This window comes from Artibeus jamaicensis, unplaced genomic scaffold, assembly GCF_021234435.1.
Source record: "Artibeus jamaicensis isolate MK-2021 breed Jamaican fruit bat unplaced genomic scaffold, CSHL_Jam_final contig_886, whole genome shotgun sequence".
Classification (NCBI taxonomy): Eukaryota; Metazoa; Chordata; class Mammalia; order Chiroptera; family Phyllostomidae; genus Artibeus; species Artibeus jamaicensis.
In genome coordinates, this window is record NW_026522002.1 from 331,377 (window position 1) to 554,204 (window position 222,828).

Here is a 222,828-nt window from a genome sequence, read left to right on the forward strand (position 1 = left end):
CCAGTATTTTCTTCTAGTTTGTAATTTATTTTCATCCTTTAAAACAGTCTTTTATCCTGGCTGCTGTGGCTCAGTGGACTGAGCACCGGCCTGCAAACCCAACGGTTGCCGGTTCAATTCCCAGTCAGGGCCCATGCCTGGGTTGCAGGCCAGGTCCCCAGTAGGGGGTGTGTGAGAGGAAACCACACATCAATGTTTGTCTCTCTCTCGTTATCCCTCCCTTACTATCTCTAAAAGTAAATAAATAAAATATTTAAAAAAAATAATAAAATAGTTTCATAGCAAAACTTCTTGATGTCAGTGAGGATACATTTATTTTTCTTTTGTGAATTATGCTTTTCACATCAAGTCTAAAAAACCTAGTTCTAAATCTTAAAGATTTTCTTGAATTTCTTTTCTGGAAGTTCTAGAGTTTAGGCTTTACGTTGAAGCTGGGGGTCCATTTGCAGGATTTCGTCCTGTGGGGTTTTTTACGGGCTGCCCTTCGGAGTGAGTGCAGGTGCTTCTGTCCTGGGCCCTCCCAGGACTTCCTCTGCCCAGAGCAGGCGAGGTGCGGGGTGGGGCCGGGGGCTTGTTCCGTGATGACAGCTTCAGCTCTCACTGTCAGTGTTCTTTCTGCATGCACAGCTTTTATTATTATTATTATTATTATTATTATTATTATTATTATTTTAAAGCAAGGGCAAGGGAGGGAGAGAGGAAGGGAGAGAAACATTGAGGGGTTGCCTCTCATGTGCCCCAACCAGGGAGCAAACCGTGGTGCTGGGTCTGGGGGACAAGGTGCCTGCCCTGGTCTCTGCTGGGCCTGCCGCTCCTGTCCTTGGCCCAAGGGCAGCTTTTCCTGTTGTCTGTCTGCCATCCCAACGCCTGGCGGCTGGCTGTGTGGGTGGCAGAGATAACAAGACACCCAGCGGCCACTGCCTGTCTGCCTGCCTCCTTCCCCGCTCCCAGGGTTCTCAGGGTGTCTGCTGGACAGTGTTCAGGGAGGCAGGGTAGGGACAAGTCAGTTTACCATCACAGTATTGTCTCTGCACAACCTGGAGGTCATTGGCTGCCAGGTGACAGGCGGCAGATGGCCACCCACACAGTGGCTTCAGGCTGTGGAGGTTCCATCCCGGTGTCCAGGGCTCCCCACCGCTATCAGAGCCTGCCACGCCTTCTCGGGATGAGACCCCGCAGCTCTGTCAGTGGGGCATAAAGTGCCGGTGGCTGCACTTCAGCCTGGGGAGCGCGGGGCTCTGCACCCTGGAGAATGGGGACAGGGTAGCACTGGGACTCTTGCTTGGAGGCTCTCGGGCTACCCCACTCCCACCCTGGGGCTCAGTAGGGAACCCAGGGTGGAGCAGCAGGGTGGGGGCAGAGTCCCCAGGTGCTTCGGGAGGAGGTCCCTCTCCCCAGCCTTCCACCCTGGGCATAAAAATAACAGTTTGCAAAGTCAGTTGCTAACCTTGTTGCTAGGTAGACTTCAACACAGGGTTGCCATTTTGGGCTGTGTTGGGCCAAGCAGCTTTTCCTGGGAATCAGACTGTGCCTCTGGCTCAGGCCTGTGTCTCAGAGGGAGCCTCAGGGACAGAGGCCCCTTACAGGGGACGCTGGGTTTTATCACCCTGCCAGAGAGAGTGGGCACGCGTCACACCTGACCTGTGTTGGCTCTGTGGGGCGTGTCCAGGCTCCCTGAGAATCTGTGTGTAGACAGCATGCGGGGTGGGGCTGGCTGGTTGGCAGGGGGTGGGTGGACACCACGGCAAGCCCTCCCAGAGACTTCATGTCTGAGCAGAGGTCCTCAGGCCACAGGGACAGTGCAGACAGGTGGCCTGGACACCACTGAGAGCACCTTCCAGGGGACAGGGCTCTGGCCCCCTACCTGTCCCCATGGCCTCTGGGCAGGGACTGACCCCTAAGATGGAGCCAGTGCATGAGAGAGAGGGGCTGCCTGTCCAGCCAGAGGGGACGGTGAGCCCTGGGGGGTAGGGAGGGGACAGGAGGGCGGCTGGGGAGGGCGAGCACCACACAGATTACAGGGGGAGACAGGCTGAAACCGGCAAAGAGAAAAGAATTCCAGGACCCCCGCCCCCAGTGAAGCTGCATGGGGGTGCTTAACTCTCCACAGTGTGTGGCAGCACACATGCAGGGGTGCCAGCTGAGGCACCGGAGCCTGTGTCTGGGTTTTCACTGGAGTGGGGCACGCTGTCGGCATGACCGACTGCAGCCACTCGCTGCCCAGCGGTCAGACGGAGAGCGCAGAGACAGGGCCCCAGCCAGACTGGAGCCGGCAATCTGCAGGAGCCACGTGGGCAGGAGCTGTCTGGTCGCATCAGTCAGCTCCAGATGCTGTTGCAAAGTACCAGGACTGTGCAGCTGACAGGACAGCCACATGCTTCCTCCCCATTCTAGGGGCCGGGGTCCACGTGTCAGTGGCGCGGTCTCTCTGGAGGCCTCTGGCCCTGGCTGGCTGAGGGCTGCCCCTCGCTGCGTCCTCACATGGCCTGTGTGCTCTGCACCCTGGTGTCACCTCTGAGTGTCCTCATCTCCTCCGAAGGACAGGGGTGAGATTGGGTCAGGCCTCACCCCACAGCATCCCTTCAACTTCAACCCTCATTAAGGGCCCTTTCTTCAAACACAGGCAATTCTGGGAGTTAGGATTTCAACATGTGGTTGGGGGGGCACATTTAATTGATAACCCTGGTCAAATGGATAGTATGGCCTAAGGCTTTCAGCATGCAGAAATACTCTTTCTGGGCAGGACACGCCCCGCACTCAGAGCCTGACTCTGAGATGCTGGTCAAACGCTGGCCATTTCTCGAGATTTGTAGGGTTTGGGCGAACCGGGCCTGACGTGCTGATCTTGTGTGCACGCCCTGCAGGCACTGACCAACAGCGAGTGCAGCTACACGGTCGTTAAAATAAACATGAAGGAAATAAGGATAACTACAGAGAAAGAAGGCCATGGTGATAAAAGGCAGTACTCACCAAAAATATACAACAGCTTTAAATTTTGTATAAACGTTAATAATGTAACCTCAAAGTATATAAAAATTTGGCAATAATAGTGGTAACCTTTAAACCACCTCCTTTAATCTGGTAGAGAACAAGCAGACAAAAACCAAAACAAAACAAAAAACCCCAACCAACTTGGTAAAGAGAAGATCTGTATAACATGTTTGTTAACAAAGGACGTGTTTGTTAACAAAGGACGTGTTTGACATAGCAGAATGCAAACCCAGTAATGACAGAATACACACAATTTTCCAATGCATATGGAACGTTACAAAAAAATTATCATATTTGAGCCATAAATTTTAACACATGTTAAATGTTTAAAATTATTCAAATTATGTTCTGGGAGTACAGTATTGTCTTAAAGAGTATCTACAAATACCCTTATCAATGATGAATATCGAAAACTTTCCCCTCAGTTTAGGAGACAAGGACACCCATCCTGGCCACCACTACTCAACGTGGTGTTAGAGAGCTTAGTCAGTGCAGAAGGCCGAAAGGGAAGAAATAAAGTAGTCATTACTTACAGATGACATTTATATGGACACAAAACATCCCAAAGAATTTTGGGCAACTTATAAAAGTTAATTTGTGAAATTAGCAAGGTTGCAGGCTACAATGTCAATATTTTAAAAATTGTATGTATATATACCAGCAACAAATAACATTTTAAGAGTTATCATTTATAATAGGATTATCAAAACATAAAAATACTAGTAATAAATCTAGCAAAAGACATGCAAAATCTGTATACGGAATATTATGAACTTTACTGAGATGAAGTACACCCAAATGAAGGCTATGTTAATAAACACAATTTGAGCAGATTTGGAGACCCTTTGGCTTTCCTAAATAATTCAGACACCGGGAGGAATTGTGCAGAATGGAGGGCTTTTAAACATAGGAAGGTCCAGTCAGGGTGGAGGTGAACACGCTTCCCCTCCTCACACACCCACAGAAAGAATCACAACTAGACCTCAAAGCAAATAAATCCAGGACCGTCAGAAAATCCAGCTGTATGGAAGTCTGACAACCGAGGATTTAAAGAAGCCACATTCATGCAGATGGGTAGGAGGGGCGGAGACTCGGTGTGGAACAGAGAGGTGGCGGTGGCAGAATGGGAGGTGCCATGTTCCCGTGTGGTGGATAAAAATTGGGAGGGAGCAAGTGATCCCAGCCCCGGGCCATGCCGCACAGCCCAAGGTTCCAGCACAGGGAAGATAAATCCCCATAACTTCTGGCTGTAAAAACCAGTGGGGGTTCGGGCAGCAGAAGAAAATGCCAGATTTTCAGGAGACTCTGCTTAAAGTGCTTGCAGGGACTTAAAAATGCACCCAGACCCATCCCTCTGGGATTCAGCACCAGGGCAACAAGGGGAAGGGTACCAGTCACACAGGGCAGGTGCCTGGCAAACCTCCAGATGCCAGGCAGTGGCATTGTCCCCTCTCCAAGACCCCTACCCCCCTGACAGAACCACAAAGCAGTGAAGCAAGTTGCCTCATCCTGGAGATTACATAAGGCTCCACCCCACACACTTTACAGGTGCCTTTTCTACAATAGGCCACACTAAGACATGGAGTCAAAGCAGCTCTACCTAATACACAGAAACAAACACAGGGAGGCTGCCGCAATGAGGAGACAAAGAAACATGGCCCAAATGAAAGGACAGATCAAAACCCCAGAAAAAAAGTTCAATGAAATGGAGATAACCAACCTATTAGATGCAGAGTTCAAAACACTGGTGGTCAGGATGCTCAAAGAACTTACTGAGTACAGCAACAACAGAAAAAAGACCCAGGCGGAAAGAAAGGTCACTTTACATGAAGTGAAGAAAAATCCTCAGGGAACCAACAGTGGAGGGGATGAAGCCAGGATTTGAATCAATGACTCGGAACATAAGGAAGAGATAAGTATTCAATCAGAACAGCATGAAGAAAAATGAATTTTAAAAAATGAGGATAGTTTAAGGATCCTCTGGGACAACTTTAAATGTACCAATATCCAACTCATAGGGGCGCCAGAAGAAGAAGAGCAAGAAATTGAAAACTTCTTTGGAAAATAATGAAAAAAAACACTTCTCTAATTTGGTAAAGGAAATGGACATAAAGGTCCTGGAAGCACAGAAAGTCCCAAACGAGATGGACCCAAAGGGGACCACACCAAGACACAAAGTAATTAAAATGCTAAAGGTTAAAGAGAAAGAGAAAAGCAGCAAGATAAAATCGGAGAGTTACCTACAAAGGAGTTCCCCTAAGACTGATGGTTAATATCTCGGAAGAAACTTTGCCAGCTAGAAGAGGCTGGCAAGAAGCATTCCAAGTTATGAAAGGGACGGGCCTACATCCAGGATGACTCTATCCAGCAAAGCTATCATTTAGAATGGAAGGGCAGATAAAGTGTTTCCCAGATGAGGTCAAGTTAAAGGAGTTCATCATCATCAAGCCATTATTATATGAAAGAAATGTTAAAGGGACTTATCTAAGGAAAAGAAGAGCAAAACCATAAACATTAAAATGGCAACAAATTCACAACTATGAACAACTGAATCTAAACAAGCTAAGCAAACAACTAGAACAGGAACAGAATCATAGAAATGGAGATCACTTGGAGGGTTATCAGTGGGGAGAGGGGAGGGGAGAGAGGGGGAAAGGTGCAAGGAATAAGAAGTATAAATGGTAGGTACAAAATAGACAGGTAAAGGTTAAGAATAGTATAGGAAATGAAGAAGGCAAAGAACTTACATGCATGACCCATGAACATGAACTAAAGAGGGGGGGATTGCTGGAGGGGATGGGGGTACTGGTGGAGGGGGGCAAAGGGGGAAAGTTGGGAAAACTGTAATAGCATAATTAATAAAATATATTAGAAAAGAATATATTAGGAAATCATCAGCAAGGAAAAATGAAAATTCATTGGAGGAAAGTAAGCTCAGGAGATGTGATGGCTTCTCATTGGCTTAGCTGCCAGGCTTCCATTGGCCTAGCTTGTTGCCGGGAGAAGAAAATCTTCCTCCTGCCAGATTGTCAAGTGTCCACTGTCTGAAGTGGGAGGTCATCTCCCTTGTTGGGGTCTGTCCCTGAATTAACTGCTGCTGTGATTGACGGGCAGTGGCGGTGGAACTGAGAGCGCCCCCCTGCAGGCCATCCCGACTCCCATTTCAGTTGCGGTTCCTTTGTGTTCACAGACGCAAGGCAGGTGTGTGGATGGAAAGACTCCATACGGACATGATTTCAGGTCTCTGCAATGTGAGCTGCACGTTTAATGCACACCACTCCCCCAAGCACTGGCAGGTGTGTGTGTGGAGGATACGTGCGCACGCGTGTGTATCGAATTGCAGGCTGATTCTAAGATTTACTTGAGATTGCAGGCAAATTGCAGACAAATTGGAAATCATCTGAGTGCTCCAGTATGCTCGTCAACAGAACCGCCCCCCCCCCCCCCCCCCGCCGGCCTGCCGTGCTAACACCTGAGTACATTTGCCTGATCGGCCTTTTCCTCTGTTCGCTAATCTTTCCTCTGGCTCACGTGGTCCCAACTGCAGGCATGACCCTTCACTCGCCCTCTCACAGTGCACTGGCACACCAGGATATTACTCTTGCTGTCAGGCCACCATGGAATCCCAGAGCCAGGCCACATTTGCGTGCTTCTCCAGCACCTCCCCTGGGCTCAGCCCCATGGGCCCAGCTGCTCTGGCCCTGAGCTAGCAGGGTCTTCTTGCCCAGAACGGCTCTTCAGTCTTCACTTGCCTTTGGGACTTGGCGTTTGGGGGCGTTCGAGTCAGCTGCTTTGCAAGGGTCTCTCTGTCTCCTTTCCCTCGGTGTTCCCTGATAGATGATGCAGACATGTGCTGTGATGCCTACATGTCCTGCTCCTGGCGATGCTCCTCCTGCTTTGGTGCCTACCAGCTCGTCACCCCTGTGCAGACCCAAGCATCTGACTGCCTTGCTCCTGGACCTGGAGGACACGTCCAAGCCCAGACTAAAGGTTTTCTCCCTGGACTCTCTGCTTCATTTGTGAGGGTGTCGTTATTAAGTCAACCTTATTTCTTAAGGATATTTTTACTGGGTAAGAATTTGGAGGGTGATGACTTTTTCCTTCAGCACTTTGCTCCTGTCTTCTCATTGCTGCCTGACTGCCACGGTTTCTGATGAGAAGTCAGTAGCGAGTCTCGGCCGCTCTCTTGTACATAACGTGCCTTTTTCTCTGGCTGCTTCCGGATTTTCTTTGGTTTCCAGAGCAGTGGGTGTCTGAGTGTGGTTCTCTGTATATTTATGCTGATTAGTGTTTGTTGAGATTATTAAATATGTAAATTGATGTTTTTCATCAAATTTGGGAGGTTTTTGGCCATTATAGCTTCAAATATTTATTCTGCCTCTGTCTCACGCACTCTTGAGACTCTGGCTATGCGAGAGAGACCGTTGGTCACTCTTCCTGGGTCTCTCTGGACTCCCCTTACCTCAGCCTTTTCACCCCAAACCTTCAGATGAGGTCATTCCTACTGATCCTCCTTGATGCACACCTCCCATTTTGATCCGTTCACTGATTAAAATAATATCTTTCTTTAACTCTTAGAACATATTTATAATAGTGGCTTTACAGTCTGTTAAGTCCAACATCTGGGTCATTTTTGGGTTCAGTTTCTGATTTTTTGGTGGGGGCCTGGGATCACTTTTTTCTGCTTCTTTGTTTACCCAGTGTTTTAAAATTGCACACTGGGCATTGTGGCCCATATGCTGTGAAACGATATCCTGTCACTTTCCTCTGTGGAGTGTGGGCTGTCGCTGAGCAGTTTGGCCGCTGCCCCATTGCCGGACGTTGCCCACACTTGGTTTCGTGCTCTGTCGTTGCTCATCCTGGATGCCCCCAGGGCCCACTGCGCACGCACGGCCCTGCCCCGCCCTGTGCTCACACTACCTGGCTGTCCGCAAGGACGGACTCTCGGCTCCCCGCCCATGGCCTGGGGCCCCTACCCCTGCCCCAGCTCTGTCCCTGTGACCTCCGTGGCACAGCTGGGTGTTGTCCCCTGGTGAGAGCTGAGTAACTGATTGTAAGTTGTTCTTCTGGGGAGAACAACTCCGCACCATCTGCCCATGGCTGTCTCAGACACTTTGTCTAGGGTTATGGCTACTTATGGTGGAATCTTACATTTAAAAAAAACTATAGGTTTAAAAATACAGGGTATGTTTATTGATTTTAGAGAGAAAAGGTCAGGGGAGAGAAACATTGACGTGAGAGAGAAACATCAACCAGTTGCCTCCCATATGCACCAGAGCGGGGATCGAACCCACAACCTTTTGGTGTAGGGACGACGCTCCAACTCACTGAACCACCTGGCCAGGGCCAGGTGGGCTTCCTGACAGAGAAGGCAGTGCAGTCTCCACTTCTAGCCCCACACCCTCCTTGACCCCTTGTGCCCTAGCCCCATGGCCCACTGACCTTTCTCTGATGGACACTCCCACCTGGGGCTCCCCGGAGACTGGTCTCCTGTCCTCTCACACACTTCTCGGTCCTTCTCACTCTGTAATCACTGCCACCCCCCAGACCACCAGCCCCACCCCTCCGCTGGTGAACCCACAGCAGCCCTTGCTCTCCTCCTGGTGGTGTTCACTACGCTGCGGCTTCCCCTCCTCCTCCTTGGTGCCTCTGCTCTGGGCCCTCAGGCCTGTGTTCACTCCCCACGGCAGGTGGTGGGGCCCGAGCCCTTCCCCCTGCCCTGAGTAGAACCAGACACCTCCCCCCCAGCCCACTCCTCTCTGCTGTCCCTCGGTGCTGACGTCCTTCACAGCCCTGGTCCCACACTCACTTCTCACCTGCAGGGGCCACCACGTCCTGATTACAAACCAGCCTTCCAAAGCGGACACTGTGGCCCATGCCAAACGCTGGCCATTGTTAGTGTTCATATCAACACCACAGAGATGGAGAAATGTGCATTTTCCAGGTGCGGCTCCAGCCATTTCTCTCTGGGGGCAGGGGCGGGGGCAGGAGGGTTCCGGAGGCCCTGGGTGCCAGCCACTGTGGCAGAGACCTGATTGGGTGGGAGGTGGGAGCTGCCCTTGCTCACTGGGCCCAGGAACTTTGGGGCCTGAGCAGCGGCCTTTCTCCCACCTGGGGGCCAAGTGCAGGCAGGGCTGCCCAGAACCTGGCTGACCCCTGCCAGGGTCCAGACCCACGGGCCAGTTTGCCAAGCCCCCGGCCGAGTCCTGCCTTCCTCCTGTATGGACAGACCCTCCTCCTGTGTCAGAGCTCTGAAGCCCCGTGTGGCTTGCCAGGGCGGTTGTGGTGTGGGGTCTTGTCCCTGGTGTGGGGCTCCTTCTCCACTTGCTGGGGAGGCCAGATGCTGCAGCAGCCACATTGCCTCCCCTGGGGCCTGGGCAGGACAGGCTGGTGGCACCACTCCAGGGCTCATGGTCCGCTGCCCTCAGGGCTCCCGGGTGGCGGGGAGACCAGACACTTGGAGACCCTGAACCTGCTGGCTCCTCAGAGGGGGCAGAGGGGCCCTGGGAGGCAGGATGAGGGTCTCGGCAGTTACCCACCCCCCACTGCCAGCGGGGGGCATCCCTGGGGCCAGGCCCAGGACCTCCAGTTGAGGTCCTCCATTTGAACCCTGTGCAGGTGGCCTGCACACCTGCTTCCTGGGTGGCTGCAGGCCCGTGGTCTGGGGGTACCCAGCACCGTGCTGGCTTCCCACCAGCTGGCTGCTGTGGGCTCCACCACCAGAGCCCCTATGGTGCAAGGTGAGGGGTGCCTGTGCACACAGGGCTACGAGGGGCCTTGGACCCTGGGCCACAGTGTCCCGTAATTACGCGCTGTGTGCAAACTGCGTTATATTTGGTTCCCCCCACGCACGAGGCTCTGTCTCCACGGAGCTCTCCCTCCCGCATCACGTGCTGGCGTCTCCATCCCCTCCTCCGTGTAGCTGCCAGGCGCCTGGCCAGGGGGGAGGCGATTTGGGTTGTTTCCAGTTTTCTCGGTTATAAATAGCATCGCTCTGCATGTCTTTATTACAAATCCTTCCTCCGAAACCCTGAATAACTGAGCCCCTGGGGCACCCAGGACCCAGCGCGCGCATCCCACAAAGCCCTTTTCGCTTCTTGGCGGTCCCACCGCGCAGCGTGGGTGGCACCGCGGGTGGAAGCCGGGCCTGGGGGTGGGACGCAGCCGGCCCCCAGTAGGGATGCAGGCTCAGGGCACACATGGAACCAGCATCAGAGTGAGGGGACGTGCTGGGTCTCCCAACGTTTCCTTCCCTCCAATGCAGGAGGAGCGCGCGGTGCACCTGGGCCCTGGCGCTGGAGAGAGGACAGCTCGTTCCCTCCTCGGGACCATTGGGTTTGCTTGTTTCCCCATAATTCTCGTTGACTTTTTAAAATTAGTACAAATATAATAAGTAAAAACATTCTTACTGTGCAAAGTTCAGCCCAGTTTTGACATTTCCTCTGCGGTATTTTTTTCCTTTTGAGTCAGGGTGCTGGGTCTAGGAGCCTGGTGCTGAGACCTGACCCGAGGGAGGGATGTTGGACAGGAAGGGGACCCCCAGCCAGCTGGAGGCCTAGGAGGGTGCAAGAGCGGTGGCGGGAGCAGGGCCGAGCCCCAGCCTGGTGGTGGGCTCAGCAGGGGGCCCTGCACCCCCCCCCGGAGCGCAGCGTCTCAGGGACAGCACTGCCTAGCGAGAAGGAGAAGGTCTGCAGGGCCCATCCCGGCAGGTCCTTGGGCTCAGCCTTTGGGCAGGACCAGGGCCATGTTGGTTAGCTTGGCTGCCTTGCTCGCTCCGTGTTTAGGTGCTGCAGACTCCCGAGGGAGCCTCGGGTGCCCAGCAGCACACAGGTGAACAAACAACAGAAAGTGGCCCCACCTCGAGGGCCCTCTCCTCCGCCTCCTGCGCCCTGAAACACCAGTGGCTCCAGGTGCACACTCGGCAGCTGCCACCCGGCCACCCTCCAGTGGTCACTTTGCTGCAGATTAATGCAGAGCGACAGTGCGACTTGGTGTGTTCTGTTGGTCTCGGGTACTTGCCCTCTCGCTTGGAGCAACAGTCATCACGGGGCCAGGACCGCAGCCCAGTTGCAGCATTCTCTGCACCTCGATTTCCTCATTTGTAAAAGGGGGGCTAACCATCCCCCCTCCTTGCAAGGTCACTATAAAATCCAATAAGGTGGAGGGTAGACATTTAGAAGAGTTTCCTGTATATAGTGAGTACGTTGTATATAAATCATAGATTGGTCTTTATCACCATTACTACCAGCATCACCATCACCATCATCATTACCACACCTTCATCACCACATAGCCCTGCCACCGGCTGCAACATCCAGGGCTAGTGATCGGAGAGTGGTGGGTTAGGGTCTCCCTGCTCTGGAGGACTGCAGCCTGCCCTTCCAGGCAGATGGCTGTGGCTGGAACTGGTGGTGGCTGTGACACCCCTCCCACAACAACAGGCCCCGGGGGTGAGGGGACCAGAGGAGGCCGTGGCTTCTTTGGGAGAACCAGCCTGTATGAAGCACTTTGGCTCTGCAGATGTGATGCTCGTTGCCATGGGGACCGTCCTAACAATAACCTCCCAGAACTGATATTCCCCACACCCGCCCCAGCCGCCAGTCGGGAGGGAGCACCCTTCTCACTGATGAAAGCCAGCCAGAAGGGACAAGGGGGTGGCAGAGAGGACGTGGGGTGCGGGGCGGAGGTGGGGTTGGGGGCCAGAGCCAGGAGAGAGGACTTCCGGTCTGGGGCCCAGGAAGAGCCACGGCTGACAGCCCTTCACCTTCCAACCACCCCACTCTGCCTCCTGGAGGTGGGGAGCGCACCACACTTCCAGTGGGGGTGAGAGTGGGATGCGGAGGCAGGGATGTCTGGGCCCCGCTGGCCCCACCACTCCCCACTGTGGTACCCTGGTCACCCCACCTTCCTCCCCCAGGGTTGCTCTGGGTCACACCCTCAGTGCAGGGAAGCGCTGCTGGAGGTGGGACCCCAGGTGCTAACAGGCGTAGAAGAGGGGCCTCCAGTTGCATCCCTTAGTGACCCTGATTCTTGTGTGATTTTGGTCCTGGGCAGCCTCCCCATCAAGGGAAGGAACCTCAGAACAAACTGTCAAATCGCTGCTGTGTCCTCACTTGGGGCCGTGGAAGCCACACATGTGTGAGTGTGAATGCATATATGTGTGAGTATATGTGTGCATGTGAAAGTGTGTGTGTGTGTAAATAAAGGAGGAGAGGTTGTTATGGAGCAGTGGTGATTCAGTCCCAGGCACCTCTCAGCTGGTGACGCTGGGCAAGTTGGTCCTCCTCTGTCTGTCTGCTGTCCCCTGGAGTAAGAGGGGGCAGTGCCCACACACATCTGCCTAGGACTGTTTGAGAATTAAATGAGATGAGACATGTAGAGTGTGTGCAAACAAATCAGTGTCCTTGTGACTTTATGGCCACATCCCCCCGGCCTGGACTTGCCTGGCAGGAACGGATGTGACCTTGGCGGTGCCCAGGCGCGACCTCCTGTTATTGGTTCTTGAACTGTAGTCGACTGCGGGGGACCAACTCCCCGCCTCCCCTGCTCCCCAAGGGTCCAGCATGTGCGGGCAGAGACTCCAGTGGGGTTGGGCACAGTTCAAGAGGGGCCTCCCCAGAGAGGTGCATTGCCTGACAGGACCACCAGGGTCACTGCCAGGTGTGGAGCCGGCCTCCCTTCAGCTGTCCCTGCTGAGATCAAAGCCATGCCCCACACAGGGTCCTTGCTGTCTGTCCCTGGCCAGGACTCATCATCACCTCGAGTATCTTCTGCCGCTAGCCATCAGCCGTAAGTCGGGTCTGCAAAGTCTACAGAGCCACCCAGGACCCAGACAAGGCCCTGCAGGCTGCCTGTGGGTCTGCTGGAGAGAGCCCTGTGCCAAGGGCATCCTGGTGGGGAGGCCCGGCTGCCCCCACCCCAGAATCTCTTCCATGTGAACTTTTACCCAGGAAACATTTATTGTGGCCTTGGGAGCTGGTCCTGGGCTGGCACCAAAGCAGGAGAAGCAGCAACATCAGCACAGCCAGGTGACCGGGGCTGGACTGCTGCGGCACCCTTCCTCAGGGCCTGCCCTGGACCAACCCTGGCCTGGCCCCGGGCCCCCCAGGAGTAGTGGGAGCCAGAGCCCACGGGCCCTCTGTGCTGTAGCCGAAGGCCCTGTTCTAGATGGCGCCTGGGCGTGGCCCTGGGGAAGCTCCTTGGTGGAAAAACGGGGTCAGCCCAGCCTCTCCAGCCTGGCCCTCCCCCCCGCTCCGCTCCAGGGCTACTTTCAAGATGGACCCTCTCCTGTCAAGCAAGAGCAGCAGGCTGACAGGCGGACTGACAGACAGACTCGGCCTGGGAGCAGGAATGTGCCCTCTACCTGGCAGGGGGCTGTGAGCTCTCAGCACCCTGAGTTCCTGATGGAGGGGCCCCTGTTCTCCTGACTCAAGGACCCTGGGCCTGAACTCACTTCCCTCCCTGGGACTCCAGTGCAGACACCAAAGTGTGGGGGGTGGGAGGGTGGGACCCTTGGGGAGGGGCAGCATCCACCCTTTCCTGTCCCACTGCCAATGTCCCAGGTTTGGGATGTTCCTGTGCAGCCTAGGGGCACTGGGACCCTACACAGCCTGTGTGGTGGGGGCCAGGTAGCATCTCTTCCCAGGGGTGTGGGGAATAACTCCTGTGGAGGGCGACACATGTCCTTGCCCCTCATTTAGGCCCCAGCCCCTCTTGCAGTTCGGGGCAAGATGGGCCTTTCCCGAGAGACAGGGCAGGGGTGTACTACTGTGTGTGAGTGTGTGAGTGTGTGAGCGAGGGTGTGCGCACGTGGAGGGGCCACCAGCAAGGAGCAGAGAAGGCAGCTCGTGCAGCCAGCTGTGCCTGTGTGTGAGGCCCCAGCCCCAGGCGTGTGAAGAGTGAGGCTGTGTGCACAGGAGGCATGTGCACGCGTGGCAGGTGCTTGTGTAGGGAGCGGGTGCAGTGAGAACGCAGGTGCGTGTGCAGAGGTGCAGGGAGCGGGTGCGTGTGCAGAACGCGGGTTCGGATGAGGGCGCGGGCGCAGGGTGTGTGCAGCGCGCGGGTGCGTGTTCGGGGCGCGGGCTCGGGTGCGGGGCTCGCGCAGGGGGCGGCGGGAGGGGCGGGAGTGGCGGCGGTAACAGCTGCGCCCGCGCTCCCCGCGCGTAGGTGTGCGGCGCGTTCCTGGCGGGGACGGAGCGCGCAGATCTCGCGTGTGCTCGCAGCCCAGCCCGGCCCCTGCCCGGCGCCGCTAGCCGAGCTGTCGCCCGCGCCCGCGCCCGTGTCGCCGCCGTGCCCGCGAGCGGGAGCCGGAGTCGCCGCCGCCGCCCGAGTGCAGAAGAGCGCACGCCGAGGCTGTCTGTCACCGCCATGGCCACCACGGTGACCTGCACTCGCTTCACCGACGAGTACCAGCTCTACGAGGATATTGGCAAGTAAGAGCCGCGGTGCGTGCGGGCAGGGCCGAGACCCTGGAGATCTGGACCCTCCGCGCCGCCGGTTCCGGGCGCACTGCGGCCCCGCGCGCCCCCGGCTCCTCCTGGCTCAGGGCCCGAAGCGTACCGCGCGGCCCCGACCCCCGAGCCCCAGGCCCAGCCGCCGGACCTTAGCGTGAGCGGCCTTGCCTGGCCCTGCCCAGCTCCGCCGCCCGGCCAGAACCCCCGGGCTCTGGGCGCCGGGCTCGGCGCAGCGGGGGCGGCAGCAGGTGTCCTCGGAGCGCCCGGCAGACGTGACGCATTAGGCGGCCGGAGGTCAGAGAGGAGGGGCGCACCGGGGTAGCCGCGAGGCCTAGAGAGCAGGGGAGGGGGCGGCCTGGGCCGGAGGGTCGTCCCCGAGTGGGCCTGGCTGTCCCCACCCCCACTGAGCAGCCGGGTGCGGGGGCGGCAGGACCTGCTCCGCGCTTGCTCCTCCGCGTGGCTGGATCCGCGCGAGGCGGTGGTGGTGGTGGTGGTGGGGGTTGCTCGCTCCGCGCCGGACCGCGTGGGAACAGCCTCTGCGGCGGGGGCCCCCGGGGAATCTGGGTTCTGGGGGATTTCCCCTCAGATCCTTCTGGAAAGAGGAGTCTGGAGAGCTGGTGACTGAGTTCGGGAGGTCGGGTCAGACCAGGGGGGCTGATATGAGGGGCGAGGTGGGGTGTCTGATGGGCTCCCTGGTTCAGGGTCACCGAGGTGGGCGGGGGCTGGTGCGACTCCGAGGCGGCGCTGGTGGGGAGGCCACGAAGGCGCGTTTCAGGAAGGACCTCTCCGGGAACAGGTGGCTCCTGCGCTCCGCTTGCCGACCTGGGCGCGTGGGGCGCCTGCCCTGGCTCTGCCCCTAGGGTCCCCTGGGTTGTGCGCTCGGTAAGTCAGGGTGGCTGCTCCAGCCTGATGCAGCCAGAACCCGGCCTCCTGCGTCGTCCTCTTCCTGCGCGGTGGCAGTGGCGCCGCTGGTGAGGCTTCCTCTTAAACATCCAGGGGCCGACCCTTAATTTTTCCTTCCTAAACACGCGTCTGTGGTGAAACCTCGTCTTGGTGAGTGATGCTGATCATCGGCGACAGCGGATGCCCTGCCTTGAGGAGTCGGGGCGGGGGGCACAAATCCTCCAGCTCACCGTGCACGTGCGGAAGGAAGCCTCAGCCTGGCGGCCGAGGGATGGTGAAGGGGAGCTCGGTGGGGGCAAGGCCAGGCCCTGGGAATCCATAGACCCCCTTCCCTCGGGTGGGGGCTGGTTGGGGGCCGGACCACAAGGCGAGTGGACCTGGAGAGCAGAGGAGAAGGATGGGGAGGGTCAGCCTCCCCCGGGGATTCTTCTGCCCCCCAGGGGGAGGCCATGGGCTACTGGTTCTGCCACCAGCGGCTGTGGGAGGAAGGTCACTCCTTCTGGGTTTGTACTGTTTCTCTGCTTTGCACCCAGGGGCACCCGATCCTTTCCCGTGAACTTTTCTGTGGATCCTCTGGGTCCATGGCTGTGTAGGGGCCCCCAAGCCCTGGCCTCTGGCTCCAGCAATAGCTGGTTAATGTGCCTGCTCTCACCCACTCACGCACTGGGAAATAGAGGTCCTTGGGGCAGCCCCCTGGGTGGAGAGGAGGTGGCAGACCCCGCAGTGCATGCTGGGCTCTCACCCTCTCCGTAGGGACCGGAGCACTGGGTGGCTGCCTACACAGAGGTGCCCAGGGACTGGGCCTGAGTGGGTGGGGAAACCTGGCTGCAGATGGGGCAGATGCCTGGAGGCGAAGCACCCGGGGCTGGGAGGGCTTCAGTTTTCCTGGCCCCTGGAGCCAGTGGCCCATTTATGGAGCTCCGTAGGTGCCAGGCCCAGGGAGAGCTGCCGAGGGGCCTGCTACAGCTCTGCTGGGGTGTCCTGGGCAGAGAGGAGGTCCAGGGTCCACAGTGGCTGTGTTGGCGGGCTGCTGCTAGCGCCAGGCCAGCAGGAGGCACAGTTGGTGCTGCTTCCTGGCCAGGTGGATGCGTCCAAGTTTATTTAAAGCTGCAGCCCCTGGCACCGGTCAGACGATGGGTGAGCTCCCTGCCTGGGGAGGGCCAGGCCTCAGGCCCACAGCTGCCCGCGTGACGTGGTCCTGGCTTGGCCTGTCCCCTCCGGCCTCCTCCCCTTCCCTTTGCCATCCACCCAGCTGCTGCCTTTGCTCAGGAGGGTGCCCTGGGGGCCTGGGTCGTGGGGTCTGAGGGCTGAAAGAAGCTCTTTTCTGGGGCCTGGCTAGGGACTCCCTTGTCCAGCTGGATGCCAGCCTGACTTGGCCCAGGTCCTGGGTTCAGAGCCACTCTGAGCGGGGACCCCTGTCAGGCACGGAACAGGCGGGAAGGCTCGGCCAGCACGGGCGGGCCAGCAGTGTGGGTTTTAAAATCCAGAGAACTTCCCGAGTAATAAAATAAACACTTGTATCTCCTCTGCCGAGTTACTCTTTGTCCATTTTGGCTTTAAGTTCCTTTTTGGTTACGAGCAGTAATGCTGTTGCTCTGGCGGCAATCCTGCCCACAGTGTCTGTCCTTCCAGGTCTGGCCCGTGTGCACCCAGGTGCTGTGTCCATAACTAGACGCAGGTGCTCCCTGTGTCTCTTGAGCTGTTACACGGACATGCTGGAGCTGTTTGCCCTCTGTGCAGCGTTGTGGGCACGAGGGAGGTGACACATCAGCTGTGCCCGCTGCTGTGCAGTGGCGGAGGTGGGAGTCCATGGTCCCGCCCTGGTGCCAGCCCCGAAGCAGGTCTGCGGGGTGCACAGGCCCCAGGGTGTCCTCAGGGTGTGTTCCCAGAGGCGGGTCCAAGTCCTCTCTGTGTTGCTGTGGCCACCAGCCCCCTCGGGTCTAACACTCTGGGCCCTTGAGTGGGCAGAAGAGGCTCCCGAGCCTTCCACTTTTGGGGCCATCTCCAGCAAAGTGCCGGCACTCCCCTAGAAGAGAGCCGCTCCCGTGAGGATTTGGACATAACAAGGGGTCATGGACCAGCTGTGTCGGCCTCCACGGAGCTTGTCCCTTTGAACCTGTGGTTTCATCTAATTAGTTGACCAGGAAGCATCACCCCTCCACCTGCAGGATTTAACAGAGACGATGTTGAGGGAGGGGGCCACCTGCCCCAGAAGTAGGGAGACTGACCTCCAGCCCATGCCCAGATGACCTTGGTGTGTCCTTGGCTCCACCCAGTGTCTGTCCTGTGGTGTGACCCCTGGCTGGGGCAGTCGACCCATTCTCCATAAGCTGGTGGCTGGCCAGGGTGTTAGTGGACAAAGGATGGAGTGCGGGGCAGGTGGGGTGTTGGTCCCTGACCCCTGACTCCAGAACCAGGGAGAGGGTTAGGGTAGAATGGATCCAGGGTGTTTGCTTCCTCCTGCTCTGCCTGGGGCATCCCTGCCTAGGAGCATCCCTGCCTCAGGGCCATTGCCTCACCTTCCTTCTACCCCCGAGGGCCACACAGCTCCTACCACAGGGGCTGCTCTCTGAGGTCCCTCCCCAGACCCCAGTTGGCCTCCCCTAACTTCTGGCACCCCCCAGCAGGCCAGGCAGCCCCCCACCAAGGTGGGGCTTCAGGCCCGGCTCGGAGCCCTGACCCCTGGCCCTGAATGCCAGCAGGGGTGGGTGCTGGTCACCCAGGAGCCCTGACTCAGGCAGAGGGTTTCGGCGCGCGCACGCGGCTGCTGCTGCAGGGCACACATGAAGGTGAGGCTTGTTCAGTTACTACTGGTGGTATTTTTATACCATAACCTACTTTGCTGGGAGCTAAGAATATAGCTTCGTTTGCTACCTGCGCTCCTTCTCCTCTGGTGACAGTCGCCGGCGGTTACACGGCACCCGTTACCCGAGGTGCTTGGTCTGCAGTCACCACCAGTTTGGAGGGGAGTGGAGGGGCACCCGGGACCTCTGACCGGGCGGGCCACATGGGGCAGGCGGTGCGTGCGGGCCGTCCACTCAGATCCTCCCTGCGCTGTGAAAACGCTGTGCCTCCACCACTGGCTCCTGTCGTGGTGCGCTGACCCTCAGCTCCGTGGCCTCACTGGTTGTGGCACCACCTTCGTGCCTTCCCCACACGGGGAGCTGTCCCTGGCTCCCCTTCCACATCTGGCCACGACTCTGCCCCCGTTTGGGTCCAGCGAAGCTTGAAATTTTATTGTATTAATTAAACTACAAGGACGTGATCATCTTGTGAAAACCAAAAAGCAACACACATGTATGTACGTGCAGTGAACGTGCCTCTTACAGCCATGTCTCCTCGCTCCCCCGAGCAGCTGCAGGGCACTTTCAAGTCTGGGCAGGGGCCTGCATGTGTACAGGCACACGAGGGCAGGTGATGTGCACGCATGGCTCTAAAAACGCAGGTGGTATCACATCACCGCACACCTGATTCTCTGTTGGCCCCCATGCGGCAGGTATTTCCTGAGGGCTCTCAGAGGCAGGGACACGTGTGTGGGCCGCTCCTCTGATGAGCATGACAAAGGCCTGAGGGGCCCCGGGTTTGGAGGGGTTCCCGCCTGTCAGGGGGTAAGGCTGTGGACCTCTGCCCTTGACCAGGAGCATGTCCCCCCCTTTGGGGTTGGAGGCCCTGCCAAGGGCCCTGAGGGAGAGATGGCATCATCGGGCTTCCTTTCTTCTACCTGAGAAATAGTCTAACATAGAGAGTTCCCTGTCTCGTCCACACTGAGCCCTGCGGCAGCCGCATGCCTTGCAGGCCCGACCAGGTGGAAGGGATAGGCCTCATCAGTCCCTCTGCCCCTGAGGCCATCTGGTCCCAGGCTAGAGACCGGCCTTCCTGGAGATTTCAAATATGTTTTCAAAAATTTAATTCTCTCCCTCTCTGTCTCCTGCAAAAATGGGGTCTGATTTGATTACTTTGAAGCATCTTTCACCGACCTCTGTGAGCCACTTGGTTGGTGCAGAAACCTAAGTGCAGTACGTGTCACCAAGGGTTTCCGAAGATCACCATATCAGCTTGTTATGTGAAACGCAAGTTTTATTCATGTGAAGATCAGGCTCTATTGAAAATAAAAGATAACTTTATGTCAGAGTTGGTTGCCAGCCGGCTGGCTTGCAGCAGCTTGTCTCCTGGTCCACTCACGGGTCCCTGGTGGATGCAGTTTTTCTGGCCCAGCAGAACAGTCCCAGTAACTAAGTTCCGGTTCTTTGCTCAGCCGGTCTCCTGCTTCTGCAGAGGTCTGGGGCAGACTGGCTCGGGGCAGTGAGGGCAGGAGGAGGGTGTGACCCTCTGACCTGCCACTTGTTGGTTCTCTGTACCCGAGGTCTCCCTACCCCCACCCCCCTAGGCTGCTAAGTGCAACACTGTCTAGAAGCCACGAGTATAATTCAAAGTTTTCGGGGGGGGGGGTTAATTATTTATTTATTTATTTATTTTGAGAGAGAGAAAAGGAGGGAGAAGGAGAGGGAGAGAAACATCAATGTGTGGTTGCCTCTCGCACGTCTCTTACGGGGGGTCTGGTCCACAACCCAGGCATTGAACTGGGGGTTGAATGCCCCCAGTTCTGACTGGGGATTGAACTGGCAACCTTTTGGTTTGCAGGCCGGCACCCAATCCACTGAGCCACACCAGCCAGGGCAGAATTTTATAATACTTTAAAAAAAACCCTAAAAACACACGGGTGAAAGGAACTTTAAAATATGCATTTAACTCAGCATATCCAAAATATTATTTAAGTAATTAATACAAAAATTATTGTTAAGTTACTTTATATATTTAAAAACACTGTTTTTGAATAGTGGTGTGTGTTTCCTGTTGGCGGCACACGCCAGCATGCAGCAGCCACAGTCCCGCTTCAGCTGCTTTGTGTGCTCACGGGGCTGGACAGAGCCCACCCGGACCTTCAAGGCCATTCCTGCGATGATGTTGATTACTTTGCATGTTTTTGGTTTCTTTTGCTTGTCTGCAGGTTCACTCATTCATTCGTGGGCTTGCACACTTGCCGTTTGCCAGCCTTTCCCCAGTGCTGGGGGACTGTCATGAGCCAGGCAGGGCACCCACCCGCCCGTGTGGGACATGGTGCGGACGCAGGTGTGCAGCATAACCACTCACACGTCCCTGCCCGGTGCTGCTCGTGCTCTGAGAGTGACCATGAAGGAGCCGGGGTGCCAGTTAGCGGGAGGTCGTGGCTGTATCCAAAATGGGGCCAGGCACTGGGGAAGGAGGGAGACCGCAGCCTGTGGAGGTCAGCAGTGAAAACGGGGGACATGGTAACTGGCCTCTCCGGAGTGAAAGGCTGGACGGTTGGGGGTTCTGCACACAGCCGTGTGCCTGCAAGTCGGGGCACGCAGACGGAACACACTCCTAGAACGATGCCCACGACTGAAGCCGACTCAAGGAGAAATGGGAAATTAGAGTAGACCTGCCACAGTGAGAGGGATCAATAAACAAATTTAAAAACTTCCATGCCCCACAAAGAAAAGCCCCAGCCCGGAGAACTCCACTGGTAAAAAAGTCTGTCAAACATTTAAAGTGTGACTACCAGTCCTTCACAGACTCTTCCAAAAAACGCAGAAGAGGACAGAAGTTTTCCGCGAGGCCAGTGTCATCCAGGACCAAGCCAGGCAAACACAGCAGTGGACACGAGACTATGGGCAGCGTCCTCGGAGGATCTGGGGCCAGCAAGACGCCCCGGGCAGCATGCCAGAGGCTGCTCACTGTGCACAGGGAACATCCCCCCAGGGTGAGAGGTGGGCTCAGCACACGCAATTCAATCGGTGTGGACAACGTATTTATAGGATAAACACAGAAGTTATGTGATCATCTCAATAGCTGCAGACGAAAGCTAACGGTTTCCTGGTAAAAACACTCAACCAACTAGAAACAAAAGGGAACTTCCTCAGCTTGATGAACGGCAGCTGGGAAACACCAGCAGCCACCTGGCTTCCCGCTGGAGACAGACCCTTTGCCCCCGAGGTCCCGGGAAATTCCATTAGAACCAAGGGCCCTGCACCACACAGTCAAGGCACAAAATTCACTGTACTTTATTCTCAGAATAAAAGTGGGAAAACCAAGGCCATCCACAGTAGCACCTGAGAAAGTAAGGCATTTAGGAACAAATGAGCAAAAGCTGTGCGAGTTGAACACCGAGCGTACAGACTGCTGTGGAGAGAAGTGGGAGACGCCTAAATAAACATGTGTGGACCGGAGACGCCTCGCTGCATTGCACCCCAGACGGACCACAGGTGCAGTGCAGTATCTATCAGAGATCTGGCTGCCTGTTTTTAAAAAAATTCACACGCTGACTCTAAAATTCCTATGGAAAAGCAGGGGACCTGGGAGAGCCGTAACAGCCTTGATGAGAAGGGCAAGTTGGAGGACTTGCACTTTCAGCTTTCAAAGCTCGCCATCCTGCCGCCGCAGCCAGGACGCAGGGGTGCTGCAGGCCCGAGGGTGGCAGGGGGCTGGGCGCGGGGTGCAGAGCAGTGCTGGACATCTTCGGCCAGTGGGTCGTTGACAAGACGATGAGCAGGGAAAGAATAATGGTCCATCCAACAAATGGACAACTGGGTGCCCACAGACCAAAAAAATGACCTAACACCAGATAAAAAATGATCTCGAAATGGGTTATAGGTGTAAATCTGTAGGATTTTTGGAAGGAAGCATGAGGGTGGTTTGGATTTGGCCGTGAATCCTCAGATTTGGCACCACCAGAGAAGCAGACCAGTCCAGGACGCCCCGCGGAGGGAGAGAGTGTTTGCACGTCGGGTGTCTAGTAACAGACTTGCATTTAGAATGTTCTAAGAACTCACTGCCTGGGAGGAAAAAGACAAACGACCCAAGTGGACAATTAATTAGCTCCTGAGAAGATGCTCGATGTCCTCAGTCATCAGGGAGACTCCAGTCAGAGACACCATCCAGTGCCACCTTAGTCGCCCTGGGACAGCAAGTGATGAATACTGGGGGCCCAGAGCGGAGGCCCTCGTGCAAGTGCCGAGGCTCCGGGGAAGGCCGCCACAGCATCCGGTTCCCCAGGTGGGTCCCTGAAAGGTGTCAAAATGTGCCCACAGCAGCCCCGACCGGTGTGGCTCAGGGGGGTTGGGCGCCGTCCCGCAGAGCGAAGGGTTGCTGGCTCAATTTCCGGTCAGGGCACAGGCCTGGGTTGCAGGTTTGGTCCCCAGTTGCGGCCCATATGAGAGGCAACTGATCAACATTTCTCTCCCTCCCTCTCCTCCTTCCTCCCCCTTTTCCTAAACATATATATATCTTTTTAAACCTTGTCCACAGCAGATTATCCATGACAGTCAGAAACTGGAAACATCCCCAGTGGCCACCCACGGATGACCCTGTGCCTGTGCAGTGGGTGCCGTCCAGGCCTTGGGTGGCAGCACCCGTGTTGGGTGCCAACCGGGGCTCGGTGTGGTGCATGCTGGCCGCACTGGTGCAGGGAAAGCGCTGTCACAAAGGCCACACAGTGTGCAACCCTGTTTACACACAGTGTCCAGCACGGGAGGCCCCAGCCGCTTAGTGCAGCGAGACCCCAGGGCTCTTTGAGGAGAACCTTGCACACTCAGATCATGGCAATGGATGTGAATGAAGCAAAAACCACTGAATTATGTGCTTTTTATGAGTGGATTGTGTGGCAAGTGAGTGACCTCTCACTAAAGATGTTTAAAAGCAAATAAAACCCGTGTAGAAAAACAAACCTCTCGCACCTGCATCTCTGGGTTGGCGTGACTGGGAAGTGAGCTAACAAAGTGTCGGCAGCCCTGGCCATGGCTTCCTGGGCACGGTCACTTGCGGTCCCGAGGACAGGGGCCAATGTGGTGCCCCGCTGTCACTCTGCCAACACTGGGGCACCTGTCATTGAGCCGGGAGACTGTGTGTGTGTACACACGTGTGTGTCAGAGGGGGAGAGAGAGAGAGGCCCCAGGGTGAGACTCACAGCCCCTCCCCGAGGGCTGCAGCTGGCCTGTATTCCCCAAACCTCGGCATTCCAGACGCCCAGCAGCTGACCTTAGGTCCAGCAGGGTCTCGGAGCAGATGAGGGGCTCGGCTCTCCAAGTAACTCGCTCACGGTGGCCAGGTGCTGGAGGGTGAGGCTCCCCAGGGAGCAGGGACAAGCCCGTGGGTGTGGTGACAGGCATGGGTGGAGGGGGCAGACACGCTGTCAGCAGGATTGGCAGCTCGGGGGTGGTGGGGCGCCCACGCCGGCTGTCACGGGGAACCTCCTTCATGCCTCCCGGGCCCCCCTCCAGGTCTGGGGTCTCTGGGCCCCATGTGGGTGGGACTGCACCCTCAGGGCAGGTGGGGCCCTCAGCAGCAGGGGATTGTCTGGAAGGTGTTGCATCTCCCAGTTCGTCTGCAGGCCCTGGAAGTGTGCACGTTTATCCTATGTCCTAATTTTTTCTTTCTTTTTTAAAAAAGATTTTATTTATTTATCTTTTAGAGAGAGAGAGGGACAAAGAGAGGGGAACATCAATGTGTGGTTGCCTCTCAAGTGCCCCCTACTGGGGATCTGGCTTGCAACCCAGGCATGTGCCCTGACTGGGAATCGAACCTGAAACCCTTTGGTTTACAGGCTGGCACTCAATTGACTGAGCCACACCAGCCAGGGCCTACAATGTAATTTTCTGATCCACATGAACAGACACTCATCTGGACAGTTAACCACTTTGCGTAGGCCTGGTGGCCTTCCTGATGGGGGTGTCCTTTCTTTCCTTTGCGCCTTCTTGACTTCCAGGTGTTTCCTGGTGTGGTGACCAATGGGCATCACCTCACTGTGCTGGTGATGCCATGGGGCAGGGGACATGGAGCCAAGTTATCCCCTCTATTTCCCTCTCCATCTCCCCTCCTTTCCTTTCCCCCTCCCTTAAAGGGTCCTCAGGAGTGTTTCTGGATGTCATCTTGGGGTCTGCTCCTTCTGCCTCCCATCCCTGGTAGCTCCTTGGAAGGGACATTCGGGGCTTCGCAGGCACCTGGGAGGTGAGCTCTTCCACTGGGATGCGGTCTGTCATTCCCCCATTCAAGCTGAGCTGTGGTGGCGGGTGGAGCTCAGTTCCCTCCGGCTCGTGCCCCTGGGTCCCCCAGCCCCAGGCCAGTCATCGTGGGTTCTGGGTGGTGGCTGGGGCTTGGCCTTTGAGAGACTTCTATGATATCACACGTTGCGGCTCCTGGGTGTTCAGCCTGGGCCTTTGCCCAGGACATTGCTGGGTGTAAGCAGACCATGGGCCTGAGCTCAGTGTCATCCTCTGCGCAGGGTCCAGGGATGTTCATCCTTCCCAGCAGTGGGGACGGTGCGGTGGCGAGGGTGCTGGATGGAATGTCAGGGTGGGGAAGGGCCATTTCAGAGCCTCGGCCTCCATGTCCAGGAAGGGGGGGCGTCATTGTGAGGTGTGTGGTCTCTACCCCGTGCCTGCCCCAGGTCTGGGGCCTTCGGCAGCTCTCCCTGCACCATCTCCGGGTGTGGGTTCAGGGGGACACGGCTCAGAGCCTGTGGGTGGGGTGGGTGTCCAGCTGCCGGACATCCCGACTGAGTGTCCACTGCCCGTGCCTGCTGGTCACAGCCGCTGGTGCCCCTGAGTTGACAGCTGTCTGTCGGCGGCGGCGATGTCATTCGTCAGCTGAGGGCAGACCTTGCTTTGGCACATGGTACTGAGGGCACTCCCTCCAAACACGCAGTTGTGAAGATGGCGCCGCCACCACCAGTGTCTTCCTTTCCCCTTATGGGCCCGGCACATACGGCTGCGGCATCCCCCACAGGTTTGTTGTTGCGGTAAAAATACGTCCAACGTGACATCCACCCCACCCAAGCCCTGGGTGCACACACAGCTCAGGGACAGCAAACACATTCCTGTCGCTGTGCAGCCGTCACCACCGTTGTCTCCGGAACTTTCCATCATCCAGTCTGACACTCCACCCCATCAAACACTCGTTCCCCTCCCCTCCCCCAGCGCCTGGCTCTACCATCTCCTCTGTGTTCTGAGTCTGACAACCCTGGGGACCCCCTGTAGCTGGGATTGAGCAGCATCTGTCCCCCTGGATCTGGTTTCTCTCGGCGTCATGTCCTTGCGGTCCGGCCTTGTCACAAAGGTGTCAGAAGCCCCTTCGTCTGCCAACGGGCCCATGCTGCTCCACTCTGGCCGTGATGAATGGCATGGCTGCAAATGCGGGTGTGCAAAAGACATATACGCCTCCTCCTGCACAGGCAGCGGCATCTCAGTGCAGGGTGGTGAGGCCTGGGGTGCTGCTCAAATGCAGGGAGGCCAGAAGTGGCTTGCTGGGGCCCCTTTGCTGGGTGCTGCGGCTCTGCCTCCCCCCACAACTTTCCTCTGAGACGGCCTGCACGTCCAGTGCCATGCTGGGGCTCCTGGCTGATCCCGAGATGTTCGCCTTCCTCGGGAATACAGCCGAGGGCAGTGAGGTCGGTGGATCTGAGACAGAACAAAGCGGACCTCCAGATGTCGTAGAGATTCCACAGCTCACAGGAAAGATCAAGTGGCCACACAGCCATCCTGTCAGTCTCCAGACACCTGCGGTCCAGTCATGGGCTACATCACAGGGCCCCACATGAGTTCGGAGGCCTGTGTGCAGCAGGCGGGGCTGCCCCTCCCACACCGTAGCTGCTCCCCCTCACTGTACTCTGCCTGACTGCTTGGCACTCCGACAAGTGGGGCAGACGGCTTTGAAGCGCTGCCTTTGAAGGTCCCCCCGCCATGGGGTATGGCCTAGCAGAGCAGCTGGGAGGATGTCGGTTCAGTCACTCCTGCAGCTGCATGCAGCCAGCTGTCCGCTTTCTTCTGAATTGGCGTTGGGGTGGCCCGCAGTCGGACTTGTTGGGTGCACTCCAGTGTGCAGCCTCTGAGCATGTGGGGCATGGGGGCGGTGGCAGGGTGACCCAGAGGCTAGAGCCCTGCTCCTGCAGGCCCTGAGCTCAGGCACTGGGGGGCCATCTTGAGAGCACAGTGGCCTGAAAGATGACATCAGTGTCCCCGGGCCAGGCAGTCTCAGCCGGTGGTGGGTGGTGACCCAGCTGGGCAGGTGAGAACAGCTCCTATTTGAACCACCACCTCAGGGAGAACTGAGCGGGGTGGTGAGGCCCTCCAGGTGGCAGCTGCAGGATGTCGCTGTGCAGGGGCTGAGTCTCACCTGGCCAGCGGCCGCTGCCCCTGGGCCACCTGGCCTGGTGTCTGGGGGGAAGCTGGCCATGCAAGGGCACTGGGCAGGCGTGTATGCCCTTGGCCCTGACTCAGGGCTTTGCTCTGACACCCCCGCAGCTTTCCCTAGCAGCCCCTGTGCAGGGGAGCAGGCGGGCACGAGGCAGGGGGCGAGGCCCGCAGGCACTCTCAGAGCCCCCAGGTGGGCACCCGAGCTGTGAGAAAATAAGCCCCAAGTGTGCCGCTGGTGGAGCCGGGCCGCCGCATCCGAAAGTTCCTCCCACCCCGCGGGCTGAGTTTTGTGGTGATCGGTCCTGTGTTTTGTCAGCCCCTGTTTCTGTACCCGTCGATGTGTTCACTTGACTTTGCTTCTAAGTCAGTGGATGGGACGGACGACACTCTTTGGTTTCCAGACTTGGGGCCGTCTGGGGTGGCTTAGCAGCTCACTGGACCTGTGGGGGTGTCTGTGCAGAGACGGGTGCCTGCCACCTGGGTCAGAGGGGGTGTGTGTGAAGTGCCCTCGGACACAAAAGTGATGGATTTGCTCACTGAGGGAGGCAGACACCCCAGGGCCCCGGGCAGCCACGTGGGGCAGGCAGCCCTGGACACGGCCTGTCGCAGGAGGGCCTTCCTGGGCAGGACCGTGGGCAGGGAGGCCCCCACTATGAGGGTACCTCTGTGCCTGGCCACAGTGGGGACTATAAAACACACACACAAGGGTTTCATCCCTTCCTTTTACTCAAGGCACTTGATTCTTTTTGGCTCCAAAATTTAAGCGCCCCCCAAAATCCAGCGGCCTCTTGGAGGGACAACGTGGTGGTTCCTCATTCTCAGGAACTCCCAGGCCACTGTGTGTGGTAGCTGAGGGCCTGTGTATGGGGGCCGACCCCTCAAGATGGTCAGTAACCAGGGGTCACCATCAGAAACAGCCTCCTTACTTTATGCTTCTTCTTAAGAAAAGGACCTTTTGAGGACACATACCCTGTACTCACAGTGGGAACATCACATGGGTCAGCTGAGGTGGGGGGAGCTAAGATGGGTGGCCCAGTCCTCCAGCTTCCCAGCTTAGTGACCTCACTCATCTCCACCCCACCCCACCCCCATGGAGTCCCATGTGGCTGCACTGACAGACACCACGCCTAGGGGACGCCCTCACTGGGCCTCACTGGGCCTTGGGACCCGGCCCGAAGCACCAGAGGCTGCACCCTGGGTTCTGCTGACCTGTGAGGGCTGGAGTCAGTGGACTGGCTGGGCTCGGCCCACTGCCAGGGAAGGAGCCCCCTGAGCTGGGGCAGTGTGGAGGCAGCAGCTGTGTGGGGAGAGAGCCCACAGAGCTCTGCCCACAGCCTGGCCTCATGGGGCAGGGGGGCGTCCACGGGGAGACTAACCAGCTTCCTCTCTGTCCCTGTCCCCGTCCACGCGCAACACCCAGGGGGGCGTTCTCCGTGGTGCGGCGCTGTGTCAAGCTCTGTACCGGCCATGAGTACGCAGCCAAGATCATCAACACCAAGAAGCTGTCAGCCAGAGGTAGGTGGGCCTCGAGCAGAGGTCTGGGCGCAGGGGCAGCAGGGCCTGGTGTCCTGGCTGTGGGGGGACCCAGGTAGGGTGGGAGGGACAGGGACCCCACCCTCAGATTCGAGGTCACACCTTCACAGGGGTTTGGGGACCTCACCTGGGCTGCAGGGGCAACAGCATGGTGGCCAGGCCTCTGGTAGTCAGATAATGCCGCCGGCCTGCGAATCTCAGGACAGAGAGCTTGGGTGGCAGGGAAGCCAGGGCTGCCCAGGCTCACCTGCCCACGCTCACCTGCCCCTGCTGAGGGGTGGTCCTCACAGGGTCGGGAAGTGTCCCATGTGTGGCAGGGCTGTGCCTGGTGGCCATGCTGCCCTGAGCGGGGCTGAGGGTCAGGTGGAGGCTGAGGGCGGTGCCGTCGGCTCCCGACAGGAGTCTAAGAGGCCTGGCCAAGGTGTCCTGGCCTCCAACCCCCCGAAAGTGCGGGGACCTGCCTCTGTCTGCAGGGTCTGTGGCCACAGCCCAAGGCCCTGGGGACAGGCTGCTGAGCCTAGACCACGAGACTCGCTTTGGTGTGTTTAGGTGCCTGCTGTATACCTTTAGGACTCAGCGTCCTCCTAGCCCAGGCAGCAGGTCTCAGGGGCCCGGTGGGTCAGCCCCGCACCCTCACTGCTTCCTCAGGGTTGAGAGCCTAGAAGGAGGGTGGCACAGGGCCCCAGGGTGGGCCAGGGTGTGAGGAGGGAGGCTCTGGGGCGGTGTGGCAGCACCTCTCAGAGACCAGGGCCTGTGGGCTTCGTGTCCCACCAGGCTGGTCCCGGATGGCTGTGCTACAGCCCGTCTCCCAGGGGTGAGGCCAGGCAGGTGCTGGGTGTGGGGGAGGCTGCTGGCCACCGGACTCCTGGGCATCTGGGAGGCCTGGATGCAGGATCCTCAGGGTGGACGGGAGGCAGGAGGGGAGGCCTGGTTGCCATCTGGGTCTCCCAGGGTCCGACAAGCTCCCAGGGAGCAACTGAGGGGCCGGCCCCCTGCCATGCCCGGGGAGGTGGGGGCAGAGGGGTGCCCTGGCTGGGACCCTGAACACCGCTCGCCCCAGAATGGCTGGCTGTCATGGACAAGCCCATCACTCCCAGCTGGTGCCAGGGGCTGAGTTAGATTTTTTAAATTTAATACTTAAATAGAGGATGGTGAGACATTCAGAATCAGTGAAGGTGCTGAATAATTAGAGATTATTAAACCGCTGTTCACAAAAGCAGTTAGAGGAAAATTAATTGACTGGGGTGAGAGATCATTGGGGATATGGGTTTTCTCAACATTTTCGGTTCTTGCTGCCTCCCCGTCCGCCCCCCCCCCCCAGCATTGTTGGCAGGACACGGCTGTTTGGGGCGATTTTGTTGCCTCGGAGGGCACCCTGGGAGGTGAGCTGGGTCAGTGCTTGCTGGGGTGAGCGTGCAGAAAGCAGGTGTCCCAGGAGTGACCCTTGGCTGGTGGCCACCCCCTAGGCAGGTCCTGGGCATTTACGGTGCCCTGACCGTCAGCAGCACTGTGCCTCCACTCATTGACCCCAGGGCCCTCAGACCGTCAGGGCCAAGGAAACCGGGCCTCCTGTCTGAGGCACAGAGCTGGGGGCACAGGCTCTGGCCTTGACCCGGCTGGGGAGGGCTGAGGACTCCTCAGGTTTGAGGCTGACCTGAGGGCAGGGCGGGGTGACCTCTCAGCAGGAGACTGGCCCCACAGGTGGGACTGACGTTGGGGAGACTGACCTTACTGTTAGGGTGCTGACCTCACAGGCGAGGTGACTGAGACCCCAGGTGTGCAGACGGGGGAGGGGGGCTCGCTTCTGTGCTGCCTCCCACCTCCAGGCTGATGCCCCTTTTTTGGTCACCTGGGGCCACCCCTTGCCCAGGGCCTGTGTGCCCCCCTGCCCTGGAGGCATCCCTGCAGAGGGTGGGATGGGGCTGAACACCCACGCCTGCCCAGCACTCCCTCACCTTGGCTTCCCACTGCCCATGACCCAGACCCAGAGCTGGGATGATGGTGCCACGGAGCCCGCTGAACTGGGTTAACAGGGCCGCAGTGCGACACTGCGGGGGCGCTGAGCCTGTGCCCACACCCCCCTCCCTGGGCCAGTACTCTCCCCTTCCTCCCCATGGCCACCCCTCTGCTCCTCATCCTCCACCCTACAGCCCCCCTATTCCTAAGGCCCTGAGGGCAGTGCCTCAGGAGGGAGGAGGGCTGGGCTGGGGGGCTGGGACTCTGCCAGGGGCTCACTAGCCGTTGTGAGGGTCCGGGATGGTCAGGCTGCACCCAGCGGCTTGGCCCAGAGGGCTGCCCCAGGACCGCTGCGCTGAAGACTCGTCGTGAGTCAGGAGCTAAGCTCAGGAGGCAAGCCGCCAAAGGAGCAGGGGTGGCAGGGCGGGGGAGCAGGGTGCCAGGGGCTGGCTGCGGGGGAACCCCTCTCTGGGAACTTGTGCCCTTTTCACAAACAGGCTCTGAAGGAGCCCTCTGAGGCCCACAAGCAGGGGAGCCGCCCGCCCCCAGCTGGATGGAGTGGGTTGGGCTTGCAGCTGGGGCCTGAGCAGGCCTAGCACTGCAGCCGCCAGCTGGACACACTGGGCCAGACCTGGGCACTGACTACCCTCAGCCCCGAGAGGCTGTTAGCACCAGCCTGGGCCTCCCAGGGGGGGGCTCTGTGTCTGGCTGGAGCATGCTCCCCACTCTGATCTGAATGGCAAGTGAGGCAGCAAAGACAGACTGCTGCCAGGGGCCCCTGATGCCCTGGCCTGAGGGGCTGCCAACCTTGTCCCCCCTACCCGTGTTCATTCTGCCCTGGGGCCTTGGCCATCCTTCTGTGCAGAAGGGGATGATGACCCCAGGGCGGGGCGGTCAGTGGAACACAACACATTCCCCAGCTGTGTTGGTGTCCCCAACACAACTCTCAGATCCCTGCCAGCTCTACGTGGGGCTTTCTGGGCAACAGCCATAGTGGTCCTGTCCTCAGCTGGCACCCTTCGGTGTCCCAGCCCCTGTCCCAGGCCAGGACCCCTGCTGTGCCTGCCTTCCTGCAGGCGGGGCTGGGAGCTGAGGAAGGGGGAGGGCCCCGTGCTGGTGGAGGCGGGGCCTCCTAGTGTCCGCCCACCTGCCCGGCCCCAAGGGTGTGGTGTCCAGCAGACTCCCTGGGAGTAGAGAAAGCCCTGGTACGGGACTGTGAACTTTTCAGGTAGGATTTCACACCCAGTCGTTCCCAATTTTTTGGAACAATCGTACCTGGGGGAGCAATTGGCAGCCCCCTCCCATCCATCCCTCTTCCACCAGCCCAGCGCCTCTCACGTCCTCCTGCCAGTCATGGTGCTGCTGCCGCTGGCAGCTGGCGAGAGCCCCAGCGCCACCTCCTCCCTCCTGCCTACCTCTTCCTGGCTCTTCTCCCCCAGCCCCAAATCCAGGGAGCAGCTGGGGGCCAGGAGGGCGGGAGGTGGGGGCTTGGGAGGGGGGATGGTGCCCGCAGGGAGGGGGGCTGTCCCTGGGGGGCCATGAAGGAGGCCACCAGCCTTGCAGGGAGTACTGTCCTGCTGGCCTGGGGGACTCTGGGCGCCACTATGTGCCTCGGTTTCCCCTGTGATGGTGGCCACTGCAGGTCTACACTTGCCCTCTGCTGTCTCCTGCCACCCTTAGTGGCTTTCTCGTCCCTCCTGACTACTCAGGTGCCTAGGGGGACCTGCTGCCTTGCTAGGGGGCTGGTGAGGAGCTGAGTTCAGTCCCCCCCACCATTCCCCGGGGCGTTATTGAAGTTCAGTGTGTGTGACCACCTCCAGGCACCTCTCTCTTCTGCCCCTCCCCCCACAACCAGTGTGGGGCTACTTCCATTCCTGGGCCCCTGCCCCAAAGCTGGGGACCCCACACCTCTCACGGTCCTGGGGTTCACACAGCTGGGTAGCTGATGGGGCACCACAGGTCCGGGCTAGCTGACATTTTTTAGTAAAGTTGGTTTGATTTTGTTTGTTGAGCGATTTTATGGGTTGCAAATGAATGCTGTGTTTTATACGTGGGTGTTTCTGTTTAGGAAAAGTAAATAGCTTGTTTGATGCCTTTGCCAGCCCTCAGCAGGGTGGGCGAGTGCACACCGCCCCTCCCACCTTTGGCTCCAGGGGGGAGCACGGCTCCCCTGCTGATGTGCAAGTGGGGCGTGGACTCTGCCCAGGGCAGACTCCGCCCAGGGCAGGCTGGTGTGGGTGGCGCAGGTTCTCCGGGTCAAGCCTACGTAGGTGTTGCGTGTGGGCTGTGACAGTGTGGCCGTGACAGTGTGGCCGTGACAGTGTAGCCACGTCAGTGGGGCCATGGTGGTAGGGCCTTCTTTTTCTACCCCCTCCTGTCCCTCCAACATCACATAATGTCAGCGTAGATGCCTGTTCAGGGCTCCTGTCCCCAGAGCAGGTTCTGTGACAAGCCCTCAGCACGTTCGATCAGTGGCAACGGGTTGCAGTAATAAGATACAGTCCTTTCTGACCCTTACTTCCCAAAGAGGGGCTCCCACATGCATTGCTCTCAGGGGCTTTATTTATGACCAAGGTCAGGCAATTTTCCCAGAGAGGACCACCCCTCCTCCTCCAGGCTCCCCTGACCTGAGCCAAGGCCTGTCCAGCGCACGCAGTCTGGCACCCCTGCTGTCGGGATGGCCAGCAACACTGCAGCCTGGGCTGCAGGGCGGATGTGAGCATCCTGTGGGCGCTGGGCTTGCTGCGAGGGGGAACTGCACCGAGGGCACCATGTTCTTAGAGAACACACAGCCGGGGAGGCTCAGGAGTGTGTGCATGTGGACATGTGTGTGGGTGTGCACACATGAGCATGTCTGTGAGTGTGTGGATGTGTGTCTGTGCATGTGTGTGGACCTGTGCGTGTGAGAGGAGACCTGCACACAGAAGTGCTGTCTATGGGAACCCGTGCTGTTCTTGGAGCTTTTCTCGAAGTTTGGAAAATGTTCATAATAGTAAGTTTAACAAACACTGTGGAAGAAAAAGCACCCTGTGAGCCCACTGCCCTCCCCTCCAGCCCCCCACTTCTCCTACGAGGGAGGGAGGGGCAGCCAGTGTTCAGGCCTCACATGTTCGGACCCCGCCGTTGTGTGTGGTATTGGAAAAGCAGGACCCAGGCCGTATTCTGTTGTGTCTTCGTTCATTTGTCCGTCTGGTGGGGGTGCGGGGCTGCTCCCAGGTCTGCGGACACCGTGGCTGCCACCCAGCTGTGGAGACGGGACTGTGTGGCTGTAAGGGGTTGTGAGGAAGCCCTCCTAGCGCCAGGGACTCGGGCGGCCAGGCAAGGTGCTGGGGCCGTGAGCAACCCCAGCAGGCAACAGTGCCTGTCCTGGGGGAGGGGGGCCCAGCTGGCCGCCGCCGGTGGCCCCTCTCTCCTGGGGACTTCTGTCCACAGGGTAACTTCCTCATTCAGGAAACACACATGTGTGTTTGCAAGTACATACATGTGTCCTGATCCCCCCACAGCCACAGGGTCTCGTCCCTGCTTCTGGGTGGCAGCCACAGTGTCCCCAGACTGGGGAGTAGCCCCGCACCCCCACCAAATGGACAAATAGACGAAGACATAACAGAACATGGCCTGGGTTCTGCTTTTCCAACACCACAGGTGTGCATGTGTGTTTTTTTGTGTGTGAGTGCATGTGTGATGGCACGTGTGTGAACACAGCACAGTCCGGCTTTTCCCACGCAGCCTTGTGTTGGGCATCGGGGATGCGCACAGTCGCCCGGTGAGTCCAGTTGTGTGCTGCTGCCGCAGTGATTTCTGCGTTCTCCAGTCGGGGGAATGAGGGTGTTTTCAGGTTTTTGCTTCTATGATCTCCATCAGCTTTCAAAATCCTCCTGCTGCCTCTGTTTCTGGTGGGAACATTGCTGGGTCCTCAGGGGAGGGGTGGCCTCTGGAATGGAGGTCCGACGTCTGGGGGGTGTGGGCACAGGGCCAGGACCTCCGTGACATCGACACCCGCTGCCAACTTTGTGTAAACACACCCACCAGACTTGGGCCCCTGGCTGTGGCTTGTGCATGGGGTGGGGGTCAGGTACTGTGCCCTCTTTCCAGATGTCTTGCCCAAGGCCCTTGGCAGGACAGCCACCAGACAGCCACCTCCAAGGAGCAAATTAGGCTTCTGCAGAAAGCTCTTCTGCTGTGGGAGGAGGATGAGTGACAGGCCAAGCCAGTGCCGTCTGTCCAGCTGCTAATGTACACTTCCTATCTTCCTGAATCCCCTGGGGGGACTTTTGAAGCAAGGGAGAACTTCCCACTCCCTGCCTGCTGCACTGGGCAGTCACCTCTGGGGACACACAAGTCCTCCTCAGGTGCAGGTGGTCAGAAGGCCAAAGCTGCAGGTGTCAGGTGGGTCCCTTGCCCATGAGTCTTATGGCTGGCAGCTGGCCTGGTGCGAGGCATAAGGAGTGACTGGCTGCTGGGGCAGCAGGTGACTCCATGTCCCTTTCTGTCCCCAGATCACCAGAAGCTGGAGAGAGAGGCTCGGATCTGCCGCCTCCTGAAGCACTCCAACATAGGTGAGAGGCTGAGGGGGCGGGGCGGGGTCACACCTCCCTCCCGCCAGCAGGCAGCCTGTCCCTTCCAGACACCAAAGGCTTCTGTCCCCTTCCCCACTGATGCCCCCACCCTCTGGCCCCAACAGAACGTCTCCTCCTGGAGGGATTCTTGGGGTGGGGCCGCCCCTGTGGGAGGTTATGGCCGGCTGCACCACGGAGAGTCCCTGTCCACCCTCTGTGACTGGCCAGTCCTCAGAGCTGACCCTGGGGACCCTGGCCCCTCCAGGGTCCTGACTCTTCTCTAGCTGTGCTGGCCCAAATGTGGGGGGCCTGTTAGGGGCATTGGGGGGGCAGTGTCTCATTTCCTGGGGGCCTGGCCCCTGCTCTTTAGTTACAGACTCTGAGGCTGAGTCTTCTGGGGTCACTGGGGTCAAATTTCTGACCCGTCCTGAAAGAGAGAGGCTGGGGGCCCCAGGAGTCTATGCCAGTGCACTGGGATTCTGACACGGCGTCCACAGGGGCCCCAGCCCACTCCTCACTGGCTGGGGGATGTCCCTGCACACCCAGGGGTCCAGTCTGACTCCCCCACTGAGTGGGGCCCTTCTGCCACCAGGCATCATGTCCAGGCTTGCTCTGCACACACCCTCTCCTCACCAGCCCCAGGCCTGTGACCCCTGAGCACCAGCCAAGGCTGAGCCCCCATTCTGAATGACTTTCAGGAGTCCCCTCAGGCAGGGGAGGGGCCCAGATGCTCTTTGGGAAGGAGTTTGTGGGCAGCTCTTCCGCAAGACGCCGAGCTGTGCTTGGCACGGTTCTGGGTCAGTGCCGAGCGGTCCCCGAGGTCCTTGCTGCAGCTTCATTCCAGAACACGGGGGAGGCAGAGCTGAGACTTTGGGGCTTAGACGGAACATTCCAGAACACGGAGGAGGCAGAGCTGTGAACTGATGGCTCTGGCAGCCTCCCCGCTGTGGGATCACACAGCATGTGTCCTTCGGTGACAGCTTCTTTCCCGGGCATGACATCTGCAAGGCCATCCTTGTTGCAGCAAACGGCAGGGTTCCCTTCCCTGTCCAGGCTGCTGGTGCCCCCTTGGTGCACAGGGGTTGGTGATGCTCTGTTCACCCATCATCGACAGGGGCTCTCTGCCTGTTGCTTGGGTGGCCATGAGCGCCAGTGGCAGCAGCCTGTCTGGCACTGCCTCCCGCTCCGTGGGTGTGCGCTGGGCAGCGGGCTGCTGAGCTGGGTGGGGCTCTGCGTTCTTGGCTGAAGGGACCACCAAGCCTTTTTGTCCATTAGTCTGGGGGGCCTCACTGCACCCTGCCTCACTCTGTTCCTGCAAAGGCTGCGCAGGAGCGCAGGGAGCCCAGCTCTCCAAGGAAGAACGTCCAAGGGTTTGCATGCATTTCATGGCCACACGATCAGCATGTGGGGTGCTGCCCGTGGGGAGTAGGGTGTAGGGCTGGGCCCCCACCCCCTGGTGGTTCAGCTTCTCCTTAGAGACAAGGTAGGCCCTGGGCAGAGGAGACAGCCAAGTGCCTTCCCTGGGTAGAGAGCCTTGCATGGGGACAAGGCGGGGACAAGCTAGGCCCTGCTGCCCCCGGGTGTCCAGAACAAGCACAACTCACAGAGGCCCCGCACACATGTCTGTGTTGTACCTGCCTGTCCCAAGAGACCTCAGGTTGGCTCCTTTACCCACCCCCTTGTCCTGAATGCCCAATTCAGCCTGTGTAGGGACCAGGAAGTCTGGAGCTGAGACCCAGCCAAGGGCAAGGGGGCTTCCACCTCACTTTGGGGCTGGAAGCAGGGCACTTAGAAGCTGCCACTCAGCAGGCAAGCAGGTCCCCAAACCCCCTTGTTGTCCCCAGGGTCCCTGAGGTGGCAGATTAAACAGACCCTCACAGGCAGAATCTCACAGCCTTGTTAAATGTGGCCGGCGCCCCATTGGGATTAAGCAGAGCCCATTACCCTCTGCTCAGAGGCTCATCTGACCTTCCCTGGCCTCTCCCAGCCTCCCCTCTGCGCACCAGCCCTCCCCGCTCCCAGGCCTGGCTCTGTGATGGCAAACTTCTACCCCTTGTTTTGGGGCTGGCACTGTACTCCCTCCCACGCTGGTGCCAGAGAGGCGCGGCCTTGGGAAGACGTCCTGCGGAGACCAGTGCAGGTGGGCCAAGGGGACGGGTGACTTTGTGCTGAGGGCCCACGTTGCCACCCCTGGTTCAGCCCGCAGCTGACCAAACTGTAGAGCACGGGAGGGGGAGCACACCTGTCAGGGACAACACAGGTCCAGGGATGGGGTCTGAGAGGGACCCCGTGGTGGCCCCCTGGCCTGGGACTTGGGGAGCAGGCCCTGGAGGAGCTGAGGCTCCAGCAGAGGGGTGTGCATCCCTGAGACTCCTCCCCCTTCACCCCGGGCTGGGGTGTCTGCTCCTGGGGCTGCCCCACTAGACTCTTAGGGGCTGTGTGGTCCTGCGTGCCTGCCACCTGCCTGTCTTACTTGCTGTTTTTATTTAAATAGATTCTGGCAGTTCGCTCTTTCCTCAGCTCTGTCTGAAGCTGTGGTTCTGAGGTGCTAGCTAGGTTTTCTTCTGAACCATTAAAATAATATGCAACTATTTTTAAGTATTAAAAATGTATTTTTAAACGTGTCCATGTGCACACAGCCTCAGCTCCCACACAGACCCCGGAGTCCTCCGGGGATGGAGGGCGGGTCCCATGGGTGGGTCCCGGTGGGTCCCGCCCATGGGACCCGTCCTCCATCAGCAGGGCCTGGGGTCTGGCTCCCGTCAGTGGTGCTGTGGGGTAGGGGTCTGGGCAGGGTGGCCTCCACCAGGAAGAAGGCCTTCGGCTTTCCAGAATTCTGGACCCCTGGGAAGTCAGGTCCCCTGCATGGGAGCAGAGAGAGGTCCCAGCAGTGTCCCTGGGGGGGTTCTGTCAGGCTTTGGCCCCAGGTCACAGGTCACTGCAAGCACTATGGGTTTCCTGGAAAGGAGAAGCTGGGCCCCTGGGTGGGAGGGACCAGAAGTGGGAGGATGCTGGAGACAGTTAGAAACTAGGGAGATGTCGAAGGCACCAGCTGGGGGTGGGGGCCTGAACCCCTCCCTGTCCACACTGCTGCTCTCGGCCTTTGTGGGCTGTGGCCCACTTCCCATGTGTAACCTCTCGGGATGGTCGGCTCCCAGTGGGGGAGCCGCGGTCTCCTTAGAGACAAGGTAGGCCCTGGGCAGAGGAGACTTGGCTGTCTCCTCTGCCCAGGGCCTACCTTGTCTCTAAGGAGAAGCTGAACCACCAGGGGGTGGGGGCCCAGCCCTACACCCTACTCCCCACAGGCAGCACCCCACATGCTGATCGTGTGGCCATGAAATGCATGCAAACCCTCGGACGTTCTTCCTTGGAGAGCTTGGATGCCAAGTGCTGAGAGCAGCATCCAAGTACGGCTGCCTGGGGTGCAGGGCAGAATCCAGTACCTGGGGGGGCGGTGTCCAGAGCAAACCATCCCCAGAAAAATTTGCTGTTCAGGGCTGCGCACCTCCTGCTCAGGGAGAGGAGGTGCTGGGCTGGCCTCCCCATGCTGGAGTTTAGTTCTCTGTCACTAGCCCCATTGTCATCACCGGCCTGGGCCGGCACGGCTGTAGGCTCAGGGGTAGAAAAGCATTGTACTGCTGACCTCACAGTCTGGAACTGGAGCACCGGGTCGGAGCCTTTGAGACTCATGTCTCGCTGGGTGTGTGGCCATCTCTCTGGGGTCCTTGCCCCTCGGCTCCTCTCCCCATGCCCCTCAGTGGCTCCTTTGGGGCCCAGTCTGTGAGCCAGTCCAGACACCTGGGCGGCCCTTGGACATAGACCTGGGGCTGCAGACCAGCAGGGCCCGCGCGTACACCCAACTCTGCCTTCCTGCCCCATGTTGTGGGAGCCCCAGGCCCTGGGAAGGGTGAGCTCACCCCCTTGCACCAGGGCAGCTCAGCCGCCAGCCCTCACGGTCTCTCCTGTCCCCACAGTGCGCCTGCACGACAGCATCTCCGAAGAAGGGTTTCACTACCTCGTCTTTGATCTGTAAGTGCTCAGGTTGGGCCTGGGTGGGGTCTGGGGCCGCCCTTGCCCCTGGTGGGCAGTCCCAGGTGCCTGCCCAGGCTCCCCCACCTTCCCATTTGCTTAGCAGTGAGTGATGCGGTCCCAGAGGCCAAGGCCACGGTGCTGGGTCCTCTTCTCCAGCAGGAACACACTGGAGAGAGGAAGGGGAGGCCTGCAAAGGGGCAGGTGCTTGGCTTCCATCCCCTTGTTTCCCTCAGTGTGTCCCCCATGGCGGGCACCAGCATGTGCCTGTGTGTAAGAATGCCCACGTGTGGCTCCAGATGCACATGTGCGTTTGTGTATGTTGAGTGTGCGTGTGTGGATGTCAGCATAGATGTGAGTGATGACACGGACACGACTGTGTGTGCATGCATGATCTGTGAGTACATGCATGTCTCTGTGTGGAGGTGCATGTACTGGGTGTGTGTGCTCCGTGGGGCATGTGCACGTGTGTGCGTGTGCGGGGGCTGAGTGAGAAGGCATCTGGGGCCTCCGCCGCCCTCCCTGGCTGCTGAATTTAGCAGCGGTGACCTCACCCCTCGCTCCCAACAGCGCCCTGCGAGGCTGTATTTAGCTGTCTGTGAGTCACCACCACGGGGGACGGGGCTGCACAGACGGGGGTGGGCAGGGGCCATGTGCCTCAGGCCGCTCTGTGTGGCCTCCAGGCTGTGACAGGGCCAGGAAAGCCCCACTGGGTGCTGCCACCACAGTGACGGCTGCACAGAGGCCTGGGGAGCCCTCAGCCCACTCTGATTCCTCGGTCAAGAGGAGCCGGGACAGTCCCTGCAAGGGTGTGGCCACCTCAGTAGCCCTGTGTCCCATAAGACACTACTTTGAGTCACCAGTCCGGTGGCCAGGGCTGCCAGGCCAAGGCTGGACCCTGAAATGGCCACCCCCTGGTCCCTTAGATGAGGCACACACGCTGTCATCCCTGTTTCCCCAGGAAGTGTTTGGACCACCAAGCTGGAGCGGGGCCTTGTCCAGTTGGTAGCTGATGGGTGTCTGTGATTCAGGAGCAGACAAGGGGGAGGGAATGGTGTGTGTGCATGCTTGTACGTGTAACTGTGTGAACATGTGCACATGTGCGTGTGCCCACAAGAGGCTATTGTCCCTCCTGGCCCACATAATGGGCAGGCGTGGAGAGAGGCTGAGGGGGCCAGCAAGAGAAGATGGCTGGTGTCCCCTGGGGAGTGAGGAAGAAGGGCCCCTGGAACCCAGTGCTGTGGGAGAGGGTGTGAGGGCAGACTGTCGGGTGGCGCCCATGGGAGACCTCGCGAAGCCAGCAGTCCTGGTGGCAGTGGCGATGGTGCAGAGGGGTTGGTGGTGGAGGTGGGGACGGTAGAGACAGTAATGGAGGGGACAGGGTGACAGGGGCCCCCAGATCATGACTTCTGTGTACTTTCCTGCAGGGTCACTGGTGGGGAGCTCTTTGAGGACATTGTGGCAAGAGAGTACTACAGTGAGGCGGATGCCAGGTGGGTGTGGACCCCCACACCGCCCTGTCCTGCCCTCCCCTTCCTCAGCCCCACTCCTGCCCCTCTGGCCCACGTTGTCCCGACATGGACCAGGCAACTGTGTCAGCCAGACAAAGTTGTCAGCCCCCAGACTTGTCACCGCCTGTCAAGTGTGAGGGCCTGGGCCTCCTTGCTTTCCCCAGGTGGGAAGTGCCCCACAGCGGGGTGCCATCCTGGGGGTGGCTGGTGGCAGGTGGAGAGCAGGGTGGTCATGGGCACCCTCCTGCCCCTCCCTCAGATGTCGGTTGATAACTCTCGGCTGGCACCCCCAGGCCACCTTCCTCACGGGGACGTAAAGTTTTCAAATGCTTGTCCCAAAGACAGATCAGGATTCCCTTTCCAGACATCCTCCAGGGCCACCCTTATGACAAGAGAGGGCCCCTGTGTCTGGCTGTTGTCCCTGGAGTCCCCTCCCAGGGTCTCTGAGGCAGCGGCAGGAAGTCAGGTTCCCGTGCAAGGGATGGAAGAATGGGGACTGTGTTGGGGTGGGGCCTCCGAGAGGGTGCTGGGCACCCCTTCCCCCTGGGTTCAGCCCTCACCAGAGGGTGGAGGGGACTGGTAGCCTCAGAACTGCAATCTGCAGCGCGGCTGCTGGGGGTTGGCAGGGCCCCACCCTGGAAGGGTCAGCCACTGTGACCTGCTGTGTCCCATGCTTGTCTGCCAGATGCCACCCTGATCCATGGCCGGGATGTCACTCTTCATAGTGCCTCTCATCTTGGAGGCCACTGAGGGCGGTTACTCCCTGCCACGCCACCTGGTGCCCGGCCCAAGGAGACACACATTGACAAAAAGAAAAAAAGCTGTCAGTGGCCCTCTTTAGGGGGTAGAATTATGGATGCATTTCAGCTTTTTAATCTTCTTTGTCTATTTTTAAAAATTTCTTCAATGAATATGTATTACTTTGAAAAATGAATATTTTTGAAGTAGCTTTTTGTGACTTGCTTCTGCACCCACAGGCCACCTTGCCTGTAGGTGACAGCCTGAGGCCCTGGGAAAAGGTGTGCATGGGTCCTGGTGAGCCTGCGCTGGACAGCTGGGGCTGGGGACAGGGGCGGTCAGGGATGGGGAGGCGAGGCCAGACCCGAGGGTGCAGGGGCACTGGCTGATCTTCTGAGGCTCCTGGATGAAGGACTTTCATTTCGAAAACACCCTGGGAGAGGCCTGTCTGTTTCGAGAGGAGAAAACACTTTTTATTTTCCACTTACTGAAAAAGTAGAAGGTGGGGCACAGCCACCTCTGCCCACTCCGCCATGCTCTGTGGGTCTGTCCTGGTGTGGGTGCCTGCCTGCTTGCCTGTGGGAGGTGGGGATCCAGGGCCCAGGCCACCCTCACATCTGCCAGGGCCAAGGGCTCCTGGGCAGCAGAGGCAGGCCAGGCCTTGAGAAGAGGGTCCCACTGGCCACCCCCAGAAGGGCTGTCATGGCCCACATGACATGGTCTACGAGTCCAGCCCCAGGCTGAACTTGCACTCAGTGAAGGGATAGCACTTGGATGCTTGGGAAGGTTGTTTGCCTTCACTCTCATTTCCCTGTCCGGACCATGCAGCCTGGCTCCTGAATCCTCAGCGCCGGCCACTGGGCCTGGCCCCAGGGCGTGATGCAGGCCCTGCACTGCAGCACGAGCCCTGAGGAGGAGGCATGGCCCACAGCCCCGGCCCCACTCAGGCCTAGGGTCCCTGGACCATTGGCCATCATCTCACAGGGCCTTGCTGTGGAGCCCTGTGTACGCCCACAGGCTGACCATACCCCTGACCTCACCACATTCCCCGACCACACCCACACCCCCATCCAGGCCCCATGAGGCCCACATCTCCCACCATGCCCAACTGCACCCACACTCTGACCATGCCCCCATGCCCCTGCCCACATTGCAACTGTGCCCCACAATCCAGCCATACTGCACACAGGCCCCCAAACACCTGCAACCACGAGCCCCTCCCTCGCCACCTGCCCCTCCCTCTCAGGCCTCACCCCTTCACTCCGGGGGATCCCTTCCACTGGCATCCTGCCCTCTTTTGTGGTTGGGCTTCAGTGGCCTTTGGGGCCCCTTGGCATTGGCCCCAGAAAAAACAGGGCCCCCGCTCTGGGGCTCCTCCCAGGATGCCTAGTTCCTTCTTACAGCCAGGCCAGGAGGAGGCGTGGCAGGGCAGAGGGACAGTCCTCCAGCTATCCCTGCTGGGAAAATTCCCCCGGGGGTCCTGGACCCTCCTCTGAGTTGGAGACCTGCGTTTGACCATGGAGTGGGTGCTCTGCCTGGGACGGGAGGGAGTTTGGCCATCACCACGGGCACCCCAAGGGGACTACATTTCCCCTGGGAACCCCCAGAGGAAGGACTCAGGGTTGTGGGAGGCAGGAGCCCCCAGACACCCAGAGCAGGGCCCTGCCCTGGCCAGCGACCTTCCAGGGCGTGCGCAGGGCTTGCTGCTCAGAGCTCAGCACAATGAGTGGGTCCCAAGCTCGAGTCCCTGGAGGGGGAGGCCAGGCAGATGGGGCTGCCTCTCTGAACTCTCCTGCAGCCCAGGAGGTGGGAAGCAGGTGAGGAAAGCAAGGCATCTCTTTTCACACGTGGGAAAGCAAAGTTCAAAATCTTTACAACCCACCCTAAAAACCCTAAAAACCAATGTGGCTCGTGCAAGATAGTGAAAGGGCTGTGGGAGCACTGGCTGTCCCGGAGAAGGAGAGGGACCAGAACCCAGAGCACATGTCCAGGACTGGCCAGCCTCTGGGATGCCCCTCAGGACCACTCGGAACACGAAAGTGACTTTCTGAATTGTCAGAACATGACAAACGGTCCCATGAGGAAGGGAGGAGACCTCTGGACCGACCATGGTCAGGCGACCTCATGTCCTCAGGCCATGGTTTCAGTCAGCTTGGAGGCAGGGCAGGAGCAAAGTAAAGGGGTTCCCAGGGGCTGTCCCCAGAAGTTCCCACAGGCAGGGCTGCTGGAATGGGCTGCTCTCCAGGCAGCTGGGTGTCCTGCCCGCTTGTAGGCTAAAGAGGTGACCCCCATGCTGGGGACACTGTGAAGAACCAGCTGGAGATGGGCCAACACTGCCTTGTCGGCAGGTGGTCTCCCGTTTTCTCTTGCGGAGCCTGGTTTGCTCATCTGGCTCTTCGTGAGCATGGGGAGCAAGGCCAGGGAAAGTCTGTGTCCTACCTGCACGGGTGTCCCTCAGGGTGTCCCTGACACATCAGGCAGGGCCTGAAGGACAGTGGACAGGGCAGAAACGCAGGGCTGGATGTCAGCGCTGCTGGCCCAGCCCACGATGCTCAGGAGAGGTGCAGGCCGAGTGCCACTCAGCAGGAGTCCTGCACCCCCGGGAGGGGAATTGGAGGAGGGCAGGACCAAAGCCCACCTGTCCCAGTCCACCTTATGAGTGGAGCTGTGGCAGACAGACATTTGGGGAACACGTGCTGTAAGGCAAGGGTCAAGGACACACCTGAGAGGAGAGAATAGCACGTTCCCGTGGTCACTGCAGCCACAGTCAGTGGAGACAGATGCTGCCCACATACCCACATAGAGGACAGGCTGCCTGCGACTGCAGGGGGGACCATGTGGGTGCTTTGAGGACACCACACACGGAAACTTGGGAGGGCATTCTGGAGGGTGAGGCCTCTGAGCTGAAGATACAAAACCCAAAGCTGGAACCAGTATGTGCGGTGTCGGATGGTCAGGGCTGAGAGGCCTCCCCAGGGTGTGGCGGGCTGGTCACAGAAGGAAGGTTAGGGTCTCCACAGGCACACAGGGCTCACAGCTAGGTGCACGGACCACTCCCCACCAGGGAGCAGAGCCAGGGTCTGGCCTCAGTGGTGCAGGGCGAGGCTGATCAGCTGGCAGCCCCGTGCAGAGTCCCAGCAGCTGTGCAGTGGCCTGTCCTGGCGGAGCCTTCCAGAATTTGGGGGAGGGCGCCTCCATGTGAACAGGACAGGCCTCTGGACCAGCCTGCAGGCCAGGCCAGCCCGAGGGGTGTCTGAAGTGACAGAGCAGAGGGGTGGGGTGGCGCTGGATGTGGCAGGAGCTGGGGGGTGGTGACCAGGGGTGGGGGCGGACAGAACGGGACTGTGGTTCCAGCCCTTGGTGGCCATCAAAGGGCATGGCTGCCAGGAATCCATCATTGTTGGTTCTCGGCTCTGGGTTCTACCGCGGTGGGGGAGGAACTCTGGTCTGCTCTTCCTTGCAGTGGCTGGTGGTCTCTAGATATGTCCATTATCTTTTGGGGAGTGGGCTGGTCCCCACCCATTTGCCCCATCTGTCATCAGGAACATCAGGAGAACAGAGCCTCCAGTTGATCCTGTCATTCCACAGGGTCCGGCAGTGGCAGGAAGTGTCCTGGGGGAATCTGCCTGTCTCCCCCTCGGCTCAGCCAGAGGGACTGTGAGGGAGAGCCCAGGTGATGGGCTCCAGACAACCTGCAACCTGCCAGCCTCACGTAGCTGCCAATGCCACAGGGGTGGTGGGGGACCCCGTGGGGCCTGTGCCTGGCTTTGGGGGCTTCTGGAAACCTTTTGGACATTTGGTGGGGCAGGCTCAGGCCGAAGGGTCTTGTGTGTATGGGGCTGGGGACGTCTGACCTGATGTGCAGGTGACGTTGTAGAGCTTGGGTGTTGGAGGTGCCTAGGGCAACCCGGACTTTTCCCTGGGGCCTCTGGGCTGCTGCAGAGCTGAGCTGTCCAGTCTGGAGTGGCGGGGGGCTGGCCGCTGGTGTGGGTGTTCCAGTTTATTAGAGGTACCTGCTCTGGCCCACGAGTGATGGGGGATGCAGCATCGGCACTGCCCACACCTGGGTGCCCACCTGCCCTCTGTCCTCTGTTCTTTCACCTCTGCCCTTTCCCTGCCTGGGGTCCCCAGCCTGCCTTGTAGGGTGTGGGCTCTGCCCTGGCCTCCCTCTCAGATGGCCAGCTCAAGGTCAGGCTTGGCCAGTATGAGCCTGGGGAGGCGCTCTGTGGAGCCTGGCAGTTTCCTCTGAGTGTCGCCAGGTGGGCCTGGTGGGGGGCGGGGGTGGCCCAGGGGCCTGGCCTGCCTGAGCTGACCTGAAGGTGAGGAAGGGACCCCAAAGGCCTCCCCGGCCAGCGTCTCTGTTCCCACGTGGCGGACAGCGCCTTGACTCCCTGCCTCCTCCGGCCCTGCCAGGCTGGAATCCCCCTAGTGACACACAGCCCCCACCCTGGCTCCTGCACCCCCGGGCCCCGCACTAATGCACGTGCTGTCTGCCGCAGTCACTGCATCCAGCAGATCCTGGAGGCGGTTCTCCATTGCCACCAAATGGGGGTCGTCCACAGGGACCTCAAGGTGAGTCCCCGCCCCGCGCTGTGCCGGGGTCCGCAGTCTGTGCCTGCATGTCCCAGGAGAGGAGGCTTGGGGCACCATGTATGTGGGGGCTGTTCTCACACATGCGCGCATGAGGTGCGTGCACGTGTGAGACTGTGCGAGTGATGAGTGCGCGTGCGCGTGCATGCGTGCGCGTGCTCGGGACTGCGCACAGCCTTCGCACCCCTAGGCTCCAGGGCCAAGAGGGGGCAGCTGTCAAAAATCAGTCTGTGAGCACGTGTACCTTCCGGGTCTCACTCTCTGCTCTCTGGGTTGAGATGTGGACCTGGCAAGTGAGACCCATGCGTAGTGTGCTCAAGGGCGGGGGGGGGGTCGGGGTCCGGCCTCTAGAGTCTGCAAACTCCCGGCCCCTTCCCCAAGTCCCTGTGGCCCTCGGCTCAGCTTGGCCCTGGGTGAAGTGGCTGCAGACCTTCCAAAAGGCTGGTCACCCTGGGACATAGGGCCCGTTGTGGGGGGAGGGGAAGGGGAGGGCCTTTAGGGGGAACCCGGGCCACCCTTCCCCCTCCTTCTCCCGCTCACTTTCTTGGACTCCAGCTCTCTCCAGGCTGGTTCCGTCGGTTTCCTGTCTGCGGTGGGGGACCCTCTAGTGGCGGTTGAGACAACCTTCCGCTGGCGCTGGCACTGAATGAATGGGGTCGCACCTTCCATGGGCCATTGAGGGCATGTGTGTGAGAGCTGAGCTCCGTGCGGTGCTCTGAGGACTACATCATGCCAGGAGCAGGCCCAGCACCCTCTCCTGTGCCCTTCCGTGTCCCGGCTCCCTTTGTGCATGTTCCAGTGATCACCGTCTTTTCACGTGTCTGCCTTCTGTGCTTGTGCCACTGCCGGTCACTGTGTCTTGTCTGAATGGGCCTCACTCGGGACCCCTGAGAGGAGGGGCCATGGGAGCAGGCAGAAGTCCCCACCTCATTCCCAGACCCCAAGACCCACAGCCAACTTTGAGGCCAAGGCAGAGGCATGGAGCAGACACACGGGAGCCCTGCTGGGAAAAAGGATGTGGGGGCAGGTCTTTCAGCCAGGTCTGGGGAACAGCCTGTCCCTGCTCTGGAGAGGACCCTGTCCTGTCTGAGTCTCTCAGAGCTCTGGCCAAGGAGGGAGAGTGGGGACAGCAGAGAGGCCGTCTCCATCAGGCAGAGGGAGGGGCCCAGCAGGGCAGCAGCTGCTGCTCTTTCCCAGGGCAGGGATCTGTAGATTCAGGTCCAGCCCCAGCTGCATTCCTGCCCGATGTCAGAGGTCGGGTCCCCGGCCACCTCATGCTGGCCAAGCTTGGCGCTGACACACTCTGACTCTCAGGAGCCCTAGAACTTCCGGTTGTAAGCAGTGTCCACAAAGCTGGGCTGCGGGGTTGGTCTTGGTGGTGTTCAAGTGTGTTGACATAAAAACGTCCAAGCCTGTAAGGAATTTATGAGGGTTTTCTGAGCCACATGGAGGACACTGCTGGGGATCAAGGTCAAAGACCCTCCTGATAACAGTGTTTTGTAGGTTCTTTTGAATTAAGGGGCACATGAGGAGGGAAGGTCACATGGAGGGGGGAAAGAGCGAAGTGGGGAGGAACTGCAGGACAGGGAACTAGGTTGTGAGCTCTGTTGAGGGTGGTTCCCCCACTTCAAAGGTGTGTAATCCTGGATACACAGAAACAGTGGGCCAGGCTGGCTCAAAGCAAAGGTCAGCCTCTCACTACAGAAGCTGCAGTCCTGGGGCCTGAGGACCCACTGTGATCCACAGAGCTGGGGATTTGTGGTCAGATCGCCCTGTGAAACTACTTGCCATGGAACCCTTCCTTCTTGTCCCCAAGTGGCCCTGTGGTCTCTGCGGGCTTGCCTGTGGGGAGGGAGCCCTGGTGGTCTGGGATGAGGAGTCCAGCAGCCAAGGCTCTGAGCACTGACGGCTGGGAGGTGGTAAGGCTGGTGACATAGGCTGGGACGGTAGGAGCCCAGCATACGGGGCACAGCATACAAGTGTCCCCGTCAGACCTGGGACTGATGTCCTTCCTCCCTGAGCAAGGGCTCTGCTCCCTGAGGTGCAGAGGCAGGCCTTTCCTACCTGTGCTGTGGGCTGGATGGGGGCCAGATAGAGCCCCTCCCACTGAACTGAGAGCCGTGGTGTGGTGGGCAGATGTGCTGTGCTGCCCTGGCTTAGGGGCCCTTGCCATTCCTCCTGGTCCTTAGGGGTCAGCACCTTGCAGGAAGTACCTGCACCCCCATCACACAGCCCCCTACCATGTCTCTAAGCAGCCAGACATGGGGCAGGGGGGGATACCCCACTGCTGACGGGGGCCCACCAGGGCTGATAGGGTACACTCGGTTCTGGTCCAGCATTCTGAGTTCTCTGTCCTGGTCTGCAGGGTCCCAGTCACACTCTGAGAGCCAGCTTTTCCCTGAGAGGCTTCTGTCCCTGCCCCCAGGGGGCAGAATGGGGTGTAGGCTGTGGGGTGGGGCCCACAGGGGCCAGCAGTACTGGGGAGACACCCACACAGCAGGGTCAGACCTGTGTGTCCCTTGCAAACCATTGTCACCTCTGTTTTGTCCCCCTTTGGGGGTCCCCTGCAGCCTGAGAACCTGCTCCTGGCCAGCAAGTGCAAGGGGGCCGCGGTGAAGCTGGCGGACTTTGGCCTGGCTATCGAAGTACAGGGGGACCAGCAGGCGTGGTTCGGTGAGCACCCGGCTGGAGGGGCAGGGAGAGGGGTCTGCTGCCCCAGGCACTTACATGGCCTTCCCTCTCCACAGGGTTCGCTGGCACGCCGGGCTACCTGTCCCCAGAGGTGCTGCGCAAGGAGGCCTATGGCAAGCCAGTGGACATCTGGGCGTGCGGTGAGGCTGGAGAGCAGGGGAGAGGGGGCAGTGGCGGGTGGGGGTGGTGAACGGGGCTGGCCTGGGCACTGCCCCAGCCCAGAACCCCTCCCACCCAGACTAGACCTGGGACCCTGGCTATTGCTGTGCTCATGATCCCTGCCCCCACTCCCAGCACCCAGGGTGCTGGGCCTTGCTGTGCAGGCCACCTTGTGGAAGAGGGTATGGGTGGGGCAGAGGTGATGGATGGGGCTGTGGGTAACATCACTGTTTGCCAGCTAGTGACAGGTGCTGACAGGGGCTGTGGGGGAGGGGAGCTCCAGGACCCCAGTGCCCTCGTGGGGTTTGCCAGCTTCAGGCAGGCCCCCGGTCCTTGTTGGAGCTGAGGCACTGACTGCGGGCCCACAACTGCGGAACTGGACTTCTGATTCCTGTGGGCCTTGCCCAATGCCCCCCCCCCTGCAGTGGCCAACAATGGGCCGGTGGCCTTGAGGTGGGCTCCGCGGGTGCAGGGGCACGTGGGCCTGGGTGTGGGCCGCGGCGTGAGCCCACTCCTTGGCTCCCCAGGCGTGATCCTGTACATCCTGCTGGTGGGCTACCCGCCCTTCTGGGACGAGGACCAGCACAAGCTCTACCAGCAGATCAAGGCCGGCGCCTACGACGTGAGTGCCGCCTCCTGACCCCTGACCCCGGGGGGGCCAGCTCCTGCAGGGCAGTGTGGGGGCACAGACTCCCCGAGCACTGTTTTCTCCTCCAGTTCCCATCCCCCGAGTGGGACACAGTCACACCTGAAGCCAAAAACCTCATCAACCAGATGCTGACCATCAACCCCGCCAAGCGCATCACCGCACACGAGGCGCTGAAGCACCCGTGGGTCTGCGTAAGTCGCCTCCACACGGGGCCACCCTGGGTGGGCTGACCCCGGGTCCTGTCCCAACACAGGCAAGCTGGCCTCTGCCCTGAGCCTCGCCCTGGCCCCTCTTCCACAGCAACGCTCCACGGTGGCCTCCATGATGCACAGGCAGGAGACAGTAGAGTGTCTGAAGAAGTTCAACGCCCGAAGGAAGCTCAAGGTGAGGCTTGGGCCCAGCACCAACCGGCGCCCCATGGAGGTGCCTGTCCCCTCCAGGGCCCCACGCTGGGGTCAGGCTGCTTGTCAGTAGACCACAGCATGTCAGGGGGACCCAGTGCCCCCGACATGACACCAGGTGCCCATAAGTGGGCCCGGCCTCCGGTTGTGCTGCTGGCCCCTCCTCAGCCACTCATGCCTTCCCTGAGGGCCCGGGGCTACACCCCTGACCCTCTGCTTGGCTCTCCCACTCAGGGCACGGTAGTGAGGACGGCAGCCCTAGTGCTTGGGTAGACAGGGTGGTGGGGGAGAGAACGGAGAGGGGTGGTTCTGGCCCACCCTGCATGCCGCATGCAGGGGCGTTGCCGAGTACAGTCCAGCACACTTGGCTGTGACTATCAGGGACAGGCAGACCCCAGGGGACCCCAGGGATCCTGAGGCACGTTTCAGGCCCTGGTCAGGGGGCAGTTTAGGGCCCAGGGTGTGTCACTGTTAATTCTGGAAGCGAGTGGCTTGTCTGGGTGCGGTGGGTGAGTCCTGCTGGACACCTGCAGGCTGAGGCCGGGAAGGGGTGGGGATGGAGTCCTGGCTGGCAGACAGCCCTGGCCTCAGCCGTGGGTCTCTCCCCAGGGCGCCATCCTCACCACCATGCTGGCCACCCGGAATTTCTCAGGTGAGAACAGCCTTCTCTGGGAAGACTCAGTGGCCTGCTACCCACCACCGGCCCTTCTCCCACCTCAGCCCCGACCCCGCTGCTGCTGGCCTGGGCCCTGTCCTCTGAGGGCAGGTCTGCCCCACCTGCTCCTGGGCCAGGAGGCCGCCCGGCCTGCCCCTGCGTGTTGGGTCTCTGTGTCCCCGCCTGACGCCCCAGCTCCGTGTGTCTGTCCAGGTGTAGGTCGGCTCCTCTGTGGCCTGTCGTTGTCCTGAAACTTCTGAGCACCGTCTTGTGTGTGGGAGGTGAGAGGGGGGTCTGGAGCCTCTCTGCTGAGCTCTGGACACGCTGGTGGCCCCCTGCCTGGGTCACAGACGGCGGGCGGGGCTGGGGGCGTGCGGCCGCTGGGGTGGGGGGTCTGGGGCCCTGAGGCCAAAGGCCCCGACAGGCCCACCAGGGACAGCATCACCCGAGTGGGGCCGGCCGCCCACTCCCTGTTGTGTGGCTTGCGTGTGCGGAGTCCGTGGTCCGTCCTCGCTGTGTGTGTGCATCTAAGTGCCCTTCTGTCCCTTCGCTGTGGAGCGGGGCCCTGGGCGGGGCCATCATTGATGGGGCACATCCTGCCCACGCGGGGCCTCGGGCTCTCTGAGGAGGAAGGAGGCAAATGCTCTTGAGTGCCGCTGGCCCTGCCTGGCTCTGGTTCTGCTGAGACAGGGGCTGTGGAACTGCCGCCCCCTCAGCCTAGACTCTAATCTTCTTCTGCTTCCTTTGTCTCTTCTCTTCCCCCACCTCGCCCCCCGTCTGTGTCCGCCCCTCCCCTCGTCTCTAACCGGTGCTAACAGTGGGCAGACAGACCACCGCTCCGGCCACAATGTCCACCGCGGCCTCCGGTACCACCATGGGGCTGGTGGAACAAGGTAGACGCTTTGGACCCGTGTCTGCAGCCGGCATGCAGCTCCCCTGGCTGCAGCAGCGCCCAGGGACCCGGGAGCCCTGCTCCCGAGCTGGACGTGTCCCACAGAGCCCTGGGCCTCAGGCCCTGCTTAGCCAAGGAGGGACAGGCTAGGGGACCCCTGACCCGGGCCCCACGTATGTCTATTTAACGGATCCCCCAGTCCTGGACCCTGAGTCTGGAGGTCGGAAGACCTGTCCATTCCGAGCCCTTTGCTTCAGAAACTCTGTTTCCACTTGTCCAACCAGTCCCCATTCAGAATGACCTTGACCATCCACAGCAAGCCTCAGGGCTGCTACTGGGGATCCCAGTCCTGACTGGGTTCCCAGGAGAAGGCCACAGAGGCAGAGACCCTGCTCCTGAGAGCCTGCTGGCTCCCTGTCACCCTTGCCTGGCCCCCCCCACAGGGGTCTCATACATACACAGCTGCCCTGTGAGCCCCAGGTGGGGGTCTTCCGCTGCCCTGAGAATGATTTGAAGGCCTCTTCTTGGTTCTTCCCCACAAGGATCCCCTCCCCCTGTCCCAAACCCACAGGGGAGACCCTGATTCTACAAGCCTGCTTCCAGGAGGCCCAGGTCAGCTCCCACCTGCCTGTGACCTAGCCCAGACCCCGTGAGGGCTGCCGATCTCAGGCATTCCTCTGGGGCCTGTAGGCCCAGCCCTAGCCGAGGGGGTGCAGGGCAGGGCGGGCAGTGCTGCTGAGGGCCAACCCTGGAGTTCCCTGGGCTGTAGGAGCCCAGGCCCTCTCTTTCCCTCGTGCCCACCCCGCTCCTGCCCCCAACCCCACAGGCTGGGCAGCCCTGCCTGCCTGACCAAGGACCCAGCCTTCCCAGTCGCCTCCTCTGGGGGCCACTAGGGCAGGACCTCCTCAGAGAGCAGGGCCTGTGCTCTGTCTGGTGGGCAGGCCCAGCAGGCTGGCCCAGAGGGCTGTCCTGAGTCACTTCTTTTCCAGCTCTTTCTAAAGTACCTAAGGGGATGGATGGGCAGGGGTCTGGGAAGGTGAGGCCAGAGGCTCCCGGTGAAGCCCTGATGACAGGCACAGGGAGAGGGGCGGGCGCCTGAGCTGCTCCCTGCCCGGCTCCCGCCTGCAGTGCCACCTGCCTGCATGAGGCTGCGTGCATGGGGGCTCCCCGGGCGCTGAGGGCCGCCTGCCCTGGGGGTGGTCAGTGCATGTGGACGGGGCCCAGCATGGCTGTCCTTGGTGACCAGCAACAGGACAAGGCAAAGACTGGCCCTGTGGGCTGAGGGGCCTCCCTGCTGGGTCAGCACACCCCAGTGGCTGCCCTGAGCCCAGCAGATAGGGGCAGGCAGGGGGCATGGCGTGAGCGTCTCAGGTACAAGGCCTGGCTTCTCTTCAGGGGATGGAGCAACCCTTGGGCATCGGGAGCCATGTCTCTGTAGAGATGTGGCCATCGATAGAAGCCCTGGGCAGGCCCTCCTCTGCCTTTACCCCGAGGGTCTCGGGGAGCTGTGGTGGCAGCCATGGCCTGGCCTGAGGCCCCCTGAGGAAGGGGTGGGGCAGAGGGTCGGTGCTCGGTCTGCATGGCCCCACTGGGCCATGACATGTGCCATGACATGTGTGACTCAGGAAAGCACAGCAGCACCTCTGGAGCCTGTGACTGCTGGCGCAGACGGGCCCAGCAGGGTGTGGAGGCCCTTTCTCCAGGAGATGAGGGGCCGCAGCTGCACTCAGAGGTTCCCGGGGCTGGAGAAGGGGGCTGGGCTTAAGCTGTTGCTTGGAGCCCAGGCTAGGGGTCCACAGGCCACAAGCAGCATGGTCCGGATCTCAGGCTTGACAAAATTGAGGACCGAAGGGACCATCTAAAGACCCAGGACTGTTGTAGGGCCTCCTACTGCCTCTGCCTGAGGCCTGACCCTGGAGCCCCCTCCTTACCCAAGGGGCAGACTGGGCAGAACTATCTCTTGCGCCGCTTCTACCTCAAAGCCGTTGGGAATACCACTGGCCAAGGCCATGTGGCATGGGGGGCAACTCAACCCAAACCATCCTAAACTGGAGAATGGGGGTCACCTTGCTTGGCTCACAGGCCAAGTACCTTCGAGACGGGCTGGATGCCTCCTCGCCAGGCCCAGCTGACCATGTACAGCCAGCTGGTTGGCCAGCACAGACAGGGTCCCTGGGCTCCGTGACCTCAGATGACTGCCACTGGAGGGGCGGTGGGGCCCAGAGGTGAGGTGAGCAGGGAGATGAGAGACTGTGCTCGCCAGGATGAGGAGACTGTGGTGGGGAGACTGGTTGGTTTGGGGGCTGTGCTGTTCCTACGCTGTGGGTGGTGGGAACGCAGGTTTCAGCTGTCCCCAGGGCAGGTTTTCACATGGCCCCAGGAATCTCTGGTCCTGGTCAGACAGAGGGCAGGTCTTGAGTCCAGCTGCCCAGGCCTCATCCTTGGGGGGCTGGGGGACAAGGAAAGGGGAGTCTGTGGTCCTTCTTTTGCAGGGGGTGGCTGGGGGCAGGGGGTGCTGGTGAAGCTGCTCTGTGGACCCTGGAAGGGAAGCTTTGAGAGAAGCAACAGGTCCCCAGGGGCCAGGGAACTGTGTTCGATGTGGCCACTCGGACTGCCCCGCAGGGCCTCTGACCTAGCAGCCACCTGTGTCCCCACAGGTTGCCCAGAAGGCAGCGACGAGGCCTGGACCTTGAGGACAGTGGTCAGCAGGCAGTCCAGCAGCCCTGGCCCTGGCCTGGTCACTGCCCCGAGGGTACTGACCATGCTTCCCAAGCTGAGCAGCATAAGGAGCCCCCTCAGAGGGGCTTGCTGTGCAGATAGATGCCCAGCCCACCCACCTCTCTGCCTGAGTGCATTCCCAGAGCAGGGGAGTGGCGGGCGATGCCAAGGCTGCTAGCAGAGGGGCCCTAGGCCTCTCTGGGTCTGAGTGCCCATCTGTCTGCCCCACTGGCCAGGGCAGCAGCCTCCAGGGCTGCTTTCAGCAGAAAAGGTTGGGCTGGGCCCTCTGGCCACCCTAACCCTGTGAGCCAGCAGACTCCAATTCAGGGCTGGCCAGCCGGGGCCTTTGGAGCAACCCAGGGCCCAGGGTGAGGGGCCCTGTGCTGCTTCCCTCACCTGCACCTGCCGGCCGTGTGGGCGCTGCTTGCCTGGTGGATGGCCGGGTGGGCAGGACACGGTAGGGGTCCTGGCTGCAGGCTGGAGCTAAGCCTGAACTGACACAAGCCTTGTTTTCTCTCTCCCCTCCTCACACCCTCCCCTCCCTTCCTCACCTTTCCTTGTCGTAAGGTAAGCTGACTTCTTCTTGCAGTTTTGTAATTAAAATAAATGTCTGTGGAGGGCACAGGTGCTGGGGGTCAAGGCACACGGGGTTGGCAGGCAGACAGGCACAGAAAGGGGAGGCGGGCCAGGCTGCCCCGACCTCCGTATAGGGTGTTGGGGCAAGCGGCCTTCTGCCTGTTCTGGACATCAGAGGGGCGGGGGCTGCCCGGGCTGCGGGTGGCCCCATGCATGTGCTGGGCCCCCTCAGAGCCCAAGGTCCTGGGTGGGTGGGCATGGTGGCTGGCATGACCCCAGCCAGCTGCAGAGCCAGGCCAAAAAGTGGCTCCAAAGGGAGAAGCTGCCCCTCGGGGCTCTGGCCGTGGGGCAGAGCTCAGAGTCCTGTCCTCCAAGGAAGGGGCCAGGAGTCGAAGGGTAGGCAGGCTCATGGGGTTGGGACAAGCACCACCCTGTGAGCAGCCAGCAGCAGCCCCCTGCCCCCCAACCTGCCCAGAACATGGGGACTTAAGAGGGATGCCCAGCACCCAGCCAGGGTCCCATCTGGGGGGCACCGCCTTCCTCCTTACCGAGCCTGCCTGCCACCTGCAAGACAAGGGTCCCAAGTGGGAGGAGAAATCTCGGCATTCTTAGGAGACAAGGGTCCCCCCAGAGCCCTCCAGGACCTAGCTGCCCTCTCACTCTTGGGAGCCCTGTGGGCCCCCAGGGCTGCCACGCCTGGGGAGGGTGCAGCGGGCAGCCCTCCCTCATGATGCCTATTTCCTCCCCACACAGCAGCCAAGAGTCTGCTCAACAAGAAAGCAGATGGAGTCAAGGTGAGGCCTGCCCCCAGGCTCCTGCTGGGGTGACCCCAGGAAGGGGGGCCTCGTTCTCCCCTAACGCTCTTTTTGTCTCCCCCACCGCAGCCCCAGACGAATAGCACCAAGAATAGCGCAGCTGCCACCAGCCCCAAGGGGACACTTCCTCCAGCTGCCCTGGTACTGCACCCCTCAGCCCCCCACTTCCTAGCCTTCCTGCACCCCGGCTCTGTGGTGGCCTGGGCGGTGGTGAGGTTCAGCTCCCAGCCTGCCTCTGACGAATGACAGTTGGCCCCTCCAGCCCCTGCTGCCCTTGGGTGTGGGGTGAAGGCGGACCCTCAGCCTTGCTGACTGGTGGGTCAGAGGTGAGAGGCTTTCAGGGGGCCTCTGAGGGTAAGACACAGGACGCAGGGTGCTGCCCCAGGCTGCTCTGCCTTCAGCAGGCCCAGGGCCTGCAGGGAGCCGTGCTGACGGGGGCCTGCCCCAGCCCCAAGAGCCGCACAGACGCACTGTCAGAAAGCCTGGACTTCACTGTCTCTGCAGGGAGATGGGAGGGCTGTTCTGAGCCCACCCACTGACCTGGAGGGAGGCAGAGACCCCGTGGTAGTTTCCCATCGAAGTCATCACAGTTGTGTCCCTCAGGCTGGAGGTTGGCGTGGGACACAGGCTGGTGTGGCTGTGCTGGCCTGTGGCTGCCCAGAGCAGGGGACCCTGCAGCAGAGGGGCAGGCGTACAAAGGCTGAAGGGCCCTGGCTCTAGGCCTTGCCTGAGGGCTCCTGTCCAGGGCAGCCCCACAGCTGGTGGTCAGGACTGTGGCCCGAGTGGAGGTTGGGTCTGCTGGTCCACAGGTTCCCAGTGAGTCCCTGGCCCCGCCCCCACTTGTGGGAGCCAAACCGAGGTCAGGCCAGGCACAGGGCCGAAGATTCCCACAGGCGGGCTTGCAGCCAGCCCCATCCTGGACCCCCGCATCCCACGCGCCACTGCATCCCATGCCATCTTCCAGCCTGGGTCCTCCGCAGTTTCTCACCTGTGCCCTGGGCTTGAGCTCAGCATCGCCTCATGGCCTGGGTGCCTCACCTGTTTCATCCTGCTGGCCTGGCCCTGGGCCCTCTCACAGCTGCTGCCCCTCCAGGCACCCCCTCCATCCTGCTGCTTGTCTCTCCTCTCCCCAGCTTCACTGGACACCCACTGTCCCTCTTTTCACCTCCCTCCTTCCTTCCTCTGTGCTTCCTTCTGTAGGAGCCTCAAACCACCGTCATTCATAACCCTGTGGATGGGATCAAGGTACTGCACCTCCCGCACCCTCCGCCGAGCTTCTGCGGGGGCAGGAGGCAGACCCCCAGCCCCAGGGTGTTCTGGGCATTGGCCTTGTGAGGGTGGGGGTCCCGCAACCCCTTTCAGGACAGACAGGGCCCCGGATGCCATGACCATGCCCCCTGGGAAAGCCCCAGGCACTGCCCTCGGTGGCGTCTCTGCACCCAACCCCTTGGGGACACAGGGATGAGCAGCCCTGATGCTGAGAGAGGGGCCACATCTCAGGACCCTCCTGGCTGCCGCTGGCCGCTGGCCGTCTGTTCTACCCAGCAGAGAGCAGGCCCAGCTCTGCCAGGTGCAGCTGAGTGCAGAGCCCTGCTCCCAGGGTCCTGGTGGAGGAGGGCCTGGGGTGGGGGCAGCACAGACCTGTGACCTCACTCTCCTCCCCCTGCTGCCTGGAGCTTCCTGCTGAGCTAGCCCCTCCTCTGCCCCTCTCTGCTTCCACTCCCCCGGCATGTCTCTGGGGCAGTGGGAGGGATGGGCGGGTGGCCCCACTGCTTCTACGACCAGCCACCCCCACCCCAACCCAGGCCTGCAGTTGGACACCCCCCCATCAGTGGGCTGAGACCAGGGGACCATAGCCCACGGCTTCTTGGCTGTCCCAGACCCAAGGTGCTACCAAGGGCCAACTGTTTTCCCCACCTGACTCTATGTCTGGGGTGAGGCTGCCATCTCCCTGGCGAGCATCCTATGGGGTTGTGCTGTAAGCTCTGACCCTACAGCTGACAGACCACTGGGCTGGCTCCAGGCCCCTACTAGTGTGTGCTGTCGGGGTCAGAGAGTGTCCCTCAGGGGCCCTGGTGAGCCACTCCTCACTGGAAGCTTGGTGACCGGTGGATGGCACCTGGTTTTTTATGTGAAGGGCAGAAAGCCATGAGTGGGGTAGGAGGCGCTGGGCTGCGGCGTCCAGGTGCTCTGAGGCCACTGGAGAGGTGGGGCCAGGCCTGGCTGCACAGCACAGGCCAAGGAGGGGTGGGCGCCATCCTCAGGGAGGAGGTGTGGGTGCAGACGCACTCTCCCTGGGCCCCCGAGGTTCTGAGGGGGGCTTCTCCTCTCCCCAGGAGCCTTGGGCTTTGGGAAGCCTCATTTCCTCTGTCATTGAAGAGGGTCATCTCGGCACACAGGGCCTTCCCCCAACACATCTGTTGGCCGTGGGGACGTGGGAAGCTGCCCCCTGGGGTCATGCAAAGCTCCAGCTCCCTGTGGATCCTGGGGTCCTGCGAGGGCACCTCCCAAGTCCCCTGCTTACCAGGCTCTGTGGGCCGGGCGGGGCAGCCACGTTCTGACCTGCCACCTCCCTGTGTCTCCCCAGGAGTCATCGGACAGCACCCACACCACCATAGAGGATGAGGACACCAAAGGTACCATGCAGGCTCCCTGCCGGCAGGGGTGCAGGCAGGTGGGACCCCACATCAGGGCCCTCGAGTCGGACGTGTCTCTGGGGCCAGCCATGCTCAGCAGCTTGGGTGCTGGGGTCCTCCCGGCATGCTCAGGGTCCAGCAGAGCATGGCAGGCTGGGCACCCTGACCAGCCAGGAGACTGCTGCCCTTTGCCCTCTGCCCCGGTGCCCCCACTCACCCCAGGGTCCAGGCACTCCATTCCCACAAGAGGAAGGAGTTCATGGTTGAATTTGCTCAATTTCTTCTCTTAAAGTTCTTTCAAGTAGTGACTGGCTGGCTGGCAGCTGAGTGGACAACAGCCTGGGGGCCCTTCCTGGCTTCTGGGTGTTTCTGTGGCCTCGATGTGGGTGTGCGGGGGTCTGGTGCCACATCCCCAGCTCAGGCTGCTGTGCCCGACCCTCCAATCTGACCACACACCAGCACCCTCAGGTCTGCCTGGGGAGCTGTGGCCGGACGCTTTGCAGTTTGGGGACAAAGGCCAGGCTGCCACACGGCAGCTGTCCTGAGCACCCCATACCCCAGAGCAAGGTGAACACAGGACTTCGACCGGGGAAATGGGGCGTTTGTGTGGTCACCCAGACTGAGATGGGCCAGAGCTGCCAGCTTGGGGGCTGCCCTCCAACCCACCCTGGCCTCTAGAGGACCAGGCCTGGGCTTCAGGCGGGTGGGGGAGGGGATCAGCCCCTACGCGTGGTGGGGGGAGGTGGGGCTCGTGCACAGAGAAGGCCTGTGGGCACACACAGCCCCCACCTTGGCTGGCTTCCCACATCTGCTGTGAGTGGACAGCCATGGGCACTCGTGGGGAGATGACCCCAGAACCCCTGGACCCCACCTTGTGGTCTCAGGACGGCCGCGAGCTGTGTCACAGGCCCGGGGGTTCTCCAGCTTAACCACCGCCTCGTCTCTCTCCTGCCCCCTTCCCTTCTGCGCTCTCACTGCCTGCCTCCTGTTCATTCCTTGTCTGTGCTGCCACCCCCATGGCCCCCAACATCCCGAGCTCAGTGAGGAGGGGCTTGGGGACCCAGGAAGCCGAGGGCCCCCCACCCTGCTCCTCTCTGGTTCCCATTAGCCCTGCGCCTCCTTCGTGTAAGTGGCTGGGCCCCCTTTGTTGCAGGGCCTGTAACTTCTCCTTGAAGGGCCTGTAGCTCCTCTCTGAGGGGACACTCAAGAGCCAAGGGTGGACTGAGCCCCCATACCCTGTGTGGGTCCTCTCAGGGGCCCAGCTCGCACTCCCGGGGGGATGGGGCTCCTTGCTCCCCAGACAGGCCCAGGGTGGGGGAGACAGCAACCTCCCTCTCCCCTCCTCTTGTGTTTGCCCCATCTGCCCAGCCCCCAGGGTCTCTGACATCCTGAGCTCTCCCAGGAGGGGCTCGGGGATCCCGGAAGCTGAGGGTCCCCTGCCCACCCCATGTAAGTAGTGTGGCTCCTTGTGCCTGCTGGCGCTGCCATGTGCCTGGGCAGGGGCACCCTTGCTAACAACCCAGCCCGGCTCCCTGTCAGTACCCCCACATGCATGCTGCCCAGACCCCAGGCGGCCCCCGAGGCCCTCGGGCTGTCCTCCTTGCCTCCTTCAGGCCGCCTGCTATGGCCTCTGCAATCACAGACTTCACATGGGTCCCAGACCCTGTTCTACCACAGGCCTGTGGCTTAAAGGGGCAGGAAAGCCTGGCCTGCCCACCCAGTGGGCTGTCCCCACAGGGCTGACAGGACCTCAGCCACATGCTCTGTCCTCCTGGGCCGGGTGCCCCTCCTTGCCTGGCAGCCTCTGCTAAAAGCATCTTTCCTCCCCCACGTGCCCCTCTGCCCCCACCCCCGCCCCCCGTGACCATTTCCGTCCACCTGTGACTCCCAGTGTCCCCTGTTTCCTCCACGGTCCCTTCCATCCCCCCGACCCCTCTATCCCCCCACATCCCTGGGACCCCTGTTTCTCCTCCATCCCCCCATGACCCTCTTTGTCTCCCCAAGTCCCCTTGTGATCCCCTCTGCACAGCCCCCCTTGCTTGGCTTTTAGCCCATAGGCTTTCTCTCCTGCTTCCACCCCCTACCCGCCTTGTGTTCACATGTGTTCTGTTCTACCCCAGCCCCCAGGATCTCTAACATCCTGAACACGGTGAGGAGGGGCTCGGGGACCCCAGAGGCCCAGGGCCCCCTACCCTGCCCATCTCCAGCTCTTCTAGGCCCCCCACCTGCCCCGTGTAAGTAACACTGTGAGTGGCGCTCAGGGCATCGGACCCGGCTGCAGTGCTCTGCTCCGCTCTGGAAGGGACAGCGGAGGACATGGAAACAGGCCCAGGGATTCCGCCAGGTTCTTGTGGCCTCGGAAAACAGAGCCCATGGCTGAAGACATGGGTGTGAGCACCTGTGTGTCAGACGAGAACCTGGACATGGGCTCAGGATGAATAGGCTGGACCCTTGACGTCCGTGGGTTCTCCACAGGACAGCAAAGTGCGGGGCTCAGAGGACCCGGCCTGGGTGCCGCTGCAGTGGCATCTGGGGTCTGGCTGGCTAGGGTCCAGGGTAGAAGGGCCTCGAAGGGCGAGGCTACTCCACGGCCTAGGCTGAGAGGGCCGGAAGGGGAGGCCCCTCGGGGCTGGCGCTGCCCCCACCCCAGGCAGGGAGGAGCCAGGCTGCTCCAGCCTGTCTGCCTACTGGAGCGCCTGCCAGTATCGCTTACAGGGATGGATGACACCCCAGGGCCACAGCCACCCCCACCTCCGGGGAGACTCCCGGCTCTCAGAGGAGAGGCTGCTGGGCCCAGGGCTGGGCATGGCGGGGGAGTGGCTGGGTGAGTGCTGACCCCTGCCCACCCCCTGCAGGCCTGGGGGTGGCAGCAGGGCAGAGGGGAGCAGAGCAAAGCTGTCAGAGCTGCAGAGGAGGGCTGGGGGTCTGTGGCCTGCAGGCTTAAGGCCAGGGGTTCACCAGGAGCGGCCTTGGGGGGCTGAGGACCTGCCACGAGCATTCTGTGCTCATCCTGAGGGGCCAGGCGCAATGCGGGGACGCTGGACCCCCAGCCTGGCTGAGGGAACTGGATGTGGGCTATGGGGATGGCACTGGAGCCTGGCTGGTTCACGGAAGTGGGGTGATGCTGTGGCGGACACACAGGGAACTCTGTGGGGTGGTCAGAACCCTGTCTGTGCAGCATCTCATCTGAGCTCAGAGGCTCCAGGTCCCAACCCCCAGACCCTCAGACCCTCACCTGGGCTGTGGAGACTGGAAGGGGCCCCAAGGGGGCCTCTGCTTGAATTGGCCCAGGGCTGCAACATCTCCCTTGGGTCTGTGTGGCAGTTTGGATTGGGGGGGGCTCAGCACAGCTCTGTTTAGGGGTCTGCGCTGAGCTCTAAGGGAGGCGAGGGCCATGGAAGGGGCTATGAGCAGGGCTAGATGGAGGGACCGGGTCTGGAGCCAGCTGATGTGGCCTGCCCTGTGAGGGTGGGGCCTTGGGGTACTGAGGGTGAGTCTGCCCAGCCCCCTCAGGGAGTGGGGTCTTTGCTCCTGGATATGTCCCACCTGAGTCCCTGGCTTCCCAGCAACCTGAGGGCAGGCGTCCCCAGCTGACAGAAGAGGCAGGTCAGCCTGGTGAAGAGGCTGTCTGGGACTGAGATCTGCTTTCTGTGGGACTGAGCCGGGTGCTCCTCTCCAACCTGGGGACCAGGGCCTGCCTGTCCAGCACTGAGGCCCAGGCCTAGGGCATTATCCGGGCGGGCTTGGGTCCCTCCTGTCACAAGCGTGCACCCACCAGCTGCCCCAGCATGTAGCGGGGCCAGTGCTCACCGGCACAGGCTGGGTCTCTATAATCGGGGATTACACGCAATCCTACTTGATCCTGCGCAGCTGTCTGGGGATGGCTGGAGGGCCTCTCGCCCCCTGACAAATGCCAATGGACAGGGTTGGTGCCAGCAAGGAGTCACTGAGGTCCCCCAGGACCCTTTGCCAATGGTGGGGCCTCCATGCATGGAGGCCCCACCATTCTCCCAATTCAGCCTGGAGAAGCAAAACTATGTGCAGCCAGGCTGTGTGTATGGAGTGCAGCTGCCACTGTCCCCCAGACTTGAGACTTGTAGATTTGTGCCGTGAGCTCGGAAATGTCCTTCTGTTTACTCATTTCTTTCTCTTTACACTGACTCCCATTTTTAATGACAACTTATTTAAAACCTTCAATATTTCATCCGTGAGTGGAAGGCCAGTTCACTTATAGCGCAGGGGACAGTACAATCATAGTACACTGGAAACAAGACAGGGAAATGCCACCCAGCTCCTGCTGCCTGGCCATCATCACTGTGGGGTGGGGGCAGCTCCTTCCTTCTGAGAAATTGGATGATGCACAGGGTCAGGTAGGAGGTGGGGGCTTCTGAGCAGGGGCTGGACTTGGTCCCGAGCAAGGGGCGCCCTGGAGGAGACACAGTAGGAGCTAGTGACCGTGGCAGGGAGGTGGCCGGGGTGCCAGAGGACAGGGGGCTCTCAGAATTGGAAATAGCCCAGGCAGAGGGCAAAGAGGTGGGCTGGATGCTGGATGCAGTGTGACCCTGAAGGGTCATGCATTCCTGCTCGGCACCCAGGAGTGATCAGGACAGAGCCCTGCAGGTGGACAGGGCCTGGGGTACTGGAGCTCACAGCCACCCTCCTAGAGGCCCACCTTCAGGGCCAACCAGGCAGGTGGGCTTCTCCAGTGATGACCCCCGAGTGCAACCCTGCTGGTGTCTGGACACAAGCCTGGTAGTAAAGCAAAACAGGACAGTAGCTGAAGTGCAGTGTTTACAGGCCAGTGCAGACACTCACATACACTCCCAGGGGACACACGCATGTATGCACCAACCCCTCAGGGGTCACAGCATACCTCCACTCACACACAGCACAGAGCATCTTCTGCTGTGGACTCAGTCCCCCTCCAGGTGGGATCCCAGGGGAGGAAGTGCCCGGCCAGGCCCAGTGGTGGTGGGAGGGTGGACAGGCAGGCAGCAGGGGCCGTGGGCATAGGCTTCTGAACGCTAAGTGCTTAGGGCATTGAGCCCATGGATCCACACACCCATGTGCCGCTCCCAGCAGCTGGAGTAGAGATCTGCAAGTGCCCATACCACATGGTGGCTCTGCAGGGAGCCGTGGTCCCAAGTGCACAGAAGCACAGTGGGGCAGCCTCGGCCTGCGGTTCTAGGGGGGGGGGCTTCCTGGGATCCTGTTTTCAGGTCACTTCTTGGGTCTGTGTATACTACCAGCACACCATTGCTTTAAGAAACCCCCCACAGCCCCAGCTGATATAGCTCAGTGGATTGAGCACGAGCCTGTGAACCAAAAGATTGCAGTTTGATTCCTAGTCAGTGCACATGTCTGGGTTGCAGGCCACTTCCCAGCAGGGGACGCATGAGAGGCAACCATACATTGATATTTCTCTCCCTCTCACCTTCCCTTCCCCTCTAAAGATAAATAAATAAAATCTTAAAAAAAAGAAATCCCCCACGATGTGTGCCTGTGTGTGTACGTGTGTGTGTTTAAGTGTGCATGTGAGGGCACATGAGCATGTCTGTGCAGAGGGATGTGGTGGAGCACTCACTCTGATACCTGCGATGATGTAAGGTTTTATTTCTTTGAAACATCTAGAGCAAATAAGACAATGTTCAGATTTGAGTCTGCAGGGTGTGGGCTGAATTAATATCTCTCCTTCCATATGCTTAAATTTTTTTGCATGAGAATAAATTGTAGAGACAAGGGGGTCCTGGGCGACTACCTTGGGGTCCAGACCTGTCTAGGACCAGAGGCCAAGTTGGCGGGAGCCCAGAGGCCCAGGTGTACTGCACAGGATGGACAGGTGGTGTGCTGGCTGGCACCTGGGCCCAGGACAGCAAGCAGGTGGCCACCAGCAGAGGTGGCATCCAACACCTGGTCCGCCAGCACCCAGGGAGAGGGGCTGAGGCCCCCACTCTACTCTCCCCTCTGCCGGGTCCCTGCACCCCTGCTCCTGGCCTTTAGGCAGAGGCCTCACCAGAGCCCCATCCCTTCACAGTCCCCCAGGACGAGTTGTTGGCTTTGGGGAAGACCTTGAGAGTGAAGCCCAAGTGGGTGGGACCAGGAAGGCAGGTCCCAGTGCACAGCTGCAGAGGGTCCAGGGGTCCTGGGCGGGGGGGAGGTGCTGAGGTCAGGTCCTGGGGTGTGGCCGGTGCCGTTCCCTCTTTTTGCATTTTCTAGACATTTTGTACTGTGGACGGAATTTTCTATTCTTCAGAGGTGTTTTGTTTATGACAGACAAGGGAGAAGCCTGTGGCGGCCTTGGAGGGCATGGGCTGAGCTGGACAGCTGGGGAATCAGACCTCAAGAGTCCCCCCTGAGAGGAGAGGGGGGAGGGATGGGGACTTTGTGGGGGCTGCCGCTGCGTGGGGGCCGAGGGTCACCGAGCCTGTGTCTCTGCAGCCCGGAAGCAGGAGATCATCAAGATCACTGAGCAGCTCATCGAGTCAGTCAACAACGGGGACTTCGAGGCCTACGCGTGAGTCGGGGCCTGTGTGGGTCCTGGGATCTCCTGGGTGGGCTGTGAAGGGGGGCTGGATGCCCTGGGCGGGTGCAGAGGGGTCCCTCCTCACCTGGGTCTGCCCCCCAGGAAAATCTGCGACCCAGGCCTGACCTCATTTGAGCCTGAAGCTTTGGGCAACCTGGTCGAAGGGATGGACTTCCACAGGTTCTACTTCGAGAACTGTGAGTGTGGGAGCTGGGCCGCGGAGGGTGTGCAGGGGCGGTTGGGAGCTCAGGGAAGCCCACCCACTCCATGCCCGGAGCCCCAGGCGGGCGCCGGGAGGCCCAGAGGCCAGCGGCCGCAGTAGGGCTGAGCCCGGGCCTGCTCGTCCACAGTGCTCGCCAAAAACAGCAAGCCGATCCACACGACCATCCTGAACCCGCACGTGCACGTCATCGGGGAGGACGCGGCCTGCATCGCCTACATCCGCCTCACGCAATACATCGACGGCCAGGGCCGGCCCCGCACCAGCCAGTCCGAGGAGACCCGTGTGTGGCACCGCCGTGACGGCAAGTGGCAGAACGTGCACTTCCACTGCTCAGGCGCGCCCGTGGCCCCGCTGCAGTGATGGTGAGCGCGGTATGGGGGCGGGGCTTCGGTGGCGGGGCGGGGCCTGCGTGTCCGCAGCCACCAGTGTGTGTGCGCGCTGGCGCTGACCCCGCCCTCGCCGTTGCAGAGCCCGTTGGTTGGTGTTTGGCGCCCAGCCGCCTCGGCACACGGCCTGCCTGTCGCATGTTTGTGTCTGCCTCTTCCTCCCCTGGTGCCTGTGTCTGCAGAAAACCAAGACCAGATGTGATTTCTTTTTAAAAACAAGATGACAGCAACAACCACACATTTCGGATGAAATGGAAAAAAAAAAAACTAAACAAAGGAAAAAGCTGTAAAAATGACTGGCATTTGTGGGGCTTCAAACCTACTGGCCATTCCCTACCCGAGCTCCACCTGTCTGTCTGCTCCTGGCCTCCGGACCGCCGGCGGTGAACTTGTCCACAGGGCGTCGCCCGTTGCCCTGCCACGTTTGTTCGAAGGGGCCCAGCCCTCTGCCCTGCGCACAGTGGGTAGTGTCTGGTGTCGTCTGGGGGCGCTGCGGGGGCCGCGGGCCTGAGCGCAGCTGTACCCTCTGCTTCTTTTCCTTTCCTCTCCCCCAACCAAGAAGGCGGGTGTGGGTGGGCACCCCAGCGTGGACGGCCGCGCAGAGGCTGGGTCAGCTCCCCAGAAGGACCAGTCATGAGAGGAGCCCCAGGGGCCCAGGGCTCTGGCTCTCGCTCTCCTAGGAGCAGGAGGTGCAGATGGGCACGCCTAGCGTCAGACTCAAGCTGGCTACACACTGGCCAGGAAGGCACCCTTGGCAGCAGCCCAGGGGGCCTTTCTCCGACACAGGGGCAGGGGCTTGAGGGGCAGGGGCTCCAGGGCTCCTGGCTACAGCAGTGTTCCTGGCCTTTGGCAGTGCTGCGGGAGGGCAGGGCCGACCCCCTTGCCAGGCTTCAGAAGGCTGCAGTGTGTGCTGGGGACCCTATGGGGCAAGGGGGCGCAGGGCTCCCCGCAGTGAGGCTCAGGGATGGCCTGTGTGGTCAGATGGCCTGTGTGGTCAGATGGCCGTGGGGAGCACCCAGGGGTGCGGGTGCGGGTCTGACCAGGACTGGTCACTGAGATGTGGGACCCAACTCCTTCCCCTTTGATTGACGTTTTCAACAAGGGTTCTCTTCATCTTTCCTCACAAATCAAGCAGGGGTGGGGTGGGGGGGGGCACGGACTGGGACAGGACACAGCACCTGCTCTCCAAGGTGACTGTCCATCATCGGACACTCGTAGTGGACACTCACCTGCCCGTCCACAGCTGTGCTCAGGACAGCTGTCCCCACTCATGGACACAGGGTGAGCATCTGCCAGGCTCCCTGGGTGTGGGCAGCACGTGGCAGGGCTCGCCGTGGGCGGCCTGGGCCTGGCCATTCTCACCTCCTGGGGCCTCCTCCCACCTCTCCCACTCCTCGTTATCTCTATGGAGCTGCCTGTCTGGGTTAATTTGGGGATTTTTTTCTGGGGGATAGTTCTTTTGCATGACCCCCACAAGCAAGCCACACCTGCTCTCCTAGCTAGATGTCTGCAGTGTGGCCTCGCCGGCCCGCCCTGCAGAGGGTCGGCTGCCGCGGTGCTGGCCGGCTTTCCTCCTCTCTTTTTGCTGAGTTTTATTGTCTTTTCTTTCTGAGCCTTGTAAGTGTACAAAAAATTATTTTGTTCTGTCTCGGGAAACTGCAAATAAAAGAAAAACAGGACAAACTGCTTCCTGTGCAGCTGGGTGTTTTATGCTGGGACTCTGCCCCTTACACCATGGCCCCTCCTGGTGGGGGCCCCCAGCTGGCCCTGGCCACAGAGGCCAAGTCTGGACTGCCCTGAGCCTGTCAGGGGTGGAGAGCCCGCCCAGGGGTCCCTCTGTGCAGCCACAGATCCCAGCTCCAGCAGCTGCTTCCCCACGCCCCCACCTCTCCAGTCGCCCCAGTAGTCCCTAAAGTGGGGCTGAAGGGCACCTCTCTGTGGGAGGGTCCCCAGACCCAGGCTCCACTGCCCTACTGAGGCACCCCTCTGCCCACAGTGCCAACTTCCTGTTCTGCTCACCACTGGCACCACCCTGGCCTGCTCGCATGAGTCCACATGCTGGGTGTGTGGACACCACGCAGGCCTGGCCAGTGTCAGACACCAATGTCATGCACAATACAGCAGTGGCTGCTGGGATGCAAAGGCAAGACAGTAGGTGATGACAAGGGGGGCCTTGACAGGCTTCTCAAGGAGGTCCAGAGGACAGGACCCCCAGCAGAAATGTGTGGACAGAGGGATGCCAGGCACTGAGCCTGAGGTGGCTGGACTGAGGTGGGGTGGCATGAGGCCGGGGGCAGCAGGGCTAGGCGCTCCCCAGCAGGCCTCCCATTGCAGCTGCCCCAGCATGAACATGGCCTCTGACACCCCCAGCTTCTCCTGTCTTGGGCTCTGCTCTACCCTCTGTGTCCCTGGCCTGTTCCTCAGGATGGACATGTCACCCAGCTGTGTCCCTACAGCACAGGGACACGAAACCTGCAGGGACCTCCCTTAGAAATACCCACCTTCAGCCTGTGCCAGCTGTTAGCCCTGATCGCATAGCTGTGTGGCCTGACTAGCCACCTGACCACCTGGCTGGAGGCCATCTGATCATATGGCTGCACACTTGGCCCACTGCAGGCCTCTTGGCCCACCTCCCTCCCAGACAGGACCTTCTGTGGAGATGGGTGGCTTCCCTTGCCCCTGACCCCAGGCCCAGTAGCTCCCTGTCTGTACATCATGTCATGTGCTTTCCTGGGACAGAAACACAAGCTTCAGAGCCATCCTAGACATCAGACATGCCCACCCCATAGGGCTGACAGACTGATGACACAGGCACCCCAGGGACATCTACGGGCCTCCACCTCAAGCTGCAGCCCCCGGTGGCAGACACCTTGCACAGGCCAGGAGGCCCTTGACATCAGTGTCTGTGCCAGTGGGCTGCACCTGGCAGGTGTGCTCAGGTGTGTGGGTGAGGGGGGTCCAGCTGCACCGGGCAGCAGGGCCTAGGGAGACCTGAGCTGGCCTGGGAGAATGTAGGACAGAGCCTGGGAGTGCAGTCTCATTGCAGAGTATCTCCTGCACCTGAGGCCTATCAGCTGTAATCAGAGGCACCGTCCCGGCCAGGCTCCCTGGGATCCTGAGCCGAGTGGGGCGTCTCACCCTGCAGTGTGCAGGGTAGGTCTGCGGGTAAGGCCGGTGCCTCAGGCAGAGGGAGGGCAGTGGGGGCCTCCACATGCCACTGGTAAGTAGCACCTACTTTGGGCAGAGCTCCTGGGCCTCAGCAGGAATAGCTGGTGTGCTTGGCCCTGCCAGAGCCCAGGACTGCTTCTGATTTTGAGGGTGGCAGAGAGCTGAGAGTAGGGTCTCCGGCCAGCAACAAACCAGGCTGCCAAGTCTTCACAGAGCTCTACTGATCAGCGGCTGAGCTTGTTCCATAAACTGGGGCCAGATGCCCTAGCCCACAAGGGCACCGGAACACCTGCAGGGCCTGACTTCCCCCTCACCTGGGTCTTGGTGGAGGGCTGGGAGCAGGGAGGAAGGTTACAGCCTGGGTCCCCACATCTGCCCAGCAGTGTGCGCAGCACAGAGGAAGGGGCTCCCTGAAGGAGGGGCCCCTGAAGCTTAAACAAAGCATAGGACCATTTTGGAATTTCAAAAGACAACTTTATCCAGAAAGAAACTTGTTGAACAAGACAGAGAAAAGTTAGGCAGCAATTACTAAAATACACTCTTAGCCAGATGACTTAACATTAGAATGACATGAACAGGGGACAAGATGGCACAGGGCCTGAGCTGGGCCCCCACTTGCTCCCTCCTCCACTTCCACCTGCTCCCCATGTGCTCCCCATCATCTAGGACCTGAACTATCCAGTGGAGTCACAGCCACCTCAGGCATCAGTGAGCAGGATGGGCCTGCGCTGCCCAGGGTGTGTTCAGGAGGAAAGTCACATGGACAAGCTGGCTACATAGAGGCAGGCAGGCCAGCAGCACCCAGAGGACAAGAGCAGCCAGCAGGTAAACCTGTCAGGGTGGGGTGGTATTCAGAAGCCATAGATCCCATTTTCTGGACCACATGAGAGATTTCAGAGCTGCCGGCACTTCCTGCTGGATGAGTGGACCCTTTAGTCAGGCAAGAACCAGCATGTCAGGCAAAGGACCCTGTGGAAAGAGACCACAGTGGCAACTGCCCCAGCAGGGGCTTCCTGGGGCCCAGTACAAGGGTGCACCTTGTCCTCAGGCAGCCCAGCGGGGCAGGAAGAGGCAGTGTGGGACCCAGTAGGTCGGGGTGGAGGTGGGGGGGACGGGCCCCTGATCACAGGTGGGGTTTTGGGAGCCCTTGGGTTGGCTGGCACCTACTCTTGATGCCCAGCAGCAGTGGCCACAGGAAAAGCCATTTGCTAAGACATGCAGGCCCCCGGTGGTTGCCAAGACAGGCTTGTCAGCAGAGGCACAACCTGTGATCCTTATGTTCAAGGTCAAACGGCAAGTCAGGTGAGGCGCCCTGCCCCCCGCAAAGACCTCCAGGGCACCTCTGTGCAGCTCCATGGAAGTGTCCACAGAAACACAAACTGCGTTGCAGAACTGGTGAGGCCCAGTGACTGTCTCACCTTGGCCTCAGCCCCAACATGCTGGCCCACCCTGACTCACCCCCACCCCCTATGGCCCTGTGCAGCTTCAAGAGAGCCAAGGGTGCACCTGCCCACCACCCCAGGCCCTGTGAACCAGGAACCCCTTACTTGAGTGCTGACACAGTTAACAAGTAAAACCCAAAGGCTGCTGGGGACCAACAGAGCTGGCCCTGACCCGGGGCTGTCAGGGTTAGAAACGACCCCTTTGGCCTGAGCAGGAGTCCAGAGTGTTTATGGTTTCATTTGGCCCAAAAGTACACCTCTGGGGGCCTGAAGTCATCTTTCAAAAATTACTAGACATGTGAATTTGAACATGCCCCACCCTAGGTCCCTTCCACCAGCCCTCGGCTCCTCCCAGGAGCTCGAAGCAGATGATGGGTGGTTGCGCTTTGGTCTTCATGTGGCCACCAGGCTTCTCAGGGGCTGCGGTTCTGGTGTGAATGGCAGGGACTCTGCATCGAGGGGGCCTCTATGGGCTGCAGTCACATGACTGCGCAGCATGAGTTTTGCTTCCGGGCCTAGAAAGGAACAAAGAGGAGTTGAAGGGGGAAGGGGGCTGAGGAGGCTGTGGTGACCTGGGGACCGGAGTGCTGGGTGGGACAGAGGACCGGAAGCTACCTATCCTTACCCCTCCCAGGTGAACTGTCTGGGAGCAGCTCACAGCCAAGACCACTTCCTCCACACCTGTTCCTGCCACCAGGAAGGTGCCAGACACAAACAATGAGAACGGACCCAGCTGCCCACACTCTCCCTAAACAAGGCCGCCCTGGCTTCTGGGCCCCTGGCTCCTGTTCAGACGCTGCAACCCCATGGGCCACCTACCCCACAACCCCCCTCCTGGGGGGGCAGGCCTCTGCTTGCTGCCAGGGCCTGAGGCCTGGGAAGCTGGCACACCCACCGTTTTGTAGAAGGCTTTCGAGTGGATCCCCAGCACTTCGGACTTCGACACCAGGTCATCTATCTTCTCCCCCCGCTCCAGCAAGGACTCCATGGTGTTGTGCTGCATGAAGGAAGCGGGAGAAACATCTACTCTGTGCACAGTGAGCGGCTGTGAGCCCGAGTCAGGAGAAGCACTTCCCTGGGCCCTTCGCCCATACACAAGTACCCTGGCACAGGTCCGCCTTGCGCATGCAACTGGACCTAGTGACCTGCCTATTCTGCCTGAACAGAGGGCATCTTCCAATTCTGCACAGCGCAGGCTTGAACATCCAGGCCAGGAGAGGCCACCCAGGTGCGTTTCCATGAACTCCCACTGGACCTGGCTCCCTCTGAAGGGCTGTGTTCTGCGGTCCTGACTGGTCTGCACTGGCATCTCTGCGCTCAGGCATCATGAGTACACAGACCCACCCCCAAGGGGGGAGGAGCCTGTGGCCCCCTGAGGGGGTACTCCAAGGGCAGATGCCAGGCCCTCTGAACCTGAGCGCACACATGTGAAAAGACACGAGTGAAGGTCTCACATCCTGGTCTCCACACTGGCCCAGTCACTCGGATTTCCACCCAAGCGACTGGATTCAGATACGGATGGAACAAAAGGCAGCGTGGCCACTGCAGTCAGAGCAGGGCTGGGTGACCACAACCTGCTGGCCGCGCCCACGCATAGTGCAGGAGTGCGCAGTGTCTGCCGGCTGCGGGGCTCTGAGCAGGAGGAGGAGCAGACGGAGCTTAGCTTCAAAAAACTGAATTTCCATATCCAAGTCTCATCCCCAAACCATGTCATCTAGGGGGACCCAGGAGTCCGACCCAGAAGACAGGAGAGCTTCACATCAGGGTGCTATCTTCCTGGGCCTTCTCTGTAGCCTCTCGGGGCCCGATGGCTGCCAGGCACTGGTGTCAGTGAGGGCGCCGGGAGTAGAAACACAGAGATCAGGATGTGCTCCCATGCCGACAGGGAGACCCACAGTGGCAGGGCCACAGCAGTGGCATTTGGGAAGAAACCTGAGCATAGAGCCTGCCTAGGAGCAGACAGGGACCGCAAGAAGTGTCAGAGAGCCTACACGTCCCCCTGCAGCAGACTCCAGAGCTGCTGGAGGGCTTTCAGCAGAAGAGTGACAGCTCGGTGGCTGCAGCCTGGTGGGCAGATGGAAGTGGCAGTTGTAAACCAGAAGGTCTCAGATGAAAACGTGGCATTTCTGACAACTCTGTGCACCCAGCACCCAAAGCCCAGGGGGAGGCGCCTGCCTGCTCTGAGACAGGCACGGGGGCATGAGGCTGGTGGGGCAGAACCACTGAGCCAACTGCCCCTGCTGGGGACCACCCAGGGAGCGGGGATGGAAAGTGGCCAGGCCGGCTCCCAGCTTCGTCCCTCGTGCAGCTGGTGCCACTCACAGGGTGAGGAGGGGGAGACTCAGGGGGTCTGGCTTCGAGGCCCCTGGAGCCCGGGGAGAGGCGGGCCATCCTCTCTCAGAACAGCACTTTGGCTACGACGGCGTGCCAGCCCTCTCCCCCGGACTTCCTCCTTACCAGAATGATCTTGGTCTCATCTAGTTCAGCCTGCACTTTACTCATGGGGTCAGCTTCTCGGGGATTCTGGGAAAGAAGAGTGAAAACCAAAAATGTCAGGACTGGAGAGGCCACCTGGAAACAATGCTCAACTGAGTGAGTGGGACACACTGTGACAGACTACCTAAAAACACAGGACAGAGAAGTGACAGCTGATCTGGGAGCCAGGGCTCCAGGTTCTCATGAAGTTCCTGCAGTTTTCACAGGGACCGGGACTCCAGGTTGTCAGGAAGTCACCCGGGGCCACGGCTATAGGCCAGAAGGTTTCCCATGGCTCTGGGGCGCCCCACCTGGTATGTACTCAAGTAGCCGTCCAGTGCCGTGTAGTCGATGGTAGCAGGGGAGCCAACTGGCCAATCAGTCCTATCGACCTGCCTGGAGAAATCATCCAGCACCTGCAAGACAAAGGAGTTCAGTGACACCGCCTGTGCGCACCATGCCCATGGCGACAGGACTTGGCCCCAAGAGGCTCTCAGGCCCCCAGGGCCTGGGGGAGGGCTGAGGCGGAATGCCAGCACACAGGGAAGTCCAGACTCGGGTTGCTCCTCCCTGAGCACTTTGAACATCCAGAGCCAAGGGCACCCAGCCCAAGACAAACCCCAGCTGGTGAGGACAGAAGCATTAAATTTCTAAACTGCAGGTTCCAGTTTTACTGAGGTTATGGACTTCTAAGAATGAGTACTAGTCCTTCCAGGAATGAGTACTAGTCCTGTTTTCCAGCCAATTCTTCCAAAAGGAAAAATTTAAGCCATCACCAAATTTCATGTGCTCCTAAGTGTATCAGTCCTTTGGGGAACATGACACAGCAGTGTCTTCAAGGACTTCATAATTAGAACCTCATGAAGACCGAACACCAGGCACGGAGCCCACAGGAGGGAAGGGAGCCCCCGGCACTGCAGGACGGATCAGGAGGGGCCCAGGGTGAGCAGGCAGGGCCCAGTGGAGGGGACAGGGCAGAGTTGGAGTCAGGTGTGGCTCAGGAGGAAACGGAAAACACACGGGCCGAGAACTTGGCCACCACAGACCCAGGACCTGTGTCCCAGAGTAGAGATGCCGCCACTGAGGGGCAGGCCAGGAGTGTCACAGTGGCCCTGAGACATGGGCCTGGATGGAGGGCAGCAATCAGGGCTACAGAGGGGGGCTGGGGAGGGCAGGGAAAAGCTGAGCTCGGGCCAAATCTGGACACACGACCTCCCCCAGGCCTCAGGCATGGCCTTCGCCCCAGTCCCAGGACAGCTGAGCTGCAGACTCACCTTCTCCAGTAAAGTGAAGGCCACCCGGGATGGGTACTCGCCGTCGGCAATGACCACACCTGCCAGGCCATCATTGCGCACATAGACGTGGCACAGGTAGTCTGAGGAGACACACAGAAGGACCTTTCACCCACCAGCCAAAGCATCACCATGCTGGGCTGCTGCCTTTTGGGAGGACAGAGCCACGCCGCAGACCAACCACATTCCCTGAGCAAGGCTGGCGGGTGGGCGCTCTGTAGCACAGCTTGGCTGGACGCGCACAAGGGCAGTGCACGTGGGAGCTCGGCCGTTAGCTTGGCCCAACACCCACCTTAGGATGGGGAAAGGCCCTGAGGCTCAGGGTGCAGAGCCAGGGTCTGGGCCCTGTGTCCGGGCACAGCCCTGAGCTCTGGGCCAGGCCCTGCAGTGTCTCGAGGGGAGGCAGCCTTCTAAGGTCCTGTCCCCAAACTGAGAAAACCCTGGTAATCGAAGCAGCCCCACTCTCTTTAAAAGCCTTGCTGTCAGGAAGTTAGCTCTCTGGGCCCTGTGTAGGGAGGGTGGAGGGGCAAGGAGCGAGGCCTGTCCAGGAAGTACCTGGCCACTGCAGGCCAGGTCTGCAGGGTCACAGCCTCTTGTCAAAGCAGTGACACAGTCAGTCTGCAAGGGGACTTCTGCCTGACACCCACAGTCCCCAGGGTTGACTGCTGTCGGCAGGAGAGGACTGTGGCCTCTGAGTGAGTACTTCTTATTTCTATGGCTCTCAGCCTCAGGACTCAGCAGCTAAACAAGGAAAACAAACTAAAGAGCTAAGGAAGGCCGACAGTCCCTAAAGTCAGAAGTGTGCAGAGACAGATGCCAGCGGGGTCGAAGGGGACAGGCGCTCACCACCAACACACTCCGGGTGTCCCCCTGAAAGTGAGACAGACCCAGACATGGGGACAAAGCACACATGCCACACAGAAGCAGGATCAGGTGCTGAGGTGCCAAGTTGAGAAGGTAGACACAGCCCTAAGGGGCGGAGAATCCTCACATATCCATAGCCCAACTGTACCGGTGGGACATAGCACACAGGTCCCACACAGGATGGACGCAGCCACACCACCACCTGCAATGTCACTGGTGCCCACACCATTGAGACAGCCCCTCCACCCTTAGGGCCATGGTCTGAACAACATGCAATAGGCTATTTCTGCCTGAAGGTCACTCACCCCTTCCTCAACTGTAGGCATGACCCACGCCTCTGAAATAAATGCCTAACAGTTCCCACAGAGAGTCTGGACCATGAAGAAGCAAGAGTAACGTCTTTAAGGTTCCTGGTCAAAACCTATGGAGCACAAAACGTGGTGGTTCCTGGACCAGGCGACTAAGGGTCTTTTTCTGAAATGCCTCCACTCTGGAGGAGGCGTTGCTGACTAATCCAAGACTCAGACCAAGCTCTGGGGGCAACTTTACCCAGGCAGCTGGACACCAACGGTGGGCACAGAATTTTGTACAAATAGGAAGAGGAGAAGGACAGAAGAGAGACCAGGTCAACCACTCCTTCACAAGGCAACAGGCTGTCTGCAGCATGGTGGCTGGGCCAGCACTCACTGTGGGGGGCAGACCCTCTTACCTTGTTCTTTGACAGAAGCTCTGCTGCCTTTTGCTGAGCGCTCCACAATCAGCTGGCTTGTGAAGGTCATGAACTCCTGCACACTAAGAAACAACACATATCACCTACTCCTGTCGCCTCGTCCCCAACACAATGGAAAGTGACCTGAGCTTATCCATAAGGTGACATTGCTTCTGGGTTTGATTCCTTTCCCTCCCAACCTCAGACAAATAATAAATGCTCTGTAAATGAACAGATCTAGATAGTTACAAATCATGATGGCCATTCAAACTACATCTGTTTGGTACCCAGCTCACCCCAACCGCCCCCTTCCAGACTTCTGGGGTGTTTCTACAGGCTGTTGTCAGTGTAACGACTTGATCAGAGTATGGTTTGGGACACAGTGGTGAAGCAGGAGCCAGCTTCTGTTCTCAAGGCCCCACTTCCAAGAAGCAGGTCAAATAAACACTGCCCTGGAAAAACACAGAGAACTATCTGGCAGATGCACAGCCAGGTATGGCCACGGTGTGCACCTCAGTGGAGGCTGAGTCACCTGCAGTACCAGTGACGGGCACTGCGGAAGAAGTGCGGGCAACAGCTCAGAGATGAAACATGGCTGGACAAAGGCTTAGGGGGTGGGGATGGGGCTGGGCCAATGACTGGCTGCATGCATGGCACTGGTCCCACAGGAACATCCAGGAAGATTCACAGTGAGTTTTTGCAGAAGCATTTGCAGAGCTCAACAGGCTCCATAAAAAAGTATGAAAACATGTAAGCCAATGGTTCCCACTGACAGAAGAAGGGTCACAGTGCACTGTCTGCTCACAAACAAGCCCATGATGCCACAAGGGCTCAAACCAAGCGAACTGCCACCGACTTCTTTCTGGAGAATGAGCCCTCCTCAAGAAGAGCCTCGAGAAGGTCTTCAGGGGGTGTCCCAGGAGAAGCGGGCTGTCATGGCAGGTGACAGCTCCATGCACATCACTGCCCTGGAGACCATACACAGGGACAAGGTGTGGACGTGGAAGACAGTGATGCTTACGATCCTGATGCTGTGCTGACCTAAGATGTATGTGTCTGTGTCTCAGTTTTTAACAAAAAAATGTTTAAAAGTTAAAACCACTAAAAACTTACAGAAAATAGCTTGTAGAGTGAGAATGCAAATAGGATGCTTTTGTACACCTATACAATGTGTCTGTGTTTTAGGCTAAATGTGATTATAAGCATCAGGTGGAAAAACTGAGAACTTTATAAATTAGAAAAGTTACACTAAGGTCAACATGTTACTGAAGAAACAAATTTAACATAGATCGGTGCAGCCCGGGTGTTTAGCATCACAGAGTCCACGGCCGGGTGCAGTCCTGGCCACATGTTCTCTCACCACTGACCTCAGATTCACTCACCTGGAGCCACTTGCAGTCCTGCAGCCCCCATTCAGGGCTAGCGCCCTGCACAGGCACACCACGCTTATCTTCTATACTGTGTTTCCACTGTACTCTTCCGTGTCTCAGTGTGTGCATGCACGCAAACACTCACCACCCTACCACAGCTGCCCACAGCCTTCCGCACAGCTTGGCTGAGCAACAGGCCGCACTGCCGTCTAGGTGCAAGTGCGCATGTGGTGTTTGCACAGTGACAGTCAACTAATGACACATTTCTCAGCATGTCTCCCTGTGGCTAGGTGACACATGACTATGATTCCTTAAAGAAGTCTCCTAATAACAAGTCCTTGCTGTAAAACCTCAAAGAGACAGAGGCAAGGGCAGCACAGTCCTCAGACAAAGAACTGCATGTGCTGAGAGAGCTGGCATCCAAGGGCCAGGAAGGAGAGCCAGGAGACCCTGGGAGGTTTTAAGCATGGGGCCTGGCCATCCTCAGGTAGGTGGGATGGAAGGGAGGGGCCCGTGAGAAACACAGCCGGCTGCAGCACCTGTTGTGGCAGTATCAATCCATCATCTGACACAAGCGTGCATGTCCCGAGCTGGCGAGGTGTCGGTCCCACACTGAACACCAAGAATCAGCATTCACACACAGGGAAGCACAGGGAAGGGTCGGAGGGAGCCAAGTCGGCACAAATGCAGAAAAGCAGCCACAGGACACAGCATGGGGGCCAAGGCCTGGAGAGTCAAGTATCAGGAAGATACTTTAAGACTGACCAAAAGAAGCAGGAAGCTTCAACAGAAGAAAGTAATTGTTTTGGATCTTGCTAGCAAGCCCCTGTTCTCATCAAGAACAAACACTGACCCAGAGCCATGGCAACAGTCCAAGGGCAGATTGCTGCTGGCTTGGAAGTAGTGACCACAGCAGATGCTGTGGGTCCCTCTCCTTTCGGGCCTGGGTCCCCTCACCTCCCATGGACAGGCTGCCAGTGTCTGTCCTACTGCCAAACCCACCTGCTTGTAGGACGGGCCCCAGAAAGACACAGGTTCCCAACCTGTGCTCCACAGGCTGTATGTGTCCCAGGATGGCTACAATGTGGCCCAACACAAACCCATACATTTACTTAAAATGTGATGAGGTTTTTTTGTGTGATTTCATGTCACAACATATTTTATGTGTAGCCCAAGACAACTCTTCTTCTTGTAGTGTGGCCTGGCAATGCCAAAAGGTTGGACACCCCAGGAAAAGTTTAAAGCCCTACAAATGCCTAGCTTGCTTCCTTCCAGGTCTTGGTGTAGAATGCTTTTGTAGCAGGGGCCCAATGTAAGAGGCGTACAATTTGGGTTTGAGCCCTGGCTGGCTGTGGTGTGTTCTCTTTGGGCCTCAGTGACGTCACCCATAAACGAAGGGTCCGCCAGCACCTCTCACAGGGAGCTGTTAGGATACATGGACTCTCAAGACGTGGCAGCCGAGTGTGGAAACCAGTCGGTTTCAAATACAGATTTCTGCGCCTCCACCTCCTAATTCAGATAACCGGACACGAACCTGGGGGATCTCGTTTTCAAAGTCCCCTTGTAATTTTTACATGGCAGGAATATGAAAATCACCGACTTCAGAGGTCTTCGGAGCCTACGCCTCCATGAGCGCCAGGATGGTTACTGGGAGGTGAGGTCCGCTGACCCAACCGAGGAAGAGGCCACCGCCGGGCTTCACCGCCTGGGCCCCCTCCGCCCCCGGTGACCTCCCCAGCCTCCTCGCCCTGCCACCCCCCACGACACCCCGGTCTCCCTGCCCCACCCCGGCCTCCGCGACACCCTGGTCCCCAGCCCGCCAGTCCTCGAACCTGGACCGCTGGAAGAAGCTGAAGGACGACACGTCGGAGGCGGCCTTGAGCAGCGCCGCCTTGGGCTCGCCTTTGTAGAGGACGCTCAGGCAGTACAGCTTCATGGCTTTGCCGGGGCCGCCGGCCGGCCCGCGGACCGGCTCGCACGAGCAGCCGCCCTCCGCCCCACGAGACCCCAGCGGCCGCGGACGCGTCGGTCTCCGCTTCCTCCTCTGGACTCAAGGCCCACTTCCGGTTCCGGTCAGGGGACACCGCCCCAGGCTTGCAGAGCGAGTCAGCGCCCGGTGAGTGGGGGTGGGGGGTGGGGGGGGAGAGAAGAGAGACTGCCGGAAACACGCGGCGAGGGGCGGGGTGCGAGTCCGAGCGCGCGTGCGCGTGACCGAGGCCCCGCCCCTCGGAGCTGACCAGTGTCGTCTGCTACCTCCAGGACCGATCCGAGTCCCTCAGGGCCTCCCAAGCTCCAAGGCCGCCGTCCTCTTGCTGGAGTGTGGAGACGAGGCTCGGTCCATGAAGAGACGAGGTAGCAGTTCCCTCGAGGCCTCGGTCGCCAAACGGCACCGAGCGGTCAGAGAGCGTCTTGCAGGACAGACGCGCGCACAGAAGATGATGAAGCGGCTGGGGCAGAGTCCACGGACGGGGTCAGACGGAGGGCGTCAGCGGTGCTTTGTTCGTTTCCGCACCTGTTTTCGGGGTCGGCAGGTGGCACAGCGCCAGGCAGGACGGCTAGCGTCAGCGTGTGCGTCCGCGAGAGACCGGGCTCTCCGTACTCTGGGCCCCAGGACCGGCTCCCCGGGACGGCCTCTCCGGCACTCACAGGGGCGCCTGTCCTCTGAGGCCACCCCTGCTGGACAAGGTGGGCACCATCCCTTCCTTGAGGCCTAGCCCTGGGGACCCCGGCCATGCAGGGACCAGCAGCCAAGGTCTGGCCGCTGGGCTGTTTCACTGATCCGAGTGATCCTCCGGCCAACATGGTAAGGGCCCTCTATCGGGGCCGTGCGGAGGTGTGGTCAGGCCTCGGAAAGAGTCCAGGGCCTGTCATGCTTTGACGTATTGATTGTTTTGAGTTAAGGCATTTCAGGAACAGCAGGTGCAAGAGGGCACTCTGAGTCCCCTCGCTATTCCTGAAAGCAGGGGTTAAGCCCCCGTGGAGCGTGTCCTCTCTGTACCAGGAGGAGGGGATGCATGCCCAGCACCTGGGGTGGAGGGAGGCCAAGAGAACTCTGTACAAGCAGACTTTGCTAGTCACTAATCCACAACTGACTGTCCCTGCCCAAACCTACTCTGAACACATGGTCACTTAGGCTTGGCCTGAGGATGGCATCCCAACCCCCACAGGGCTGCCCTGCACAGAAACTGTTTGACACTTGAGAGAAACGATGTGATTTGCACGGACAAGGGAAGTGAACGACCCCAAGCAGAGTTAAGTACAAACTTCTGGTTAAACAGGGCAGGTTGAATGCACAGGTTTGTATGAACCCCCTGGCAGATCTCCACTCAAATGACAGAGAGCAGCAGAGCACAGTGAGTGGGCAAGGTCACCCCGGGGCGGGTAGGTGTAAGCTGGGAGAGGCATGGTCTTTGATCGGGGCTTAGCCAGATAAGGGGCTCGAGCACAAGTGTCCTGGAGAGGCCCTCCACCTGCTCCCCAGATTCTCTAGCCAGGGAAGCACCACCTTTCACCTCACCCCAGGGAGCAGGATACTGGGCTTTCCTCCTGGAAAGTTGAGGGGTCAGAGCTTCTGCCCCCTTTGGAGTTGCCCGCAAAACCACCCATGTTTCTGGTCCCTGTTGGGAAAATGTGCCCTGTGAGCCCCCTCTCAAGGTTCTGGTCAGTGTGCAGTGTGGATGCTTTTGGGTCAGGTCCTGTGCTCAGGGAGGGCTGAGCTGTGCCTGGGCAGGAGGCATGTCTCAGCCTCTGTCCTCAGCAGGAGGCTGAGACCACGAGCCCTTGGGAGCCGTGGCCACTGCAGATTACAGCCCAGTCCTTCGGCCACCTGGCCTCCGTGGCCTTGTTCTTGTTCGAAAGGGATGATCATACCAGCCCTTCCTGCTGCTCCTGTACCAATCGAATGACAGAATGATACAAAGTTCTTTGTGAATTACAATGGTTTTAATCAGCATTAGTTATAATAACAACTTCTCTTAATAAATACGTTGCCTTTCTTGCCATACCTGGTGTGGCTCAGTGAATTGACTTCGGGTCTGCAATCCAAAGTGTTGCCAGTTCAATTCCCAGTCAGGACACATGCCTGGGTTGCAAGCCAGGTCCCCAGTAGGGGGCACATGAGAGGCATCCACACACTGATGTTTCTCTCCCTCTCTTTCCCTTCCTCTCTTTCTAAAAATAAATAAATAAAATATTTAAATTGTATATGTATACATATCCTCATTTTTAAGACTAAATCTATCAAATGTGTAAGATCTACATGAGAAAAGTAATAAAACTCACCTGAAGTACACAAAAGGACACCCAAACTAATGGAGCAGCACCCCATCTTTCTGAGTGAGAAGAGTCAACATAGAGATGTCAATTTTCTAACATGAACCCCTAAATCCCAAAATTCTGTGCATTTCTTATGAAATTATCAATAGCATTATTTCATAAAACAGAGTAAATACATTCTCAGATTTATATAAAAAAATAAAAAGCTCATGGTAAAGAAAATTTTGTAGGAAAAAAAGAAGGCATGTTGGCTGCACCAGATATAAAAAAGACTAGAAAGTTAAACCAACAGAAAGAACAGGCAGAGGGTTGGACAGAGGGCCACGGCACAGGCAGAGCTCAGGCCAAGGCTGGTGGCACCCAGAGTCTCACCCCTCATCAGACCAGTGTCACCCACAACAGAGGCACAAGGTGCCGCTCCTCGTCCCACGCCCAAACCACGGGGCTGAGTCATCCTGCATGTTCCCTGGCTGGTAACCCATTCTAGACAGCAGCTAGACCCTGAGAGGCCCAGGGGACAACGGAAACCTTCCTGACAGGAAGAGAGTGGAAGATGGCTTTGGTGCAGCTGCTCACAGCCCTGTCTTGCCTTCTGGGGCCACAGTGTGTTCCCAGAGGCTCTGGGGAGCTATAGTTCCAGAGCTGGCTATGTGGCCTGTGGGTTCACCTGCTGGATGACCAGACCCGAACAGTTTCTTACCCGAGAGAATAACACAGTGACACTCGAGCTGTGATGCAGCTGACTTCACAAGTCCATGGGGAAAGGGCACTGGACTGGCACTTCACACCATGCGTGAAACAAACAAGGACCAAAGTGTTAACCACCAAAAAATTGGAAAAAATACTGGAAGGAAATGTAGGAGAACATTTTTTAAATTTGGGGTGGGAAATGCTTTTCTTCAAAGCAAAGATGGAAATTCATACAAAGGAAACACTTCTGTATGATGAAGGGCACTATTAATCGAGTTGTCAGCTCAGCAATAGGCTGGAGGGATGAGATAGCATATTAAACATAGGATTACTCAATATTGTAGAGAGAATATGAAGCTAGTTTATACAAATTGAAATATAAAAGATAATTCAGTAACAAAATAGTTCAATAACATGAACAAATCATCTTCGGGGAAAAATACAAAAACCACTAAGCATATAAAAAGCATGTCCAGCCCTGGCTGGTATGGCTCAGTGGATTGAGTGCTGGCCTGAGAATCAAAGAGTTGCTGGTTCAATTCCTAGTCAGGGAAAGTGCCTGAGTTGCAGGTCAGGTCCCCAGCAGGGGGGACGAAAGAGGCAACCACACATTGGTATTTTTCTCCCTCTCTTTCTCCCTCCCTTCCCTTTTCTCTAAAAATAAATAAAATGTTTTAAGAAATACAAAAAGATGTCCAGCAAACAGTTAAAACCACAGTGAGATACCAGTTCAGCAGCAAATGATGATTTATCATCTTAAGGATTGGCTGGCATGTAACCAAACACCGACCGTCGGTGGAAAGGTGAGTAAACTGGTGAGGTGTCGGCCGGTAAGTCCTGCCCAGCAATTGGGCTCTGGGAACTATCCAGGAGCATGAGCACATGTAACCCAGGGAAACACAAAGATTTGTAACGGAAAACTTCAAGTGCCAAGAGACCACGCCCAGGAGGCTGGTCTCACCAGCCGCTCATGCTCGTAGCCTGTGCTGAGCCTGTGGATTCCTCGGCCCCCTGCCCTGCACTCACACCCGTCTCCTGACTGAGAAGTGCTATGAGCATCATGAACACACCAGGTCGGATGGAGTCAGGCCAGAAATTCCCATAAGGTCATCTCTGGGTCCCATTTTGCTCTAGATATGAGTGAACCCCTGAGCCAGCAGCCCCAACCCCCTGCTCCACTGCCAGGGTCTTCCCACTGCTGGTATCAGTGGACTGCCTGGTCCCCTGGCTGAGGCCAGGTCTGTGGGCCTCTGGCTGGCCAGGCCCACTATTCTGGCTCAGACTACAAGGCAGTAGCCAAGAAGGCAGTGACAGAACTTGTGGGTGCCCCGGGCATGTGCATGTGTGGCAATGCTGGTGGCCAAACAGCCCATGCCCTGTCCTTTGGTGCCCAGATTCTCAGGGGCCTCTGTTCTTTAGGACGTGAGTTTGGAAGCCCTTGTGCCTGTCCTGGGAACTGGACAGGTGGCGCAGCCTGCAGTGACGAAACCACTGTGCTGTTGCTATGGGGATGGGGTGGGGGCCTTCCACCGTCAGCCTGCGTTTTCTGCATGACAGCTCTAATGACAGGCGGCCAGCCCCGCTGAGGCCAAGGGCTGAGCAGGGGCCCTGCTCCTGGTTGCCATGGCAGTGCTGGCCCTCTCAGGCACAGGAGGCCGCGCAGCAGAATGCCCCACCACACACCTGGTCTCTGCACAGCTGGCCGCAGCAGGAAGTGTTGGGTCGTGGCTGGGTCCTGGGAAGCAGGTTGGGGTATGAAACAGTCACCTTCGGCCTAATTACTCCAACGCTGCCTCAGCCACAGGAAGGGACGGGAGATTTTCTGCTGAGTCTGCGTAGAGGCCACCACACCGCCCAGTTCAGCACAGCCTGAAGAGAAAACTGACCAGCCCTGGAGCCCAGTGATGGCCCTGGCCTGAGGAGGCCTCTGTGGGGCAGGGTCCCAGCTGTGGCCCTGAAGACAAGGCTCGTAAGCTCGCTGGGGATGATGAAAAGCAGGAAGCTCTGTGATTGAAGCACCAGCCATAAACCAGCCGAAGGTGGACCGGTTTCCCAGACACCAGGGCCGGCTGACCCTCGGAGCGGAGAAGTCTTGGGACATTCCTACTCGGAGACCTGCTGGGGAACGCAGAGGGGTCCCAGCTCGCACGAGCTGGCCACAGGGCCAGTGCCGGATGACAGTGCCAGGATGGAGAACGCCATGAAGGAAAAGGTAGCTCTGCCTCCTCTGGCTGCAGAAGCCTCCGAGCTGTGTCCCTGCATCCGGTGGTTGGTTTGGCACAGGCATGCGCTTGCTGCTCAGAGTCTGCCTGAGGCACAGGCCCCTTAGAAGGACCCGCTGGGTGGGGAGTCCTAGGCACTGACCTCACTGGCAGAAAGGCCCTTCCTTCCAGCAGACCAGGTCCCCCTGCTTCAGACTCCAGCCGGTGACCTAGCAGTTAGGCAGCCAGGGGACCTGGGGGGTGACTTCTGCTGGTTGGAGGGTCTGGGGAGGTTAGAGCCTGGGACAGAACCAGCCACTCAGCCACAAGATGATAGCTAACAGACAGGACAGCTGGTTTCAGGTGCCCACACACCCTCAAAGGAAGCTTCGTGAGGAGCCTAAGGACTGTTCCTCCTGACGAGGAGCAGAGAGCAGTTAATTTTTGTAAATCAAAGAAAAACCCAGACACCCTCTGAGCCAGCCCTGTGCCCATGCAGTGAGCAAGGAGACTGTGCAGGGCACAAGGAGAGGGGCCGGGGCCAGGGCTGGAGTGCAGGGGGCACAAGGGGCAAGGCCTGGCAGTGCCTGAGGCATAATCCCCTCCTCACCTGTCGTCCTTCCTCCTTCTGGGAAATGATGATGTCAGCACAAACCGTGGCTGGCCTGTTCCCGGCAGAGCTGATGACGTCAGGAGAAACCAGCCAGCCCAGGTTGGGGTGCCCCCAATGTAGGCAGCCAAGCCCCTGCACTGTGGCTGCAGGCAGCCACCGGAGGAGAAGTGAGGTGGCGTCTGTGGCACAAGCACAGTGATGGCTTGGGGTCAGTTCGGGAGGCCTGTGGCAGCCACAGGCTTAGGCAGGCCCATGTTCCTTCCTGTTTGTCCCAGGGGACACAGGTCTCCACCTGGCACAGTGTTTCTGCTCCAGAGGCAAGTGGGTCCTTGTCTGGGTTTGAGAGCCAGGCTGACTGGTCCGGGACCAGGGTGGAGTGAGGCACATGCCTTGAGGAGGCAACAAAACCTCAGTCCTCAAGACAACGTTTTAATGCAAATTCTAAAGAATCAAAATTAATGCAAAAAGTTATGATGAACAGAATACCAAAATTCTAAGAAAAGACCAGGGAGCATGGCTGGCCGGCGGCTCCTGCAGCTGAAGGCCAAGGTCAGCCAGGGCAGCCCTGTTGGGGCCCCTTCGTCAGTCCTGGGTCAGGGTCCTGCTGGGAATTCGAGCTTCACTGCCCAGACCAGCAGGCCCAGCCCTGGGTTCCCTGGGAAGTGTGACCCATACCCCGAGACAGCCCTTGACCTGGAACAGTGCCGGGTTCACACTGTTACAGTTGTCCCCAGCAGGCCCTGGCTGTCCCTGCCCCAGGCTCCCAGGAGGGAGGCACTCAGCTCCTTTGGAAGGGACTATGTCCTGCTGGTCTCTCTTCCTGTTTCCCTGGTTCCCTGCACCTGCGCTGACCTTCGGGTCTTACCTGGGGTCACCCTTCTGTGACCTGCAGGACTGTGTGGCCCCAGGATCATTTCCAGTGGCTTTCCTTGGGGATAGGTAGATGTCAGCTCAGCCCAGCATAGGCTCCTTGGGGGCAGGTCTTCTCCCACCAATGCTGCCCTGAAATGGAGCCCTGGGGACCCCTTGGAACCTTGGTCTGAACTTCCCCGTCCCTCATGTGGGCTGGAGAGCTCCCCTTGAGCACCTGAAGGGCAGGAGACCTGCCACTGGCCGAGTGTGAGTCAGCTCTGGCACCAAATGAAACATTGTGGATCGGGCAGCCTGGACAACAGCTCCTGAGGCTGAAGGCCAAGACCAGGGAGCCGGCAAGGCCAGTCCGGTGCAGGCCCCTTCCTGGCTTGCAGACACCACTTACACCTCCAGCCGTGTCCTCACAGGGGGAGTGAGGGGCGCTGGCTCTTTGTCTTCTCATAAAGATGCTGATCTCATCAGGGTACCCCCTCAGGGCCTGTCTACCCCACCCCCCAGAGCCCCACCTCCACGTGCTGGCTCACTGGGGTCAAGGCCTGGACATGAGGCTGTGGAGACACAATTCAGTCTAGACCATGGGGCGGGGGGCCCAGCCCTGAAGGAGCTGATTTCCCTGCGTTCAGGCCGCCCACGGCCCCGGAGGAGGAGGCTCAAGGTGGAGGGAGGCTGCTGCTTGCCCAGCCTTCCTGCCCTTGCAGGGGGCAGCTGATGAGACCCTGCCTATGGGGGACACGGCTGCCCACGGACAGGTGTCCTGGCACCTGGTCAGGTGTGCACTCAGTGGTGTGGGGCTGGGCAGGGAGGCCGTGACCCAGGGGAGCTCTGCTGGCCACCTGCACCCCTGCCCTGCAGCGAGGTGCCTCAGAAAGAGCATTACAACCCCCATCAGGGCCCTGGTGACCAGCCCTGAGCTGAAGCTTGGACAGGGGCCAAACCCATGTGGCGAGGGCGGCCAGGCCACGCAGAGAGGGGCATTTCTGCAGAGTTGCCCTGAAGCCAGCCCCAGGAGAAAGGAGGGGCAGTGCTGGAGCCTACCCTTGGAAGGTCCTGTGAGGCAGACGGCGAGCTCCTCAGGTCCCCATCCCCAGGACAGAGGACTGGCCCTGCCGGCCCCCCTCTCTATGTTTACCTTTCCTTCCTGTCCCCTGGGGTGGACACTGGCCCTTGCCCCCTTCAGGGGTGAAGACAGTTCTCTCTTTTTCTCTCTCTGTCTCTCTGTGTCAAGCTTGGATGCAGAGGGATGAAGGGCTGTGGCCAGGATGGAGTCGTGGGAAGGTGGTGGCTGGGGGTGGTGAGTTTGGCTCAGAGAGAAGCCCGACCTGGTCCCAGAACCTGGTGTGTCCAGATCTGCTGGCAGGGCAGGGCTGGGCCTCCCGTCGCCCCTGCCTCGCGGTCCCAGGGCACCATCCTGCAGGGCCTGAGTCTTCGTAACCCTGGGCCCAGGTAGTTTGCCAGCACGGCCCTGTCGAGCGCTGAGAGTGACCCCTTCCCCCTCCCTCGCTGCCTCCCACTGCCCGCTAGACTCAGGCGGACGCTCTACCATGTGCCGGCCTGGAGTCACTCACATGTGGTTCCTGCCTGCAAACAGTAATCTGCTTCTCACCTCATTAACGGGGCTTTTACTGCGACTCGTCGTGGGCCAGACCTTGCTTTGGGCATTTTCGTATCCACGTTTGTAAAAACTAACTGAACCCAGTGTTCCTGGGAGAGGAAGGTTTTGACATCTACTAACATTTTTTCTATTTGTACCCATCGAATTAGAGTTTTCTATGTCTCCTTGAGTCATAGTGATAATTTTTATCATTCTGAGAGTCATCCACTTTCTCTGAATGTTTAAACGGTGCTGGAGCAGGTTGCGCACATGCCTGGCGTGAGACATTCAGGCCGTGTCCGTGGCTGCCCCGGGCGGCTTCTCGCCATCCCCTTTCATCCTCGATCAGACCGAGTGTTTGCGGTTTCACTGGTCTCTCTAAAAACTGGGTTTGGGGTTTGTTCCTTGAGTTTACTGTTGCTTTCATTTGTGTGTTTTCTGTGTAATTGGTGTCTGCTTTTATCAGCCTTGATTCTTTTATTCTAATTTTCCTTGGGTTGATTTTATTTTCTGTGTGTTGGGTTTTTAACATCCTGAGCCAACTGCTTTGCTTGTCGATGTCCATTTACCTTGTCGAGCACCGACTGGAAGGTGTCCCCACCCCAGGGGTCCTGCTACGCCGGGCCCCCTCGGTGTCTCTGGGGCTGTCACAGCCACGTGTCAGCCAGGGGTTCACACCTGACTCAGACTCCTGTCAGCCCCGCCGGCTGGGCATGCCCTCGGCTCCTGCCAGGTTCAGGCCACCCCAGATACCTGTGTTCCGGCTGACCGCCAACACTGCCTGCCGTCCCCTCTGTCTGGAGTGTCCCTCACTACCTGGTCACCTCTCATGCACTAAGGACACCAGGAGGAGTTGAGAACCCCTGTCCTTGACCTCTGGAAACCCCCTCAGTCCCTTCCCAGCTTCCCAAGGACTCGAGTGTCTATCTGTCCATCTGTTCATCTGTGCAGCCGCCTGCTGTCCCTCTGCAGGACTAAGCTCCTTGAGAACTAAACCCTAGTCACCTGCATATCTTCCGATGGAGCTCAAATCAGGGATCCAACCATTAAATCAACAAGGGACCTGGACTCTTACTAACCTCTGCCTTTGCTTGTGGGTGCCACCATTCCAGAATCAGTTGGGTTGTGCAGCTGCACCTCCTGCTCCCCTGTCGTCCCAGCAGGGCCCATGGGCCTGGAGGCCTGGAACGGCAGCCTCAGGATCCAGGCCTCTGTCTTTCAGGGACTTGCCGCCTCCTATGGCCTCACGGCCCTCGGCGTGCAGCCCGCAGAAAGGTGAGGACAGCTGGACCTGGAAACGCTGGGCTTCACTTCTCTCGGATTCCATACTCGCAGCTCCCTGCTCAACAGGCGCAGTCACCCGGGCCCCAGGGTGCCTGCCACCTCTGCTGTGCCCGGCCTCTGTCCCAGATGTCCATGGCCCGACTTCAGCCTCCCAGGCCCCGACACAAGAGCACAGCAGACTTGGGCACTGTGGTGCTGGCCTCAGGGCCACCCTGTCTCAACGCGAGGGGTGCCCATGCCAGGGTCCAGCTGGTGCCAGGAGCCACAGGCCAATGGGGGAGGGACCAGCCCCCTGGGACCCCCCACCCCTAGGCCCTCTTTCCTCCCCGTGAAATGTTACATGTGGCACTCTGACCCATGTAACTATGGCCTTCCACCCTTCAGAGCCTGGGCTTCGGAGCCTCTGCACAAAAACAGCAGATAAGGCCCTTTTTAAAAAAAATCCTCAACTAAGGACATGCTTGTTGATTTTTAGAGACAGGAAAAGGGAAGGAGAAAAAGAATAACACCAATGTGGGAGATAAACATCAACCAATTGCCTCCTGTACACCCCCCACCCCCAACCAGGGGTCAAAGTGCAACCCAGGCATGTGCCCTGACCAGGAATCGAATGGTGACCTTTCAGTTTATGGGATGACACTCCAACCAATTGAGCCACACTCGCCAGGGCCCAACCTCTTTGTGGGTTTTTCCTGGATTTTTAGACATTACTCCATCAATACACATTCACTGCAGAAAATGTAGGGAATACAGATAAGCAAAAAGGAAAGTAAAATCAATCCTATTTCTACCACCAAGATCATTGCAACCATCATGTAGCTGCGTGTCCCCCCGTGTCCCCCCGTGTCCTCCCGTGTCCTCCCGTGTCCCCCCGTGGCCAGGGGCCTGGGAGGTGCAGCAGGGGCTCTCCTGAGGCCACAGACGAGGCGTCGGTGCGGCTGTCTCACCTGCTTCCCCATGGTTCCCTCTCTTGCCCGGCGCGGGGGAGCTGCCCGTGGGCCCTGCGTGTCCTCCTGGCCCGGAACCCGCCGCCCCGCAGAGTGTGCAGAACCCAAGAAGGGACAAGGCAGACACCTCCAAACTACTCCTCACAATTTCTGCAACGTCCCGTTTGCCACGCAGGCTCAGCGTGCACAGCCTGAACGGGCTCACTCGGGGCTGCACACAGAGGTCTGGGAAGCCACTGTGCTCTGTTTTGGGACAGGGATCAATTGTGCCACAGGCTTCCTGGGAGGTGACCACCCTGGCCACCATCAGGAGAGCCTGGCACTCTGTCGAGCCACCATCCCTTGCCCGCTCGCTTGGAGACACCCGCCAGTTTTAGCAGGGCTTGTCCCGGGTGAGATCAGTTCCCACCCAGAGGTGTAGGGGCACATTGTTTGCTTGTGAGGCTCTTTCTGTGGAACAGGGAGAAATTGCTCCATTAGCGTGAAAGGTGGGCAGCAGCTCCAGGGTGCCCTCAGACCGGTGGTTGACTCCGTGTGATCTCCAGGGTTCCCGAGGGACTTTCTGGCCTATGAGCTGCAGAGCCGGGACCTTACCCACTGTCGGTGGCCTGGCCACAGACAGGGGAGACTTTGGCCGGGGCCCTGATGAGCCCAAGCGCACAGCCACTACGCAGGCTTCCAAGACAGAGGGCCCGAGGGCTGGGCGTCCACAGGGAGGACATCGCATTTGTGCAGAGCCCTATGAGCAGCCCTGTTTGGGGGAGATGCTGGGACTCCGTGAGCCTTTCCTGGTCTGGAAGACGGCAGTGCCGGGGCCTCCTCCGGTGAGCCGGGCTCAGGGGTGAGCCTCGTGGAGAGGGCTGGCCTCGGGGCCCGGGGTGTCGCCGCTTTGAACACGTGAGAGACACAGGCACGGGGCACACTGCTGGGCCGGGCCCAGAGCTGGAGTCTTTGCCTGCTCAGCACACATGGATGTTTGCATCTGTGCGTTTTTCTCGTGGACTTGGTCAGCCCTTTGAGACCTTCCCTGGTTTAAATGTTAAGTTGTGAGGTCTTCCTAGAGCCATGGTTCCTAAGTTAGGGTCTGCATTCATCAGGAATGCTCCAGGCTTCAGGGAATCAAAGACCTGAAATGTGCCTTCCAGCATCAGAGTGGAGGTGAGGGTCTGGGGCTAACTCCAAACCTCAGTGACACATCCTCAGGGCCGGCCCTGTCCCCCGACCCTGTCTCTGTTCTCGCCCACCTGCAGTTGGCTAACAGCTTTCCCTTCAGCCTCAGCTCCTTGGGGTTGCAGGGCAGCTGCTGCCTCTTGCACGCTGTGCTCCCCAACGTGGAGGGCACTGACCTCCCAGAAGGCACTGTGCTGCTAATGCCTGTCATTGGCCACATTTCCAACTTTAAACCAAGTTGCCCGCACAGCGGGATGGGACAGCTGTGCCTGGCTTAGGTCCCCGGGGCCTGGGGAGGGACTGCCTTCCTTTAACATGCTGGCCTCTGCCAGTGTAGCTGTGCTGCCTCCTGGCTGGATTCCCCGTGTTGGCACCCCACCTACATGGAGGAGGAGACCCTCTGCTCTTATCCAAGCATCTTTTCTTGCCTTTTTGGTTCAAATAGCCAGTGACTGAAAGTGGCCGTCTCTGCAGGCATGTGCACCCTCGTGCAAAGGGCGTGGGAAGCCACACCACCATCCAAACGTGGGAGTAGAGCAGTGCCCCGCTCCCTGGGGGCACCTGGGCTCGGTGTGCACGCGTGCTTTCCCGCCTCAGTGTCAGCCCCAGGGCGAATGGCCCAGCCCCTCACAGAGAGGCCAGCCACCCCTCGTCCTCCACACAGGCTGTCCGGCCTGTGTTGCACCCACCTCCTGGCTGCACCTTCTATCTTCCGGCCACCCACACCTTCCCTCTGCCCTCTGCCCTCTGCCCTCTGCCCTCAGCATCGACCCCAAGGCGCACCTGTGAGGCTGTGGCTGCTCTTAGAGCTCTAATTGCTCAGCTGGTTTTCACTGTGGAGGTTTGAAGAGATGGCCAGCCTGGGCCAGGGCCCGAGGGTGAAGGAAACCCTCAATGCGAGTGGGGAGGGCCGATGCCTGTACCATGGACCCCCTGCACCCAGCCACGCCCCTCCCCCTGCGCAGGCGGAGCAGATCCTGGCAGAGTTCCGGCTGCAGGAGGAGGACTTGAAGAAGGTGATGAGGCGGATGCAGAAGGAGATGGCCCGAGGCCTGCGGCTGGAGACTCATGAGGAGGCCAGTGTGAAGATGTTGCCCACCTACGTGCGTTCCACCCCTGAAGGCTCAGGTACTGCAGGGGGCCAGCCGGGCAGCTCCTCAGGGGTCGGCCATCCCCCAGCCCTCCCAGTAGCTCTGTCCCCAGCAGCCCCCAGACAGGGTCCCAGTGGCCAGGCCACAGACAGCCCAGTGCTCACCAGGCACACCCGGCTCTGGCACCTGTAGGCTCATGGTGGCCTCGGGAGCCTGGCTTTTCTCATCTGACATCGAGAAGGTGACTCCCTGTGGTCATTGCCCCTCCCCTGAGTCCTGAGTCTGGGTCATTTCACTAATTTTTCAGTTGAATCCTGAACTTGGGGTGACTTCTATTCAGGGCAGGGGGTTCCCAGGATTTCCCCGTTCACCTTTGACCCCTTGTGCCATTCCTCTAGTCCTGCAGCCCTGGGGTCTGCCTGCCTTCCCTCCTCTCCCTGTGGGTGCTGCCCCAAGGCTGACGGGCTCCTCTCTGGCTGCAGAAGTCGGGGACTTCCTGTCGCTGGACCTGGGCGGCACCAACTTCAGGGTGATGCTGGTGAAGGTGGGCGAGGGCGAGGAGGGCCAGTGGAGCGTGAAGACCAAGCACCAGATGTACTGTATCCCGGAGGATGCCATGACGGGCACGGCTGAGATGGTGAGTGGCCTCAGCATTTGGTCAGCACTGGAGGAGCCGCCTGTCCACCTGAGTGGGGGCTGGTCCTCAGCAGCAGCCAGGGTGAGTGGCCAGGACACCTGGACGCAGCAGAGTTCACTCGGGTGCCTGAGGCAAAAGTCATAGTTATGGCCAGGGAGGAAGTGCCTCAGTCCAAAGCCTGAGGCCGGTGACCCTGTGACGGAGCACAACTGTGCCAGTGACCAGCCCGTCTGCAACTATTCTGTCCCTGGGCTGCCCTCAGCAGATCAGGGGCGGCTCAGGGCCTGAGTCCCCACAGGGAGTGAGACCAGGAGTGAGGGACTGACCTCAGCCCTGAGTTGGCTGTCCTGGGGGCTGACGGCTCAGCACAGGCTCTGGGTGGGGGTGGGGGGCAGCAGAGACCCACCACTGTGGCTATGGCTCTTCCAGCTCTTTGACTACGTCTCCGAATGCATCTCTGACTTCCTGGACAAGCACCAGATGAAGCACAAGAAGCTGCCCTTGGGTTTCACATTCTCCTTTCCCGTGAGGCATGAAGACATTGACAAGGTGAGGCCGAGGGAGGCTGGGCAGAGGGATGTCAGACCAACGGATAGACAGATGGACAAACGGACATGCACCCCAGAGAAAGGCACCCTGTGGGAAAGCACCCTGGGTTCAAATTGCGCCCCACCACCTGCATTGTGACACTGAGGGAAATGACATCAGCTGGTGCTCACTGTCTACCTTGACATCTCCATGACACGGCACTGCCCGCACCCCCATCACAGATCAGGGGGCCGAGCTAGCAGCTGGCCTGGGGAGGTGGCAGCGCGGGGCCTCCAGCCAGGCAGGCGGGCTTGTCCTGCACACCAGAGTGGGTGTCACTGTGCCAGGCGCCGGGGCCGAGGCTGCTCCCTGCCTTCGAGCTGGCATGTGAGCCTGGCACAGAGACACACACGTCAATCACACACGTCACACACGTGCCAGCTGCACTCACACCTGTCTGTGGCACAGACCTCACAGCAGGACAGTGTCAGGAACGACGTCTCGCGCCCACAGCACACTGAGCACCAGGTGGTTCCCTCACCTGCCGGGGGTGCACCGCAGGAGAGGAGCCCCAACCCCACCTGAGCAGCTCCCCTCCTGGTCGTGTCCTTTCTCTGGGGCCGAGTCTCTGGGCTCTACCAGACAGTGCCCTCCAGTTTCCCAGCCCCAGCTCTGCAGAAACACACACAGGTGGTTGTGGCAGACTCCCTCCAACCCTCTCAAAGCACCAAGAGCCTCAGTTCGTCAACCTGCCCTGTGGCCCCAGGCAGCCTCCCTTCCCCCCTGTCCCAGCCCTGGTCAGCAGCCACCATGGCCCCCCATCCCCTCAGGGTATCCTGCTCAACTGGACCAAGGGCTTCAAGGCCTCAGGAGCAGAAGGGAACAACGTCGTGGGGCTCCTACGAGACGCCATCAAGCGGAGGGGGGTGAGCAGGCACCTGCCCCTGGCTGCCCTGCCCCCACCCCCTGTCTCAGGCCAGGAGGCCAGGGAGGGTCTTGTGGGTGCCCCCTCAGGAAGGGGTCTCAGCCTCCCTGTTGGGCTGGACCAGCCCAGAAAAGGCTGAATGGAGACCCCAGGCCCCACCGACGGCACCTCTGTGCCTCTCGGTAGGACTTTGAAATGGACGTGGTAGCGATGGTGAACGACACGGTGGCCACAATGATCTCCTGCTACTATGAAGACCGCCAGTGTGAGGTTGGCATGATTGTGGGTAAGGATTCGGGGCACACTGGACACGCTTCCCTCAGTCCTCCCAGCTGCCCAGGCAATGGGAGGAGGAGGTGTTCCAGTCCCTCTCAGGGAAGAGCAACAGCTCAGAGATGTGGGTTCACCTACCCGAGGTCACACAGTAAACCCAGGCCCTGTGTGCGCCTAGGAGAGCCTTCACACGGGGCTGGGAGCCAGGAAGACAGGGAGGGCGCAGGGGCTTCCTGGAGGAGGAGGGCAGCACATGGAGGAACGGCAAGCTGCGGAGGGCGGCCCCTGCCCCCCAGGCCCCAGGTGGTCTGTTGCTGCCGCCCCGCCCAGGGACCGGCTGCAACGCCTGCTACATGGAGGAAATGCACAACGTGGAGCTGGTGGAAGGGGACGAGGGCCGCATGTGCGTCAACACCGAGTGGGGCGCCTTCGGGGACGCTGGCGAGCTGGACGAGTTCCTGCTGGAGTACGACCGCGCGGTAGACGAGAGCTCCCTGAACCCCGGCCAGCAGCTGTAAGCGCCCCCTGCTGGCGCACACGGGCCGCCACACACACAGATGGGCTTGTGTTTAAGCGGGTCCGGCGGGAACCGCACAGTGACAGTCCCTCCGTGTGCAGGCTCACCTCTTCCTCCCGCTCACACGGAGGCGTGCCCCTGCGTGAACCGGGAAACCCTTGGACGTGAATGTTTCGTCCTCAGAAAGGGAGTCCATGGGTAGACGGGGCCAGACCTCCCTCATTCCAACAGGCACAGGAAGGCTCCGAGGCGCTCCCCCAGCCTCATTAACTGGGTTGAACCTGGAGCTCCCCAAGGCACGGGCCTGCCCATGACCCCAGAATAAATGCAGCACCTTGCGGAATGCTGGGGACTCGCAGAACGCAGTTGGTCTGGAATCGGGCTGTCCTCTAGGGACCACCTCCTGCACCAGGCCCCTGCTAATTCCTGCCATCAGCTTTGCCTTGGGCTCCAGAGACCTCTGCTAGGTCGCTAGGTCTGTAGCAGTTGATGGGCTTCAGGCCCAAATAATAGAGGCTCACAGTGGGGCAAGAGGGGCGCAGGGCTCAGGAGCCCTAGCGGGTGCACCCCAACATGACCCCCAACCCTCTGAGGCCTCCTTAACTGTGTAACTGGGCAGTGAGGACAGCACCCCATCTCATGGGCCAGGATCCCTGTGGACTCAGCCCAGGTCTGGTCACAGATGGTTTTAGACCCGGACTGAGGCCCCTGGTGGAGCTGGGGCGGAGTTTCTAACGCCCCAGTTGGGAGAGGAGCGAGTGGGTGGAGGGAGGGGGCAGGTCTGGCCCAGTGTCACAGTGCCCCTTGGGACCCCGCCTCCGCGGGGACCTCCCCACTGGGGATGACCTGATCGCACTTTGCCCAGGTACGAGAAGCTCATCGGCGGCAAGTACATGGGTGAGCTGGTGCGGCTGGTGCTGCTGAAGCTGGTGGACGAGAACCTGCTGTTCCACGGGGAGGCCTCGGAGCAGCTGCGCACGCCCGGAGCCTTCGAGACGCGCTTCGTGTCACAGGTGGAGAGGTGCGCAGGGGTGGGGTGGCCTCCGGTCCCCAGAGGAGCCTGAGCCGCCCCTCCGTGTCTCCCCACCCGCCATGGACAATGTCTCGCTTTATCCACACAACAGAGGCAGGGGCAGGGTTGCCCACGTTAGAACGAAGACCCTGGGCACAGAGAGGAGTAATGACTGCTTACTGCTGGTCGCTGGCAGAATCCGATCCACTCCCCGTCCCCACACTGATTCCCAAGTGCTGGCCTGGCTGCAGCGGGCAGGGGCAGGGGACCAGGCCGCTGCTGGGGGGGACAGGCCGGCCAGGCTGAGCCACCCTCTAGCGCCGCCTTTCCCTCCACCACGCAGTGACTCAGGCGACCGCAAGCAGATCTACAACATCCTGCGCACGTTGGGGCTGAGGCCTTCGGCCACCGACTGCGACATTGTGCGCCGAGCCTGCGAGAGTGTGTCCACGCGTGCCGCGCACATGTGTGCCGCAGGGCTGGCGGGCGTCATCAACCGCATGCGTGAGAGCCGCAGCGAGGATGTGATGCGCATCACCGTGGGTGTGGACGGCTCAGTGTACAAGCTGCACCCCAGGTGACCCTGAGCTGGGGGCCCACCTCCACCACATGGGTATGGGTCCCGAGGGCAGAGCCCAGGCCTCTGTCTCCACCCACAAAACACCAGGGGGGACAGATCCTAACCTGGGTTTCTATTTCTCTTCCCTGAGGCCAGGTGAAGGGGAAGGGGTCTGATAGGCTTGCTGCAGCCCTGGAGGATGGGTCCGGGTGGGGCCACGTGGGAACAAAGGGAGGAGGGACCTCAGCACTGCTTCCCCCCACTCAGCTTCAAGGAGCGGTTCCACGCCAGCGTGCGCAGGCTGACACCCAGCTGCGAGATCACCTTCATCCAGTCGGAGGATGGCAGCGGCCGGGGCGCAGCTCTGGTCTCTGCTGTGGCTTGTAAGAAGGCCTGCATGTTGGCCCAGTGACAACCGCAGGGGCCGCAAGGAGGAGGTTGTGGTGTAGCTGGACCCGGGAACCAGGGCACAGCCCTCCCTGCACCTGCAGGGAGCCTGGTCCGCCTCCCACCCCCACTGCCACAGCCACTTGAATAACGTGATAACCGGATACAGGAAAGGCCCGAGGGTGAAGGCCTGCAGAGAAGGCTCGAGCCCCAGGCAGGCCAGTGCTTCCTGAGTCTGTGATGGGATGGCCCTAGGACCCTAACTGGACTGGGGGGTTGCAGGAGCAGGAATAGAGACCCCAAGTCTTTGTTGTTCTGCTGGAATCAGCCACCAGAGGGAACTGGTTTGCTCAGGACCTTGTTGCAAACCTGCGCTGCTATTTCTGGGAGCTTTCAGCTTGATTTGGCCATGCCCAGGCCCCGTTCTGGGGAGTGGGTTTCCTCTGGACCCTGCTGGGGCCTGGTGTCCCTGGAAACGCAGCCCGCATGGGGAGGCAGCCCCAGGGACCTGGCCTGGCCTAGGCCTGGGCTCCACAGGGGGGCCGGGGCTGCCCACTGCCCAGGCCCGGCCAGTGGTTTTTGGCCTGGGCAAGGGGAGAGATGTGGGAAGGGACCAGTTCCAGCATGGAGGCTGCGGTACCCAGAGGCCTGAGGATGGCACCCCCTTCCCTCCCAGGCTGCCATCCCTGAGTGCTCTGTGGTTCTAGGATGGATCTTCACAGGAGGAACAAGAGAAGGGGCCTCCCAAGCCCCCAAAGTCTGGTCCAGGGAGAGGAGGACATCCCCACAGGGCTGCCACACAGGGGCGGCACTTGGCCCTGCCCCTCTTCTCACCAGGCCTCCAGGAGCCACATGGGCCTCTTCATGCCCAGCCTGGGACTGTGTGGTTTTTTAAATTAAAAGTTTAAAAGGTTAGAGCATGGCCCGGGCCCTGTTCTTTGACCTCCGTGCATCAGGACTGGGGGGCAGTGTGCAGACACCCCCCCATTCCCACAGGCACTTACCCACCCACTTCCTCTGGCCAGCAGTGCTGGGCTGTGGGGGCCGGAGTGGGGTGCCATCTGGGCAGTGTCGGCTGAGCACCCCAGGGAGCGCCCCAGGGGGCAGGACTGGTCTCTGGGGGTCGGTCCTGCCTCAGGTCAGTCTCAGCCACGAGGCCCCCCACCCCACACCTAAACCCTGTTATGCAGGAACCCGTACTTGTATGACATCCAGTGAGAGAAACTGCCCAGCAAATCTGGAGCAACTTGTTTTGTTCAGAACTGGACCCCAAGCTGTGACTTTGGGCTGGCAGCCCCCCTGGGCCCTGCCTTCCTCCCCCTGTATGTGTCATGTGTGCTGCTCCCGGTCGCCAGTTCTCTCGAGTCTGAATTGGGCACCGCAGTTTGTCCGCACTCCGATTCCTCACTCCCTGCACTCACGCTCGCTTAGGAGCAGTCAGCAGACAGGACTTCCTCGCTGGGCTTATGTCATAGTTCAGGGCATTATATTGGTTTTCCAAAGTTCTCTGTGTGGGGAGGGTATGGACTCGGTGGCTGTCATGCTAGCTGTGTGAAGGAGGAGCCATAAAGGGGCACTGGGTCTGCTGGGTGTGGGCCCCTGCACCCCCCGCCCCCCACTGCATGTCTGCTTCCCCACCCCATCCAGCAGGGGGCAGCCACAGCCACTCCCTCTGCTTGGGATTCAGGGGGCAGCCTGCGCTTCTCCTGTTCTGGACCATCTCCCGCTTCTCATGTTTTCTGTGACCTGGGCCCCCACTCAGTGGTCAAGCCCTGGATCAGGGGCTCATGACCCACTTTTGAGAGGGTCCGAGGGACTGTCTGGAGTCCAGGCGGGACCCCGGCCCTGAGAGCCTCACACACAGGCTCCATCTGGAGTCACATCCAGCCCAGGGCTGCCTCTCCGTCGGGCCAGAGGCCAGAGCTGAGCTTCTGCACCAAAACCTCTGGGAGGCCCGGGTGGTCTCAGGACAGAAGCTGTCCTTAGAACCACCCACTGCCCTCCCAGGCCCCGCAGCTCCAGGCTGGCCATCCCCCAGTGGAACTCTCAGACTGGGCAGTCCGGGGCCAGACCTGCAGGAGGGACAGTCAGATGGAGGTGACAGGGGCCCCTCCTCTGGCACCATGAGTGAGGAGAACAGGAGTTTGCTCTGCTCTTGGGAGGCCTGGGCCTGGTGTCGCCTGGACAGTGGACACCAGGCATTCGTTATGTGTCGGGGGCCTGAAGATCACTGGAATGTGACTGGAATCTGTGCGGGGCCCTGTCCTCCCCCAGCCCAGGCACGGGCTGCCAAGTTTGGGTCTGTCCTCCCTTCTGTTCCTTATTTGGTGCTGCAGGTGATAAGGCTGAGATATAAAGGGGGCTGTGGGCCCCTCTTGGCCACCAGGCTGCCACAGAGCAAGGATGGTGAGTGCCAGACTGGAGAGGGACACCCCTGGGGATGTCCTTCGGGGCGGGGGGCAGAGCAGCGTCTGTGTGCCTGCCCAGCCCACAGAGGTGGTCCCCAGAGGCAGGCAGGGGACCACGGCCCTGGCTTTCCTGGGAGGGCTCTGGGGTGTGCATGGGGGCGCCTTGGGGAAGCCCCAGAAGGACCCCTCCCGCCACACCGTCACAGGCCAGCAGGAAGGCGGGGACCCGGGGCAAGGCTGCGGCCACCAAGCAGGCCCAACGGGGCTCTTCCAATGTCTTTTCGATGTTTGAGCAAGCCCAGATCCAGGAGTTCAAGGAGGTGAGTACCCTCACGCACCCCCTGCCCTGCAGGTCATGGTCTTGGCCCCTGTCCCTGCTTCTCCCACCACACAGCACTCCCTCATCTACCCCCTCGATGGGGTGGGGGCTGCTCCCACCCAGGACCGCGGCATCCGCCCCACAGGCCTTCAGCTGCATCGACCAGAACCGTGACGGCATCATTTGCAAGGCGGACCTTCGGGAGACCTACTCCCAGCTGGGTGAGCGCGCACCTCCCGCCGACCCCTCCCGCTCACCCAGGGGACCCGCTGAGAGGGGACAGGTCTCCTCTCTCCCTCTGCTCCCCACACTTCCGTCAGCCCCCTGGCTGTCTCAGGTCCCACACTTCACCTCCCCCCACAGCTGCCTCTGACTCTCCGCCCCTGGTTGGGAAGGAGGGGACACAGCCTCAGCCTTGCTGGGGACACCCCAGGTCCCTCTGTCCACCTCATGCTCACGCCCCCCTCCCAGGAAAGGTGAGTGTCCCAGAAGAGGAGCTGGACGCCATGCTGCAGGAGGGCAAGGGCCCCATCAACTTCACTGTCTTCCTCACACTCTTTGGAGAGAAGCTCAATGGTGAGCCTGGGACAGGCCTGGATCCCTCCGGTTGGGCAGTGAGCTTGAGACCCACCTGGACCTCGTCTGGACCCCACCAGTCCCTCGGCCACCCAGAGGATGTGGGGCTGCCCTTCCTATCCCATGGGCACCAGTCACCCCAATCCCAGGTCGGTGCTGGGACATGTGCCTTCAGCCTCCACTCCCAAACCGCGAACCCACAGCCTAGCTCCTCCGGCGGTGGTCGTGGTCCAGCTGAGCCCCGAGGGGCACTTTGCATCGGGAAACCCTTTCCTGCCTCTTCTGGGATGTGGAGGGCTCCCGCTGCACCCGTGGTGCCTCCTGGGGGTGCCTTGGAGGCTGGGGGCATGAGTGCTCACATGCTCCCTTGGCCCCATAGGGACTGACCCCGAGGAAGCCATCCTCAGTGCCTTCCGGATGTTCGACCCCAGCGGCAAGGGCGTGGTGAACAAGGATGAGTGAGTCTGAGCTGGCCAGGCAGTGGGGGTCCTCTGCGGATTGTGGGCCGTGACCACCTGGGCCACGTGAGCCTTCATCCCTGCTCCGCACGGCCACCCCCAGCCTCTCTCCATTGCTCCCCGCTCCCCAGGTTCAAGCAGCTCCTCCTGACACAGGCAGACAAGTTCTCTCAGGCCGAGGTGAGGGTTCCTGGCCCCTGCAGGGGGTGCGCATCCTGCAGGGCACTGGGGAGTCCTCAGGAATTCTATCCCCCTGGGCTTAGAGCCCAGCTCTCTGCCGGAGGTGCCATTTCAGTTGAGACCCAGGGGGTAAAGGGTATGGGGTCAACGGGGAAGCAGGGGGTGTGAGGCTGCAGAGCCGTGTGTGCACGAAGGCCTGGGGGTGACAGCCAGCAGCACCTGCAGCATCGAGAGGGAGGCCCGTCCCTTGGGGATGGGGTGGCACAGAGGAGAGAGGGGCATCTGGGGCCAGGGTGGGCCCTTTGACTTGCTCCCCAGGCTGCCCAAAGTCATAGGACAAAGGAGGGTTAATTCAGAGATTTGGGTTGGGCCTGGAAAGGCTGAGGACCGAGGCACAGGCCCCCAGGAGGGGAGGGTCACAGGCCTCCGGATGGGCTATGTCTCTCACCGTGCCACCCCAGGTGGAGCAGATGTTCGCCCTGACGCCTGTGGACCTGGCCGGCGACATCGACTACAAGTCCCTGTGCTACGTCATCACCCACGGTGATGAGAAGGAGGAGTGAGTGGCTGCAGGGAAACCTGGGGCCACTCCTGCCACCCCAATAAACCTAGTTTCCAACGAGCCCTGCCTGGTGGCCTCTCTGTGACCTATGGGGTGCGGGCCAGCAGGGGGAGCCGCCAGCACCTTGGTTCTCTCCAGTGGACCCGTGGGGACACTGCAGCCTGAGAGGGTGGGCCCTCTGCCCAAGGCTGACCTTGAGAAGGAAGAGAGGCTCACAGCACCTCCCCAGGCCCAAGGCAGCCAGCGCTTGGTGGAGTTCTGCCAGCTCTGCCCTCCCGGGACCCCCAACCACACAACCCCATCGGGCCATGTTGAAGGCACTGAGGAACCCATCTGAAAACACAACCAGACTTTACCTTGGAAATGCAGGCAGGGCCTCTCCCTGCAGGGGAAGTGCTGGGGCACTGGCTGCAGGCTCAGGTTAAGGGGCAGGTGGCTGCAGAGAGGGAGGGGTTCTCACCAAGGACCAGGGCGTCCTGTCCACCACCTCACCCACAGAACAGGGGCTGCAGGGCAGGCCCCCATCTGGGTACTGGAGGGGCCTCCCAAGTGCCCGTGGGGAGGAGGAGGCACACAGCCCTCCACAGAGTCCTCGTGTGCACAGGGACCGCTGAGCAAGGGTCCTGCCCTTCACTGAGCCCCCACCCCCTGGGAGGGGTGACCATACCCTCTCCTAGAGGCCGGGAAAGGCATTTCCGGGGGGAGAGGGGCTCAGTTTTCATTTTTATGTGGGACTTGGTGATTTTAGTGACTGCACTGATACTGCATTTTGAAGTTATCTTTCTATTGCTTATTAGTGATCACAAAAGTTGAGGAGCTGCTGCCTGGGTCTCTGTCCAGAGAACCCTTTCCACCTGTCCACCTAGAGTCCACGACCAGGTGTTGGCACCCATGGCCCTCCCTGGGGCCGTGTCTGAATTCCCCGGGGCTCCTGGAGGAACTTCCTTGAGCTCTCGGCCTTGGCCTCCTTCTCTGACAGGGCTCCTGTCCAGTCTGGGGCGGGGGGTTGCAGAGAACCAACATCCCACCCCAGGCTCCAGCCCAAACCCCCTGCCCAGCCCATCACCCTGCAGACCCTGGGTGCAAAGGCTGGGGTCCCCAGCAGCAGCACAGGCCTTGAGCAGGGGCTGCTGACGATTAAGAAGCTTGGGAAGCACTGGGAGTCAGGTAGACATGAGGGCTCAGGACGGCCCTCGAGCCAGGCAGGCCCTCGGACCAGGCAGAGACGGCCACAGAGGCAGGTGCAAATAGTACACAAGAAAAGGTTGATTCTCTGTGGTACAAAAAAGGGAACACTTTTCCCCTCTGTTTTCTAAGGACGTTTCCTTTAGAAAACTTGTAATCTCACATCCTTCCCCTACCTCTTTTTGTGTAAACCTGTTCAAAAGCCCAGTAAGCCTCTTGCAAGTTCTACACCCCAGGAGTGCTCCTGGGGATGGGCCATCGGGCCATCACTCTGGAGGGAGGTCATGACCCGTCTCCCGTTTCATGGGAGGCAGGGGCGCAGGTCTGGGTCCAAGCCGATGGCAGTGGTACAGGTGTGAGGAGTCTGTTCTCCGGTGGGACAACGAGCCCACCCAGGGGAGAGGCAGAGGGTCTGTGGGGTGCCCCGCAGGACCAGGCCAGGTCCTCTCAAGAACAGCTGGGTGAAGGCACCTGACTCCCCCATTGCTTTGGAACAAGCGCCGACTTCCTGTTTAATGCTTATTCAGCAATAAATGTTTTCTTTCCAATTACTTTTATGGAGAGGTTTTCTGTTTTAATTACCATCCCAGCATAGCCTGAAGCTCCCCCCACCATAGCCTCAGCAGGCCACTGGGTTGGGGGCACGGTGGCCTCCCACGGCCCAGCCTGTCTGTGGTGTTTTCATATTCTATCCGGAAACCTCTTCAGCCCCTCTGCCAGAGCCCCAGCCCCGGCCCTGCCCCTGCTCCCCTGCAAACGTTCTGGCACCACTGATCAAAGTGAAGACAGGCCCCGGGGCCACCCCTGGCAGAGAGAGCTGGGCTCGGCATCCTCCTCCGGGTCCGAGGGCTGTCACTGCCCCACCGCCCACCCTGGGTCCAGACTGGCTCCCGCACAGGCTAAGGCTGAACTCCCGTGTTGGGGGAGGGTCTGGGAGATCACAGCGCTGGCACTTTGCTCTGTGCATCTCCACAGGAATGCGGCAGAGACTAGGAAATAACAGGCCAACACACTCCGCCTTCTGTGCTGTGAGCCTTCCAGATGCTTCTGGTCAAAAGGCTGGGGGCAGGGAGATGGGCTGGGGTGAGCAGGGGCTCATGCTGGGTGAGGCCCCTGGGGGCTCACTGTGCACACGAGTGACCTTGAACAGCCCCCGCCCGTCTCTGGGACTTGGTTCCCCGCTCTGGGAAGGAGTGGCAGCAGCGGGGTCTCCTGAGCCTCCAGTTATGGTGCTGAGCTACACACCTGACAGGTGACCACCACCAGCCCAGAGCTGGCCGCTGCACTCTGACTCAGCTCACTGGCTCAGTGTGCAGAAGGAGGGACCAGAGGACCGAGGAGGGGTGAAGCGGTAACTCTGACAGTATCTGAGTGCTCTCCACACAGGCGGCCCTACAATGTCCCGGCAGAAAGGCAGGTGAGGGCTTTTGGAGTGTGGCAGAGGCCACCTCGAGGCAGCACAGCCTCTGGAGCCACAGCCGTGTGCACCACCCAGGGGACATCTCGGGGCAGGAGGTGCGCAGTGTGTCCTCTGGCACAGAGCCACCAAGTGAGTGATGGGGGGCATCGGGGGCCCCCAGACCTGTGGAGCTGGGAACAGGAGGCTCTGTGGACCAGGAGTCAGCCGTGGGCCTTGCCCTTCAGGTGCCAGCACAGAGGGAGGGGGCAGGAGGTGTGGCTGTGTTCTGTCCCCACCTTTCTTGCTATTGTCCTCCAGTGTCCTCTCTGCACCCCAGGAACTGAACAGCCTCTGACCTCCCACTGGCCCTCCTGCTGCCTGTGGAGCATCCTCACAGGAACAGGCTGCTGACGTGCAAGCCACACGGCTCCAAATCCAAAATAGAACCTTATCAGCCCTGCTTGTGCTCTGAAGTCAGCAACACCTCCCCCACCCTCTTCCAGGACCCGCCGGCACCGGCCCACAGCCAGCTCCTGCCTGGTCAGACCACTCACGTGACATGCACCATTCGCAGCCCCCTGCCGCGGCGCCCCTGCTTGCAACACCTCCAGGGTCCAGCAGTGGCGGCCTTGAGAGGGAGGACCCCCCTGCCTTGGGCCACAGGTGACTGTGCTGGGGTGGCCACTGCTCCTGGAGGGACACAGAACAGAGGCAGGAGGTCTGTGGTGGACAGAGGCGGGTAGCGGAGGGGAGCAGAGACTCAGGCCAGAGAGCAAGTGACAGACAGGGATGGGCCGCCCTTCCTGCCTGTACTTTTATAATGAAACTCGCTCTTTGCCAAATCACCTCCAGTTAGTTTCTGTGACTTTTGATCAAGACATACAGGTTCTTGCCTCAGGCCTGGGTCTGAGGGCTGCCTTCCAAGCCAGATTTACCTGGCTCTCCCTCACCTGTGTCACTTCCACAGGGACCTCCACAGCCTGGACACCAGCTACTGGCCTGGCCCAGGACCTTCACTACAGCTTTCGGCTTCCATCCCACAAGGAGGAGCTTGTAGTGAACAGAAGCCATTGTACCAGCCCCGCACCTGCCCCCTTCCCAATAGCACGGAGTCCCATGGGGCTCTTGGCCTGTGTTGATTTGGGGGTGGAGGGAGTTCCTGGTAACCATCCCTGCAGAGGCCTGGGTCTCAGACGGCAGACACACAGTAGGCGTTTGGCATCTGGCCCCACCAGCTGGGTCCCCGCTGCAGGATGTGTGGTGAGCCAGTAATGGGAGGGAGAGGGAGTGCCAGGGGTGCCCACCTGACCTGGCATCAGGTCAGAGAATTCCAGGCAGGAGGTCGTCACTGTGGTCCCAGCTCCCTTTCCCTCCCATAGCTCCCATCCCCCTCAGTCCCAGCTCTCTGACTCCCCAATTTTGTGAGCTCCTCGAAACCCACCTTTACTTAAGGAGGCCACAGCTAGGGCACACCTGCCCTTTACCCACCACTGTGCTGCAGCAGCGGCTGCCTGACTGCAGGGCCCAGGCGTCATTTCAAGCCTCATCCCACATAGCCACAAGGATGACCACCCTCTGGTCCTAAAGCCACTGCGTCCCGAGACCAAAGAACTACTCAAAGCAGCCTGGCTTTTGGAAGCCCCACCCTGCTCCCAGATTCCCTGAACAGACCTCCACCTCCACTCTCACTAGTAGTGTCCATTCCCCCACCTCCACTCCATCTTGCTCTGAGGAGGCTCCTGGACTACCCTGGCCGCCTGCCCCCAACCCCCCTCCGTGACGTGACCTCATCCTACCTTCCATGCCAGTTCAAACCAGCCCCTCTCCTGCTGTGCTGGCCCCCCACCTGCCCCTCCACAGGCCCACTCCTGCTCTCTCCCTCTCACAGGTAAGTGTGCGAGAAATGTTTCGGTGACGGTGATGACTTTTCTTCACTTCATGCTAAACTCGCAAGTTTATCATTTGGCCTGTGGAACAAACAACCAGGCATCCACATGCAAAAGAATAAAATTGGATCCTTCTCTACAACCATATGCAAAAATTAACTCACAATGGACCTAAACCTAAGAGCTAAGACAATAAAACTCTTAGACCATAGTGGGAAAGCAACGATTTCTTGAGTAGAACACAGTAGAGTAAAAAGAAATCCATGGAATGGAAAAAAAAATTGTAAACCACAGATCTGGCAAGGGATTAATATCCAGAATCGATGAAGTACTCCTAAAACTCAGTAACAAAACACAACCCAATTAAGGAATGGGTGAAGTACTGAAACGACAATTTCTTCAAATATTTACAAATGGCCAGCAAGTCATGAAAAGATGCTCAGCATCACTTATCACCAGGGAAATGCAAGTCAAAGCCACAGTGAGATACCACTGCACACCCATTGGGACGGCTGCTATTTAAAACACCAGAAAACAACATGCACTGGCAAGGACGTGGGGAAATGGCAGCCCTCAGCCCTGGAGGTGGGAGTGTAAAATGGTGCAGCCACTGTGGGAAATGGTACGGCAGGTGGTCCTGAAGTTAAACATAGGGTCACTAGTCCGTCCAGCAATTCCACTCTTGGTGGGTGCACGTGCGAGAGAAAGACAAGCAGGGTCTTGAGCGGTGTCTGTGCACCGTGTGCACAGCAGCCTCATTCACAGAAGTGTCCGCTGGCAGGTGAAGTATCAACTGGTGTCCACACACAATGGAGTGTTATTCATCCTGAAAGGGAGTGGAATTTCTCGAACATGCCACATCATGGATGTACCTAGAGGATACTAAGTGAAATAGGCCAAATTTAAAAAAAGAAATATTGCATGATTCCACTCACATGAGGTTCCCATAGAGACAGAAAGTATATTAGTCCTACCTGGTGTGGCTCAGTGGGTTGAGTGTCGATCTGCAAACCAAAAGGTTTCTGGTTTGATTCCCAGTTGGGGGTGTGTGAGAGGCAACGGAGTGGCATCTCTCCCTCTTTCTTCTTCCTTTCTCTAGAAAATAAATAAATAAAACCTTTAAAATTTTTTTGAAAAGTTTTTTAAAAAGTAGATTAGAACCCTGGATTGAGCACAGGCCTGCGAACTAAGGGATCGCATTTCGATTCCCAGTCAGGGCACATGTCTGGGTTGCAGGCCAGGTCCCAGCGGGGGATGCATGAGAGGCAACCATACATTGATATTTCTCTCCCTCTCTCCTTCCCTTCTCCTCTAAAGATAAATAAATAAAATCTTTTTAAAAAGTAGATTAGAGGTTTACAGGGGTGTTAGCATTTAATGAGATTCAGTTTGGAAAATAAAAACATTCTGGCGCAGAATTATGTGAACGTACTTAATGTCAACAAACCATACACTTAAAAAAACGGTTAAAATGGCGACTATTACATTATACATACTTTACCACAACAAAAACATGTAAAATGAAATCACACGAGGGAGCATCACAGAGGACCCACCCAGCCCTTGCACTTACTTTGAGGGGCCCAATCCCAGAGGTACCACTCCTGCTAAGCCTCCTGGGAGCCCTTTGCCCTTTTATACACTTACATACATGTTTCGTTTCAGAATATCTTTGGTTTCATGTTCAGAAAACCCAAAGTGGAAAAAGCAGATGGGGTTCACTTTTTGTTGTGAAATAAGCAAGCAGGTGCTGGTCTTGGTCCAGTGGCTGAGCTGTCCTCGGGCAGTGTCTCTGGGACTCTCTCGTGTTCCAGGGCATGACAGAGAGACGTGGACAGCCAGCCGGCTGTATCCCTCCCTTTTATCACAAAAGCCTATTTCTCAGAATCCCAGCCCCCCAGCGCTGCCAGACTTCTCCAGCCTCTGCCAGATCTGATCTCATCAGCACACATGGCCGCCAGGGAGACTGGGAAAGTTAACACGTAGACAGACTTTCCATCCTTGCTGACAGCAAGGCGAAGGGGGTTAGAGGATGTGTGTTATTAGCCCCCCCTCTCCCCGGCAGCGCAGAGGACTCTTGGTCTCCCTGCCCTCGAGCAACCCTCAGCGGTGCCCGCCGTGGCTGTGCGCCCAACACAGGCCTGCCAGCAGCAGAGCCCCTGGAGGGGCCACACAGCTCCAGCTCCACATCCGAGGTCTGGGCCCCAGCTTCCTGACTGCGGGACCCTGTGTCCTGATGAATCACTCTGTAAAACGGAAATGGTAATACCACCTGCCGTACTGGGCTGTGGGAGGATGCAATACTGCAATGCTTTGCTCTTAGGACACGTGAGGTAGGTGCAGGCTCACTGCCTGCACCACCACCCCACCCCCGCAAAAAAGAGTAGCTGAACTAAGACTCTCCTGTGCCAGACACTGGTTCCCACGTGCCCTCGGAGGGCAGACTCCACTGCACCGGCGTTTGACAAACGTCTTGTTTATTGTCAGGGAGGGAGTGTAACCAGCTGACCTCCGAGGGATCAACACGCATGTTATACAGAGTCAGGCAGCCTTCGTGTGAGTCCAGCTGTTATTCACCAGCTGTGTGACCTCTCTGTGCCTCAGTTTCCTCATCGTCAAAAAGTTTAGGATTAGATGAATTAATGTGCCAAGAATTTAGAACAGAGGCAGGTCTATGCCAAGGGCTTTCATGTGTCATCCATCGTCATTGTCCACTTTGTAGACATGGGTCTAGGAATGATGAGAATAGGACGATGTGGAGAGAATAGCGCCAGGCTTCCCGGGAGGGGCCCTGTTCACCCAGGAACCAGCAGGTCAGTGGAGATGGGAACGGCACCCGCAGCGAGGCGGCCAAGAGGACGCTGGCCCGGCGTAGAGGGCCTTCCACCGCCTGGACCCAGCCTGCCTAGGCCCCGCGCGGAGCACCGGCTCCCCTGAGGACTCAAAGCGCCCTCTCTGGGCGGCCGTCACAGAGTCTGCAGCCAGGAGGGTCCTGGGTTAGCGCGGTGACCAGCTTGAAGGCATGAGGACGACGGAGACCACCCTCCAGCAAGCGCGTGCTGGAGGCCCACACATCCACACCGACCGGTCTCAGGCCCGCCTCCGGTTGCTCGGAGGATGTGGGCGTGGCTTCGCGCAAGCGCAGCTCTCGGGGGACTGGTGCGCGCGGTTGGCGGGAGGCGGTGATAGGCAGGCGGGACGCGCCGATTGGCTGATGTGGCGCGCAGCAGTGGGCGAGTCCCGCAGTGTTGGACCAGAGGAGCATCCGGCGATTGGCGGAATGAAGCGACGGGCGGGTGGGGCGTGCAGATTGGCGGGTGCGGCGCGCGGGGAGGTGGGAGGCGTCTTGAGTGGCTGGAGCGGCGTGGGGACAGGTGGGTCCGGGTCTGTGGGTGTCCCGCGGGCATCGCGGACTGAGCGTCGTCTCGCTGGGTTTCTGCTGTTTTTCCCGAAGCGCCGGCCGTGCTGGGGCCCGGCGGGTCTCCATCCGGCACTGCGGCCTGGGTACAGACCCCGAATCTGCAGGTTTGGTCTGAAAGTTTCAGATTCGTATTCCCCCCCCCCCCATAGAAGTGACTTGTGCCCCGTAGAAGTCGGACACAAGTCACTCATTGCTGTAGTGAGAGGAAGAGGAGCAGTGTGGGGCCCGGTCTGGGCCTGTGTCTGGTAGGGCCACTCCTCCCGCGCCCTGGGACTCAACGCCTGTAGCACATTTCAGGGTCTGTGGCTGCTGCTGGGATGGGGTCAGAAGCCTTTGCTGCCCGGAGCCTTGTTCTTCTCGAGGACACAGACAATAAACTTAAAACGTACCGTTTGTTCGCAGGTAAATGCCAGGAAAAACAAACTTGAAGAAGCCCAGTGCGAGGGAGGGTCGCAGCTGCAGAAGGTGAGATGTGAGCGAAGATGGAGTGTAAACCACTTGATGAGTCCTCCTGGAGACATAAGAGCAGGACTGGTGGGGCAGATCTCAGTGAAATGGGAAATCTTTGGAGAGTTCTGAGCAGAGGACCGACATTTGTTTTATTCTTATCATTTAATAATAGGCTAATTTGGGGTAGGTATATCTGGCCTCATGGCTTGAGATGGAGCGGTGGATGGGGCAGATGAGGAACTAATTCACTTGGGGCATGTGGATCTGAGACCCTGGTAGTTGCTCAAGTGGAGGTGTGGAGCAGGCAGTGGACACCTGAGCTCCAGGTGGGAGACATGTTCCTACGTTTCCTTTTGTCCCTCTTTGGAAGAGACTGCAGGGTGGGACCTTGGTGTCCAACACAGCTGATTCCCGGAAGCAGCTCTGCCCTCACCCGGTGGGGCTGCAGCTCTTCCCTTTTTTTCCAGGTGGCCTGTGGGTGCCGTATGGTCAGCTTGGTGCAGACACACCAGGAGTGTGGCTGCGTGGGGGGTGGGCAGGGGTTGCAACAGTGCGTTTGTGCCCTCACAGTGACCACCTCCTCCTCGGCCTGGGCCAGCGATCTGGACTCCTAGTGCACCATGTTCTCTGAGCAGGCTGCCCAGAGGGCCCACACGCTGCTGTGCCCACCATCAGCCAGCAATGCCACCTTTTCCCGTGTGCCTGTGGCGACGTACACCAATGCCTCACAGCCCTTCCGTCTGGGGGAGCGTAGCTTCAGCCGGCAATATGCCCACATCTATGCCACCCGCCTCATCCAAATGAGGCCCTTCCTAGTGACCCGGGCTCAGCAGCAGTGGGGTAAGTGGCCCATGTAGAGAAGTGTGTCCTCATCAGCCCAGAAGGTACATGAGTGTTTTAGAAATGTCTGAGTGACCTGGTGGAATTCATTTATCCCACTTCCCAGGAACCTTGGGGAGATTAACCTCTTTAAACTTCAGTTTCTCCTTCAGGTAGTGATGAGGATTAAATGAAGGAATTGGTGGGTTTGGAGTTACCCATGGTTCAGTGGCTGGGACAAGGCAGGGCTCGGTTCTAGTAGTAACAGTAATATTTCACAGGGAAATGTCCTTCCTTATCTTAAGTGCAGCGGACCCCCCCATGTGGCAGGCCAGGCACCACTCCTGGAGCTGAGGCCTGGAGGGACTGGGCTCACTGATGTCTCTACTTCTACTCCCGGCCTCCTGTGTTGTTGGGGGTGAAACTCCTGTCCCTTGGGCTCTTCTGTCTTTCCTAAGTACATGGCTTGGGCAATGCAAATCTTCTTCTTTTTCTTTTTTTTTTTAAACACGTTTCATCCTTGGTGATCTCTCCTGCAGTTAAGTTATTCTTAGTGGTGAAGCAGGGCTCCACCTTCAACTTTTGGGTGATGCTGCATTATCCCATTCTCACTGTTCATAAGAGTGGCTTTTCATGTTGTTTTCAATCAGTTAATTTTTCTAAACCGAAACTGTATAGGTGAAACCCTGTCTTACTCATTTTTGCTGCTGCTAGCACCAGGCTCAGGGGTCTCAGCCCTGGCTGGACCTGGCTCACCTGGAAGGCTTTGGAAGCCTGGGTGCCCAGGCCCATCCCACCAGGACAACGGCAGCCCGAGAACACCAGGTCTGGGTCTTCCAGGTTCATCATATCCACTAAAGACAATTTCTGTTTTCTTTATTACCTATGAAGTGTTTTTCACCTCCTGTCACATAAGGGCCTCCTTCCTCTGGCTCCCAGTGGCCTTTTCCTTACTTTCCTGGAAGCCCCAGGGACACCCTTCTCGAGTCCAGTGTCACTGCCACCTTTCAGATGCTTTATAGCAGTACCCTCTCTGGTACCAGATTTCTCTTCCAGCCATGTTGCTGGTGACAGAACTCCCCAGAAGTGGAATCGGCCCTTTCATTCTGCTCACAGCCTGCGGTCAGGAAGTCCCACAGTGGCCCCGAGGAACGGGGCCTTGGTTGACAGTGTCTCACTCATCCGCCTGGCTGCTGATGCTGGCCTCACCCCAAACACCTCCCTGTGACTCCTGGTGTGACCAGGAGTCCCCACTGGAGCTCAGCCTGAGTTGCAGCTCGCCCTGCATTCCCGTGTTTCCTGAACGCACCGGGCCCTTTCTGTCCCTTCGCCAAGCTTGCTCTCTTAGGACTTCAACTTAAATGCCATGCACTCCAAGGGTCCACCTTGGCCATCAGGGCCTTCTCTGCATCTTCGGTCTCAGCTGCTGTTTGTGCTGCTTGTCACAGTGGCTGATCCCTTGTTTATTATTGTAATCTCTTCCTCAAGTGAACACTGGTGCCCACATGCGCCTGGAAGGACAGATGTCCGGTCCTCAGCACAGGGTTCTGTGGCTCTGCCTGGCGCTCAGGACATGTCACTTCATCACTTTCCCCAAAGGACATGGTGGGGCGGTAGCTTCTACTCTGATGTGTTGTCAGGGCTGAGGGAGCTCTGCGCAGTGCTGGGCACGGCCACCTGGGGCTGAGTGCAGGCTTGGATGCTGTGGCTTCAAGGTCTCTGGTTCCCATTGGCACCTGGCATTAGTATCTGGTGCTGGCACAGTCCTCATCTTGTTCTGAATTACTCTTCTCCACTCCCCTGGTGCAGGTCTGTGGCATGTTCTTGGTTATTCCAGGCAGGAAGAAGGGGTCTGGCAAAGCCATGGGCCCTCAGGAACTTGCACCCTCCTCCTTGCCTCAGCAACCCCTGAGAACCAGCCTTGTTCTCATGCATCCCTAGTGCTTCCCTCGTGGTGGCCCCAGGCCCTAGGCAGTCTAGCTCTACAGGGAGCAGGATGGGGTGGGTGTGGGTGCGAAGTTTGATTTTGAGGGATCTCTGTTTTCAGAGGATGTATCATTTGTGGGGAGCTTGGGAGAATCCAGATTCTTTAAGGAACTTGTTATATTTTTAGGACAGGTTATGTTGAGACTCAGCAGATCTAAGAACCAGTGGGGTAGTTTAGCTGTGAGTGAGGGAACACTCTGTTAGTTTTCCGTGGCTGCTGTAAGAACAGCCACAAACTGGGCATCTTAACGCAGAAGCTGATTCTCTCCCAGCTGTGGAGGCAGAAGTCTGAAACGCTGGTGTCAGCAGGGCTGCACCCCCTCGAAGCCTCCAGAGGAGGGTCCTTTCCGCCTCTTCCAACTCCTGTTGACCACTGGTGTTCTGGGCTTGGGACCACATCACTGTGGTCTTAGCACTGCCCTTTCCTTGCCTTCTCTGTGTGTCTGCCCCATTCAGACTGACGCATCCAGGGCCCACCCACATCCCCAGTGCCCTGCCCTCCTGGGGCTGAGGGAGCCTTTAGGTTCAGGCCGCCCTCCGTGGTCTCTCCCTCCAGCAGAAACAGGGCTGCCGGGCTGCTGTGCGTGGTGAGCCCTATGTTGGTGCCCTGGGGCAGGGGACAGGAGTGGTCTCTGAGCTTCCGTCCCTGTGCCCAGGTGGTGGCGTTCCTGTAAAGAAGCTGTGCGAGCTGCAGCCCGGGGAGAAGTGCTGTGTGGTGGGGACGCTCTTCAAGGCCATGCAGCTGCAGCCATCCATCCTGCGGGAGGTCAGCGAGGAGGTGAGGCCGCAGCCTGCAGGTGCCTCCTCCAGAATATGCCCCTGGGGAAGCCAACTGGCCACTTGCCTGAGACCCAGGATTTGGGGCCGAGCCTCTGCCTGTGGGGGCGCTGCGCCGTAGGGCCCTCTTGCTGAGGCGGCACCAGGCCCTGGAGGGCTCTGGCTCCAAGACTGCCTCTTAACCCTGTGTTCCAGCACAACCTGCTACCCCAGCCTCCCCGGAACAAGTACATCCACCCGGATGACGAGCTGGTCTTAGAAGATGAACTGCAGCGTATCAAACTGGAAGGCACCATTGATGTGTCTAAGCTGGTCACAGGTGGGGAGGGGTGGCCCAGGCGTCTTGGTGCTGGTGCACACCTGCATTCCTGGAGCCCTGGGTTTGGGTACAGGCAGCGAGTGAGACCCGGGAAGGGGTCAGTCCTTCCTCCTCTGCCTGAAGGCAGTGATCCCGGGAAGCGGGTCCTGAGTGGGGATTCTCCAGCACGGCAGAGAACTGGCGGGCTTTGCTGTTTGGGTAATGACAGAGGGGGTCCCTTGGGCTCCCCTATGGGGCCTGACGCTGCTGTTCCCAGGGACGGTGCTGGCCGTGCTGGGCGCTGTGGGAGACGACGGCAAGTTCCTGGTGGAGGACCACTGCTTTGCAGGGCTGGCTTTTCAGACACCCATGCCACCCCTTGACCTGGACAGGTGAGTGAGTGCTAGGGTCCTGGGCAGTGGCCCAGGGGACTCTCAGTCACTGGGCTCATAGGTGGCTCCATGTGGCCCACCTGGGGGCGTGGCTGCCTGCTGCCACAGCCCTCAGGAGAATCCCACTTCTCCTGCAGGTTTGTGCTGCTGGTGTCCGGTCTAGGCCTGGGTGGAGGTGGGGGTGAGAGCCTGCTGGGCACCCAGCTGCTGGTGGACGTGGTGACGGGGCAGCTGGGGGACGAGGGGGAGCAGTGCAGTGCTGCCCATATCTCCCGGGTCATCCTTGCTGGGAACCTCCTCAGCCACAGCACCCAGAGCAGAGACTCCATCAACAAGGTGCGCACCCACCTGCCTCAGCAGCCCTCCTTCCCCTGAGTCGGGCACAAGCTCTCCCCAGCCTGTGGGTAGCGCCCTGCAGCAATGCTTGGACCACCTCTGCCTGGGGCCTGCCCTGACTCAGGCCCTGCTTTCTGTCCCCCATGGGGAGGGCTTTGCTGTGCTCCCAACCTGGGTACCCAGGTCGGGCTCAGTGTCCCTTTGCTCTGACGCTCGTTTGGGGCCTCACAGCCTGCGTGGGCTCTACTCCTAGGCCAAGTACCTGACCAAGAAAACCCAGGCAGCCAGTGTGGAAGCCATCAAAATGCTAGACGAGATCCTCCTGCAGCTGAGTGTGAGAGATCGGGGCTGGCAGGGTGGGGCTGGACACGGCGAGGCTGCCAGTGGGCACCGAAGGCAGGCAGGAGAAGGCAGATGGGAGGGCCCCTGCGGGGCTGCACAGAGGGTGCCAGGCCCTGAGGCCCTCCTGCCCTGTGCCTTCCAGGCCTCGGTGCCCGTGGACGTGATGCCAGGTGAGTTCGACCCAACCAACTACACGCTCCCCCAGCAGCCCCTGCACCCCTGCATGTTCCCACTGGCCACCGCCTACTCCACGCTCCAGCTGGTCACCAACCCCTACCAGGCTACCATCGATGGAGTCAGGTACCAGCATAGCCACACTCCACCCTGACCCCTGGCCTTTTGCCTCAGTGGCACTGGGAGGGGAGAATTACCCACCTCAATTGGCCTCTTTCTCGGGGGTGGCTGGGGACACCACCCCCCACAAGAGTGCCAGGTGAGCTCCTGGCTGGTGTGGGAGGAATGTGGGTGTCAGCCCCCCAGCCTAGGGGTTAGCTTGCTTTGCCTTGCAGGTTCCTGGGCACAGCGGGACAGAATGTGAGTGACATTTTCCGGTACAGCAGCATGGAAGATCACTTGGAAATCCTAGAGTGGACCCTGCGAGTCCGTCACATCAGCCCCACAGCCCCTGACACACTGGGTAATAGAAGGGACTCCGCCACGTGGGGTGGGACCAAAGAACAGGAGGTTGCTGGTCCCCATGGTGCTTGGAGGGTCCTCGGTGCGGGTTTGCACTCGCTGCCCCGGCGGGGCCTCTCTGAGGAAGAGCCTCAGGGCCTGGTGCTGCTCCAGAAGCCACTCTAGAGTCGCAGCCCTGGCTCAGCCACAGGCCCCTTCCCCAGGTTGCTACCCTTTCTACAAAACTGACCCGTTCATCTTCCTGGAGTGCCCGAATGTCTATTTCTGTGGCAACACCCCCAGCTTTGGCTCCAAAATCATCCGAGGTGAGTTTGGTCTTCAGGGGGCCCCAGGCATGCACTGGTATAAGGGACTTGCTCCCAGCCGGGAACAAGGCTCTCAGAGAAGACAACCCACACTGGAGCCTCAGGCCCAGCTGGCACTGATGTTATGAGTGTGCTGGCCAGGGGCTGGCATCGTCTGCGCCTGCATGGTGGGGTCAGCTCACCTCTGGTCAGCATCACCTGAGACTTTGACCTCTGTGGTGTCCATGACCCTTGCCATTTCTGGTCCAAAGAAGCTGTGTGGTCAGCATGCCCACGGTGTTTACTCCTGGGTACTTGGGTGACTTCCTCTGAAACAGGGCTCACCCAGAACCTAAAGTGGGTCCCCACGTGACTCGCTTGCAGGCCCAGAGGACCAGACTGTGCTGCTGGTAGCCGTGCCGGACTTCAGCGCCACACAGACTGCCTGCCTTGTGAACCTGCGCAGCCTGGCCTGCCAGCCCATCAGCTTCTCAGGCTTTGGGGCAGAGGACGATGACCTGGAAGGGCTGGGCCTGGGCCCCTGAGCCAGGAGGGCAGCCTGTCTGCAGGCCCTATCCATTGTTCCTGCTGTGTCAGCACCGAGGCAGCTTGTCTTTGTGAATAAATAAAGCCTGACCCTTAGCTGGTGTTGACCTGCTGGACAGGGTGGACCTGGGGCTGGGCCCTCCCGCGGAGGAAGACCCCACAGGTTGAGGCTCCCTCCTGCTGCCCTCACCCCAAGTCAGTCAGTAGGGTCAGTGGTCAATGACACGTGTGCCATGAGCTGGTTTATTGTGTGGCTTGGGCTGGTGGAGAAGTCTGCCTTGGGCTCGCTGGGCCACCCCTCCCCCTCCCACCCCCCCCACCGCAGCATGTGTCCTCTCTGAGGTCCACAACGAGGCTAACCCTGGCTCTCAGGTGTTGGTGACACTCACACCCACACAGGGGGCCTTAACTGCTGATGGCTGTTGAGCCGGCCCAGCGACATGGCCCTTGGCATGAGCCTGGCATTCTCAGAAGTCCCCAAAGTTCACTGTGTAGGTCTCGACTGTGGTAAAGGGGAACTCTGGGCCTGTGACCACCTCCTCCTCTTCTTCCTCCTCCGGCCCCAACTCTGTCCCAAACTCTGTCACCACCTCTGTGTAGGTCTCTGTCTCAGACTCCTCCCAGTTGGCTGTGGTCTCAGGTACAAAGTGCCAGGGCTCCAGGGTGGAGCTGGGGGCAGGGGAGGGGGCAAGGGAGGGGGTGGGGAGCAACGTGGGGGGCAACGTGGGGGGCAACGTGGAGGTGGTGGCTGGCCCCGCAGTGGTGTTGAGGCGACGGAGCCGCATCTGTTCACGCATGCGCAGCCGATACTGCAGGCGTCGCTGCTGCAGGCGCCGCTGCTGGGGCGTCATAGGAAGTGAAGGGTCTATACGTAGGATGGGCCGGTTCCCGTTCATGGCCAAGATCTCACGGATGCGTTTCCAGTTAGAGCGGGCCAGGATGAAGTTGCACTGAGTGGCCCCAATGTCATAATCCACATTGCAGGTCTTGGCGCTTGGCGTGTAGCCCTCTGCCTGGGCTGTGACCCGGTACTCCCCTGGGTTCAGGATGCGCCAGTAATCACCGCCACTGGCTGCAAAGAGAGATGGGCTCAGCTGTGCGAGGGCACCCCCTCCCAGGCTCCAGACCCCCTCTGCCTGGGGGCAGACCCTAGACCCTCTGGAGGCATTGAAGGAGCGGGACCTGCTGGCATAGGCCTGGGCTCACCGGCCAAGACCAACACAGCTTTGGGCCCCCACCTGGATTAGTGGGGTAGAGGTGTACATATAGGTACCTGTCTTCACACCATGGTTAATGCCGCTCACGGAGATGGTGGCATTGGCAATAGGGATGCCTTGTTCATCTGTCACAACCCCCTTGATGCCGCGGTGAACCTGCAAGAAGGCAGTGAGGGCGGGTGTCCACATGCTGACCCTTGCACCCACTCCCAGCACTGTCCAGGCCCCTCTGGGCCAGAGTTCCCTAGGACCCTGTCCCAGCCCTTCCCAGCCACTGCCCAGGCTGTGCCTACCCTTCCCCAGCACCCACCTGCTCCATGAAGGTGAGCAGGGCTTCCTTGTTGTTCTCCCATTCTCGGGGAAGCTCACTCTCGTGCGGGAACTTGTCGCAGCCCAGGTAGATGGAAAGCTCCAGGCAGTTGGTGTGCAGGTAGCTGAAGTCATTGATGGCTGTGTGGGAGCAGGTGGAACCGCGGTCAGCCTCGCCCTGCTCCACACTGAGCACCCACCACAGCCCCTCCCCTGCCAACTCACTTCCGGATCTGGGGTTCCATTTGGCCCCATTGACGATGCCCATGCCCCCGGTGTGGTCCTGAGCCTGGCAACCTCCCCGGTAGGGCTCAGTCATGGTGAGGTGGGTGGAGGCGAAGGAAATGGCCAGCCAGCGGAAGATGGCATGATCCGGGGTCTCCTGGGCCTCAGACACTTCGTCCTCATCCTCCCCGCGGGCAGCTGCCAGAGCGGCGGCCAGCAGCTGCTCCTGGCTGGGTGTGCGTGCCATGTCATAGGGGTAGGACACAAGCCGCTCGCCACCGTTGAGGTTCGCCCCCAGCACGAACGGGTACTTCTCCATCCAGGCGATGATGGCCCGGACCTCCGTGGATACCTGGGGGCGGCCCTGCGTGAGGCCTGGGCCGTATTTCCACCACCCTCCACAGATACCAGGAATCAGCCCTCCCACCCCATCCCTCCAACACCTTGCGTCAGTGCCCAGAACTCCAGGGCCCGGGGCCACGGCTGTTCCCAAGGCCCTGCTGGCCAGGCGGCAGACTCACCGTGGCATCCGGGGAGAGGTAGCGTTCAGGGATGGGCAGGTTGTTATTGGGGACCCGGTAAGGGACCCATTTCCTCTCCTCAGCTCCCCAGAGCACAGAGTTGAGATCTGGGAAGTCCTCATAGATGTCGAAGCCTTCCTCAGTCCACAGCCCCAGTGCCCAGTTCCCAAACTCGGAGCCCTGGGTGCATGAAGGTAGGGGTGGGGGTGTCAGCAAAAGGCGGTCTAGCCTGCACCCACCAGCTCCACATCACCTGCCCTCCACCACCACAAGCCACTGCCCAAGTCCCTCTACCCTACACCCACCATCTGTGCTGCCACCTCATAGCCATCGGGGTTCAGCGAGGGCACCAAGTGGATGCGAGTGTCATGCACCAGGCTGCGCACGCGGGGGTTTCCGTCACGGTACTCGCGGCAAAGGTATTGCATGAGCAGCAGCAGCAGCTCACGGCCCAGGACCTCGTTACCATGGATCCCCGCTGTATAGCGGAACTCGGGCTCCCCTGTGCAAGGGCAGGATCCTCAGCAGCCACTCAGCCCACTGAGGCTGGGAGATTCGAGGAAGGACCAAACTGTCCTCCTCACTCAGAGGGCATATGTGGCTGAGGCTTGTAGGGCCCAGCAAGACAGACAGGGACCCCCAGAGGAGTTCCAAGAACAGGTGTAGGTGGTGAGCTGGGAACATTAAGGCATAGGCTAAGCTACAGTGTGGGCTTTGCCTTTGATCTGTTGGGAGTGAGGCCAGGTCTCTGGGGGCTCAGGGGGCCTCACCCAGCTCATGGTCTCCAGGGTTGTCAGAGATCTCCATGGCGTAGATCTTTAGCCCCCGGGAGCTCTTCCCCAGACTGTACGTGCGGGTGATGGTGGGGCACTCCTCATTTACCACCTTCATCAGCTGTGTGGGAGAGGACACAAGTCACACAGCCCAGCAGGGAGCATGGCCACCCCACTGTGGGGGAGTGGGGGGACAGGGCCCAGGAGAAAACCTCGCTGGTAGGGGCAGCCCCTGCAGGGCCTGCTCTTAGGAGGCTGTGTGTGGGATGGGAGCAGAACGGAGCTCCCACACAAGCTCCAGTTAGCCTCAAGCCTGAGCCCTGGACAGATGACCTGCCCTGGGATGAGCCCCCCACCTGGCGCATGTCCTTGTAGCTGTGGTGCCGGAAGTCCAGGTTGTCAGTGGTGACCACCTCATTCTGGGTGTAGTAGCTGTGGACAGCTGCAGAGGGTGGGCATAAGGGCCCTGAGCTGGCAAGCTGCCAGCCCAGCCCCACCCCCCAGCCCTGCCACCCTCACCGCCCCCCCACACTCACAGGACATGGGGCAGCCCAGCACCTCCAGGCGCATGCACTGGCTGCCATTCCAGGTGAGGGGGTACACACGGATGAAGCGGGCTACCACCGGCTCCGGGAGCTCGCTCAGCACCGGTGTGTCCTTGTCTACGTTCCCGTGGAAGGTCTGGGGAAAAGCAGGCCTCAGAGCACCACTCCACCCTGGGCCAGCCCACAGTGGGCACAGGAGCCACTGCACCACACACCCCTGAGGGCACAGGCACCCACCATTTCCTCATAGCCATTGGTGTACATCGTCCATGTCTGGCTGTCGTTGCTGAAGCCCACGAAGAAGGAGGTCACGAAGTCATCACTGGGGAGCGGACGGTGGTTGGCGGTCAGGGTGAGGCGGGTCTCCAGCCCAGGTCTCAGGCCCTCAGCTGGCTGAGGCCCCTCTCCTGGGCCCAAGAACTTAAGAGCTAGCAGGGGTGCCTGGTCCAGTGGCTCCTGTGCTCACTGTGTGGCCATGGACGGGTGGTTGGCTTATCTGGACAGTGTCACAGCTGGGAAGTGGCTGGGGCCCTGGGGTGCTCACTGAAATCTCTCCAATGGGACTTGGAGCCGGGCCTGGGGCTGCCCACCCACCCGCTACCTGTGAGCCTACGTACTGGACGCTGGAGTCGCGGCCCTGGGTGATGACACCGGTGAACCTGGTGGTCCTCCTGGTGTCCACCTCGATCCACTGGCTCTGTGCGTCGTCCTCAGCACACCAGGCCCCGTCGTAGTAGTCGTCCTCAGTGGTACCAGCCTGGGGAGCAGGGGTGGCTGAGTGGGTGCAGGAGACCACCCAGCTGGGAGAGGGCACACCCCAGCACCCACCTGCATGTTGAGCCGGCCACGCTGGGCCCCCAGGCCGTGGCGCAGCATAGAGGAGGCCCGAATCTGGTTGTCCTCGATGCGGTGTGACTCCATCCCAATGGGGGGGCACTCTGCAGACACGGCACTCCAGGCTGCCACCTATGGCTCCACTCCTCCCTCCACCACATGCAGAACCGGGGCCCCGGAGCCTTCTCCCCTCTCACATGTGGCCTTGGGTGGTGGGGGGTCACTTGCCCCAGCTCCCTCAAACACCCTCTGCCCCCACCCCCCAGGCCCCTCACTCACTGACTTTCTCTGCTGGAGCCCACTCTTCTAGCTCCTCGCCCTTCCGGGGCCCTGGGGACAATGAAGGGAGGATGGTGCTGAGGGTCCAGGAGCACCCAGCACTTCAGCTGCTCTGCCACCAGGACCCAGGCTGCGAGGGCCCAGCGGCCCGCCCCAGACACACACCTTTGTGGTCCTTGCCCTTCTCCAGTGTCCATCTGTCCTCCGTCTCCTCTTCCTTGGGGCTGCTGCCCTCCTTTTTGGGTTTCTCTGAACAGTGGGAGGGCCTGTCACTTAGCCCTGGGCTTGAAGGGGCTTGTGGGGGCAGGCTGAGCTGGGGCAGGTAGGTGGAGGTGGGTGGCGTGGGGTGGAGGGGGTGGGAGCAGCAGGATTCTACTCACTCAGCTCCTCCTTCTCCTCATCGGTCTCCAGCCCAGTGTCCGGCTTGTGGGGTTTGGGTGGCCGGAAGTAATAGTCCACTGGGGGAGGGAGAGCCCTGCTGAGGTGGCTGATGCGACCCCCAGGGCCCCACAGCACAGCCAGAGCTCCTGGGTTCTGGAGCTCAGAAATCACAGGGGCTCAGGAGGAGGGGCTGTCCTCCTGGAGGGGGGAGGGGGGAGCAGAGGGGAGTCTCAGGAAGAAAAGGCCGACAGAGAGGGTGGGGGAGGGAGGGGTTGAAGGAAGAGCAGAGTCAGGAACCAGGAAGGTGTGGAGGGAAGGCCCAGCCTGAGCAAGGGGAGCAGACTAGGGCAGCACAGCTGGTGGCATGTGGGGACACCAGGGTCACTGCCACCATGCAGGCCCTCTGATGTGGGCAGGGGGCAGGGCACTCACTGCTGTCATAGTCGGGGATCACGTAGCCATCCCCATAGTCGGGGGGCAGCAGGGGTGGCAGGGGCTTCAAAGGCGGCTCTGTGGAAGTGAGAGTCAGGGGTGGGCACACAACCTCTCGCCAGACATCCCCCTCCCCCTCTGCCCCATCCTACCGGTCCTTTCCTTCTCCTCTGGGGTAGCCACCCCCTGCCCCCGGGGCTCGGTCTTCTCCTCTGGACGCTCAGGCCAGGGCCTCTCGGATCTCCTCCTGCTGGGGGGCGGTCTGGGTGGCTTCTGGCGCCGGATGTACTCAACTGGGGGAGAGGGTGGGCTGAATGGGCAGGGCATCAGAGCTGGGAGAACAGGTGAACCCCAGGGCCAGGCATCTGGGTCAAGATGGGGAGGTGGGGCCAGGTGGTAGCCGCCCAGTGGGCTCCTACTAACAGTCTTCATAGTCTTCCCTCTCGATCTGGTCATTGTAGTCCAGTGTAGGCTGCTCGGTCTCCTCCTCTGGCTCTGGGGGAAATGCCAGTGGCAGCCTCATGAAGACACTCCCCGACACCCCGACCCTGGCACCCGGGAAACCCAGTGAGCCCGGGTGGCTGGTCTCCCAACCAGGTGGGTGCTGCCCACTCACCAGGCTGGCGTTCTGCACGGGCCTCGCCTGTTGGACCCTGCCAAGGACTCGGGAGGGCCCCACCTGAAACGGAAACCCCAGCGCAGATCAACAGGAGGCCTGTGCCCCCACAGACGACTCCAAGAGCCCCTGCCCTCCTGGGCCCCGCTGACACCTCCAGAGCCTCAGCTCACTCCCAGGATGCCCGGACAGCCCTGCCCTCAGCACCCTGCTGGCACTGCTGGGGCCAGGTGAGCAGATGGGCGACCTGGGGAGCACAGGCCCTGCTGTCAGTGAGGCCCGGCCACTGAGCGGCCCCAGCACAGGGGCCCCTGACAGGCTCTGAGTCCAGCACACACGAGGAATGGCTCTGGATGGGGTCTAAGAGACAGATTCCAGAACAGGGGACAAGAAGCCCCCAGGGAGGCCACCAGTCCCCCCAGTGACCTGAGGGAGCTCCAACCCAACCACCTGGGGGCCCAAGAGTTTACAGGAAGCAGGGGCTTGGGGACCCACCAGGGACCCCCTCCCATCTCGCTCCCCACAGTGGGGCAGGGCAGAGCCCACCACCCAGGACCACCAACACACACCTTCCTCCTGCAGCAGTTCCTTGGGGCTGGGACTCAGGGGTGGGGGCAGTGGCCACCATGGGGCTTCTGAGGGGGCTGGGGTGGGAGGCCTCTTCCCTGCCAGGGGCCTCTTGGTGGCTTTGGGTGGCTTCTCCTTGGGCTTCTTAGTGGCCTTGGGTGGCTTTTCCTTGGGCTTCTTAGTGGCCTTGGGTGGCTTGGCCTTGGGTGGCTTCTCCTTGGGCTTCTTAGTGGCCTTGGGTGGCTTCTCCTTGGGCTTCTTGGGTGGCCTGGGGGACCCTTCCAGCAGCTTCTTAGTTGCCTTGGGGCCTTTGTCCTTCTTCCCTTTCTTCCCCTTGTCTTTGGCCTTTTCTGGAGGTGCTGTCCAAGAGGCAGATGTAGGCCCCATTGATGGAGAGCCCACTCTGTGCCCCTCGCGGGTCCCAACAAGCTGAGCATAGGGCTCCTGCGTACCCCACATTTTTCAGGTTGGGAGGTTAAGTCACTTGCCTCAGCGACACATCTGGGCTCAGGGGCCCACAGACCCACCCTCACCATGGTGGCCCCGCCCCCACGGCAGGCCCTTGGCCTCCCAGTGGTCTCTGTCGGGGAGCAAAGGCCCCTCGCAGTGTGCCCCTTCCTGATGCATCCCCTCAACCATTCTGTGCTGGACATGGAAGGCACCCAGGTGACTAAGCCATCCTGGTCTCAGCAGGGGGAATACCCCCATCTCCAGGGGGAGGTGGTCTCATTCCTGACAACTGCCAGGGGAAGTAAAAGGTACAGGGCAGGGACAGGGCTAGACCTCCGGAAGCTCCCTGCAGGGGCAGGAAAAGCTTCCAAAGTCAGGGGCACCTGTGGGCAAGGCCTTGCTGAGAAGGAGGGGTCTGGGGTGGTTGGAAGCTGTAATCAACAGGGGGTCCTGGCGTCCGCATAGGGGACAGAGCACAGGGACAGGGGCCAGCGGGACTGCAGCTGCTAACCCATCTCAGAGTTGGGCAGGGAGCGGGGGCATGAGGCAGAGAATGTAAAGGGGGGTGTGGGGCAAGTGGTGGGAACCCAGGGAAGTTTACAGAACGCAGACCTGGGAGCCCCAGCGACAGTGAGAGGCCAGAACAGCGAGCCTGGAATGTGAGGTAGAGGTGGGGGAGACTCAGCGGGTCCCAGGACCAGCTCCCACCCAGGATGGGGAAGGGGGGCCAGGAAAGCTCCAGAGTAGGGGCAAGAACTGCTGGCCTGAGGAATGCGGGTGGTGGGTCAGAGTCTCCTGGGAGAGAGACCAGCCAGACCCCCGCCCTCCTCCCCAAGGCACAAGGAGCCACGGAGGCACCAACGACTGGTTATGTAAGAGGCTGGACAACATGCTTCCCTGATGTATCATCTCACTGAGTTCTCACAACAAGCCCTCCTGTTGGGGAGGGGGGGGGGGGGGCGGTCTCCTCCTTCGTGCCCAGGGAACAGGAGCCAGGCAGGAGGGGCTGGGGACCCTTCTGGGGGAGGCTGAGGCTCGCACTGGGCAGTGACTCCAGCACAGCCAGCGTGAGCCACGGACAGGCTGAGTTGCCGTTTGGGATGGCAGGGCGATTCTCAGCACCAACCTGGGGAGAGGACAGCAAAGTCCCCTCCTGTCGGCTCAAGTCTAGTGCCCCTGGGCCACTGAGCACTGGGAATGAGGGCCGATAGGAGCTATTGGGCAGCGGACCTGCTGCATGTGTCTCGGTGTCCAAAGGGCCACAAGCCAGCACGGATCGAGGCCTGGCACGGTGTCCCGCAGACATCTGGGCAGTCCCGTGCCTTAAAGCGCCACTCCTCAGCCAAGCGGACTGGATAGCGGCCAGACCCTGAAGAGGCCCGCCATTCTCACCTGAGGTGCGGGGTGCCCCGAGGCCCCCATCAAGTCAAGTCGGGGCCACCACTGCCCGGCTCTTACCCTCTCCGGCCACCCCTAGGCGCGCCCCCGGCTTGCCCCCGGTCTGGGCTTTGCGGTCGCGCAGGGTAGGCTCAGGGGGCGGAGGGGGCTCCAAGTCTTCCTTCTGGGGCTCGAGCTCCAGCTCAGCCAGGAAGCCCTCGAGGAACTCCTCGATCTCGTCGTCCGTCAGCACAGTCTGCGGGCGCCCCCCCGGGCACAGCGCCAGCAGCGCCAGGAGGAGGCCGAGCAGGGGCACCCCCCGCACAGCCGCCATGGCAGCGACACGCGTGGGGGGCAGGGGGCAGGGGGCAGAAGCCGGGGATGGGGGCGGGGATGGGGAGGGGCGCGAGAGGAAGCCGGGGTGGGGCGTGGGGGGCTCCGGGGTGAGGCGCGGGAGGAATCCGAGATGGGGCGCGCGGGGGCTTCGGCTCCGGCAGTGGCTTAGGGGTCTGTGGGGAAGCAGGGGTGGCAGGAGATTCCGAGGTGCTGCGGTGGCTGAGAGCTCGGGCCCCGCGTGGCGCGCTCTGGTGCGGACCGCCCTCTCCAAAGCTCCAGCGGCAGCCGGAGCGGGGGCGTCGGGGCTTCCGGAACCGGCTTCCCCACCCCCAGGGTAGGAGGAGGAGGTAGAGGAGGAGCTGGGCGTGGATAGAGGGTCTGCGCGGGGGTGGTGCCGGCCAAGCCGCGGGCTCCGCGCGCTTGGCACTTCCCGGAGCCCAGACGGGGGTGGCGTCCCGTGCTGGAGGCCTGTGGGAAGGGAGAGTCGAAGTGGATGGGAAGTCCTAAGGGTGCGTCCACAGCACCTCCCTGTCTCCAGCCAGCTCGGACCAGGAGGCGTGATGCCTCCGAGCCCGCTGGAGGTGACTGGGAACGCTGGTAGTGGAGCCAAGCTGGGGACTGTGGCCTTCTCCCCATTTCGGCCGCGGAAGGGTCTTGAGGGCACCTGGTCAACCCGTGGTTCCTTCTCTGGGGGCTTGGACCGGCAGCTCTGTCATGCAGATGTGCAGCCAACCTCCAAAGCCCATGATGAACCCGCCCTGTGCCTCCTGCTGGACCTTGGGAACCCACGCTCTGGTGGGGCAGGAGCAAAGCTGTCTGGGACAGGCCCGCTGCTCTGCGAGGGGCAGGAGCCCCAGGAAAAGTGCCCCTGCCTCCCAGGTCTTGGCACACTGGGCCAGGTTTGGAGAAGGACAGAGATGGAGCAGGTTGGAAGGAGACTTTTCATTAAGTTTGTCTGTGTAAGTCACAGGAATGGGCCGTCAGGGGTACGGAGATTTCCATAGAAGTTCAAGGGTGTCTTGCATACACCTGCACTCCCAGCCACCGAGGGAGGGTACCTGGACGCCTATTAAGAACCTAGCAAGGAGGTGGAAGGCAACAGCCCACTTCCCTGGCTTCTGAAGCAGATGGTGCACCCAGGTGAGATCAAAGGCCAGTTGCAGGGGCTGTACCTGTGAGCTCAGCTCCACGTGGAAGATATGGGGCCTCAAGAGGAGGCCAGATTCTGCCCAGCTGGGGAGAGGGTGTGTGCCTTCCATCCAATGGAGCTGTGTGCGAGGATGCACAACAGACGTAACAGCCACTCGCCACTCAAACAGGCACAGGCTGCGCCCACCTCCACCATTTCTTTTACTATTGCCCACAGTGGTAGGAACCCACTGCTCCTCCACCAGCTGAGGTGCCAGACAGCCCTTGTCTCTTTCCTCTCCTCTTTCCAGAACCAGAACGCAGGTCAGGACACCCTGGGCCCTCCACGGCTCTGGCCAGCCTGAGTGGGCAGCAGCCAGGGGACCCAGGGGTGGGGGGCAGCTGCCAGTTCAGCCTGGACTGGAAGGCTTTGCCTCCTCTCACCCCTTCCTTTTCAGGCCCTTCCTTCACTTCCTGCTGGCTCAGCCTTGTCCTGAACAAGGCAGTGGGACTGTGTCGAGAGCTGGGCCCCCTAGGCCATCTGGTCTCATGTCACCTTCTGCCCCTCACTGGTGTCCCCAGCCCTGGAGGTGCAGTACCTGCTCGAGCTGTGCTTAGCACAGTGGCAGCACCCGTTTCCCTGGGAGACGAGTGCACCCCTGGGCTCAGCCCCCAGCAGGCCTCCTTGTCTTGGCCGTCCCTGCCATGTGTCTCTGCGCTGGTCTGCCAGCAGGCAGGCGAAGCCAGCTCTTTTCCATAAATGGCCTGCCCCACGCTGCTGGGACTGCCCTGGAATTTGCTCTCTAGCCCCCAGCTGAGTGGGAAGCAGGGAGGCTGGAGGCTATGGAGCGTCACTTCCCCACAGAGGCCAGTTCCGCTGGCTCACACATGGATCAGATTTGGGCCCAGCATTCTCTGCCAGGGAAAATAGAAGCCATGAAAACATTAAGAAGGGATAGAAAACCTTTCGCTCACCACAGTGAGTCACCACCAGGAACACGAGCAACGGCCTCGTGCGGAGCTGGGCCCCTGAGTGGGGCCAGGGAGTGGGGGCCCTTCACCCTGAGGGTCTGGCCAGGTGGAGTGGAGGGGTCACTGACTGCTCTCCATGCAAGGTCAAACCCCTCTGGGTGGGTGGAGCTGGAGCCCAGCTTAGCTTTAAGGCCACACCGCAGAAGTCCCTCAGGCTTGGGTTGGGACTGTTTGGGCACAGGGTGGCAGCCAGGGCCAGTCCGGAGATCCTGTTTGCTGAGGAGGCAGCAAGCTCCTGGGGCAACGCAGGTGGCAGGTGGGAGGCCCGCACTGCCTGTGGCTCCTGCTCATCCTCCCAGCATCCAGTGCTCCCACCAGGCCGGACATCTGTGTGCACGTCCAAGGACTCTGAGCTGGTCTGGGGTCTGCAGGACACCCCTCCAGCCTCCTCCCTTCCACTGAGAACCTACTAAGGGGCTGCAGCAGGACCAGACTGGGCCTGACAAGGAGGATGGTGACAGGCCACCCAGGCAGGTGCCCCCTGGCTGCTTCTAAAGTGGGGAAGGAGAGTTCTTGGGGGGAGCCAGCCATTGGCCAGGGGGTTACGTGGAGCCCCCTGAAGCTGTGGGGGCTGAGGCCTGTGGACCCCACTGACAGGGAGAGAGAGGTGTGGCCTGCACTGTCACCCCTGAGGGCCCAGTGCCACCTGCCAGGGTGGGACTGCCTGGACAGAGACCAGGAAGAGTGCCCCCACCCAGGGATGGCTCCCGAAGGGGGTGCAGGTGTGGAGGGCAGTGTGATCGGAAGGCAGTGCACTCAAAGGCCCTGCAGGTGTGGGGGGCCAGGCACATCTGTTGGCAAAGCTGACACATGGTCCTCACATGCCCCTCTCCTGCCCTGGAGGGTGCCAGAAGCTCCCACACTGGGGGGGGGGGTGAGGAGCTAGATCAGGAGTGAGAAGCTTTGGAACCCCCTCTTCCTGCTGAGGTGGGACTGAGGGAGGTGCTGTGAACGACCTGACTGGTTAATGGTGGCAGGTGGGACCCCTACCTCCAAACCACCCCTGGGAGAGGGCTTCCTGCTTCCTCCCCTCCCAGAAGCCTGTCCTGAAGCTGTGAGGAGAACATCCCTCCCCTCAGCTGGAAGCAGGGAGAGGGCTCCTCCACAGAACCAGGACCAGAAGTGGGCCCTCTGCCCCGACAGTGAAACCAGAAGCTGGCATTCATGCTGCCTGCCACGACCAGAACTGATAAGTAGAGATGAGGATGGCGTCTTCGTGGGCGCTTTATTCTGATGCTGGTGACCTGAGAAGACTGCGGGTTTGTACCCTTAGAAACCGTCCTAACATCTCATCTCAGGCTGACCCTTTGTACAAGGAGAAGAAAAGTGTAGGTAAAGGGCTTGGAATTCGGGGGAAAAGGTTAATCAGATAAAAGCTGCAGTCCAGCAATTTCCGCATCCTTTCTCCTGCTGACCGGTGACATCTGGGGGATGTCCCCCAGGAGTGCGATGGCTCTGGTGCCATCGTGACCACTCGCAGTCCTCCTGGTCACACAGAAGGGACTGCTTGTGGCCTCCTGGAGTCAGGGTGGGTCCGGTCATGCACTCCAGTTCCCGAAACAACGGTTTTCTACCTTCATGAATCATTAACCCTATTAACTATACAGCTAAAAAATGTTAACTCTTGAGTTCCCCCATCAGCCGGAAGAGTCTCAGCATCTTCTCTGCTGCACAGACAGCTGGGACCTGGAACTGATGCTGGCCTGGGCGTTGGGAGGCCTGAGGGTCAGTCCCACCCCAGCCCTCAGCTCCAGGGACCTGGGAAGGGCTGGCACCCGATCCTGGAATCTCCGCCTCCCCACATCCAGGGGATGCAGGGGCCCTGGAGGGCCACGTCCTGAGCCCCAGTGGCATCTCTGTGAAGCCCCTCTCCTGGTCCCACACAGGGGAAGAGCCACGTGGGTCTCTCAGGGGCTCATCCCTGTTAAAGGTTCCAGCAGAGATCTCTGCACCCATGGACACCATAGCTCAGCTTCCTGCCCCCAGGCTGAGACTCCCGAAGTCAGTCTCTGGTACAGGGTCCTGGCTCATGGGCAGCAGCTGGGTAGTGATTGATGCTTGCTGAGTACACGCACTAACCTCCCCACAACTAAGTGAGGAAACTGAGGCCCAGCGAGAAGTGACCAGGTCACAGCACATCAGTGGCAGGGAGGGTGCAGAGGAGGCCTCTGAAGCTCCCTAGACTCTGGCCATTGGGCCTCAGGCACCAGCCCCTCCCGCTGGCACCTCAGCCTGGGTAGGGTGGGAATTCAGCAGCCAACAGGATCAGTGCACCCGAGTTCAAGCTGGGGCAGCCACAGGACAGGGACAGAACCATCTGGAGCTACAGGGTCCGGGAGGCCCGGGGGAGAACACACTGGCTGCTCCTGGGCCACTGAGGCAGCAATTGAGTCTAACCTGAGGCCAGGCTGAGTCGGGGGAAGCCCCAGTACTGAGAAGGCTGAGTATTGGAGGGTGGCTTTGGAGGTGCCTTCCTCTACAGCCCTGCCAGCCAGCAAGGCTGCTGGGCGTGGTCTGACTGGAGGACCCAGGACCCTGGGCTCCAGACTGCAGGCTTCGGGGTCAGGCCCCAGCCCGTCCTGGTCTCTTGGAGTCCTGGGTCTGCCTCCAGGGACCGCAGAAGAAGGACATAGGCCTGTGCTATCCCTCTGCTCCTCCCTCCGAAGGGGAGGGACTAGAAGCAACGCCTTGTCTGCAGTCTGGATCTTCTGGCCCACAAGGAGGTGGTTCTAGAGCCAGGGACCTGGGGTCTCCCAGAAGGTGTTGCCATGTGCATGACTGGCAGGACAGTTTGCTTCATTTCTGACAACGGGAAAACCACATGTGATTTTCCACTGTCTAGTGCCTCCACCCCGCTCCCCAGGCCCAGACTGCTGAGCAAGCAGAGTTCACCCAAATTCCTTCCACTCACCACAGGACACAGCCCCTGGGGAGACTGGGGGTCACTGCAGCCGTGGAATGGGGGCAGGTGAGGGGGGGCAGCTGAGGGGGCAGGAGGCAGACTTCCAGCCATGAGTAATTCTGCAGCTGGCAGACTGAGGGGTGCGGGAGGGAGCATGGTGTGGACTGTGTGAAAGTCCAAGGGGAAAGGAGGGCCACTCAGTTCCGAACGGGGTCTCCTCAAAAAAAGATCACGTTGTCACCTGGATGTGCTGCAGAAACTTCAGTGCACGTGTTGAAAGAGCGCCCCCTGCTCTGGAAGAAAACAGGAGACTGTGTTTATGTTCGGAGCAGAGGCTGTGGAAGAAAGGAGCAAGACCTGGCGCTTTCTAAAAGTTCCAGCTGTCTGTTCGAAATCGACTGAAAGTGAAGTAAAAGGGCAAACAAAGCCACCGAGAAAGGAGCTGCTAGGCTTCTAGGTCAGAAATGGACACCCAGGAGCCTGCCGCTGCTGAGCCTCAGTGTGTCTCCTCTGCACAGGGGGCGGCTCCCTTGTGAAACAAGAGGGCTCCCTGACCTGAGTCTGCAAAGCCGCACCTGGAAAACAGTAAGTCTTTGGAAAAGGGAAGCTGTTAAGTAAAGTTACTTTACTTAACTTTGTGCACTTGAAGAAAGTGCACATTTTTCAAGTCAATTCGACTGTCTCCCTTTTTAAAGTAATTAATTTATATATTTTTTATAGATTGTCTTTGTTTTCATTTTTAAAAAATGAACTATGAGACCTGCTCAGGGAAGTTACAAAAGAAGAAATAATCAGGAAACAATAAATATATGCGAACGTGTGGACCTTAGTAAAAATCATGAAAATGCAAATTAAAATATACTGAGTACTAATTTTCCTATGTCAAATCCTCAAAGATGAGAAAACGCCCTGGTGTGGGCGGGGCTGGGAAACCGCTGTGGTTCGGGGTCGCCGGGCTGCAAAGAACAGAAACCCACCGTGGCAGTTAATGGGAGTCCACAACAGAGAACGGTAATTCGCTACACGCGAGGCCAGGGACGAGTAGGGAAGCTGGGAGGGACAGCTCTTCCCAATGGTTCAGAGACCCGCGGAGGCTGAGCGCGCCCCCTGCTGGCCTCCCGACGCCATTTTAGACGCTGCTTCCTACCTGAGCTTATGCTCCCGGGCTTGCAGGGCCACAGCTGTGCACACCTGTGCGTGGCCCATGTCTGCGTGGGCTGAGTGCCAGGCAGTTCTGCCAGTTTGATGCAGGGCCTGGAATTCTGCCAGCTGTGGGTCATCAGAAACCTCGGGGGCCGGGGAGGGGGGGACTGGGAAGCCTTGGGGCCCCCAGCACCCGCTGCCTGCCCCACTCCCACCCCTACCCCTGGCTCAGCACCTACCTGGCTGTGGGCCCACTGAACAGCCAGGTGGGAAACTCTTCTTATGTCAAAGTTGTTATGCAAGTAGTGTGTGCTGATTGTAGAAGAATTAGAAAACAGACAAAATAAAACACATAGGATAAGTTTTATCGGATTTCAGACCACCGCACTTCCCAGAGAGAACAAGTAAGTTTGTCAGACAGTCCTCCGGGCATTTTAGAAGCACATGGACAGGGAGTCTGTGACAGCCAGGCATGCTGGGTCATACCCACAAATAACAGAACACATACCCACTGGTCTTTGCCCCCCTGCCCCCACCATCCCAGCACAGGGCTCCCCAAGTGGTAAGAGCACGAGGAGTCACTTTCGTTCTGATATTTGGTCTTCGAGCTCTTATACCCCTTGGAATTTCCTGGGTAAAGGGAGTGTGTTTTGTTCTAATGAGCTGACTCTGGGCGGCTCCTGGATTGGGCTGGTTGCTGCAAAGCCCAAGCCATGGGGAGCCGCGGGGAGCCTTCAGCCCTGCCCCCATTCTCAGCGGTGACTCGGAGGTAATGTTGGGCCACACTGGCATGGTGAAGCCTCCACAACAATCCCAGAAACACAGGGTTCGGGGAACTTCTGGTTGGTAAACATGTCCAGATGAAGGTAACACAGCCACCTCTGCAGGGACAGAAGCTCCTGGCTCGGGACCCTTCCGATCTCTTCATCTAGCTGTTTATTCCTTGTTCTTTGTAATGGGCTGGTGATCTAGGAGGGAAGCTGTTAACCTCTCTAGTAGGGAGTCCTGTGCACCATTCTAATAAAGGTCAAATTCAAGGAGGGATCATAGGAACCCCAGTTTATAGCTGGTCAGTCAGAGGCAGAGGTGATGACCAGAATGTAAGATTGGCATCTGAAGTGTGTGTGTGTGTGTGTGTGTGTGTGTGGACGGAGTTGAACTGTAGGACACCCAGCTGGTGTGGAAACCCACACATCGGTGTCACGGTGCTGGGTGAGAGCAAAGGAGGACACAGCAGTGTTTTCCGAGACAAGATCCCAGCACTGCTGTTCATTAGCTGTGCAAACTCGTGCAAGTTGCTTGATCTCTCTGCGTCTCTATCGCCTCCCCAGCAAGATGGGAACAAGGATGTCTTCCACTGACAGAAGTGTCCTGGGCATCCATGATGCCCTGTCCAGTGAGGTACCTGGAACAGTGCCTGTAAGGTGCCTGGTAGACAGCACCAATCACATTACATGTATGTGTCCATGCTTAAACACATTTTATTATTAAGCCCTCACTGGTGTGGCTTGAGTGCCAGTCTGTGAACCAAAAAGTCTTTAGTTCCATTCCCAGTCAGGGCACACCACACATTGGTGTTTCTTTCTCCTTCTCCCACCATTCCTCTCTGTCTAAAATTAAATAAAATCTTTAAAAAATTAAATAAAAACATGTTATTATTAAAATTCCTAGCATGTGCAGAAGTGGAGGTGTTACCCTGAATCTCCTGCCCGTTACTAGCATCTTAGTTATCCACTGATGGGTCTTTGCAGATCAGGGAAGGTTGGAAGGTGGGAAGGTGACCCACCTGGCACGAGTCACAGAGTCTGTCAGAGTCCAGAGCCGAGCCTGAGTCAGAGCTGTGGACTCAAGGTAGCGGGGTGAATAGTGGCCCCAAAATTCAGGTTCATGTGGGTCCTCGAATGTGACCTTATTTGGAATAAGGATCTTTGCATATGTAATCAAGAGTGCCAAGATGAGGTCATCCTGAAGTAGGATGGGCCCTAAACCCTGCAATTGGTGCCTCTATACGGAATGGAGAAGATCCTGAGGGAGGGCACCCATTAGAAGTGGGACAGAGGTTGGGGGGATACAGCCAGAGCCTAGGAAGACTGGCAGCCCCTAGAAGCTAAAAGAGGCAGGAAGGATCTTCCCCTCTACCCACCCTCCCCCATCCCCTCGTTGACACTTCAGTCTTAGACTCTGGTCTCCAGAACGTGGAGAGAATACATTTCTGTTCTTCTAAGCCACCTAGTTTGCAGTAGTTTGTTACAGTGGACACGGGACAAAAATACACCAGACACCAAGGACTGAATTGTGTCCTCCCAGATTCATATGTCGAACCTTACCCCGCAATGCATTTGGAGATGGGGCCTTAGGAGGTAACTGTGAGAAATCAGTTTCTGTTGTTATGACAGCAAGCCATCCAAACCCACAGGGATGCTGGGGATATCTCAGGAAGGCCCAGGCCAGCACTACAGGCTGGTGCCTTGGGGCCAGTGGCCCTCAGGAGCTCAGCCCAGCATGGTCAGCAGTCTGACCACATGCTCGCCAGAATGCTGACAAGCAATCCTCAGGAGACTGAAACTGACCAGAGGAGCAGCCCACCAGCCTAGGCAGAGCTCTGACCCCACAAGCCAAGGACAAGTGGAAACGGCACTGAAGGGAACATCGAAGAAAGTGCCCTGCAAAGGTCGTGAGGACTTAAAAATGACCCCTGGGGACCCTGGCGCTGGAAGTGGGAGCAGGAAACAGATAAGATTCATCTTGGAAAAACGTAAGCTCCTACACCTGGGATGGGGAGGCAGACTGGAAGGGGCCAGTCAGAAGCTCATCTCTGCTGCCTCTCTGACTTTTGGGGGTGGTCTTGGTGTGGGGAGCAGGAAGCTGGGGCTTAGGCATTTGGGACTCCCAAGCCAGGGGTTTTAGAAATAGAGGGCTGAGGTCTCCCTCTGCTTCCCACGTGGCTGGACAGCAACCTGGTGGTGCAGGCAGGAGAGGAGAGGAGCGCACGCCCCTGGCCTTGCCTGCTGGTGCTGGGCACTGTCGGTCACCCCACCCCTTCACAGAACCTCTCTGCACCTGTGCAAGGCCCCGTATTCCTCATTTTTGCAAGTTGCCCAGTGTTTTAAGTACTCCGGTGTGATGAGCTATTAAAAGCTGCCTCTGCCTCCCCAGGACAGAAACCAGAGGCAGAGGGCGTTTGAAGAAAATGGTCTCAGGGGATTGGGGGCTGCTCCCCTTGGAGAGGTGAGACCCACAGATGGGGAAGAGGCTCTGAGAGCTCCCCCTTCCCTGAAGGCAAGAGGAGACATGGTGGGGGGCAGTGAGGGAGAGGTCCCAATTCTGGCATCCTGGAGTGTATCCAGGGTCCCCAGAGGGCAGGCTGGGAGCTGGTGTGGGGGGCTGAGTCCTGGGCCCACCACACGTGGGGTGATGGAGGAGAGGGCTGGGACAGGGGTCACACCTGGCTGTCCCACCTGTCTGAGCACGGCTACACTGCTGAGATCAATTCCAAATAGAGGGCTGCAGAATGAGGGAGCCACACAGGGACATTCAGTAGTTCCCAGACGTCAGTGTTCCCAACCTGATTGGCACGTTCAGCATGACCCCAACCTTGAAAAAGGAATTGCTGGGTGAGATTTTTGGTTTTGTTGGATATGGTTCCAAACTGGTTTCCAAAAAGTCTTTCCTACAAATTGCCAATTCCCTCACACCTTCAACAAGTGTGATCAATTTTTTAAATGTTTGACAATGCAACAGGCGGAGAAGTCTCACTTGTATTTGCACTTCTGTAATGATTAGACAGGTTGGGACACATGGCATGAGTTTATGAGCTATGTATCTTCTGTGAATTGCCCGTTGTTTCTCCTGCCAATCTTTCCACTAGATTGTTGCCTTTTCCTTATTTATCTGACAATTTCATAATTACATGAACTAGACTTAATTTCAAAATGTATCACTTTTCCCTCTGGTTTGATTCTTAATTTTATTTTTTGAATATTAAATATTTTACTTTAAAAAAAGATTTTATTTTTAGAGAGGGGAAGGGAGGAAGAGAGGGAAACATCAATGTGTGGCTGCCTCTCGCACCACCTACTGGGACCGGCCGGCAAACCAGGCATGTGTCCTGCCTGGGAATCAAACCAGCGACCCCTCTGGTTCGCAGGCCAGCGCTCAATCCGCTGAGCCACACCAGCCAGGGCTCCTTGAATACATTTTAAATTTGTGTGTAGTCGTTTATCATTCTTCTCCTTCGGTGTTTCTGGTTTATTGTAATACTTAGACTATAAAAACATTCGTCGCCTTCCCAGTACGTACTCTGTTTCTTTTTTAGATTTCAAATTTTGACCCATCTGGATTTTATTTTGATGTCAAGGAGTGAGGGAGGGGGCCGAGGCAACAGGCTTCTATTTTTCCAGAGGGCGGGCCAGCTGTCCCATCGCCGATCAATTGAAAACCTCGGTTGGAAGCAGCTGCGGTACCAGCACATTTCAGGCTCCGGCGTCTGCTCAGCTGCGCCGTCCTGGGATCCCCGCCGCCAGGTCTCTGCAGCTAGCGGTTCTGCCAGGGTCAAACGTTAGGCCCGCCCCCCGCGACCCCGCCGAGGACCGACCCCTGACTGCCCACCCGGGACCCCTTGCAGCCAGTTAGTTCTCTGGTCCCGGGGGTCCAGGAGCGGACGCGGCATACCTGAGAGTAATTTAAATAGAAGTCCTCTTAATCTATTTGCATAGAGGCGGGGCTTCTGGCGCCGAGCGACCAAGACACCCAATCTCGTGGGACTTCCACCAAAGCCTTTATTTGCATGGGGCGGGGCCTGCCTCCGGGCGTGAAGCCCCGGGCTATTTCCCCTGCCCCTTTCCGCGCGGCTTCTTTCCGCCTTCCTTCCACCTTCCTTCGGGCCCTGCTGCCTTCCGTCTGTCTTCGACCGGCACCGCCCGAGGCTTAGGCATGATGCTCCCCAGAAGGCGGCGGGCACGGGTCGAGGACACCGGCAACTTCTTCGAAGTGCACTTCCCTGGCGTAGCCATCTACCTGGCGGAACCGCGCATGGGCCGCAGCCGCCGGGCCTTCCTCACCCGCCTGGCACGGTCCAAGGGCTTCCACGTGCTGGACGCCTACAGGTGCGTTGTGGTGCGGCAGCTCGCGGCCGGGCAGTGAGGGCCGCCAGGAGAAGGGGCTGGCAGGTCTCTCTGAGAAGGTGAAGACTGAACGGTGTGCACCAGACAGAGCGAAGGCCTGTAGGAGAGGAGCGAGGCAGGGAGGAGGGCAGGCCCACTGGGCGAGGGCTCCAGGCCTCACCCTCTCTTCCTTCTGCCCAGCTCCGCAGTGACACATGTGGTGATGGAGCAGACTTCAGCTGAGGAGGCCATCTGCTGGCAGGAGAGCAGGGCGGCCCTGGCCCCAGGCTGTGCCCGCCCAGCGCTGCTGGACATCAGCTGGTTCACAGAGAGCATGGCAGCCGGGCAGCCAGTCCCTGTGGAGAGCCGGCACTGCCTGGAGGTGAGCTGGACAGAGGAGGAACATAGGGCCACAGAGGAAGGCCTGCTGCAGGGGGCAACTCCGCTGGGACAGGTAGCAGGCAGCAGGGTCCAGAGGAGACTGGCAGACAGGTCTCCACCCTGATGGCCAGGCTGCCCACCTCCTGTTCTCACTGTTGCTGCAGACTTCCTTGGGTTCACTCGTTCTTAGCGTCTTTAGTTAGGCCTGTCTTGTTCACCAAGCACATGACCGTGACCCCTAAGTGCGATGACCCGAGGGCCAGCGGGAGGCCTCTTCCTGTCCCCATGGATCCTGGGTGAGCCGAACAGGGAGGCAGGCAAGGGCTCCTGCCTGGCCTGTGAGCCATGTCCCTGTCTGAGGGGGGCATGGCAGTGGGGCACATGTGGCATGTGCCTCGGCAGGATAAGTGCCCCATGAGGGTGGCAGGTAATGTCACTACCACCCCTCTGGCTGTTGTAGGCAACAGATGAGTCAATGCACGCTCTCGGAGATGAAGATAGGTTTCAAAGATCTCTAATTTTATTGATTACAAAATAATAGTCTAATTATAAATTTGGTGGCCAAGCTTTACCTGCGCAGGGGCGAACCCTCGGGGTGTCCAGAGACACGGTGCCCAAAAAGGGCTGCAGATGAGAGTCGCGCCTGGCTCACAGACTAAGGGGTTCTTATAGGGCAGAGCAAGCGAATGCGGGGTTACAGAAGCAGATGTGGCAGTTAGCTATTAGCCAGGTTGCTAAGTTAGAAAAACGGCGAAAGTCTCTAATTGGTGGTTGGGAGCTGGGGTCTTATCTGGCGGGCCTTGGTCAGTTACCTTATTTGGCTAGGAATTTTAACCCAGCCGTTCCCTGACATTTATTTATTACCCAGTCTCAGGAACTGCAGATGCCTAACGGCTGTTTGTATGTTTCTACTACTAATGGCTATTACACTGGCCTGAAGGGTCATTGTCAGTTTGCTTTGTAGGGCAGCACTACCTTTGGCCCAGGCCTCTGGTAGTGCTGCCCATCAGAGTTGGCTCCTCCTGTCCTGTGTGCCGGAGAGCCGCAGGTGACTGCCCAGGAGAGGCGAGGCTTCGGGAGCTGTCAGCCCTGCACCTCCAAGTGGTCTGTTCATTGCCTGTCCCTAGGAGGCTGTGCCTAGGAAGAGGCTGCCCGGCCCAGTGAGGATGCCACCCTATGCCTGCCAGCGCTCCACACCCCTCACACACCACAATACCAGCCTCTGGGTGAGCCACGGCCCCGCCTGCTCCTGTGAGCACTCCCCGTCCCTCCCTGCCTTGTTGTGTCCCACCCTTGGGGCAGGTGCGCTGGGCTGGAGGGATGGGTGAGGCTCCCACCAGTCTTGATGTCATGGCTCATAATGGCTCCTCCCTGCAGGAGGCTCTGGAGGTGTTGGCAGAGGCAGCGGGCTTCGAGGGCAGGGAGGGCTGCCTCCTTGCCTTCTGTAGAGCGGCCTCCGTGCTAAAGGCACTGCCCTGCCAGGTCACAGCCCTGAGCCAGCTGCAGGGACTGCCCCACTTCGGAGAACATTCCCGCAGGGTCGTCCAGGTAGGTGCTCCCCACTCTCATCAAGGCAGACTTGTGAACCCAAGTGGGTGTCCAGGAGCCGGGGCCCAGTGACTGCAGGTGGGTCTGGTTCAGCTTGGCTGGGGAGGAGGTTGCAGGATCCCAGGTGGGCACAAGCCTCCCTGCACCCAGCCACCCCATGTAAGTTAGGGCTGCACCACTTGCTCCAGCTGGGCTGAGAGGACTCCAGCTGCAGGCTGGTAGCTGGCCCTGCTGGCGTCCTCCCAAACTGTCTGGGATGTGGCAGAGAAGCCGAGCTGGGCACGAGTTTTAAGCACAGAGTATTTGAGGAAAGTTGGGGTTTTGTCCATGTCACTGGGACAGGACATCATAACAAAAGAGACTTTTGAATTCAGTCACCCGTTTAAAGGAAGTTACACTGAATTCATCACCTATGTTTTTTAAAATGTTACTTTTATTAATATATTTTGATTATGCTATTACTGTTGTCTTTTTCCTCTCCACCTTGCACACCCCTCCCACCCACATTCTCCCCTTTAGTTCATGTCCATGGGTCATACATACAAGTTCTTTGGCTTCTACATTTCCTATACTATTCTTAATCTCCCCGTCTATTTTCTACCTACCATTTATGCTACTTATCCTCTGTACCTTTTTCTCCTCTCTCCCCTCCCCACTCCCCTGTTGATAACACTCCATGTGATCTCCATTTCTGTGGTTGTTCCTGTTCTAGTTGTTTGCTTAGTTTGCTTTTGTTTTTGTTTTAGGTGTGGTTGTTAATAACTAAGTTTACTGTCATTTTACTTTACACGTTTTTTTGTCTTTTTCTTAGATAAATCCTTTTAACATTTCATATAATAAGGGCTTGGTGATGATGAACTCCTTTAACTTGACTTTATCTGAGAAGCACTTTATCTGCCCTTCCATTCTAAATGAAAGCTTTGCTGGATAGTCATCTTGGATGTAGGTCCTTGCCTTTCATGACTTTGAATACTTCTTTCCAGCCCCTTCTTGCCTGGAAGGTCTCTTTTGAGAAGTCAGCTGACAGTGTGATGGGAACTCCTTTGTAGGTAACTGTCTCCTTTTCTCTTGCTGCTTCTAGGATTTTCTCCTTCATTTTAATCTTGGCTACTGTAATTATGATGTGCCTTGGTATGTTCCTCCTTGGGTCCAACTTCTTTGGGACTCTCTTAGCTTCCTGGATTTCCTGGAAGCCTTTTTCCTTTGCCAGAACAAGGAAGTTCTCCTTCATTATTGGTTGAAATAAGTTTTCAGTTTCTTGCTCTTCCTATTCTCCTCCTGGTACCCCCCATAATTCGGATGTTGGAACATTTAAAGATTTCGTGGAGGTTCCTAAGCCTCTCCTCATTTTTTTGAATTCTTGTTTCTTCATTCTTTTCTCGTCGAATGTTTCTTCCTTCTGGTCCACACCATTTATTAGAATCCCAGTTTCCTTTCCATCACTATTGTTTTCCTGTACATTTTCCTTTATTTCACTTAGCATTGCTTTTTTTCATCTAATTTGCGACCAAATTCAACCAATCCTGTGAGCATCCTGATTACCAGTGTTTTGAACTGTACATCTGATGGGTCGGCTATATCTTCATAGCTTAGTTGTATATTTCTGGAGCTTTGATCTGTTCTTTCCTTTGGGCCAATTTTTTTTTTTTTTTTTTTGGTCTTGATGCACCTGTTATGTATGAGGGGCGGAGCCTTAGATGTTCACCAGGGCAGGCAACCCAGGTCTCTGTGTTGTGACGCTGTCTGTGGGAAAGAGGTTGACAGGGAACAATAATGCTTTCTCCTCTCTCTGCTGGATTTCAGTCCTTCCCCCACTTCCCACAAACAAAGTGGGCCCTTCTGGTGCTGATTCCCAGGTGGGTGGGTCTGTGTAGGTTCTAACACCCTGTGGGTCTCTCTAATGAACTCTCCTGTGAGGTTGGGAATTTTCTCCTGCTGCAGCCTCAACCCTCACAGGTGTTTTCAATCAGCGGTTTGAGGCTTTATTTCCCTGTTGGGACCCCAGGTTTTGAGGTCCGTCTTGTTCCCCAGGTGTTCCTTCCAGTTTATCTGCACGTGAAGGTGGGACCACAGGCTCCACCAGCCTCCACCTTGCCTGCCCCAGTCCTCCACCACCACTTTGCCAAGAGTCCTCTCCGACTGGCTGTCTGTCTCCACCCCTCTTACCTCTTTGGTTGTCGGACTTCTATACAGCTCGATTTTCTGTCAGTTCTGTTTATTTTATTTTAATTGTTGTTCAAGTACAGTTTTTTTACTTCCATCCCAGCCTACCCCCTCAGCCCTCCCCACCTCCCTCCCATTTCCACCCCCTCCCTAGTTTTTGTCCATGTGTCTTTTATACTTGTTTCTGTAAACCCTTCCCCTTTTCTCCTGAAATTCCCTCCCCTCTCCTTTCTGGTCACTGTCAGCCTGTTCTCTATGTCAGTGTCTGATGGTTTTTGTTTTTAAATTGTTGTCCTTCTTTTGGTTGTGCAAGGAGGCACAGTGTGTCTACCTATGCCTCCCATCTTGGCCGGAAGTCCATCATCTATGTTTTGGAAAGGAAGTGTTTACATATATTGGGACTTACCTGCGAGATGAGGCCAGAAGCTTTGGGGGACAATCTTTATTTTCAAGTCCCTCACTTCAGAGCCCCCTGCTGAGGGTGGGGTCAGCGGGTCTTCAGCCCCATCCCTGCTCTGTGGTCAGGCTGGGCTTTGCTTTGTCTCGGCCACAGGAGCTGCTGGACCGCGGAGTGTGTGAGGAGGTGGAGAGAGTCCGGCTCTCAGAAAGGTACCAGAGCATGAAGGTATGCACAGGGCAGACCCCAGCGGGGCTCACAGCCCCTCACCGCTCCCCAGAAGGAACTGCCCGGGGTCAGGTGGTCTCAGGAAGTCTGATATGTATGAGGCAGCCAAGCAGACCATGAGGAGAAACTTGTTTCGAGCACAGAAGTGTTCTAGATCACTCAGCTCTACCTGTCCTTGTTGACGGAATAGTCTGCAGTGTTACCTGTTCTGTCACCTTAAGCAGAGGGCCTGGCAAATGTGCCGCAGGGATGACTGAGTTCTGGCTGCTCAAGGTGCAGTGTTCTGTCCTCCTGACCTCATGTTCTGACATCTCTGGGTCATTTCACCTGCATCCATGGCACATCCCTCCTCTGCCCCCTCACCCTGGGTCTGATGCAGAGCTGCTGGTGCCCAGTGCCCTGTCCCGCAACTGTGACACCCTGCTTTTGTGCTGGAGGTCGTCAGATGGGTGACTTGTGGGACAGTGGGGCTTCCCCGGGGGGTTACCAGATGTTGTGAGGATCAGGGAGTCAAGGACAGGAGGAGCCATGTATGAAGGATGGAGGGGCTCAGGTAGGTGGCAAATGGGGTGTGGGGGCAACTGAGGAGCTGGGGAGTGGGGAAGCATGGCCATCTGCCTCCTCCTCCTGGGTACCCCATGTCCCAGAAGGCATCCAAGCCTGCAGGGAAGTATGTTAACAATTACTTCTATAAACAATGCCAATGGCTTATTCTCTGCACTTTTTCTGGGAGGACTCTGTTGGTGACAGTGACCCAGCCTATGCTGTTGGCTAAGGGGATGAAGGGGGAGGTGTGGTCGACACAGCCCGGGGGCGGGGGGAGGCTGCAGCGGGTCTGGGCTGCAGGAAGCAGGGCTTGGGCACCTCCTCTGCTGCCACTGCCCCCACCAGTCTGGCCTGGCCCCCAAAGGTGCTCCTACCACACTTTACTGCCTCCACCAGGGAGAGCTGTGGAAGATAGGAAGTCACCCTGGGAGAGGTTGGCTCCAGGAGGGCCACCACCTCCCCCACCCCACTAGGGTGTCTGTGGACTGACCGATGGCTGGGCAGTGAGGTGAGCTGTGGGGGAGTCACCCAGGCCTGCGTTCCCTCCAGCCCGTCGTGTGTGCATGTGTGAAGGATAGGACATGTGGTCAGATCACTGCTGGAGGCGAAAGCTGCACACATGCTGGGGGAAACCTCTCTTAGAGAGCAAGGGCCTGACAGGCTGTGCCCACCCTCCCAGCAGCTCTTCACCCAGATCTTCGGGGTTGGAGTACGGACTGCTGATCGTTGGTACCGGGAAGGGCTGCGGACACTGGACGACATCCAGGGGCAGGTGCAGAGACTGACTGAGCAGCAGAAAGCAGGTGACCCTCAGGGAGGCTGTACCTCAGGCCCCCCAGAGCACTTGAGTCTGTGCTTTTCCCACACCCAGTGCTGAGGCTGCCTCTGCAGGCATGGGGGCAGAGTGACCTGGTGGTAGGTGGCATCTGTGGAGGGCTTCCTGGGGTCCCCACCAGCTGCAGTCAGGATCCATGGTAGCTCTGTCTCAGTGGACAGTGATGGTCACAGCAACTAATGTGACATCAGGACCTCCTGGCTAGACTCGGACTGGACCAGGCCTGGGCTTCTTACTCCTGAATAGCATGTGCTCAGTGTCCTGGCCTGCCGGCCAATGGTGCGGGGACCTGTGTGGTAGGGAGGACAGTACCTTTAGAGCTGGTTAGGCCTGGGTTTGAGTACACCTCCCTGATGTTCTCTGCGAAGGGTGGGAGGCTGCAAGCACCTCTGGGAGCCAGCAGGTCACAGGTGTTAAGCAGAGTTCATGCTGGGGTGGGTGGGAGCCCTGCTGGATGAGCCCCATGGCCCAGCCCCATGGCCCAGCCCCCCACCTCTTCAAACATCTTCTCAGGGGCTAGAGGAAGGGCAGCCTCCCCAGGGGCCCATGAGACTTGCCTGGTTGGTCGGCAGGAAGTGAAACCCATAGAGCTGGGTCCTGTGACATGGCACAGGTGAAACTGCCAGCAGTGCTCACTGCAGCTGCCAGCAGCTGCCACCGCCCACTGGAAGCCCTCCCGCTATGGGTGGAGGGGCAGCGATTTCTGACAGAGGTGGCCGTGTGCTCAGGCTAAAGTGGTGCTTGTCCCCCAGCAGTGGAGCCAGCTTCCTCATGTCCTCTGTTGGCTTCTGGCCCCACTGCACTGCTGGGAGGACGAGGCATTAGCAGGCTCTGGCCTGGCAGTCTCAGGACTTCCGTGGGGGCAGCTGGCTGGAGGGCACAGGGACCTCTGTTGTCTCTTTCAGCCGTACACAAACCCACAGTTACTCTGAATGAAGGACTGACATTTAAGAGGGAAGAGGGAATAGTGGAGAGAAAGGGCGGGCAGCTGGGTTGGTCAGGAGGTCCGTGTTGCCTGCAGGACTCCAGCACCACCAGGACCTGTGCACGCCGGTCCAGCGGCCTGATGCAGAGGCCCTGCAGCAGGTGGTGGAGACAGCCGTGGCACAGGCCCTTCCTGGGGCGACTGTCACGCTGGCTGGTGGCTTCCGGAGGTAAGGGGCCTGAGGTGGGCTCTGGCTCGGCTCCGAGGTGGGCTGCTGAGGTGGGCCTCCCTGCTCCGAAGGGCCTGGGCCAGCCTGGAAGTCAGACCTGCCTTTCAGGGGGAAGTTGCAGGGCCACGACGTAGACTTGCTCATTACCCACCCCCAGGAGGGCCAGGAGGCGGGGCTGCTGCCCAGAGTGCTATGCTCCCTGAAGCAACAGGTGAGGGCTGCCCCTCCTGAGGGTGCTGCTGGGTCCTGCCCTCCCAGGGCTTGGACAGTACCCATCATGCTCCCCCCCCCGCCGCCCACCCCACAGGGCCTTGTCCTGTACCAGCAGCACCAGCTCAGCCGCAGCAGAGACCCCACCCACCTGACCCAGAGGAGTCACACCATGGACACCTTTGAGCGGAGTTTCTGCATTTTCCGCCTGCCAAGACCCCCAGGGGCTGCCTGGAAGGCTGTGCGTGTGGACCTGGTGGTGGCTCCCATCAGCCAGTTCCCCTTTGCCCTGCTGGGCTGGACTGGCTCCAAGGTAGGCAGCGAGCTGCTGGGGCTGTCCAAACCCAGGCTGCAGCCCTGCTGACTCCTTGCTTTCCCCAGCATTTTGAGCGGGAGCTTCGCCAATTCAGCCGAAAGGAGAAGGGGCTATGGCTGAACAGCCATGGGCTGTTTGACCCTGAGCAGGTGTGTTGTCAGGGAGCCTGGAACCCACAGACAGGGCCCTGAGGGGTACCCCCCCCCGGGAGGGCTTTCCTCGCCTTTCTCAGGGAAACCGCCATGGCTGAGGGCTCCCAGGCATCAAGGCCCACCCTCCCGTTGCAGAAGACACTTTTCCGTGCAGCTGCAGAGGAAGACATCTTCAGGCACCTGGGCCTTGCTTACCTTCCCCCAGAGCAGAGAAACGCCTGAGCCCCTCTGCCAGCCCTGTGACACTCTGGGAAAAGGGGCCACTCAGCCAGCCAGGCCCACGGATGCCCCAAACCACTGTCTGCAGGCCAAAGACACTGCCCCAGCCCTCACCCTCCTGGGTGGAGCCTCCCATGTTCACCTCGCTCCCTCGCACACGGCCCACCAGGACACAATGAGGTGAGCCCACTGAGCAAACCAGGCTGTCTCCTGGAAGTGCTGCTGGGTGGGGCTGGCTGGTCTGCCCCATACCTGTCGGTGAGCTGGGGCGTCATTCGGGACTTGGGTAGAGGTTGCTCTGAGCCCGCAGAGCCGCTGAGGGGCACTGCCCCTCGGGCAGTCCGTGACCTGGGGTGCCTTTCCACTCATTTGGATCTCCCTTAGTTTTGCTGATGTTTTACAGTTTTCAGAATGTAAGTTTTGCATCTCTGTTAAATTTATTCCCAATTATTTTATTCTTTTGATGTTACTTAAGTGGAATTTTGTTCACTTTATCTTCTGATTGTTCACTGGTGGTGTGTAGGGATACAGTTGATTTTTGTATTGTGGAAGCTTGGTGTATGTTGTATTAAATATAATCATCTCTTGATGGATTCCATGTGACTCTGCACATAGGGCTGTGCCCAGGTGGGCAGCGTGCAGGAGGAGGCACGTTTGTGCTCAGGCCCAAGTCTCAAGGTAGCGGCCAGCCCCTTGCTGGCCTCCTGGTAGGGGAGGGTATGGTCACTGGGGCAGTGGGATGGGAGGAGGGCGCATCTGTGACTTGGTTTCCTCACAACCCCTGCCCCCATAGCCCGTGTGCCCCAAAACTGAACGCAGAAGCCCTGGGCCTGGACCCAGCCTTGGCCTGTCTATGTGCTAAGGTGGGCATGCACCTGACAGCCAGCCCCTCTGATGCTGGAGGCCTCTCAGGGGCACAAATCTTTGATTTCTTTTTCTTTCTAAAGATGGTTTCAGCTGGAAGGGGCAAGCCTGGCTTGGGTGAAGGCAGGTAGGATGGGAGAGTGGGACAGATGTTGACAAGACCTGGACAAAGGGACCCAAGAGCAGAGAGGGGATCCCTGCTCCCCTCTGGCCCAGGAAGCCAGGCCTCCAGCTCCCTGGTTGTCCTGGCAACACTCTGCCCTCCTTGGCCTCAGCCCTTTGTTCACACTGCCGCCTGCTTCCCTCCTGCAAGGCCACACCTCTCCCCAGGGCTGCAGCCCCCTGCTGCTCCCCTGTCCCAACTGGACTAGGGAGATGCTGTTGGCAGCCCTTCTGAGCCCAGCTGCTGGCCACTGGCTCCCGCAGAGACTCCTCCTGTGGGTAGAGCTGGGGCACAGGGCCACAGGGCCACCACACACAGGGCCAGGGGAGGGGTCACACTCCTGAGGGAGCCCCTGTCCCGATATGTAGCCCCCACTCTCGGGTAAGCAGAACCACAGGAGTCACACATGTAACACACACACACGCCCATCCACACACAGGCAGATACAAGTCCACAGACACACGTGCGCACACACATCCCTTGACTCCACATGTCTCCTCATGGACATGCAGGCTGAATGATGAGGAGAAAGCTGGCATTAGTGCATCGGGCCCCCTGGGAGGAGGGGTTGATGGAGATGGAGTCCCACACTTGGGGAGCCTTTCCCTGGTGAGCCCTCTGTACCTGCTAGCATCCACCTCTCAGGCTCATCGAGACCAGGACGTCTGCCCTTCCTGCCCAGCCTTGCCTGGCAACACCCCAGCCTGGGCTCGACTGAGGACTGGTGGCTATGAGACTATTTTAAGTCCCGCTCTCAGGCCATCCTCCCCCAAAGGCTTTGCTACTGGCCACCTGCCGCCGCCTGTCGGGCCTGGGCCTGGGCCTGGAATGCCCACTGGCAGTTGGCCAGGGTGGGGGCTGGGGCGGACTGTTATAAGCTGGTGGCACAGGGGCAGGCAACTGTCCTCGTCCAGAGCCTGCCTCGGTCCCTGCCACCGCAGCCATGTCCACTCACCGCCTCGTGATGGTCCGGCACGGTGAGAGCACCTGGAACCAGGAGAACCGCTTCTGCGGCTGGTTTGACGCAGAGCTGAGTGAGAAGGGGGCCCAAGAGGCCAAGAGGGGGGCCCAGGCCATCAAGGAAGCCAAAATGGAGTTCGACATCTGCTACACGTCAGTGCTGAAACGGGCCATCCGCACCCTCTGGACCATCCTGGACGGCACGGACCAGATGTGGCTGCCTGTGGTGCGTACCTGGCGTCTCAACGAGCGGCACTATGGGGGTCTTACGGGCCTCAACAAGGCAGAGACGGCTGCCAAGCATGGGGAGGAGCAGGTGAAGATCTGGAGGCGCTCTTTTGACATCCCGCCACCCCCCATGGATGAGAAGCACCCCTACTACAGCACCATCAGCAAGGTGGGCAGCTTGGGGGGGCCAAAGGGAAGGCCTGGGGTCAGGGGCCTCTGGAAGGGGGGTAGGGGGCTGTCTCAGATGTGAACTGCGGATGCCCCCAGGAGCGTCGGTATGCCGGCTTGAAGCCCGGGGAGCTGCCCACCTGTGAGAGCCTCAAGGACACCATCGCCAGGGCCCTGCCCTTCTGGAACGAGGAGATTGCCCCCCAGATCAAGTCCGGCAAGAGAGTGCTCATTGCAGCCCACGGGAACAGCCTGCGTGGCATCGTCAAGCACCTGGAAGGTGAGGTCACCCCAGGAGGGCTGTGGGGGTAGGTGGGTAGGGTGACACGAGTTGTGGGGCCTGTCACACTCATCTCCGCAAGTGCCCACCCACCACCTCGCTGAGGGGGCATAGCCAATGCCAGTGCTGAGGTTGGATTTTCAAACAATTCAACTGGGAGGGTTGGACAAACCATTTCAGACACAGCTTTGTAGAGTCTGGGTTTCATTTCCATGTGTCCTGAGACACTATGGAGTTTCCTTATGAAGACTAAGGTGAAAACACCTGCCACCTCTGACCCCTGGGCCAGGCCCTGCACAGGGCCTAAGGCATGGAGCTGGCCCAGCTTCCTGGAGGTGAGCCCTGGGCAAGGGGGTGGGGGATGCTGGGAGGGGCACCTTGCCAAGTCACCCAGGCAGGATGGCCTGCTCCCAATCTTGCTTTGCTGTGTGTCCCTGGTCAAGTCACATCACTTTCGGGACTTTACCACCCTAAGGCAACTCCTGGCTCCCCCGGCTGCTGGAAGGGGACCCAAGGCAGAGCCCTGCCCACAGCTTCACCCCTCCAGGCAGAGGGGAGACCACTCAAAAGGATGCAGGGTGGATGGTGGCCCGGAGACCTTGGCCTGTCGCTGGGCAGGGACAGGATGTGGGCCTCAGGGCTTTCAGGCAGCAGGAGTCTGTCAGCACCTGAGTGGCCTTCAAGCTTGTGGGGTCAGGGAGAGTGAAAGGCAGAGGCCCTAAACCTCCTGCCCCTGCAGGATGACGGGCAGCTGGCCAGAGCAGAAAGGTAGGCCGCTGAGGCCTGGCCAGCCCACCTGTCCTCCCCAGGGTGCCAGGTCCACACAGACACCTCATAGCAGGTGCTGGACCCAGCGGGTGGACAGCCCATGTTCCACGCCTTCTCCCTGGGGTCCCTGCAGCCCACATGCCTCTCAGCACACTGTGAACACGCCTGAAGGCTTCCACTGCCCAGGGAACTTGGGGAAATATCAAAGGGTGAGCTATTCCAGGCTGGGGACTGCAGGAGGCTGGTGGGTCGAGTTTCCTCAGAAATCACAGTGCTTTCCACTTGGCAGAGCCTCCTGGCCACCCTGCTGTCCCTCACCCACCTCGCTTCTTAAGAGCACCCCTAGGAACCAAACTGCTAGCACCCTGCCCAAGTCCAAACATCCTCCATCTGGCCAGAGGTCACACTGGGCCCAGGCCCATGGCACAACCACCCTCAGTTTGGGCGGCTATTTCTGTTACCGGAGGCCTCGGCTCTGCCTTGACCTTCTGCAGGCAGTTCTCGGCCTGGCTGCTGGGGAGGGCTGAGCCTGGTCGAGCAGCCATGGCTCGGAAAGGTCACAGAGCCTGCTGAACCAAGAGCAGCTGCTGCCCGGTGGCTGGGCCAGGAGGGGCTGAGGGGCTGTGGTTTCTCCGGTGCAGGGATGTCCGACCAGGCCATCATGGAGCTGAACCTGCCCACGGGGATCCCCATAGTCTACGAGCTGGACCAGGCCCTGAAGCCCACCAAGCCCATGCGGTTCCTGGGTGATGAGGAGACCGTCCGCCAGGCCATGGCGGCCGTGGCTGCCCAGGGCAAGGCCAAGTGACAAGTGGGCTCTGGCAATAAAGGCACCTCCTTGCACCTGAGTTCAGTGTGACCCACATGCCCATGTCCTCCCATCCTTGGCTATCAGGTGACTCCTGACAAGTCCCTATAGTGACCCCCAAAACCGAAGACCCACTTGGTAACCTCCTAGAGGTAACACTAGAATCAGGTGCCTGGGGTCACCTGGGTCGAGTTCCAGTGACTGAGCTGTCCCCACAGTGAATAAGCGCAGTAGTCAGGAACCCACTGCCTTTCCACGGGTTGTCCTCGGCTACCCCTGCAGGAGGTAGCACCCTGAGCTCTCGGCCCCTCCCAGAGAACTAAGTGCAGGAGGCTCACGTCACTCACATCTGAATCTTTATGCCTCTCAGGTGACTGCAGCTGGCCAGGCCGGGGTGGTGCATACTTGTGCGCGTGTGTGCGTGCACACACACACCCCACCTCCACTACCAGACACTGGGAAGGGCTTATTCCCATGGGTCTGTCAGGCTACAACAGGGCGTATCCGAGCTGGGGCCCGTGTGGGGCAGTTCTGACCTGAGCATGGTGGTGGGCCAGGAGCTGGGGGAGACAGCAGGCCAGAGTGCTTCCACACCCAGACGGGCCCGGTTGTCCATGTCCTGCCACACACAGCCCACAGCCCATGCAGAGCAACAGAGCAGCCAGAGCACCGAGCAGGGCCTAGGAAGACCAGCTCCTGCAGCCTGACCCTGACTCTGCTCATAGACTGCTAAGTCGACAGTCCCCAGGTTTGACAGTGGTGGCTTCAAGGAACAGGAAAAAGGCAGGTGCCCCGCTGGCTGGGACTTCGGGAAGCGTGTGTGGGGTGTCCAGGTTTTTGCTGCCTCTGAGGCCTGTTCCTGGAAGAGTGTTGTGTGCAGCCATCACGGCTGCCTCCTCCAGCCACGAGGCCCCATGGGCGTGGGGGAGGCAGGCCTTCACTCAATGAGCTCCACGTAGTTGGCAGGAAACATGCCAAAGTGGCCGTCAGGCCCATAGCCGCGCCACCAGCCTTCATCGATCACTTCGATGCCCGTGATGAGGTTCTCAGGGTCAAAGGAGATCTCGGTCTCGTCAGCTGCAGGGAGGGTGAGTCCAGACACTGCACTGGGGGCTCAGGGGGCCCTGGTGGACCCAGCACCAGCCCCCAGCCCAGCCTGTCCCGAAGCTTCCCCAGTGGCCTTTCCCCGGACATACCTTCCCACAGGGTCTGGCTCTGAGCTTGCACTCCAGCAAACACTGGAGACAGCATTTCCTTCCCTGTGTCAGCCTGTGCCCTGAGGCCACCACCCAGAGCCGCCTCTGTGCTCCCACCTTCAGGCTCTACAACTAGGCTGAAAACTGGGATTGACGCTGTGGGCAGCAAGGACCTGTCTGGGGCCCACAGAGAGGGCCCACCCCATTGAGAACCAGCAGAGAGAGAACCAGCTGGTTCTCATCTTCCCATCTTCTGACACCCCCTGGTGTCAGGACCCTGAGAACCAGCTCCTGTCCTAGGTCCTGTGGTCTTGGGGGCACATTACCTGCCTGGTAGTCATATAGGGCCCGGGCACAGAGCCCCTTCCCACTGGACCCAGGGTAGTGGCCCATGTGCACAGAGCCGGCGTCTGGCTGCTGCTCCTGGCATGGGTGGATAGGAAAGAAGTTGGGTCCTGGTTACCTTGGCCAGCCCCTGGCAGGGCTCCCATCAAGCTGGCAGGGAGGGCATGGCATGTGGGGGCGGGGGTCCTCCCCAACCACCCTTCCCACATGACCACACGGTTCTCGCCACACGTCTTGTCGCACAAGCAGCTCCAGACAACCCGCAGGGAGTGAGCCTCACAGGGGAGGCCTGGGAGGCTGTGTGAGGGCACAGACCCTCACAGCTCTGCCCTGCTGCAGGGAACTCACCATTGGGGGCTCCTCGTAGAGGGTCTCCTGCTCTGGAGGCTCCTCATACACAGCCTCCTCTTCTGCCTGTATCAAGCCAGCAGGGGGGCTGGGCGCCGGCTCCTCATGGAGGCCTGCATGAGAGGATGCTGTTGGCTCTGGCCCTGGGGAAGGGAGAGGGCACCCCACCTGCCTCCCCCACCCTGGCCCCCACAGAGCAGCAGAGAGTCTTGCCTGCTCTGGGCCTTGAGGTGGCGTGAGCTGACTCCCTGCCGAGGGGGTTCTCTGGCTGAGTGAGCTGCTTCTGCAGGAAGGGGCTCCTCAGTTTGCCTGCAAACCAACAGTGATGGGGCATCTCACAGCGGGAGGCAGAAGACCAAGGAGCCCCTGACTTCTCTGTGCCCTGCCCAGAGGATGGGCCTGTGCCAGGGCGGTGGCTGCATACGGGGAGTGTGTGGGGATAGCACACACACCCCTTCACACTCTCAGCAGCCCCTCTGGGGCACGTGCAGTGTGAAAACTGGCCTGGAGGACTGGTCCTGTGTCCTTTCAGGGCCAGAGGTGAATGATGGTGGCCCCAGGACCCCAGATGACAGCCCAGTGCAAGCTGGACAGGGGCTCATGAGACCAGGGCTATGGGGTCTCCAGTCCTTCCCACCAGGTCTCTACAGGACAAGGTCAGGGGCAGGAGGACACGCCTGGGTCCCTTCCCACAAGCTGGTCTCATGAGTACAGGCTCTCCTGGCTCACTTGCCTGTCACCATCTTGTCATTCCCAGTGGGGCACGGAGAGCGTCTCACCTGGCTGGGGGCCAGAAGCGGCTGTGGTAGACAAGGCTCTCTCCTTCTGCTTGAAAATCTCCTGTGGGTGAGCCGACTGCTGAGCAGGCTCCTGGGGATCAAACAGGCCCCACATGGGTGGGGACCCAGGAGCCGCAGCCTGCCCAGCCCCACAGTGGTGGGGCTCACAGGCCCCCAGGACTGGGCTGAGGGCTACATTGGGAATTTCTGTCCTTCATGCTCCTCTCTAAGACCACCTCTGATGTACCCAGGTCCCCAACTGCCCCAGCAGCTGCAGGACCCCAGGCACCCCCTCAGGCCACAGCAGCTCCCCCGGGTGCCACCACGCCACGTGCCACAGGCCCTCTGGGTCAGAGCACCCAAGTCTCACCTGCTCCTCTCTGCTCCTTGAAACCACTTCCTGCTGCTCATACTTCCTGCTGGGAAGACAGAGGGCACAGCTGAGCTTCCACCTGCTGACCCCCCCCACCCCCGAGGGCAGCCCCACCTCCCTGCGGGCGCACCTCTGGCCTTGCTCCTGGTAGCGCTGCTCCCGGATGGCGGCCTCCCTCAGCTCCCGTTCCCGCAGCTCCTGCTCCAGCCGCTGCCGCTCTTGCTCTGCCCGGCGCTTCTCCGCGGCCCGGCGCTCCTCCTCCTCCTCCTGCAGGAAGTGTGTTCAGCCCCCACCCAGTGCAGAGGTGTCTCGAGTGACACTCCTGGCCTCTCTCTCTGGGGTGCCCGGCTGTGCATGGCACCAACCAGAGCATGGCTCCCGGAGCTCATGAGAAAGCAAGGACAGGGAGGAAGACGCTCACTGCACACCTGGTGCAAGCCGGCCTCCCCACACACGCCCTCGATGCTGGAGGGCCTGCTGCACTCACCTCTGCTTTGGCCCAGAAACTGTCTTTGCCAACCCTCTTAATCTCAGACACGGCGTTGGTCTTCTGGTACACAGAGCCCTGTGGGGACAGGGGACGCAGTGCTGGGCCAATAGCAGGAGCTGTGAGGACAGCGCCTGGTGGGTGCATTGTCCCTCAGCCCTGTGACCTGACAGAGGCTGACAGTGTAATGGACACTGCTGAGCAGGTGGGTCTCTGGTTGCACCAGGCCCTGTGGATGGAGCCCAGGAAGGTGTGAGGCTGACCTCTGGCCAGCGGCCATTCCTACAAGGCTGATCTACCAGCTGCACAGCAGACCACCACATGGCACCCACCACATCCCCATGGACTCCTGCTTTGTGTCAGCAGAATCAGCTCCCCACCCAGCACCAGGCCTGCAGGTGCCTGCCCACGCCATGGGGCCTGCCCTGTCCGCCACTTTAAGTTCTTCCATGGGGGGCCACCACCCAGGGTCATGGAGGACTCGCTGGTGCCATGGCCTCAAGGGTGGATGCACTGTCCCTGCAGTGAGCCCCTGACCACACACAGCCAGCACCACAGGCTCCAGGACAGCCTGTCAAATCAGAGGTAGGGGTCGAGGGCTGCTCCTGGTGCCAACTGCATGTGGCTCCGGCTCCCATCACCAGTGAGTTGCCATCTGTGCCTCAATCTGGCTCTGGGGCTTGAAGCCAGGTGGGGGGAGCCAGCCCACAGGGGAGCCAGCCCACAGGGGAGCAGGGGCTGAGGTAGGGGAGCAGGGGGAGCAGGCAGCTGGTTTGGACCCTGGGAAGTACCCTGGACCCCAGGACAAGCAGCACTCACCACTGGAGCCTGGGGGCCTGTGTCCTGGAAGCGGCCGCTCTCTCTGTGGAAGGTGTAGTTGGCACCTGAGGCCCTGGCCACCTTCTGCATGATGCACTCGGGCTCCACATCCTCCTCAGCCCTCGCGTTGATGGTCACGTGGGCCCCCTGCAGCGAGAGCCATGTGTCAGGGAAGGCGCTGCAGCTCCAGGAGGGGACAGGCCACACACCGGTCTGCAGAGGCTCAGGAGACCCCGCTGGGAACCACGCAAATGCGCCTGCCTGTGCCAGCCTGTGTGTGGGGCCATCGCAGCCCGTGGCACATTCTGTGGCCTGGCCCTTCATCAGATAGCTCAGGTGCTAGAGGGTTTCTTTCTAATCAATGACCATTAGGCTTGACAGACACCTGGGAACAAGCGTGTTTTCTATGGGAGCCTGGTCTGCTGAGCCAGGCCTATGGCCACACACACTGCCACTCAGCACCTAGTCAGCCCAGGACCCTCCCTTTAGCTCCTAAATGGAGAAACTGAGGCAGATCTGAAGTGCTGGAAGAACAGGAAATTGAAGTTCTGAGTCTCCCTGCCAGTGACCTAGAATGCAGTCACCTGACACGTGATGACAAATGCCCTGGAAACCACACAAGGCTCCCTTTATGGCTGACACACAGACACAGACAGAAAGGAACGCGTCAGATGAGACCTGCTACTCAGGGCATGGCACCCCCCCACCCTCAAATCCCAAGGACACTGCTGAGTGTGCGCAGCATGTGGGAGGTCAGCCCCACCCAAGAGCAGCTGCACCCCAGGCCCCTGGCAGCCCTCATCCTGCCCCCCATCCCCACCCCCACCCCTGGGCCAAACCCAGGCCAGAGCAGGGCAGCAGCATCAGTCACACCCAGGGCCCAGACAGAGCACAGGGCGTGCACCCACTCCTGACGCTGGCTGCAGGCCCCACTCCCTCACTCGGGGCACTGGGCCCAGGGAACTGCGAGGCCCTGCAGGCGCGGCCCTCACCTTCAGGAAGCCGGCCATGGTGCTGACGTGGTTGGCGCACACGCCCTTCCTCGCATCGTTCACGCCCTCCCCCGTCTGCAACACAAAACACCCTGCATGACCCGCCACCCACTTCTCACAGTCACTGCCCTCCCAGGGACTTGCAGCTTCCCTGTGTCCCCAGAAGGAGAAAATAGCCACCCCAAGGCCCAGGACCAGGTGGCCCACCTCTGAGTCAGGGAGGTGGTAGGGGCACCTGAGAAGCCCCTTGTCCCAAGCCTTGCCCCATCCTGCACTGGCAGAGCCTCCCGGCCGTTCTCCCAGCCCTCTGCTCCCTCAGGATGGCTTCCCTGAGGCGACAAGCACACAGGTGTCCAGTGACCATTAGTACTTCACCTTGCAGGTGTAACTTTGGGCTCTGAGGGTAAATGCTGAGCAGCCAAGGCCCCAGGCACCTTCAGGCCACAACAAACTAACCTATCCGCCATGGGCTGTCCTCAAGCCTCCCCGGAGAGAAGCCTTGGAGCCCCCAGGTGCACGTACCCAGTTGACGAGGACGAACTTGGGCAGGCCGGAGTTGGGGTCCTTCACCCTGCAGAATGCGTACATCACCTTCCCGCTGTTGAGCTCCTCCACCATCTCCTCCAGGCCGCCCTCTGCAGCAGCCGTGGGGGCGTCAGAGGCGCCAGGCACCCCTGACCCCCCAGCACCTCATCCACCAGAACAGGGAGCTGCCTGCACCAGAAGGAGGCCCTGGGCCAGCCCACCCGCTGGTGGCTTTCACTCACACCAGTCTACACACCACTGCTGTGAAACGGCAGTGTCACTTCCACCACAGACCAGGCGCCCGGCTGTGAAAAGGAAGGCCCCTCTGCAACAAGGCTTCCGTGGCCTGGGCCCCCCTCAAGGGCCCCTGCCCACCGGCCTGCTCAGACTGTGGGGGCCCCTGGAGTGCTGTGGGCGGATGGGAACGGGCAGAGGGGAATGTCCTGCACCGGCTCAGCTGCCAGACTCAGGGAGGGAGCAAGGGCACAGGAGGGGCTGCCAGGCCACTGTCTCCTGACCCTGCCCGCACTGGGACTTGCTGCTCTCGTCAGCCTTTCAAACCGTCCCTGACTGCGGGGACTGCAGATGCTGAACTCTGCAACTGCTGCCTAGGGCACTGCAGGGTGCTTGAGACCGCTGAGGTGCCAGTCCTTCTACAAGAAACACCACTGAGGAAGGCGCTCCAGGGCAGGGGGCTCTCCACCAACAAGTCACCAGGACCATGTGGGTGGTGAGCAGTCACTGGGTGACCAGGTTATGCCTGGCTCAGGTCAGGTGAGCTGGCCTTGAGCACAGAGAGTCGGGGTGCCACAGCCTGTACCCCACCATTCTCGGGACCTTGGCCAGCAGGCCTGTGTTCCCTGCAGAGACCTCCCGCCGCCCTGTACCTGAGCAGTGTTTTCAGGTCACTACATGCACTGATGGTGTGCACAGCTGTGTGTACCGGGTCCACAGAGGGTGTGGGCAGCGGGAGGGTGTGCCTACCCCGCCTCCTCTGCCAGCCCAGGACTGTGAGCGGGGAGGCCCCATGCTCCTCTCAGCTCTCCCAGCTGCAACGCCGGGCAGCACTGTCCTGCACCTCCAGCCAAGGGCACCAAGGGGGACTTACTTTCACTTGGAAACACCTGAAACCCCCCATTCTGCTTGGACCATGTTCTGAGAAGGCCTCATTGCTGACACTGACCGAAGGCCCCCTCCTCCCGCCGTGACGGCCAAACTGCCACCTGAACCGGAGCCATGACAGTCATGCTCTCTCCCCGCAGAGCCCACTCGGCTCCTTGCTCGGCCATACTCACCCCCAGTGCCAGCCACGCGGATGTCATTGCTGTTGCCTTCGTAGGTGAAGAGAGCCCTGCAACAGACAGGCAGGGCCTGAAGCCAGTGGGTGGCACCGTCTGCCCTTGCCCCAGGAGCTCAGCACGGCAGTCACACTGCGGGCCGACACAGGCCCCTGTGACCTGCTGTGCCTGCCGAAGCATGGCCTTCTCAACTCGGATGCTGAAATGGCACTGGCCTGACTGACCACAGAGCGACAAACCTATGATGGGGCGGTGGAGGGGGGGGGCACATCTACTTTGAGGAAAACTAAGCTGTGCAGTTTTACGGCAACATTTTACACATTCGTGTCTGAGATGTTTGCCTGGCTGCCAGGCATGTGAATTCGAGAAGACAAAGACACATTCCCGAACCTGAAACACCCCAAGGAGAAGCAAGAAGGAGGAACCGGCACCAGAGCCTGCAGCATTGGCAGGACAGGTCTGTCTGGGTAGGGACTGTCCCAGCAAACAGACCTTCCCAGGCTGTACAGCACCAGAAACCACGAGGGCCACCACCCAGCATGATGTCGGGTCCTCAGGGGCAGGCTCCTGGTGGAGTAAGATCTGAATCAACCAGAGCTTCACCTCTCTTCCTGCAAGACTAATTACTTGTGACACTTCTGAAACAGATTGGGGGTTAAAAACTGGTGTCCCAGAGGCGTTCAGGAACTAGGGTAGATTTCATTAAACGTGGACATAGCTGGGGACGGGCACTCGACAAGAACAAGGGTTACTTTGGAGCACAGGCCTGCTGAGCCAGCCAGCCTGGGGCCCCAGGGTAAACAGTCTGACAGGAACCTAATCAGCTTCCACTTGGCTTCCTGGTGGCCTTGCTGACACCAATGGGCAGAGTGGCCTGTGCTCTAGAAAGATGGAAGAAACGAGATCTGACCCTGGCCCAGGGGACCTGGTTGACAGGGAGGACAGGCTGCCAGGAAAGAACAAGTTTCCCAGTAGAGGAGAAACAATGTGGAAGGCAAGAAATGGAGAAAGAAGACCTGGTAGGCAGTGGACCTTGGGGAGAACATTCTGGACAAGATGGCTTCCCAGCAGTGTAGCCACCAGCACCGAGTACAGCCCCAGGCAATGCTGGCTGACCACTGGACGGCAAGTCAAAGGGAAACCTGGTCTCACTGTCATCTCCTCCCTACTGGTCAGAGTCCTGCCTGCCCTTCTGCTGCAGGAAAGAAGCCCCTTCCTCCTGAAGCCACAGAAAAGAGAGACACTGGACAAGCAGCAGGGACAAAAGCACTGCCTGGCCCCGCTCTCCATGAAGGGACCCAGCAGCCTGGCTGGGTAGCTCAGTTGGTTGGAGCGTTGTCCCCATTCGCCAGTTTCCGGTTTGGTTCTCAGTCCATGGTTTTTCTCTCTCTCCCTCCCCCCACCTGTCAAATCAGTAAGCATGTCCTTGGGTGAGGACAAAAAAAAAAAAAGAATTAACCAACAAATACATAAATAAGTGGAACAACAGATTAATGTATCTCTCTTTCTCTAAGGAAAAAAAGAAAAAGAAAAAGAGAAGGGATCCATTAGCTACTGAGAGCCAAGCTCCATACCAGCCACCCACCTTCTGACCTCGTCCCCTTCTCCCAGGGCCATTCGAGGGTGTCACCCTCCCCAGAGGCTCCTTGCCACAACCCATCAATCCCAGCCCTTTTTCACATCAACGTGAGAAAAACGGCGCTTTGGCCTGGGCACAACACACGTGGGGCACCAGCACCTCATATGTCAGTTCTTCCTTCCAAATGCACGTGCAGAGAACCTGCTGCCTGTTGGGGTGGGACACAGGGCCGAGTACACACCGCCAACCAGACATAGAAAGTACACACACATTGGCCCGGGTGCCAGGGCTGTGGGAGCTGAGCCCAGGCTATGCTCTTGGGAAGAAGGACCAGGGAGAGCCAAGAGGAAGACCCCAGGTGCATAGCTGATGTGGCTGCTCTCATCCCACCTTGCTTCAGGACCCCATCCAAGATTGCCCACGCTGTACCTACCACATCGGATACCACCTCTTGCTCTGATACCACCTTTCCTGTCCCCCTTGGTCAGTCCTTCACCTGAGCACCTACTATGCACCACTGCCCTGCACCAGGGAAAGAGACAGGGCCCACCCCCTGCCCCTTCTGGAAAAGAGAGAAAGGTGACACAAAACCAGCAGGGTGCCAGCCTGGGTCTGGGGAATATGCCTGCAGCCAGGGAGCAAGGCAGTGAAGAAGGCCTGCAAGAGGGCCACCTTGGTGCTGAGACCCGAGCTGTGGAGGGGCCCCTGGGACAATGAGGAGGCATGCTCCAGCAGAGGAAGCAGCCAGAGCAAAGGCTCTGAGGGGGAACCAGCCTGCAGGTTTGAGGAAGAGAAAAAGGGCAGCAGTGCGGCAAATGGGGGAGGGGGAACAGGCGTGGAGGTGAGAGTGGCTGTCAGAGCCTGTCAGCCAGATGAGGAGCCTGGCCTTTACGGAAAGAGTGATGCGAAGTCACGGCAGCGTTACAGGCAGGGAAGTGACCATAGTGAGTGGGGACCTGCCACATGGTATCTGTTGACAGGGCAGAGGCCGGGGGCCCATGCTGCTGAGGCTGGAGAGGTGGGTGCGCTGACTGGGTGGGAGGAAAGAGGAGGCTTGTTGCCCTCCTGTGGGCAGAGAGACGATGGTGGGGGGGAGCAGACAGCTCCTGGAAGCAGCCCAAGGCCAGGCTAAAACATGGGAGGCCCGAACAATATCTCCCCCGACCAGGGATAGTCCCGAGAGGACTGAGGACAGAGAGAGAAGCCTGGAGGGAAGGCTGGGCAGGACACCCAGGAATCTCCCAGGTTCAGTCAACCCTAATGGGGAGGGACTACAGAGGGGTGATGCTTCCAGGTTCTAGTCTGGTGGCAACGTGTGTAGAGAGGCTGCTGGAGAGGTTTGGAACATCAAGGCCACCAGAGAACAGAGGAGGGTGAGGGCGGACATCTGGACGCCCCCCCTGAGAGAAATAACAGTGCTAGGTGTGTGGGTGAACTTCGTGAGGACTGACTGCAAACAAGAGAGGGGAGAGACTCTGCCAGTTACCAGACACCATTCCCTGATAGAAGAGATGCTTTCCAGACAGAGGGCGCACTGCTTGGTTGTCATGCATAGCATGGCCCAGTGCCACTGGGGGCCCAGTCGGTGAGCCCCAGCAGGACAGGAGCGTGCAGACCAGACACTGCTGTTACCAAGCTCTTGCCCATAAGACCTGGGCTGAAGGAAGGGAAAGGCCCAGACTCCCTCAGTGTCACAGTGGTACATGGGACAAAAGCCACTGTGCTGGGCACCAGGGAAAGCAGAGGCAAGAAAGCACCTGACAAGTGGGGGCCAGTCCCAGGAGCGCAGTCACACCTGCCGGCGCTGCTCTCCTAAGCCGGTCATCTAAGCCTTTCCCGCTCAGCATTTCTTACAACCAAGAGTGCTAGAAACCAGTCAATAAAAATGGCTTAAGCGAACTGTACAGTGACAGAGCATTCCCACCCACAGCCACCACTAGCTGCAGAACAGCGAGCTGACCCTGAGCGGGGCTGCTTGGGTCATGCCGGAGCCCTCGGACCAGGACTGCAGGGCCGTGAAGCCCCATTTTCCTCCTGAGGGGCCCTAACCACGGCCACCTAGCAGAGGACGCATGAGGAGGCGGACAGACGACGGTAGCCCGCGCCGTGAGACACTCATCTCCCCGAGGCTCCCGCACAAGAACGGGCTCCCTTGGATGGAGGGAGGTTCTGAAATCCATACGCACAGAGAACCTCCTGGTCTGACGCCTCTAAGGGCGGGGGTGTTGTTCCCGCGGACAGCCAGCCTGCAGGCCGCTCTCGAAGGCCCGTCCCGGGACGCAGCATTTGCTACAAGCCGGGCGTGGCTTCCGCTTTCTCGGGGAGACTATGAGGTCCCGGACAGGAAAGCAGAACCTGGCGAAGCCACCAAGGGCAGCCAGGCAGAGTCCATCACAGAGGTGCAGATCGAGGGATGGAGCGGCCCTGGGGAGTGGGGGGCGTCACGCGCGGCGGGACAAGCGGTGACAAGGCTGGGACGGCACCTATCGGGGCGCGGCGCAGGTGTGCGGCACGCAGGTCAGTCCCGATTCGCCCATGGCCGCGAGGGTAGCGCCCCTTGGCTCCCCCGCCCGGCCCAGCCCGGCCCCAGCCTGCCTCGGCGCTCACCAGTCGGTCGGGGACTTCTCGGTGACCACGCGCTGGTATGCCTCCTGCAGCGCCGGTCCGTTTCGGCTCAGGTTCGCAGCCATGGCCCAGCCTAGTCCCCTAGCCGCAGCTTCCTGCCCGACCCGCCTCCACCTGCCGGAAGCGGAAACAGGTGGGCGGGGCCGCGACGCCGGGGTCTCGGGTAGGTGGAGCGCAGCGAGAGTGGTGACACTCCTAGGGGACCCGGCAGGGGGACCCCGCGGAGGGGATTGGCAGGGCCCCTCTGGGTTGATGCTGCTCAGAGCGCGTGCGCGTCCTCTCCGACTCGGGTCAGTTACCGCTCCTGCTGCACAATCTGGGGTCCCGACAGTTTCCTGCACGTGGGTCCCCCGGGCCTCTGCCTGGACCCTAAGCAAAAGTTGGAGGCGAATCAATGGGGGCGCCGGAGAGGGAAAGCTGCGCGACGCCACTCCGCCACCAGCGAACTCGGCCCTGGGCATCCTTGCCTGCCTCCTCGGTCTGAGGCCGGCCGAGGAGACAGCCATTCAGACGGAAGCCATCCATGAGGAAGGATAGCTATTTATTAATTTTTTATTTTTAGAGAGAGGGGAAGGGAGGGAGAAAGACAGGGAGAGAAACATCAATGTGTGGAGCTGGCCCACCACCCAACCTGGGAATCTAACTGGCGACCCTTTGGTTCACAAACCGCGCTCAGTGGACTGATGGCTATTTATTCAAGGTCCTCGTCAGCAGAAGTGACAATAAGCAGGCAAACCATTTTCTCAAAACCACCAGGATCACGTCTTTGTTCCGGCAGCACGTGGCCCCATCACCACAGAGTCAGAGAAATGGAGTCACCACTTCTGCGCTAAACAGGAAACTTGTTTACGCTGCATGATAAGTGGAACCCAGTAAATAAATACCTCACTCACAACTTAAGAGGTTTGTTGTTGTTGTTGTTTTTTAAGCTTCCTCCTAATCGAGTCTCTGTTGCATTTGAACGGGGAGTCGCAGCGGCAGCAAGTGGGCGAGCCGAAGTTCCCAGCGCCGTCTGGGATGTAGGCTCTGGGGCTGGGGAGGGCCTGCAGGGTCTGAATCTGGATCGGGACACACAGGAGCACGAAGGCCATCCGTTCCCAGTTCCCGGCCACCTAACCGTTCACAAGGCCTCAGAGAGGGTGCCTTTGCTGCTCCTGAAGCTCTCTGAGGGTCTTTGGCTCCTAGGTCTTGCCCAAAGCATCAGCCCAGCTTCCTGCTGTCAGGTGCGCGCTCAGCCCAGCGCCAACAGAAACCGCATGAGGGAAGGGAACCTCCCGGCAGGGGGCTCTGAAGTTTCACCGCAACTTTGCGGACGTGTTAACTGGAAGATGTCCACAGATCCATTAGGCCTCCTGTTGCCGGGTGAAGGGCTGCGCTGCTGGGCATCTGTCACCTAATGCAGAAATGACCAACCTCCCGCACAAAGGTGGCAGCCTTACACCCCTCACCTCTGTCTGATCAGGGTTTGGGAGAAAGGCCAGAAGGAGACATTTTAAGGAAAAGAAACCACTATCTGGTTTGATAGGTTTTGCAGATTCTTTTTTAAAAATTTATCTTTAGAGGGGAAGGGAAGGAGAGAGGGAGAGAAATATCAATGTACGGTTGCCTCTCATCCGTCCCCTGCTGGGAACTGGCCTGCAGCCCAGGCCTGTGCCCTGACTGGGAATCAAACTGCGATCTTTTGGTTTGCAGGCCCGCGCTCAATTCACTGAGCTACACCAGCCAGGCCAAGTTTTGCAGATTCTTTATAGCTTTGTGATTTTATTAATAAAATCTCAACAGGGGAAAACCTGGGTGGGGATGAGGAGACCAGCAGACTGGCCAAGGACAGGACAGTAGGCGAGGGAGCACTCCTGCCGCCACAGGGTGCTGCCTGCCTGTCCTCTACGCCTGGGAGGACCAGCATCCATGACTAGACCGAATGCAGGCCCAGCCCAGCCCAGCCCTTATGCAGCGCTGCCCAGAGGAAGCATGTGTCACAGTGACAAGAGGCACAGGAAGGAGTGGCTGGTGTGGCAGGACAGACAAGGGGCCCATGCTGATCTTGAGGCTTCTTTGCCCCCCACTGGGTACCAGAGGCGGACCTCAGGCCAGGTGCTATTCTGCAAGCACCTCTCTGGCACTTAAGGAGAATGTCTCCTGAATTTCAGAGACAGAAATCTGCTCTCCTTGAGCACCTTCAGTGAGGTGGTGTGGACACATTCTCAGCTCTGAGCGGCCAGGCCTGGGACATTTGCACTGTGGTGTCTTATCCTTGGTCAGGATATTTAGACCCTTTGCCATATTCTTTTTTTTAAATATGTTTTATTGATTATGCTATTACAGTTGTCCCATTCCCCTCCACCCTGCACACCCTCTCCCACCCACATCCCCCCACTTTAGTTCATGTCCATGTGTCATACATATAAGTTCTTGGCTTCTACATTTCCTATACTATTCTTACCCTCCTCCTGTCTATTTCTACCTACAATCTATGCTACTTATTCTCTGTACCTTCCCCCCCTCCAAACTCTCCTGTTGATAACCTTCCTTGTGATCTCCATTTCTGTGTTTCTGTTCCTGTTCTAGTTGTTTATTTAGTTTGCTTTTGTTTTAGGTGTGGTTGTTAATAATTGTGAGTTAGCTGTCATTTTACCCCACTCATTTTTTTATCTTCTTTTTCCTAGATAAGTCCCTTTAACATTTCATGTAATAAGGGCTTGGTGATGATGAACTCCTTTAACTTCACCTTGTCTGAGAAGCGCTTTATCTGCCCTTCCATTCTAAATGAAAGCTTTGCTGGATAGAGTCATCTTGGATGACTTGCCTTTCAGGCAAGTAGGTCCTTGACTTTCGTGACTTGGAATACTTCTTTCCAGCCCCTTCTTGCCTGGAAGGTCTCTTCTGAGAAATCAGCTGACAGTCTGGTGGGAACTGCTTTGTAGGTAACTGTCTCCTTTTCTCTTGCTGCTTTTAAGATTCTCTCCTTATCTTTAATCTTGGCTAATGTAATTGATGTGCCTTGGTGTGTTCCTCCTTGGGTCCAACTTCTTTGGGACTTCTGAGCTTCCTGAACTTCCTGGAAGTCTATTTCCTTAGTCAGATTGGGGAAGTTCTCCTTTATTATTTGTTTAAATAACTTTTCCACTTGTTGCTCTCCCACTTCTCCTTCTGGTACCCCTATAATTCGGATGTTGGAATGTTTAAAGATGTCCTGGAGGTTTCTAAGCCTCTCCTCATTTTTTCTGAATTCTTGTTTCTTAATTCTTTTCTGATTGGCTGTTTCTTTCTTCCTTCTGGTCTACTCCATTGATTTGAGTCCCAGTTTCATTTCCATCACTGTTGGTTCCCTGTACATTTTCCTTTATTTTGCTTAGCATAGCCTTCATTCTTTCATCTAATTTGCTACCATCTAATTTGCTGCTACTCACCCCATTGTCACTCCCACAGCTTCCTGGGAGACCACTTAGATAACCAATCCTGTGAGCATCCTGATTATGAGTGTTTTGAACTGTGCATCTGATAGGTTGACTGTCTCTTCATAGCTTAGTTGTATTATTTCTGGAGCTTTGATCTGTTCTTCCATTTGAGCCATTTTTTTTCTTGATGCACCTGTTATGTATGAGGGGCAAAGCCTCAGGTGTTCACCAGGGTGGGGCAAACCAGTTGCTGGGTTGTGATGCTGTATGTGGAGCAGGGGTCTGAGAGGGAACAATGGTGCTTTCTCCTCTCTCTGTCAGATTTCAGTCCCTTCCCCTGCTTCCCCCAAGCAAACTGGGCCCTTCTGGTGCTGGTTCCCAAGTGGATGACTGTGTACATTCTAGGACCCTGTGTGTCTCTCCAACAAACTCTCCTGTGAGGCTGGGAGTTTCTCCCGGCACCTCAACCCCCACAGGTATTTTCAGTCCGTGTTTTGAGGCTTCATTTCTTGGTGCTGGAGCCCTGGGTTGTGCGGTCTGTATCACTTCCCAGTTTTGCCTGGCTTACCTGTGCTCAAATGTGGGACCGCCCGGTCTGCCAGCTGCCTCGCGTGCCCCTCCACAGCCCACTGCCTCGCTGGGTCCGCCCGTTTCCACCTTGGCGCCCGGGGTGGGCCAGCCGCTCTGCACAAGCCCTCTTGGTCAGGCTCCCCGACCTCACCCCACCAGTGGGTCTGGGTGAATGTGTCTACTTTAACTCTTTGGTTGTCGGACTTCCATACCGTTCAATTCTCTCTCAGTTCTGGGTTTTTTTTGTTTGTTTTTAAATTGTCCTATTTTGGTTGTGTGAGGAGGCACAGTGTATCTACCCACATCTTGGCCAGAAGTCCCTTTGCCATATTCTTGGAACTCTGTGGAGCCTGACAAAGGATCAAGATGCCAGCACTGTCCAGCAAGTCCAGGTGCTTCTGGCCGCAGTTAATAGTTATCTGTTCACGATGGATCAATTGCTTAAGACAATGTCTGTCCCTGTTGTCTCTAGTCCAGAGAAAAAGCCACGTCACCCCACAGTTGGCTGTCTGGCTGCTCAGATGCCCTCCTGGGACTGACCTTGGAAACATGATGCCTGCACACAAAGGTTACATGGGAGCTCTCACACCACAGTGCACCCTGAAGTGAGGTTTTCAACCCAAGAATCCCGTTCTTCAGGCCAACAAGCAGGTGGGTTTCTCAGGGGCAGACATCGTGGGGATTTGCCAGGATCAGGCTTGTTCAAAGGGTCTGGCAAAGGGTACAGAGTCCAAGTCAGACTGGCAAAAGGCCAGGACAATTGACACTGGGGATCCCAAAGGTCTGATTTCACTTTCTTACCATGTGTCTCCAACAGAGAAAACAGGGAAAATTTTGTCTGGATTCAGGAAATTCATCAGCTTCTGGGCACCATAAGCTATTACACTCGAAGGGCACCCACAGCCTCAACACCAGCTTGGAATGGGATTTCTCTCTAAGCTTCTGACTTGTCTCTGAAATGTGACCCTGGCCCCCCTCCCCATGCTCTGTGACGCTTGGCTGCAAGGTAGATTGTGACCACTGTCTGAGAGCCTTCCCAGGGGACATGCTAATGGCCTCTGCCCGTCTAGGAAGGTCTAACATCTTGTTTAAGCAAAGACCAAAGGGGTAGAAAGAGACAAAATTAAAAAGGTAGCTGTCAGTGTGATGACAGGCAGGGAACAGGAGGGCCCATGGAACCCCAAAAGTAGCCCATGGCCTCGGGGTCTTACATGAGGACCCCCACAAAGGAAATGCAGGCTGGGCTCTGACTGCTGCCTGGAGGCCTCAGCAGTGAAGTTGTGGACAACTCAGAGCTCCTGGAGCAGGTGGACCTCCTGCAGCCTTTCCTTGATCCGCCTGCAAAGGCCCCATCGGGCCACTGGGGGGCAGAATTTCATGCTGCATCCCCAGCTGCTACTCACCCCAGTGTCACTCCCATGGCTTCTGGGAGACCACTTAGAAAAGACCAGGTCAGATTTGACTTTAGAGGTTTGAAGACCCTCAATTTCCCTCCCTCTTGGGAGGTTTAATTAGAATAACCCACCTGCCCTTCTAGCTAACCTAATCTCAAAGCTGCAACTCTGAAGGTAACCCTTCAAATGTACTGCCTCAGAAACCTAAGAAGAGGCCAGTCACTCACTCAACAGGTTGTTCAAGGTTCCAAAGAACCTGTTAAAAGTTTCCGTGTCTTCTATTCTGTCTGGGAAAAAGGTAGGCTTAAATGCCAGTTACCGTTCAGTGTGATCAGTGAGTCACATTTTTATTCACATTTCGAGGTCTCTCCCTGCCCCTGCCCTCCGGTCTTTGGGCGGCTCACACTGAGCTGAGCACTGGCTCCGGGGGGAGGTGGGCACTGAAAATCCTGGTCATGTGGGAAAGTGGACCACAGTCTCTGCAGGTCTGGCCCCTGAAAAGACAGCCGCCTGTCCTGGGGTGTTCTATGTGCTGTTGCTGCCTGGTGAGGGGGGGATGCCAGCACACAGAGGGACGCTGTCCCAGTGACAGTGCTCCTGACTCCCGGGATGGAGCACCTCCTGAGACAAGGTCTGCAGCAGACAGTGCTCGCTCTGCCTGGGGCACCCAGGCTGCAGCTGAGATCCAGAGGTGAGGGTGAGGCAGAGGCCTGGGTGGTGCCATGGCGAGGGGTGACACTCAAGGTCAGGCAGGGGAGGTGCATGGCACATTGTTGCCCCATGAGACCAGTGGTGAGTCGGGGTGCAGGGACTGATTCCATTGTGGCCAGGAAGGCTGCAGTTATAACAGTGACTACTAAGTTGGCATTAAAGATCTGATGTTGTCAAAGCCACAACAGCAGAGAGTGGCCCCAACGGGCTGCGGCTGGAGAAAGTGCGGCCAGCATTTGTCTTTGTAAGAGAGGGCGCTCTGGGAGTGGCTGGGCCAGGAGCTCAGTTTCGCGGAAGGGCCTCTTTGCTGTGAAACCTCCGAGGCACTTACATGGCATATTTCTGTGTCCACTCTCTCGCTAGTCTGTTGTATCTGGAAGAAAAAAGCAGAGCCGGTTGACACCCTCATTCAAAATGGCCACTTCCATTGCACTCAGAGTAGAGAACAGAACTGACGCAGGGGACTACCGCTGCCTCTAGGCAAACAGGAAGGACTAACGAGTGGGCAAAATTAAGGTACTGGTGGGAGGATGTGTCATTTGTGACCGTGAACCCCTTATTTGCTGAGTCTTGATACTTCTCCATAACTGTCTGCTACAGAAGACTCAGTAATGCACCTTCTCCTCCTCTCTCCTGTCCCACAGGGTGGATGAGGAGGGTCAGGAAAACATGCAAGGTGGTCAGCCAGCAGCAGCCCCGGCTGCCCAACACACAGAGCCAGCATGCAGGCTTTGGAGCCTCCCGCCCCAAGCAGACCTGGTACCCGTGGAGGGCTGTGGACGTGTGTGTTTATTCCCAGTACTGAGTGAGGTCTGGAGCAGTGAGGTTATAAGACAGATTTGCAGCCACAGAGGGCAATGAAGCAACCACTTCTGGTGTGTCTAAAGTATCTCATAGTAAGTGGTAAAATAAATAAGTACAGTTTATAATCTAGTCAGTTAAAAATTATGCTGTCATTGTGGAAAACTCAATGAGGGAAATAGTGACACCTATCAAACTTTCAAGATTAACATAAGTTAAAAAAAACCACTTGCCATTCTCTTCTTGAAATCTCTTCAGACAGAAGAGAATCCATAAACTAAAAGACTCACTGGAAATGTTCTTTGGAAGAAGCAGCAACGACCACTCCTTGCCCCACCCTGCATCATTCGCTGAGACCCAGCACTGCTCACGGGCGGCGGCTCTGATTCCAGGGCCAGGCCAGGCCCTTTCTCCCACACTGTCTGTGCTTCGCCCTCAAAGCCATCCATCCCCTTAGGCTCCAGTGTGCACGACTGTGCCCAGCCTAATGGCTTCTACTCTGCTGGGCTGGCTACTAGTTTGAACAGAGCTGAGGAGACAAAGACAGTCTCTTCATTGAGTGGTGTTTGCAAAACTGGACAGATAACATGTAAAAAATGAATCTGGAACACTTTCTTACACCATACACAAAAATAAACTCAAAATAAATTAAAGACTTAAATATTAGGCTTGAAACCATAAATTCCTAGGAGAAAACATGCACAGTAAGCTCTTTGACATGACTCTTAGTATTATATTTTTGGATCTATCTCCTTGAGCAAGGGAAACAAAAGAAAAAATGAACAAACGATATTACATCGCACTAAAAAGTTTTTGCACAGTGAAGGAAACCATCAACAAAATGAAAAGACAATCTCCTGAATGGGAGAAGACATTTGCCAATGCTACATTCAGTAAGAAACTCATACAACTTAACGCCAAAAAAATCTGATTTAAAAATGGGCAGAGAACCTGAACAAACATTTTCTCCAAAGAGGACAAACAGGTGGCCAACAGACATATGAAAAAATGCTCAACATTACTAATCATCAGAGAAATACAAATTAAAACCACAATGAAATACTACCTCACACCTGCCAGAATGGCTGTCATCAGTAAATGAACCAAAAAAAGTGTTGGAGAGGATGTGGAGAAAAGGGAACCCCAGCGCACTGTCGGTGGGAATGCAGACTGGTGCAGCCGCTGAGGAAAACAGTGTGGAGGGTCCTCAAAAAATTAAACAGGGCTGTCACAATCCAGCAATTCCACTTCCGGGTATTTATCCAAATAAAATGACTAATTTGAAAAGATATACCTAAGCACCCCATGTCCATTGCAGCACTGTTTACAATAGCCAAGATACAGAAGCAGCCCAAGTGTCCACCGACAGACGAGTGGGTAAAGGAGGTGGAGAATATATATCACGGAACACGACTTGGCCATCGAAAACAATGAAATCTTGCCATTTGCGACAACATGGATGAACTGGAGGGTATTATGCTATGTGATATGTAAATCAGAGAAAAACAGATACTGTGTAATTTCACTTATATTTTGAATCTTAAGAAAACAAATGAATCAACAAGAAAAGAACCAGAGGGTCTGTCAGTGAAACCCTAATGCACTGCTGACAGCTGAGCCTCGGTTGGGAACCGACCCCCGGCTATGCTCCTACCTTGACTGGCCTTGGCCTGACCCTGGGTCTCTGAGAAGATACTCTGGCTTACCCTGCAAACTTCAGAATTTAATCCAGAATTTTCTTGTTACATTCTTCTTAGTCCATTCTTGGCTGACCACTGACTTTGCTGACCTCAAGGGTAGGCTTGGCAATAATACTTTAGGGTTTGGTACCAGCAGCTGATGAGCTGCCAAGGACGGTGAACAGGTTTTATCTCCTCCCTTCTCAGAGCCAAAGGGCATATTCACCAGAGAGCAGGAATCTGAGCCCAGGGACACCCACTGCAAGGCCCAGGTTTGGGCAGGAAGAGGTCTGCCAGAACCTGGTCAGCCAAGAGGCACCAGCCCAGGGTGGGTACCCCCGAGGCTCGAAGAAGCCCAAGGAGGGTGCATACTTCTCTCTGTTGGCCTTGTAGGTGTGGGCGATCTCTGGCATCAGAGGGTCGTCAGGGCTGGGGTCGCTGAGCAGGGCGCAGATGGACAAGAGCACTGGGAAGAGAAGTAAAGCCGGGTCAGCCACGAGACTGCCAGCCGCCCCGGGTCTGGAGAGCCCCCAGCTCAAGCTCTCTATGGACAGAGCGAGTATTTTCCCTTCAACATCCCATCTGAATTATTCTGATTGACTCCCCAGTAGTCATGAAAGTATTCTCTTGGCTCATCTATGGACTGAATGGCAGTTTTATGCCTCCTGCTCTAGGGAACCTACAGGGGCCACACGCCTTTGGTGTTGGGTCTCAGGGGCCTGTTTGTTTATTGGGAAATGGGGACCCTGAATGTTCTATTCAGGTATGTGGGGTGGGCAGCTCTCCCTCCGGACTCATCATGCAGTCTTTAAAAGCCTGTCCTTCCAGTGGCCTGTCCTGCCCGTCCCCTTGCTGGCTGCTGGAAGCTCTGCTCTGCCTGCTTTGCTTCACGCCCACCTCAGCCTGTGTCTCGGGCTGTGGGCCCTGTTTCTCTTGGGCAGATTTTTTCACCATTTCATCTACCCCACTGACGGGAGATTGATGCTGTTTACACCCAGGTTTAGCCCTTCCGTTCAGAAGGAATATCTGTATTTCTGAAGTCCTGTTGAGACTGGGGTCTTGAATTGCAGGCAGAGATGTGTTCAGCTCACTGCTTGGTGGGGGGGTAATTCTTCAAGACTGTGAAGCCCTGGGGGGTGGGGGAGGGGCCTTTCTCTCCTTCCTTCTGAGGCCTAGGTCAGAATTCGTGATGGGTAGATGAAGAAATGAGGGAACAGAGAAGGCAATGCAATATTTTCCTTTCTTATTTCTAGAGAAACATGTTCATAAAACCAGTATTCTCTCCTTGCACCCAAGCAACAGTCTGGCTGGAGCCCCCACAGCAACCAGTCTGTGTGGACGTGGTCGGGGCAGGAACAGGGTCCCCACGCCCTCTCCTAAGAGCTGTGGAAAGCCACCTGCTCTCTCTGAGCCTATTTCCTCCAGGGACATGGGGCAGAAATGCTGCTGCAAGAGCCACAGGCATGGGACTGGGCCTGCGAGGCACATCGGAGCCTGGCACACGCAGCTACCTTCGGACACCGTCAGTGATGGACACTACCTTCGGACACCGTCAGTGATGGACACGCAGCTACCTTCGGACACCGTCAGTGATGGACACTGTCAGTGACGGACACGCAGCTACCTTCGGACACCGTCAGTGATGGACACTGTCAGTGACGGACACGCAGCTACCTTCGGACACCATCAGTGATGGACACGCAGCTACCTTCGGACACCGTCAGTGATGGACACTGTCAGTGATGGACACGCAGCTACCTTCGGACACCGTCAGTGATGGACACTGTCAGTGACGGACACGCAGCTACCTTTGGACACCGTCAGTGATGGAGACCACAGGGACTGCAGGACATCAAGGCAGATGCTGCCGTTGCTGCTGATGTTGGGGTGGTAAATTTTGGTGGCGAAAGCAACCTGCAGATTGAGAGACCTCAAGTCAGTCAGGCCACAGGGACATTTTAGACTTTAAATCTAGACAGTGTCTGGAAAAAGAACCAAGTGAGGCAGAAGAGGCTGCTGCTGGGCTTATGTCTGGTTCTGCACAGTCCTGGGTGAGCCAGGGCCCGCCTGAACCTAACAGGACAGAGGTGGGGGGAGCTCCACAACCTGTTCTCATCCCACACATGGCAGAGCTGTGGCTGGGGAGCCCCGAGGGGCTTCTTCACTCAGCTCAGACACAGGGCCCCTGCAGGGCCAAGGGTATGACTCACACTCAGACATCAAGGTAAGGTCCTGCTCTGGGCAGTGAGACCCAGCATGAGCCCTGAGCCATGGGGCCCTGACACAAGGACCCACAGCTTGCCAAAGGGCATAACCTTGGTCCAATCCTGAGAAAACACTGCAGACCCAAAATGAAGGATATTTGGTAAGATAACAGATAAACGCTCTTTATAAGCATCAAGGTCATGGAAGCCCAGGGGAAACCGAGGCAGACTGTGCCAGTGAAGGAACAAGACAAGGTAAGTGGGATGGACGTCAGTGCAAACAGGGAAAATATGACTAGTGTTGTCAGCCTGGTCCAGAGCTTCGAGGCCACGGCCAAGTCCTGGGCTGGGTGACGGAGCTCTAGTCACAAAGAGACTGGCGTCAGGGAGAGGTGGGCGAGGGACTCTGCTATGTTTTCGATTTTCTCTAAGTCTAAAATTAATTTTTTTTAAAGTCTTAAAAAAAAGAAGCTGACACATCCCATGCTTCTTGGGTTACTTGGTTTATGATAACTATCAAAAATAGTTTCATGCTTATACCAAACAATTAAATCTGATCCTTAATATTTGATATTTTGCCAGTGAGTCTACTGATAAGGGATTACTGGGAGCCAGTCACGCAATTTGGAAACAATGTCAGTCTCCGTTCTGCACTAGCCGTGGACTCACCACAGAGCCTCTCGGTGGTGTGGAAGCTTAGACCCGGCACATGAGCGATGCACTGGGGCCGGCTGAGAACTGCCGGCAGGCAGCGCGCTCCAGCAGAGGAAACCAACTGCGCACAAGGTTGCCGCCTGTGGACCAGTGTGTAAGAGTCTGGCACAGCGATGTTTTCATCTTCTCATTGTTTTAGATATTGTACAGAACTGTTGCTAATGCATTTTTTGCAAAACCTTAAAAGTGCTCCAAATGTTGACAGTAAGTACATCAAGCAACACAGTGTCTTTGGTGTATATTAGACTTTTGTTCTTCATGCATCTGTAATTTCATTTTCTTTTTAAATATAAAATTTTGGTTTGGTTACAACTAACTTGAAATTCTTCAGTACTAGCCTGGTGTACATAAACACAAGAACATGTGTTGTTGGAGGATAATGACCTTTCTCAGATTGTGGTTGTAGTCATCCCTGTTCAGTTGTTAAAGTGTGTTTAAGATTTTATTTATTTACTTATTTATAGAATGAGGGGAAGGGAGGGATAAAGTGAGGGAGAGAAACCTCGATGTGCGAGAGATTCATTGCCTCTTGGGCAACCCCAACTGGGGAGCTGGCCCGCAACCCAGGCATGTGGCCTGACCAGGAATCGAACGGGTGATCTTTCAGTTCACACAGGTCAGCACTTAATCTGCTCAGCTATACCAGCCAGGGCCAGTTCTTAAAGTTTTTTTTTTTTTTAATAAAACAGAATACAACTTCAAGTTTCCTTTGCATTGAGGTGTATCCAAAACATTAATGTATCACAAAATAAAAGTTTGTATTTAATGAGGAGATGCTTTATGCTGTACTTTTTGGTGTTTTTTTTTAAAGTTACATTTAGATTTATTCTGAAGCAGTTCACTTTTAACAAATACAATGTTATAGGTAAAAAAAAGGCTGACTCAGAGAGGACTCCTGGTCAAGGTGGTGGAGTGGGTAAATACTGTACTCACCTTCTTCCATGACTACATCGAGATTGTAACTCAAGTATAGGACGACCACCCTTGAGAGCGACCTGAAGACTAGCTCAACAGAGCTTCTACAACTAAGGATATAAAGAACAAACTACAGAGATTGGTAGAAGGGGCACAGACGCAAAACACCCAATACCCACATGTGGCAGATAAGAACTGGGGTCCCTCCTGAGGAGTGAGGGGTCCCAGCCTAGAGCACCTGTGCCAGGAAAAGGAGTCCGCACAGCAGCTGGCTGTCAAAATCCATCTGGGTGAGACAGAGGGAGGGCTGCTGTGGACTCAGGAGTCCCCTCCAAGGGCCTGAGCACAGACCCACTCAGCTACAAACACTGGCTCTGAGCTCCAGAGAGGGGGCAGCAGCTCTGGCTTCAGGGTGGGGGCCAGAGGGGCAGCTCTCTCTGGGACTAAAGTGCCAGAAGAACCCATTGTTCCTTTATTCCGCACCCTCCTACAGCTGGCAGGTGCACTGCATCACCAAACCTGAGTTTCCATTACCCTGGCTAACACTGCTCTCACCTGCCCTGAGAGTCCCCAAGACGCCACTCCGACCAGTTCACATGCCCAGCCCAGACCTCCTTCAGAGGCTAACCCACACGCAGCACCAGCCTGGCCTGCACCACAGACTCACCTAAAATCTCTCAAAGATCCACGGACAAAGATCAGCTGTAAACATAGTTTAGTACATATGAAGCACATGGAAACCACAAGCTGAAAATAGATGAGATATATAAGAAATAAAGAAAAAGGAATCCAAACATAACACTACAGAAAGTCATCACATACAAGAGAAGAGAGCAAGAGAATAAGAAAGGAACAGAAAAAAACTACACAGAAAACAAGTAAAATGGCCAGAACTGTAGGCCCTGGCGGGGTTGTTCAATGGGTTGGAGCACTGTCCCAACATGCCACAGTGGCGGGTTCGATCCTCGTCAAGGTGCATATTAGAATCAACAAATGAATGTGAAAATAAGCGGAGCAACGAATCAATGTTTCACTCTTCCTCTCTCTCTCAAACCAATAAATTAAAAAAAAATTTAAATGGCCATAACTACATACCTATCAATAATTATTGTATCTTTGTGTAATATCACTTCAGTGGTAAGTTTGATTGCTAAAGAGCTATTAAAATGACTGTTCCATGTGCAAAAAAAATTAAATGTGAATGGATTAATGCTCAAATCAAAAGAAAAATGGACATACGGTCATACCTCGCTATATTGAGGTTCACTTATTGTGGCTTCAATGTATCATAGGTTTTTTTAAAAATATATATCTAATTCTGTATCTTGGAGTTTTCGCTCTATCATGGGATTTTGCGGTATATAGGTATTTATATAATATCTATGATTTTAATTATTTTTGCCTAAAACTAAACAACATAAAAATATTAAAAATGTTAACTCAAACATATTAAAAGAATATTAAATAGCTATAAAATACAGTATGTATTTCATCAGCGCATGAATACTGTACTGTACACAATGGAAATGTGGTGCACTGCTACCCCTTGCACAAGTTTGACAACTTGAGATTGTACACGGCACACTATTGGCTGATGGAATGGAAGGTGACCAACCACAGCCCTGTGTTCTGTATCCTGGGTGCTGATTGGCTCAGTGACTGTAGCATCATCTGTTTGCTCTCCCACACTGTGCCTACACTTTCAGCTTCTCTCCTTGTCCACTTCACGTGGATGTCTGATCACTGCATATAGTGTTGCTCTGCGGTGTTGTGTTTTTGTGAAATTTTTGTAAAAGTTTGAATTTATTTCAAGCCCTATATGTCACCCAAATGTTCTGTGCCTTCTAAGGCTTCTGGCAGAGAACCCGAGCACCAGAGGAATATGTGTACCATCAAAGAAAAGGTGGGACTTCGAGACATGTCAAAGGAAGGCAAAAGCTATGCGGCTGTGGGTCGCCATTATGGGATCAATGAATCTACTGTTCACTACATAAAGAAAGACGAGAAGAATATTAGGTCTATGGCAACAATGACTTTTAACAAGATTGCAAAGAGGGTTGTCACTTCCTGCAATAAGGCCATTGTGAGGATGGAGTCTGCACTGGCCCTGTGGATAAATGACTGCAGGAAGAAGAATATCTCACTGGATCCCAACACCATCCAGATGAAGGCCAAGAAACTTTATGATAGTTTTGTGGAAAGCATGGACATTCACGATGGTGACACAGATGAAGACACGGATGACAATGCAGAAGCAGGACTTTCAAATGCTTCTCCCACCAGAGCAACCCCATTCAGTGCCAGCAAGGGCTGGTTTGACAAATTTCAGAGATGCTTTGGAATCAAGAGCGTTTCTCTGCACGAAGAGGCTGCCTCCGCAGATAAAAAGCAGGGCCAGCAACTCCCCATAGCTATGTCCATCACTTGGACAAAGAGATCAGTTACACCTATGCCTTTAGCAGAAATAGAAGTTACAGCCCAGGGCGAAGATACTGCACCACCTGATGAAGCCCCTGATGAAGTGGTGCCTTCAGAAGAGCTGTGATGCTCTTATTGTCTGTGCAGTACATTCATCTCATCGTCATCACCTTCATCACCATCAGTACAGCACAGCCACATAATTCATGATCTTCATCATTCGAGTTGTAGTATACTTCACTGGTGAGTACGCATATAGAATTTTATATGTTGTTAAAATTACATAGGTTTAAGAGTGTAGAAAGTGTTTAAGAGCGTATGAAGGGTTTAAAAGAGTGTGGGAAAGGTTAATAAGAGAGTGGGAAAGGTTTATAGGAGTGTGGGAAAGGTTTATAAAGCCTTAAAATATATATAAATAATAAAGTAAATATAACGCCACTACTTTGCGGATTTTCACCTGTCTCAAGAGTCTCTGGAATGTAACTCCCTCGATAGGTGAGGGATCACTGTATATTAAATGGAATATTATTCAGCTACCAAAACAATGAAATCCATTTGTGACAATGTGAATGGACCTAGGGGTTTTCCAAATATAATAAAAAATATTTATTTATTTATTTGTTTGTTTATTTATTTATTTATTTATTTATTTTTCAAAACAAAAATAAAAAAAAAAAAAAAAAAAGAATGGAGAAGAGAGGGAGGGAGACAGAAATATCCATCAGTTGGTTCTCACATGATCTAACAGGGGACCTAACCTGCAACCCAGGCATGTAGCCTGACTGGGAATCAAACCTGCGACTTTTTGCTTTGCAGGATGATGCCCAACCCCATGAGCCACTCCAGTAAGGCCTGTTTTTTTGCTAAGAAATAAGTCAGGCAAAGAAAGTCAAGTACCAATGATTTCACTTATATGTGGAATCTAAGAAACAAAATAACCAACAAAACAAAAACAGGCTGGTGAGACACAAGAAATGACACTGCAGGTTGCCAGAGGGGTGGGTATCGGGGGTGAGGCGAAGGAGGTGGAAGGACCGAGAAGCACAGACTGGTGGCTACAGAACAGCCACAGGCCACGAGGACCATGGTCACTGATACTGCAGTGACTAAGTATGGTGCCAGGCGGGTACTAGACATATCGAGGGGAACACTTCATAAGTAATGGAAACACTTTGTAAATTGTGTAAAAGTCTCACATTCAATACCGTATTTCATACATATTACATATGAAATACGGTATTGAATGTTAACTCTAGTTTTAAAAAAATTAAGAGAATTGGCTGATGCATCAATTTCCTCGTTAATAGCCAGAATTGCTATTTTTATTTTAAAATAATAAAAATATGTACATGGTGGGGCAAAAGTAGGCTTACAGTTGTGAGTATGCAAAACCCAGAGTTTATTCATGTATTATTAAGTATTGTGCTATTTTCCATATGAACAACTAAACCTACTTTTGCCCTGCCCTGTATTGGTGTCTGCAGAGAGAACCTGGAGGAATGTATACCAGGCAGTTAGCAGTGGTCTTCTCCATGGGTAGGTTTATAGAAGACTAATGTCCATCTGCACACTAGGTCCCCAATGTCCTAATTTTAAAATAATCAACTTACCAGTTTGCAATCAGGTATATAAACAACTTAAAGTGATGTGAACCCACACACACCACGGTGTCCACCCCTGACCTGCTGCCTGTTCTGTTGGCTCCACCGTGGAGCATCCAGAACCCGCCTCTTCTCCTCAGCCCCGTGCACCCACCAGCTGTCAGCCTCCACCTTAGAGCCTAACTCCTGGGGCCCCTCTGGCCCGCTCCCTGCTCTGTGATCCCTGACATGCTCAGGGTGACGCCCACCCCCACCGCCCCCGCTGCTCTGTGCTTCTCCTGAGCTCCAGCCGCACAGACAGGACTGCTCCCTTACTAGGCAGGACCCCTCTGGGTTTGGCTCTGGCATGTGGTGGGCAGTTGTCCTACTGGGCTGGGACAGTGGAGCAGGTCCCTCCCTTCTCCCTCCTGTTGGTGGCACTGTCCTCTCTTGGAGACTCTGCTGCTGAGATGGGGTGTATAGGAAGGGAGATGACTTGCTAGGGTCCTGCGGACGTTCAGGGGTCCCATACACTGCAGGGCATAAGCAGCCTTCCTGTGTTCCACCCTCTGTAAACCAGCAGCAACTGCCCCCCCCCCCCATTTTTACACCCCACACATCCCAGTACATTGTCCAATGTCCCTGGGCAGGGGCTGAGAACCCCTGTCCTAGACTGATGGGAATGCAGAGAAAGGGGCCAGACTCAGCCACAACCATGAAGAGCACTGTCCAGCCAGGGCTCCAGGGGAGTCCCCCCTCGGGGACTGCCTGGAGTCTAGGGCATAATGTCCTGGGGGCTGTGACTGTGCGGGTGGGTGAGGCCCTCAGAAGTCCACGTGCGGCTTTCTGCACCAGCGCCTTCAGATGCCCCGTGCTGTACTCTGACCATGCCTACCTTAGGGGGTTTGAATGGGTAATCTGTGGGAAAGTGGATGTTCAGGAAGAAAACGCCTCCTTGGTATGGGCTGTCATTCTGGAAGGATGAGACACAGGAGGCAGATTAGCGTGCACAGAAGTGTCCAGGGAGGAAGTGGATGGGGTGGTGCTCGGCAGCTACTACCTACCGGGCCGGTGATGGTGGCCTGCCAGTAGAACCCTACAAGAAAAAGAGGGGTGGGTGTCAGAGACTCCCCACAAAGTGTCCACCTCACCCCAGAAGCTGCTCCTGACACAAGTGTGTCCCAGGGGCCCCAGAAGCGCCAAGACTCCCAGACGCTCTGCAGATCTGTGTGCAGTTAATGGCTTATCACTAGGTAGGCTGCAGAGGAGCACTGGCTGAGGGAGAAGCTCACAGACACATCCAAATGGAGCCAAAACTGTCCTCTGCTCTAAAGTCAGGATGTGTCACCATCCTGGCATCAACATGTGACAATGTGCAGAGGACTGGCTGCAGGGGAAGTTCCTCAGTCATCATGACTGATAAATGGACTGCCCATGAAGCTGATCTATGTCTAGTCCCCCTGGGCATGACCTACAAGCCCTGGCGGAAACCGTGTGGCTGGTCTCCCTAAACCATGCTCTTGGTGTGGCTCAGAGCCCCCGGACAGACAGGCAGTCCTGTCAGGCAGAACATCTCAGAGATCCCCTCCCAGAGGCAAGGCTAAAAGCCAGACTTTTTTTTTTTTTTACAGTAAATTCTTCACTACCGAAGTGCCAGTAACCTATAGTTCTCTCTTCTCTTTGCACAGAATTAAGCCTTGGGTTGGCTTCAGCCACCTTCCATATTTCTTTTTATGTATCTCTTATACTCCTTCCTTTTTCCCTGGGTTCAGTCTGAAGCCAAGGGTCTCCTTTCAGGCGCCAATGCCCATGACCCTGGGGCCGTGACAGGCTACCCGCCATGCTGTCCTCTCCCACACCAGCCCTGGCAGTGCCCAAGGTCTGGGGACTTAATGACAGGCCGACTATAAGCCTCTCTTGTTCTTCCTTCCCTCCTCTCTCTTTTAAAAAAATCCTCGGCCGAGGACATTTTTTTCATTGCTTTTAGAAAGATAGGAAGGGACAGAGAGACACACAGATGTGAGAGAGAGGCATCAACTGGTTGCCTAAGGTACAGGCCTGGACCAGGGATCAAACCCACAACCCTTGGGCTGTGGGAATATGCTCTAACCCACAGCCACACTGGCCAGGGCTTCCCTTCTCTTGCAGCACGTCAGGCCTGGGGCTCTCTCTGGCATCTCAGGCTGCTTGTACTGCCCTACCCAGCCCTGGAGGAGCTCTTGTGCATTGCGCAAAGCTGGCCTGGGGGGACCAGTGACTTACCACCAAACTCTCGGGACAATGGTCTTTGTGGAAAGTGCCTACTTGCCCAAGGAGTGGGCTGCTGAGACCACCCAGAGGGTGTGTTACCCTCTAGGGAATTCTGTCTTATGGCTCTGTGATGGTGTGGAAGTTGCCCAAGGGTTCAGACCTGCCCTGGGCTCCTGCCACCTGGCCAAATACCTCACGGACTGTCCCTCAACAGCAGGACAGGAAATAGCCAAGGCATAAGGATGGGCGAGCGCAGAGACCGAAGGGGATGTTCCCCAGACTCCGAGAGGGGCTCAAAGACAATCAGGGTAGCCCAGGACCTGCTCAGTCCTTCAAGAAAGTGGTATGACAGAGCACACCTCTACCTGCAACAAGGCTGCCTGAGCTGACCAAAGTGTCACTACTTTTGCTTTTGACTATTTTTTTTTTGCCAACTCATGCTAATTATTAGCTGTGGTTGGCAGGTAGACATACTTTTCCCTAATAAAACTACAGATTGAACCCTTAATTGAATGGTTTTGATGACTAACATACCAGAGACTGGGAGCCCATAATTAGAGATTTTGGAGAGTAGATAATAAAGGTGGTTCCTTCTGATGAACAGGTTGGGAGTCTCTGGTCCTGTCACTTGAACTCCTGAGGGCTATGGGGGGCTAAGCAGGGTTTAGTGGTGTGGTCAGAAGAGAGGGCCCCAAAAGAGAGCCAGAGAGAGGAAACTGGGAGGGCTCTTGAAAAGGGGCTGTTTGCCCACAGGGAGGCAGGAAATGGCCCCAATGGTGAGCTGTGTCCAAGGCCGCACACAGCTCATCCTTGGAGGTGCTGAGCAGGGAGGGGACCTGGGCACCTTCCAGGAATGCTGCTGCCTCCTGCAGGAGCCACTGTGAAGGGGAGAAAGCTCGGTGCAGGGCAGGCTGAGGGTGCTGCTAGGAAGCTGGGCTGAGTCCGGACCAGCTCAGTCTTACCAGCCACCCTAGTTCAGCATCGTTGTCACCGATAATAGGGAGAAATATGCTACAGAAGCCTGGGGTACTTGGAAAGACAGCATGGATCAGGTGACAAGCAGGACCAGGAAACAGAAGTGCCACAGCCACCTTGTGCATCAGACTGTCACACACATCTTCCCACCTCCCCTCTCAGTGCCCCTCCCGCCCACCCCAGGTGCTCTGAGCCACACGCAGCCCACAGCACATGCATGTGACAGCACCCCCCTTTCCTTCCAGCTTTGTGGGACTGCTCTCTCTTTACTGCAGTAACACAGATGTCACAAAATGGGGATGAGATAGAGCCACAGGGACGGGTGGTGGTGGTGGCTGCACAGCAGCGTGAATGTTTTTGACAAGGCTGTGTAAGAGAGGCTGGTTAAGATGGTAAACTCTGTAATGTGCATTTTAACACAATAGAAAAACCATTGAACATCATCTTGGCCAACTGAAGTGAATCAGTGCTGTCCAGCCACCACCACTACCCATTCTGACAAACCTTTCATGGCTCCAGGCAGAAATCCTATACCATTTCCACTCCTCAGCCCCATGGACCACGGTCCACCTTCTGTCTCCCTGCACTGGCCTAGTGTAGAGATGTCATAGGACTGGAACCACATGCTAATCCTTTTGTGTGTGACTTGTATGACAAGCATGTTTTCAAGGCTCATCCTTGTCACAGCACATCTTTTCTATGGTTAAACTGCATGCTGTACACCTACGCCGCATTTGTTCACTCTTTCATCTTGAGGACGGGCACCGAGGCCTTTGGGTGACTGTGAGTGAGGGTGCAATGCGTGTTGGCACACAACTTCTGTGTGAGTCCCTATTTTCAGGTCTCAGGTGTCTGTGGAGGATACAGTCCCTCTTTGACACCAGCTCACAATGAAGACAAGGGAGTGTGGAGGCAGAGCATACACTTGGAGAGCCCACACGCCGCGCAGCACGGCCTTGACCGGTCAGCTGTAAAGGGGAGCAGGGGGCCGGCCAGTGCTCCACTGGGAGGAATAGAAATGAGAGAAAAGCTCCAGTACTGCCCTCCCCTTGGCAGAGGCAAGGGTCATGCCTCATGCAGCAGCAGGTCCTCTACCACCAACTTCATGACTGTTTTTACCATTCATGACCATTTCAAGACCACAAGTTTTTGTTGGCCAGAGGCACTTTGCAAAAGCCAATGTGCTTCAGGACAGGCTGGCTTTCTAGTGACCCAGTGGAGGGAGGTGGTAATTTCAGGCACTATCTTAATCAGCCAGACTGTGAACTCAATGCATCTAATGAAAAATCAGTTCACAAGCAAATGAGGGAAAGCAACAGGTTTTCTTTAAAAAAGCGTTGGACTCATCAATTTGGGGGTCTTGGTTGAAAGCTCCTGAGATCTGGAGCCTGAAAGATACTTACAATCATCTCCCACAGGTCCTGCGGAGCACTGGGCTGGAGGGTCCCTCTGCAGGTCTGTTAATTCCTGGAACACAAGAAGTGGGCCCAGAGTCGGTGTGTGCTGGGATGCTGCTCTGCACCCCACACCTCTGGGACAGAAGTGCACTCTCCTAGTGGGAGGGGCTCCTAGGCCTCAGGAGGGGGCTGGCCTGGCTAATGAACATGACAGCCCTGAAGGTCTGCTCATGGCTGAGAAGACACCTGACAAGTATGTGTTATCATTTCTATTCTGTAAGTCAGGATATGTAATTGAAATGTAAAGAGATTAAGTTGCTAATGCAAGGTCACAAAGCTGAGCGGGCAGGGCTAAGAGTTCTGTATGTGTGCCTCCCCTCAAGCCTCCTCCCTTACCCACACAAGTGGAGAAGGGCAAGGTTTTAGCTCTGAGCTTCCGAATTAGTGCGTGGAAGCACTGATCCCAGAGCAGGTGCTCAATTAAGGACAGAACTCCTGTGTTTCAATCTCCTTCTCCCTCCCACCCGAACCACCACTGGGTGTGTGGCTGTCCCAGGGCTCTTAGTAGGAGACTAAGGGCATGTGAGTCAGCCTAGCACAGCCACCCCGTGTACCTGCATAAAAAAGGGAATGACACTACAGCTAGTTCCCTTTACGGGACACTAACTTCTGGCCTCAATGCCCAAGTTACCCTGGTCCAGCATGAGCCTCAAAGCCCAAGATTTTGCGCAGCGACTCTCAAACTTCAGCTTGCATATATGAACATGTTTCCTAATAATTCTCCATCCTCCCAGGTTCCAGACAGATCTGGGTAAACTTTTGGGGATTTCCAGAGAGGTTCTAAAGCACAGGAAGGAGGCACCCACCACAGTCCATCAAGTGCCAGGGAGACTCCTCAGGGGATGAAAACTCCAGGGTCTGGAGAACATGCACACATTTCAAACCTGGTTGTTGACACTCCTACCGGAACGAGCCTGAAAATGAGCTCAGGCACAAAGACCCTTCTGATCCCACCTGGTGACTCGGAGCATGCTGACTATTGTAGTTGCCCCCCTCCCTGCTCTCTGGCCACCAGAGCTTGCCCCACTCCCCCTGAAATACTGGCCATGAAGTAGTGTTTACACCACATTAGCCAGCAAGCAATACAAATCAGGGCTACATTTTACTGGAGGGTCGGTTTACAAACACCTACCACTTCTCAGTATCTAATATGTCCAAGTAAGTTGCCCTTGGTAGGCAGGTAGTAAGCAGCATTAGTAGTTGTCACAATAGAGATGAACTTGGGCAACAACTAAGGTCACATGAGGGGACCAGAGGACAGGCTTATAGATACAGGGCGGCTACAGACCTCAGCACCCCACACCACATGCAATGCTGAGAGAAAGGCTGTCAGGGTAAGTCCTGGTCATACTACCTGCAGAGGAGGACACGACTCACCAAGTTCCCCCACCCCTCTGCGCGTATGCATGGGCTGTCCCGTCTTTAGATCGCTAGTCCCTCTTTAGGGGTGTGGTGAGTGGTTACTAAGATGGGGCTTCCTGAAAGACTGTGAGTCTTGATAGACTCTAACTGATATGGGAAGTTTTGAAGAACCTTTGTTTAACCTTTATTTGCCCAGGCCCCAAGCGCCCTAGGGAGAATGATGGGGCTGTCTAGGATAAGTAAACAACAGTGCATTAGCCAGGACTGAGATTAACACCCCTGCTGTTAAAAAGTGACCCTCGAATTTAGCCTTTGTACTCTGCTTCTGCCCCACAGCTAGAACTAATTTTCACATTCCGCTTCTGTATCCCGCTTTGCTACGTAGACAAGAAGACCCTGTAAACGGTAAAAACCCCAAGAATCCTTTGTTCAGGGCTCAGAATTTGGAGATTGACTCCTCTGGGCCCCTACAGGTTAATAAAACTTCGTACTCCAGAAACCCTCGGTATCTGGTTGCTTCATTTTCCTGCAACATAACCAGCACGGAGAAGTTTCAAATGCTAACTGGGATTTTTAGGAAGCACTCTGTGATTTGAAAAATACAGATCCAAACATTCCCGCGCTTGCCTTAAAGGAGACACTCACCGGAACATAGAAGAGCCCAGCGGCAGCCTGCTGGCCCCGCCCCATGGACGCAGGCACCACGTGACACAGGCCCCGCCCCCAGCAGGACGCTATCACCGCTTCTGCCGCCTGGCCCCCTCCTGTCCTTCACACACCAAACCATTTTAAAATTTACTTATTTTTTTACTTATTTATAGAGAGAGAGGGAGCGAGAGAAGGGGGAGTAGGAGACAGAAACATTGATTTGCAGTTCCTCTTATCTGTGTATTCACTGGCTGCTTTAGTTTGTGTCCTGCACAGGGCTGTGCCCGCAACTGCGGGGTAAACAGACCGCGCTGCCACCCACGGATCCCCAGCCTAGGGCCCTAGCCCCGCCCCCTTAAGGCTGGGCCAGCGGCGGTTCCGCCTCCCTCACTACAGCCAACGGCGGTCGCCGAACGGCTGTGACCAACCGGCCCTCGAAAGACACTTCACATTCGCAAGGAGCTTGAGGACCGGAAGGCTCCTGACCTTCTGGATCCGCTTCAGCGCCATTCTTTCCCTGTTGCCGGGGACCGGGCAGCCGGCTCAGGGCTGCCAGAGGCTGCCCGTTGTCGCCTCCACTGCCGCCGCCGTGCCGCGCCGCGCCGTCAGGGGGAACGGCTGCCCGAGCGCGGGCGTCGCGGGGCAATGTGGGTCGGCGTCCGCCTGGGGGCGCCGCGGGGCACTGTGGAGCTGCGGCCTGCGGTCTGGGGGAGGTGGGTGGGGAGTAACGGGACGGCAGCTGTGCTCTCCGTGCCCGCTTCTGGGCACCTTCCCCAGCTGTGAAAGCCCTGCCTCGAACTTGATTCTGTCAAGTGTTCACAGCCTTTTAAGTAGTAGGTGTCAAATGTATTCCATTTGTTTCCATAGAAACACAAGGAACTCCACGGAGTACTCAGAGGGCCTGGAGGTGCGCGTTTCCAGCCCTGTGCAGATGATTTTGGTGCGGCCATAAACCCACCAATCCGAACTTAGGTCTCTGTCCCCTTTCCCTTTTCCCAACGCCTGCAGGCATGTAGGACTGAGCTTTACAAACTGGGTTAGGAACAATTAGTGTGTCACGAAGTAAGTTCAATGGGTTGCAACCAAAATTAAAAAAAAAAGAAAAAAAAATCAAGTCCTGGCGTGTGTGGCTCAGTGGCTTGAGCACGGGCCTACCAACCAAAGGGTCACGGGTTCAGTTCCCAGTCAGGGCACATGCATAGGTTGCAGGTCAGGTCTCCAGTAGGGGGTGCGTGAGGCAACCACACATTATAAAATCTTTAAAAAAGTAAATATAAAATAGAGTACAAAAATCAGGGGCTCTCACATTGTAAAGATTTTGGAAGTTCTATTCTGTATGAGTATAAAGAGTGATCCTCCAAACTTAGACACCTTTGAGACTGAAGTGAGGTGCAGTGTAACTACACTAGGACCAGAGGTGTGCCCTGAGGCTGCCTCTGGCCAAATAGGACATGTGGTCACCTACACATGTGTACACGAGGTACAGACATGTCCATGGGCCGTTTGCCAAGTCCCCGGCTTCCATTCTCTCATTCCTCCAACCTCTCTTACACACAACTTCGTGAACTGTCCCTCTAAAAGGTACATCATCATGCATCCTTGCCCAAAACTACAAGGAAGCCCTGTGGCCTACAAGGATCGCATCCACTGTCATTTAAGGCCCTTCAGCATCAGAAGTGTCCTGCTGGGCTAGGAAACGATCGTTTCCATCACTGCCCCCACTGTATTTCTTCATTTGTGGCTGCCCTCTGTCTGGAAAGACTCCTTTTTTCCCCCCTAAAACAGAGCCATCACTCACCTTGCAAACCCAGTTCAAGTGTCACCCACATGTGCCCCTCCCCCCTGCAATGGCTCTGATAGAGCTCCTTTTCTTGTTACTGTGCAACATAAATTCCTGTCTGTCATGACTCATCATACACACTTTGTTTACACAGCTGTGACCCTGTGGAACAAATGATCCTACATTTCCCTGTGTTTACGTATTCCTGTGGAAGACAGACCTCAATTTCAATGATGGTTATCTCTGGACGGTGACTTTACTAATGATATTAACTTCCAAAATTCACTCAGAATTTGCAACACTTGTTCATCAGAGAGAAAGGAAAGAAATTTGTGTTGAATAGCAATTAAAATTTCATTTCTACTTTCTGTTGGTAGTCTAGCATATATTTCTCTAACCTTTTAGTACATAATGTTCTATTTTGAAATAATTTTATTTAAAACGTTTTTATTGATTTTTTTAGAGAGAGGAGGAGAAACAGATTTGTTGTTCCACTTATGCATTCTTTGGTTGCTTCTTAAATCTTTTTTAATGTATTGATTTCAGAGAGAGAGAGAGGAAGGGGGGGGCAGAGGGGGGAAAACCCCATTGATCTGTTGCTCCACGTACCCATGCGTTCATGGATTGCTCCTTGCACGTGTGCCTGGCTGGAGATGGAAGCCACGACCCAGGTGTATCTGGACAGTGCTCTAAACAACTGAGCAACCCAGCCAGGGCTATGGTTTGCTTCTTGTATGTGCCCTGACCAGGGATCCAACCCGCAACCTGGGCGACTGGAATGACACTCTAACCAGGTAACTGAGCTACTTGGCCAGGGCTGGAAGTAATCTTAGAAGTACCAAACTGTTGCAAATATTAAAAAAGATTTTACAATTGATAATTAGACTTCAAAAAATTTAAAACTTTTGTGCTTTAAACAGCACCATCAAGGAAGCAGAAAGATCCCACAGAACAGGAGCAAGCATTTGGTGAGCAGAATACTTAAAGGAACTCTTAGAACTTAAAAAAGAAAAAACTGGGCAAAGAATCTGAATGGAAATTTCTTTTAAAAATAGTGATTAAGCACATTAAACAAAAAAGGTCAACTTCATTAACCATTAGAGAAATGGAAATCAAAGGCACAGTTAGATACAACTTCACATCCTCTTTCATGGCTGTAATCAGAAGGGCAGGCAATTACAATTTTACTGAGGATGTAGAGATGGAGCCCTCACACTTTCACTGGCGGGAATGCAAAATGGTGCAGCTACTTCAGAAAAGTTTAGCAGTTCCTTAAAAAGTTACACACAATTGTATGACCTAGCAGTTCCATTCTTAGGTATATACCCAAGAGAAAATAAAACATGTCCATACAGAAACTTAAACACATGTGTTTACAAGGTGCATTTTTCATTCTAGTCAATACGGTCAAAACAACCCAAATATTGGCTGGATAAACAAGAATGTGATATAGTCACACAATGGAATCTTTTTGGCAATAAGAAGGAATAAAGTACCACTACAGCATGGATATATGGGATTACTGGGATCATCATAATCAAGTGTCACAAACTGTGGCTTAACAGAAATATACCATCTCACAGTTTGGAGGCTAGAAGTTTGAAATCAAGGTGTTGGCAGGGTTGGCCCCTCTGAGGGCTGGGAGGGAGACTCTTGCAAGCCTCTCTTTCAGCTCCTGGGCCTCAGGCTTCCTGGGCTTGTAGACTGTGTCCTTCTCCTGTCTTCAGGTCACCCTCATGTCCATCTCTGTGTCCAGGCTCCCCCTTCTTATAAGAACTCAGTCATGTTGGGTTGGGCCCTCTTATTACCTCATCTTACCTTGCTGTCTGCAAAGACCCAATTTTCAAATGAATTCACATTCACAGATACTGGGCATTTGGATTTCCAAATCTCTTTTTGGGAGGGGAGACACAGTTCAAATATAACAGGGGATAAACTTTGAAAACATTATGCAAAGGTCAAATATTGTATGATTCCATTTATATGGAATGTTCAGAATAGGCAACTCTATAAAGACAGAAGGTAGCTCAGTGGTCGCTTAGGGCTGAGGGAGTCGGGAAATAGTGATTACTCACAGGAAAATCTGTCTATGAAGCTCTTTAAAATGTAAGAACAACAATGCACAGAGTTTCTGTACACCCTTTACCCAGCTCATCGCCACACTACTGTATTGTAGGATTGTGACAGAATTATCCAGAACATTAACATCTGTACAGTGCTATGAACTGTTTACAGACCTTACTCCAATCTCACTAACTTCCTGTGTCCTTTCTTGGTGCAGGATCCAACTGAGGATGAGGCATCTGTTCATCCTGCCACTTTAGCCTCCTGCAATTTTAAACAATTCATTACTGTTTCTTTGTCTTTTGACACTTTTGAAGTATTGGAAAGTCATTTTATAGCATGTCCCTCCATCTGGGTGTTCTGGTTGAGGAGGCTGAAGTCACGTGTTTGCAGGAGACTGTGGCAGCAGTGACGAGTGCCCTTCTTGGTGAATCAGGCGGTTCAGAGGGTGCATGGCATCAAGTATGGCAGGGTAAGTCTGAGCACTTTGTTGGTATTTCTCCGATTTCTCCATTGTAAAGTTTTAAAAATCTCATTTTAAATAAGTGGCTTGTGGGGAGAAACTTTGAGACTTGTACTAATAAATTTTTTTTTAAAAGATTTTTAAACTTATTTTTAGAGAGGGGGAGAGAGAAACATCAATGTGTGGTTGTCTCTCATGCACCCCCCCACCATGGAGCTGATCTGAAACCCAGGCATGTGCCCTGACTGGGAATCGAACCAACAACCCTTTGATTCCCAGGCCAGTGCTCAGTCCACTGAGCCACACCAGCCAGGGCAGCAAATACCTTATTTTTTATCATACTTTCATCCGCGAATTTTAAACGCCATTCCTTCCTATAGCAGTGATTAATGTGATATTTACCAGGTGGTCATTTCCTATTTCTAATTCACTTGCTGCATTTGTTAAGTGGCATGTTACTGAAAGGAAGAGCTGCCCTTTCTCCCCCATTTACTTATATTGTTTATGTAAGTATGGACTCCTGGTACTTGTGCTGTGTCATCGCACCTGTGTTGTTCCATTCGTCTCAGATTTGGTCCCTGAGAGGTGGTGAGAGGGCCTCTGGGATGGCCCTGAAACGTGGAGAAGGAAGCCGGCCCCCGGCCATCCCTTCTCATGCTCAGGCCCCTGTGTAAGCTCCTCTCCTTGAGTGGGGGCTGGGCATAGTGGTATTTCTAGTGATTAGGAAAGGTGCTGAGATATCACTTCTTGGATGAGGGTACAGAGAAGACTGGCTTCCACTTTTGGCCACTTCTCTCCTCTGCTTCTCCTGATGGGAGCTGGGGCTGTGCTGTGAGCTGCCCTCTGCAGATGCCCTGCAGCATGGAACAGGTCGAGGACTCCCTGAAACAGCTGGGAATGACTGAGGCCTTCAGTCCAAGCCCCTCAAAACCTAATCCTGTTGACAGTTTGATGGAGCTGGGAAGCAAATCCTTCCCTGTTCACGTGTTGAGATAATCCTGGCTGACAGCCTGACTACCATCCCCTGAAAAACACTGAGCCAGAGGAACTTGATTAGTTTACTGTGACTTCCATAAGAACACTACCAACTGGGAAGTTTACAGTGCAGCATGTTTCCTAAGAGCTCTGGAGGGCGAAGGTCCAAGAGCAGGGTTTTGTCCACCATGGTTTCTGGTGTATGCATAGCACTGTTCTCACTTTATGTCCACACAGCCATTCCTTGGTGCATGCACACAGGGAGCGGTGGGCGGGCAGAGTGCTAGCTCTCTGGTGTCTCTTATAAGGACACCAGTCCTGTGGGACCTCATTTAACCTTCATTATTTCTCAGAGGCCCTGTATCCCTGTATAGCAACACTAGAGGTTAGGGCTTCACTGTACGAACTTAGGGGGAAAGAAACACCCAGTCTCCAACAATGGTGAGGGGCTGCATACTTTCTCCACCTGGGATCAGGAATGAGGCAGGTTTGCTCTCACTGCTACTGTCCCACATTGTACTGGAGGCTCTAGCCATGTCTACAAGGCAGGGAAAAGAATTAAAAGGCAGAGAGGGGAAAGAAGTAAGAATGTCTTTATTAACACATGACATGCTTGTCCCCACACAAAACCTGAGGGAGATTACCAACAGCTCCTAGAACTACTCACAGTTCAGATGCGATACAGGACTAGTGGACAACAGCCGTATTTCTATGTGATAGCAACACACACCCAGAAAATGGAAAAAAAAATTGGCCCTGGCTGGTGAGTGACAGCCTGTAAACCAAAGGGTCGCTAGTTTGATTCCCAGTTGGGGCGCATGCCCGGGTTGCAGAGCAGTTACCCAGTTGGGTAAATGTGAGCGGCAACCACACACTGATGCTTCTCTCCCACTTTCTTCTTTCTTTTCCCCTTTCCCTCTCTCTACAAATAAATAAATACAATCTTAATAATTTTTTTAAAAATTGATTCTGCCAAACTCTGCCTTTTGATTGAACAGTTTAACGCATTTAGTTAAAATAATTGCTGAGGAGAAAGAACTTACTGCCATTTTGCTATTCTTTTAAATGTCCTTCCAGCTGCAACCAGAACCAAAGGTGCTCCCTCCCCACCTATCCCCGTGCCTCCCAGCAAAGAACCTGGGTCACCAGGAACTGGAACACCCTAACCCTTTCAAAAGCAGAGGACTGTCCTGTGCTGACACCCCTGACCACCAATGGTCAAGCTCTTCCAGGTAGAACTGGCCTTCCCTGTGCTTCCCAAACCTGTTCCCCAACCAGTTTCCCAGTCCCCACATCCACACCGCCTTGAACTAGAGGGAGCAGAGCAGACAGGGGGCAGCCTGCTCTAGGCCAGGGCCATCAACTACGGCACTAGGAGGGCGGGGGGCGAGAGCAGGGAAAGACACCAGAGAACTCTCCTGCCGGTTCGAAGACGGCTCTTTCTTGCTCGAGTGTTTGGTTGCTACAGCTTAGTTGCTGTAAAACTTTGACTGGTTTTTCAAAGCCCCTAAAATGAGAGCGTGGCACTTCCTAGTCTGCCATTTTGCGGAATACTGGTTTTTAACCCATCAAATTGGCCATAAGGAAAGATGTGAAATTTATAGAGGGTTTTGGAAAGCCAGCCCCCGGCTCAGTGTTACAAACTGTGCTGGGAGAGCGGTGTGTATGTGCACAGGTACAGACGTGCACCAGTATTTGTGTGTGTACAGAGACGTCCGTGTCGGAAAAGATTTAAAAACACTGATATCACCTGACCGAGAAATTCGACTCTAAAAACTTGGCTTAATAATCATGGCACGTGGAGACGTTTCGGCTACGAGGACCGTAGCCGTCCACAGGGTTCAGGATCCTGAGTCGCGCACGAGAGGCCGGCTACACGGACCAGGGCCCACCGCCCGGTGGGATGCCACACACCCACTAGAGCTCCTGTTTCAGTTTCTGTGAACCGATATTAGTAATTATTGTAAACTCTATCTTAAAACCAACAACATTAATTTAAAGAAATTATGCGACCTCTCACTCCAGTGCCCGCTCCCCAAAACTCTTCCCAGCCCCGGTCCTCTCGGGTTTGCACCTCTTCGCTCGCCCCCCACTTCGGCCCCACCCCGCGCCCCCGCCCCGCCCCGCCGCCCGCAGCGCCCGGCGGGCAGCCGGTGGCCGGCGAGGCCCCTCCCCGAGCCCGCGGCGGAGGAAGCGGAGGCGGCGGCGGCAGCGCGGAGACCTCGCCGCGCTCATGGCGTCGCCCGGGTGAGTGCGGCGCTCGGGCGCCGGGGCCTCTGCTGGGCCGGGGAAGGAGAGGGCGCGGGGCGAGGGCGCGATCCCCTCCTAGGCCTCCGCCCGCCAGGCCCCGCCGCCCCCTCTGGCCGACCTTGGGTGGAAGCGCCGTGGGGCCGGGCCGGGCCGGGCCGCGCGGGGGAGGGGAGGAGAGGAGAGCGCGCCCCCGGGGCGGGCCTGCCAGTGGTCCGCTCGGCCCGCCGCCCGGAAGCGGCCCAGATGCCTGAGGGGCAGGGGCGAGGGCGGGGAGACGCGCGCGCGCCCGGCACCCCTGGCCCCTCCTGGGCCCCGGCGGCCGCGGGCCTGCTGGGGCGGGTGCTCCGTTCTGACCTCACTCCCTAATGTCGTCTCGGTGTTAAACGTTTCTTCCTCTAGGAAACGGTGGTGCCAGGCAGAGTTTGCAATTTTTTAAATATCCTACTTGCAAAATAAAACCTCATTAATTCATTATGATTACTTTTTATTTTGGTAATGTAAGTAGTCATGAAAGCTGGGGAACGACAGTCCAGCTCCTCCTTTCACGTCCCAGAGGAGGGAAATTGGACTCAAGGTCACCGCTGCAGTTGGTAGAACCGTAGTTTAGCTGAGCGTTTAGACCTCCTGCTGGTTGTGAGGGGCTTCAGGCCGCCCATGTCCCCACGGCACAGGAGGTGGAGGTGGCTGTGAGGACAGCAGCTGGGTCTGACGCTAGCTGTCCTGGCATTTCCCATCCACTGGCTGTCTTTCTAGGCTTGGGCAGCAGTGGTCAGACTACCCAGTACTTTGAGCTCATAAATAGAATAAACAAGGGTCCATCCCTCACATGCTGGCTGATTTGCCCAGGGGCCAACATCCCACTGCGTCCAGCCCGAAGGGTGAAGCAGCAGGCAGGGTGCTGAGCCCGTGTGGGGAAGCCCTGTGGCCTTTTAAAAAAGTGATGGTGCATTTGGCATCCAAGCTCACTACTATGTAGACCTCTCGGAAGTGGACTTCGCATCAGGCTGGTATGTCCTGTGAGGCAGCAGGCCCTAAATGGTGCCCCTGTGGAAGGTGGCATTGGCACAGACTTGATACCTGAAATTCCAGAAGTTCCAAGGGTTTGTGAATAACCCCATGAGTCTGAAGTTGGCACAAACCTGTCATTTTTTGAGGGGTACCCCCTGCAAAGCTGAGGTCATGGAATCTTTAGTATACTGGATGTCATTTCATAGAGAGAATGATGCACTCAAGCTCTGTACAGATTTGGGGACAGTCATCACCTCTGGACCTGGCTTTCTGAGACCCTTCGGCCCCTGTGAGTCAGCCTACCAGCAGACTGGGGTCTGGGCCGGGGGTGGGAAGCATGCTGGGATCTTTTCTGGGCTGCGTCCGTCCGGAGGGGCCTCTGACCCTGCGTCCGGGGAATGTGTTGTGGAGCCTGTTCCAAGCACTTTGCACATATCAAGTTACCAAATTTTCAAAACCTCCCCATAATTTGGGAAGTCCTGTCTTATCCCCATTGTGCAGGTAAGGAAACTGAGGCCCAGCTAAGAGTTTGAGTGAAAACTTCATGTAAAACGACCCCATCAAGGATGGCTGGTTTAAGCTCCATTGGTGGCTGGACTGTTGGACTCTGTACTTCACCCTGACTGCAGAGCACTTGCAGCGTCCCCCAGGCGCGCTCTGTGTGATGCTGAAGTCAGGATGTGCTCTCGCTGCTGGTTGCAGCCTGAAGCGGTGTTAGCAGAGCAGTTGTCCCTTTGGCTATGGTTTTACAAAAGATGGCTAAAAATGAGGAAATAACTTAGAAGTGGCCATTTCCTTGAAAGAAGGGTTCCAGTCTGAGGTGCTTTCCCAGACCCACCTGCCTGTCGGGAAGGCCATTTCAGTTGCAGTCCAGATCTGGTGGTGGTTGTAGGTTCTGTTGTGTAGGGTTCTCTACATTGTAGCCTTCTTCTAATCCTTACCCAAGGATATGTTTCTATTGATTTTTTTTTTGAGGGAGAGAGGAAGAGGGAGAGAAATATGGATGTGAGACATAAACATCGATGGCTTGCCTCCCAGATGCACCCAGCCCTGGGATTGAACCCACAACCTAGGGGTGGGCCCTGACCAGGAGTTAAATCTGCAGCTGTTTGGTGTACAGGACAACGCTCCAACCAACTGAGCCACTCAGCCAGGGCTCCACATTGTAGCTTTTGATAAAATTGGTAGTTGCCTTATTTTTAAAAAGAAGCAATACCTGTACCTGGTTCACATTTCCAAAGGTGTAGAAGGGACTGAAGTGAAAAATCAGGGCCCTCGCACCCTGCTCCTTACAGAGACCATATCCCCCAGGGGGCATGCACCGTGGGATGCCGTGTCCTTGTTTTGTGCTGACTCTAAACGTGTGGCGGAGCTGCCCTCGGCTCCTTCTCACAGGTGCACTGGTCTGTGAGCACTGAGGGAGTGAGCCTCTCGTCACCTGGGTCACGAGTAGTTTCCATCCTTCTGGCATTTGCCTTTTGAGTTTACACTACTCAGATTTTTAAAAAAGATTGTATTTATTTATTTTTAGACAGGGAAAGGGAGAGAGAAAGGGAGAGAAACATCAGTGTGTAACCTCTCACATGCCCCCTACCAGCCATCTGGCCTGCAACCCCATCCTGTGCCCTCACCAGGAATTGAACTGGCAACCTTTTGGTCCTCAGGCTGGCTCTCACTCCACTGAGCCACACCAGCCAGGGAGGATTTTTAACAACATTTAATATTTCCTTTCAGTGTTTTTTTTGTTTGGTTCATTTTCTAATTTGACTTGTGGGCCTATTTGGTATTCGTTCTGGTGAAAGGAGTACTAGGGGTCACTCCATTTGTCCAGGTGGTCGCAGTGGGAAAAGCCCCAGGCCCTCAGCGGCACCGGGTGGTTTCTGGGCCCTGCTCCCTGGGGCCGTGTCCACAGACCCACCCTGCCTGACTGTGAGGGAGGCTGGGCCGCGCGTCACTGTCCTGCAGGGACTCTTTCATTACTGTTCTTTTCCAGAATTTTCCTGATTATTATTGTGCATATATTTTTCCATTGAATCAGCTTATCTATAAGTGAATTTTTCAACCTAAATTCACTTATAGGTTAATTGAGGGAGAATTGTCTTCAAAAATTATATCCAGCCCTCTTCCCCAAACAGCATGCCTGTTCATTCGTTCCAGCCTCTTGTTCTTTGGCACTGAGGGAGTCTTTTCCTGTGGACGCTGCACATTTGCAGCCTGTACTGTACATGCCCCTTGTGGACGCTGTGAGTGGGAGTCTCCCTCTTTCTGACGTGCTGCTCGTGGGCAGGAAGGTGGCGGCGCCCCCAGCTCTCCGTTCCCCCAATTTGCTGTTGATTTCCAGTCCATCTTGGGTTTTCAGGTCTTTCTGTGGATGCACAGCAGGTCAGTGCTGCCTTTGTTGAGGGTGGAGGGTCTGTCTCTAGGGGAGGAGCTGACTGTGGTTGAGCTGCACGTGGTGGAGGGCGGATGGCCCTGGGCCCTGCAGCGAGCCCCTCCCAGCCCTGTGCCTGTGCAGCAGTGTGGGCACCCAGCACCAGCAACGCCTGCACCTCTCAGCCCTCCCACCTCAGGCGGTGCGGCCCCCGGAGCCAGGCACCTGGAGGTCCCTGCACTCCGCCTCCTCACACGCTCTGGCCAGCCTGTTGAAACCTGCACAGAGACTTCGGAGCCCAACCCCCTGCTGTCACCATAGGGGCTGCCACCCCAGCCTGATCTTGGTCATCTCTCTTCTGTTGTCAGCCTGGCACAGGCGTGTCGCCTTGGACTTGGCATCCTCCAGAACCAGGGCCAGTCCTTTCTCCTGACCTAGCAGCCCTGTCTCCTCTTCCCTCCCATGGCCTCCCTGCTGCCTACTCTGTCCGAGCCCCCCGGGGCCTGCACCTCTGCCTGGATCTCTCTCTCCCTGGAGAGCTACGTGGCTGGTGTGTACGCCTCCCGCCAAGCCTGTGCGGGCCGGCACCCCGCTCCGGGAGGCCTGCTGGGAGCACCCATGGCTGCAGCCATCCATCCGTCCCATTCACTGCACTCCATGTCTTCAGTCCTCTCTTGGAGGTGTGAAGATTGGGCCTGAATCCAGTGACTGGTGTCCTCAGAAGATGCAGAGAAGAAACAGACGCCCAAGGGGAGGGCCCACAGTGGGGTGGGCCCGCAAACCCACTGTCCAGAGCCACCCGCGCTGCGTCTGTCGGCCCGGTGCTGGGATGACACCCAGACGGGGGCTTAAAGCAAGGCCCTCTCTTCCCTCACAGTGCTGGGTGCCAGGAATCCAGACCTGAGGGTCCATGGCTGGTTTCTTCTGGAAGCTCTGAGGGCATCTGTGCCTCACCGAGCGTCCAGCGTCCTTGCATCGTAGATGTGTCACTGCGGCCCCGGCCTCCCCCTGTCTCTCTTCCAAGGGTACCAGTTCTTGCACTGGGCTGCCGGATCCCAGTGTTACCTCATCTTTATTTACTTAATTCCAAATGAAGTCCCATCCGTGGCACTGGGCTGGGACTTGCATGTGTTTGGGAGGATTTGAAAGTGTTTGTAGGAACCTGAGGCTTTGTGGGTGAAGTAACTGGCTTTGGGTTTTGTTTTGTTTTGGGGCCCAGATGTGGAGCTGAAGGGGAATGTGGCAGGTCCTTTTTGTTTTTTTAAGGTTTTAATTCTTTTCAGAGAGGGGAAGGGAGGGAGAAGAGCTGGAGAGAAGCATCAGTGTGTGGTTGCGTCTCATGCCCCACAACCCAGGCATGTGCCCTGACTGGGAACTGAATGGCGACCCTTTGGTTCGCAACCCAGCACTCAGTCCACTGAGCCACACCAGCGAGGGCTAAACCCCTGTTTTTATTGACAGTGGGCTCAGATGAAGTCAGAGTTCTTAGTGCTCTGCAGGAAAGTGACTGAACAGTCATGTTTAGAGTGCCCGCCAGGGCGAGTTGGGCCTTTCCTCAAAGAGGGCTGAGGGTGGGGTCCCAGAAACGTGTGGAACAGCGAGGGAGGTGGGGGGGGGGCTGGGTGAGCAGTTTGTCCTGCTGGTAAAGTGAGCAGAGCGCAATTGCTTGTCTTGGAATGACCGGCTCCAAACTACAGTGGACCTTGGCTCGAAGGGGCCCCTGGTTGTCGGGCTCCACGAGGCCCCCCAGATCGTACTGTGGCCCCGACTCCCCGCTCACAGCATTGTTCTCACAGCCCTTTTAGTTTCATCGAATAAGTAGATGCTTCTGCTACTTCAAAGACTTCAAATAAGAATAAACTGATATGCCACCCAGAGGTAATTAACCACTTAATTTTTGAAACTTTTTATTAGCAATAATTTGTGCCGAGAGATCAACTATAAAAATGAAAATTCCCCTATTCTTGGCATTTTAGCTTGTTTACTATTCTCATTTCCCATTCTTTCTCTCCCTTGCTGTCTCTGTGTGTAGGTGTGCACACATACACATGTGAATGCACAAGCATGCCATTTTCCTGAAGCATCACAGAGTATGCCGCCCACCCCCTCCCCCGTTGTACCCTTCAGCCCTCTGCGTCTGTTTGCTGAGAGTGGAGATGCTCTTTTGTCACCACTGCACGTGACCTCAGCATGGACAAAACCTGTACTGCAGTGTGGTCAGTGGACCCTGAAGTTAGTCCCTGTGCTCCCAGATCCAGTCTAGGGGGAGGGGTGGCCTTTTGTATTCCTGTCTCATCAGCATCTTAATCTAGGACATTTCCCCACCTTTTTTGTTTGCGATGATATTCACACTTTGGGAAAATATAGTGCTCTCCCTATGTAGCCTGAAGTTTCATTTTGGGTTTGTCCATGTGATCTGGTCCAGGTTCTGCACTCTCAGTGGGAATCCTGCCCAGGCAGTGTTGGTCCTTTCTCAGGGTGGGGGTTCGGACAATGGCCCTCTGTCCGCGTTGTCCCTGGCCTTGACCACCCGCTGAGGCAGAGTTGCTGGATTGCTCCCTGGCACCTGGGAAGCAGCCTGTGAGGAGATGTTCGAAGACCCAGCTAAGACCTTGTTTTCTGTCCGCATTTCTGTCTGCAGCTTGGTATTAGTTGGTGTGTCCTGGTGGTGACCGTTGCAGGTGGTGCTGTCCCAGCCACCGGGGCCCCACCACCGTTCTGCTTGGACAGGAGCCTGCCCCCCGCTTGTTCGTCAGTGCATTGTCTGCATGCATCAGTACTTCCTGCTCTCAGTGGCTTCTAATTAATTACTGCATTCAGCGTCACCCAGGCTCCAGTCGCCCAGACGTGATGGTGGGACCCTTCGCGCTGGCCGCTGTGTCCAGTGATGTGCCCTTTCTGATCATGGTGTGGTGTCTGGAATTAGATGCTTGAGCTGCTCTGGTTCTTTCTCTACACCAGGCCTGGCGTCAGCCATTTCCCCACAGAGACCTGCTGTCTGTTAGCAAAGATTTTAAAGGGCGCTTCTGTGGTCCTTTCAAGGGGCCAGAGCCAGGAAATTTGCGTGCGTGCACATGCACGCAAACCCACACACACGTGCACACAGGCACGTCCAGGGCAACTCTGAGCCGTCGTCTGACCCCCACTCCTTGCCCATGAGGCCGTGCTCACGCCTCCCGGGACGCTCCTCAAATAGTGGCTTCTGAAGTGGACTGTGCCTACTTCTCAAACCCACTGAGAAGAATTTGGGACCATCCCTGCCTGCTCACTTGGGCCACTCACAGTGAGCACCCACGGCTGTGCCCGCCCCCCTGCAGATGTGCATGGAGCGGCATTGCACGGCGCGCCAAGCCTGGCTGCCCAGACAGCCAGTATGCATTTGTCTGTGAGATGAGGCCCGCGGACCATTTCGTGATGGTTGCAGAATACGACTATAGCAGAATTTCCTGTTACTGGACTTTGATTTTGAAATGTGTCCAGTTTTTTGCTGTGATACATAAAGCTGGCATCTACATCTTTGTAACTAAATCTTAATTATTTCCATAGGGCGGAAGTGGAATTACTGGTCAGAGGGTAGGTATATTTTCATGTCTTTCTGGGTGGCTGTGTCTGTGTCCCGGCCGGTAGTTTCTGGGAGGGCTGGCGTTTCCTCCACGTTGCTGTGCCCCAGACCCACCACGGGCTCCTTCAGAAGCAGCCACGTCCAGACCCAGACTCAGAGCCTCTGAGGTTCTGGAATCAGGGCTCTGGGCTGCGACCGGGATTTGTAGTTTTGAAAGGCTCCCCACGAGATTTGATATGCTGCCAATTTGAAAGGAGAAAGTGGTATTTCATTATTTTAATTATAATGTTCTTCTGAAATTGTTTCAGACAGTCAGATTTGGCAGAAGTGGCCCCAGAAATAAAAGCCCCTGAGAGACAAGTGGCGGTGGCTGGTGCAGGTAAGGCTGGGCTTGGGCCCCGTGCACGGCAGGTGCACTGCTTCCCCCAGCCCCACCCCGGCCCGGGGAGCACAGACGGAAAATCCAAGAAGCCTAAGGCTTTGCCGTTCCTTTTACAAGCATATTCTGTCTAGGGGTCTTTAAAAAACTCCCTTGTACATTATTCTAGATGGGACTCCGTGTTAAACAGGTGGCAGTCCTGCCGGGACACTTCCCTACGGTCTGAGCCTCGTGACACGTGTCCAGGTGACTGTCTGGTTCCCACTCTGGGCACGGCTGAGAGGGGCCGCTGTGTTTTGTGGGGACCAGAGGTGCAAACTGGAACTGTCCTGGCAGACTGGGGTTTGTGGTCTTTTCGGTCATGGTCCCCATAAGCTGGTTGTTCTTTCTCTGGAGACTGTTGGGGTGGCAGCTGCCCCTTGTGACTTCAGCTGTAAGGCATGGTCACCTCCAGGTGTCCTAGTTTCTCTCAGTCACTCATTTTAGGTGCATTTGTCAGTAATTTGGTGCTTCTCCAAATGAATGTGTTCTATTGGCTAGTAATAGTGTTATGCAAAATAACTCCACAAAATAGGCAGATAAGTTTGGGTTAATCGCTTTTTGTTTTATTAATACAAACAAATATTTACTCAGTGAGTTATGACCTCCCAGCCACTACAATGGTTACTATCTAAAAAACAAAAAAACCCATGTTGGCCAGGGTGTGGCAGAATTGGAGCCCTCAGGCACATGAAAAGGTGCAGCTGCCTTGGGAAACAGGGTGGGGGGTTACTGCAGGGGCCGGGAGGAGTTGGGGAGAATTCCTCAGTGGGCACAGAGTTTAACTTTCAAGTGATAGGAATGTCTTGTAACTAAATAGGTAAGTGGAGATTGCACGATTTTGTGACTATGAACGGCGGCCACAGGATTATTCATTGTAAAATGATTTTCTTCCCGAAAGGTTTTTTTCTTTTTTTGTTAAAATACACATAATATTCACTGTCCTAACCTGTTCTGAGTGTCCAGGTCAGGGACACTGGGAACATTCATGTCGCTGTGCGCCCGTGGGCACCGCCATCCCGCGACCGCACACGCCCTGGAAGTAAGAAGTCTGCTACCCACCGAACTGGGCCTGCCCACTCGCCGCTGGCGCCCACTGCTCTGCTTTCTGTCTCTGGGGTCCAGCCGCCACAGGCCCTGCCTGGGAGGGGCTCACGCAGGGCTGCCTTCCTTTGACCGGCTCGTTTCCTCCGGCCCGTCCATGCTGCAGCATTCTGCAGGACCCCCTCCTTTCAAAGGTGCAATAACATGCGGCTGTGTGTGCAGGCTGCACTGTGTGGGCCGCTTTATCCGCCGATGGACACGAGGGGCCCCTCTGCTGCTGCAGCTGCTGGGCTTCACGGTGTCGTGAGCACGGGTGCGCACGTCTCTCCTCGGGCCCTCGTTCCCCTGCGTGCAGGTGCCCGGGCCCGACTCGGCATTGCTGGACGCGTGGGTGAAACTGAGGGTGTCTGTGTCTCTCTTCCAGACCTGGAATGGAGGGAAGCAGAAGGAGACGACCGCGAGCTCCAGTTCGGAGGTGGGAGCCTCAGGGTTCGGGGACGGACTGGTGGGGGGAGGAGGGAGGGAGCGGGCCAGGCGAGCACGGGCTGGGGTTCGATCCTCTGAACAGTTGTCGAGTGAGAAACGGCAGGTTCAGAGACCGGCCCGGGCCGGCTGGTGCGCGTCCAGGCTCGCAGTCTGAGGGCCGCACTGTGTCCTTTGCTGTTGCAGACGGTGCGGATGAGGCTCAGGACAGCGGCTTCCCGGCGGGTAGGTGTTTCCTCCCTGTGCCCCAGCGTCCAGTCCTGCGGAAGGGAGGTGGCACCCGTGCTGGTGGTGCCCACCCCTGGCCGCCGCAGAATCACCCCTAGTGCATTCACGCTTTATGTCAACTTACACGTGAATAATACCACCAGGAAAACAACCCGCTGTGCGCCGTCCCTGTGCAGAGTGGCACAGGGAATTGGCACCCTACGGTGTTATTTTTAACAGATTCTCTCAGGGACTCTGAGGCACACAGCAAAGCCTGAGAACCACGTGTCTGGCCCAGTGGTTTCACTGATAGACCTGTGCAGGGTCACACCCAGGGCGTGAGTGTGTGAACAGGCCGGTTTGCTCTGGCTTTTCCCCATCGCACTTAACTACTTTAAAAAAATCACAGTTGTTCCGTGTGTGATAAGACGACACCCCTGGTTTCATTCTGGCAAAACTCAGAAACCTGAGCAGGAAGAGTTTCTTCTTCAAGTGTCTCTTCCCAAGTCCTTCTGTTCCTGCAGCAAGTCACCAGCCCTGCTCCGAGTGCAGCCATGTGGCCTGAGAACCTGAGCAGCGCCCGTGCAGACAGCAGGCAGAGGGGGCCCCGGGGAGCAAGGCAGCATGTCTGGTGCTCTGAGCGCTGCTGGGTACCAGGCCGGCCCGAGTCCTTCCCATGAGCCTCCCCCATGATGCTTCCTCTTTGGAGAAGGGAGTAGAGTCCTGGATAGTGGCAGGATCTTTATTTATTTTGTTGGCTTATTTAACATGTGAAGTGTACTGATTTTACGTAGTATGAAAATCGGTACGAGGCCATGGCTGAGACAGGCAGGCCGATGAAGCCTCTGGCAGGGCAGGGCTGCCGCGAGCAGCCAGTCTGGGAGTGTCCATGCTGTGATGGGCCCTACGTGAAGAGCCGAACAAATAAATGCAGCATTATGATAACCTCTGACTAACAGTACAAATGTAAACCCCCGTTAATTGGCTTCAGACTCACAAAACAGTGTAGCTGTGGTTTGCAGTGCTCGGTACCTAGTCATACCTCCCTGTTTCCTTCCGAAGTTCTCTGGTTACTTTGTAAAGAGAAAAGAACAGTAACAGGAAGATGGGAGTGATTCAGTGATCATGTCACCTGTGGGACATTGCCGGTGACAGGGAGGAGGAGCCCACTGCTGGCCTGAGTGCAGGAGGACAGGGCGTGCTGGGGGTGAGGGTGGGGGGAGCGGCTGCCCACACATCTGGGCGCACAGCTGCTCACCCAGCCCATTGGCTTGGTGCTGCCAGAGCCTGCAGGCTTCCAGAGGAGGCGGACACATGGACTTCCGTAGGGGCCCCGGTTCCTGTTCTCCGTCCTCTTGAATGACCCACTTGACCCCTGTGTTTGCATCTGGGTGGTGGGATTTGCGTGTATCTTGCTCCCAGATGGCCCAGGGGTCCTGCTTCCTGCTGTATTAAGGGCACCGCCCCCCTCCGTGTCCCCTCCCCACCTCTGCCCTGGCTCCTGCCTGTGCTCGAGCGCTCATGTCTTCATTTCCCTCCACAGTGGAGAGGAGCCGACTGCAGGAGCTGCTGTCCCTGCTGGGACTCGAGACTTACCAGGTGCAGAAGCTCGGTCTCCAGGACGCCCTGCAGATCAGCAGTGACAGCGTGAGGAGCTGGGCTCCTCAGGCTCCCAGGGATCTGCCCTGGAGCTGCCTCAGGAAGCTGCAGGCCCTCAATGCCGAGGCCCGGAGCACCACCGTGGTGCTGGACCTGCCCCCGGACGCCCGGCCTGCAGAGAAGGAGAGTCAGATGGAGGAGGAGGTCATCTACTGGGACTCAGCCGATGACATCTCTGCGGACATCTACTCCTTCTCAGAGCTGCCTACCCCTGACACTCCCGTGAACCCCTTGGACCTTCTCTGTGCCCTGCTGCTTTCCTCTGACGCTTTCCTGCAGCAAGAGATCCTGCTGAGAATGTCTCTCTGCCAGTTCGCGCTCCCGCTGGTCTTGCCCGACTCAGAGAACCACGCCCACACCTTCCTGCTGTGGGCCCTGCGGGGTGTGGTGCGGACGTGGTGGGCACAGCCCCCGAGGGCTGTGGGCAGCCTCTGGGAGGACAGCGTGGTCCTACCCCGAGCGCCCACCTTCGCCTTTGTGCGCATGGAGGTCAGCAGCAACTCCAAGTCCCAGCTGCTCAACGCCCTGCTCAGCCCAGGCCACCGGCAGCGTGACTGCTTCTGGCACCGGGACCTCGGCCTGGGCACCAGTGCCCGGGAGATTGCAGATGGGCTGGTGGAGATATCCTGGTTCCTGCCCAGTGGCCGGGAGGACCTGGACCTTTTCCCAGAGCCTGTGGCCTTTCTGAACCTCAGAGGCGACATTGGGTCTCATTGGCTGCAGTTCCGGCTCCTGACAGAAGTGTCCTCAGCCGTGTTCATCCTGACCGACAACATCGGTGAGAAGGAGTACAGACTGCTGTCCTCCGTGAAGGGGTCGGCCACCAAGTTCTACTTCATCCTGAGCCCCTACCGCGGGAAACGGAACTCGAACCTGCGGTTCCTGAACCGGCTGGTCCCCGTCCTGAGGATGGACCACTCCCATGTGCTCGTGAAGGTCAGCAGCACAGACGGCGTGCGCTTCCTGCGCAGGGTCCGCTCCATCCTGGCGCAGGTGGCCCGGTCCCCCTGCAGACGGGTGTCGGTGGAGGACATGGCCCATGCGGCCCGCAGGCTGGGGCTCAGGGTCGACGAGGACTGCGAGGAGTGTCAGCGGGCAAAGGACCGGATGGAGCGGATCACCAGGAACATCAAAGACTTGGACGCCTTCCGCCGGGAGGAGCTGAGGCTGCAGGGGGAGCTGTGGCGAAAGGTGGCCCGGGTGGAGAAGGAGCTGTGCCAGGCACAGTGGGCCGGGGACCCTCCAGACAAGCGCCTGGCAGAGCTGAGGCACCGGCTGCTGGAACTTCGCACACTGCAGAATGGCCACGACCCTGCGGCGGGTGTGCAGGAGTTCATCACCGGTGTCAGCTGCCCCTCCCTGGGCGAGAGGCAGTATTTCCTGAGGTGGATGGAGTGGGGGCTGGCAGGGGCAGCCCAGCCGAGGCCGAGGCAGCCTCTGGAGACAGTTCTGGCGCTGAGGCCGAAGCAGGGTGGGGCTGGGGCCCTCCGAGAGCACCTCTGGCTGGAGCCCCTGGGGGTGGAGCACTTCCTGCGGGAGATGGCGCAGTTTTACGAGGCAGAGAGCTGCCTGGTGGAGGCAGGGAAGCTGCCAGCAGGCCAGAGGCAGTTTGCCCACTTCCCAGGCTTGGCCTTGGAGCTGCTGGTGAGGGGGCTACCCCTGGAGCTGATCGATGGGAGCACGCTGAGCACCCCCCTGCGCTGGGTCACAGGGCTCCTGAAGGAGCTGCACGGGCGCCTGGGGAGGCGGTCGCGGCTGGTGGTGCTGTCCGCGCTGGGTGTGCCGGGCACAGGGAAGTCCACTCTCCTCAACACCATGTTCGGGCTTCGGTTTGCCACAGGCAGGGGCTGCAGTCCTCGAGGGGCCTTCATGCAGCTTGTCACAGTGGCCGAGAGCTTCAGCCAGGACCTGGGCTGTGACCACATTCTGGTGATAGACTCGGGGGGGTTGATAGGAGGCGCCCCGGCCGCCGGTGAGCGCTTTGAGCTGGAGGCCTCCCTGGCCACTTTGATTCTGGGACTGAGCAATGTCACTGTGGTCAGTTTAGCTGAGACGAGGGACATCCCGCCAGCTATTGTGCATGCGTTTCTGAGGCTGGAGAAGACGGGGCACATGCCCAACTACCAGTTTGTGTACCAGAACCTGCAGGACACGTTGGCCCCTGGCCCAAAGCCACGGGAGAGGAGGCCACTGCTGGAGCAGCCAGCGGATGGGGGCAGAGCTGCCACCCAAGTGGACAAGCAGGGAGACAGCCTGCGGACGCTGGCGGGCCTGGCCTTCTGCGACCCCGAGAAGCAGCACATCTGGCACATCCCTGGCCTGTGGCACGGGGTGCCCCCCATGGCCACCGCGAGCCTGGGGTACAGCGAAGCCGTCTTGGAGCTGAAGAGATGCCTGCTGGAGAACATCAGGAATGGCCTGTCGAACCCCAACAAAAACATCCAGCAGCTCATCGAGCTGGTCAGACGGCTGTGAGCACTGCTGCTCTGGGGGCGTCCACCTGGGGCCGGTGCCCTGCCCGTGTGAGGAGGCAGAAAAGCGAAAGCGGGGCCTGGGGTGTCCTAAACAGCTTGACCAGCGGAGAGAGGCAGCAGGTGGAGCGGCCCCAGGGCCGGTGCAGACAGAGCTCTGTTCCAGCCCCTTGGACGCCCGGCGGGAGGGCGTCTTCTTCTGCTCCTGGAGCAGAGAGGGGCCTCCACCCCTGCAGGTGGGTGCGTGGGTCCCTAGGAAAGGGGTTGGAAAGGGCCCTAAGGAGCAGACAGGCTCTCCAGTGCCCATGGGTCTGTGAGTGCCAGTGTGGGGACGCCTGGTTACTGCCCTCCCCACCCCCACCCTGCTCGCTCTGCCACAGCCTATACCCTGCATCACCTTGTGTGCCCCCCCAACACAGACGGGGCTTCTTGGGACTGGCCCGAGTCTGCCCCTTCCCTGGACAGTGAGCTCCTGGGGGCGGGGCTGTGTGTCACCCACCTTCATCACCCCTGGGCCTGGTGCACTGCAGGCACTTTAATAAAGTTTGTGAAACGAGTGACTACCTGGGTGAGTAACGGCGGCTCCTCTTGGGCCTCAATGTCCCTGTTTCCTTCTTGGGGACCAGGTCTGTCTGAGGGAGGGCTGCAGGGTGGACCCCGGGAGCAAGCCCATTCCAGGCGGTCACTGGGAAATGGAGCCAATGTCTTTGCAGTGACTGCGGATGGGTGTCTCCATCATAGCCCCATTCTGTAGGCAAGGACAGGGCCCAGAGCAGGGGACCTGCATGGGCAGAGCTGGTGGGGAGCTGCTGCCCTCAGCACCAGGCCTCCACATCCCGCCCCGCCCCACCCAGCCCTGCGTGCCAGCCCTTCATTTCACTGTGTTGCTCCTGGGACCAAGCATCCAGGCACCGGGGCCCACCTGCCACCATTGGATCCAGAATTTGGGGTCCTTCTCACCTTGATTCTCCAGCTGAAGTCTTGGTCCACACAGGCCTTTACCAAGACCACCTTGCTGAGTTTCGGAGCCCAGTCCCAGCTGTGTCACTAGGCTGGGAATCTTGACTTAGGCCTTGGGGCCTCCTTCCCTCTGTGTTTTGTGGCTCAGGAAAACTCAGCCCTGAGGTGGTGACCAGGGGCGCCCCTCTGTCCTTTACTCATTTTACCAGATTTGGTGAAGGAGCCGTCCGGCCTGGGCCCCTTCTGGAGCCTCTGGACTCAGGTGACGAGCAGAGAGCCACACTGGAACTCCGGAAACCTGATCTTATAATAAATTTAGGGAAATGCTTTCCCTTCTGAAGCTGAGAAAGAATATGTAATCCTCAGCCACCAGAAGCTCATCTTTCTAGGTTGTTAAATAACACAAATGTTAAGATGTTAGCTCCCCTGGAGATATCCCAGGCCTCCCAATTCCTTTCTCCCCCGGGGGCATGGGTCTGCCCAGGTGCTGCCCCCGAAGTGTGGGCGTTCACCCCAGTGTTTCTGGGCCCCAGCCGAGGCACTGGAAACACGTCTTAAGAGTTGTGGAATATTAGCCAGTTCCCTTTAAACACTAGCCCTTCCCGAAATCTGAAACAGGAAACCAGCCGTGTGGGTTCCTGGCTCATCCAGGGTTCTTCACTTGGGGGTCTGTCCATTGTCCAAAGTTAGCTTTCAGTCATCAAATTACTGAGAATTAGGTGTGTGCTTTTTCTTCTGGGGAAAGAGTTCATAGCTTTCAACAGTTTCAAAAGGACACTCTTGTTTTTCTTAATGATACATGAAGTGGTGTCTGTAATTGACGTTATCTTGGTTTTACTGAAACACAGTACCCAGCAGGGCTGGTGTTAGAAACCTGATAGGGTACCTCTCCCCAGCTCCCCGACAAGAGTTCGCCCAGGAAAGAAAAATTCCTTCTCTTTTTTCTGAGTCAATAGTGGGGGGAAAAAAGATTCCGGCTATAAATCTATCTTGAGTTCCTCAGATGTCAACAAACCTGATCCAGTGGGGCTTTGCAAGCACTGATGGGTCAGGACCGCAGAAGAGAGCGCCAAGGTGTTCTCGATGCTGGTAGTGGTGACTTTCCACACCCCCTACCCCCACCACGGCACCCATGTGCCTGGGCCTCCTTCCACTGGCCCTTGGCCCTTGGCCCTTGGCCCTGTCTGCAGGCACTTCTCCCTCAGGACAGCCTCTGGCGGCAACCCCACTTCCACTCCAGCACCCGAGGGGCCGGGGACCTGGACCTGCTTTTCTGCCCTCCCCACTGGGCTCCCTGCTCCTTGTGGTGGCAGTGCCAGCCCACAGTTGTGTCCACGGACAGAGAACCAGGAAGTGAGGGCTCAGCCGCCAGCACACGATGCCCATTTCCTCCCCTGTCTGCTCCAAGCCCTGGAGTTTGTGCCCTGAGCCCCAGGCCCCAGTGTGGCACAGGGCATTTGTGGTCGGTACTGTCAGGAGACTGGGTAATTTAAGTACCCCAGAGCTGAAGGCAGCAGGGCTGCCTTGGGACCTAACGCACTGAACCAAGCCACTTCTGTGCCCTAACAGCAGAGGAGTGGGGTGGAGAGGGAGACCCGGGCCCGCAGCCCTGCTGGCTGCCTGGATGAGAAGGCAGAGGACGGAGCTTCAACTCAGGCACAGCAGTGCCTTGGCTGAGTGTCCAGCGTGGAGCTTGGAGGCTCTGGGATTCTTCTTGGTGAATGGGTCCGTTATGAGGGGAAAATGAACCACCCGGAGTGGTGTAAAGGCCATAGGTTTACAGAACAGCAAGTGTCAGCAGTTCTGAGGGTTGGTCAGTCTTGCGAGGAGAACCAAGGTGAGTGGGGCGGTCTGGGCTGACTCTGAAGCCCACAGCCGGGTGGGCGGTGCTGGTGGGGCAGCCCTCCCCGAGGCTGGGTGCTGGTGAGTTCCAGGAAATAAAGGCCTTGTTTCTACCTGGCTGTGCCTGTCCAGGGGCCCAGAGGCCCCTGCTCACACAATGTCACTCCCAGCTGGTCAGCATGCTATCCAATACAGGGGAGCCCTTGGGCTGCACCGGACCCACTGGACAGACCCTCTCAAAGACGTCCAGACCACCAAGCAGGCCCCTCCGCTGCCTTGCCGTCTGAGAGGGGCAGACCAGGACTAAGGTCAGTCCCCTCTGAGTGAGCTGCTGTAAGGAGCATCCACCATCCTGTCCCCTAGTGGTGTCTGCAGATCAGGCTCAGAGAGCGCCGCGTGCAGGTGGAGTCCAGGGCCCTGGTTCTCAACACCGGCTGCCCCTCAGGATCCCCTGAGGAGGCCTGGGGAGGCTGGGGGTGGGCCCAGTGCCCTTGCACGTGTGGAGGGGTTGGGAGCCTCCACTTTGACAGCGTGAAAGCAACCGACCCCTGGTGACTGTGAGGCAAGCAGAGGCTGTTCTGAGACAAACCTTTGTGCGTCCTCATCTCCCCAGCACAACTGCAGACCCCCCAGTGGGCCCTTCATGTAGAGCAGGCACTCGTGTGAGATATGGCTGCTCCTTATCAGGAACCCCCACCCCCCACCCCCGGTGCTGCCCGCAGTCGTCCGTGATCTGTGCTCGGCCGCAGAAACACAGGCCATCCCCATCCTGTGTGGCTCTGAAGGCTCCCACCCCCGAAGTGGGGCTGTGGGCCCCGGGCACCTGCTGGCAGGTGCTCGTTCTAACCTCCAGTGAGTGTCCCACCTCCATCTTCTCACTTGCCAAACCCAGACACTCCTGTCTTTCCCAGGGTTGACAGGGGAAGCAGAGTTCATCAAAACACTAGACCTGAAAATTACAGAAAAACAAAGTGTCCCATTAACAATTTCCATTGGTGAAGTAAAACAGTGTAGTGTGTTAAGATTGTGCTTTCAGCTATTTTAATCACGCAAACACTCTCACGACACCCGCCCCCCATCAAGGGAGCAGCTGAAGTCCTCTCTGCAGCGGGCACAGCGTGAGCAAAGGTAAGAGGACAAAGGGCGGTGGCAGCATATTCGAGCCACGGAAGACCAAGGCCAGCCTGCAGGTGTCGGGACACGTCTCAGGAATAAAGAAAAATCTGTCTTCTCGTGGTGTTGCCTCCTGCCACAAGGGCCTGGCTTGAACTCCAAGCCCAGCAGCCCCTGCTCAGCAGGGTGTCCCGCTGCTCCTGTGGGTCCAGGCTGTTGTCACCTTTGTTGCAAAAGCAACCACTTCTGTCCTCTGGACAAGGTGGTGCTCCTATGAGTTCTCACAAACCTTCAAAAACTGGCTCCTCTCCCTCACAGGATGCAGATATCAGGGACTCTGTTCTTAAAAAAAGTGTATTTGCTGTTCACACTGTAGTTGGACAGTGTAATTTCCAAAATGATCACCCTGTGCACATTTCACAGGGGAGGGGGACTGAGGCCCAGGGAGGGCAAGCCACCTGCCTAAATGACACAGCCAGGAAGCAGAGGTTCAGATACCAGATTGTGTGTTCCTCACCTCTTGTGGAAGATTTATAAAACATCAATTTATGAAATTATCAGCCTTTATAAAACATGAAATGCCATCAGTTTAAAAGGGTCCTTCAGGAAGAGCAGAAGGCTTTTCCACTTGGAATTCTCGTGACTGGAGAACATTTCATTCCTGTTCTGCCCCCCACTCGGCATGCACAACAGTTGTAGGCTGCAGTTTAAAAAATTAGAAATAAAACATCCCTAGTGGCATGGGCATGAAAAACACTGCTGTGTCAACGGTTACTCTTTGAGGACCCAGCTTCAAGTGGTCAAAGGGACTTGACCGTGGAGAATGTGCATGCAGGACGAGGCCCAGGGACGGGTGTCTTGGCCCCTTTCCTCTCGCCAGTGTGACCGCAGGCAGCTCACCTTCCACCTGTGCTTCCCTTTCCCTCCACGCAGAGGGAAGCCTTGCCCTCCCAGGGAAACCATAGCAGCATGGGGGGCGGGTGATGCGGGCCAAAAACAAAACAAAACAAAACAAAACAAAACAAAACAAAACAAAACAAAACAAAACAAAACAAAACCCAGCCAAGTGTTGGCAATTTCATGATTCAACCAAACAGAAACAAGGACAGCTATTTATCTGACAACTCCCTGAGGCAATACTATCAACAAACCCGTTTTATAGATAATGGAACTGAGGCTTAAGTACACAGAGATTGTTATGCAAGGGCCCAACTCCAGAGCTTAGAGCTTAGGTTTCTTCCCATTATCGTGCTGAGCTCTGAAATATGATGTCCGGTGTTGCTACTTTTCCCTGTGACATTAGTAATGACCGGAGACCACTTACCGTGGTGATGCTCTGCTCTGGTCTGGGTACCACAGGCCCTGTGATAGCCCCACGGTTCTTCTTACCCCTACGGGCAGACGTGAGGGTTGAGCACAGGTGAAGCCCCACCCTCTCTGCATAGCTCGTCCTTGAAGAACTGAGTCAAGCTTTAACCGGAGGTGTCAGGTCTTCCTTGGCCTCTGAGCTTTTGCTGTTGTCTTCTTACCCAAGGACACTCCTCCCCAATCTTTGCAAGATGGCTTGCTTTTTAGGTTGTTTAGCTCTCAGCCTCCAGGCTGCCTGTCCAGAGAGAGGCGTGATTTCAGATCTAGGGTGCGAAGTCACATGCTGTTTCTAGGCTAATGGACTCTTCATCCTGCTCCATATAGAGTAGGGTTTCTCATTGCTATGGATACTTCTTTCTCCTGGGAGATTTTCCTCTGCATTGCAGGTGCTTATTAGCATTCACTACCTCTATTCACTGCTTGTCAGTAACTCCCTGCCTAACCCCACCCTAAGGACAATCTGAAAGGTCACCAAATGCCCCCTTAGGGGCAAAGTCAACCCTGAGGGGTTGATTTCAACCAAATCAACTTAGGTTGAAAACCACTGATCTAGAAGCTTTGATCATCTTTGGAAGCTGACTCACCTTAATATGCGGCATTTTTATCATCATTCTGTGCAAAAATTATTTTCTAATTCCGATTGTGATTTATTTTGGGGGGTTATTTAGAAATATATTCCATAACTTAAAAATAAAAGTATTTTCTAGTTATCTTTTGTTATTTGATTTCTAGATTAATGGCAATGAGAACAAGAAATATTATATATATATATATATATAAATTTCAGTCCTTTGAACTGTATTGGAACTTGCTGTACATCACAATATGGTCGGTTTTTAAAAAGTTCCCGGGGTGCTTGGAAAGCATCCTTAATTTGCAGTTTGGGGGAATAGTGAAGTATTTATGCATGTTGAGTCCAATTTGCTTCTCATGTGATTTTTAATATTTTTACTAATTTTTTGGTGGGGTTTATGGGTTCTGAAACAGATGTGCTTTATTCCTAAATAGGAGAGATTTGTTAAATTTCCTATGAATTTGTCTATTTCCCTGTGTAGCTCTGTTCTGCATCATTGAGTTTGTGTTACGTGAATATAAATTTGGAACTAACTGGTAAGCTGAACTTATTGATATAAAGTACTCCTCTTTATTTGTGGTAGTGAATTTTTTCCCTTTAAGTCTACTATATATTATATACTTTTCATTTGGTTAATGGTTGTATAGTATATCTTTTCCCACTGTTTCACTTTTGATCTCTTTGTATGTTTCAAATAGCTCTCAGTGTTTTATATTAGCCATGAGTCGTTATTAATATCAATAAGGAATTGATTTGGATGGAGGGTATGATAAAGAGGGTCCAATATTTTTTCCCATTCAGCTGTCCCAACACTATTTATTACATAATGAATATTTTCCACCTAATCTAAGGGGATATCTTTATCATAGAAAGTTTCCATCCAATTTTGCATTTATCACTGTATTTTCTATTCCCATTAATTCATGTAGTCACAAGGCATTACCCTGCTGTTTTAATTACTGTAGGTTTATAATACAATACAATTTTATATCTGGTTGGGTTAGCTTCTATTCATTAGTTTACCTTCTCAGAATTCTTTTTTAATTCTTTAATTATTTTCCAAAAGATCTTATTTACTTATTTTTAGAGAGAGGGGAGGGAGAAAGAGAGGGAGAGAAGTATCAATGTGTGGTTCCCTCTCTTGCGACCCCTACTGGGGACCTGGCCTGCAACCCAGGCCTGTGCCCTGACTGGGACTAGAAGGTGACCCTTTGGTTTGCAGGTGGGTGCTCTACCTACTGAGCCACACCAGCCAGGGCTCAATTATTTCTTTTAACAGGGGAACTGAAAATGACTTTTAGCTTTAAAGATGTTGATGATATTTTAATCTACATCACATTAAGTTTATAAACAACTTTGGGATATTGATATCCTTTTTTATTTTTTAAATTCGAGAACATGATGTTACTCTCCGGTTGTTCAAGCGTCTTGCACAGGGTGTCATTCTAAAATTTTGGTCATACAGATCATGCACATTCTTGCTAAGGTTAATGTTAGGTATTTTATCTGTTTTGTTGCTATTGGTTCTTTTCTCAATTATACCTTTAACTGTTTCTACATACATATAAAGGATATTTCTGAATGTTATTTCCCCACACTATGATTAATCCTATTATTTATAATAAGTCACTTTTCATGATTTATCAAGGTAAATGGGCTATCATACAATAATAAAACTGTGTTACTTTAGCTACGTAAAACATGTAAAAATAGATAAAGCTTTCAAGAAAACAGGAAGAAATGGGGTAATGTGGAGAGTGAGGAAAAATTTTTGTTGGTGGTAAGTTCATTAATGATGAAATAAAATAGGAATAAGACAATTATTTTTAAATGATTTCAGGGCTTGGACGCCTGGTCTTGTAGAAATCGGAAACTCACAAAACACAAAATTTTGTGAGTGAAATGGCGCCCCCTGTAGGGTATATGAGGAACACACGATATGGCAAATGTGCGCATTTTCGTTAAGGGAGATTTTAGATGGTGAATTTTGGAATGTAGAAAGCAAGGGTATTTACTTTTAGTGACCTGGCAGAACAGTTATTAAGGAGTGGCGTATGAGCAGTGACAAGAAAGCTGTCATCCTCGCGCGCCTGCAGCGCTTCATCACCGTGACTCAGTCTCCCCAGGTGTGCGGTCCCTTCCACCTGCTGTGCTTGGGCTCAGCCTGGACGCTTCCACCGGGGCTTGGCCACATGCCCGGCCTTTTGCTGCTATTTATGTCTCAGAGTCCATACTGCTTCTTCAGAGAGAGGTTTTTCTCCCGATCACTCATTTTTCTGCCTAATGTTCTGTTCTGTTCACAGCACTTACCTGCATGTAAAATAATATATTTCCTTCCCCCGTGAGCAGTGCACCCCGCGAAGGCACGTGCGTCCCTCTCACCAGTGTGTGTCCTGTATTAACGCACGAGACGCCCGTCCCCAGGCCTGACACCAGTGAACGCTTCTCATGTGTTTACCGAGTGAACGCGCTCCCTTCCCGGGCCAACAGTGCCCTCCGGGCCGCGTCCTCCCCGCCCAGGTGGGGCCGCACCTGCGCTTGGCTCGGCCTCCCTGCGGTCCTGACGTCCGGTATCAAGCCCTTCTCAGGTCCAGCCCGTTCCCCTGTCCTGCCCGTCCTCTCTTCACTCCCACTGGCCCCAGGACCCCGGGGTGCGCAGGGTGAGGGACGGAGGGGCCAGGGAGGGAGGGAGGGGCCGAGGAGGGAGCGAAACGTGGGTCGGGGCTGAAAAATGGGGCCCCGGGCAGGGCCGGGAAGGGGTGTCAAGGCGGGGGGAGCGGAGGTGCCCGCGGGGCTGCGATCTCGAGGGGTCAAGGATTCAGGGGAGAAGCCCGGGTGAGAAGGGCGGCGCGTGTCTGGAAGGAGGACTGGCCCCTGGAGCGCTGTGCTGGGAAGCGGTGGGTACCCGCGGGGGTTGGACTGGAGATGCCTGCGGGAGGTTTGAACGGGTTACGTCGGGGCCAGGAGGGGGAAGGGCCCGAGCGGAGTTTGGGTGGAATGGAGAACACAGAGGTTTGGGGACCGAGACCTGCGGGCGGGCGGAGGTGCCAGAGACCTGGAGAAACTCTAGGAGGGTTTCGGAGGAGGGCGATGCAGTGGGAGCCAGGCTCCCGGGCCTCGTGCTCGTACAGGCTTGGGGGTCCCTCTCCCCTGTGGGAAGGAGGAGAGAGCGGAATGGAGAGGCCTCAGCGCGAAGGACTCCGCACGCCCGGCCTCGGGCCTCTCAGGAGGGGGCGGTGCGCCCGCGGGTCCAGGGGTTCACATGGATGCGCTCTCCAAGGCCGCCTAGCTCACCATCCCTCCTTCCTGGTTATGAAAAGAAGAAGAAGAAGAAGAAAAAAAACCACAAACAAACGGGAAAACCGGTGTCACGGGAACGTGGTAAAGGGGCGAAGGACTTCTCCCGTTTTCCGCAATGCGAGGACCAGGACAGAATCTCGCTGCGCGCTGGACCCCACGTGCCGACCCGGAGGCTCCGGACGCCTGAGCCAGGGACCTGAGCGCACCGCAGCCTCCAGACACCTGGCTCATTACACCCGCGCTTTTCTCTCCAGACCATTCTTTGGCTGTTCGGAGCCAGCAGGGAGAGTCAGCATTCAAACATCAGAAATGCCTCTGGTGAGACGAACGTCCCCGTCCCAGCGGACGCCGCCCCAGGGGACGCTTGGTTCTCACTGTGTGCTCGGCCAGGGGAAGGGCTGAGACAGCATTTGGGGACAGTTCTGGTCGGATCAAGTGACATGATTGACAGAAAGGGTCTTTGATGTAGCCACGGCGACCAGTTCTTCCTAAAGACGAAAGTTAACGATTAAATTGCAACAAAATTGGGCGAGTCCCGCATGGTCTTGAGGAATCATGTAGAAGGTGTCAGAGGGTAAATTACTGTTAAATTTGGGACCTTTCTTGCCAGGAGTCACTGCGTCTGGAAGTTCTCAGAGCTGGTGCTGTTCTGCGACTTGTCGTTATCAAGTAATCAGGACCCCAGTGCTGGCTGCCTTCGTCCTTATTTCCCAGCTGTGAGTGACATGGAGACAAGACATCTCTTTTCCTGGGGGCTGTAGTTTCCAATCCTAGTGTAACTATTTTAGGAGAAGTCACGGAATATGTGGCTCCATTTCTGCTGGAATTTCCCCAAATGTAATGGATTTAAGCAGGACAGCTAGAGCGGCCCGGGGCAGCCACTGAACTCTGAGGTGCGGGCTGCAGGGCCCCTCGGAAGCCCCAGCTGCCTGTCTGGTCCACCTGGCCCTTGTGCACCTGTGGGGGTGGTGGCCTGTCCCAATGCCCAGGACAGCTCTGTCCTATCTGGAAGCCACCAGAGATGGTGCCCGTGGCTTCATGTGGCACCCTTCTGAGATGGTTTAAGCTGCAGCAGCAGCCCCGCAGGAGGACAGTGTCTCCTGGGACCCCGGGCGGGGAGGGAACACCAGTCTGCAGACCACCCGACCCGCAGAGGTCGGCTGGGTGAGGAACACTGAGGGTTTTTTTTAAGCTTTTTGTGTATAAGGTGTAAGCATTTGGCTGAGGGTCAGGCTGATGGAACACAGGGTTATTTGTGTTTTGCTGCAAATTATAAAGGAACTAGGAATATTTGACACTATTGGTAAAATTTTGTGGAACATTAGAGATTTTGTGCTATGAATAAATGTATCCGTAGAAGTGATTGAGTTTGTTTATAAATATCAATCTAAAAATACTGGCATAACAGAGAATTCACAATTTCTTGCTCTAATCTTCAATGAGAAATTAAGATTTATTTTTAAAATTAAGAATAATTAAAGGTAGAAAAAAGCAATAGAGGAAAGAGCAGTGTATACAAGAAAAACAAGATATGTTGTGATTGAATAAAATGGTCTGAGGTCTGGTCATGTGTTTTTCAGAGAAAGGGAATTAATTGTGTCCTAAGAGAGGCCGGTTGCTCTGGAGTGAGAGGAAAAACAGGACAATCTCAGAGTGTGAAAAGGAAAGTGGTGGAAGGTCTGTGGAGGGAAATGCAGAGAGGGGAAGTTTTTTTATGTGGCAAAGCTGAACATGATGGGAACACATTTCATTGAGTAAATGAGTGTAAATGTGAAAAGTAAGCTGATGTAGAAGCACAGTTGGTTCTGTTTTACTTTGTTAAAAGGACAAAGTTTTCCTGTGTTGTGTCACACCAGATAAGATGGTGCTAAACATTTTCTGCTCATAAAGCAGAGATACAACATTTCCTTGAAACATGTTTCTATTTCCTGTTGTTTTAATCAGGTCTGTGATTACTCCAAAAGACAACCGTGTCAGTCCAAAGAACCAAAGAGGAGACAACCACATACGGACCCAGACCCGATGTGGCCGGACCCTGGGCTCCCAGGTGAGACCCCTCCCAGCACTCACAGGACTCAGAGCAGCAGCGACTGGGTCCCCCCACTCTCACACACAGGACTCAGCGCTGACATCCCAGCCGCCCCAGTCTCTCAGGCTCCACTCCTCCACACAGTCCCATGACCCAGAGCTGATGTGACAGGACCCCTGCTCTCTGAGGTGGGGCCCCTCCCCCAATCACATGGCCAAGATCTGATGTGTCAGGGCTCCATACTCTCTTGGGTGAGACCCCTCCTCACATTCAGAGAACCCAGAGCTGGTGGGACTTGTCGCAGAGCCCATTGCCCGGAAATGCTCTCCTCTGCTGCCATCTAGTGCACATCCTGGGGATGGCATCTGTTTACTTGGGCCCCAGCTCGGATCATTTTGGGAGGACACTTTGAATCTCCAGGGCACCCCACACCATCCTCAGCTCGGCAGGTCTTACATGCCCGTCGTGGTTGGACCTAAAGCTCGTGACAGGGCCCACTACTGCCGCTGGTGGGACCTTTCCCCAAACTAATTTGACAAGACTCCTATTCTCCCAGAGAGAGACCTCTGTCCACAGTCACAGAACCCAGAGCGGAAGTGACTCGACCCCTTACTCTGGCAGCTGGGCCCCTCTGCATATTCATAGGCACTGGGCTGATGTCAGGGGACCTGCTGCTTTCTCTGGGTGAAACCCCGCCCCACGTTCCTTGACCCTGAGCTGACTGACATGACCCCTGTTCTCCGACAAGACTCCTCCCAGCACTCGGACTGAGGCAGAGCTGTCATCACAGGACCCTGCTCGCCCAGGTGGGGCTCCCCACTTGCGCACAGGACCCAGACTTGGTGTCACAGGCCTTGCTGTTCTTAGGTGGGACCCCTCGCCGTACGGATAAGACCCAGCACTGAGGGAACAGGGCTCCTTACTCTGTAGTAGGACAAACACCTTCTTACAGTCACAGGAGCAAAAGCTGAAGCTGTTGTGCCATCTACTGTCTCTAGTGTGACCTGACCCCAGCGTCACAGTACGCATAGCAGATGTGACAGGAGCCCCTGGCTCTCCAGGAGGGACTCTTTTCTGCATTCAGGGGCCCCAGAGCCAAGGCGACGGGAACTGCTCTTCTCCCTGGTGGGGCTGTTTTCCAGACACACAGGGCACAGAGCCAGTGTGACGGGCTCCCTACTCTGTCAGGTGGCAGCCCTTCCCACGTCCACAGGACGGCTCGGCAGGACACCTGTCTTTCCCAGGTTGGGTCTCTCTTCAATGTGACAAGACCCCACTCCTGTCAGAAAGGCCCCTTCCCATACTCCCAGGATCCAGAGTTCAGGTAACAGGGCCCCCTACTTTCTCAGGGAGGGGCCCACCCCACACTCTCAGGAAATGGATGGTGTCTCTGGTATTACATACTGTTTTTACCCCTTCGGTGGTAGTATTTTTTTTTGCAATGTCCCTTTTATGATAAGTTTGATAGTGAAAGAGCTGCTGAATGACCTTTCTATCAACCGATGAGTCAACTTGTTACAGAACAGAGGTCCAAGGGGGGGCAATATTTGGCCCACCCAGGGATGCCCAAAACCGCTACAGAACAACAGGGGCCCCTCCCAAGGATGGTATACTAATACCTACTGGGCTCGTCTGTCCGCCACCAGAGGAAAGACATCTCTCAATGCCAGAGACTTGTGAAAAGAAAAGGTTTATTCAAAGCTATACAGACTTAAAGTACTGACCCAGTGTCCCCATAAATATATCAAAGTCCCTTAGGATAACCACAGATGCCCACAGCACTTCCTTCTCCCCCTGCCCTAATTCAGGGTACCGTACCTCAGGAAAAGCAGCACACGTCCGTGTTTCGGGTTGCTGCCATCGTCTGGTGGGTTGCTGTCCAGGCAGGATCTCTAATTACTCCAAAGCCATGTGGTACCTTCTCATGGTCTACTGGCAAAGAGTTCTTTCACCCTTCTTCCAGGCAGTCTCTCCTGCTTCCCAGGCCACGCAGCCATGGGGAGCACCCCAAAGCCACGTGGGCCTCTTCTACCAAAGCTTCAGGGGTCAGCGCTCTGACCAAAAACGTATGGTTCTTTCTCGACCTGACTCTGGCAAAGCCGAGAGGCGGTTCTCTGCTAAAGCCGCATGATGATTCTCTCTCACATGGCTGCAGGAGTCCCCATTCTGGCCAAAAGCGTGTGGTTCTCTCTTTCACCTGGGCAAGAGTGGGTCTGCACTGTGCCAAAACCACGTGACTCTCTCTTCAATGGCTGCCGCGTCTGCGTTTAAATCCCCACGCCAGTCCTCCTTTGCAGCCCCATTTTCGACTCCTCCTACAATGAGTTACACCTGCCAGGACTCCCATATCCTCCCAGCTTTACTGGGCTGCCATAGTGAGTCTGGGCAGGTGTGGCCCCATGGCATGGAGACAATCAATTCCAAGCTCTCATGCAGGCGCTGTAACTCAGGAGACCTGCCCCCAGTTACATCCTGGGTAGAAGCCATTCCCTTCTCCCTGGCTCAAAACTTGGCCACAGCTATTTAACATATCTGTGAAACCAGTTAAAGGTTATAGATATGTTAAATGACCATTCAGAGGCTGTCTGCAAAACTGTTGCTATGTAAAATAACTCTCAACAGCCCTGCTCCATTTGTCCCTTCCCACAACTGACACCTGTGGGGGCGGAGGGTAAGAGGTGAGGACATCTTAATGTTTCCTGGACACCTTGAGTTCTGGACCCCATTCCAAATTCTTTTGGGGGGCCCCCTTTTCCCTCCTGGCTGTGCTGTGTTACAAACTCACACACAGGAACATGTCATCTATGAAATACAGTTAGCAACTATGCCACAGTTCTCCCAAAAGTATTTTTCTGGGAGGAAACCATCGCCTGAGACATGCACATAGAATGCACTCTGTGACCATGAAGGCAATTGTGAAGGTCTAAGTGCATATGAACCCCACAGTACAATTTGGGGACTCCTAGAGCATTGCACTCTGATCCTACAGTAGTGAAGGGCTCGAACTTTTCTAAGTTACCTGGGAATGGAAACATTTCATACAAAGCGGGTTTTCAAAAAAAGCTATTTACACTGTTTATTGCCTTCCGACCAGGCTCGCTTTAGTGGAAGAGGAAACCAGCGGTGTCTCAGTGTATGCACTGTTTTCAGCGCTCTGTTGAATATCTCTCTTAAAAATGAGTTCTCAGGACTGCTGTTCTGTAAGAAGCGTGCTTCAAGCCAAGTCTGTCTGCAGTGTTGATAACACTCCGTCAATGTACTCCTCTCAGGAAAAGTGGAAACGGATGGTGTCTCTGGTAATACATACAGTTTTTACTCCTTCGGTGGAGGTACTTTTCTACAATGTCACTTTTATGATAAGTTTGATAGTGAAAGAGCTGCTGGATGACCTTTCTGTCAGCCGATGAGTCAACTCACACACAGGGATATGTCATCTATGAAACATGGTCAGCAACTATGCCACAGTTTTCCCAAGGAAAAGTGCAGGTCGCGCCCACCTGGCTTGCTCTCAGACCCCGAACACACATGCAGGCTTGGCTTACAGAGCCTAGGGGTTTGCTCCCCCCCCCTCCCGCCCCCCGCCGCTGAACCTGAGTACAGCTTCCCTTACTGCCACCTGTGCTCACCGAGAGTGCAAGTGACATTTTAACTTTTAGAAACAGTTTTTTTTTTCTCTATTGGCAAATACCTTTACCTCTTGATTCAGCCTCCCGAGTAGGTCGGACTACAGGCCCTCGCCCCCACGCCCGACCCACGACGTGCCACCGCGTCTGGAGGTGAGAACTGCACCTGTGTGTCCCAGGCAGCACTCGGTTCCAGGGCACCGAGAAAGATCTCCTCCGCGCCCCAGAGAGAAAGGGAGGCGCAGAAGACCAACCTCTATCTCTGGCGGCTGCCCATCTCGGGACACAGGGCGGCCCCCACTGTGCTCCCTGTTAGCGTGCACACACCCGCCAGGCCACCGAAGCGGCAGCTGATTTCAGCGGGTGAGGAGCCTAAGCTGGCGCGCATAGGCTTTAAGACGCGGCGCCTCGAAAGCCAGTGTCAGCGTTCCAAGTCTCTTGCTAGCAAACCGTGCGTGACACACGGGCGCCTGCTGCCATCACTGGCACAGGCCCCCGGGCAGCTAAGCCCCCTTGGGCGAGGCTTCGCTCCGCGAGTCCCCCCTGCGGCCGCCGCTTTCGCGGGAGGACCTTGGTCACTAACCAGGCTCAGGCACCGCGGCCCATCCCCAAGAAGGCTTGTGCAAAGGGGTTGCTGCCTCCAAGCGCCCGCCAGGGTCCGCCCTGCACGCCGGTGGTGCTGGCGCAACCTGGTTGTCTGAGCCGCCCCTGCCCGCCCCTAGCCTGCCGGGCCTGGTTCCGCCTCTCGGTGCAGGTCACGTGAAAGAGGGGGGAGCCGTGCGATCCCTCCGCTGCCTCGAGATCTAGCTGGGGGTGCCTCGGAGAGCATGGGGGACCGAGGATGGACTCGATCCCTTGGGGACCATCCTGGGTGGCGCGCTTTCCCAGTAAAAGAAGATCTTCTTTCTATTACCGCAACAAAGCGGTGAATCCAGTCGTTCTCTCTTCCCGAAATTCCAGATCTTATTTCTTGCTAGGAAGCAGGGTGTAGTGGGTTATAGATGTTCTGTTGGTGGAAAAACCGTCAGGAAAAGAAGCACCGAATTTTGGGTACCCCTCAGCTGCGCTTATGGGGTTCCGGTTCACTTCCCAGCTGCCTGGACAGCTGAAAGGGCTCGGAGCACCGGATGACCAGTCCATATATGTGCTCCATATAAAGACCCGCCTCACCCCAAGATTAACGTGAGATGGAATATTCTACGAGGCCCCTGCATGTCTTAGCGATTGGACCCCACATACCCCCGCCAGACCCCCATTCACGTAGGGATGCCGGATTTCTCCAGCCGGAGGGAGGAAGTACCTCTTTTCTTTGGTGTTTCGCTGAAACACTCATAAAATAGAAGAGGAGGGGGAGTGCAAGGGAGAGAAAACCACTCAAGGGGTGGTAAAAGTAACCTTTCTTTTTATCTCTGACACACCTTCGGGCCTTACCCACAGTTGCCCTTGATCCCTCTGGGGATGATACGTTGATTTCCATCTCTCTTAGGTGTGAGTCCTTGGCGTTGTGGCTCGAAGTCTCCGGTTGATGAAGGAGGTGCTGAATGTGTAGGGTCCCTGTCCCAGGCACCACATGTGGGGACAACTCCTCCTGCAAGTCCCCCCATCCACCACAAATTAAAATAAACACTACTAAGACATGATCTACTTGGGGAGGAGAGGTGGCCAGTTTCTTTGAGGAAAAAGGCCTTTGAGCCCCTTCCTCCATGGGCTTTTATTGGGTTGTAATACACAGGAATGCAGGGCAGCAAGGATCAAACAGTAGATAACATTTCAAAGAAATCTGAGGGCTTAGTCTGAATTGGAGTCTGTCAGGAAGGAAGTTTGCAGAAACTTTACAGTTTCCTGCTTGAACCCTTAACATATGAATGAAAGTACTCTTAGCAGAACAGGTTTCACAGGTTTTTTAGGAATTCTTTGTGATGCCAGATTCTCCCCAGAATCCGCTCTAGCAGGGCAAGGAGCTCCACTTATCTCCATCAGGTATTCAGACTTAAGTGGATTAGAGCCAGGAAGTGCTTCTACCAGAGAACATGGGAACTCAGGCTCTGTCACATAGCTGGGGGGCAAGGGTCCACTGCTCACTCTTTGTTGCAGCTTGCCGAGTCCTTCCATGATGGCCTCCCAAGTGATCATGTCTGGTTTAGGTTGCTCCTCACTGCGAGGAGACTTATCCATCATCAACATTGACCATGCTCTGGGGGCAGGGAGAGGAAACTGAGGCAGTATTTGCTACTAGAGACATCTTTTGTCTCCTGTGGCTTGCAATCTGAAGGTAACTCCCTCATCTTTAGCCATGGGGGGTAGTTACAATTCCTGAAACCAGGCAGAGTGGTCAACAACACCTTTGCATCTGTAAATTCTGTATCTTTGGTGATATTACAAACCCTGTTTCAACATTCAAATGAAAGCAAACTTTCAACACAGTTACCTGCATCATTCTGATGTCCAATATTGAGCATTGTGATTTTCCTTGAACCACAATTTTTCTCAAGATCACCCTCATGGTTATTAAAGGGAGTACTTTGGATCCCGCTCATAATTTTGACTGTTGGTTGGCACAAATGCACCAAGAGCAGCCTGGGTCCCTATGATATTTGAGTGCGCTTTGCTGGAACTCTCACAGGGAACCTTCAGATTGACTTCTCAGTCCTCCCCTCGGGGCACAGAAGCTGAGCCACACACCTGCCATCAGGCTTCTCCTGTACCAGTTGTTTCACTCAAATCCTTGAGGCTTCCATTGTGCCTACAGGTTCCTTTTTAGCCATCTTTCAGAAAAGCAATCTTTGTTCTTTTCCTGAAAAGACCTCCACGAACCACACAACCACCCAAAGTACCAGGCTTTTCTTGTGGGATTTCCCTAGCTTGGCAAGTCAATCCCAGTTCTGGTAATGACCAGAACCCATACATGCCTCCTTCCGTTGTGACATTCCAGTCAAAATCTCGTTTCACAAAGCCACTATTAGTGACTGGTTTTATTGGATTTATGCAAAGAAACCATATGTGATCACTCATTACTTCGGAATGCCAAATTCTGGAGGGATCAGGTAGGGAGAAAATACAAAGCATGAAGGAAAATCTTTTTCTTTGTTCACTTTCCTATGGACTATAAAGTTTCAACCTTCTTTGGAATCCTCGACTTACTTTTCAGAGCAGATACAGAGCAAAATCCAAAACATGGAGTTCCAGATCAATACACAGGTAGAGGCATTCTCTTGCACCAAGGCGTTCATTGGTGCCCTGCAGAGATATGCTCCTTCAGGCCTGGTCCCCTGGCAGAGACATGCTGCTTTGCCTCGGGCTGAATGTCTCATCAGCCCCAAATGGCCCTTCCTGGGTCCTGAGTGGCAAGGGCATTCTCCCCAACCAATTACAGACAACCTTTCCTAGGTCGTGCAGCAACCTTTCCTTATGTCTTACATTACAGAAGTTTTCTGATCAGAAACAAAACCAACATGAGAAATTTGTTCTTTTCTCACAAAAGCAGAAAACAAGTAGTTGAGGTTTCCTTTACTTCAGGTTTAAAACTTTCACATCTTTTATACATAATTTTACCCTCCCAGATTTAACCACCATTCACTTTTAATCCTGGTTCCTTTCCCACACAGGAAGGACTATACTTAAACTCAGTACTTAAACTCAGTATGTGGCAACTAAAAGTCCCTAGCACTACAGGTACCTTCCACCAAAAGTCTCTAGATTCACAGGGACATCCTGCAGCTTTCTGAAGCTTAGATTTGCAAACACCCTATAAATCAGATGCTCACCCTTGGACCCAGTTCGTGACTTTCAGAACCGGAGTCATTCCTATCAGAACCGAAAAAAGACAGAAAACTGTACTTGAACAACAATTAAAATAAATAAATTTTTAACAAAAAAAAAAAAAAAAAAGAACTGGTTACACAGAGAACCTGACTGATGCAGTGCCCACACAGCAGCAGCATAGAGCCCATAATCTAAAGAGAACCCTTAGCCCACCAACTTTCCCAGTTCCAAGATGGCAGGGCTCAAGCACACAAGGTTGTCCAAGATGGCAATGCCCATGCACGCCTGGACATCTAAGATGTCGATGCCCATCCACACCTGGTCGTCTAAGATGTCGATGCCCATGAATGCCTGGTTGTCTAAGATGGCAACACCCAAGTACGCTGGGGTGTCCAAGATGTGATGCCCAAGCATGCTGGGTCATCCAGGATGGCCACACCCATGCCTGACCTTTCCTTCTTGGTGGGGCACTCACATGTATCATCCTCCATTTTACCCAAAATGGCAGCACCCTGATTCTGATTTAGCCCACCTGTACTGGCAGTGGCTGCCCTCCCTCCGCAGGGAGTGGGGTTCCACTGGTGGAGGAAAAGTGCAGGTTGTGCCCACCTGGCTTGCTGTTATACCCCCAACATACATGGAACCTCGGTTTACAGAGCCTAGGGATTTGTTTCATCCCCAAACCTGAATACAGCTTCTCTAACTGCCGTCTGGGCTTGCCGAGACTGCAAGTGAGCAGACAGGGCCTACCTGGAAGCAGCATGCTGAAGAAACCATTATCCATGACTCCATTATTCCAAAACGTTGTTCAGAAACCAAGTTTTCGACCAAAACTCTTTCATGTCTATGCCCCCTCCCCATTTCATTTCCTTTCTGCCTTTCCGAGTGTGATTAGGTGGCTGATGCCCTCAGGAGTGCAGAGAAATTCTCGAGACTGGCAAAACTCCAAAACCTCACCCTCTCGAACCTGAGGGTGTCGTCTGCCATGGACAATTGTTGTCCCACCACAGTCACCAAAAACTGTTACAGAAGAAAGGGCACAGATACAGAGCCAAGGGGGTGTACGGTATACTGTTACCCAAAGGACCCCCTACTGGGCTCCATTGTCCGCCGCCAGATAGGAAAGACATCTCTCAATGCCAGAGATTTGTCTATAGGAAAGGAAATGTTTATTTAATGCTATACAGACTTAAAGTAGTTACCTAATGTCTTCATTAAAATATCAATGTCCTTTTTGGATACTCACAGACGCCCACAGTGCTTCCTTATCCTCCACTGCCCTAATTCAGGGTACCATAACTCCAGAAAAGAAGCACATGTCCTTGTTTCAGGCCACTGGCGCCTTCAGCTGTGTTGCCATCCAGGCAGGATCTCCATTTAATCCAAAGCCATGTGGCACCTTCTCATCGCCTACTGGTAAGAGTTCTTTCACCCTTCTTCCAGGTAAAGTCTCTCCTGCTTCCCAGGCCATGTGGCCAAAGGGAGCACCCCAAAGCCATGTGGTCCTCTTCTACCAAAGCTGCAGGGGTCCCCACTCTGACCAAAACCGCATGGTTCTT

The 222,828-nt window shown here is 57.1% G+C and overlaps 11 protein-coding genes and 1 long non-coding RNA gene across 28 annotated transcripts; 7 read left to right on the plus strand and 5 right to left on the minus strand.

Annotated features, from left to right (window-relative positions):
- The first annotated feature begins 14,254 nt into the window (after window positions 1-14,254).
- On the plus strand, window positions 14,255-66,478 carry CAMK2B (calcium/calmodulin dependent protein kinase II beta). 9 transcript variants are annotated; one of them, XM_053654827.1, is made up of 24 exons: window positions 14,255-14,423; window positions 27,975-28,069; window positions 34,540-34,599; window positions 38,574-38,628; window positions 40,056-40,121; window positions 45,377-45,449; window positions 48,038-48,140; window positions 48,215-48,298; window positions 48,845-48,939; window positions 49,035-49,157; window positions 49,267-49,350; window positions 49,977-50,019; window positions 50,841-50,915; window positions 54,962-55,002; window positions 55,093-55,164; window positions 56,224-56,268; window positions 57,611-57,659; window positions 58,671-58,784; window positions 59,028-59,108; window positions 59,780-59,893; window positions 64,098-64,173; window positions 64,285-64,379; window positions 64,533-64,767; window positions 64,874-66,478. In XM_053654827.1, exons 1-23 carry the CDS (start codon window positions 14,359-14,361, stop codon window positions 64,763-64,765), a joined length of 1,941 nt encoding a protein of 646 aa, XP_053510802.1. In that variant the 5' UTR covers window positions 14,255-14,358; the 3' UTR covers window positions 64,766-64,767; window positions 64,874-66,478. The 9 variants fall into 9 exon arrangements, with proteins under 9 accessions (XP_053510802.1, XP_053510796.1, XP_053510800.1 ...); XM_053654821.1 differs by lacking the exons at window positions 58,671-58,784; window positions 59,028-59,108; window positions 59,780-59,893; XM_053654825.1 differs by lacking the exons at window positions 58,671-58,784; window positions 59,028-59,108; window positions 59,780-59,893 and having other exon boundaries at window positions 64,363-64,379.
- Window positions 66,479-68,411: 1,933 nt separating this feature from the next.
- Window positions 68,412-78,883, minus strand: YKT6 (YKT6 v-SNARE homolog). The gene is made up of 7 exons (XM_037150279.2): window positions 77,944-78,883; window positions 74,742-74,824; window positions 73,151-73,251; window positions 72,188-72,292; window positions 71,859-71,924; window positions 70,297-70,398; window positions 68,412-69,916 (listed from the first exon to the last, which is right to left on the minus strand). Exons 1-7 carry the CDS (start codon window positions 78,045-78,047, stop codon window positions 69,881-69,883), a joined length of 597 nt encoding a protein of 198 aa, XP_037006174.1. The 5' UTR covers window positions 78,048-78,883; the 3' UTR covers window positions 68,412-69,880.
- Window positions 78,046-96,687, plus strand: GCK (glucokinase). The gene is made up of 12 exons (XM_053654806.1): window positions 78,046-78,139; window positions 78,371-78,581; window positions 83,093-83,288; window positions 90,721-90,883; window positions 91,329-91,483; window positions 91,913-92,032; window positions 92,842-92,937; window positions 93,123-93,222; window positions 93,540-93,723; window positions 94,592-94,747; window positions 95,082-95,315; window positions 95,565-96,687. The coding sequence occupies exons 1-12, from the start codon at window positions 78,046-78,048 to the stop codon at window positions 95,707-95,709; spliced, it is 1,854 nt and encodes a 617-aa protein (XP_053510781.1). The 3' UTR covers window positions 95,710-96,687.
- Window positions 96,688-98,015: 1,328 nt separating this feature from the next.
- On the plus strand, window positions 98,016-100,247 carry MYL7 (myosin light chain 7). The gene is made up of 7 exons (XM_037150298.2): window positions 98,016-98,090; window positions 98,299-98,412; window positions 98,557-98,632; window positions 98,883-98,987; window positions 99,367-99,445; window positions 99,577-99,625; window positions 100,087-100,247. The coding sequence occupies exons 1-7, from the start codon at window positions 98,088-98,090 to the stop codon at window positions 100,186-100,188; spliced, it is 528 nt and encodes a 175-aa protein (XP_037006193.1). The 5' UTR covers window positions 98,016-98,087; the 3' UTR covers window positions 100,189-100,247.
- Window positions 100,248-104,964: 4,717 nt separating this feature from the next.
- Window positions 104,965-106,551, minus strand: LOC128625792 (uncharacterized). The gene is made up of 3 exons (XR_008389618.1): window positions 106,305-106,551; window positions 105,632-105,752; window positions 104,965-105,539 (listed from the first exon to the last, which is right to left on the minus strand). It is a non-coding gene; the product is annotated as an uncharacterized LOC128625792 (long non-coding RNA).
- A 1,377-nt stretch (window positions 106,552-107,928) lies between these two features.
- Window positions 107,929-115,040, plus strand: POLD2 (DNA polymerase delta 2, accessory subunit). Of its 3 annotated transcripts, none has more exons than XM_037150278.2 (12): window positions 107,929-107,991; window positions 108,481-108,543; window positions 109,099-109,368; window positions 111,990-112,111; window positions 112,306-112,429; window positions 112,686-112,800; window positions 112,938-113,136; window positions 113,390-113,470; window positions 113,621-113,778; window positions 113,988-114,115; window positions 114,318-114,419; window positions 114,783-115,040. In XM_037150278.2, the coding sequence occupies exons 3-12, from the start codon at window positions 109,149-109,151 to the stop codon at window positions 114,941-114,943; spliced, it is 1,410 nt and encodes a 469-aa protein (XP_037006173.1). In that variant the 5' UTR covers window positions 107,929-107,991; window positions 108,481-108,543; window positions 109,099-109,148; the 3' UTR covers window positions 114,944-115,040. The 3 variants fall into 3 exon arrangements, with proteins under 3 accessions (XP_037006173.1, XP_037006171.1, XP_037006172.1); XM_037150276.2 differs by having other exon boundaries at window positions 107,950-108,031; XM_037150277.2 differs by lacking the exon at window positions 107,929-107,991 and adding an exon at window positions 108,041-108,182.
- A 162-nt stretch (window positions 115,041-115,202) lies between these two features.
- On the minus strand, window positions 115,203-124,234 carry AEBP1 (AE binding protein 1). Its single transcript, XM_037150275.2, has 21 exons — window positions 123,552-124,234; window positions 121,646-122,002; window positions 121,077-121,139; window positions 120,884-120,955; window positions 120,613-120,753; window positions 120,461-120,538; window positions 120,028-120,105; window positions 119,813-119,896; window positions 119,648-119,698; window positions 119,363-119,472; window positions 119,152-119,291; window positions 118,772-118,856; window positions 118,526-118,670; window positions 118,346-118,431; window positions 117,987-118,110; window positions 117,522-117,718; window positions 117,217-117,396; window positions 116,696-117,047; window positions 116,472-116,611; window positions 116,218-116,317; window positions 115,203-116,016 (listed from the first exon to the last, which is right to left on the minus strand). Exons 1-21 carry the CDS (start codon window positions 123,802-123,804, stop codon window positions 115,412-115,414), a joined length of 3,441 nt encoding a protein of 1,146 aa, XP_037006170.2. The 5' UTR covers window positions 123,805-124,234; the 3' UTR covers window positions 115,203-115,411.
- A 10,180-nt stretch (window positions 124,235-134,414) lies between these two features.
- On the plus strand, window positions 134,415-145,104 carry POLM (DNA polymerase mu). Of its 4 annotated transcripts, none has more exons than XM_053654800.1 (11): window positions 134,419-135,116; window positions 135,315-135,495; window positions 136,622-136,720; window positions 136,872-137,042; window positions 139,759-139,830; window positions 141,056-141,179; window positions 142,233-142,365; window positions 142,474-142,576; window positions 142,673-142,888; window positions 142,957-143,040; window positions 143,179-145,104. In XM_053654800.1, exons 1-11 carry the CDS (start codon window positions 134,944-134,946, stop codon window positions 143,263-143,265), a joined length of 1,443 nt encoding a protein of 480 aa, XP_053510775.1. In that variant the 5' UTR covers window positions 134,419-134,943; the 3' UTR covers window positions 143,266-145,104. The 4 variants fall into 4 exon arrangements, with proteins under 4 accessions (XP_053510774.1, XP_037006143.2, XP_053510775.1 ...); XM_053654801.1 differs by having other exon boundaries at window positions 134,420-135,116; window positions 141,059-141,179; XM_053654799.1 differs by having other exon boundaries at window positions 134,415-135,116; window positions 141,059-141,179; window positions 142,474-142,888.
- Window positions 145,105-145,142: 38 nt separating this feature from the next.
- PGAM2 (phosphoglycerate mutase 2) lies at window positions 145,143-147,541 on the plus strand. The gene is made up of 3 exons (XM_037150252.2): window positions 145,143-145,646; window positions 145,745-145,925; window positions 147,335-147,541. Exons 1-3 carry the CDS (start codon window positions 145,233-145,235, stop codon window positions 147,499-147,501), a joined length of 762 nt encoding a protein of 253 aa, XP_037006147.1. The 5' UTR covers window positions 145,143-145,232; the 3' UTR covers window positions 147,502-147,541.
- Window positions 147,542-147,840: 299 nt separating this feature from the next.
- On the minus strand, window positions 147,841-158,996 carry DBNL (drebrin like). Of its 2 annotated transcripts, none has more exons than XM_037150251.2 (13): window positions 158,850-158,996; window positions 154,661-154,716; window positions 153,363-153,475; window positions 152,841-152,915; window positions 151,849-151,995; window positions 151,030-151,107; window positions 150,673-150,809; window positions 150,540-150,585; window positions 150,170-150,260; window positions 149,604-149,699; window positions 149,391-149,503; window positions 149,024-149,120; window positions 147,841-148,578 (listed from the first exon to the last, which is right to left on the minus strand). In XM_037150251.2, exons 1-13 carry the CDS (start codon window positions 158,930-158,932, stop codon window positions 148,439-148,441), a joined length of 1,272 nt encoding a protein of 423 aa, XP_037006146.2. In that variant the 5' UTR covers window positions 158,933-158,996; the 3' UTR covers window positions 147,841-148,438. The 2 variants fall into 2 exon arrangements, with proteins under 2 accessions (XP_037006146.2, XP_037006145.2); XM_037150250.2 differs by having other exon boundaries at window positions 150,540-150,588.
- A 4,398-nt stretch (window positions 158,997-163,394) lies between these two features.
- On the minus strand, window positions 163,395-182,509 carry UBE2D4 (ubiquitin conjugating enzyme E2 D4 (putative)). Of its 2 annotated transcripts, XM_053654830.1 has the most exons (8): window positions 182,430-182,509; window positions 179,880-179,943; window positions 176,316-176,347; window positions 176,147-176,224; window positions 169,229-169,334; window positions 167,793-167,886; window positions 165,272-165,313; window positions 163,395-163,546 (listed from the first exon to the last, which is right to left on the minus strand). In XM_053654830.1, exons 1-8 carry the CDS (start codon window positions 182,451-182,453, stop codon window positions 163,528-163,530), a joined length of 459 nt encoding a protein of 152 aa, XP_053510805.1. In that variant the 5' UTR covers window positions 182,454-182,509; the 3' UTR covers window positions 163,395-163,527. The 2 variants fall into 2 exon arrangements, with proteins under 2 accessions (XP_053510805.1, XP_037006153.2); XM_037150258.2 differs by lacking the exon at window positions 163,395-163,546 and having other exon boundaries at window positions 164,631-165,313.
- A 6,861-nt stretch (window positions 182,510-189,370) lies between these two features.
- URGCP (upregulator of cell proliferation) lies at window positions 189,371-203,258 on the plus strand. 2 transcript variants are annotated; one of them, XM_037150274.2, is made up of 6 exons: window positions 189,371-189,472; window positions 196,401-196,427; window positions 196,725-196,795; window positions 198,303-198,353; window positions 198,548-198,586; window positions 200,112-203,258. In XM_037150274.2, exons 1-6 carry the CDS (start codon window positions 189,459-189,461, stop codon window positions 202,700-202,702), a joined length of 2,793 nt encoding a protein of 930 aa, XP_037006169.2. In that variant the 5' UTR covers window positions 189,371-189,458; the 3' UTR covers window positions 202,703-203,258. The 2 variants fall into 2 exon arrangements, with proteins under 2 accessions (XP_037006169.2, XP_053510785.1); XM_053654810.1 differs by lacking the exon at window positions 196,401-196,427.
- The last annotated feature ends 19,570 nt before the right edge of the window (window positions 203,259-222,828 follow it).

Coding starts and splice junctions, on each gene's coding strand:
- DBNL (XM_037150250.2), bottom strand. CDS start 158,932: ATGGCTGCGAACCTGAGCCGAAACGGACCGGCGCTGCAGGAGGCATAC. Junction 150,810..151,029: donor GTTTCTGGGCCAAAGCAGAG/GTGAGTGCAGCA, acceptor CACTTCCTGCAG/GAGGAGGAGGAGGAGCGCCG. Junction 150,589..150,672: donor TACCAGGAGCAAGGCCAGAG/GTGCGCCCGCAG, acceptor CTGTCTTCCCAG/CAGGAAGTATGAGCAGCAGG.
- POLM (XM_053654799.1), top strand. CDS start 134,944: ATGATGCTCCCCAGAAGGCGGCGGGCACGGGTCGAGGACACCGGCAAC. Junction 136,721..136,871: donor ACCACAATACCAGCCTCTGG/GTGAGCCACGGC, acceptor TCCTCCCTGCAG/GAGGCTCTGGAGGTGTTGGC. Junction 137,043..139,758: donor ATTCCCGCAGGGTCGTCCAG/GTAGGTGCTCCC, acceptor TCTCGGCCACAG/GAGCTGCTGGACCGCGGAGT.
- UBE2D4 (XM_053654830.1), bottom strand. CDS start 182,453: ATGGCGCTGAAGCGGATCCAGAAG. Junction 176,225..176,315: donor AGGCCACCATCACCGGCCCG/GTAGGTAGTAGC, acceptor TCATCCTTCCAG/AATGACAGCCCATACCAAGG. Junction 169,335..176,146: donor ACCCATTCAAACCCCCTAAG/GTAGGCATGGTC, acceptor CTCAATCTGCAG/GTTGCTTTCGCCACCAAAAT.
- PGAM2 (XM_037150252.2), top strand. CDS start 145,233: ATGTCCACTCACCGCCTCGTGATGGTCCGGCACGGTGAGAGCACCTGG. Junction 145,647..145,744: donor ACTACAGCACCATCAGCAAG/GTGGGCAGCTTG, acceptor GGATGCCCCCAG/GAGCGTCGGTATGCCGGCTT. Junction 145,926..147,334: donor CATCGTCAAGCACCTGGAAG/GTGAGGTCACCC, acceptor TCTCCGGTGCAG/GGATGTCCGACCAGGCCATC.
- AEBP1 (XM_037150275.2), bottom strand. CDS start 123,804: ATGGCGGCTGTGCGGGGGGTGCCCCTGCTCGGCCTCCTCCTGGCGCTG. Junction 118,857..119,151: donor GGCCGCGACTCCAGCGTCCA/GTACGTAGGCTC, acceptor TCCGCTCCCCAG/TGATGACTTCGTGACCTCCT. Junction 116,318..116,471: donor TGCTCACCTTCATGGAGCAG/GTGGGTGCTGGG, acceptor GCCTTCTTGCAG/GTTCACCGCGGCATCAAGGG.
- YKT6 (XM_037150279.2), bottom strand. CDS start 78,047: ATGAAGCTGTACTGCCTGAGCGTCCTCTACAAAGGCGAGCCCAAGGCG. Junction 74,825..77,943: donor AGCTTCTTCCAGCGGTCCAG/GTTCGAGGACTG, acceptor GTTGTTTCTTAG/TGTGCAGGAGTTCATGACCT. Junction 72,293..73,150: donor CCTTCACTTTACTGGAGAAG/GTGAGTCTGCAG, acceptor TTTGTCTTGCAG/GTGCTGGATGATTTCTCCAG.
- MYL7 (XM_037150298.2), top strand. Junction 98,413..98,556: donor AGATCCAGGAGTTCAAGGAG/GTGAGTACCCTC, acceptor TCCGCCCCACAG/GCCTTCAGCTGCATCGACCA. Junction 98,633..98,882: donor GGAGACCTACTCCCAGCTGG/GTGAGCGCGCAC, acceptor CCCCCCTCCCAG/GAAAGGTGAGTGTCCCAGAA.
- POLD2 (XM_037150278.2), top strand. CDS start 109,149: ATGTTCTCTGAGCAGGCTGCCCAGAGGGCCCACACGCTGCTGTGCCCA. Junction 112,430..112,685: donor TGTGTCTAAGCTGGTCACAG/GTGGGGAGGGGT, acceptor TGCTGTTCCCAG/GGACGGTGCTGGCCGTGCTG. Junction 113,471..113,620: donor AGATCCTCCTGCAGCTGAGT/GTGAGAGATCGG, acceptor TGTGCCTTCCAG/GCCTCGGTGCCCGTGGACGT.
- GCK (XM_053654806.1), top strand. CDS start 78,046: ATGGCTTTGCCGGGGCCGCCGGCCGGCCCGCGGACCGGCTCGCACGAG. Junction 92,938..93,122: donor ACGCCATCAAGCGGAGGGGG/GTGAGCAGGCAC, acceptor GCCTCTCGGTAG/GACTTTGAAATGGACGTGGT. Junction 94,748..95,081: donor TTCGTGTCACAGGTGGAGAG/GTGCGCAGGGGT, acceptor TCCACCACGCAG/TGACTCAGGCGACCGCAAGC.
- URGCP (XM_037150274.2), top strand. Junction 196,428..196,724: donor GTGGAATTACTGGTCAGAGG/GTAGGTATATTT, acceptor AAATTGTTTCAG/ACAGTCAGATTTGGCAGAAG. Junction 196,796..198,302: donor AGTGGCGGTGGCTGGTGCAG/GTAAGGCTGGGC, acceptor TCTCTCTTCCAG/ACCTGGAATGGAGGGAAGCA.
- CAMK2B (XM_053654827.1), top strand. CDS start 14,359: ATGGCCACCACGGTGACCTGCACTCGCTTCACCGACGAGTACCAGCTC. Junction 48,940..49,034: donor TCAAGGCCGGCGCCTACGAC/GTGAGTGCCGCC, acceptor TTTCTCCTCCAG/TTCCCATCCCCCGAGTGGGA. Junction 59,894..64,097: donor AGGCCCCCCACCTGCCCCGT/GTAAGTAACACT, acceptor GTGTCTCTGCAG/CCCGGAAGCAGGAGATCATC.